The sequence below is a fragment of the Antechinus flavipes genome, chromosome 2, assembly GCF_016432865.1.
Source record: "Antechinus flavipes isolate AdamAnt ecotype Samford, QLD, Australia chromosome 2, AdamAnt_v2, whole genome shotgun sequence".
Taxonomy (NCBI): Eukaryota; Metazoa; Chordata; class Mammalia; order Dasyuromorphia; family Dasyuridae; genus Antechinus; species Antechinus flavipes.
In genome coordinates, this window is record NC_067399.1 from 434,319,926 (window position 1) to 434,608,283 (window position 288,358).

The following is a 288,358-nucleotide window of genomic DNA, read 5'->3' on the forward strand; positions in this document are numbered from 1 at the left end:
GGAACAGTCTCTTGGGATTTTTCCAAGCTCACAAAAACAACAGAATTTTAGTTTTGGGAGAAAACTTAGCAATCGTTTAGTTCACCCTCTCTCTCTCTCTCTCTCTCTCTCTCTCTCTCTTTTTTTTTTTTTTGCCAGTGAGGAAACAGACTTAGCAAAGTTGACTTGCCCTAGGCCAGACCAATAGGAAATGGCTGAGCCAGAATTGGCTCCAAATTCAGTGCTCTCTCTGCTCTGCTAGGCTGTGTCTTTCCCTCTGGCTTGATCAAGACTCTGAAGTAGATCCTTTGGGACAAGCAGGTGATGTAGTGGATAGAACTCTAGGCCCGGAAGACATGAAAACCTGAGTTTTCCTAGCTGTGTTATCAGGACAAATGACTTTACCGCTTTCTTATCTGTAAAATGAGCAGGACAAGGAAATGACAAGAAAACCCCAAACGGGGTCACCAAGAGTCAGACATGAACAACAATAAGTATTATGAAATTAGGGCCAAATGGTAGACTGCTGTCAGATTATGGAGAACCCATAATGACATTATATGTCCTAAAAATAGTGTAAAGTTCCTGGAGGTTTCTGAGAAGGAAAAGAACATGGCCAGACATGTGCCTTAGGAAGATTGTTTTAAGTGGCTGTTTGAAGGATGAATTGGAAAGAGAAAGATTGGGGACAGGAGTCTAATTAAGAAACTGTTATAATGGTCCAAGTGAAAGGTAAGAGACTGAATGGGAGTGAAATCCATGTGAGCTGAAAGGATAGGTACAAAAGGTCCCAACGAAGGAAGACCATTGGGACTCGGCAATTGACCAGCTGGGAAAGCAGGGGAGGAGAGGGAAAAGCGATGGCTAACTCTAATGTGGGTGACTGGAAGGATGTGTCCTCCATAGAAACAGGGCGTTTGAAAGGACACAAATGAAAGGGAATTGAAAGGAAACCTGTCTGGAGATATCCTGCAGGGGCGCAGGTGATGTGAGACCGAAGTTCAAGAAATGGACAAGCTGAATATTTAGTTTAGGGAGTTGTCAGCAGCAAGATGAGAGATGAACCCTTAGTAGTTGAGGAGTTCACCACACAGAGAAAGAAACCTTAATGTAAAGAGAAAAAAGAGACTCCAGGTCGAGCCTCAGGTAACCCCCACCCTTAGAAGACAGGAGATAGATGTGACCCAGAAAAGGAGCAGCCGACAGGTGGCTGAGAATTGTCCAAATAAAACAATTGTCACAGAATCCAAAGGCATGTGGAGCGTATCCGGGAGGAGAGGGAAAGATCAGCTGTCAAAACTGCAGCAAGATGAAGGATTTAGCCAGCCATGATCTCCAAGTGAAGGACTGAGAAAGGGCAGCCAGAGTCTGCAATGAAGAGACCGAGAGAGCTGAGACCACCAGCTGGGTGGGGGAGTCCAAAGTCAGTGGTCAGGGAAGAAGTAGGAGCAGTTCTGGAGACAGCTCTCCCAGGAAAGGGAGAAGAAAGATGGAATGTAGCCTGAGAGGAAGCAGCAGTTTTGGGTTAGCCACTTTGCCCAGGTTTTCTCTGAGGACTTATTCATGTCCTCCTCCCTTCCCTGCCTCCCAGAATCAGAGGCTAATGGGATTTAAAGAGAGAAGGGAATGTAAGAGACCCGTTAGTCCAACCTCTTTATTTTGCAGAAAAAATAACAGGTTCAGTAAAGGGACATGACTTGTCCAAGACCACAGAAGTAGTGACAGCTGGTGCCGAAAGTGAGACCCTTGGAGAAGCAGCATAGGTCTGGTAGATGGGGCATCAGATGGACTTGGAGCTTGCCTCGGACTCTGAGCAGGGCACTTACTTAACCTCTCTGGGCCTCGGTTTCTTTATCTGTAAAATTAAGCAGTTAGCCTCGGACCTCTAAGGTCCCGCCCACCTCTAAGTCTATATTATACATAATTCACTGTGGATCTGTGAGAGAAACAGATTTTGTACAGGAGAAATAACACGAGTTCTGCACACGAGAACAGAAAATATTTCCTTATTGTTTACACGGAGATGTTCGAAGGGGCCGAGGGAGGAGAGGGGAGACGAAGGGTATTGCACAGAGACTCTCTTCTCAATTTTGTCTCTTCCAGGAATCAGCCTCCTGATCCCTCCAGATGCCATTCCCCGGGGAAAGATCTATGAGATCTACCTCACACTGCATAAGCAGGAAGATGTGAGGTGTGGACATAACCTGGGCCCTGCGGGGGACGGGGAGAAGGGGGGTCTGTCCCAGCCCTGCCGCCATCGAGGGAGAGGGAGGTTCAGCTTGGCCCTTTCCCACCGTGCTGCAGCCCAGCCCTGCTCCTTGGTCGCCAGCCTGGCCCAGCCCATCTGCCAGGGGAAGGCTCTGGGAGGGGCACCCTCGTTCCCCTGGGGCAGCTTGCCCTGGATAGACATCATTGCTCTTGGGGCCTTTGCCCTTCCCCCACTGATGCCTTTCCTCCCCTCCCCTGTCCCATATTTTCCTACTTGAGGCTGCCCCTAGCTGGCTGCCAGACCCTGCTGAGCCCCATCATTAGCTGCGGGCCTCCCGGCGTCCTGCTCACCCGGCCAGTCATCCTTTCCATGGACCACTGTGGAGAGCCCAGCCCCGAGAACTGGAGTCTGCGGCTCAAGAAACAGTCTTGTGAGGGCACCTGGGAGGTGAGTGGCTGGGCAGGGCGGGGTGGTGTGAGGACCCTGAGGTACAGGCCCCTCCAAGGTGCAGAGGCCGGCAGCAGGCGGGTGGAAGAGGAGGAGGGGTGGGGGTGGAGGTCGTCTGAGATGGGCTCTGGTAACCACTCTCTTCCCCAGGATGTGCTGCACCTGGGCGAGGAGTCACCGGCCCACCTCTACTACTGCCAGCTGGAGGCCCGAGCTTGCCACGTCTTCACGGAGCAGCTGGGCCGCTTTGCCCTGGTTGGGGAAGCCCTGAGCTCGGCCGCGGCTAAGCGCCTCAAACTTCTGCTGTTCGCCCCGACGGCCTGCACCTCCTTGGAATACACCATCCGTGTCTACTGCCTCCACGACACGCATGACGCGCTGAAGGTGCTGGCCCGGCCCCAGCGGCGCCTCCTGGCCCAGGGCCCCGGGCCACTCCTCCCGCCCCGGGGACGATCCGCCACTTCCCTGTCTGTGGCAGCATGAGCACTGGGGGTCCCCTGGGCAAGTGGGAGTGGGGAGGAGGGGAAGGTTCCTGAAGTGGGGAGGAGTTTGGGGCCTTGGGGACCCTTTCAGCTCTTCGGTGTTTGTTTCCTGGAGTGTGACACCTGGCCCACCTTATCTGTGGGGCAGGAGGTGATCCAGCTGGAGAAGCAGATGGGGGGACAGCTGATCGAGGAGCCCCGGGTCCTCCACTTCAAGGACAGTTATCACAATCTACGCCTCTCTATCCATGACGTACCCAGCTCCCTGTGGAAGAGCAAACTGCTTGTCAGCTACCAGGTGAGGGACGGAGATGCGCTCCAGCTGGGGGCACCTGACCTCACCTGGGGCCCACCTCCGTGGGGCTTGGGTATCAGTCTGACAAGGAATGACAGCTCATCCAGGGGAGCGTCCCGCCAAGCCCAGAGGATGCCCAGAGGGGAGAAACAACTAGGCCTTTGCCCACACACAGCATGGCCTCCTAGGGAAATTTCTCAGGGCTCTCCATTCTCCCATTCGTGCCTCAAGAAATCCTACCAGCACTACCCAGCCAGTATTTTCTTCAGGAGGGAACATCTGTTCTAGATCTTAAGCCCATCCCTTGCTGGGTTTCTAAGCTGTGTAGTTGAGCAGAAAAAGCTAAAAGGGCAGATTTAGGTTTGTTATAAATAAAAACTTCCTAACAAATGGAAAAATTCCAAAGTAGAATGGGCTGCCATAAGAGATAGTAAGGAAGTCTTCAATCAAACGTTAGGTGAACATTGACACATGTCATTGTTGGGATCTTTGTGGAGGTGGGGTAGAGAGCCTGGATTAGATGGTTTCTGTTGCCCTGTCCAATCTTCCAACTGAGATCTCACTGAGGAATTTTTCCCAATTTTTATTATTTCTCTACTGGAATCCTCCACAGCTCCCTACTTAAAGGCCTAACTCTAGCCAACAGAAGTCCTGAGGTCATGATCCCCTTGTCTCCCAAAGCTTCTCAGGCCATCCACCCCTTTCTTTTAAACAGAGAATAGGCCATTCAAAAAGTCTTTCTACCAACAGTGCATTAAGGTCCCACTTCGCCACATCCCCTCCAACATTTGTCATTATGTTTTCCTATCATCTCAGCCAATCTAATAATGTGAGGTGGTACCTCAGAGTTGTTTTAATTTGCATTTCTTTAATCAGTAATGATTTAGAGCATTTTTTCATATGACTATAGATAAGTTTTAATTTTTTCATATTTATTTATCATTTTGGCTTTGACTATTTATCATTTGGGGAATGACTTGTATTCTTATAAATTTGACCTTGTTCTCTATGATTTTAGAAATTAGGTCTTTATCAGAAATACTAGCTATAAAAGTTTATTTCCCAGATTTATTCTTCCCTTCTAGTCTTGGCTGCATTGGTTTTGTTTGTACAAAAACTTTATAATTTAATGTAATCAGTTACTCATTTTTCATTTCATAATGTTCTCTAGTTTTTCTTTAGCCATAAATTTCTTTCTCCAAAGATCTGAGAGGTAAACTGTTCCTTGCTCTCCTGATTTATTTATAGTTTATTTATGCCTAAAGCATGTACCCATTTTCACCTTATTTTGATATGGGATATGAGATGTAGGTCTTTGCTAAGTTTCCAACTTATTGTTTTCCAATTTCCTCAGCAATTTTTGACAAATAGTGAGTTTTTATCCCAGAAACCAGATTCTTTGGGTTTATCAAACAGTAGATTACTATAGTTATTGATTATTGTGTCATGTATAAATAACCTATTCCATTTATTCACCCCGCTATTTTTTAACCAGTATGAGATGATTTTGATGACTGCTATTTTATAATAGTTTTAAGTTTGGTACTGCCCCTATTACCTATTGTATATAAGTGAGATTTTTCTGCCTGGGTTTAAGGCCATCCACAGTCTAGCACCAGCCAATTTCTTGTTTTCCATCCTATTATTAGCCTTCTTCACGTTCTGGGCTCCAGCCCAACCAAAACCACTTCCTGCACCTGACCCAACCAAAGTAGGCTTTCCATTCATGACATTGTGTCTTCCCTCTTCCTGGAAAATCCCTTTCCTTATTTTTTTTACCTATTGAATTCCTACCCATTAATAAAAGCTCACCTGCTTAGTTAGAAGCAACTTGGGGAGTCATTTGGTTACAACCAGTAGCTAGGCAGAAATATCTTGGCAACATACCCGATACATGGTTATTTAGACTTGTTTTAAGGATCAGATGAACTATTTGCAAAGTGCCTAATATAGTGCCTGGCATACAGTAGGGCCTTAATATTTATTACCCTCCTCTCTTTTTACTTAAAAACATTCAGTGACAGAGAAGCCACTACCTTTCCAAGGCAGCCTGCTCCACTTTTGGACACTTAGGATTGTTAGGAGAAAGAGTGAGCTAACATATACCCTTTGCAGTCTCCACCCATTGCTTCTGAATTTGTCCTAAGACAAAAGCAGAATACATTTGATTTAATTCGTCTTGCATACGACAGCTCTCAACTAGTAGAAGGCAATTGTAATTCCTACATCTCCACATCTTCAGGTTAAATGTCCTTAGTCCTTCCATACGTCCTCTCCCTGCATCCTGGTTACTCTATCCTATATAGGCTTTAACTTGTCAATGTCTAGTATGATGCCTAGGACCAAACATAGTCCAGATTCCTGGGGCTAAAGGGACAGGAACTATTCTTCCATTGTTCTGAGTTACTGGCTTTTCAGTGTTTAATCTTTGGGTCTGAGCCTTCATCCACTTTGAAACTTTCCTAATTGTATTACTGCCTAGACTTTTGCTTATATGTCTCCATTTCATCCACAAAGATAGTACAAGACACCATCGAATGCTATTCAGGTATTCTCTGTCTTCAGAGTTACCAGTTATTTTGTCTTATATGACCTGTTACAATGAATCCATGCTGAGTTTTAGTGATCATTTGTTGTCCAGTCACACACCCAACTCATTGTGATTTGCAGACCATAATGTCCATGGAGTTTTCTTGGCAAAGGTAGTGGAATAATTTGGCATTTCATTCTCTAGTAAATTTGTGATTACCTCCTTTAAAAAAAAAACACAAAACTTCTTAATCTTGTTTTTATATATATGAGACCTCCTTCCATCCTATCTCCTTCTAGAAAACAATGCCTTATTATAAAGAATTGAAAAGACATCAGCATTCATATTCACTCTTCTCTGAAAAGAGGTACAGGAGATAATTCATCTTCTTTGGGGACAGACTTGATTATTATTATTTTGTAGCATTCTTTATTGATTTGTTTTTCAGTCACATCCAACTCTTTATGACCCCATTTGGGGTTTTCTTGGCAGAAATGTTGGAGTGGTTTGCCATTTCCTTCTCTAGATCATTTTACAGATAAGGAAACTGAGGTAAATAGGGTTAAGTGACCTGCCCAGGATCACACAGATAGGAACTATATGAGACCAGATTTGAATTCATGTTTTCCTGACTCCGGGTCTGGCCACCTAGCTGCTCCCATTCTTTGTTGAGTATTTGTTTTCTTGGTTCTGCTTGCTATACTTTATCAGTTTATGTCTTCTCATGCCTTTTACCTTATAGCAAATAAGCTGCCCACTAATTATCCTTTACTTAAGCAACACATCATTTTTCCAGTGATAAATTTTTCCAATCACATTTCTTGTGTAATCTATTTGTAATGTGTTGTAATGCACTGACATCCACCATAGTCTTCTATTGGCCAGTGAATAATCCTCATCTCTGTCCTCAGAAGCTACAGCATTTCATAGCTCACAATTGTCCAGCACAGGAAGAATTGGCCCCCAACAAAGACTTGAGAACAGCTGCATCCCCTTTTGTCCTTAGCATTCATCCCTGGCTTCATTCAGCTGCTTCTGAATTTTTTGTTCTCTTAACCAATGAATTTATTGGTTGTGTTTCTCTTGCGTTGATCTTTTAAATGTGCCTTTTACACGTCTCAGATAGTGTGTTCCCTCCACAGGCCACATCTGTCTTTGTGATTCAGGGTGACAATGATGTCAGTCTGGCAAGAGGTCTCCAGTAGAGGGCCCCAAGGATCTGTTGTTGGTCTTATGCTGTTAATAACACTTTTATTAGTTACTTGAATAAAGAAGTACAGGCAACATAAAGTAGTCATGGAAAGCTGGCATTATAACTGGACTGAAACTAAGATGAAATTTAATAGGGGTAAGTGTCAAATCTTATAGGTGGGTACAAAAAAACCCTCCTTCCAACTTCCAAATTATAAGGTGGAGTTAACCCTGCCTTTCTGTTTCCTCTTTGAAATGAGAACAATGATACTTTCACTACACACCTCACAGGGTTGTTAGAAAATCACAAAGATTTTGTAGACTTTGAAGTGATCTGGAAGTGGGAGCTGTAAACTCTCTGGCTTCTCTGGGCTTAGGGCTCTGAAAAGCATCAGCACCAGACTTGCCACCCAATGCGTGAATGAAGTGGTCGGCCTGGTACAGCGATCAAACCTTCTGCTCCCTGACCCTCATTCCCTATGGGCCGCTGCTGGCTCCGGTCCTTGACCCCCCCAGACTCCCCTGTTCTAAATGCTCTTCTCCTCCTTCCTGCAGGAGATCCCATTTTATCACATCTGGAATGGTGGGGCCCAACAGTTCCTTCACTGTACCTTTACCCTGGAGCGCTTCAGCCCCAGCACTACTGACCTAGCCTGTAAGATCTGGATCTGGCAGGTGGAGGGCGATGGGCAGAGCTTCAATGTCAACTTCAACATCAACAAGGTGGGAGAGGGAAGGAGGACAAGGCGCCCTTATTGTCATCCCTGCCACCATTAGCATGTCAGATTGCCTGCTCTCATCCCTCCCCCTTATCTAGAATCAGGTTGAGAGTTGGAGGGAGGAGATCCTAGCCCAGCCCTCTCATTTGTCAGGGGTGCAAAATAAGGCTTTAAGGCCCATATAGGATGGTTCCTTCCTCTAGGAAGCCTTCCTTGACCCCACTGGCCCACAGCGAACTCTTTCATCTTCTCCTACTGCCCTTTGAGGACCACACATTTGGGATCTCAGATGGTCCCTGGCTTGCGGGCACACGTGTTGGTTGGGGCACTCAGCTGACTGTCAGAAGGACGAGTCACTGGAGCTAACAATTCCTCCCTGTCACAGGACACAAGATTTGCCGAATTGTTGGCTCCAGACAATGAAGGGGGGGTCCCAGCCCTGGTGGGCCCCAGTGCCTTTAAGATACCCTTCCTCATCCGTCAGAAGATCATCAGCAGCCTCGACCCTCCCTGTGGCCGGGGAGCTGACTGGAGAACTCTGGCCCAGAAACTGCACCTGGACAGGTAGGTAGAACAGGGAGGTGAAGAAGGCTGGAGTTGGTGCCAGTTAATGGTGTTAGGGACCTTCTGAGTCTAGAGTCCATGAGGTCTGCCCCAGTTCCTTTCCCATTTCTACTACTCACTGTAGGCAGTAAAGGGCCTCAGTATACTCCTCAGGGTAAGCTGGGAGACAGCAGGTGGGAAAGGATTCGGTGGAGAGGGATGCTCTCTAGAACCTCTCAGGAAGTAAGGATGGGGAGGGCCAAGGCGGGGCTGACTGACCCACCACCTTCTCTCCCTGCAGCCATCTTGGCTTCTTTGCCTCCAAGGCCAGCCCCACCGCCATGATCCTCAACCTGTGGGAGGCCCGGCACTTCCCCCACGGCAACCTCAGCCAGCTGGCGGCTGCTGTGGCCGACTTGGGCAAACAGGACACTGCCCTCTTCATGGTGTCTGAGGCCGAGTGCTGAGCCTGAGGCCAGGACTGGCTCCCTGCACATGCACCAGCATCAGTGGACACCTTGGGCGTGGGCCAGAGGCAAGGTGGGGGGCAGGGATGGCACCCCTGAAATGACGTCCACCCTGCTGTCCCTCCTTTCTTGCTTTGTGCCCAGGGAGCCCCTTCTCACAGCCATGACTGGGCCAAGTTAACTTCCCCCAGCCCCTCTCAGAGGGCTCCTCCCCTGGCCATCCCACTGCCCCGGGTTGGGCCTTGAGCACACTGGGGATGGGTACCAGTCGTTGACACAGCATCACCCAGAGCTGGGGGGCTGAGTCCAGCAGGAAGGAGGGAAGAGAATCGCCCCCAAGGCCAGGAGAGGGATCTCGGCAGGTCCGGAGGCAGATGGCACGTGTGTCTGCGTGTGTGTGTGTCATGCTACCTCTCCCTCCACCCCTCCCTTGGGGTTACACATACACATGGACACAAACACGGGAGTCGGGGAACGGGGTCACTTTGCCCACCCAGAGCTGGGCCTTATGCAAACATTTCTGTGCCTGTGGGGGGAGAGCAGATCTGAGGGGGACCCTCTCCCCGACCAAGGGGAGCGGCCCAAACCCAGGATCATGCTTGTCAGCTCCAGGGCCCCGGCCCATGTTGTGGAAGCTCAGGGGACTGGGCGCCCAGCCACCCCCCCGTGGTTCACCCCCAGCTTCTATCTGTGCTCTCCCCCACGTGTCACCTCCTGGATCCCTGTCTCATGCACACTCACCCACTCACAGTAGACATGTACCTCAAGACACCCCACCACATCTGTGCATCGTGTCGCACACGTGCCCCACACGTGCCTCTCACACAGGCAGCAGTGCTGCTGCTCCCATCCCCACAGGGACACAGGCTTGCTCCTCTCCTCCCCTCCCCACCCTCCCTGTCCCCCTCCCCGCCAGCAGCAGGGAGGGCCCGGTCCAACCCAGCCCCTTCCCCCATTCCCCAAACCCCTCCTCAGGCCCTGCGGGGCGGGTGTATATGCAAAGGGAGTCATGCGTTGTACATTGGCGAGTGTCTGTGCTGTAGTGTGTCCGTCCCTGGTCCCTGGAGCCGGGGCAGGCCCAGCCCTTACCCTGTCCCAGTGCCCCTCACACAGGGCGTGTTGTGTAAAGACCGTTTCTTTTTCTAATTCTGTATTCAAAGTGCATTCAAGTACTTACACTTGGCCTTATGTACATACAGCCTTGCCCGGCCGGGCACGTAGGGATTTTAGCGGACGTGAATAATGTAAATAAATGATATATATATTGCTAAATGGTCTCTCTTCTGTGGGGGCAGGGACCCCCTGGTGGCAGTGGAGAGGATGGGGAGGACACGGGGAGCCCCATCCACCTGCTGCGGCCCTCGGGACAGTGGGGAGGGAAGCAGAGGCGGGCGGCCCGTGTGACCCAGAGAGCCTCGCATCCCAGAGCCAGCCCCGGCAGCAGAGGGGAGAGCCTCTCATGACTGAGTGGCTCCAGCCAGACGGCAGGCTACGGCGGTGACCAGGGCGGCCCCTTTCCCGGAGCCGTCCTCCGACAGCAGGAACCTGACGGAGCACTGGGGGGCCAGCTGTCGCACGGTATCCTTCACCTGCTCTGAGAAGCTGCGGGATGAGGAAGTAGGGGCCGTTTTGAGTAGGGGCAGGTATCTCCCCACCCCCTCCCCAGACCCATACTTACTGGGGGTGTAGCTTGTAGAGGGTGCCGTCCACACCCACAGTCACCCTCAGCTGGTCCAGGCCGCGGTTCTCTCGGATCTTCTCCACCACAGCGGCCACTCCGGCCCCACAGAGCTTAGCTGCCCGCTGGGACACCGCCTGACACACCTCCCGGACCAGCAGCGCGTCATCGCAGTTGGCCGACAGATCCAGCTTCTCTAAGATAGCCCGCACCTGCCACCTCTCTAGATCACTGCTGGGACAAGGGTCCCTGTTTCGGTGGCCGGCCTTCCTCCTCTCCCGCAGTTACCCCCAGGGAAAAGACATCAGCAGCCCAGAGCCACCCACGTGCTCCCCAGGTGGACAGGGCCGCGCGGGAACAGTTCAGCACCTTTCGATCTCAGACAGGAACTTGGTCTTGATGAGATCCTTAGTCTGAAGACTCTGGAACACCTGGCCGCCGAACAGGACCCCGAGGCGGGTCAGGTGCAAGAGGACCTGGCGGACTATCTCACCCAGATACATGCCACTTATCAGCTTTTCGTACCTGACCCAGGTGGACATGGAATAGGAGGGGCAGCGAAGGAGGTTAGCCACAAGCCGCGGCCCTTCCCTCTCCATCAAGCTCCACCCAGCCACAACCCGGAGGCCCCTCTGGCCCAGCCTCTAAAGTCTGAGTCCTCCAGGCCCCGCCCCCGGGCCGCCCTCCAGACCCCGCCTCCGGGCCGCCCTCCAGCCCAGCCACAACCCGGAGGCCCCTCTGGCCCAGCCTGTTAAGTCTGAGTCTTCCTGGCCCCGCCCCTGGACCGCCCTCCAGACCCCGCCCCGGCGGGCACCTCTGCTTGCCAGGGTTGATGGAGGCTTGGTCCACACTAATGTCAAAGGGGGTATAGAATTCTTGGAGCGCTAAGCCGTCATCCCCAAAGGCTCCCCACTCCATGTTGATGCACATGCGGCCCTTGTCCCCAGGCACGGCAGACACGTTGCCCAGCTCCTCCATGTAACAAGCGTTGGTCCCAGTTCCTAGGGGACGCAAGGACGGGCCGCCTGCAGCCGCTGCCAGGATCCGCGTCCCCCCAGGTCCCCCCAGGTCTCCCCCTCCCCTTCCCAGGCTGGAAACTGGTCACCTCCTTTTGTTCATTCTTTTAATTCAATTAAGCAAACACTTCTGGATCTCTGCTGGGGGCGAGGCCCTGCGCCAAGCTCTGGGGGCGCCGCCTGACACTCACAGCGCCGCTTCCGGGTCGGAGGTCTGGGGCTTTCTGCCAGACGCTGCAATTTACTAGCTATGTGGCCTTCCGGTAAGGCCACCTCCATCAGCTCTGTCTCTGCTAGGACCCAGTTATTGCCTCGTCCCTTCCCCTAGAACACGAACTCCTCGAGGACAGGCACTGGTTCTTGCCTCAGTTTGTCCATTGGCGCTTAGCGCAGCCTCTTGGCTGCCAGTCCCTACCCTTAGAAAGCTCACGCTCTAGTCAGTGTCAGAGATAAGTCGGGAACACAAATGATCATAATACGTGGGCCCCAAGAACGGGCTGTGAAAGGGCAAAACTGGGCACGGAAGGCTTCATGGGGGAGACCAAATAAAGTCAGTGCCCCCCAACACCCCGCCTTGCAGGGGGAGGCGGAAGTCCAGCCCCCGGCTGTGTAAGGCCCCTGAATGATCTGCTACCACAGCACGAGGAGCTGACAGCGAGGTGCAGCCTCCCACGGCGGGAGTTCTGTCAGCTGACGCTTTTCTACGGCCCCCAATGATGTTATAAATATCCAAATGGCAGCAAAAAGGTTCCCTCCATCCCTGGTCTTCAGGGGAACTTCCCCATTCCTCATTCTAGAGCCTTCCCTCCGTTGATTATTTCTGACGGGGACTCTGTCTCTAGCTTGTTGATTTATAACTGTTTCCCCACCATGTTTCCCATTAGATTTCTTTGTATCCCCAGCCCTTAGTGCCCGGCACTTGGGAGGTCCTTAATGTTCCTGACTGATTTCACCAAGGGCCGGGTACAAAGAAAGCGGTCCTTGCCTTCAGGGGAAGCCACCTTCCAACGGAGGAGTATAGGATTATGTAGAGATGAGACGCGAAACGTGGCTGAGCTAACCGCAGAGGACGAGGGGCAGGCCCCGCAAAGACCTCTCGCAGAAGGAATATTTGAGTTGAATCTTGAAGGAAGCCAAGAGGCAGAGATGGGGGGGGGGGGGCATCCCAGGCGTGAGAACAGCCAGGAGGCCAGTGTCGCCAATCACAGAGAATGGGAAAGGGAACAAGGAGGGGGCCAAGCTGTAAAGGGTTATAAAAGCCAAACAGGGAACTTTATCTTTGATCCTGGAGATACCAAGAAGGCATTACAGGACACTAAGCTGGAGGGGAGGGAACATGGGGGATGAGAGAGTGAATGTCGAGGACTGGGAGGTGATGCCCTGGACAGAACTAGGAAGCTGGGAGAGTTCAGTTCGGGGCCAATTCTGCCTGCTGCGGTCGTGGCAGCGCGGCCGGTGGGACCCTGCTTTCTCCCCACTTCCTCAGACCCAGGTCAACGCAAAAGAGGAGTTGGCTGTGCAGTTTGGGGTGGAAGTGAGGACAGTTTCTGGAGATTCCCGACTTCCTGTCCCCTTATTTCTTCTGCTTGTGCAGAAACCTAACTTACTACTAGTCAGAGGAGAGACCACCACAGAGGCCCAGAAGTGTTCGGGCCCTTCGTGCTGACACCCGATTCCCTTTGTGCCATGTAGCCCGGCTGAATGCTTTGTGGGGAAGGGAGGGGATCTAGGATGGCTTTGCCACTTGGGGGGGTTGGGCTGGAACTAGAGGAGTGGGAGTTAGGGATTTGGATGTGAATTATTTCGTGCTTGGGTGTAGGGGGCAGGAAGAGATCTTCCTTGAGATCACCCTTCTATGTTGGGGCTTGAACTGATATTAAGGGACTAAGAACTAAATTGGTTGTTTCTATTTCTCATAAAAAAAAGAAAAGAGTTCAATTTTGGGTGTATTGAGTGTGCTGTGTCTCTAAGTTATCCTGTTCAAGATATGGCATTCAGTGGGGTCTCGAAAGATGGAAAAGATTTCTACAAGTGAAGAATGGGAGTTTACTAAAAGAAGCACCACTAAGGACCAAACACTGAGCATGGTATGGCTACAGAGAGAGTTCTTGTATAGATGTATAGTACAATGTAGTATAGTGATACAGAAATATAGAGGATAATATATATAAGGAGATATGTAGAGGACAGTATAGACATATATGTGGATATAGTATAGAGTGTATATATAGTATAAAGATATATAATTATAAATATATAAAGAGGTTATATAGAGTTATGTAGAGGATAGTAGAAATATAGAGACATAGTATAGAGATATACTATATATAGTATAGAGATATATATAATATAGAGGTACAGTATAGAGCTAATACAGACCTATAAAGGATAATAAAAATATATAGATATATAGTATAGAGATAGAGAGGGTAATATAGATATGTATATATATAGTAAGAGTATATATATAGATCTAGTATAAAAATATATAAAGAGGTTAGCATACCTATATAGAGTTATGTAGAAGATAGTATAGATATATAGAAATATAGAGATGTAATATATATAATATAGAGATACAGAGGATAATATAAATATGTATAGATACAGTATAGATATAGAGGGGATAGTATAGATATATATAATATAAATATCAAGAGGGTAGTATAGATAGAGATTAGTAGATACAGAAATCTGGTATAGAGATAGTAGAGAGATATAATAAATAGGATAGAGATACAGTGGATAGTATAGATATATGGAGAGACAAAGAAGATAATACAGAGATAGATAAATAGAGGATAATACAGAGATTGTAGAGGATTGTATAGAGGACACAGAATATATCCCACTGACATACATAGAATGCATAATGTTTGCTTTTCTGCCAAACCAAGTAATAGCTGGCTCAGGCTGATCTCCTCACAAAAGAGAACATCGAAGGGCTCCAAGAATCCCTTTCTACTTTGCAGGTTTTTTGGAAGAATGAAATGTTCCTAAAAAGAAAATATGAAAGAAGGACTTCGAGATAAAACAAAAAAAAAAATTAAAAAAAAAAAAAAAAAGATGATCAAGAGAGTCAAGAGATAGGAGCTGCTAGATAGTATAGTGGATAGAGGACTAACTAACCCTGGATTCAAAAGGACCTGAATTCAAATCCAGCCTCAGACACTTACCCCTAACTGTGTGTGCTGGGCAAGTCACTTAACCCTAATTGCTACACACACACACACACACACACACACACACACATCCCAGGAGATAATTTTGATCATCAAGCTGGGCCAGGAATTTAGAGAGCAGGAGCAGAAGGAAGATAGAATATGAGACACAAAGGAAAGAAAAGAAAGAAAAGCGCTGAAAACTTAAAGGTAAATAAGGATATGAGATCATTCCATACAGAGTAGGAAGGCTGAGACTCACAGAAGGAAGCAACCATTTGCACTTCAAGGAATGATTATATCCATCCATAGATGCCATCAGGAGAAATAGTCCAGTAAGCAGCAAGGGAAGAGGAGATGAGAAATGGTTGGTAATATTTGAGTCAGCGTTGAAGAACAGCATTTGGATTTTTTAACAACAGCTTAAAATACAGAAATGATGGGTTCTTGGCTAGGAATGGAATACACTTAATAAGGGCTGGCAAAAACATGTATTTGTAGAGTCTTTCAAATCTAATTAAAAGAGCTTTAAACTGAAAGAGAGGAAAAAGGGGGGGAAATGGCTACATATGTTTATCAAGCGAGATACCAAAGAGAATAACACCAGTGTAGGACAAAAAAAAAAACAGCAGATAAATTCATAAAAGGACCAGATATAAAATCTTCTGGAAGAAAGGGAGGGGGGAAAGAAAGATGGGAAGGAGGGAAGGAAGAAGGGAGGGAAGAAGAAAAAGAGGGAGGGAGGGAGGGAGGAAAGAAGGAAGGAAGGAAGGAGGAGGGAAGAAGAAAAAGGGAGAGAGAGAGGGAGGGAGGAAGGAAAGAAGGGAGAGAGGGAGGAAGAGAGGGAGGGAGGGAAGAAGGAGGGAAGGAAAGGAAAGTTAGGAAGGAAAGGAGGGAGGGAGAGAGGGAATGAATTCATATGGGCTCCTAGCTCATTGCCTCATTTTGATCCTCACAACAATCCTGGAAGACAGATGTTAATATTGTTCTCATTTTGAAGTTGAAGAAACTGAGACAAACAGAAATTGTATGACTTGCCCAGATCATACAAACTCAAGTTTTCCTGAAAATAGACCCAGCACTCTATTCATTGCATCATTTTATTATCTCCAGAAAGGTAAATAGGCAAAAAGTGGAGGATGTACAAGAAAAACTAGAAATCCTACCACCAAGAAGGATCTTTATCTCATAGATGTCATTGAGAGTTAAAATGGAGTGGGGTCCACACAGGATGTGGTTCTGGAAAAATACATCTTATCGGGAACAAGAGCATCTTATATGAAGAAGGGTGCTTATGTGAGAGAGTCAAGGAAGCAAATGGAAGGACAGGGGTAAAATGCAGGGCTGAGAGCATTGGAGTAAAGATGAAGAAAATGAAGAAGAAAAAGAAGAAAAGAAGCAGAAATGATAGGATTAGAGAGCTAGTCTGCATATCTGTTGAAAAGGAGGCCAGAGCTGGAAAGGGCTAACACATCAGCTAATACAGCCCCTCATCTTACAACTGAAGCAGCTAGGTGATGTGTCAAAGGTACCCCAGGGAGTAAGGGGTAGAGGCAGGACAGAGATGTGTATTTTGGACATCTTTTCTTTTCTCTGCCTCTTCCTTCCCCCCTTTCCCATCTCCTCTCCTCTCCTTTCCTCTCCTCTCCTCTCCTGTCTCTCTTCTCTTCTCTCCTCTTCTCTCTTCTCTTCTCTGTCTCTCTGTGTCTCTCTCTCCCCCTCCCTCCTTCCTCTCTCTCTCTCTCTTCTCTCTCTCTGTCTCTGTCTCTCTATTTTTCTCTTTGTGTGTCTCATCTTCACCCTGTGAGCCTAATAGATTTTTTTAATTTGCCCTAATGATAATCTCATCCTTCCAAAGGAAGAAGAGGTAGCAAGAAGACCTGCTCCTCTAGACTTGGTGCTGACCAACAAAGAAGAAATGGTTACTGAAGTAGAAATGATGGAACTCTCGGGGCAAAGGGCATTGTTAGGGAGGAGAGAAAGACAGGACACAGTCTGACATGCTCTCTAGATGTGAGGAAAGCTCATTTTAAGAGTTCTAGAGAAAGGATTGGTAGCATCCTATGATCTAAATTCTATATGGGAGATCTGCCTCAGGAAAAATAGGAAGACAGAAAAAAGATCCAAAATACTCATCGCAGTCCTCTTTATGGCTAAGAGAACTGAAAATAAAATGAGTGCTCATCATTTGGGAACTGGCCAAAAAAACTGGCATATGTATGTAATGTTATGACAAGTGGACAACAAGCATCCTCATGACATCAGGAGAAAGCAAGGAAGGGGGTTCTGGCCAAAAGGACTACCTGAGCTAAGCCAGACTGTCCAGCTACTCTGCATCTACTCTAGCAAAAATCTAAAACGCTTACCAGCCTGAATAATGATTGAGAAACCACAGTAAGTCATTCCCTATACCTCTGAACTGCACAAAAAGTCAGCCAGACATCCAAGGGAAATAGGAAAAGTGCCTATCACAAAAGCTGGCCTCTCTGCTTAGGCAAACAAGTCCAGCCACCCACTGTGACCGGAGACATCAGGAGCCTGCAGAGCAGAGGAAACAAAGGTTCCCTGGAAAAAGCCCCAGAAGGGGCAAAAATCCAGAGGAGCTACCATGGAAGTTACAGGGAACATCATCCAGCAGCCTAGATATGGCAGCACTCAAACTAAAGTTCGGAGGCTCCAAGATCCCCAGCACTCTGACTTTCGGTCATAACATGACCTCATAGGCAACTACAGGCAAAGACTCAAAAGGTAAAGGGGAAAAAAGGATATTCTCCAAGAATTACATGAATATCTAGAATAAAGGAAGCAAGAGATTAAAAAAATAAAAAAAGTTCTGATGGAAAGAATTTGGAGGAGAATAAATTGTTTAGAATACAAAATTTAAAATTACTCAAGTAATGGAATCCCTAAAAATTATAATTTATGAGACAGAAATCAGTGACTCCACAAAACAGCAAGACTTGAACAAAATCAAAAGATTGAAAAAATAGAAGAAAATGTTAGTTATCTATAATTGAAAACAACCAATCTGGAAAACAAGCCAAAGAGAAATGACTTAAGAATCATCAGAGATAAAAACAGACTCCCTGAAAGTCATGATTTTAAAAAACATAGATACTATATTTTAACAAATCATAAATGGAAACTACCCAGATCTATTTAATCCTGATGGCAAAATGAAAATAAGAAAGAGTATAAGAATCTGCCAGTCACCTCCTGAAAGACACTCTAAAAATCAAAGTTCCTAGAATATCATAGCCAAAATTCAGAGCTTCTACATCAAAGAAAAATATTGTAATATCCAGAAAGAAAGAGTTCCAATACCAAAAGGCCACAATAAAGACCCCATAAGACCTAAAAACTTATACTATAAGCAAGAAAAGATACAGTATTCCAAAAGGCAAAAGATATAGGCTGACAACTAAGAATATTTTATCTTACAAATTTTATTTTAATCTGAGCATAGGGGTGGAGGGGCAAGGGAGATGTGGAGAATGAACTTAGATAATCTTTAATTATTCCTAATGAAAAGATCAGAGCTGATAAGGAATTTTGAAAAACAAACAGAAGAGAAACCCCAAAAGGTAAATTTATTTGAGCAATTTGAAGGTGCTATATGATGATAAAAGGCTAGCATCCTCATAGGGGAAGAAAAAAATAAATTCCCTTTCAAAATCTTAATGTTTTTAAAGGGTAGTGAGAGAGTTTTAAAAAATTCAGGAGATTGATTGGTTCTATTTTAAATGTTTGAAGAGCAGAAAGAAAAGGGAAGGTTAAGGGAAGAAAATACTAATATTGGAAATAAGAATAAAAAGAAACTGTTTCTCACAATTGTAGTATATAAGAAGAACATATAAACATGGAAGAAGAGGTTAAAGAGAGTGAGTATTAGATGAACATTATTCTTCTTATAAACAAAGGAGAGTTGAGCATACACATGCACACAAACAGAAATTCATCAAATTTAACAAGAAAAGAGGTGGGGATTGGGAGCAGTATTAAAAGAGAGGATAATACCTGAGAGGAAATAGTCTCAAATGAAAACAAAAGTACATCCTGATTTTGAAGCCAAAAATTGAAGAAGAGAGGACGAGGAGAAGGAAGAAGGAGGTGGAAGGGAAGAGGAGAAGGGGAAGCCATTGCAATCATTTTTTTGTACATGGAAATGATAGTCATTTGTGGGTTTGGAAGTTTGTCAAAATTAGGATAAAAAAATTTTAGTAAAGAAATTAAGGAAAGTTCTAACAAGTAAGCTGGCCCCCAAAAGGGGAACTTATGGAAGTTTGTAAACAAGAGTCACATTGGATAGGTAGGCATAGATGGATTGCTATCTGCATCTTGGGAAGGAACTTCCAAATTGCTGACTATTATGGATACATTTGAGTATTGAATATTTTGAGTAAAAAACAATAAATACAAAGAACTGAGATAAACATAAAAAGATCTATATGAACTGATGCAAAATAAAATAAGTAGATCTAAAAGAATAAACACAACTAAAACAATTCAACTGAAAAAAACCACTAAAAAAAAGCCAGACTAAATAACTGAAAAACAATGATGGTCTTGGAAAACAAAGAATGAAACAAATCTCTTAACTCCCATCAGAGAAGCAAAGGGCTTTACTAGGGTTGAATGTCAGATAAGATCACTGTATCGAATATTTTGACCTAATAATTTTTCTTTGTCATAAGGGAAGTTTCAATGATAGGGGAAATAATTTGTTTTCAGAAATGATTGTGATTTAAATACAAAAGGCATCCATAAATAACATTTTTTTTAAAAATGACATCCTAAAGAGATGAACACTAACAATTCTGATGAAGAAGAAGAAGAAAGGAAGTTGTTCGAATATAGATACGCAGGGAACTAATCAACCAACAAAGATGGCATTAGGAGATGAATATGAAAAAAAAGTTTTGGTCCTTGAAGATTAATATCCAGAGAGATAACCCAGAATGAAGATAAGAAAAACTCAGATAAAATTCGAATAAATAAGGATTTTGTTTTGTTGTTTGTTTGGGGAGGATTGTTAAGAGAATCAAAGAAGGGAAGGGGGCTGCTGCTTGGATTTGATGGAACAACAGAAGACAGAATTATTGTTCTGCTTTTGTTCTGTTACCAAGAAAAATGATCTGTCAGCCAGCTAACAGGAAACTGAAAACCAGGGAAACAGACGGGGATAAGAAGAGATCCCTTAGCTTCTCTTGGCCAGTCCAATTGAGCTACATCCCAGGATGCTAAAAGAACTGGCAGGTGTGATTGCTGAGCCACCATCAATGAACTTTGAAAAATAAAAGCCAATGAGAAAGGTGTCTTAAGACCTGAAAAGGGCAAAAGTTAATCTAATTTTCAAAGACAGGGAAGATAGAATCTGAAGAGCATGCTTGTCTTATTGTTGTTTTTGTTCTTTTAGTTGTATTGAACTCTTCATGACCCCATTTGAGATTTTCTTGGCAGAAATACTAGAATGGTTTGCCATTTCCTTCTCCTGGTCATTTTACAGGTAAGGAAATTGAGGCAAACAGGGTTAAGTGACTTGCTCAGACTCACACAACTAATAAGTGTCTGAGGCAATATTTAGTCTCAATAAGATGAGCTGTCCATTTTCAAATTTTGGCAAAAAAAAAAATTAAATGTAAAAAATGTAAATAGCTAGTGAACCCATTAAAAAAAGGCAGAATGGCTTCCTCAAGAACTACATTAGCCTCATTGCTCATTCGTATGCCATTGTTAGGTAGCTGGATAATTCAGCCAATCATTCAATATGATAATCTTTCATGCTATTCTTACGTCAAATAGGAGCATAGGCTACACAAGAAGTAGAATAGTTAGGTGATTTGGAATAGACCCAAAGAGTTATCCTTAATAGCTTAATAGGAGGTCTCTAATGGAGTGCTATGAAAATCTGCCTAAAGACCTGTGTTTTTTAATATTTTGATTTGAATAAAGGCAGAAACGGCATGCTTATCAAATTTGCAGCTGACACAAAGTTAGGGGACATAGATATGACTCTGGATAGGATATAAAAAGATCTGAGCATACGAGAACATTATGCCAAACCTAATAAGATGAAATTTTAAAAATATATTTTAATTTAAAATATTTCAATTACTGTAAAAATTATTAACATTTTTTGAGTTCCAAATTCTCTCCCTCCCTCCCATGATTCTCTCTCCTTGAAATGGCAAGCAAGATGATACTAAGATGAAATTTAATAGGACTAAATATAGTCTCTCACTCTTAAAAATTTAACTTCACAAGAACAATATGGGGATGATATGACTATGATAGCAGTTTGGGCAGGGGGGATTATCCAGAAGTTTTAGAGAACTATGAGTCAAACATGAGACAATATTAAGATAAAGTAGCTCAAAAAGCTAATGTGATTTTTGGCCTCATTAGGAGAGTGATAGTGTCTAGGACTAGGGAAGCTATAGTCCTACTCTGTTAAAGTCATAAAATCTCAGTGTTAGAAGGGACTTCCTAGGTTAGAGCCCAACCCATGTCTTAACAGAAATCCCTTCTGAGTATCAGCTAAGCTTTTGCTTGAAGATATCTGGTAAGGGAGAACCCTCTATCTTCAGAGACGGCCTGTTCTCCTTTAACCGGAAAACTCTACTTATTAAGGATGTTTTTCCTTACCTCAAGCCTAAGTTTGCCTCCCTACAATTTCCAGCTTAGGAGCATTCCGTTAGTTCGACCTTTGGGGACCAAACAGAGCAAATATAATCTTTCACAGAAAGTATTTTCAGCTAATATGATCTCCCCAAATCTTTTCTTTCCAGGTGAAACATCCCCATTTTCTTTTATCTTATTCTCCCATGGCATAATCCTAGCATCCTTCACTACTCCAGCTAATCAGTGTGAGCTAAACCTTCCAGATGGAATCTGACAAAGGCAGAGCACATCAGGATTATCTATTTTCTAAGTCTGGCCACCATGCCTGCCTCCTCTTAACACAGGCTAAAAGCAATAATGGCTATGATGGCTAGCATTTATATAGCACATCAAGATTTGCAAAGCACTGTACAGATACTATTTTATCTTCAGAGAAACCCTAGGAGTAAATGCTATTATTATTTCCATTTTGCAGTTGAGGAAACTGAGGAAGATGAAGGTTAACTGATTTGCCCAGTATCCCACATCTAGCAAGCATCTAAAGCTGGATTTGAACACAGATCCAACTGACTCCAGGTCCACACTCTATCCACTGTGCCATGAGCTTTCTTGGCTGCCATATTGACTTTTGCTTATAATTCATTAAAACTTTATGTCACTTTCAGATTCTCTGCTTTGGTTAGACCACATCTATCACCTTGTCTTTAACTCTGGGTACCATATTTTAGGAAGAAAATTGACAGGCTGATAAATATCCAAGGATGGCAGCTAAAATGCTGAAAGGTCTTAAGATCATCCTTCTGGATCAGTTTCAGTCATTATGGATGTTTAGGCTAGAAAAGCAAAGACTTGGGGGGATATTATTCCAGTATGGTAGAGAGATCAGACTTTCTCTGCTTGGCCCCATGTACCAAAGCAGGAGCAATGGCTAGAAGCCGCAGAGAGGGGTTTTGAAGCTATTTATAAGGAGAATTCCACAGTAATCAGAACCACTAATAATTATAAAGGGCTGCCTGAAAGTTAGCCACTAAAAGCCCTTAAGGAAAGGCAGGGTGGCCACCCATTGGTGTGAAAGTAAATCTTGACCAGATATAGATTACCATACTAGATAATTCTGATGTTCCTTTCAGTCCTGACATTCATTGATTTTGTGATTCTTTGAAGGTGTCAGGGTTAGCCAGTAAAGAAAACAGCATCTAAAAAGCATGGAGATCCCCACCAACCAAAGGAACTAAGGATAGAGCCAATCAGAACAGGCAGGGAGCTCTTCTTTAACATCCCAACCTACTTCCTACTCAACTCCCACCAAGATCTCCCTTTCCATGGGCAAACATGCCCACTCAATCAAAATAGTGTACAAATGTTTAACAACCAGCTCTAGAAAGGAAGAAGTGGGAGCATGCAGTGTGTACCATACACACTTCAAAATTTAACCTCCATTATTAACATTTTTCCAATTAGTTTCTTAAGTCTAGACAAATAACAAAACATTAAAGTCCTGATTCGTAGCATTTACCAACTTCCAAGAAGTAAAACGTTCACATTGAAAATTTAACAATCAACTCTCACAAACCATTTGGACCTGTCTCTAAGACAATCTTTCTTCAACTACAGTTCTTTCAGTAAGGACTTCCAGTAGGCCTTACCATCTGTCCAAGGATCTGGCACTGTATCCTGAGAAGAACCAAAGCTTTCTATCTATTCTGCTGTTGAATTCTCTTAAGTGTATTAATTTCTCTAATTAAAAGCTGAAGTCTCTAAGAACGGGCTCAATTCACTTCTCTGTTTTGTGCTTCTAGAATGTCACACGATGCCTTAGGTACAATAAGTGCTTAATAAATGCTTTTCCAGTCCATTCCTTAGAAATGCTAGATCAGAGAATATGCTCAGAGAGAATTGGCTCTAGAGGATAGGATCTACATAGAAGAATAGTGGGAGATTAGACTAAACTAAGAAAATCAACCTCAAGGTCAAGGAAATAAGAAGATGCCAGCCCCCTTTTTTAAAGTCTACCTGATTTGTTCCTTCTGCACATACTCACAGCCCCAGCTTAATTCAGGCCCTTGTCCGGCCTCATCTGAATCAGCATAAAATACTACCTGCCTCCATTCTTTCCTCTTTCTAATTCCTTCCCCCCAAATCATCTTCCTAAAACATACAGGGATGACCTAGGGTATAGGTGTGCCTGTGTTGCCTCCCTCCTCACCAATAGCTATCAAACTCCTACATCCTCAGATCCAAACTCTTCAGTGTGACACTCAAGGCCCTCGGCAAGCAGTCCTGCCCTGGACCTATACAAACTGCCTTCCAGCTACTCCTGTTTCCATACTGCCTTCCAGCCTACTCACTGCCCCACAAAATTTCATTGTTGTTCAGTCGTAGCCAACTCTTTATGTCCCTACTTGAGGCTTTCTTGGCAGAGATGCTGGAGTAGTTTGCCATTTCCTTCTCCAACTCATTTTTATAGATAAGGAACTGAGGCAAACAGGCTTAACTGACTTTGTCCAGCTTTACACGGCTTAAGTGGCTGAAGCTGGATTTGAACTCATGGAGATGAGTCTTTGTGACTTGAAGCCCAGAACTGTTATCTGTGCTCCAATGCACTAACAGCCCAAATATGCTGACCCTGCTAATCTGACTCAGCTACTGACTCTGCCGACTACTTTTCCATAAAACAGACAAAAAAACTGGAACATTTGCTATTTCCTTCCCTAGGCTCCCTCCTTCCTGAATTCTTCTAGATCCCTAATAATAATAATTAAGAATAGCAATAATAATTATTTCTAGAGTTCTTTAAAGTTTGAGAAGCACTTAACATATGTTGTCTCACTCAATTTACATAATAATCCTGGGAAAGAGATGCTATTATCCCCATTTTACAGATGAACAAACTGAGGCACAGAGCAGTTAAATGACTTGTCCAGGTCTCATAACTAATAAGAGTCTGAGGCAAGATTTGAACCTAAAGTCTTCCTGACTTCAAATCCAATATTCTATCCACTGAATCATCTAAATGCTTGGTACTTCCTTATTAAGTTGGAAATATAAAGAACAGGGATGTCTTGGGAAGATGTACAACAGTAGAAGAGGCATCCAATAATTCCAAAAAGGTGAAAAAATTAAATTGATTCTGTATCATTTAATAATTGATCCTATTCTGCATCATTGCACCATTTCATATAGCTGCTCAAACCACATTGTTATATCCTTGATCTGAGCTCAGGAATCCAGCTCTCCCTCCGAGATACCTTAAAGTTAGTTTAAAAGAAAGGTTGTTATCTCTCATGCTGGTATCTCCTAGGACACTTCACGGATATGTTTGTTTAGTCCCATAAAATTACCATCCCCAAAAGATATGTCATCTGTCTTGTCTTTGTGAAGTTAAGGAAGTTTTTATCTATATTCCAAGGAGACAGCAAATCTTTTCGTTCTGATTCCCCAGCAAGGACTACTGAAAACAGATGGGTCCTATAAAACAATTAGTATTCCTTAATTGTTAGAGGGGAGCATGATTAGCCTCATCTAAATGCCAGGCCATCTTTCTCATATAACCCACCAAAATCATAATGTACAACTTGTCACCTTTTCTCCAGGCTACCAAGACCCCTTCTTTGTTGTGTGTTAGTAAAAAGGGTTCTTTCCTTTTCTGGGGTGATGGCAGGCTTTCCTGAGGTTACCAGATAGCCCCGCTTTGTTAACAGTTACACACATCACTGAATAAACTGACTTTGCCCAGAGCCTATACCTCAGTCTACCTTTACTAAAATTAATCAAGGGGACAGCTAGATGATGGAATGGATGGAGCACCGGACCTGAAGCAAGGAGGACCCGAGTTCAAATGTGACCTCAGACACTTAATTCTTACTAGCTGTGTGACCCTGGGCAAGTCACAAAACTTCAATTGCAAATTTTAAAAATTAAATTTAAATTTAAAAAAAATTTTTAATTAAAAAGGCTAATCAAGACAGAGGAGATACCTTGGGAAAGGGTGAGGAAAAATATTTATGCCTTCTATAAGCCAATACATCGACCAGCAACTGGCAAGTGACATCCATGAACCAATTCCAACCTGCCAGCTTCAGCTTGGGCCTGGGTGATGGTGGGATTTAGCCCTCAGACGTGGATGCAAGTTTTGCTGATAATAAAGCAATTTCACATCTTAATGCAAGGGGATCAATAGGACATAATATCTATTATGTGTCATAGAAGGTCACATAGTTAATAAGTCTCAGGGGTGGGACTTGAACCTGTAGCTTCTTAACTCATTTCTCACTTCTTGTTCTGCTCCTGCTGGGCTATAAGACTTTTGCTAAATCCTCTCTGAGTCTCAGTTTCCTCTTCTGCAAAATGAGAGGGTTGGACTAGATCAGTGTTATCAACCCCAGATGAAAAGGGAGTCCCTAAATTGTCCATAAGGATCCCTGTGGGCCATGTGTTGACTTAGAAAACCACATGTTAACATTATCTACATTTTATTGTATTTTTTATTTATTTTGTTAAACATTTCCCAATTGGGTCTCACTCAAGAGTAAGCTTCCATTGCAAAGCATGTTTGATACTTCCTCTTGGAGGCAACGAGGTAGCACAGTGGGTAGAGCACCAGCTCTGGAGTCAGGAGGACCTGAGTTCAAATTTAGTCTCAGACACTTAATATTAACTGTGTGACTCTGGGCAAGTCACAACCCCAATTGCCTCCAAAAATTTAAAAAAAAAAAAAAAAAAAGACACTACCTCTGGCATAGATGATCTCCAAGATACTTTCTAGCTATAAATCTGTGATTTAGACTTTAGGGGAATGAATTTTCAAAGAATTCAGAAAAAGGAAAAATACTACTCTTTGGCCTGAGATCCCAAAAGAAATCTACTTTAAGAAGATGGGAGGTTCAATGATGAAATCTTGACAGAGCAACTTTCTATTATCCCAAAGAGAAAAGAAAGAAGGAAACTTCTAAAAAAAGGCTTTTTGAAAGCTTCTTAATGACTACATGGGGAGGTTATCTTATGAGCTCAAATATTAAAAAAAATAAAATAAAAAGAGGAAGCAAGGGCATATAACAGGACAAATACAGAAGTGCAGCAAAAATTTGCAGAAATTGTCAGAAATGCTAAAGAGTGAAAAAGAGATTCTTAACCTCAGTACCATGAGTCAGGTTAGGGAGGTCAATGGAGATATTTCAAGAGCTCAGTGCTTGGATGAGGTGGGAAGGAGCCCCTTTCTTTTCATTAACCTCAAATTGGAATCTAGCATTTCCTTCAATTTTTCAAAAACATTATTCTGAGAAAAGAAATATAAGCTTTCCCAGACTGCCAGAGGGGTCTGTGAGATACAGAAATCTGTATCCCGAACTAGAGCAAGCTGAGGCCTTCGATGAATACTTGTGATAACAAAGGTTATTTAAAAAGCTATGTGGGGAGCAAGAACAGGGATGGGATGGAACCAGTGGATAGACAGGTGATAAACAGATAACAGCCAGAAAGTAAAACTAATTAAATACCATTTGGTATATGTTTTCTCTGTCAAGGAGAATGACCTTCAGTCTGGGAAATCTAGAACAAATATGTTTGAGAGGTGAAATAAACGTAAGGGAACGCCCAGTTACTCTAAATGGGTTTGTCTCCTGGACTGAAAAAAATTACACCCCAGAGTACTGAAAGATCTTGAAAATGTTAAGCGCTAAACAGTTGGCGGTTATCTTTCAGGAATAAATAGGAGGGTCCACGAGGCTGAAATGGATAGATAATGTACCTCTCCCCTCCCCCCCCCCAAAGATGGATTCTAGAGAACAGGCCATTGACCTTGAAAGTCAATCTGATAGAATTCTAGAATCAATTAGGTAGTCAGTGGGTGATGATAGGTCAGCACTGAGATGATGGTAAGTAAGCCATGGTGGGCTCACTGAAAACAAATACTGCCAGATCCAATTCATTCCCCCTTTTTTTTTTTTTTTTTTTAACAGTTCATAGACTTTAATAGACCAGGAGAATGTCTCCTTAGATCTTGTGAGTCAGTATTTCAGCAAGGCATTTGAGAAGGTCTGGACAGTTATCTTTGTGGATGAGGAAATAGCCTAAAGGATAGTACAATTAGGTAGACTCAGATAGTCGAACAACTGACCTCAAGAGTTAATTAGGAGATTGATATTAGCCCCTCACAGGATGCCACGGGATCTTCTGTCCTTAGCCTTGTCTTGATCAACATTTTTATTTTATTCATACACTTATCAAAATCGCTTCTGTCACTAGAAATACTAGAGTAGGGCCTGAATATCTCTTGTGTCTCTTTTGTCTCTTCCTGTCTCTCTCCCTCTCCCCTTCCTCTGCCTGTGGGTGTCTCTCTCCCTTCCTCTTTCTGTTTCTCTCTGTGTCTGTCTCCTCCATCTTCCTCTCTGTCTCTGTCTCTCCCTTTCATCTGTCTGTCTCCCTTCCTCTCTGTCTCTGTGTTTCAGTGTATCTGTCCTTCCCCTTTTCTCCCTGTCTGTCTTTTTTTCTCCCTCCCTGCCTTCTGTTTCGCTCTCTCTGTATTTGTCTCTGCCTTTCCATTTTTATCTCTTTCTTCCCCCCGTATTTCTGTCTCTTTCCCTCTCCCTGTTTCCCTCTATGTGTGTGTGTCTCTCTCTTTTCCTCTCTCTCTGTCTCTGCCTCTCTTCACCCCCCCCTTCCTCTCTGTTTCTGTTTCTCTTTATGTCTGTCTGACTCTGTCTCTCTTTTTCTCCTCTCCCCTCCCTTCCTCTCTCTCTCTTTCTCTCTCTGCCTCTCACTCTCTGTCTCTGTCTCTGTCTCTCTGCCTCTCTCTCTCTCTCTGCCTCTCACTCTCTGTCTCTGTCTCTCTCTCTCTGCCTCTCTCTCTCTCTCTCTCTCTCTCTCTCTCTGTCTCTCTCTCTTTCTCTCTCTCTGTCTCTGTCTCTGTCTCTCTCTCCCTCCCTGCCTCCCTTCCTCTCTGTCTCTGTTTTTCTATATTTGTCTCTGACTCCCTACCTGTCTCTTTTTCTCCTCTCCCTCCCTTTCTTCTCTCTCTCTCTGCCTCTCACTCTCTGTCTCTCTCTCTGTCTCTCTCTCTGTCTCTCTGTTTCTCTCTCTGTCTCTCTGTCTCTGTCTCTTTCTCTCTGCCTCTCACTCTCTGTCTCTGTCTCACTCTCTGTCTCTGCCTCTCACTCTCTGTCTCTGTCTCACTCTCTGTCTCTGCCTCTCACTCTCTGTCTCTGTCTCTGTCTCTCTGCCTCTCTCTCTCTCTCTGCCTCTCACTCTCTGTCTCTCACTCTCTGTCTCTGTCTCTGTCTCACTCTCTGTCTCTGCCTCTCACTCTCTGTCTCTGTCTCTGTGTCTCTCTCTCTGTCTCTGTCTCTCTGTCTCTCTGTCTCTCTCTGTCTCTGTCTCTGTGTTTTTCCCCTCCCTCCCTCCCTCTCTCTGTCTCTGCCTCTCACTCTCTGTCTCTGTCTCTGTGTCTCTCTCTCTGTCTGTCTCTGTCTCTCTGTGTCTCTCTCTCTGTCTCTGTCTCACTCTCTGTCTCTGTCTCACTCTCTGTCTCTGCCTCTCACTCTCTGTCTCTGCCTCTCACTCTCTGTCTCTGTCTCTGCCTCTCATTCTCTGTCTCTGTTTCTGCCTCTCACTCTCTGTCTCTGTCTGTCTCTGTCTCTCTCTGTCTCTGCCTCTCACTCTCTGTCTCTGTCTCTGTCTCTGCCTCTCACTCTCTGTCTCTGTCTGTCTCTGTCTGTCTCTCTCGCACACACACACACACACACACACACGGAGATTTCTGCCCTGGTTGAGAGACGGAGTTAGGTAACTGAGACTCCCGGCCCACTTCTCAGACTGGAAGATTTTATGACCTGCCCAACAAGAGTTGTCCTTCAGGAAGCCTTCCTTGTCAAGCCCAGCCCAGCTGGGTCCCTCCCTTCTCCGGACTCCTTGCTAGTACCGTTACAATCAGACACCACGAAGTTTCCCAGCCAGCTCTCCCCCATTTTTGCAGGTGTGAGAGTCCCATCTCCTCCCCCACCTCAGCTAGCAGAGCTTCTTCCAGGGCAGAGGCAGTGTTTTACACTCCTCAGGGGCTCCCAAGAAGGGGCTCAGAAAGGGCTTGCAGACCAAGTGACTGACAAGTCGCCTTGCAGTCCTGGGGACCAGTGGGTTGCCGATCAGGAACAGATGGGTAAGGAAAGGATGCTTACCACAGAGCCTATGAAAGCTCTCCCGCACTTACCTACAATGAGGCCGACCTCACAGTGGGGGTCCTCATAGCCACAGGACATCATGGTCCCCACTGTGTCATTGACAATGGCCACCACATTCAGCTCCACTCCCTGTGCACAAAAGGCCACCAGTTGCCAGGCAACCGTCATCATGACAACCAATGCTGGGCTTACAGCCTCTGGCAAAGAGGATCCTCCCCAGAAGTCGGGAGCAATATCCTTTACCTTTAGTGAAAACTATGTTCCAACTAAGAGGACTTAAGGACTCCCGGGATGTTAGATTATGCCCCCTTCCCTAAACCCACTCCTCAACAATCCCATGCGAAACCCTGAATCTTCCCCAGGAAAGCGTCACTGGCCAACCAGACCACGCACTCCATTCTGCCTGGAGGAAATGTCTCCCCAGAGTGAGAGCCCTCACACGTCTTTCCCAGATGAAGACTCCGGGCCCCCCCTCAGATCCCCCCGTCCCAAAGAGGTCCGACCTGTCTGCGTCTGATGGCAGCTCGAAGCAGGGACACGACATCCTGGCCCTCACAGCCTGACGCTTTAAAGCCCTTAGTCCAGTTCAAGAGGATACCCTGCAAGTCAGGACACAGGGGGGCTCAGGACGGATCATGGGTCAGCTATATTAAAGATCACTTCCTTCCCCAGTGCCAAGAGGTCCATGAGACCCGCCTGTCTGAGCAGGTCGGTGTCAGCACTCCTAAGCACCACTTCCTCTCCTCCAAATTACATGTGCATCCTCCTTCTCCTTCACAATAGAGTTAAGGGCCAGCCCCCAAAATTTCACTAACTGAAAGGTTTCACAATATTTAGAAAAGATAACTTGGCCCTTTTAGAAGTCAAACCCAGATGATGCATTTCAGAATGAATGAATTAGGAACAAATTGGTGTAAACACGGAGCTATTAACAGGCTTTTTCCTCCCCAAAGATAGTTAAAAAGCATTGGAGGAAAATGGGGAAGGGGAAGAAAACCAAGAGCTCACAGAATTTATAACTGGAAGGAACCTCAGAGATTATAAGCCCAATCTCATTTTACATTTTACAGAATAGGAAACTGAGTCACGCAGGTGGTCGAACCATCCAAGAGACAATATTTAGAGAAGCTAAGTTTAAATGGCTTAGTGACAAAGTAGGAAGCAGGAGGCCCGTAACCCCGGCCTCAGAGTACCACCAGGCAGTCCCCTCGCCCGCCGTTCTTGCTCCTGTTCCTGCTGTTTCTGTCTCCCTAACCGCCACCCTCCACACCCCCAAATCTCTTCACCTGATCCAGGTCAAGCTGTTTGCAGGGGAAGGAGAAGGTGAAACCCAAGGGCAGAGTCTGCCCACTCAGATTATTCTCCTTCTGGAAGTCCACTATGCAGTCTACAATGTGGTCAAAGAGCTTCAAGGGTAAGAGTAGAAGGCAGCGTTCAGAGGCCTGAGCCACAGAGATATTCTCTCCCCCTCCTCTCCCTGCCCACGCCCCTCACCCGCACCAGCCCCCCCACACCGCCTGCCCAGCTCCAGCCTCCACCCGGGGGAAAGGAGCGCCCGGTACCTGCTGCCCAGTCCCCTGGGTCACACTCTCTGGAAGGGAGAAGACCCGGTTGATGATCTTGACTCCTCCCTCACTCCTACTGCCCACTTTCACCCAGAGTACCCGGAAGTTAGTGCCCCCAAGGTCCAGAGCCAGAAAGTCTCCTCTTTCTGCAAAACAAATAAAGCCCGCGTTCTAGCCGGCAGAGGCGGGGCTCGGGCCTTCAGCACAGGAGTCTAAAAGAAGCTCTGAACTCCCCACGGAAGTCTAGGACCCCCCACCCCCAAAGAAACGCTGACAAGGTCAGCCATGCCCGGGGGATGTCAGGGCCTGGGGGAGGGGGGTCCCGGGGCTCTGGCCGGGCCAGCACTCCTCACCTGTGCCATCAGGCAGAGCACAGACATAGGTGGGCAGCATGCGGACGGAGGAGCCCTCTTCCCGGAGCCCCCGCGCCATGGACTCCCGCATTTGCGCCTGCACCATCTTCAGCTGCTGGCTGTGGAGCCGGAAGGGCGCCAGGGTCTCCTCCAGCTGCCGCCGCTGTAGGGCCAGGCGAGAGGCCACGGCGGTCACCACAGCCACCCCCCGGCCCCCACCGTCCTCCGAGGGGACGAAGGTGACGTCGGCGTCCGGAGCCAGGAGCCTCACGGTCTGCTGGAGGAGGGCGCTGAACCTGGCCAAGGGGAGCAGGACGGCCTCAGCCTCCCAGCCGGGGCTCATCCCTGCCAGGAGCTACAGGTCAGCCTCCCCCCGCCCTGGGGCTCCAGGGGGGAACCTCCTCAAGCTGAACCTCCCATGGAAAGCCAAGGACACTGGACTTGTCCAAGACAAGGCAGTCAGGAAGCGGCTGGGAGGGAGAGCTTCTGTCCTAGCCCCTTACTGTGTGCCTCGTGCTAAACGCTTCTACAAATGTTATCTCCTTTGATCTTTACAACCACCTTTGGAAATAGACTGCTTTTATTGTTATCATTTTACAGATGGGGAAACTGAGGCACATGGCGGCTTAAGTGTCTTACCTTGCATCGTACAGCTGAATTTGAACCCAGTTTCAGTATTCTACCGCTACCAGCTGCCTTTACATTCAAAGCTGTGTCTACTCCATTAGGCAGCCTCTTGGGGTAAGGTGGAATATAGCAGAACTGAGGAGAAAATGGGCCTTAGCAGTGCCCACTTTGCTGTACCCTCAGCATGGAATGTCCCTGCCTTCCCTATTTAAATGCAATGGACAGAGTGCTGGAGTGGAGTCCGGAAGACTCGAGTTCAAATTTAACCTCCGACGATGCTTTTTGAGCCTTAGTCTCTTAACTTGTGTCTGCCTCAGTTTCTTCCACTGTAAAATGGGGATAGGACCTACCTCTCAGGGTTATTGTGAGTGGTAAATGAAGTCATATTTGGTTTTTTGTTTGTTAGTTTGTTTTCTTCACATTTTTATTCTCCATTGCCTTTTTTTTTCTTTTTAAAGCTTTTCATTTTCAAAACATATGCATAGTTTTCAAATTCACCCTTGCAAAATCTTGTGTTCCAAATTTTTTTTCTCTCCCCCTTCCCTCCACCCCCTTCCCTAGACAGCAAGTAATCCAACATATGAAAAACATGTGCAACTCTTCTATATATATTTTCATAATAATCTTGCTGCATAAGAAAAATCAGATCAAAAAGGGAAAAATGAGAAAAAAACAAAATGCAAGTAAACAACAAAAAAGGTGAAAATACTATGTTGTGATCTACACTCAGTTCCTACCGTCTCTCTCTGGGTGCAGATGGCTCTCTCCATCACAAGACTATTGGGACCAGCCTGAATCACAATGAGGTCATATTTGTAAAACACTTAGGGACTTCCTCCTCTCCTACTTGCATCCCTTGACCTCGAGGTCCCTAATTGTTCTTTGGGCTTCTTGTTCTTTCTACATCATTGGGCACTGCTGACCATCATCTGCTCCTGGATACACGCCACTGTGAGTTTTTGTGACCCTCCTCTCCTCTGATCCTCCTCCCACTTCTCCGGCTGCTCCTTCTCAGTTTCCTTGGACTGCATTATCCACATCAGGCCCCCAACTGAATGTCCCCAAGATGCTCTGCCTTGTACATCTCTTATTCTTCACTTTCACTTGATGACCTCATCAGCTCCCATCTCTATGTCAATGAGTCCCAAGTCCATACAGCCATCCCTATAGTCTCTCCCCTGAGTTCAATCAGCATCACCATGGCATTTCTCACCAGGAATTTTTTTTTCAGTTAACAATCATCTATTTTCTTCTCTCCCCACTCTTTCCTATCTCCCTACACCTCCCCAGGAGAAACAACAACAACAACAAAAAAAAAAATCCCTCGTAACACACAGAGTCAGGCAAAGCAAATTCCCACACTGGCCATGTACAAGAATATATGTCTCATTCTTCATCCCGAGACCGTCACCTCTGTCAGAGGGTTCCTTGAGAAACAATATAGCAAAAAGGGAACTCATCACTTTCCCTAAAACCTATGCTTCTTCCTATCTGCTTTATTTCCATCACACTTATCAACCCAAGTCATCCTCAGCCGTTCCCTCTTCCCCACTGCAAGATCCATCCAGTCAATGGCCGAGTGTTATTAATCCTACCTCTACAGCATCTGTCACACCAGCCACCCAGCCCCTGACATGAAGGCAGACCTTTATCACGTCCGTGCAGTCGCCTCCTAACTGGTCTCCCTGCCTCCATTCAACCATCCCCCACCTAGGCTCCCAAGTGTTGTCCTAAAGGAGGCTTTCTGCCTCCCCCGGTCCCCGGGCCTCCAGTGGCTTCCAACTGCCTCTAAAACAAAGGCAGCCTCCTCTGGCATTCAAAGCCCTTCCCAATTTGGCTCTGGCCTGCTTTTCCAGCCCCCACCCCCTGGAGGCCAGCCAAGCAGGCCTATTAGCCATTCCTGGGACCCAGCATCCTCTCTCCCATCTCCATCCCTGTCTACCTTGCAGCAACGGCCCCCACGTCTCACTTTCACCTCCCAGGAAGCCCAGCTCCTTCCCAATCTCCGCTCACGTGGCCACCTGCATCGAGGCTTGTCTGACCTCCTCCACCGCTAGGGCCTTTGCCCCTCCCAAGTTCCTGAGCAGTGACTTGGTCTGGTTTTTGCATTTACTTGTTTCCTCTGAGGGAATATAAGCTCCTCGAGGGCACGGCCCGGCACAGAATTGGTACTTAATCAATGATTCTTGACTGAATCCTTCTTTGTGTAGCCGGGACAATTAAATGCCTGGATTCCTCTCTCCCTTCCCCCCACCCCTTTCCCCAGACGCAAGTCATCCAGTATATGAAGTGGGAAGACTGGGTGAGGAAAGGGATCTAGTAGGGGTAGAGGGATTGGGAACGGAGCCTCCCCTGCCACATAACAGCTCCTGCCTCCACTGCTGTCACTTCAGCCATTTTTCCGTCACAGCTGACTCTCTGTGACCCCATTTGGAGTTTTCTTGGCAGAGATTCTGGAATGGTTTGTCATTCTCTTCTCCGGTTCATTTTACATTTGGGGAAACTGAGGCAAGCAGGGTGAAGTGTTTGCTCAGGGTCACACAGCTAGGCAGTGTCTGAGGCTGGATTTGAATGAGGAGCTTTGGGGACTCTCGGCCAGGCACCCTATCCTACTACGGACTACCACGACATCCTCGCCGTCAGGCTGAGGGGAGCTGAAGTATATCACCCCACACACACCAAGCCGAGCTTCCGTCAGAACTCAGGGCTGGGAAACGGAGGAACAGAGGCAGCGGCCCTGGCTTCCACGCCTGCCCTGCTTCCCCTCCGCTAGGCAACCTCTCCGAGTCTGCGATGGGAGGTGGGACAGGCCGCCTCTGAGGGCCCTCCCAACTCTGGGGCCCAGGGCTCCAGATCCGCCCCCCCCAGCCCCGTACCGGGGATGCTGCTCGTAAACGCGGCCGCCCGTAGCCACAGAGACGCCCAGCGGGGATCTCTCCGGGTTGCTCCTCACTCGGGCCAGGACGGCCGCCAGGGCAGCAGCACAGAGGCGGGCGGCCCGGGACGACACAGCTCCACACACCCGCTGCACCTGCGCACAATCCTGGGCACTGGGGTGCAGGCCCAGCCCCTGCAGCACTGCTTGGGCCCGAGCCCTGCCGTGAGAAGGGCTAAAGAGGGAGGGGGTGTCCGGGTCTGAGTGCCCAGGGGTCTGCGAGGAGGGCGGGGGCTGCTGGGGGCCCGTGGCCTTTGGTCCTTAACCCCCACGCCCCCATGATGTGCACATGCCCCTTTAGGCCAGGGACTCCCCCCAGCCCTCCCTCCCCCTGATTGACCCAAATCTGCCTCCTCCACAAAGGAGGGACTCCCAGCGTTCCCCACTCACTCCTCTATCTCCATCACATGCTGCACATGCACAGACCCATGGGTTAGCAGGGCAGGGGAGGGGACGCCCCCAAAAAGGGCCCCCTGGCCAGCCAAGTGTATCAGCACCAAGCGAACGAGCTCTCCCATGTACAGACCCCCAACCATCTTCTCAAACCTGGGGGCCAGAGCAGAAAGGGAACCCCTGGCATTAGGGCCTTGTCTCCAAGGCAGGAAGCAGAACGGGCCCCTGGACCCACTGCAGGAGACCCGGCACCTCCTTCAGAAAGGCGCCCAGGCGTCAGGGAGAGGCAGACGGATCAGGACACGGGAAACCAAGCGTCCCCCTCCTCCCCAACCCCGGCATCCCCTCGGCATCACCTTTGAGTCCCGGGGTTCAAGGATTCCTGGTCCAGCTGGAGGTCAAAGGGCGTCTGCACAGGCTCCAGAGCCCCACCATCTCCAAAGGAGCCCCACTGGACGTTCACACAGATGCGGCCCCAGTCCTCCCTCAGTTCCGCCACGTGCCGGACCTCCTCCATGTAGCAGGCGTTGGTACCCGTGTCTGTAGGAGGGGGAGACTGCAGGTGAGTGGGCAGGGAGCCACCCCCGTGCCGGGGCTCGTGCCCACCCAGCAAAAGCTCCTCACCTACAACAAGTCCGACCTCACATGCCTGGGGCGAAGGGTCGCAGCTCATCATGGTGCCCACCGTGTCGTTCACTACAGCAACCACCTCGATGCTATAGGCCTGAGGGAGGAGAGCGTGGTGGGAGCCTGGCAGGGGCATCACCCCTGCCCATAGAGCCACTGCTGGGCCCTGGGGGTGCCTAAATTCGATGCGCATCCTTGGAACCGCTGAAATTTAACACTGAGCGGTTATTTAGCACCTACTCTTTGTCGAGCACGAGGTAAAGTACTAGGCGAGCCACAAAGTTAGGATGGGACTAAGTCTGGAAGGGGGTATCGCAGAATCTGAACTGGAAGAGACTCTGTCACTCACCTAGTACAACTCCTACCTGAACAGGTGTCCCCTCTCAGCAACACTGTTCTGGAGGAGAGGCCTGGGAAGTTGCAAGAGTGGGAAACCTGCTCAGTTCCAGGTTAACCCACTCTGCTTCGGGAGAGTTCTAATCATCAGAAAGCTTTTCCCGACCCCAAACCAAAGCTCGTCTCCACAACTTCTGCCCAGCGCTGCGAGTTCCGCCCTCAGACAGACATAAACCCAGATGACACCATACGTCAACCCAAATCCGCAAGCGAAGAACTGAGCGGCCCTCGACAAAGTCGTTCCTGATCAGAGGACTGAGGAGGCTTCCTGGAAGGTTTCCTAGTTTTTAAGTTGTGCTTTAAAGAATGAACTATACGTGACTTCCACGGAAATGTTTTGTACGACTGCGCAGGTATCATCTATGTCAAATTGTTTGCCTTTTCAATGTGGGGGGGAGGGAGTAAGGTGACCTTAAAAAACTTTCCTGGGTCCAGTTAACCTCTGTAAATAAAGGTGGAAGAGATGGTCTTTAAGGTCCCTTCTATAAGGAGAGAAATAATTTGGAACTCAAAATTTGAAAAAAAAATGCTAAAATTATATCATTATATAATTCATAATAATATCATTATATCATCAATTGTGATGGACTTGGCTCTTTTCAACAGCAAGGTGATTCAGGTCAGCCATCTACACCCAGAGAGAGGACAGTGGGAACTGAGTGTGAATCACAACCTAGCATTTTCACTCTTTCTGTTGTTGTTCGCTTACATTTTGTTTTCTTTCTCATTTTTTCCTTTTTGATCTGATTTTTCTTGTGCAACATGATAATTGTGGAAATATATGTAGAAGAATTGCACATGTTGAACATATATTGGATTCCTAGACAGGAACCCCATCTAGAAAATGCCATCTAGAAGAGGGGATGAGGGGAAGGGAGGGGAAAATTTTAGAACACTAAGTTTTGCAAGGATGAATGTTGAAAATTATCTACGCATATGTTTTGAAAATTTGAAAAATCTTTAATAAAAAGTTCAAAAAAGAAAGCTAAAATTGTTTTTACATGTAATTGAGGAAAACCACACATTAACTTTAAAGGGAAAAGAAGACTATAATTTGACAAGGAAAAAAAAGACATACAAGCATAGAGAGACATAGTTGGGGAAACAAATGGTCAATTTTCTGGTCAATGATCAGAAAAGACAGTTTGGGGAGAAGAGAAATAGAAGATATATGTAGAGATGGAATGGAACCAGATTGAGGAGGACCTTGAATCTGAAACAAAAAAGTGTGACTATTCCTGATTCATGTGGAGTATTGAAATCCATCTTCAAATCCTGACTCTAATGTCTATAATTTATGTGACCTTGAGTATCTTCTCTGGGTTCAATTCCTCTTCTATAAATAAAGGAAGTGAATGAGATAATCTCTAAGTTCCTTCCAGTAAATGACCCTGTCCATATCTAACAATTCAGTCAACATTCTATCAACATTTATTATGGGCCTATTATGTACCAGGGATTATTCTAGATGTGGAGATTAAAAAAAAAAGCTTTTATTGGAGGTAAAACAATTTTACACAGAAAAGTATCTGAAATATTTACAAAGTAAGCAAAAAACAGTTAGGGGTGAGTGGGAATTTGCAATAAGGGGAATTGAGATAAATTTCAAGTAGCATTTGAACTTACTTTGGGAGGACTCTAGGATTCTCTGGGGGTGAAGGTAAGGCGGGAGTGTAACCCAGGCATGGGCAACAGCTTGTACAAAAAAGGCATGGATGGAGATGGGAGATGAATGTTCTATTCAGGGAATAGCACATAAGCTAATTTGACTAGAATGTTAAGTGGGTGAAAGACTATAATGCCCAATAAACCTGGAAATAAAGACAGATCGGCATCAAATTGTAAAAGATTGGAATGAGGGCAATTTTATCTTTGTATTTCCAACATTTAGTTCACAGAGCCAGGCAAATAGAAGGTGTTTAATTAATGCTTACTAATTGATTACCTTAAAACCAACTAATTGATTACCTTAAAAACCAAAGATTATTCTGACAGGAGTAGGAAGGTTGCATTGGAGAAGGAGATTGGAGACATGGAGCTCATTAAACAAGTAGGGACTGAAACAAAAGGATAGCTACATGAAGCCAGTTCTGAGAGGAGCCAGGTATAAATCCCTCGGCCTCCATGACACCATGCTTATCTTGGGGCTGGCCATCCCTAGCTGACTAGTCTCCTCAGCTGGATTAACATCCATGCCTTCCTCATTAAGCCTGGGTCCCCCAGGCTCTATCCTAAGCCCTTCTGGTGATCTCATCAGCTCCCATGGATTGACTTACTCTCTCTACACAGATTCCTCTCAAATCTATATATCCACTTGTAAAATCTCTCCTGAACTCCAGTCTGGCTTTGCCAGCTGCTTGCTGGATTCAAAGTCAATCTATTCAAACCAAACTCATTATATTTGCTCAAAACCCATCTCTTCTCCATAATCCCCCTAATTCTGATGAGGGAAGCAACCTTCTTCCACATATCCAGTTTTACAATCTCAGCATCATCCTCTGTTCTTCCCTCTCCCTCAATAACTTATCAGTTAATTGGGTGGCCCTAGGCAAGCCACTTAACTTCTATCTGCCTCAGTTTCCTTAATGGTAAAATGGGTATAAAACGGGCATTTACCTTCTAGAGTTGTGGGGAGGATCAGATATTGCCTCTCCTTATCTTTCATACTGTCATCTGCCAAGCCTCATTTGTGGCTCATATCTCCACAGCATCTCTCCATATCCCCTTCTCGCCCTCACACTGGAGAGGTGCCATAGTCAACACCTGTGGCAGCCCATTCCATTTCAGAACAGCTTTTGTTTCAGGATGCTTTTCCGGATATCAAACCTAAATTCTGTCTCTTTGCAATTCTCATCCGCTGTTCCTAGTCCTGGACTCTGGAAGGAAACTTACTTTCCCCCAAACCCACAGCTAATCAGTTGCCAAGTCCCGTCATTTCCCCCCTCTCCTCCATATCCCTCATCTTCACTCACACAGCATCTCTGTAGTTCTGACCCTTATCACTTTTCACCTGTGCTATTTCCAGACACCCTCCTAATTGGTCTCCCTGCTTCCAGGTTCTCCCTTCCTCCCTCCATCCTCCATATAACTGGCAAATTAATATTCTTAACATGCAGGTCTGGCCAAATTACTACCTACTCAACAACTTTCTTCCTGTGGTTCCCTGTGGCTTCTAAGGATAGAATACGGAAACCTTGGTCTGGCATTTAAAGTTCTTTGAATCTGGCTCAGACCTACTTTTCAAGCATTATTTTATAACACTCTTCTTTTCATTTCTACCTTCCAGCCAAACCAAACAACTGTCTACCCTGCCAACAGTATCCATTTCCCATCTCCAGACCTTTGCACAGTCTGGTCCCCATGTCTGGAATGTACTCCCTTCTTACATCTTCAAATCCATACCTTCCTTCAAAGTTCAGGTCAGGTATTTCCTTCTACTGTAGGCTGTTGTTGATTTAAATCCTTAAATTACTTGTTACTTTTATTTATCTGTGTACATATTCTATTATCCCCATGGGTCTTTGTTATTATTTGGGTTTTTGCATCCCCAGTGCCAATAGTGCTTGTACCTTATAGGCCTTTAATGTTTATTGGGTAAAACAAGACTATTTTATGAACAACTGTGATGGACTTGGCTCTTCTCAACAATGGGGTGATTCAAGGCAATTCTTATAAGACTTGGGATGGAGATTACCAATCACATCCAGAACGAGAGAACTATGGAGACTGAATGTGGATCAAAGCATCTTTTCACTTTTTGTTTGTTTGCTTGTTTATTTTTTTTCTTTCTCATGGCTGTTTCCCTTTCCCTTTTGTCTAATTTGAAAATATGTTTAAAAGAACTGCACATATTTAATTTATATCAGATTGCTTGCTATCTTGGGGAGGGGGGAGATTAGGAAGGAGTGAAAAAAATTAGAACACAAAGTCTTACAAAAATGAATGTTGAAAATTATTTCTTACCTAAATTTGTAAAAATAAAATACTACTGTAAAATTTTTTATAACTACTTACATAATACCACTAAATGAATACATTTAATAAATGAATAAATATTTGTTGAATTAAATGGAATAGATATGATGGGTAAGAGTGGAAGAGACTATGAGTCACTCACATGGCACTGGCACGTGTCCTAAAGTACATCTGTGGCAGCCAGGTGGACCTTCTCTGCTAGCCATTTTAATCAACAAACATCAGTTTTACCAATTATTAGATGAATGTTCTCTCATACACAGCCTAGAAGCCATGACAATTGTCCGTCCTACTCCCAATGTGGAGATGCACCAGAACCATCTCCTTTGCCTTCTAACAGGTTCAGATCTTGCTTATGTTGGGGAAAAAAAATCTTCTCTAAATGGTGCCCCACCCCTCTTATTTCTATCCTTTCGTTCATGGTCACACCTTTCTACTGAGTAATTACCTTCTCCATCTCCTTAAATATACTCCAAGGTCTTTCCCAGCTTGTAAGCCTGAGTTCCCAGGAGGCTCCATTCCTGCTTCTACAACTAGCTACTTGGCTTTAGTCCCTATCACTCCACGGAATCCCTTGTCTCTGTGGTCACTTGTGACCTCCTAATCATCAGATCTTATGATCTTTTCTCAATCTGCATTCTCTTTGACATTTCTGTATATGGTGACACTTCCAACCACCTTCTCCCACGTTACTTTCCATGACACTACTTTCTCCTACATTTCCTCCTGTCCTTCTGTACTCTTCTTGATTCCCTTACTGTGACCTTTTCCTCAAGGCTTTTCTTTAGCGTTATCATTTGTCAAACATACCAGTTTTTTGAATCATCAAACTAACTTCCTCTTGTAAATAGCTACCATATAGTAGTTTAGAGTACTATAAAGTATTATAGTACTATAAAGACTACTATAAAATGGTCTTTCTCCTCTCCTCCAATCCCACCCATTGCCATGTTATCGGTCTCTCATCTCCAGCCAACTTCCTTATTTCTTTCTCCAATCTTTTATCTTAGAACAGAAATCTCTATCTGGATATTCCATTAGCACCTCTCAAATTCAAAATGTCCAAAAGTGAGTTTAGTTTTTCCCCAAAACTTATTCTTCCTCCTACCTTCCTAATTTCTGTCAACAGCACCATCATTCCCTTAGTCCCTTGGGCTAAAAACCTCATGTCATTTGTGACTTTGCTCTTTTACATTCTACTCGCAGATAAACATTTCAGCAGTTGATAAAGTCTTTTCTCTTCCATCTGTTCATCCTTCTTATTTCCAGTCACTGGCCTCGGCCAAGCCCTCTTCACCTTTTGCCCAGACTACTATAACTGCCTCCTGGTCATTCTTCCGCTGTCCGGTCTCTCTTCCTTCCTCTGGGCATACAACCAGCTCTGCCTCTCTAAAATGCCATGTTTATCATGTACCTCCCATGGCTCCCCACCTCCTTCAGAGGAACAGCCAAACTACTGTCTGATAATTGAAGCAACACATAGTCCAGTCTTCCCTCACTTTTGTACCTTCATCTCCTGCCATTGCCCAACTAAGCTAAAGTCAGGTTGGTTTCCAAACTCAAAGATACTACATACTCTTTCCTACATCCCTTGCATCTCACTCCTGTACCTCCATTACTGCCATCTTCTCTGGGAAACCAATCTAAAACCTATCCATCGTCTGAGGCTCACTTTAATACAACCAGAGAATTATAGAGTATGATGGGTTCTGGCTGGCCCAGCACAATCTGATCTCTTTTCTTCTCTGAACTCCTAGAACACTATTCCTCCTTGGGCCTATAGCAAAGGCTGCTTGGTGCCCTTAGGAAGTTTTGTATGTACATTATCTCCCCAATAGCATGAGCTCCTCTGGAATAGTTGTGTCATTTTGTCCACCTTAAGAGGAATGGACACATAGTAAGCTTTTGATAAATACTCAGAGTAATAAATACAAAGAAAAAAGACATAAGAATTGATCTTATAATTTGGCTCTTTTCAATTCAATTCAAGGCAATTCCAATAGACTTGTGATGAAAGATGCCATCCACATTCAGAAAGAGAACTATGGAGACTGAATGTGGATCAAAGCATAGTATTTTCATCTTTTTATTGTTGTTGTTTTGCTTGCTTGTTTTTTTCTTTCTCGTGTCTTTTTTCCCTTTTGATCTGATTTTTCTTGTGTAGCATAATGACTATGAATACATTTAATTGTACATGTTTAACATATCAGATTGCTTGCTATCTTGGAGTGGAGAAGAGGGAAGAGAGGGAAAAAAAATTGAAACACAAAATTTTGCCAAGGTGAATGTTGAAAGATGTCTTTGCATGTATTTGGAAAAATAAAATACTATTTTTAAAAAGAACTGACTTTATAGAAAGACCTTAGAGACCATCCATCCAATCCATTTTACAGAAGAGGAAACTGAAGTCCAGAGATGGGAATGGGTAGAGTATGGTCACATAGTGGAAAAGTAGATGACTCAGAAACAAATCCTATGACTCCAAATCCATACTTTCCATTGCACCATATCTCTTCTGGCTAATTAACTACATGCTCATAGGAGTTCAAAGAGTTAGAGATAGAAGGGACCTTCAGGATGATCAGTCCATGACCTCATTTTTCAGAGGAAGAAACCATGACCCAGAGACAGAATTCACTGCCCAGGTTCACACAGATCATAATTAGCAGATTAGCAGGACCAGGACCTGAATGATCCCTGTCCATCCACATAAGCAGCTCCGCTGTCCTGTTGAGGATGCTCATAAAATCACTGGTATTTTCTTTCCCCAAATTCCCCCTCCCTCACCCTGTACTCTCATCCTTCTCACCCCCTGCCTCTGGATGGCCTGTCTCAGCAGTTGCACCACATCCTGGCCTTCCACGCCACTGCACCTGAAGCCCTTGGTCCAGGAAATAAGGGTGCTCTGCAAAGAGAGCAAAAAAGGGCAATTAATCCTTTCTGCTGTCTTTCTTCTTCTGTTTCCCTCCCACATACAGTTCTCCCCCTAGAAGATGCTCACCAGTTTCTACTTCACCACAGGCTGAAAGCCCCCAGTGCTCCACCATCTTACCTGGTTGAGGCCTGTTTGATGACAGGGGAAGGAAAAGTTGAAGCCCAACTGGATGGGTTGGGACCCCACCTGCAGCTGGTCCAGGAACTGCACCAAGCAGCCAGCAGCAAAGTCGAAGAGCTGTAGGAGCAGGAAGTGAGGCTGCTAGGAAAGGTGATCAGGGAAGCGCGGGACAAGTGGGCAGGAGGGGAAGCAGGCTACGCAGGAGGATCTGACCTCCGTGGTGGGCATCTCCTGCCTCCAAATCCTTGCCCCCGTGGTGGGCATCTCCTGCCTCCAAATCCTTGCCCCCATGGTGGGCATCTCCTGCTTCCAATCCTTGCCCCCATGGTGGGCATCTCCTGCCTCCAAATCCTTGCCCCCGTGGTGGGCATCTCCTGCCTCCAAATCCTTGCCCCCGTGGTGGGCATCTCCTGCCTCCAATCCTTGCCTCCATGGTGGGCATCTCCTGCCTCCAATCCTTGCCCCCGTGGTGGGCATCTCCTGCCTCCAAATCCTTGCCCCCGTGGTGGGCATCTCCTGCCTCCAAATCCTTGCCCCCGTGGTGGGCATCTCCTGCCTCCAAATCCTTGCCCCTGTGGTGGGCATCCCCTGCCTCCAAATCCTTGCCCTCGTGATGGACATCTCCTGTCTCCAATCCTTGCCCCTGTGGTAGGCATCTCCTGCCTCCAAATCCTTGCCCCCATGGTGGGCATCTCCTGCCTCCAATCCTTGCCCCTGTGGTGGGCATCTCCTGCCTCCAAATCCTTGCCCCCATGGAAGGCATCTCCTGCCTCCAAATCCTTGTCCCTGTGGTGGGCATCTCCTGCCTCCAATCCTTGCCTCCATGGTGGGCATCTCCTGCCTCCAAATCCTTGCCCCCGTGGTGGGCATCTCCTGCCTCCAAATCCTTGCCCTATGACAAGGGCCACTTCTGGAGACATGAGCACTGCACACCGGTCCCTTGGGTCCAGAGACTAGGCCTCTGGAAATGCTGACAGACACTATACCTCCAGGGGCCACCGGAGATCAAGTTCTGCCCCCTTTCCCCCGGGCTTGCCAGGGCCTTTAAGGCACCCCTTGAGCAGAGTCCTTGCAGCTTACCTGTTGTCCAGTGCCAAGAGTGATTTCGGTGGGGATGGTGAACTCCTGGCTTACTGGTTCTTTTCTTGGGCCAGAGATGCCTGTGAGTGTCACCCATAGCACCCGCAAAGTGGCTCCCGAGGCCCCTAGCTCCAGCACCAGGAAATCGCCCTGCTCTGGGGTTGGGGATGGAAGAATGGGGAAGGTTGTTTCCTGCAGCCTTCCCCAGGAGAGCCCTTTTGCTGTAAGTCTTCCCCTATCTCCAGCCCCTGCCTACTGAACCTCCCGAGACCCTCTGGTTATTAGAATAAAGAGGCTGATGGGATTCTAATTGTTGGCCCAGACCCCAACAACAACCCCAACAGCTGCCCACTGGCCTGAGATCCTGAGTCCTGGAGCCTGGGGCCTGGCTCAGGGAAGTGGTATCAGAAGTGACTTCCCCCTTGGGATGCAAGTGTCTCAGGGGCCTGACCTATCAATGCCCTGAAACCCACCAGTGCCACGAGGAGTGGATCGAACATAGGTGGGCAGCATCTGGACAGAGGGGGAAGAGCCTGCCTGCCTGCCCAAGGCCCGCTCCATGTCCCGCAGGATGCCAGCCTGGATCTGCTGCAACTGCTCCTCCGTCACATCGAACTGGCTCAGGCACTGCTGCACCTGGAAAGAATGAGGGGCCGTGCCTGTGGCGAAAGCCTGGCCTGAGCCCAGCGTCTCCCATTCACGTGTCAGCTCTCACTCTCTCCCAAAGGACAGGGATGAGTTGGCTTCCAGCCTTGGAGAATTTGGCTGGTCCTTCTCACCTTGAAATAACAACCATCTTAGCTCATGCTAGAGTCCGCAAAAGTTTATGAAGCATTTCCTCAAAAAAAAAAAAAAAAAAAGTAGTGTTTCTAGTTCAAATCCTGCCTCTGACACTTACTTAGCTGTAAGATCCTGGGCAAGCCACTGAACTTGTTTTCCTCAGTTTCCTCAACTGTAAAAGTGGGAATGATAATAAGGATAACCCCCAGCATTATTGAGAGGATAAAATGAGATAATATTTATAAAATGCTTAGCACAGTAGAACACAGTAGCTTAATAAATTTTATTTCCTTCAGTCTGTGAGAGGTGTACAGCAGTTATTGTTGAAATATAGAAGGGAAAACTAAATCTTGGTAAAGTGACTTTAATAGACTCAGGGTTTGAATGGATTTCTCCCTCCAAAATTGGTGTTCTCTATGTTCTTTCCTCCAGGCTTACTCACACACGTAGCACCACAAATTCTCAGGGCTGGGATTTAGAGAGAAACAGAGGCTCCTTCTGTTCCTCTGCCCAGAATCAGAGTTTCAAAGGATTTCTCCCTCCAAAATTAGTGTTCTCTTGGTTCTTTCCACCAGGCTTCCACACACATGCACAATCATGAACTCTCAGGGCTGGGATCTAGAAAGAGAGCCCCTTCTGTTGCTCTGCCCCTTCTAGACATTTCGAGCAGAGACTGACTTCTTTTATCTTCACTGACACTGTCTCACTCCCCACCATGGCTGGTGGAAATCTTTGCTTCCCTCAGTCTCCATAGACTATGCTCCTCATAGCAAATTTCCCGACCTCTTTCTTTATAGAGACAACATTGGCTGTCCACCCTGAGCTCTCTATTCTCCCCTTTTCTCTGTCTCAGAACTTTCTACGTCATCCCTCATCCTTCTTTCCTTTCCTCAGGTCTCTAAGGAAAACCTCCTTTCTTGCCAAGGCCAGTGCTTGGGCTTGTGTCCCTGGCCCCATGCTTTCTCACCTTCTCTGGGAATGGACTCCTTTGATCATCTCCTCTTTGTGGCATCTTCAGCCTTTTAAAATTTTTGGCTCCTTCCCCTCCTGCCTTCAAACAAGCTCAAGTCTTAACCATGCTTTAAAAAATCTCACTTAACTGCTCTCTCCTCACAAGCTGTCATCCTGTATCTACTCTCCCTTCCACAACCAGACTCAGAAAAAGCTGTCTCCACTCATTGTCTCCATTTCCCCATCTCCTTTCTCACTGCTTTTAATCTGCTTTCAGTCCTGTTACTTAAATGAAAACACTCTCTCCATGAGTATCAGTGATCAGAGCCATAATTAGGGATTCCAGAACCTGGAGCAAATTCAGGTGAGGAGGCAACTGGAGAGACAATGCACCTAGGGTTGAAATTCCCCTCACCCATCCCCAGAGCTGCACTGCTGAGCATTTCTGCTTCCTTACCCTCTCCTTCACTGGATCCCTATCCATGTTCTACCGCCAAATCTCGGGGGTCTCAAAGGATTCTGTTCTCAGCTCCTTCTTCCTTACTGCACTTGGTGATCTCCCCTCCCAGGAATTTAAATTACCATCTCTCCTCTCAGCTCTACTTCTGCCCCAGACTCTCTGCTGATCGCCATTTTCACGTCTCTGACTGACTTTCAGACGTCTTAAACTGGACGGACACCTCTTAAACTCACTATATCCAAAATGAGATTCCTTATCTTTTCCCCTAAATCCCACCCCCTCCAGCATCTGTTATTGTACCCTCCCAGAGCCTCCCAGTCATCCTCGAACTCCTCACTCTCTCTCACCCCCCATTCCCAATGTCTTGCCAAGACCCGTCGGCTTCACCTTTGCTCTTCTCTTGATGACGTCCCACCCTCTCCTCTGAAACACCATCACTAGGGAAGGTCCTCATCACCTACACCTGGACTAGGCAACAGTCTGCTGGCAGGTCTTCTCTCCCCCTTGCAATCCACTGTCTATTCAGCCACCAAAGGGATTTTCCTAAAGTGCCAGTCCTACTACGTCACTCCGAACCCCCCCCCAACTCCTACTAAATAACCTCGGATGACTCCCTATTGCCTCCAGGATCAAATACAAAATGCTGTTTGACATCCAAAGTCCTTCATAACCTAGTCCCCTCCTATTTCTCATCCCTTACTCCCCACTATATACGCTTTAATCCAGGAACCCTGGCCCCCAGCTGATCCACAAACAAAACACCCCATCTCTGCATTCTGGCATTTTCTCTGATTATCCTCCAAGCCTGGAGTGTTCTCCCCCTCCATCAACTGATACATGTTTATTAAGTGCTCCCTCTGTGCCAAGCACTGTGCTCAGCTCCTCATCTCTACCTACTGACTCCTTGGCTTCCTTTAAAGCCCAAATGAACATACCCTTTTCTATAGGAGGCCTTTCCTGACCTCTTTTAATTCTAGTTCTAGTGTACATTTATTTTTGTTTGTTGCATTCCCCTTTAAACTGTGAGCTTCTTGAGGACAGGGACTGTTTCTTGCTTCTTTTTTGTATTTCCAGAGCAGTGGCACATAGTCGGTGCTTTTAAAAATATTGATTGATTGATCTCCTAGAAGTGAAGATGGTGTGGCTCTTCACAGTCAAAGGCCCGGCCAGGCTCAATAAATTTCCCCAGTCCTCAGCTTCTGCTCATCTCAAATGACAACAATGTCTCTCTCTTTGGAACTGGACTGTGGTCAATTCCTTGAAGGTTGTGTGGTGTAGTGAAGGGGCTGGACCTGACAGCAGAAGACCTGGGTTCAAATCTTACCTTGGGTGTGTAAACATTATGTGACCATAGATACTTTGTTCCCTCACCTGTAAAATGGGAATATCTATGGTACATCTTAATGTGGATTTAATCTCATTTGATGTAATACATAAAAGGTGCTTTGTAAACTATCCATGCCTAATATTGCCATCACCTGCCTTTGCCCAAAGTGCTGGGGCAGCCGAGGAAAGCAGTGGGACAAGAAACCTTTGGGAGGCCACAGGCTGCTTCCCCCCAAACCGAGGCTCGGCTAACACTCTGCAGCTCCGGACACTAAGTCCTCCCTTATGCCTTTCCTTCACACTTAGCTCGGGGTGCATCTTGGAGGTCCCTGGAAGGGCAGTGTAGCAAGTGACAGATCTGGATCCTGACTCCTCTGCTTACTAAGCCTTGGCTAACAAGGCAGTTCACCTCTCTGTGCCTCAGGCTACTCATCTCTAAAACAGGACTCATAACACTTGGAATACTTACCACAAGTAGTAGTCATGAGGAAAAGCCTTTGCCTGTGCTACTGAAAAATAATGGCCATATGGACCCGACTCAGTGACAGGAGAGTGGTATAGACAAAGGCACTCTGAGGAGACCCAAAGATCCAGTGCTGGCTCCCCCAGAGACCTTCACTGGGCCTTTATTCAAGCTATGTCCCCTTTCTGGAGTCTCCGTTTCTTTCTCTGCCAAGTGAGGAGGCTTGGACTAAATGATTACTAAAAGATGATTGAGTTTATGAGCTTGCAGCTCTCCCTCACTTAAATCCAGCTCATTTCACAGCATCATCTCCCCGATATTGTGGTCCTCCTCCAGAATGAAGGACAAACAACATCGAATAAGCTCCAGAATTATGAAAGGCCAGAGCTGGAATGGGCCCCTCCCCTCAACCATCCTGTCCAGCTCATCTCTGTCTGTCTGACTCAGGGTTGGAGGAGGAGGCTAACGACAGCCCAGCTGGTCATAGCATCAAAGATTTGGGACCTTAGAGCCCTCAGAGGCCCTTAGCTAATTCACATCCTTTCCTTCACCTTACTGACACTGAGGAAAACTGACGTCTAGAGAGATAAGTGATGTCCCCCTGTCCACTCAGCTGGTATTGGAGAGAATCCGGTGCTCTTTCCACTATGCCATGGGGCCAACTTGTGATACAGGGCAGAAGAGGCTGCCCAGGGACCTGCCCTGGCAATGCCAACCTATTCCAGGCCCAAGAAGCACCATCAATGACAGAATAACAGCAGCTCTCGTTTCCATCCTGCGTAAGCTACTTACAAAGCACCTAGTTCTTCATCATGACCCAGGAAGGAAGAAAATCAAAGTACCCTTGTCCGGTTAACACTCAGAGAGATATGACTTGCCCAGAGTAACACAGCCAGGAAGCCTGGCAGCCGGGGGCTCGAGCCCAGGTCTCTGGCTGGGTCCGGGCTCACTGGCTCTCCTGCCGTGCTGCGGCTCCCAGGGCAGCCACGGACAGGCATGCTGAGAGGGCTGGGCTGGGCGGGGAGGGGAAGGCAGTCAAGTTTAGGACCCATCGGACACCAAGCTTACCAACTCCAGGGAGTTCTCATTCATGACTGAGTTTTCAGGCAGAGTAGAGTCCACTGGAGTCATCTGTGGAAGGAGAGCAGAAAGAAATCAGGGGAGGTCCGGCTTACTTCATGGACTTAAGCTCTTCCACAGAAATAGGGAAAGAATTGTGGGCAGAAATGGCTCCAGGGACTGTCTCTAATGTCCTTTTCAAGAGGATGGAGAATGTGAGCTCCTCTCACCCCTTCTGCTCCTTCCCACTGAGTCCCTTACGATATGGAAAAGTAAATGTTGCAATCAGAAACATCCTGACATGTAAGCACACTTTTAATTCAATAAACATTTAATAAGTATTTATTGGATAAGAAAACACAGGTAGACTCCAGATATCTAAAACCAGAAACAAGATAGTATCTAACCCTCAAGAAGTTTGCATTCTACAGCATGCACGCAGATAAACATATATGAGGTAACGAGAAGAGAGAGAACGCTAATGACTGGGGGATCAGGACAAGCTTTCCATAGGAGGCAGTGCCTGGGCTGAGCCTTAAAATAGAATTCTGAGAGATGGAGACCAGGAGCGGAACATCTTAAGGTCTGAGAGATAGCCTAGGGGAAGGAATGGAGGAGATCCTGGTGAAAGGATATTAAAGCTGATATCAGGTGGCAGAAATTCCTGATGCCTGGAGGCAGAAACTGGTGGATTACCAGAGCTCTGGAGCTGAGAGCTGCAACAGGGCTAAAACTGAACAAGTGCCTTCCTCACTAAATCAACCTTCAGAATAGTGAATGCTGACATACCCTAGGGGAACGCCGTCCCCTAAGATAAGGGGAAGAAGAGATCACCAAAGTGCCTAAGAAGGAGCAAAATGGCTCAGGTAGGAAAAGGAACAGGTCAAAGCTCCCATGCTAATCACCAGTAAGATCAATCTATGAGTGATTATTGTTTTCTAACCTAGACAAAATAGGGAGATTTAGTCTCAAAAAAAAAAAAATGGGGATGGAATATTAAAAACCTCCTCTTTGGTTTAAAACTTAAAATATTAAGAAATATATTTTTCTCTAGTTTATTAAGAAATTTTTTTTCTTGAGCTTAAAAGACCTTTTCCTTTAGGAAAGTAAGTAGAACAAAATGCTTTTTTTAGAGAACTGTATTGTGGGTGGTAATCAAATTGTTGAGCAAAGAATAATTCTTCATGTTGTAGCATAACCTTTACCATTCCTGCAGGTGACAAGGTAGTCTCTTTCCCCAATCCCTAAAGCCAAAATATATAATGTATCCTTTTCCATCAAGATTTTGCTATTAATCATTGGAAGAGCCTCAGAGATGTCTTAAAGAGAATGGTCTGGAAAGGAATGGGATGGTAAATTTTCCTGGAATGTTACCTCAAACCATATTTTATATATTATGATTTTTTTCTTCAAGAGTCCTGTGAAATGTTATCTCAAATTATTTTGGGAAGAGAGTCATGGGGTATAAGGGAGGGAGAGTAGAGACTTTGCCAATTTGAATTTCTTAAATATTAGAACAATGTTAAGTTGTTTCTGGCAGATTTGTGCCTAAAATGAAGATTAAACTATTAATATTTTTTCTTCTATATCCTTCTCCTTATCAAGGCCAATTCCTTGGCAGATGTTCCCAACAAACACCAGCTTCCCAACAATCTTCAAGACAAGTTTATTTCTTACAGCTCTCAAACATGAGCAGCTCTCCCTTATCCTTCAGCCAATATGTGGCTTGCAGGGATCCTTACGTAGTTTAGTGATTCTCACTTTTAGTTGAACTTGATACTTTCACCCTAAGCCATGATCCCAGATGATTTCTCTCTTTCACAGTCAAATAGAAAAAGCTGTCTGTAACCTTATCTCTACTTCCTCTCCTATCATTCTCTTCTCAAGCCCTTCAATTTGTTTCTGACCTAATATTCAACTCAAATTGCCTTCTCCAAAGTTAATACTGATTTCTTATTAGATAGATCAGATGCCCTTTTCTAAACCTTATCCTTCTGGACCCTTGTGGAACATTTAGTACTGCTGACTGACATCTCCTCTTATACATTCTTCTGGGTTTTGGTGACTGCTCTATTTCAATTTTACTCCTTTCTGGTAGACCACTCCTTTCTCAACTTCCTTTATTGGGTCATCATCCATGTCCCTGTCCCCTAATTATGGTCTGTGACTCTGTCTTGGGCTCTCTTCTCTGCACTTTTTCTCAGTGACCTCACAAGCTCTTCTGGGCTTATTGTCTCTATAAAGGGGACTCCCAAATTTATACGTATGTTCCCCAATCTCCCTTCTTATCTCCTAACTGTACTTCTCATTGGTATCTCACACTCAATATGCCCTAAATTCTTTCCCCCACCCCCAAACCTACCCTTCTTTTTAACTTCACAATTCTTTCTCATTACCACTACATCCACAACTCCTCTCTCTTTGTCTCACTTCATATTCAATCAGTAGGTTCTACCTATCCTCTTCTCTCCACTCATACAAGCATGACCCCAGGGTTCAAGTTATAATTCAAGTTTAGATGTTGTGATAGCCTCCTAATTGGTTCTCCTTCCCCATTCTCTCTCTTTTCCAATCCATAATCCACACAAGTTGCCTAAAGGATATTTCTAAAGCACAGTTCTCCCCATGTCATTTCCCTTGCTCAATAAACTCCAGTGATTTCCTACTGACTATAGAATCAAATATAAACTACTTTTAGTTGACTTTTAAAACCTTTCTCTACCAACAATCTGACTCCAACTTACCTTTCCAAACTTATTACCTATTATTGAACTCAATGATCCAACCAAAAGGGCTATCTTACTGTTCTCCATCCATAACAGTTATCCTTCAGCTCTATACCTTTGCACAGAATGTACTTTCTTGTCTCAACCTCTTAATAGTCCTGGTTTTCTTCAAAACTCAGCTTAAGTGGCGCCTCTTACACAAAAGACTTTCTAAATCCTCTCTAGTTGCTAAGGGAACCCTTCTCCTACCCCCCCTATCAATTTCCTAGCATTCACTTTGTATTAATTTATTTCCTTTTCATATTTTTATTTAATGTTTTTATTTTCCCCAATTACATAAACCAATTTTATATTTGTTTTTAAAACTTTGAATTCCAGATTCATTCTCTTCCTTCCCTTTAAGAAAGTACATGTGAAATTACTTCATATGAATTATGTGTAAATATATGTTTATAAGTATATCTCCCTCTGATAGAACATAAGTTCTCTGAGGACAAGGACTACTTCATTTTTTGGCTTTGTATCTTCAATGTCCAGCATGTAAAAACTACTCAATAAATTCTTGCTTATTGATTAGAAGTAGGATTGTCAAATTCCCAGAACAACTAAAAGTCTGGCTTAGTGGGAATATACAGTGCATGAAGGGGAATAATATGGAATAAATTTGTAAAAGTTAAGGTCAGATTGCAAAAAACCTTAAAGACCAGGTTGAAAATGTACACTATCTTGGAAGAAAAAAGAAGTTACTGAAGTTTTTTGAGTAGTAGAATGAAATAATTAGACCCATTTCTTATTTTGATGGCTAAGTATAAGTGGGGAAAGTTGGAGAAAGAGTTTCTAGTTTCATTTTCCTATAAATTCCACCTGCTTATAAATTGTGGGAATCGAGGGACATCTCATTTCATAGCTGAAAAAGCCCACTTCTCCTCACTCTCAGTCCTTGAAACTTGTTTATTCTCCCTACCCCTATTTTGAAAAGCCCCTACTCTATCCTCCAAATAGAAATCAAGATTGCCTAATCTTGCATCATGGTTTATATATCCTGATTAGCCATCTTTTTTTAATGCGTAAAAATCTATCTTGTCCTATATTCAGGATCCAGAGCAAGCTGAAGAGGCCTGATCCTGATTTATTAGGCATCAGACCTTTGTTTCCTCAGTTATTTCAGATTTTACCAATAACAATTTCTAGGTGGAAATACCCAACAGGTAATTGGTGATGGGCTAGAATTCAGGATATATGTGTGTGTGTGTTCATATGATTATAATTATAGCAGTTAATATTCATAATATTCATAGAGTGCTTTGTTTGCGAAATTCATTACATAGGTTATTTCAACTGAGCTTCATAATTGAAGGTTGAATTGAGGTAAATTGGTCAAGTTATTTACCAAGGGTCACACAGGATAGATTTGATTTTAGGACTTCCTGACTTCAGGTCCAGCACTCTATCCACTGAGCCACCAGCTGTCTCCAGAAAAAGAAAATCAAAGTATGTTTGTAAGTCTTTGCCTCTACGTGTCTCTAGACACTCTAGATATGAGTGTCTGACTTTACATACATACATACTCACATGTTTTACCACATATGAATGGGTTCATATGTATATGCATACCTATCTCATATATACATACATGTTATACTATATATGTATGTATAAACACATTAATAAGCCAATGTACACATTTATATGTGTATATACAGAGAGAGTCGCACCTTCTTTCTCTGTATAAGGGGTTTGATCTCTGCCTTTCTATCTCACAGGGTTATTCTGATGATTAAAGATAAAAGAATGGATCAGAAAATGGTTTGTAAAGTGTAATCTTTCTCTTAGGAAGCTACTGGGAAGAGTGATTAAGATTCAATTCTCAAATGATGGTCATGTTGCTCTTTTAACTATTCAAAATGGAAATTGGTCTTTCATTGAATATATGGGAAAGGGATGGTGAGTGGACTTTGGATGTATGTGAGTTTTAAATTTAATCTTTTGTTTAAATTTTAGTATAAAATTTAGTTCTAAGAGTCAGTAAGTTGAACCTGATGCTATATGGACCAATTTATAGAAAGCTGGAACTTTCTCCATGGGTTGGTATGTTGGATTTTTTTGCATGGTAGCAGGTTCATGGACTAAAATCTAACCTCTTATGAAAAATAGGCACATTCTTCTTATAGTTTTTTGCCTTTGTAATAATAATAAACTGTTTTATGAATTCTTGGTAAGAATTCTCCGAATTCCTCCGAAACAGATCAGAAGGATTATTATAGACATTTAATACATCCTCCTATGTACTCACAGTTTCCTCCTCACCCTCTATAGAAGTACTTACAATAAGATTGCATTCTGGCTTTTGCCAGTGACTTCAGGAGTCCAGGCAGACCCTAGTGAGCTATCCAAAGGGGACTGCCCAGAATCAGCCACTCCTACATTTTCTACCACATCCTCTCCCAACCCCTAGATTACCAAATCCTAATAGTTCCTTGTTCTCTTTGCTAAATCCGATAATGGAGAAGATATATGAAGTCCCTCTTTCCTCTCTTTTCCCTATCTGCTGTAGAGAAATGTACTCATCAGAGCCAGGATCAAGAAGCTGGAACCCCCTTGCTGGAACCCCTCTTTCCCTCTAGTGTGACCAAGAAGAAGCCAAGGGATAGGATGTGGTGGGGCCTCAGAAGGTGGAGGATGAGGAAGAGAATAGAGGAGGCTTAAAATCTGTTAATCCTTCATTGGTCTCTTACCTTGAGATATAGATCACGATGCTCCTTTAATACTTCTCTTGAGTCTTCCCAGGGCCAAGCTTATCTCTCGCTGTTTCTTTCAGAATCCTTCTAATAACTCCTGTTCTGCTTCAGAGAGTGAAACTACCCTCTGAGCCTCTGAATTATAAAGCCTCTGGCCCCGCCCCTTCCTCCAAAGGCACTTGCCCCATAGCTCATGTTCAACTGTATAGGTTGATGATCTGGGTTGGGTCAATTGCCTGCCAGGAGAGGAGTTCGAGATGAAGCAGGAGTGAGTCTCTGCGGATCAGGAAGATGACACAAAAACTGGAACTCAGAAGGTTACTGATAACTGTTAATAAGGCCACAGGCTTCTCAAAGCACTCGCCATACATTTTTATCACTGGATCCTGGATACTGTGTGGTAGTGATTGCAGGCCTTCATTTTATACATGAAGAAACTGAGGGTGATGGAAGTGACATGATTTACCCCTGGTCACAAAGCTTGTAAACTGGAATTCTAACCAAGGTCTCTTCAGCTTCCCAGACCAGAACTCTATCATACAAGGAAGGCTTAATTGATGAACATTCATTTTACAGGCCATGAAGGTTCTTTCTGCAAGTACACGCCCCAAATTGTCTTTGTTTTTAGCATCCTAGTGATTAGACTTGGAAATTTCATGGGCTCAAATTTCACATGCTATAGAGCAGGGTGAGACCTCCTCGTGTTAAAAGACGAGGAAATGTTGTGTCTTGTTCAAGATCCTATAGGAAGTAAGGGAGAAAGTCAGGATTTGAATCCAGATCCCTAGATTCCACCTTCACTTCTTTTCCATTGCATGACATTGCCTCCCCTCCCTAAAGGCATCCAGCATTCAGAATCATAGAGGGTTGGAGAAACAGAGAGGATGACCAGAGAAGGAGAAATGAATGATTTAAGTAAATTAGAAAAGTTGGGTGATCAAGCTAAGGGAAAATAGGAGACCACCTATTTGACTCTGGCTTAATGAACTAATATTTCTAAGTATATAAGGCAGGGTAAAACAGAGAACATAGGATAAGATCTACAAGCACATTAATACAAAAATGGGATAAAAATGAGTATCAAATATGGGTATTTCAGAAGCTCTCCATCTTCATGAAGATCAAAAAGAGAATACCAGAAGAAAAGGGTTATGGCTCTCAAATCACCAAATACAAATGGAAAAGAAATAATCAAGAAGACAAAACAAAGGAAAACTTCCTTGGAAAGGGGTATAGCAAATGAATGCTACTTAGAATTAAATTGGAAGGGGAGTGGAGAGGGAAGATTTTTAAATTAAGTCCATGCTAAACTTGATTGGAAAGACAGGTCAAAAAAGAGACAGTTAAATTTCTTTATTAAAGCTTTTTATTTTTCAAAACATATGTATGGATAATTCTTCAACATTAACCCTTGCAAAACCTTGTGTTCCAATTTTACTCCCTTTCCTCCACCCCATCCCCTAAATGGCAAGTAGTCCAATATATGTTAAACATGATAGAAATGTATATTAAATCCAATAGATGCATACATATTTATACAATTATCTTTCTGCACAAGAAAAAATCAAATCAAACCAGAAAAAAGATGAAAAAGAAAATAAAATGCAAACAACAACAAAAAGAGTGAAAATGCTATGCTGTGATCCATACTCGGTTCCCCAGTCCTCTCTCTGGGTATAGATGGCTCTCTTCATCACAAGATCATTGGAACTGGTCTGAATCATCTCATTGTTGGAGAGTCACATCCATCAGAATTATCATAGAATATTGTTGTTTCTGTGTACAATAATCTCCTGGTTCTGCTCACTTCACTCAGCATCAGTTCATGTAAGTCTCTCCAGGTCCCTCTGTATTCATCTGGCAGGTCATTTCTTAAAGAACAATAATCTTCCATAATATTCATATACCATCACTTATTCAGCCATTCTCCAATTAATGGGCATCCATTCGTTTTCCAGTTTCTTGCCACTACAAACAGGACTGGCACAAACATTTTGGCACATGCAGGTCCCTTTCCCTTCTTTAATATTTCTTTGGGATATAAGCGCAGGAGTAACACTGCTGGATCAAAAGGTATGCACAGTTTGATAACTTTTTGAGCATAGTTCCAAATTGCTCTCCAGAATGGTTGGATTCATTCACAACTCCACCAACAATGCATCAGTGTCAGTTTTCCCACATCCCCTCCAACATTCATCATTATCTTTTCTTCCTATCATCTTAGGCAAGCCGAGAGGTGTCTAGTGGTATATCAAGAGTTGCTTTAATTTACATTTCTCTGATCAATAATGATTTAGAGCATCTTTTCATATGACCAGAAATGGTTTCAACTCCTTCATCTGAAAAGTGTGTGTTCATATCCTTTTACCATTTATCAATTGGGGAATGGCTTGAATTCTTATAAATTTGAGTTGAGTTAAAATTTTAAAAAGAAAGATAAATGTATGAAAACTAAATTTGAGGAACTTAGAGCAGGTAAATAGGAGTAGGGAAGAAAATGAAGGGACAGACTACCATCAAAACAGTGTAAATAGGGATGAAATTAATCATAGGAATGAAATGCTGACTTAAAAGAGGACAAAAATCAATACAAAATAAAAAGGATAAGTAAAAAAACTTGACAATCTACTACATATGAGAAACAAGTGAAGCCTTTCTCTAGTTTATAATGGCATTTATATAGTACTGTAAGGCTTGTAAAGAGCTTTACAAATATCTCATTTTATTCTCACAAGAACTCTGGGAGGGGAGATGGAACCTTTGGAGGGGGAGGGGAGGGGGGAATGGATGGATGGAGGATGAATGGATAGACAGAATATATATAGAGGGAGAGGGAAAGGGACACAGACAATCCAAAGGCTATATTAAAACTTGGTTCTTCCTGTCTTTAGATCCAATAGACATTTACTTACTTGTCCTTTGTAGACTTTAGTTTCTTGCTTTTTAAAAATGAAGGTTGAATGAGATAAACTTTAAGGTCCCTTCCATTCCTATGTTAAAATAAACTCCTATTCTGATGTTATTTTCATTTATTCATTCAACATTAAGGATCTGTTGCATTAAGAACACTTTTCTAAGCACTAGGAAAGCCAGCATAGATAAGATGCCAGGCAGCACTGAGTTGTGGACAGTGTATTACACTTGAAAAAGACCTGAAACTAATCCCTCCCAATTTTAGGCAAATCATTTAATGTCTTTGTCTGTTTCACCTCATGTCATCAATTGATGGCCTCTAAGGTTCCTTCCAGCTCCAAATCTATAGACCTTAAAAGTGCTAGAAAAATTTAAAGATTGCTTAGGAGAAGCATTGCAGAGTTAGAAAACTAAGGTCCAAAGACTGATTCCAGCACTTACCAAGTAGGACTCTTTACTGCTTATTTCTATTAATAAAGATAATGCTTTTACTCTCATGTATAAGCACCCAGGATTTGTGGTAAGGAAAGTGGTCACCAAACTTTAAAGTAACATAGAAATGATTCACAAATAATTCAAAAGAAAGAGAAATAAATGATACAAAGTTATATAGCATAGACATGAAAAAGCTAGGACTAGTGTGCAGTTCTCTTGACTCTCTACTTTCCACTACCAACTTACCTCAAACTCTTTTCCCTTTTCAAAGTGAATTACCATTTCAAGACATGCTGGAAAGCACAATGACACAGAAGGAAAAGAGGTAATTTAAAAGAGGCACCAGGGACCAGTGAACATCCCATTCTTCAGGGATGAAAGCAGGATTGGAAAGATTAGCAATGAGGAACACAGTATTTTGTCACACAAGAAAGTGTGGCCACATGGGTAGTCAGTCATTCCTCTCTTACAAGTGCAGGGAAACTGCTTTTAAATATCGGGCCACTAAATGGCACAGTGGACAGAACATTGGATCCTTGTCCAAATTTAGTCTCTTTTCTAGCTGTGTGACTCTGGGCTAGCCATTTGTCTGCCTCAGTTTCATCTGTAAAAAGGATAATTAATAATAGCATTGATTTCACATAGATGTTCAAATGAGATATTTATGGAGAGCTGTGTAAACTTTAAAGTACTGTATAATTATTACTTCCTATCTTTTAGGAAACTCTCAAATGTCCTTCTGTGAACAGTGGCCTGAACTTGCCAAGTCCCTGCATAAGATGACACAAACCAAATCAAATTGAATTGATGCTAAATCTGAAAGACAGAGAACTCATTTATTTCTACACTAGGGAAGCCCCTTCATATTTTTATTTTTTTCCAAAAAGTGGGGACAAATTACTTTTTGTTTTGCTTTCATTTATTCTTGAAATAGAGCTCTGGAAAAAAACAGGATTTTGTGTTTTAAATGTAGCTACTTGACTACATCTTTAAATCCAAATCACTTTGGCATTTGTTGAAGGGCCAACAGCCCCACAACACAAGTCTCTATAGCTCATTGCTTAGGCTTTTATTGCTTAGAATTAATGCAAATAGCAATTCTTTTCTGTTCTAGTCCCAGATTTGTACTTTGTGATGATAAAGTGGGCCACCTTTTGCCTCAATTTTTACCTAGTTCTAAGTCACTAAATGGACATGATCTCGGTTAAAGGACATGACCTCAGTTAAATTGAGACCTAGTAAAGACCTACCTTCATTTACAAAGGCCAAGCTCAACCATTGCATTCTGTGCCATTACTAGTCACTTGACTTTGGTCTTGCCAACTTTGATAACTGGAGGAGAAAGTGATGTTGACAATTTTATGCAACTTTGCTTCATTTAAATTAATCAATCCGTGAACAAGTCATTATCCTTGTGATGTCACTGGTCATCTTGACGGATTCTCAATCAAGAATAGAAAAACAGCAGCAGAAAGCTAATCATCACTTATTTTAGTCATAGTTGTTCAATGGTGTACCAAGAAATTGAATCAAGAAGCCAGTAGGTCTTTGGGGAACTTCAAAATGTAAGGCACTGGGCTCCATGCTGGGAAAAAGGCCTGAAATAGTAGTAACCTTATCTCACCTCCTATATGGTCAAGCCTGGACCCATTCCCAAATAATACAATCACTGCTCACATAAGACCTTTCCTTCTCTTCACTGCAGATCCAAGTTCAATATAAACTCACTCTCTCACATTTGCAGCTTTGTCCGAGCTGTGTGTGCATAGACATACTGTACCTCTTTGTTTCTTTTCTGATTTGGGATTCAGGGTGTTCCTGTACACAAAATTCTCCATAGTCAACCAGGTAATAAAAGGAGTAGCTGGGGAAATGGAGAGGCTATTGCCTCTCAATGGGGAAAATAGGGTACAGGGGAAAGGAGTCTTAGACTCAGAAAACTTAGGTTCAAATTCTGATTTTGCCATTTTTCTGCTAAGTATGGTTAGTCTGCTCCAGTATTAAGATTCTTTATACCTTTTTACATTTCCCATTACCAAAGCACTAAGTTATTTATTCCTTAGCTCAATGGATTGTGGGATCAGATTTGGAACTAGAAGGCACCTTAGAATGCACATCCAATTCTTTCTCAGGTTCAGAGCAGCTAAATGATTTGTCCAGGGACAAACCAGTGACAAAGGTGAGAATGGACTCTTGATCCTCTAGTCCCAAATTCAGGGCTCCTGGTACTATAAAAGCACAATGAAACCTGGAGGCAAGGCTCTTCCTACCAATTTCCCATTTTTCCATCTGGTAGAATAGACAGTTCCATTGCTCCAAGAGCTCAGAAAATGTTAAGAGATCGGGGAGGCAACCAATTCAAATCTAGGAACCAAAGGAATGAGGAGTATAACACTGGAAAAAACACAGGACAGATTCAAGTCTCAGTCCCCACACATGGCAATGTGGACCAATCACTTCACTAATAATCTTTCTTCTTCTAAAAGATGTCTACTACTTACTGCGGACCCTCCCAAGAGCCAACATCTTATCTTTTCATGCTTATACTACCCACCTCACAGAGCTATTGTAAAGAAAGCCACAAATAAGTGGGTTTTGGGGGAAGATGCATTTGGGCTTCAATGGAAGCACTGGTTCATATCAGAATGTAGCTATATAATCTTAGGAAAATCACAAGTTCTCCAAGTTCTAGTCTCCTCATTTGCAAAATGGGTATAATTTCTGTACTACCCACTTCAGGATTGCTATTAGGAAAACACCGTTAAAATCCTAAAGTTTTAAATAGACAGGTCGCACAGTGGATAGACCACTGGGTCAGGGGTTGAGAAGATTTGAGTTTGATCTGGAATCAGACACTTAATAGCTGTGTGATCTTGGGAAAGGCACATAATTTCTGCTTACTTTAGTTGCCTCATCTATAAAATAGAGATCATAATAGCAACTTCCTCTGAGAGTTAATAACTGTAAAGTGCTTAGCCTGGTATCTGGCATATAATAATTGTTATATAAATGTTAGCTGTTGTTATCATACAAATGAAATTTATTATTTTTTAAGGTCCCCTTTAACTCTGATAACCAATGTTCTCAAGTTTTTCAAATTCAAGCATGTTTACAAAGACTTCTTTCCAGTTCTAATATTCTAGGTCCTTTTGTGATAGTACAAATTTTATAAACTTTTTAGTAAAATCAATCAAGTTGCAAAGTAGTCATTTCTAATAGGTTGTTCCCCCCAATCTCCTAGTAAATAGGAACCTCCTGTGTTGAGATCCCTAAGACAGAAAAAACCCAGAGGGGCAGTTTGACTTCTTTACTATCACTACTAAGGCAAAGCAAAGACAAGGAAACAAGAATTTATTAAGTATTTGTCATGTATTAGGCACTAGGCTAAACTCTGGGGATACAAATAAATATAAGCAAAGAGACTGTCCTTGCCCTCAGAGAGCTTACAATCTAATGGGAGAAGACAACTTGTAAAAGGAAGCTAGAAAGGTGGATAAGTGAAAGTACTTGGCACAGGTATATAATGTTTGTTTGGAAGTCAAAAACAAAGCCAGGAAGGAAATGGAGGTTGGCCAGGCTGGGATCATCCCCAAACAGAGGCCTCAGGAGGAACTCACCAATGGGGTATTTACAGGGTAAGGCACCCTCAATGCTGGGGGAAGATTTCAGAGTAAAGATTGAATCTGAGGCAATATGTTGGTAAGGGAAAGAAAGATTTCTTCTCTACTCCTAAAAGTAAATATTAAGAGGAACCCTCCCCCCTCCCCCCAATGCCCCCGACTTCCCACTTCCCATTAGTGGATTCATAAGAAACCTGGGACTTTTGGGTTCTCATTTTCCTAATCTATATCTTCCTTCAATTGACCCAAACTTGCACAGTGATTGCTCCAACCTTAAGAAAAGTAATTTATTTTCTAAGATCAGTTCTTTGCTTCCTTTATCTTTGGACAAAGAGATAAACACCACATCCCATTTATAGAGATCTACCTTTAATAAACTGCCATTTAACGAGAGAAAACTAGCATGAGTTGAATTGATGGTGCATAACTGATAAACTGCTTTTCATTACAAGGAAAACAGGTAAAGAATCAATATCACAGTCAAAATGTAACATTTTTCTCGGCACTGAAGAATACTATACAGGGGTCTTGTAAATGCAGAATGACTATTTGGCACAAATCCTGATACTCCCACCCAGAAAGTGATGCCAGTGTCAGACTGCTTCCCCTTAGGGATATAGGGGAGCACTCTGGAAGAAATAGAAGTGCAACATTTAAACTGACCCATCATTTTGTTTTCTTTCACCAAAAAAGGACCTTAGTTTCCACGTTCTTCCAAATAAGTATAAAAACTGTACAGCAGCACCCCACACCCTGAAAGAAACAGTATTCCCAGATACCTTTGGAAATTTAGACTAAACCTTTCCTGATCTACAAACTATACCCCAATTCTTAAAAACAAAAATTTGGGATTTCAAAGTAGAAGTCAGAGGAAATTGAGTTTTTGGCTGAAACTCTCTTAGTAAAAAGTTCATTCTCAATCAGCAGCCACTTCCTTTACCATCCTGATGTAATTCAAAGAGGATTTGACAAAACCTAGTTTTTTGTTAATATCTCTTTATCAACTGAATCATGGGATTTATCACAACACAGAATTTTATGAAGAATTGGAAGGATTTAGCACAGGAAGGAATCTTAGAAATTATGTTGTCCAAATTCCTTATGCTTAAAGATGAGGAACTGAGACCTAAAGTTAAGGACTTTCCCAAGGTCTCCAGGTATTAAGCAGAGCCAAGGTTCAAAATTAAGCCCCCTGATTACAAGCCCAGTGAAGAGAATCTTCTATAATAAAGATTCTCTTTATTACACTCAGCGCCCTCCTTTCTCACACATCTTGCACATCATCTTTTCCTATTGTATCCTCCTCAGATACTGGATAAAGTTTCGGCCACATCTGTGCTCTACCCTGGAAGTATCCAACAGAGTTCAATTCCCCACGCCAATGATGCTCTCAGCTGCCTCTATAATCTCTGGCATGAAACAGAGCTGAGCTAATTTCTAACTGAGAGGTTATACCTGACATTCCTAATGGCTATACTGTGAAGGGAAAATGGTTGTATCCAATAGGAGTCTGGTGAGGTTAGACAAATAACTTTTCAAAGCATTCCCTCACTTTAGGGAAAAATACTGCTAGGAATGGCCACTTAGAATTTTATTTGATGTGTGGACTGTAGAATGAGGTCAAGAATCAGGAATCATCAAGCAGATAAATACTGCAGACAGATGGAACTCAAGGTATAGATAGTTCAATGGAGAGAGAGAAGTTCAAGGAAGTGACCACAGAAACTGTTTGGAAATGTACAATGCATACTAATTGACCTAAGAACAAGAAGAATATCAGTGACAAGTCCAAAGCAATAATGCATTTAATTCTAAAATAGGTGATGATCTAATATTCCTTATCTCCAAAGGGAACCAAAAACAAAGGAAGGAAAGGAAAACCTTAGTGCTTCAGAGTTTCATAGAAACATATATATATATTTAAAATTTTTAACTATAAGCAATTTCAAACAAGCAATTAGAAAACAAATTCTATACACTGTTTCCTTATATAGATCATAGAAAATATTTTTTAAAAGACTGTGTAGATGTGCTGGTAATGACAATGATATGGCTTGACCCTAACCAACAGTATTAAAAAAGAACAGTGGAGGGCCTGCTGAAAGAAGTCTAGCCATATATTTTCTCCAGGGATCTGTCAACCTTCCATTGTAAGAAGCTCAAGATTTTCTCCTCTTTCCTCTGCTTGCTTTGGTCCGCTTCCGACTGCCTGGTCGTATGGAAAGTTGTTTTTTAAAGTCCACCAGGCAATCCTTGGCTTCCGAAATAGAAACAAAAGACTTGATGGGAGAGTCATTCAAGTTTAAAGAGCTCTGGTCTCCTTTGCTACCATCTGCCTTCTCCATCTCTGAGGCAACACATCTGATGAGAAAGGGAAAATGAACAAAAGTTCAAAGGGGTCCAAAGAATTCCCAGTTTATTTGACCAATTTTATGGTCAACCAAGTTTGAGAAATCCTTTTTGGCTGTGCTAACTACTCTAAGGTTTAGGATACATGCTCACAAGACTTGATAATTAAATTAACTTGCCTCTTCAGAAGTTATTTGAAGTTATTTGTCATAGTTTACCTCTGAATACACACAGCAGTTCCAAATGCACATATTTACAGGAAAAATTTGAGTCCCCTCTCCACTAAAGAAAAGGGCTCCAAGAATGGGTATTGATGCCACAGCAGAATAGCACCTGGTACCTGCCCACCTAGGAAGCCCATTGTCTTGCATTTTTCATACAGTTCTCTCTGCCTGAAATACCCTCAACTTCCCTTTCTTCCCCTAATCAATTTCTTTCTATCCTTTAAATAACAATTCAAATGCCACCTCCTTCTTAAAGCTTTAACTCTCAATTAATACCTTCTCTTTCAGTGACATTGAAGAGCACTTTACTTGCGATTCTCTAATGTAGTTATTTAACACTGTATATTAGTTACACCTGTTTCTCTCTCATTCTCTTCCTAGAATATAAGCTCCATGAGAGGCTAATAAGCTTTTTATCTCTAAGCTTTACATCTCTCCCAATAACTAGCACAAGGCTTTGCGTAATCAAATTCAACAGATATTGCCTCCAGGGATCCACTATATAAATCTCAGCCTCCAGGTCTCTTAAAACTTCTTTTGACTCAAATTCTCAAGTCTTTCTAAGAAATCTCAGACTACATTTCAGTCTTGTCCACCTTGATATAATACTTCTTTTGCTTGGACTCTGCACTCTGTACCAGACACAATTTGGCCACAGAGACATGCTCAGCTGTACGATGCTTTCCATATTACCAAGTTATATAATAAAACAGATATCATATCAAATAAACTGGTCTGTATTTCCCAGGTTCTTAAAGAACTAAAGCAGTCCTGAATTCACCTGAAAGCTTCTCCTTCTGATGACTCTGTCTTCTTATCAGCATCTGTCATAAGAGAAAAAAGAGAGAACTTGGCTTTTCATCTCACTTTGCTTTAGATCACATAATGTCAAATACTCTATACTTCTTCAAAAAGGTGGCAGTATTCTGACTTCAGATTTGTTGGGTGGGGACCACAAATGAGATGAATCATCCCAAAGGAACTGGGTGATTCAGTAAATATTGATCTTTGATCAGAAGTTTCTTGCTCGGATGAATACAGAGAGGCTTGGAGAGACATATAAACTGATGCTAAGTGAAAGGAGCAGAACCAGGAGATCATTATAGACTTCAACAACAATACTGTATGAGGATGTATTCTGATAGAAGTGGTTATCTTTGACAAAGAGAAGATCTAGCTCAGTTCCAATTGATCAATGATGGACAGAAGCAGCTACACCTAGAGAAGGAACACTGGGAAATGAGTGTAGGCTGTTTGTATTTTTGTTTTTCTTCCCAGGTTATTTTTACCTTCTGAAGCCAATTCTCCCTGTGCAATAAGAGAACTGTTCGGTTCTGCACACATATATTATATCTAGGATATACTGTAACATATTTAACATGTATAAGACTGCTTGCCATCTGGGGGAGGGGGTGAAGGAAGGGAAGGGAAAAGTCGAAATAGAAGTGAGTACAAGGGATAATGTTGTAAAAAAAAATTACCCAGGCATATGTTCTGTCAATAAAAAGTTACAATTTTAAAAAAAGTTTCTTGCTCACCTATATCTACTAAATGAGAAAACTTTTTACTCAGATCTAATGAACTCTAGTTCTGACCTAATGTCTAACTGTATCATACATAAATTGAAAACAAGGAATTAGGAGAATCAATCAAAAATGTCTGAAATTTTCCCCACAAGTTTCTGCAAAACAACAAAAAATCCTTCCCATGCATTTCAGAAAGGCACTTAAGTTTACAAGGTTTCATTGGCTCTACTAAAGAGCTGGAAATGAAACAGTGGTAAAGAAGACAGAACTGCCTTCCTTAAGGGTAATAAGGATTTAAAACAGGAAAGAACTCAAAGATCCAGTCCAAACCATCATTTCATAGAAGAAACTAGATAAGCAACACAAATGGAATCCATACTCAAGAATTCTGAATCAGTTCTCTTTCCTCTACACTACACTAACTTGGAATGATTCTACAGGGTTAAATGACTGAGCCAAATTGTCACCTAAATAACACTGAAGAATGGGCAGGGAAGTTCTACCTGGTATTCTTTATAAGAAAACATTTTGGATTTCTGAGTCTAAGTGGTTCTATGCTCACCTGCAGACTTAGATTCAGATTGCTCCAACAAGTTGAGGAGTCGACCTCCATTTCTATTCCCTTCCTGGAATAGAGAGACAGAAGAATCACATTCTTGCAGAATAAGTCACTCTGTTACTCAATTCCTAAAATATAACTGTTACCTTGGATCACACTTTTCTATACAGGTGAAAAAACCTTTAGTACAATTCCAGAAACATTATTTTACTTTCTAGCAAATGGGGAATATACAGATAAGAAGGGCAAACAATGAGTTGTAAGTGATGACAAATATGAAATATTCAAAGAAATATAAAGTGATGAATTGTGAAGAAAGCAGGTTTTAAAAAGTTTAAAAATAGAAAGTATATTCAAAGGGTCAATCTATGAACTAACTATAATTATATACAAAGCATTACACAAAAATAATACCATGAACAATGTTGCTACTACCCCAAAGTTAAAAGCACATAATTGTTTTCCTTTTAAAAATATGTATGGTATTGCATATACTCTAGCTAACACTGTTGGGCCATTTTAATTAGCAATTTTTCAGAAGTATATTTTATGGTTTGAGTTTTTGTTTTACATTTTTCAATTCTGTTAAAAACAAAATATGTCAATTAAAAAATAAGAAAAAAGAAGGCAAGTAACAGGTGAGACAAAAACTGTATTTCCCAAGGATAGAGACCCTATTCACACTGGTAATCATCTGATAGTCATAATCAATCATTAGCGAAAAGTTTCTCCTGAATGAGCCCAATGTGACTATCTCAAAGACCACAGGTCTGTAGTGTACTTGAGAAGGTTAAAATACTAAGTAACTTAAGTCTCAGGTAGTAAATGCATATTGTGAAGTCAAAAGAACTAACCAGCCCGAAGGAATAAAAATTCTCCTTTAGACCTTGACATACAATTGGCTGTATATCACACTTTCAGGCAGTGACTTTCTTAAATGGTCTTTCTACCTTCCATGCTAAATTGATTCCTACATTTTGCTCTCTTCTCTGAGCTGGCATAGTCAATTAGAATTCAGAACTAAGAAAAGGTGTTTCATTTAATCTTTAATCAAGGTTTCCTGCATACTCTCCCCACTAAAGACTCAGCCATCTGTGATAACCAAACTAGTTATCTCTGTGCTTTGCAGGTATTCCAACTATTCTGCTTATTTCATAGCTCTAACATAGATTCAAGAATACAAACAAATCCCAAGACAAAATACAATATAGCCTTAATCCAGAATTGTACACCGGGAAATGAATGGTTAAATAAGTCCAGCCTTGTCCAACCCACTACTCACCCTTGTGTTCCTCTGCCTCACCCTTTTCCCTCCAGAACTAGAAGGCTGCCCGTTGCCTCTTTCCAGTTGGCTTCTTTGGTCATCTGCAGCCATCCGAAGGCACAAGTCTACATGACTCGGATACTCTTTGAAAGGAACTAGGGACTTGCAGAGATAACATTTCTCCCTCCTATCCAGCCAGGAGAAAAGAAAAGAGGTTTTAGTATTCTCTTGTGCCTCTGAGCTCTTGGCTATGTCTCGAATGGTGTTTTTACTTTTCCAAGTTATTCCACAGAGAAGACAAAGTCTAGCAATGCAGATTTGCTCAGCGGGATCACCAATAAAACTAACCCTATGCCAATCAAAAGGACTGAGTGATTAGCGGTTTTCCCTGACTGTTCCTCTGTATCCTGCTGCTGCAGCAGTGGGATGGTAATGAAATCAGCTCTTCTAACTATCTCAAACAATGCTGATTGCTCTTCAGACACAAAACATTCTGTCAAACTCTGCTGAAATTAAGTGTTATGGTTTTTTTCCAAAGGAGAGTTAAATTTTTGATAGAAAAAAAAGAGTAAGTACATTAAATCAAGATGACATTTTACTAGGGGTGGATGTACTCTTCTGATTAGTAAATCAACTCTATGTGGATTACTTCATTTTACAACCTACATCATTAACTAACAAGTTCCCCCAAACTCCTGGTTCTGATGGAGAAGTCTATATAATCTTAACACTTCCATATGTGTTTCTTTTTGTCTGACTCAATCACCTGCAGCTTCCAAAGTAGTTAGGACTAGAGAATGAGAAGAAAACTAAGTCCATAAAATAATCTAAGCAGGGAATCAAAGAGTAAGACAGTATACATTAAGAGCATCATATTAAAGATAAAGGAATGAGGGTCTTGTTTCCCTGGAAATCAGGGGAAAGACAACATTCACAATGCAGGAAAATTCTATGGTGCCAAATATTATTCCAAATAAAGCCTCTCTTGGACATAATATCCTGAGTTTTTCTTCCTGGCCACTTGTGTTTAATAATCATAAGAGACTGACATACTGTAAAGAAATATATATTACTAAGAAGGTTTGCAGACTCCCTTCTAGGGATGCACTTTAAAAAGGAAAAATACTCAATTGCCTAACCAGTGAACAGTGCCTTGTTCTTTTGAGGCCATTAAAAAATATTTGTTAAACGAATGGAGAGGATACAAGTTTGGTTTTGCCTAAAGTAAAGAATGGACTAGATGACCTCTCAAAGTTCCTTCTGGTCCTAAGATTTGTATCTCGATGCTAAATATTTCTGCCTTTTAATTTAATCATTCTAATTTAACATTAGGGGTATCTCAACTATTTTCATGGAAGGGCAATTGTAAATAGCCTTTTCTTTAGATGCTTCTGGCCCATTCCATTTCACTGCATAACCTTCTCCAATCTAGCTCTCAACTACAAAACAGGAAAATAGCCCACATTTTTCTGAGAGCTACATGAAGCTCCACAATGCAATGTGAACTCCAAGCAAATGGGAACCTAAAAATGGTATGGGAGTGAAGTGGCTATTTTTTTTTCTAATTCTGATTTTTTGGTCTTTTCCCAAGTTTGGAGAAAGTGCAAGGGGTCACCTATACTGACGCAATTTAGGATGAAGAAAAAGAAATTCGGATAATCCAAATAATGCAGTGACTGACATGCTAGAGAAGCACAGTTAGAAATAGAAACTAGTCTCTTCATTCAGGATAAGCTATTATATAGGAAACAAGAGTGCCAAGAATGAAGCATACCTACTTACTTGTCAATGTCTAGGGATGGCTGGATATCTCTCCCATTGTCATTTTTACTCTTGGCCTGTTTCCTTTTCCGAGTCAACACTTCCAAAAGAAAAGAAACTTGTTAAGATTGCAGGAGGTTTTGCTCCATTTCCTGCAGTGCTATGGTGTTTCACTGAATGCTTTACAAGATGCCTAGGACAGAATCTGAAGGACACTGTATAACTGGGGCCTTGTCCAAATCCATTCTCTACAGAAAAACAGCATGTGTAAAGCAAGCCACTGTTCCATTGCGTAGAGTATAGCATCTGTACCATATACACTGAGGTGACTCTGAAATCCCATGAAGTAATCTTCCTCCTATCAATTTAGGATGTATGAATAGTCAAACCAATCCACTCAAGGGGCCATGCTGATATTTCTAGTTCCTCTACAAAATATCTTTTTGAGGCAGATTTAGCCAGGAAAAATAAACACTGGTGTTAACTTAAAGCACTTAAAAGTTAACTCCTTTCTCCTCTTCCCTGCTCCTATGACACTGAGGTGTTGTGATATAAGCTAATTAATAATGATAGTACTTATAACTTTTTCTTCATGACAGCCCTTCAGATATCTGAAAAAAGCTCTGTCAATCTTTCTTTCCAGTTCCTGCATTTGCTGCTCCCGTGATGTAGTTTTAAGATCTTTTAACCATCCCAGTATTCCTACTTGAGAAATAGTCCAATAATTCAGAGTTCTTCTTATAACATTGTGGCTAAAATCAAATGTAATGTCCTAGATGTGACCTTAGCAGTGTAGAATACTATTAGATAATTATCTTCCTTGACTTGGGCATCAGGCGCTATTGATTTATTTATATCACATCGAGCTATGTCGTTTTCATAATGTATTTGAGCACATGGTTTTGTTTTGTTTTGTTTTAACTTAAATGGAACATTTTATATTTGCCAATGTGAAGTTTCAATTTGTTAGTTTGGGTCCAAAATTCCAGTCTGTTAAAATAATTTAGGATTTTAATTCTGTCTACTAACATTACCTACTCCTTGTTAGCATCCAAAACACAACAGAAATACACAATGAATGAAAGCAATTGCAGTATAATCTTAGTGATGTTTTATATCTGAAAAACAGCATAAACAAAAGAACATACACAACCAAAAAAAAAAGGCAAGCTGGTTTTGTGAAAGAAGTAAAGGACAACACTGTTACACTGATTATACATGAAATATTAAAAGAAAACCACAAAGGCTTCAAGTGAGTTGGGCATAGCAAGCATATAAATGCTAATTAACATGAATTATTTATTTTTGAAAAAAATGGAAGGAAAAGCACAGAAATTCAGAGGTTATCTGATCAAATACACTTTTCAATGGGGACCCTCTTCACAAAATTCTTGACAAGTGTCCAACCTGTGTGAAGATATCCAATAATAGGGTCTCACCACCTTCTAAGACAGCTCATTCTACTTTTAGACAATAAGAATTACTTTAAAGTACTTTTCTTTATATTGACTTCAAGTCTGCCTCTTCATACCATTACCACCTGAATACTTCTGCCATTTGGACTGAAGAAGAAAGAAAAAATGTGAAGTAGCTACTGAAGAAAATCTCTTATGTTTTTATCCAAGTAATAATATATACAAAGATAAAGCCTTGAACAGGCCAAGGCCAGAAATAAAGCCTACTAGATATAACTAAAAACTTTATCTCAGGCTGACAAGGATCCATTCATCAACTTATTTTGGGCACCAATTAGCTTCAAATACCTCTAAACTGTATTAACTTCTGACTCATATTTTACCATCCTAGCCACACGGTTAATATTAAGACTGTCAAATAAATGTTTAGTAGAAATTAATTCATTGAAATTACATATTGTGCAGGTGCCAAGCATTCAAAAACTTTTCTATCTTCAACTAGAAGCATTAAAGAAATATTCAAGAACCAATTTACAGGAAGATTTGAAAGAACTCAGTATTTGCCAAATGGACTAAGTGAATAACGCCAGATATTAAGATAGTAAAATTCTTGCTCAAATTTAACTGCTACTCGTGTCTCTTAAAGATACCATCACAAGTAAGAAGCAGAGGCTAGAAAAAGTCAGTGGTGTTTAAGGAAACAAGGGTCTCCCTATTTGTAGATGCCATTCAGAACATCATGATGTAGGCTCTGGTATAGAAGGAAGTACAGACAAAATCAGTCGGGATTGGAGCATATAGAAACAGCTGATTATGATTAAGGTCCTATTGCCAGGCTGACTGAATTGTTTTGCCTGGATAGAAACAGGAAAGCCATGGTAGTGACTGCTGCTAATTATCACTCTTGGGCCAATCCTGCTGCCTCACAATCTTTCGCTTGCAGAGGAGCTCTTTCCCAGGCAGCCGATACTTCTGGCAACAATCATACACTTCATAGCACTTGGATCAAATTTCTTAGCTTCCAGCCTAAATCTAATCCTTTCTACTCCTAGCAATTTTGTTCCTGTTTTACAGGGATAGAACACCTTTTTCTCTTGGACACTGTATATATCTCTTTCTGTACATAGACACAATGTTTCCAAATTCTACCTATCTTTCAAGATCCAACTAAAGTTCCATAACTTCTATATGAAACTTACTCCTACCATTCCAACTTATATTTATATAGCTCTCAGGATGTTAAATAGAGTAACAGTTCTGAATTCAGAAGTCTTGGGTTCAAATCCCCATCTGTAACATTTACTACAAGATGACTTTTGAGGTTCCTTCCAACCCTAAACCTATAATTTTGTTTTTTTCTGAATTCTGATCTCAATTTAGCACTTGTTAGTTTCTCATTCACGTCTATTAATTATGTCTCCTTATCTGTTCTGTAGTGACCTTGGAAGGTAGGGAACAAATACAATATTTATCTGTATCCATTATAGTATTTTTTAAATTGTAGACCATATAGAAGAGATTAAATAAAGACCTATTGATCTTTACATATATGGCAAGCAAATGTTCAAGAAATAGCAAGAGAATGGATGGGGAAAAAAATGACAAAAGGTTACTAGTTGATAATATTTTAATATTAACTTCAACTTATGTAGTAGACCATGCTGGGGGAACATATCTAGATTTCCCATGGAACTCCACTGTTTTACTATGATATATACTAATATAAATCCCTTCACAAAAACAAGCATTATGAATCAGCTTATAGGTAGACATCTGAATTTTCATCTGGGAAAAAAAGATCCCTATATGGTCTTATCAGCCATTAGTTTGGTGAGCCAAGGGGACAAAACATTGGAACTTTTGTTGCCTTATTTCAGAGTTTGACCAACAAGACAAGAGGAAGAGAAGCAAAAGGGAGAAGAGGATGGCAATGTGAGCAAAGCAGTTTACCTCAAAGGACATTTATATTTCATAAAGATAAACAAGCCTTTGAAGCTTTGCTTTTGGGAAATCTTGCCAACAGCAGCCCAATTTTCCCTGAAAACCTTACCCAGTGGCCTGACACTCTGGAAAGCTTCCTAATCTATTGCAAGGACTTAATCTGACCTTGAAGACAAGTGCTCAGAAATTAGCACCTAACACACCAAATTTGTGCTGGGCGTCAATTTTAAAAAACAGATGTAATCTAGGTTTTAGCATGTAACTAAATAAAGATATTTATACAGGTCACAAGTATAATAGGTGACTTAAGCAAACTAGAAAATCTGTTCATACTCTTAACAAAGCAGTAGCTTAGCATTTAACTCTTATCCCCAATCCTCAAGATAAAATCAATAAGTGAATTATAGGGTTGAATAACAAAGATACAGAACTATAACAACTTTAGGAGCATCATCCATTATTCTAATTTGTAGCATCACAGGATAATAACTTTTGAGCTTGAAGAGACCTAAGAGGTGATCTAATTCAATCTCTTTATTTTATAGATAAGGAAACTGAGGCCCAAACATAGGAAGTTACTTGTCAAGGTCACAGAGGTTGTATGTGGTAGATCCAGGATTTGAACTCAAGTCCTAGACATCTTAATCCAACACGTTTTTCTGATCCAAACTTTCTACAAAGGGAAATATTTGGAATAACTAAGATTCAATTTTTTTTCCTCTTCATGATATATTAAATATGACTGCAGCCCCTTTAAATAAAAGTGAATATAAAACAAATGGTGACATTCACATAGGTTTGTCACATAGTTTTTTCCAAATTTGCAGCTAAAACTATGAAAGGGAAGATATTTGGGTTAATGGGAAAAGACTGGAAAGACATGAATACACAACAAATCTTGTGAAAATGATATAGGAATGGATAGCAGATTATCATTATCTTAAACTACATCAACAAAATACATTATCCAAAAAGTAATAAATGATAATGGTCCCAATCTCCTCTGCCTTGGGCAGATCAAATCCACAACACCCCATCCAGCTTTAAGTGTCACATTTTATTTAGTAAGAACATTGACAAACTGGAACCCAAGTAGGAAACTTAAGAGAATAATGTAAATAAATGCATAAGATATAAGAACAATGAAAAGAACTAAGGATGTTTAGCCTAGAGAAGAAAAAAATTTAGGAGGCATATTAGTACTTGTCTTTAAGAATTTAACTGAGAGCTCCAATGGTCTTGCGATCAAAAGAACCATCTACACCTAGAGAGAGGACTGTGGGAACTGAATGTGGTTCACAATATAGTATTCTCACTCTTTTTGTTGTTGTTTGCTTGCATTTTGTTTTCTTCATCATTTTCTTTTCTGGTTTGATTTGATTTTTCTTATACAGCAAGAGAATTATATAAATATGTGTGCATATATTGGGTTTAACATATGCTGGACTACTTGCCATCTAAGGGAGAGAGGTGGGAGAAGGAGGGGAAAACTGGAATACAAGGTTTTGAAAAATAAAAAAGCTTTAATTTAAAAAAAATAATAACTTAACTAAGAAGGCAAAGACAGATTTCTCATCTGTAAAATGAGAGATCTGGCCCAAGATGATTTCTGAAGTCTATTCTACTCTTAGTTGTATGACCTTATCTATAAAGATACAGGCTGGCTTATTTTGTTTGGTCCCAAAGACAGAACTAAGAGCAATGGTTAGAAGTTTTAGAAAGGCAGATTTTGCCTCTAGAAAAGCAAAATAATCTTGTGTCCTAAATGAGCTACTTTAGAGAGAGTGAATTCATAGATGGGGTCTCTTGTGGAAGTATAGGTAAGACTAGATGTCTTCTAAAGTTCCTTCTAATCTGAGTTTCTATAAATGTTTCCTAGTTTTGGACTCAAAAGATCATTGTCAACTTAAATGTTTTCAAATACTAATCTACAGAAAGTCCCAGAAAGGAATTCTTTCTGCCTTTTTAGTGCAGAGTTACAGATTCTTCCACTTTTGCTACCACTTAAAGTCTTAGCTATACTAGTACTCCTCCAGAGAAATCTGAATTTCTAACACACAAAAAAGGATACTTTTGTCAGTACTCCAGAAAGAATAAATAAACCAAAGGACAAAATAGACATAAGAGCTCTCTCTCAAGCCTGTTTCTGAGTTTTACTAATAGTACACTTTTGGAAGAAAGAGTTTATATAGGTTTTTCATGATCAACACAGTTTAAAGTTTTTTTGGGTTTTTTTGAGGGTGGGATAGGAGGATTTGCATAGGAACAAAAAAGGCAACTTTTGGTCCTATTCAAACTGTAGGGATAATTTAGGATTCTGAAATAAACCAGATTCTCCGTTGATGGACATGAATGTCCTACTCTTCAACTTAATTCTGATGTTCCTGAAGGTAGCCTTGCTAATACAAGTTTTAGCAAGGTATTAGTAATTCTTATTGCAAGGACAAATGTGAACACTAAGAAATACTTAACATCCTCTTGAGGTCTATGTAGAAATGAGTGTACTAGATCTAAAATGGGAAAAATACAACTAAATCTAAAAGTCCCAGGTAACTAAGTATAAGTAATCTTTGTTTAATCAGTTTGAAATGCCATTCACAAGGGTGAGCACAAACAACCAGGTACATTGGAAAAGGAACTCAATGAGAAGGAAACGTATCTCACACCAATAATTCAGCCTCAGCAAAGGCAATGTGAGGCACTGGGATTCCAATCTTAGCTGACTTGGTGGCTAAAAACCATAGCCTGTCATAGGAACCTCCATGTCATGTCTGGACAGGCAATCCAAACTGAGCCTGTCCCCACTCCCCTCACCTCAACCTCCTGAAGAACCTTGAACCCTTTTAGTTCCAGGCTTCAGACACTTCTTAGGCTAGTCACTTAACCCCCATTGCTTTAGAAAAAAAGAAAAAAAAAAGACTTAGTTCCAAGTACCACCTTCTATACAAGGTCCTTCCTGATTCCCCAAGATTCCAAAGTTCTCCTTCCCAAAACCACTTTATATTCATTTCATATATATTCTACATATGTGTATGCACACATATGATGGGTACCTCATTAGAATGTAAATCCTTGAAGATAGGGATTGTCTCATTTCTGCCTTTGCCCAGTGCATATAATTGTGCCAGAGATGTACTATTAAATGCTGGTTAGGTAGTTGACTAATTGACTGTGCATGCAACTACTTCCAACCTGGAGCCTTAAAAGGATCTCCACAATTCAAGGTCATAGCAACTCACCCCACTGAGTATGACCAAGACTGACAAACAATTTTAAAAAATAAGAAGCAACAACTACATGAAAGGTACTATGATGAATACTGACGATAGAAAGACAAAAGCAAAGAAACCTTATCTTCAAGGAATTAGAGCTCTACTAAAAGACATTCTATTTTTAAAATCGCTTCCAGCTTATGATCTTTGGTCACTTTCAGTGCCTGAAATACTATCTTATATTGGCTAAAGTCCCTTTCAGAAGGGAAACAAAATGTCTGTTACCAACTTGTAAATTCTTTCTGTATGTGTGAAATATAATAAGCAGTCACATATTTTACATACACCTAATAAGCAGCAGTTGCTTATTATTATCCTAATTTTATGATGAGAAAACAGATTAAAAGAGGTCTATCTTGCTTAGGCTCACACAGCTAATTAAGTGTTGGTGGCAAAGTTAGAACACAAGTCTAAATGACTTCCAGAAAATTGAAGCATTTCTTTTATTTTTTGAAGGGGGCTCACACATACACACACACACACACACACACACATATGTACATACATATATACACACAGTTGTACAAGATAGTAACTAATTGCATGCACACACAGGATTAATCAGAGAAAAAATAACTTAATCCTTAGGAATTGGCAGATCAAAGAATAAAGCATGGAAAAATAGCAAATTTCATCAGAGAAAACAAGAAGACAATAAAACCAAACTTTTAGGATGCAGTCAAATTGTCTGGAGAAATTTTTTTTCTCTCTCTAAACAGTTTCACCAACAAAAAAAGTAAAAGAACAGATCAGTAAATTTGGCATGGAATTTTTAAAAAGCCAAACTTTTAAGACTTATTTAAAAGCTAAAAAAAGAAATTTTGAAAAATCAGAGAGAAATCAAAAACTGAAAGCAAAAAAAAAAAAGAAAAAAGAAAAAAAAAAGAACTGATAAACAAGCATTATTATTATTTGACAGGGTTAGAAATGACAGCTACAATAATAAAACAAAAAAATGGAGGTGAATTAGCAAAGACAAAGAGGAAATAAAAGATCACTCTGTAGATGATATAATGATCTACACATAGATTATCTCAAAAATCCCAATGCAGTCTTAAAACTACTAAAGTTTGGGAACACACTATTTTAGTTCATCTGATATTCACAATATCCATGTAAAGCAGCTGCTTTTTATTATCCTAATTACAGATGAAAAAATAGAGGCCACAAGAAGTTAAGTGAATTACTCAGGCTCACAAGGTTAGTTAAGTGCTGGAGGCAAATTTAGAATACAAATCTTAATATGCTCCTGAAGGGCGTTTATTCTGGATATAGCTAATGTGGTAATTTGTTTTGTTTGGCGATACCTATTTGTAACAGTTTTGTTTCTGTTGCTTTCTCAATATGTGGAACACATATTGATAGATAGAAGGGAAAGAATTTGGAATCAAAAATAATGTTGAGTGGGGGAAAAAAACCAACTCTATTCATCCTTATTCCAAGTCTAGCACTTTTATTCAATATACTACAACTTAAAAGCTCTATGTTAAATTAACCCAGAAAAATCATCAGCCTTCCTCTATATTGCTAACAAAATCCAGCATGAAGCCAAATTCCATTAAAAACAGCCAAGGAATATATAAAATATTATAAAACCTAAACACCAAGACAAACACACCACCTTAATGAATATAATTGTAAAATGCCTTAAAAAAAAAAAAGCTAAGTAATCGGTAAAATATTAATTCCTCATGATTAAGATAAGCCAATATAAATAAAAATACTATATAAATTATTTTATTTATTCGGTGTCATCCAGTGAAAGCGCCAAGAGATTATTTTCAAAAGCTAAAAATAATAGCAACCAAATTCATTTAGAAGAAAAAAAGGGTAATAATGGGGAAAAAAAGAACTATATTATCACTATATTATAAAGCAATAACCATCAAAACAATTTGGTATTGGTTAAAAAATGAAGAGTTCAATCAATGGCACAGATCAGGTACAATCAATATAAAGAGCAAACAATAACAACATTCAATAAACTCAAACTAATGGGGTAATGATTCTATATTCAGCAAAAACTACTGGAAATTGGAAAACAGTCGACAAAAACTGGGCACAGAACACTTTCACATTTTAAAAGATTTGAGATATAAGAACAGCAAGAAAGAAAATATGTTACAATCATAGATAAGAAAGCAGTTCATGATCAAAAAGATCATAAATGATCATAAAAAAGAAAGTCATTTTGATTACATAAAACTAAAATTTTTTTTTACAAAAACACTTTCAAGTCAGTTAAAATTAGAAGAGAAATAGAAAATTGAAAAAAAAATCAGGCAGGCAAAGTTTTTCTCATAAAGGTCCTATTTCCAATATCTATAAGGATCAGATTCAAATACATAAGAATAAGAGCCATTCCCCAAATAGTCATAGGAAAAAAATTGTTCCAAACCACTAAAAAAATAGAAAAATGCAAATTAACACAACTGAAGTTCCATCTCACACTATCAGAGTGGCAAAAATAGCAAAGGAAAATGATGATAAATACTGAAAACATATGTTGGTATACTGCTGGAATTATGAACTGGACCAGCTATCCTGAAAAGTAATTGGAACTAAACCCCCAAAGTCACAAATCTACATACATATTTTGACCTAGCAATACTACTATTGGTCTTATACCCCCAGAAAATAAATAAATAAGGCTAATCATGGTACAATAGGATTGTAATGGAATGAAAGAAATAGCAAAAGAGATAGTTTCAGAAAATCTTAGGTAGTCTAAACTTAAGTATAATGAAAAAGGCAGAATTAGAAGAAAAGAAATGGAATGATGATGAATCATGATACCTGTACCTCCTGACAGAGTGGGTGAAAAAAACATTCTGGACCTATATTGCTTGTTTGTTACAAGGATTATAATTAACTTATTTTCCTCCCACAGAGAGAGACCACAAGAAAAAGGGACATTTAAGCATTTTTTTAATGTGCAAAAAAGAACAGAAGGTCAAAAAGAATCCACAAATAAGCAGGATGGTTTTGAAAGTGACATGCTGAATTTATCATATAATTTTTTTGAAAAGTAAATTGTAAGTAATTGAAACCAGTGGTTCCACCTTTGGGAATTTTTTCCCATTTTACTTTGTACAAGGAATGTTTATATTTGTGAAATTCAGGGAAAGGGGGTGGAAAAAAGGAAGGAAAAAATCATCAAAAACTGAATAATAGAAGAGGACATGTGATCATGATAGAATTTCTAAGAGTTCTAGAATAGGTAGACTTGGACATATTAAGACATGGAGTCTCTCTCTGCAATGCTTCATCCATTTTATTACCTTACTTTTGATGTATCAATCTTCACGACTCATTCAATCCCAAATTTTTAAAGAGGTGGTCAAGGATATGTTTATAAAGAAACTGAATATTACCCCTCCTTCTTCTAGCCCACTGTAATCTAGATGAACAGGTTTTCTCTCTTCCCTATTCCCCATTTCTCTTCATCTCAAAACCCTTGATTTCAACCCTTCTACTCTTATCCTGTTTCATAAAGTGAGCCTTCTAGTGAAAGCCAAGCCCTCTTTACCTGTGTCCTCTACCCCCATTCTCTCCCATCTCCTTCAACAAACTGAATCCTTAATTATTCCCCCCATGCTTAATAATCAATCTCTCCATAGCTACTCCATATCCTTTCTTATAAGTCCAAGTCTACCCATTCTATAAAAATTTCCACTGTATCCTACTATTCCCTCAGCCTATCTTTCCTTCATTTCTCAAAACTCTTAGAAAAAAACTTATTTATACTTACTAGCCTCTAATTCTTCTCCCACTCCTTAATCCTTTACAATTAGACCTCTAACTTAATTATTAAATTGTATTTCTAAGTCACTAATTTTTTCTTATGATGGTCTTCCTCACATCCCCATCTTCCTTTCTGTCCAACCCAGCACTCATCCTTCTAGATCTCTCTGCAACATCTGACAACTGCCCCTCTTCTTTATTTTCTTTAGGTTTTTGTTACATCACTCTCTTTAAGTTCTATCCCCAGCTATTTAACCACTTCTTTTCAGCTGGTTCATCTTTACCATGCTCTATAAATGTATGTAAACTCTTGGGACTATGTCCTAGACCCTCCCTTCTTTTCTCTTCTCTTTTTATTTCTGAAGGTATTTTATTAGCTCCCATAGGTTTAATTATCTTGCAGATAACTCACATCTATGTATCTAGTTCTAGTTTCTGCTCCAAGTTTTAATCAAGCATCAATCACTAATTCCCGAGGTAATCAGAAATTTCAAAATGGTTTTACAGAAACACCAAATCCAATATGCACAAAAGAAAATTCACTATTTTTCCTCCAAAGCCCATTCTTCTTCTTCCAGTCTTAGCTATTTCTGTCAAAAGGCAACACACTACCATGCTTCCAATCCTGCAGGGCCATAACCTTAGCATTGTTTTCAATTTCTCACTCTCTCATTCTGCAAAGTCAATCAGTTGCTAAATATTGCAACCTCAACAATATCTCTTTCCATCAACCACTTATTCTAGTTTTTTTCTTGGACTGTTAAAAAGGATCTTATAATTGGCCTTTCTGCCTCTAATTTCTCCCCATTCCAGTGCATCCTCAACACAGATACTAAAGAGATTTTAAGTACAAATCTGACCATGTTTCTTTCCTAATTTAATAAGCTTTAGTCTTCTTGTCTTTAAGATAAAATATAAATGTTTGTGTTTGTTTTAAAGCCCTCTACAACCTAGCCCCAATCTATCTTTCCAGGATCACTGCACATTACTCCTTTTCAAGGGCACATATAAAAGGCCTTTACTTTGTTCTTTGTAAAGTACAGTCTAGCTCCCTGGAGGGCCGCAGGGTCAGCCAGAGTCAGGATAAATAAAATTCCTTGGTCTTTAAAGGGGAGAAGTGAAGGAGGCAGACAAGCAAAATCCTGGATCCTGGAGTCTAGAGTCACCAGCTTCTCTTCTCCTCATCCCGCAGACAAGTGACTCTGGCCTCTGTCCCTCTGCCCTCCAATCCTTGCCTACAATTATCTTAACATCAAACATTTAGCAAGCACTGAACAGTGAGAAGAGCCATTTATCCAAACATATACTAATAGAGTCATTGTCTCACATCGAATAGGTTATTAGTTTTAAGTGCTCAGTTGTCTGATTCAAGTATACCTTTTTAGAGTTTCAGACCTCTACAATTCTTACATAGGCTCTGATACATTTTATTCTTTCTGCTTTTGTACTGACTGTCCCTCATGCCTGGAATGTACTCCCTCCTATTCTCTGCCTCTTATCTTCTCTTCCTTCAAGAGACAGCTTAAGTACCACCTTCTACATGAAATCTTTCCAGTTTCTTCCATGATATTTCCCTAACTACTATTTTGTAAAAATATGCTTACATGTGTACTCTTAAGTTACTCTAATAAAAATGTAGTATACAGCATAGAGCCATATCTAGCATAGAGCAGGAACTTAATAATGCATGCTAATTGTTTGAAATATAAAGCACTGTCCATTATGAAGAGGTCTAAGACCAACAAATTATTTCACTAAGATAGTTTATATTCAAATGCCAGCAATAGTAACAAAAAAGAATAGAATTAAATGAACAAAGATAGGTAAAGAGGGTAAAAACTAACCCTATTTGCTGACAATGCGATGGTTTATTTAAAAAAAAATAACCCAGGGAATCAGCAAAGATACTCAAAACAATTAATGGCTTCAGCAAAGATACAGGCTGTAAAATAAATCTTCAAAAATCAATAGCATTTCTACATAATAACACAAGAAGCAATAATAGAAAGGAAAATCTTATTCCATTAAGTAAGAATTCATACAATATCTTGAGATCACGTCTATATTCAGGGGTCAAATTAAGTTATAGCATTCTTGAAAATGTCTACCACAGACATTAACCATCTTCCTAATAATATAGATATTGTCCCAGGAATGCCTGTTTTTTTTCTCTCTCATCTCTCTTTAGGAATAAGGAATCTGATTCAAAGATGATATGTCTTCAAAAATATGTTCTGAGCTGCTTCAGTTAAAAAAAAAAAGCATCCCTTAGTGGCTAAACCTGTGATGAGAAGCTTCTGAACATTTAGCTAAGGTAATCCTTGGCTGACAGTATACAAGATATTACTATTACATGCACATACAATGCTAGGTGCTAAGAACTTTTTTCCCCCAAATATATAATGAAGCAGCTCTCTGCTTCAATATCATTTCTCCAACCCAGTACAAACTAGGTTGGGTCTGAAGCACCATAATTAATTTTCAATCATCCCTCAAAATAAACACATATTAATATTCTCCTACTCACTATAATAAAGAAAAAAGAAATGAGACCCAAGACCAACACGGAAGCCACCTGCACACACATAAGTACCACCTCTTCTCTAGTTAAATAAATTGTCAAAAGATGGAAGAAGCCTTGAAAATAATTTTGTTGAAATGACCCTCTTGTCTCACTTTATAGCAGTGAAAATTAAGTCTCAACTTGCCCAAGATTACAGAGCTAGTGGCAGAACTGGGATTCAAATCCAGATCTCCTGATTGCTAGTATAATTGTTCCTCCCGTTATGTGGCCTTTATACTGATAGTTACCAAGTAAGTAACTGAGCTTAGGAGGTTCTGCTAGACTTACAAAGCCTTTAAGAATTCCAAAGTTTACTCTCACAGTATAATAAATATCCACTCCCTGAATAATACTTGTGGTACTTAGTTCAAAAGTCTTTTCTTGAGGATTGAATAAAATAATTTAGATTAAGACCTTAAGGATTACAATAATAAAATTGAAAACTTCCTGAGAATATAATGCATGTGTTATTGATATATGCAAATCATATACAATTTTATATGAGCTTATTTCATAGAGCTGGTTGGAATTCCAGTAAAATTATAATGCAGATCATAAGTAATACTATGAACCATAATTTCTTAAAATATTCCAGACACCTGAATAAAAAATGTGACTAGATAGCACTGTGAGAGAACTCCTCCAAAATGAATGCTTAGTATATATTCCTTCAACACATAATACTTTCAGTATTAACTTAAGTGTTAATCAGATCTATTTTTTTCTATTAAACTGAGCTTTAAAAGCACACCTGGCAGAAGAAACCTGTTAAAAGAAATCTTGAGGACTGGCTACCTTTAGCAACAAGTCAGAATGGGAAGGTCACCAGCTGGCATGTCAGCAGTATGATAAAGTCAAAGGTAGTAAGAAAAAGATAATAGAATCTAAGATTCTGATGGAGTCAAAGTCAAATAGAAAATCATTCCAAAAATTATGTACCTCATCTACTAATGCATTCTGGTAAATTTTACATGATAAAATGCTTTAGTAACTCACAGAAAAGTATGTAAAAAAACCCTAAACAGCACAAGGGAGAAAAAAGATTACACCTGAACTATTATCAGAGGTCACAGTTCATCTAAAACATGTCTGGGATAGGTACTAATCCTTAATTCTAACACTTTCTGAAAGTTCTTCAAACTGCAAAAAGTCTTTGAGTTTTTAAGCACCACAATAACTATCAAAGAATTATTTCATCATGAAATACCAAAAAATAGCTATAAGAATATTCTGTGTTCAGTCCTCAAGCATCTCTGGGAAAGTAGTTGTAGTAGTACTTCAAAAGTTTATTCTAAGAGATGTTTATAAAGCCTTTATAAGCCTTAAAGTGTTATAAAAGTATCAGTTCTTATTATTGTTAATTACCATCAAGTCCTCTGAAGTCCATCATCTATTTTACCATGCAGAGGTAGCACCTGCATTTCTTATTTAAAATGCTATATGATTTGAGTGTCCAGATCTTTTCTTGTCTTTTCCCGCTGTAGACTGCTTGGGATCTTTGGCTTTCATTTGTTACAAACACTCCCAATAAATCTGGAGTTCTTTCCAAATGTCCCTAAGATACTGTCTGGAATATAGCATGAAGCAGTCTTTTCTGATCTTTTGCTGCTCCTCCCCACTATTAATGGCAAAGGATTTTTCTAATTTCTTATTGCAACTGTTCTTCTTGTATTTTGCCCATCTTTCTCTACATCAGTTCTCATCACAGATTTCTCTTACACAGTTGCCAATATTATTCATAGTAGATAAGGTTTTTTGTAACATCATCTTCACTTCTGCCTCAACACTGGAGGCTGTGTTAGTTTTCTACTTGGGAGAAAATAAGGGGCTTGCTACCACCCCAGGGTTCCAGACTCAATCTAGGAAGCAGACTATTAGAGGGATCTTAATCTTTCTAAATAGAAGTACTTTTCTATGATTTACTCAATAAATTGCTGATCTTGGCATTTAAGGTCCTACAAAATGTCTCAAACCTACTAAATCTAACTTTATCTGAATCTACCCCACTTCATCAACTCTATGTTCCCATCATAATCTCCATCACCTATTCCTACCCTGTCCTTTCTTACTGGTCCACCAGCAATGCTAGCTGTGTGTTTATGGACAAGTCATGTAATTTCTCTCACTCTTAACTTTCTTGTCTGTAAAATAGGAAAAAATAACACTCCACCTCAGAGTTTACTACAGAATTAAGTGAGATAATATGTACAGTGTTGTGCAAACCTTAACATGTTATATAAATGTGAGGTATTATTATTGTTGTTGTCCATGTTCTTCCCCATACTTGAAATCAACTCTTTCTTTCCTCTATTATCCCCCAATTTTAGGGTAAAGTCCCTCTACTTCATTTCAAGGCCCAAATCAAGTGCCACCCTCCTACAACAAACTTTGTTTTTAAATTCTAGCTTTTCCCTCAAATCTCAATTTCAGAAGAAAGTGATTTCCAGCTCTTCACATTTTTTAAAGAACCTTACCTGGCAATCATGTCTGCTCTTACCTACTATACAGCCAATTATCTGGGTACAGGTCTTTCTTTCCCTCCTAGTCCCAGAAAGGTCTACACTATAGATTTTTTTTATCCCCAATACCAAGCAGAATATTTGCATACATAGACACTTAATAGCTTCTGGAACACTAGATACAAGTAGCTTGCAACCACTGCAATGAATCCAGTTTAATTCATTCTGAATTTCTGGAAAATATTCATGACTGATATATGGTACTGTACTAGATCTCTGAGAGAAGAAAATGTAAATTTCTAAGAAACTATCCATTCCTCTATTGTACAGCAACAATGTGGCTGTAACACTTTTTTAAAAATTATATGTATATTATATATATAATTATATATTGTAGGTAATATTAATTATATTTAATTATATAATTTTAATTATATTTTTATTTACATAACATATGCATGGGTATTTTTTCAACACTGACTTGCAAAATCTGTTCCAAATATTTCCCTCTTTCCTTCCCCCTCTTCCCCCCCAATCCCGCTCCCCCTTCTCCCCCCTCCCGAAGGATTGCAGGTACTCCAATACATGTATAGCATTCTTTTACATCAACTGATAAAGTGAGGTTTGAAAATTTTTAGGGGAATGGGGACTGGGAAAATATCTTATTTGAAGCTTTTAATTTTTATTTTATACAAGGAAAAGAGTTTGGTTGGTTTGATCAAAGAGGAATATGAAGGTAGTATTCTTAGAAATTGTACTCTTTGATCTCTCCCTCATTTTTATTCTGACCACATTGTGAAGACTTATTCCTATTTGTATTACAGTTATTTGGAAATATGGTTTAGCGCTTCTCTAAACTATCCAAAATAAGAAAAGTAATGATTATTTTATGAATATTGAGTTCTCCTTCACTAGAGTCTGAGCAGAAAGTAAATGACTACTTGTTGGGGATAATGTAAAGGAGTTTCTTGCACCACAGATTGTCCCAGAGGCCCAAAATGTTGAGACTGTGTGATTCTAAAAATGCTAAATAAATTCTTCTCTCTTATAGCAGAAAAACATACACAGCATTTACTAAATATGCTCACATATCTAAATTCTGAAGATATGTAAAAGCATGCTAGACATGGCAGAATTTGGTAGAATGTTCTTCCTTTTGAATTTCTGGAAAGCATATCACTTCATAATACATGACAAAAAAATTGTGCAAACTCCCTAAAATGCAGCAATTTCAAGGAGCTTACATTCTAAAGGGGAAATACATATAAGAAAACTGGAAAGAGAAGGAGGGTGAGAAGGAAGGGGAACAGTAGAAGTAACAAGCAAGGTAGAAAGGATACAAATACAGATGTCTAGATAAGAGTTCCATGGAGTCCTGAAACTGCTATCCTAAACTCCTTTATCTGGTTTTTAAGACTCTCAAAATCTTGGTCCTACTTAGTGAACCTTTCTCACTATTCCCAAAATAAATCAAATAAAGCTGGTTGACTCCTTATCCTACCAACACTTTGGAGAATATTGGTTTGTATGAACTAATTCAAAGTGAAGTGAGGAAGATTAAGTTAACGATTTATACAAGCACAGCAACATTGTTTAAAAAAAAAAAAAAAACTTTGAAAGATCCAAAAATTCTGATCAATGCAATAACAAATCAACTTAGCCACAAGTGATGGACACAAGGTACAGAAGGAGACATACATTTCTAAATACATTACAGACTCATTTTGCTTGGCTGTACTTATTTATATCTAGGACCATTTCCCTCTCTCTCTCCATTAATGAGGATGAGTATAGAACAAAGTATGACTAGCAAGAGTGAAGCCAAATAAAAAAGAGCTAATGAAATATTTTTTGATACAAAGAAAAGGAAATTCACAAAAGAAGCATAGAAAATCTGGACAGCTTTGAAAATAACATAGAATTTATCATATGCTTTTAAAAAAAAGGCAAATGATATGAAATGGTGATTCAATAAATTTCATAGAGATTCCTCTTTGTATTCAGCTATATACATGTAAATGCTTTTATTTTAGGTATTTATGTTGACTAAAAAATTAAAATAAGAAATTAAAACAATTTGTTAAGTACTTACTATCTGCAAAGTACTTACTAGATAATTAAAATACAAAGATAAAAAAATTTCTTAGAAATAGATTTGGGAAGGGGGCAGAATCAAGATAATAGAGTAAAAGTTATTATTATTATTAACATTTTTTTTTTACCAGCTTACCCAACCTATCTCCTCCATAACAACTTAAAAAATATATCAGACCAAATTCTGATCAGGACAGCCAAGAAAAAGTCACATTAAGTAATTCTGGCCAAGTCAGCTTAGGAAAATAAAGATTGCAAACATGGAGATAGAAGCTGGCCAGGAATGCAGTACTGCAGAAGCAGGAGTAGAGAGTATTCTGGAGTCCAGGAATGTTAAGAAGGCTACAACAGAACAGCAAAGGTAGAAGCACTGGGCAGAAAGAAATCTCAAAGAGACACTTGAACTAGCATCAATAACAGAAAAAGGTGCCAACTGAGAGCTCTGCTGTCCATTAGCCACTTCCAGGTCATAGTTCCAGATGAGAAAGGAGTTGCTAGTAAGAAAGGTCCCTACATTGATCCATTGTTGGTGGAATTGTGAACACATCCAGCCATTCTGGAGAGCAATTTGTAACTATGCTCAAAAAGTTATCAAACTGTGCATACCTTTTGATCCAGCAGTGTTTCTACTAGGCTTATACCCCAAAGAGATACTAAAGAAGGGCAAGGGACCTGTATGTGCCAAAATGTTTGTGGCAGCCCTGTTTGTAGTGGCTAGAAGCTGGAAAATGAATGGATGCCCATCAATTGGAGAATGGTTGAGTAAATTGTGGTATATGAACGTTATGGAATATTATTGTTCTGTAAGGAATGAACAGCAGGATGAATACAGAGAGGACTGGTGAGACTTACATGAACTGATGCTAAGGGAAATGAGCAAAACCAGGAGATCATTATATACTTCAACAATGATACTGTTTGAGGATGTGTTCTGATGGAAGTGGATCTCTTTGATAAAGAGAGCTAATTCAGTTTCAATTGAGCAAAGATGGGCTGAAGCAGCTATACCCAAAGAAAGAACACTGGGAGATGAATATAAACTGCTTGCATTTTGCTTTTCTTCCCGGATTATTTATACCTTCTGAATTCAATTCTCCCTGTGGAACAAGAAAACTGTTCGGTTCTGCACACATATATTGTATCCAGGATATACTGTAACCTATTCAACATGTAAAGGACTGCTTGCCATCTGGGGGAGGGGGTGGAGGGAGGGAGGGGAAAAATCAGAACAGAAGTGAATGCAAGGGATAATGCTGTAAAAAATTACCCTGGCATGAGTTCTATCAATAAAAAGTTATTAAAAAAAAAAAAAAAGAAAGAAAGAAAGGTCCCTCGCTGAACAAGTTCCAAAGGTAGAGGTAACAAGCAAGGTAGAATGGATACAAATACAGATGTCTAACATTCCATGGAGTCCTGAAACTAGAGAGTGCTATCCTAACTGTTCAAATTTAGCTGTGTAAATGTCTAAGAACAAAGGGGAAATAGATAAATCTAACCAAAAAATCCACACACACACACACAAAAAAAAAAAAAAAAAAAAAAACACCAACCATAAGATGTTAAAGAGACAAACAGAATTTTAGAAAAGCTAATTTTGATAGATCTTTGGAGAATACTGAATGCAAACAGAGAAGTACACCAACTTCTCAGCTGTGCATGGCATCTTTATTAAAAAAAAAAAAAAAAAAACTTACTCTGAGGGTAGTTAAAAAACTCACAGACAAGTAGGGAAAAGCAGAAACAAGTTAATCTCTTTCTGAGCTTAATGTAATAATTACATTCAATAAAGAATCTCTGAAGCACAGATTAAAAAACTGGAATCTAAATAAACTAATTCTAAAGAATTAAGTGGCTCCAAAAACAAACCATAGAAACAATAACTGCATTTAAGATAACAATGAGACAACATATGAAAATTTGTGTGATGCAGCTAATTAGTAATTAGGGAAAATTTTATATTATTAAACACATCAATAAAAGAGTGAAAGCACATCAAAATACAACTAAAAAGAATAAAAAAACTCCCCTCATTAAATATTCAAATTGAAATCCTGAAAATTAAAGGAGAGATTAACAAAACTGAAAATTTTTTAAAATTATTGATTAAAAAAAATCACAATAAAGATTAAATAAATACAATTTTTTGAAACTTATTTTGCCCAACTAAATGACATAAAACTGACAATCTAAATAAAATGGAGAAATATTAGCAAAAAATTAAATGCTTTGATTAACAGAGCAGGAAATAGAATACATAAAAAATTCTCTTAGAAAAAGAAACTGAGCTAAGCATAAATGAGCTCCATAATAAAAAGACCAGGATCAAACGGATTTATAAACAAATTCTACCAAACACTTTTAAAAAAGAATTATTTCCAATACCACATCAACTGAAAAAATAGTTTTATGACACAAATATGGTACTGATACCCAAAATAGAAAGAGATAAAAGGAAGAAAATTACTAGAAAGCAAATTACAACATATCAAAATTGGTTCTTGTCCTTCATACTCAAAGAGGACCAAAACAACATTACTATGTCAAGGTCAATGTATAGTTATGCCTGACTGGCCTATCTGACCAAGTTCAGAAGATTTTACCATAGATGAGGTACAAATAGTCCATATGAACAATTGGAATATCTCTAAATCCGCATGCCTCATATTTCTTTTGAACTACTACAATTCTGCTTTGTTCATAAGGCATAGAACCTTTCTTTTATTATTATTTTTTTATTAAAGCTTTTTGTTTATAAAACATATGCATTGGTAATTTTTCAACACTGACCCTTGTAAAACCTTCTGTTCCAAGTTATCCCTTCCTTCCCCTCACATCTCTCTCTAGATAGCAAGTAGTTCAATGCATGTTAAATATGTTAAAATGTTAAATCTAATATACATATACATATTAATACACTTAGCTTGCTGCACAAGAAAAATTAGATCTAGAAAGAAAAAAAATACATAAGAAGGAAAACAAAAATGCAAGCAAACAATAACAGAAAGAGTGAAAATGCTATGTTGTGGTTCACACTCAGTTCCCACAGTGCTCTCTCTGGGTGTAAATGGTTCTCTTCATTACTGAACAACTGGAACTGGTACGAATCATCTCATTGTTGAAGAGAGTCATACATAGAACCTTTCTTAATGTAGGCATACCCTGCTGAGCAGTAAATATTTTCACAAAAGTTTTTGTAATTTTTTTTTTGTCTTTTGACTACAGAGTAGAATCCCTCCCTGCCCTGATAAGTAGGCTAGGATCAGATTAGGTGAAGCAGACTATTTTTAGGGAACCATTTCTAGCCCCTTCCTCATGTTAAGAGGTGAGCAGTACAGTCCTTAAAAACGACTGCTCAATTTTGTTTTCTTTCTCATTTTTCCCTTTTCGATCTGATTTTTCTTGTGAAACATGATAATTGTGGAATTATGTACAGAAGAATTGCACATGTTTAACACATATTGGATTTCTTGCCTTCTTGGGGAGGGGATGGAGGAAGGAAGGGGAAAAAAAATTTTGGAACACAAGATTTTTGCAAGGGTGAATGTTGAAAATTATCGATGCATGTGTTTTAAAAATAAAAAGCTTTAAAATGAATGAATGAATAAAAATGTAGAATGCTGCTCAGACACCCAGGGGGATGCTTCAATCTAGTTAGAAGACAACTCTATGCATTGTGTGCAGGATTGGGACTACATGTAGCTCCCAGTATAACTGTACCTGCTATTTCATCATTTGTCCTTCATTACAGAACTTCAAGGTAGACAAAATAGTAAATTTTCAAAGTTGTAAAATACAAAACAAATGCACATGAATTATCAGCATTTCTACATATTACCAACAAAACCCAGCAGGAAGGAACAGAGAAATTCCATTTAAAATAAATGTGGACAGCATAAATGCTTGGGAATCTACCTGCCAAGACATAGACAGGAACTATACAAATACAATTACAAAACTTTTCCCACAAATACAGATTAAACAACTGGAGAAATACAAATGGCTTATGGGTAGATAGAGCCAATATAATAAAAATAGCTATACTATCCAATTTACATATTCAATACCATACCAAACTATTAAGAATCATTTCACAGATCTAGAAAAAGTAGTAAGAAAATTCATTTGGAGGAACAAAAGGTAGAGAATATCAAGGGCATCACTAAATAAATAAAAGTAAAGAAAGGCGACCTTGCAGTACCAGATCTCAAATTATACTACAGGCAATAAATATAACAACAATTTGGAGATTTTGACCAATGGAATAGATTAAGTACATAATATACAGAAGTAAATGCCCATAGTAATCTCTTATAGTGAGATTCATGCTACTGAGAAAAGAATTTACTTCTCAATAAAAACCTGCTAAGAAAACTGGAAAGCAAACTGGCAGAAACTAAGCATAGACCAACATCTCACATACCATGTATCAAAAACAAGCTCAAACTGGGCACATGATTTAGACATAAAGAATGATATAAACAAATTAGGAGGGTATGGAACAATAGATAAGAGTTCACAATCATAAAGGGATAAAAGGATCACAGAAAGTAAAATAGTTAATTTTGATTACATGAAATTTTAAGATTTTGCACAAAGCCAATGTAGCCAAAATTAGAAGAAAAGAAACTGAGGGAAAACTTTTTCCCAAAAGTTTCTCTGATAAAGGTCTCATTTCTCTAATATATAAGGAAACTGAGGCAAATTTATGAAAATAAGAGTCAATTCCCAATTGATAGTTAAAGAAAATGCTCAATTTTCAGAAGAAACCAAAGCTTCTAATAGTCATATAAAAAGAAGTTCTAAATCACTAATAATTTGAGAAATACAAATTAAAACAATTCACATGCATCAGATTGGCTAATATGACAGAAAAGGAAAATGACATGCAAGAGGGTACATTAAGGCATTGTTGGTGAAGCTGTGAACCAGTTTAGCCATTCTGGAGAACAATCAGTAACTATGTCCAAAGGCCTATAAAATTGTGTGTGTCCTTTGATCCAATAATACTGCTTGTAAGTTGGTGCTCAAAAGAAAAGGAAAAGAACCCACATGTACAAAGATATTTACAGCAGCTCCTTTTGTGGTAACAAATAACTGGAAACTGAGGAAATGCTCCTCATCTGAAAAATGGCTGAACAAGTTGTTGTATATGAATGTGATGGAATACTATTATACTATAAGAAGTGATGAAGGGGACAGTGTAAGACTAATCTGAGAAAACAAAAGAACAAAGTGAAATAAGCAAAACTAGGGAACAATCTACATGATAACAGTAATACCATAAAGATAATACCTTCAAAAGACTTAATACTTCTGGATTAACAATAATGCATCTCAATTCCAAAGGACTCCTGATGAAACATACCATCCAATTTTTAAATACAAGAATAAAAGCCAAAAATAAAATAAAATAAAATAATCAAAACTAAATACCATAAAATTATATTAACAAAACTTGGCCTGAAAGAAGAGAAATTAGAAGATACTATAAAGAGGGGTATGACAAAGCCAGCTCAAACTGGCTCTTAAGAACAGATTGCTACATTTACAATGTGAGCATTTCACCTCAGAATTTGATAAATGCAATAAATCAGGGTTTCATTTATTATTTTGTTAATATCCTGGAACTAAAGTGATGGAGAAAATGTTAATAATTCATATTAATTTAAAAAATGTGTCAATGCATGTATTCCCTCCCCCCAAAGAACCAAATGTTAAACATTTACCAACACATTTCTGACTGTAAGTGTGTAACAATGCTTCATATACTGCCAAACTATTTTAATATTGATTAACTTTGACAAACTGAGCTTTTTTTTTTTTTACCTTTGCTATAAGGGATTACTCTTTAGGAGGGGAAGGAGATAGAATAAATTTAGAAATGCAGATAATGTAAAACCAAAAGATAGCACTAAAAGTTTATTTAAAAACAAAAACAAAAAAAAGCAGCAGCAGCAATATCCTACATTATACTAAAAAGAAGCATAGTACCCAAAGCAAGGGAAGTATGTACTAAATTCTGCCCTGGTTAGGCCACATCTGGAATATTCAGTAAGAATTACAATTTTTATAAGAGACAGGCAATAACAATAACAATAACAATAATATCACCACTACCACTTCCACTACTAATGAAAGCTAAGTTATATAAGGTCTGCCATGTCTCAGTTATTGTCCTACTGTGTTTCCCCGAAAATAGGCCCTATCCTGAAAATAAGCCCTCCCCTTACTGTGTAAGATTCCTCGAAAATAAGCCCGCCCCCGAAAATAAGCCTATTGAGATTGCTACTATAGTGAAATGATCCCCTGCGCTACACGCTACATTATGGTACCCTCTGTATGCACTGTTCCCCCCCTTCTCCCAGGTGAAACGCACGCCGCGCTCTGAGCTGCATCCAATCAGAGCTGCAGCAGTGAGCGCATCATCCTGTTCTTCCCCAGTGATTTGCTTGCTGACGCCATTGAGAGCAGTGCCGCAGAGGAGAGCTGAGGCAGGATAACATAAAAATCCGGTATGTAAGCGGGAGTGAGGGGGCATGATGGAGGATAAAAGAAGAACTCAGGGGGCATGATTGAGGATAAAAGAAGAACTCAGGGGGCATCATGGAGGATAGAAGGAGCACTCAAGGAGCATGATGGGGTTAAAACATTACTGAGGGGCATGATAGAGTGAAAAGAAGGACTGATGGTCATAATTTTATTATTCTGTCTGTTTTGACCCCCATTCATGAGTACAAAAACAAGAGCTATACTGTTGAGTACAAGAAAGCAATTGTAGAGGAGTCACATGGCAAGAATCTTGCAGTTTTCTGTAAAGAAAAACTTTTGGGTCTTCGAATGGTCAGAAAATGGAGAGCAGATTATAATAACTTCAATCAAAGGGTGGATAAGGGAAAAGGGAAAAAGCGCAGGTCTGGATCAGGTGGGCAACCCTTATATCCTGACTTGGAGATCCTTATTGGTGAATGGATTGCTGACAGGAGAGCAAAGGCCTTGGTTGTGCACAGGGCTGATATTCAAGCATTTGCCCTTTCAATGGCACCAGAGTTTGAAATGGTCTCAGAAGGATTCAAAGCATCACAACACTGGTTGGACAGTTTCCTTCAATGGTATGAACTGTCCCTAAGATCAACAACACTGTTTAAGCTGGAAGATGCTGAAGTTATTAAACGTGCACTTGCATTCAAGTCCTTTATTGATAGGATCGACATTTCCAAGTACCAAACCTGCAATATGATTGCTATGGATGAAACTGCAGTGTTTATGGGACAAGGATCTCAAACAACAATTCATCACAGGGGTGTAACGTCAATCTACATTCCCACCACTGGCTATGAAAGTGCACGGGTCACCTGTGTTTTGGCAATTCCTTTGGATGGAAAGAAAGCTACACCTTTAATCATTAGTAAGGGCAAGAAAGATAAGATTGACCAAGTATCAGGCATTTACGTTCTTGAAATTGAAAAAGCCTGGTGTACACAAGCCGTTATAAGAAAGTGGGTTGATTTAATGCTGCCACTTGTTATGCGAGGTAACCAAAGAGGTCTGATAATCTGGGATTCAGCCAGCACTCACCGCGCTAAAGAAATGAAGAACTTCCTTGCAGAGAGAAGAATAGATCAAGTAATGATTCCTGCAGGAATGACTGCCTATCTCCAGACCCTTGATATTGCAATAAACAAGCCATTCAAGGACCATGTGTGCATGGAAGTCAATGACTACATTAAAAATAGAATGGAAAGAAATCAGCGTGGAAACTTTGTGAAGCCCTGTCTGCAAGAAGTCGTGACTTGAGTGAAGAAGTCATGGGATAAAATTACTGACAGTTGTGTCGCCAAGGCACTACGAGCAGGTTACCTGGACAAGACATGTTCATTTAAAGAGAGCTATATTGCTGGACATGACAGATTGGGTCCACTTCTTCTGAAGGAAATAGAGGCGCAAGACATCCAGGACGGAATTCAGGGTATGGACACTTATGACGATGTTGTTGAAGAAGATGACATGATCATTATGGAATAAAGGTACTTTTTTTTGTTCACATTTACCTGTTTATTAAAATTGCTGTCAATGTTCATTAAAATAAGCCTTCCCCTGAAAATAAGCCCTCGGGGGGGTTTTCTGTCCAAAAAATTAATGACAGTGTCTTATTATTGGGGAAACACGGTAAGCATTTCACAAATATAATCTCACATGACCCTCATAACATCTTGGGAGCTGAATGCTAACAGGAAAGCATGTAACATGTCTAATAGAAGGTGACCTGAATGGTGAGAAAACTAGAGAATGGTCTATTCAAGGATTATGTAAAGGATCTAGATTTATTTACCTTAGAGGAGATAAGATTTAAAGAAATCATGATAGCTACCAACAAGTATCTGTAAGTATAGGAATTAAAAACTCCACTGGATTGACTCAAATAGGAATCAGTTGTAATGTATAGAAACTACAGTAAGGTAGACAGACTTAGTGCAAAGAAAAATATTCTAACAACAAGATGTATTCAAAAGTGAAATGGGATGTCTTAAGATGAAACCATTTCTTCTTAAGTGAAGGTCAGTAAGAAGCAACTAGATGTTGAGTAAATTGTGGTATATAAATGTTATGGAATATTATTGTTCTGTAAGAAATAACCAGCAGGATGCATACAGAGAGGCTTGGAGAGATTTACATGAACTGATGCTAAGTGAAATGAGCAGAACCAGGAGATCATTATATACCTCAACAATGATACTGTTTGAGGATGTATTCTGATGGAAGTGGATCTCTTCAATAAAGAGAGCTAATTCAGTTTCAATTGATCAAGGATGGACAGAAGCAGCTACACCCAAAGAAAGAACACTGGGAAATGAATATAAATTGCTTGCATTTCTGTTTTTCTTCTAGGGTTATTTATACCTTCTGAATCCAAATTTCCCTATGCAACAAGAGAACTGTTCGGTTCTGCACACATATATTGTTATCTAGGATATACTGTAACCTATTTAACATATAAAGGACTGCTTGCCACTGGGGGAGGGCGTAGAGGGAGGGAGGGGAAAAATCAGAACAGAAGTGAGTGCGAGGGATAATGCTGTAAAAAATTATCCTGGCATGGGTTCTGTCAATAAAAAGTTAAAAAAAAAAAAAAAGCAACTAGACAAGCTAAAAATAGTCTTCCCTTGCATCCCCAGAGAACAACCACTTATAGCAAAGAATAATTTTTAAAAGAGTTTAAAATTTTTAAAATACCACTCACCAATCACGTTTTGTTTACAAATTTATATCTAAAGTCTCTTCTTTACAAAGAAGTGGAAGATTAATTCTCTCTCTTCTTTGGGCCATGCCCGTGACCCTAATGGAAGAATACTCGGTTTCAGCTGCTTTCTTGTGTCACTGTTCTTTACATTAACAGTGTTGTAGTTCCATATCAGGGGTCCTCAAACTTTTTAAACAGGGGGCCAGTTCACTGTTCCTCAGACTGTTGGAGGGCCGGACTATAGTAAAAACAAAAACTTTGTTTTATGGGCCTTTAAATAAAGAAACTTCATAGCCCTGGGTGAGGGGGATAAAAGTCTTCAGTTGCTGCATCTGGCCTGTGGGCCATAGTTTGAGGACTCCTGTATATCTTTTCTTTTCCTGGTTCTGCTTACTTATTTTTCAGTAAATAAGTCTTTCCATGCTTCTATCCATTCATCATATTCATTTTTTCTTATACTACAATAATATTTCAATACAGTGGAAAGAGTGCTGGGTTTGGAGTTAGAAAATCTGAGTTCAAATTCCAGCTATGACAGTTATTATCTCTGTAGTAAGTCACTTTACCTCTCTTGGCCTCTCCTCTGTAAAATCAGTGGCTGAAATTAATCACTGAGATTCCTTCCAGCTGTCATCCATAATCTTATGTATCACAATTTGGTTAACCATTCCTTAAATGGTGGGGACCTGCCCTGTTACCAGTTTTCTGCATCCATAAAAAAATTCTACTTTAGGTATTTGGTTATCTATAAAACTATTATCACTGACTTTCTAGGCATATATCTCTATTAGTGGTATCTATCTATTAAAGTCCAGACATTTTAGTTAATTTTTTAAAGCACAATTCCAAACTGCTTTCCAGAGTGGTAGAAACAATTCTCAGTTTCACAATCAAGATGTTACTGTGCCTATATTCCATACTACTCTAATACTGACCATTTTCTTGTCTTCTCTGACAATTTACTAAGTGTGACATATCATTATATCAAGTTGCAAATAGTTGTTAATAGCTTAACATTATTTTGATAATAATTTGTCAATATCCTCTGACTGCCTATCCTTTTAAGAATGGTGTCTTTCTCATAAAACTTGTGCTCATTTTCTCTGTTTAGATCCTTGTCACAAAGATCTTTTTCCCCCAACTCACTGCTTCCCTTCGAAACCCAGTTGCTTTAACTGTGTGTTCCAAGGATTTTCATGTCATATAACTAAAATCATCTATTTTACCTTTTGTGATTACTTCTATCCTTTGTTTAATTAAGCAATCCTCCTCTTACTATACATGCCTGATCTGTTTCTCTTCTTATTAAAAAAAAAAAAAGGCACAATCTTTAATAAGTCACTTATCTACTTTGAACTTATTGTGATATATGGTATAAACTGATTGTCTACACCAAATTTCTAAGCACTTAGAGGTTCCTCAACTTATTTATGTTTCTAGGCTGATCAAACAATGATTTGCTGAGTGAATTCAATAAGCTAATGTATTTAGTGAGTAGAAAAAGAAATCAAATTCTGACTGAAAATTATAAAGGCTATATTAGAGAAATGGGCAACTCTGTGGTGTCTTAGGTTTGAAAACAATTCTTCACACACATAAAAAACTGAACACTGAAAAATAAATGTCATAATCCTCAAAGTGACAAAGAATACAAAAAATGGAATATTCAGAGTTGGAGAGACTGTGGAAGGAAAGGGACACTATTTTACAACTGAAATTATCCAACACTCTGGAAAACTGTTTAAAATTATGTGGAAAAGTGTCTGAAATACCCATATCCATTGATCCAAAGATCCAACGACCAGATATAGTAGTGCCTGAAAAGTCAATGATAAAAAGAAAAACAGTCTATACACATAATATAAAAGCTCTTTTTATAGTAGTAAAGAATTAAAAAGCAAATGTCCATCAACTGGGGAATGGCTAAACAAACTATGAATATAATGAAATATTACTCTTCTAAGAAATGAACATAAAGAACATGGAAAAGCACAGGAATACTTACATGAATTGAAACAAAATGAAGTAAACAGAATCAAGATGACAATATGCACAATGACAACAATGTACAAAAGGAAAGAACAAAAAAGAAAAAACTGAAAAGGAATGCTGGGAGATTATCGTATCTAAGTTTATCTCCAGAGAAGGATAAAAGAATGAGCCCCCCTGCTTTTCAGAGGTGGAGGACTATGGTTATGAAACACTGCATACGACATTATACTTAGTTGAAGAATATTTATAAGTTTTGCTAAACTTCCTCCCCCTCTCCCCCTTTTTTATGGTTTATTATAAAGGATGGCATTTTTCAAAGAAGATGTGAAAGAGAAAAACACATTAGGAAACGAAAGGAAGAAATATATTAGGAAATGAAGGAGTTATAACCCTAGCAAAGCTTTTCGTTAAAAAAAAAAATAAGAAAAGCAAGAAGAAATCACTAAAATAACCACCCATCAATGTACCCAAACTAGTATTAACAAAGTAAGGCTCCTTCAGAAGCCTGCCAGACTTAGTTCAAAGCTACTGAAGATACAAAATTAAAGACATGAAGATTCCTATTACAAGGGAAAAAACACTTAAGTCTATAATGGTTTAAATGGTCCTTTAGACCTAGAGTGTAAATCCAATTAAAAAGCAGAGATTAGGTTACTAACCCTGCGCCCAGAGAAATAAAGAGAACTTGAAGTACTTTCCCTGAATGGATTATGAAGATACTCTGAACATATCACTTAGATTCTATTCTGTATTATGTTATCAATACTCTGGGTTCCTGCTGCTAAGGTTAGAAAGTTCAGAGAAAGTAAAATTTACATTTGGTTGAAGAAGATTCTGAAAAAAGCTACAAGCTCAATGTCAATTTCAAGGTCAAGTATTGAAATTGCTGGGTTTTTCTTTATCTTGAGTGGGGGAGGATAAGATTAAGAACAAATTTCATGTTGGTGAAAGGTTCCTCACAGCCATGGAGAATAAAGCTTGATGCCACAAGATAGCAGCTCAGTGTAGAAGAGAGGCAATGTTAGCTTTTCCATACTAGCCCTGCTTAATGCTGATCTGAAAAAAAAACAAAAAAAAAACCCACGTAAATTCTGAAATTTATTGATTTTTGAATCTCTCTCTGTCCAGGATCACCAAACAAGCCGATTAATCACCTGTCTTTGTGAGCATGCTTGAAACATCTTCATCTTTCTGTGGTAATCCCTCCCAAAAGTGCTTTTTTGTTCACTGCAATTCAACAAATATTTATTATGCACCTATTATGTGTAAAGCATTACTTAAGGACTAAGGGATAGAGACACCAAAATGAAACCGATAGTCTCTGATATCAAGATATTTATAATCTAATAGTTAGAAGAGGATAAAGAAAATATAACACTAGGCAGAATATGATAAGGTTTCAGAAGAGATCCAAACAAATTACTCTAGGAAAATATGAAGAGAAAGATGGTACTTTAAATGGAGGAAGTGGGTTGGGGTCCCTTTAAGAAACTATATTTCCTATTGATCAGTGATTCCTTTCAGATTCCCAGCCTCTCCTAGCTAAGGCATATCCTCCCCAGATAAATTGTCTTTCTAGGATACCAGACATTCAATTACAAATCCTAGTCAAAAGCATCCCTTTGAATTCCAATAGGAGATCTGGGCATGTCCCAGCCCCAATTCTGACTTTCTTGGGCTGCCTAGCCCCCACTGGTTCTGATCCGCTCGGGCTTCCCAACCCCCACCAAAACACTCAAAAAAATAGCTTCCTTCAACTAAAGTCTTTGCAGATGGACCTCAATAGCTCACTCAGCTTCCAGGACTTTCTGTCCACAGAGAACTGCATTCTCAGTGCAAAACTCCAGTTTCCATAGATCTGCCACTATAGAAGTCAATCTCTGGTTAAACTGATTTCTATCTAATAAACTTTCATTTTGCAACTAATATTTGGGAATGAGTGAATTCTTTCACTCCTAAAACCTGCAGCCGATTTAAAGGGGATTCTTAATAACTCTCTTATAGCCACTAACCTTTAGACCACCAGGAATCTAGACCAATCTAGACCACTCTACACCTCATCAAGGGGAAAGAGGAAGAGACATGGATCAGGAAAGGCTTCATAAAGAGATATTTGAGTTATGTTTTGAAGCAAGAGTTGAGGTAGTAATGAATAGGAACTATATTCCAGGTAAGGTAAGATTAACCTGTATAAATGCAAGGTGATGGGATATAACATAATGAAAGCCATCTAATAGCTACCAATCCAGACTAGAACATGATACATGTGAAGGGAGTGGGCAATGCAAAATACAGTAAAGAAAGGTAAAGAAACGTCAGCACCAAACTAAGGAGGACTTTAAATGAAAGTTGTATTTCATCCTATAAAAATTAAGACAAAATACCATTCATTTCAATTGGTTCTACACCCAAGTCTAAACTGAAGAGTCTTATCCAAAGAAGTTCTCATCTGCCCCAATTAAGTTCCTCAAATTTCATTATGAGTAAAAGACTATATGTTTAGGCACTTCCTTATTTAATGAATAAGAAGTATTGCTACAGCAGAAGTTGAGAACCCTGCCTTTCCTTCCTGGCAATATAACTCACCCTTTTCAAGAGCTTTATAAATGACACAATTTGAGATGTTAACCCTGTAAATTAATGAAATTCAAATACATTGAGATATGCAGCAAATACTCTCAAGAGCCTATGGACAGGATGCAGTATATTTTCTATTACATTCACCCATCCCCAATTAGCTTATTAACTTTGAATATAATATATATATATATGTGTGTGTGTGTGTGTATATATATATATGTGTGTGTGTGTGTGTGTATATATATATATATCACACATATATATATATATCTATATATCTTTTTCCCTGGAAAGAATGAAAGCTCCCTGAGGGCACGAAGTACTTAAGTTTTTGTTTTGATATTCCCAGAGGCTAGCAAACTACTTGGCATACAGAAGGCTCTTAAATATATGTTGTTGGTTGACACAAATCCAATATTCTTTATACTCTACTATGCTATCTCATGATACAAACATGGATACCAGTCTGGTTCAAACAAAATGATATATGAGATTCAAAGGAGATAGGGGAGCGTGCAGGAATAGAATATCCCAAGCACTAATAATGCAAGACAGTATAAAGTGTGTTTGGAGGAAGTAAGCAATTTGGCTAGAACATTCAGAACATTTGAAAGAATAAAATGAAAGAAGTCTTAAAAAATAGGTGCCAGAGTGAGTTTTGAATTACAAGCAAAAGACTTTTTCTCCATTCTTATCTATACCCTACATAGAGCTATCAATGTGATTTTTTTCCTTAAGCAAATCTGATCACATGAAAATCAATACAATCCAAAGATACTCTATAACCGCTACGATCAAATACAAACTACAAATATATATATATATGGAATGCACACACATATGTATATACATATATATACACACACACGACTACATACATATAAAAAGACATAGATAAGTGAATGAAAAAGCATTTATTGTTTATTATGTTTCAAACATTATTCTAAAAGGCAAGTATTCAAAAGATTCCCTGCTGTCAAGGAACTCATACTCTAATGAGGGAAATAGTGCATATCAAGGGTTCAGCCTCAGGACAGACACTAAATGCTGGTAGTCTTTAAGGTTTAATGGCAGCATGTATGGAAAGTATTGGGAGCTTTAGGAAGGTTCCCAGTGGTCAATAATTTGAAGCTGCAGTCTGCTTTTGTACTGCAAGGGAGCTTTTTTTATAATCAAATTTTATTGTATTTAAAAAAAGAAAAATCATTCTTAGCTAGTGCTAAGAAGATAAAAGGACTATATTTGGTCATTAGGCTATAGACTGCCAAATTTTGGGGAAAACAGATATAAATGTAGATAAAAGTATGGATGCATACATGGGCAAATGCTCATGTGTGCACACACACACAAAAGTGAAAATTTAGGGGAAGAAAAGCACCAGAGCTATAGCGCTCAGGAGATGATGCTGAGTTTGTCTTGAAAGAAATCAGGGATTTTGAGAAATAGAAGTGAGGAGAGAATACACTGCAGGTGAAGGGGACATCCAATGCACAGGTATGAAAATAGGAAATACTATGTGTAGGAAGCATTAAGTCAGTTAATCTAGACAACCAGAGTGTGAATAAAAAAAGAAATGTGTTCTAAGGATTTAAAGGTAAATTGGAGCCAGGTTATGAAGGTTGATTGGGAGCCAGTAAGTTTTTGAAGGCAGGAAAATTTCATTTCATTTGTGTCCTCAGCACCTTGCACAGTGCTTGGCACATAGTAGGTTCTTTTTGTTGTTGCCAGGAAACAGCCATTGAAAATTTTTGAGCCCACAAGTAACATAGCCATTTGTACACAGACAGACTATTTGGGTAGAAATACAAAATAACATGTATGGAGCTGGAAAGAAGGAGGAAGGCAGGAAGAGGCTTCTCTGCTACCTGTTCAGACAGGTAGATATACAAAGGGTCTTACCACAACCTGGACAAGTTGGTGGGAGTGGCAACAGAGAAAAGGGAAAAGATACAAAAGATGGTGTGGCTTCCTAGGCTGCTCTGACTTGAATACAAGGAGCAAATGAGTAGTAATGAGCATGAATGTTATTCACTACTGGCCTGATTCAATTTTAACCCTTTTTAAGTACAACCAAAAGGGTAATTCAAAAACTTTGAATCTCTGGAATTCTGTCTCTGGGTCCTAAAAAAACCCTCTAAAGGATGCTACTGATTCACAACCATCCCATTGCATTGACCTTTGATCTGACTTTGTCAAAAGCTAAGCTGGGATTGTGCCAAAGTGCAAAAGAGCATGGTAGGTGTGAGTGAAATTGCCAGACAGAATTTCCTCTGCCTATATATCCTGCTGATTTTCACAATTGTACTAGATTACAAAACTATCAAACAATATTCTGAAGCAAAAAATACCTTAGAATGGATCTAAGATATTTTATTGAGGCAGTTTTGAAGATCTGATCTTATTATTGGAATAAGTAAAAAAAATTCCCTTGCACAAAGCTATGCAACAAAAGCAACTAGAGAGAAAGATGCCACAGTAAATGCTTAGACACTGGCATCTGCAAATCTGGTCACATACAGACCAAGGCTAAAGAAAATTTAGAGTCAGAAGTCATTTTTAACCACTCTTTTCACATAAAACACAGTACTTACGTTTCTCAGAGGAATTTATAGCAGTAGCTAAAGACAAGAAGAAAAGAGTGACAGAGAGATTCTCTGGCAGAAGCTCAGAGAAATCAGGATTTGGCTGACCTGGTGAGTGTCTGCTTTCCTCCCCCACTAAACCATTGCAATACATGGCATGCAGCTCAATTTCTGTGGGCGGGAAACCCTGGTCACACATTGGGCAGGACACCTGGATATGGGCCGAGAAGATGGAGGCAGACATTTCCTTCTCATTATTTTCATTGACAGCAGCCTGAAGGACACAAAGAACATAATTATCACAAAAGGAATCATAATACTTTCAATTTAAAAAGCAAGGAATTCTAAGTGTTTCCCACTCATTCAATTCAATATATATTCAAGTGGCATCACATGCTATATAAACAGTGCTAGGTCCTTGGGCACAAAAAAATGAAAAAATGACAATCTTTTACCTAAAGGAGTTTTCGACCTTTGGGAGGAAGAGAGAGCAGGCAGTTTTCAGAAGGGAAGTTGGGAAGAAATGACATTTATATGGAATAAGCTGCCTTCTCTAACATTTTACCCTGAGGCAGAATAGTATGGTTGAAAGAGATGACTGGCAATAAGACGACCTTGGTTCAAATTCTGCTTTGTGCCTCTGTACAAGTCATTTCCCTCTTTAAGCCTCACTTTCCCCTTCTATAAAATGTGGATAATACTTACACTACCTACCATATGGGTTTGCAAGGAAAGCAAAACCCTCAAGCACTAAAGAAATGTTGAGTTCTTATTATCTTTACTGTCATGCAACTGTTATTCCTCCTGCAATGCTTACATCTCACCTGTTCAGGTCAAAGCTGGGAGCTCTGCAGTTATTAACTCAGCAGCATGAGTGAGCACTGCAGCACAACTACCTAACGCTTGTTTCCAAGGACAGCATGTCCCAGACAATCAATATTGAGGCTGCCCTGGATATTCACTGTTTCCATTTAAAGCAAGGATCACCTGTGTTGCTACAATACTTCACAGGGGAAAAAAAAAGTAAATATATCTATAGTCTAGAAACAAAATGAGATCAAAGCTAAAATGAAAAGTCATACACGCCAAATCGCCCTTTTGGACCTGTAAAATCTGGCCACCTCCAAAACAAGTTATGTTCTTTGTGAATTGAAATTGAGTGGTGGAAAGACCCAACTTGTGGGATAATAATTCACTATTTGACAAAAACTGCTGGGGAAACTGGAAACTAGCATGACAGAAACTAGGCATTGACCCACATCTAACACTGTACACCAAGATAAGGTTAAAGTGGGTTCATGATCTAGACATAAAGAATGATATTATAAACAAATCAGAAGGACATAGGATAGTTTACCTCTCAGATCTGTGGAGGAAGAAGAAATTTGTGACCAAAGAAGAACTAGAGATCATTACTGAACACAAAATAGATAAATTTTGATTATATTAAGTTAAAAAGTTTTTGTACAAACAAAACTAATACAGACAAGATTAGAAGGAAAGCAATAAACCGGGAAAACATTTTTACAGTCAAAGATTCTGATAAAGGCCTCATTTCAAAATAGATAACTGACTCAAATTTATAAGAAATCAAGCCATTTCTCCAATTGATAAATGGTCAAAGGATATGAACAGACAATTGAAATTGAAACTATTTCTAGTCATATGAAAATATGTTCTAAATCACTATTGATCAGAAAAATGCAAATTAAGACAACTCTGAGATACCATTACACACTTCTCAGATTGGCTAGGATGACAGGAAAAGATAATGACAAATGTTGGAGGCGATATGGGAAACTGGGACACTGATGCATTCATTGCTGGTGGAATTGTGACTACATCCAACTATTCTGGAGAGCAATTTGGAACTATGCTCAAAAAGTTATCAAACTGTGCATACCATTTGATCTAGTAGTGTTTCTACTGGTCCTATATCCCAAAGAAATCGTAAAAGAGGGAAAGGGACCCACATGTGCAAAAATGTTTGTGGCAGCCTTTTTTGTAGTGGCTACAAACTGGAAACTGAATGGATGCCCATCAGTTGGAGAATAGCTGAATAAATTATGGTATACGAATGTTATGGAATATTATTGTTCTGTAAGAAACAATCAGCAGGATGATTTCAGAGAGGCCTGGAGAGACTTACACGAACTAATGCTGAGTGAAATGAGTAGAACCAGGAGATCATTGTACACGGCAACAACAAGACTATATATATATATGATGACCAATTCTGATGGATGTGGCTCTTTTCAACAATGAGTTGATTCAAACTACTTCCAATTATTCAGTGATGAAGAGAGCCATCCACACCCAGAGAGAAGCCTGTGGGAACTGAGTATGAACCACAACATAGCATTTTCACTCTTTCTGTTATTTTTTGCTTGCATTTTTGTTTTCCTTCTCAGGTTTTTTTTCTTTCTAGATTCAATTTTTCTTGTGCAGCAAGATAACTATATAAATATGTATACATATATTGGATTTAACATATAATTTAACATATTTAACTACTTTCCATTGTACTACCTTCCATCTAGGGGAGGGGGATGAGAAGGAGGGGAACATTTGAAACAGAAGGTATTTGTAAGGATCAATGTTGAAAAAATTACCCATGCATATGTTTTATAAATAAAGATATAATTTTTTTAAAAAGAAAAGAAATTGAGTGGTAGAAGCAAAAAGTTTAGTCAATTTGGAGTCAGAAGATCTGGGCTCAACTCCTAGGTCAACTGAAGAACATACTTCTTTGGTGATCTTAGACAAGTTAATTATCTTCTCTTTCTCCATCTCTCCCTTCTCCTAGCCCAGCTTCCTTGTCTACAAAGTGAGAAGATTAATCGAAGTAATTACAGTATTTTCTAGCTATAAGGCCAATATTCTTAAATAAAACCATTTTCTACAACCCCTAAGAAGTCACCCAAATTTTAAAGAACAGATCCAAATAATGTAACTGAGTAGGGAAGACCTCAAATTTCTTTCTAACAACATTGGCTCTGAGTATCCTTTCCTCCTTAGGTTTGGTTCTTCATTGTGTTTAGAGATATCAGTCAGAAGCTTTATTTGAATAACAAAATCAATTATGCCTTAACAACATACAAGCAGTTACGAATGCCTCAAAATTGGTGGCCATCAACAGTTCACTAAACAGTTGTGTTGTGTCATGCATCTTACTAGAATACATACCCCAGCATTATTTTCTTTGCATTCATAACCAGCTCTATAAAATGCAGAAAATGTGCTTTCAACTCTTAATGTATTCAAGAAGAATAAGTCTGTCTATTATTGCCTTATTATGAATACTAGAACACTTCTAACTATGTTCATGGGCAATCCAGAAGAGTTTTGAATATTTTTATAATAATAAAAAAGACTTCTTTCTAGCACCATTAAAAAGATCTGTTTAAATATTAACTACCATAGTGAAACCTCAAGAGGAAAAAAATATAACAAAAGCAGCTTTTATTAAAGCCATGTAGCAGAAGACTCAGCCTTAGCAGAGATACCTTTACTTCATATCACATAACTACTTCTCAAAAAGGTAATCAGACACCATTGCAAAGCATTTTGAAAGGAGTGACTCTTTAAGTCTGATGCACAAAAGTCCACTGCAGTGGCAACTTAAAAAAAATTTTTTTTTAATTCTTTTGCAACTTGCAATGAGATTACCATCTAGGTCAGTCACTATACAAACACTTTCCCCCTATCTACCAATTTAACTAGTAGCCTGAGTAATAACCTCCACAGAAATCACTGAAGAAGAGAGAATTGATCTAGTACCTGAAAGACAAGTTTCCAAATACAACATTCATGAAATAAGCATCAATCCCCCGGGAAAACAAATTGAGAGGGATTTCAGTTCAAGTGTCAATTTTTCAGCTACCCCAGAGATGCTGTCAAAGTAGTTTTCTGATATTTGCAATCTGGTGTCACTGAACAGTCACAGTACATTACAGAGTGGTATGGCAAGAATACATATGAAGTAAGACATTTCAGATCAAATGGTCCATGCTCAGATATGAGAGAACACACCCTTGTGATCTTCAATATCTCTACCTGCACACATATGAAAGGTTCAAAGAGCTTTCATAGCCCTAGTAAGTAAAACTAAGCAAATGGATCACAATAATTAAAAAGCTAAAGCTCTCTTATTGGAAACTTCCAAGATATTTAGGGAAGTAAATACAAACCACAATCACATTCTTCTGATGTGTAATGATGCAGACATGCACTGTAAATTTTAAACAAGGCTCGTGTTCTTTGACCCATATAAAGCCATATCCTTTGCAAGTGTGCTTGCATAGGGAATCATCCTTGATTAACTCCAGACTTGCAAGGACTTCTATGTGACAGAATGACTTAACATTATCCCAGAATGCAAGAATTTGGGGTCCCTCACAGGGACATACATCCAAAGGCCATATTTACATTGTTAACAGGATCTGTGAATGGGCACTATGCTATAGGAAATGCTATCTTCATATCTACTGCTCTTTGACACCAGGAGTCTGTCAACTGTCAACAGTAATAGATCATGCTCCAACATACCAGGTTGTGTGAATGAGTAATGAAAGAAGTGGTCACATGGCTACCTGAAGCAGACACCAGGGAGGAGATCTACTCACTGCCCCCAAAACAGCTATAAGAAATGAGGAACATTAAAGAAAGGAGAATTCTGTTGTCCGAGACACTTCAAGGTAGCAAAGGACAAAACAATCAGGCATACAAATGCAGCCAACTCTTTGTACCTACATGAGAATGAATTTGTTTCATTCACAGATCCTCTTGTCACAACTCGCATGTCTAAAGTTGACAGGACTTACTGATGGTCACATTTCTTTGTCAGAGTCACAAGAACATAGAGAGTCTTGAACAGAAGGAGGAACTTGTATTAGATTCCGTTATTGCAGTAGTTACATAGTTCTTATTGAAGATGTGTCATAAGACAGGAAATGTAATCATGAAAATAAGAGGTTAATTTCTACCATCTTATTTAAGGCTCAAGCTGTCAAGCCAGACACCAACGCTTAGAAGTAAAATCCCATAGTGACCTCAGAAGCATTTCATTTACCTTCCCATAAAGTGAGAAATCATGGATGTAGAACACTACAGAAAATGTCAGGCTTTTTCTAATGTACTAATTAATTTTCTTTAACTTTTTTTTCCCTCTTTTATATTTTTTGAAATGAGAAGAGATACAGTGAGAAAAGATATTGATGTTAAAAAACAAAAATGAATTTTTTGAAAAAAGACAGTGAGTTCATCCTAAAATTTTTCATCCTAGTATGTTACATTACTAGCAACAACAAACAAGTGAGCTGCCCAAAAGGAATTTTTCCTCCCAACTAACAAATACAGAATCTTATAGCTGAAAGAGACTTTAGAATTCATCTAATTCAAACTCCTCATTTTGCAGAAGATGAAAATTATCTTCAGGAGTGAATAATTTTATGTGACTTTCTGTCCAAAATCACAGCATTAATGAAAGACAGTGAAATTCTAACTCACAGTTTAAGAGTTAGCTTTTTTCATCATACCACACTATTTCTTAGTAATATGCCAAGTTAGAGTGAACCAAAAGTTACAAGATTCTTTCCTGAGAAGTCCTTGGAGATAGGTAACTTAGAGACAGAAAACCCCCCAATTTTTTCTACCTAACAAGCTCCAGAAGAAGTCCTCCATGCCCCATACCTGATTCCACTGCTCTTACCTTAACAAGTCTTTATTTTCTTACCTTAATAGGTCTTTCTTTACTAGACAGACATTCCTCTTCTCTCTCTAGTTCAAGAACTTGAGATGGACTTAGCTGCGTCTCTGCAATACAAAAACAAATTCTTCTACGTGATTTCTATTCTCTAAACTCAAATTTTATTAGATAATTCAGTTTTCATCTTGCTATGCTCACACCATCTGCAAATCAAACATTTATTAATAGTACTATATATATATATATGACTATCTCTATAACATATACCCATTCAATTTAGTCAGTAGAAGCTACCCATATTAGTGCTAAAGTTGAAGGTATAACAGGGATGTACTAAAATAAATGAGGTAGAAATTTGTAAAAAGAAAAAAAAAAGAGTGATTCAGAACAAAGGCAAACTAAACATAACTGTAGTTCTGACCTGATAACCTTTTAAGAGCTAGCTGGTACAGTGGCTAGGATGCTGGACCTAGAATCAGGAAGATTTGAGTTCAGATTCAGTATCAAACACTTACTAGCTAGTTGTATTACCTTGGACAAGTTACTTAATCTAGATTTGTCTCAGTTTCCTCTTCTGTAAAATGAAGATGATAACAGTACTTGTCTCAGAGTTGATGTAAGAAGTAATGAGAGTGTCTGTACAGCACTTAGCATGATGGGTGACACACATTTAAATGCTTATTTTTAAAATTCACATATATAAGCACTTACATATATGTATATGGGAGTACATACACACATTTTTATGTATCTTACATTCTACTTATGGTAGGCAAAGTGATAAACAAGTATGGTAAAGAGATTTGTGTCAGTATATAAATAATCTGTTATCTGGAATTTTATCACGTACAAAGATAGTTGATATAAATAATGATGATGTAGCAAGATTCTAAAGTATCCCTTATGTCATCAAACTAAGATTAAATTGTGGTCTGTACTATTTAATATTAAGTGTCTTTTACCGTATGTGAATATTATGAAATTAATAACTATATATTAACATTATTGATCAAAATATCTGAGCATAATATTCCCTACCATGCTGCAGAAAATAGAGAATATTCTTTGTCAGGTTTTGCTAACAAATGTTGTAAGAAAAGACAGATTCTTCAAAGGCAGGGGCTGATTACTGCTTGGACTACTGCAATCATAAAAAGTCTTCACTTCTGATTTTGAGAAATGACTGAAATACTTGACAATAATGACTGCTAAAGTGGGCGCAGCTGCCCATAAATACATGATGCTAGAATAATACATATTACAGTCCCATGCTACAATACTGCTGTTTTAACTGAATAATACCACAAAGTAACTACATTATTAATGGAGTGCTAGAAGCTTAGAACTGTCAGAGATTCTAGACAAGATGCAAAAAACATGGACTAAACTTCTCTCCATCTGTTTCACCTAAAAGGATCAAAACATACAGAATCAATTCATATATATTATAAAGGTTTCTTTTTTTTTTAAGTTTGCTTTTTCTAGTAGGATCTCTTTAGGCAAAAGGAATATTAATGGTATAGAACCCTTTGCAATCTCACTTAGAAGTAGTTTATGTCAGCTATTGGTTAAATTTAATTACCAAGTTAATGGCAGTGAGTCATGACCATAAAAGCCATCCAAACTCAGTCATAGAATGTTTGGCTTTTCCTTCTCATTAATTGTGGTTTTTGAGATCATTGTTATTTCCAGGTCTCTCTCTGTTGGAGTTTGTCATGATGTCAAATGCTATCATGCTAGATAACGGAGTTAGTGATTTGAGTGGGAATTAGTGACACTCAGCAAAGAGAGTCTTTTTCATAAAAACAACATTCCTGGGGAGTACAATCTTGCCAAAAGCAGAGCAATTTGCACATGGGTTGGTCTTCTGTAAGAACCTCATTTTATGCAAATTGAGGTGGGAACAAAACCAGGAAGAGGAACCATCCTGTAAAAATCTACTTCTATCCCTAACTTCTTAATTTTAAAAATAAAGTCTCATACTAACCCCAGGCTATGATGTAAGATGTTTGTGTTCTAGACTTTGTCCAGAAAAAAATAAACGTTTCCCTGATGGACCTAATAGGACCTTATAAAAGCCAGGAATAATGACATTTAGGTACAGAGGGGAAAATGAAAAAAGAAAAGTAGTCATCCAAATTCACTTGAAAATCTACTCTGTGTGGAGCAGCTAGGTGGTGCAATGGATAGAGCACTAGCCCTAAAGTCAGGAGAACCTGAGTTCAAATCTGCTCTCAGACACTTAACATGTCTTAGCTGCATGACCCTGGGCAAGTCACTTAACGCCAATTGCCTCAGCAAAAAAATCTGCTCTGTGGCAATACTTGTTAGAAGGTATATTAAATAATTTGGGAATTAGGAAAAGACCTGGGTTTAAATTGCTTGCTAGTTGTGTAACCCCTCAAACTCAGTTTCTTCATCTATAAAATGAGGCTATGATAAATACCTCACCAAATTGTTGTGAGAATCAAATGAAGTGACAGGACTTCTTAAACCTTAAAGCACTACACACTCAAAGTGTACACACACACACACACACAAATTTCCAAAAGAATCTTAGTGCAGTTAAAACTATGTAAGCTTAAAACTATACTGATAGTTTTGGGATAGCCTGTATCATCATCATCATCACAATAATCATAATGTATATAATAATGAGAGCTAATCTGAAGTAGAAAGAGATACCTTTGAGAGGGAATGAATTCTCTAATACTGGGAATTTCTTATTAGGGCATATTAATTATATAATTATTATAGTGATGAGAAACTCATCACCCCCCCAAGGAAGCCCCTTCTACTTTAGAATCTACTTTAGAAAATCCTACTTTAGAATCTGATTATTACATACTTTTCTCTTGCAATCTAATTTCTATAATTTATAAAATTAAGATACAATGAGGCAACAAGCAAGGTTAGCTGTCTATCTGAAATGAACAGTCAAAAGCAGTGAGAGTTGTAGCACAAACTCACTCTCCTGAATGGCTATACAACAATACAACATTGAACTACAACATAAAAAGAAAAAAGAAAATCACTGTAAATAATTTTTTTTGATAACAAGTAAGTCAGCATACCAGTTCTGCAAGATACACTAAACCAACACACAAGATCCAATGGGTCCAAAAGCAGTGGTTAAATAAGCAAGTGCTATTCCTGGTGCAATGCTGGCATCTCTGAGGAGGTTGGTATGCAAATGAGGAAATAAAAGTCATGTTAATTTCAACATTAAAAAAATATTCTCTGGAAGAAGAGGGGAAGAAGAAGAACTAGAGAGTTAGACAAAGTCTATCAAATGGGTTGTGGAATTTAAAGCAAATCAAGAGAACTTTTAAAAAATGTACTGAAGTAGGATTTGAAAACCAAATAGAGAATATGCAAATTTTTGCAAAGTCAGCAGAGGCTCTTACCTGGGCAGATTGTGATCTCTTCTGCAGAGTTTTTCCTGTCAATGACTGGACTTTTCTTACTGGTCAATTGGCTTAGAGCAATGGAGCTGAAAAAGGACCAACAGTCAAATTCCCAGTAAAATAAATCAGGCGTAAGAGCAAAATAATGCTGAGTAGCAGTATATTAGATAATATATTTGATAATACAAAATGACAGTATATTTGACACCTGTAATCCCACAAAAATGTAAAGAAAAAAGAAAAAGGAAATGTGAAAAGTGATGGTGGAAATACCAGAAGAAAAATATGGAAATACAATAGGCTTGAAACTTCAGTCCCAGAGAAATCACTACATAAAAAGGAACTCCTTCTAGGGAACTTACAAAGGAAGGTTGAAGGGTAAGCACTGCCTGTGTGCATCAGAGAAGGCAAAAATCTCCACTCCAATCTAAGAATGTCAAAGGTTTGTTTTATATTGCCTATCTCAGGTAAGCCTGAACATTGCAGTGATTTGTACACTCAGAGCAAATAACTTGGAGAGCTTCCTGACATTGCACTAGCTTCTTCCTACTTTGCTGTTAATTTCTTTTTTATCTCAAGATACTTCTTTCTAAAGCAGCAAAAAATAGGCTACAACTCTCCAAGTTGCCCTACAGCAAAAATCTGCCCACACAAGTAGAGCATTTTGTGCAGAGTTTAACTATACATGGCTTCTCCCTATCTGACCTTCTGGTTCTCCCTGCCTGTTCACGGAATACCATCTCTTCCTGACATAAGAACACGTGGTTTAGTGATGTGGGCATTCAGAGCTGGCCCCCTCTCGCTTCACTGAGCTTTACGATTAGTTTGATCAAGTATGCAAGAAAACACTTAAAAAAAAAAAAAAAAACACAAATCCCCATGTCAACTGAGAACCACAGAGAAGAGAGAACAGCCACCATTGATTCATGATAAATAACTAAATCCTGATAGGAAACCACAAGTGATTTCTCTCTCTAAATAAAACATTTCAAAGCATTTGTTAGAAACCCAAGCCAGGCACAGTTTACTCTGCATGTAACATCAGGGCTCTATTCAAAGGGTCCATCACAAAACAATTTGCTGACATTTATAAAATGGGCTAATCAATTTGAAGTCAAACCGCATTGCCTGCTACTCCAACTATCTCCTGGTGACAAAGCGTATAATCATTTATTAAAACCTACATCTGCTCTGCACAAAATTCACCACAACAAAGCAAAGAGGTCCACAGGAAGCAGAAAGCTTTCTCCAGTTAAAACCACTTCCAAAACCATTTGAATAGCCTGAGAATTCAACCAAAGCCATATTGTCCAGCATTGAAAGAAATTCTTCTAGACTGGTACACAGGCTATGCTATCCCTTTGCTCCACCTAGCCAAATCCCAAAGGCCTAGCTCAAATTTCAGAGTGTTTTCCTTATTTCTCCAATCTTCTCTGTTCTCTCTCTGGTCAGAGCACTATGTGGCCTCATCATCACCATAATAAGAACTGGGCCTGGGATAAAGTTTGGCTAGATAGAAAAGGAAAAAATGTGAGCAAGGATAGATGGGAAGTAAGAATTATCTGTGAAAAGCCCAGATAACACATAAGTTATAACTATGCAGGGAATACCCACCATTCAACCCAAAAAGCAACTCGTAAAATCTCCAGGGCTCAGAGCAATGACTAGTCAGAGGCATAATTTGACAATAATAACTACCAATAACCAAATTCTATCACACTGTTATAAAGAATTACAACTATATGAAAGCAAAGTATACAGGAAAAATCTGGGAAAGACACCTACCTTTAAGGAGCTTATAATTTAATCAAGAAGACATGAATAGGAAATAAGGAGGAAAATAATACACAACTATATATAGTTGTGTTAAATAAATAATACTATGGGGATAATCAGTAGGAACTCACAAAATAGAGATTGTCACTAAAAGATGGAAGAATCAAGCTATGAAGCTGAAGCTGGGCTTTGAAAGAGAATTGGTACTTGAATGAAAAATAAAGAGGGGAAAGTATAGAGACAAGGAGAGATGAATTAACATTAAATAAAATTAACATATGAGTACAGGAAGAAGAGTTGAGGGACAAAAAACAGGAAAAGACTACCAAATTGGAGCTATAAACACAATTTTTTTAAAAAGTCTCTGTGAAGACTATGACAGGTGCTATTTAAACAAGATAGACTTCACCCTCAAGAAGTTTAGAATCTAAGGAGGAGGAAAAGACAAGTAGATAGATAACAAAAAATATCATTAAGTATGTACATTAGAAAAATTCAAGGACAAGTACTGTTCCAAAACAGAAGATCACTATGAACTGATAAAAATCAGGCAGTCTTCCTAGAGGAAGTGATACATGAATTGGGCTTTACAGGATGGGCAGGATGCAACAGACTGGGGAATGGGGGGAGGAGAGGTGTTTGAGCAGTCTGGGATGAAGGGGATGGATTCCAAGCATAGGGAACAGAATGAACCACGGTAGAGAAACATGAAAACCCAGTATTTGGAGAAGGCAGAGAGCACAATATGTGTGCAGGGAGTCATAAGAAATAACACCTACAAGGTGACATATTTTAAGAAAAAGAAGTTGTCTGAACAAGAGGCCACTACCTAGGTTCTACATTATGTTCACCACTAAAATCCTAAAGTTCCCATCAGAGTAAATAATGATTTAAAAAAATGAGAAAATACAGCAAATTATTTCTTTTACCCTAGAAATATAGACTAAGTAGACTAGAAGCCTGCAGGCTATTAAAAAAAAGGGGGGGAACCCTGCCAATAACACAGGTACCACCCAGAATGACCTGAAAGAAGACACTCAGAGACAGAGAAAGTGGTAGGGTTCATATGGTTGTAATGGGATCTGTTTTTCTTGCTTTCTCAAGAGATTAAAAGAAGAGACAGAATTTAGAACTGAAAGTAAAATGAAACTGAAGGAGAAAAAAGAATCAAGACAAAAGCATAAGAACGGATAGACTCAGGCCCAGATACAAACCTTTAATTCAAGAAATAAAACATCATGGATGAGTAAATCAAAGACAACGTTGACCAGTATAAGTGAAATGAGCAGAACCAGGAGATCATTATACACTGCAACAACAAGATTATACGATGATGAATTCTGATGGACATGGCTCTCTTCAATAATAAGGTTATTCAAACCAGTTCCAATTGTTCACTGATGAAGAAAGCCATTTACACCCAGAGAAAACGGTGGGAACTGAGTGTGGAGCACACATTTTCACTATGTTGTTTGCTTGCATTTTGTTTTCTTTCCCAGTTTTCTTTTCCTTCTGGATCCGATATAAATATAATGGATTTAACATATATTTTAATACATTTAACATGTATTGGACTATCTGCCATCTAGGGGAGGGAAGGAGGGGATAATTTGGAACAGAAGGCTTTGCAAGGGTCAGTGTTGAAAAATTACCCATACATATGTTTTGTAAATAAAAAGCTTTAATTAAAAGAATTAACTGATTGTCCCTGAACTGGGAAAAAAGGAAAAGAACTGGAAAATGAGTGGATCTCCATCCACTGGGGAATAGTTGAGTAAGTCATAGTATATGAAAGTAATGGAATATTATTATTCTATAAGAAATGATGAACAGGTTGATTTCAGAAAAATCTGGAAAGACTTACATGAATTGATGCTGAGTAAAGCAAGCAGAACCAGGAAAACATTGTACACTTTTACTGTTACGATCAACTATGATACACTTAGTTCCTCTCAGTAATAGAGTAATCCAAGACAATTCCAACAGACTTGGATGGAAAATGCCATATGGAATCAGAAAGAGCACTGCAGAGACTTAATACAGATTGAAGCATACGGTTTTGACTGGCTTTCTTTTTTATTTTTCCTTTCTTAGTTTTTCCCTTTTGTTTTCATTTTTCTTTCCCAACATGATTCATATGGAAATATGTAAAAAAAAAAATGAATGTACATTTTTACCTAAATAAAATTTTAAAAGAATATGTTCTGCCTGAAATTCATGATTTAAAAAAATGAACATAGTATCTCAAGAAATCATAAATAATAACTGTTCAAGACAATTTCCAGATGATGAAATTGAAACTATTTCCACTCATATGAAAGAGTGCTCCAAATCACTATTGAGCAGAAAAATGCAAATTAAGACAATCCTGAGATACCACTGCACACCTGTCAAGATTGGCTAAGATGACAAGAAAAAAAAATGATGAATGCTGGAGGGGATGCGGGAAAACTGGGACACATTAATGCATTGTTGGTGGAGTTGTGAATGAATGCAACCATTCTGGAGCGCAATCTGGAATTATGCCCAAAAAGTTATCAAACTGTGCATACCCTTTGATCCAGCAGTGTTACTACCTGTATGTGCCAAAATGTTTGTGGCAGCCCTGTTTGTAGTGGCTAGAAACTGGAAAATGATTGGATGCCCATCAATTGGAGAATGGTTGGGTAAATTGTGGTATATGAATGTTATGGAATATTATTGTTCTATAAGAAATGACCAGCAGGATGAATACAGAGAGGTTTGGAGAGACTTACATGAACTGATGCTGAGTGAAATGAGCAGAACCAGGAGATCATTATACATTTCAATAACAATACTGTATGAGAATGTATTCTGATGGAAGTGGATATCTTCAACAAAGAGAATATCTAATTCAGTTCCAAATGATCAATGATGGACAGAATCAGCTACACCCAGAAAAGGAACACTGGGAAATGAGTGTGAACTGTTTGCATTCTTGTTTTTATTCCCAGATTATTTTTACCTTCTGAATCCAATTCTTCCTGTGCAACAAGAAGAGAACTGTTCGGTTCTGCACACATATAGTGTATCTACGATATACTATAACATATTTAACATGTATAAGACTACCTGCCATCTAGGGGAGAGGGTGGAAGGAGGGAAGGGAAAAGGCGGAACAAAAGTGAATGCAAGGGATAATGTTGTAAAAAATTACCCATGCATATGTTCTGTCAATAAAAAGTTATAATAAAAAAACAACTGTTCAGATCTATAAAAAGCAGAAGGCAAAGTAAAAACAGAAAGCAATATAGTAACCATCCCCTGAAAGAAATCCCAAAAGAAAAAGTTCCAAGAATGTCACAGACAAAATTCTAAATTACCACATCAATGAAAAAATTCTGCAAAAACCTAGAAAAAAAGTACTTTAAGGATTAAGGAATTATAATCAAACTCACACAAAACCTAGTAGCTTCTAGAATAAATAAGAGGAGATCTTGGAAGAGGTACAGAAAGAGAAATACATTTCTGCACCTGGACACTGTTCATTTTCATTGTTAAACTTATTTCTATACAAAGGAAATCCCTATACAAAGGGATTTTTTTTTTTTTTTGCTGTCTTTCTTCAGATTTTTAATTAGGAGAAAACAGAGGGTCCAAAGGTCAATAATATAACTGGGGGAAAAAAAGCCAATAAAATGCTCTTAATTGTGCATAGAAGACAAAAGAAGTTCAGAAAGAAGCCCAGACATGCAGGACAATTTTGTTTTGTTTATTTGTTTGTTTTTTTTAATAATTTTTTTATTGATAGAACGCATGCCAGGGTAATTTTTTTACAGCATTATCCCTTGCATTAATTTCTGTTCCGATTTTTACCCTCCCTCCCTCCACCCCTTCCCCCAAATGGCAAGAGTCCTTTACATGTTGAATGGGTTGCAGTATATCCTAGATACAATATATGTGTGCAGAACCAAACAGTTTTCTTGTTGCACAGGGAGAATTGAATTCAGAAGGTATAAATAACCCGGGAGGAAAAACATAAATGCAAGCAGTTTATATTCATTTCTAGTGTTCTTTCTCTGGGTGTAGCTGCTTCTGTCCATCTTTGATCAATTAAGGCTCTCTTTATCAAAGAGGTCCACTTCCATCAGAATACATCCTCAAACAGTATCGTTGTTGAGGTATATAATGATCTCCTGGTTCTGCTCATTTCACTCAGCATCAGTTCATGTAAGTCTCGCCAGTCCTCTCTGTATTCATCCTGCTGGTTGTTCCTTACAGAATAATATTCCATAACGTTCATATACCACAATTTACTCAACCATTCTCCAATTGATGGACATCCTTTCATTTTCCAGCTTCTAGCCACTACAAACAGGGCTGCCACAAACATTTTGGCACATACAGGTCCCTTTCCTTTCTTTAGTATCTCTTTGGGATATAAGCCCAGTAGAAACACTGCTGGATCAAAGGGTTTGCACAGCTTGATAACTTTTTGAGCATAGTTCCAAACTGCTCTCCAGAATGGCTGAATGTGTTCACAATTCCACCAACAATGTATCAGGGTCCCTGTTTTCCCACATCCCCTCCAACATTCCCCATTATCTTTCCCTGTCATTCTAGCCAATCTGACAGGTGTGTAGTGGTATCTCAGAGTTGTCTTAATTTAGATTTCTCTGATTAATAATGATTTGGAGCATATTTTCATATGTCTATAAATAGTTTCAATTTCTTTGTCTGAGAATTGTCTGTTCATATCCTTTGACCATTTATCAATTGGAGAATGGTTTGATTTCTTATAGATTAGGGTCAGTTCTCTATATATTTTGGAAATGAGGCCTTTATCAGAACCTTTGATTGTAAAAATGTTTTCCCAGTTTATTGTTTCCCTTCTAATCTTGTTTGCATTTGTTTTGTTTGTACAAAAACTTTTCAATTTGATATAATCAAAATTTTCTATGTTGTGGTCAATAGTGAACTCTAGTTCTTCTTTGGTCATAAATTCCTCCCTCTTCCACAGGTCTGACAGGTAAACTATCCTATGCTCTTCCAATTTATTTATAATCTCATTCTTTATGCCTAGGTCATGAACCCATTTTGACCTTATCTTGGTGTACGGTGTTAAGTGTGGGTCGATGCCTAGTTTCTGCCATACTGATTTCCAATTTTCCCAGCAATTTTTGTCAAATAATGCATTCTTATCCCAGAAACTGGTGTCTTTGGGTTTGTCAAACACTATATTATTAAAGTTATTGGCTGTTCTGTCCTTTGAACCTAACTTATTCCATTGATCAACTAGTCTATTTCTTAGCCAATACCAGATGGTTTTAGTAACTGCTGCTTTATAATATAATTTTAGATCTGGTACAGCTAGGCCACCTTCATTTGATTTTTTTTTTCATTAATTCCCTTGAAATTCTTGACCTTTTGTTTTTCCATATGAACTTTGTTGTTATTTTTTCTAATTCATCAAAGTAGTTTTTTGGGAGTCTGATTGGTATAGCGCTAAATAAATAGATTAATTTAGGTAGTATTGTCATCTTTATTATATTTGCTCGCCCAATCCAAGAGCATTTAATATTTTTCCAGTTGGTTAGATCAGACTTAATTTGTGTGGAAAGTGTTTTGTAGTTTTGCTCATAAAGTTTCTGATTTTCCCTTGGCAGATAGATTCCTAAATATTTTATACAATCAGTAGTTACTTTAAATGGAATTTCTTTTTGTATCTCTAATTGTTGGGTTTTGTTAGTGATATATAAGAATGCTGATGACTTATGTGGGTTTATTTTATATCCCATGCAGGACAATTTTGAAAGTAACATACAGAATTATATACTTTTCCAATAGTTATATGAAATGGGACATTTCACATAGCATCTTTTTTCTGCTGTATGTATGAAAATGCATTGGGGGAGAAGAAAGTAGGAAAAAATTCTATACTAGAGAAGGACATATATAAAGAAGTATATGAAAAAAGTTTGGCTAGGTATAATGGAATTAAGAATGAAGGATAATGAAAACTGGCAGTAGAAATTAGATAACACAGTAAGCAAAGAATCAGAAAAAAATTTGTTACTGGAATTCCTGGGTCAGAATCTCCATTTTATTACTTATTACCAGAGTGATCTGAAGACCCCCACCCCTGAGTTAGTTTCCTTATCTCTAAAATGAAGGATTTAAGCAGAATGATGTCCAAGATTCTTTCCAGATCAAAATTCTGAGATATGAAGACCCTTATAACCTCCTGCCTCGATTTCTTGCAACATCCTTCTAGTTGGTTTCCCTGCCTTAAATCTCACCCCACCCTAATCAACTCCATTCTACTATCAAAGCAATCTTCCTAAATCACAGAGCACAATGTCACTCACCTATTCCATAAATCAGCTCCACTGTACTTAATTATCTGAGATCAAATATAAAATCCTGTTTTTTCTTTTAAAATTTTGTTAAACTTTGAGTTCTGTATTGTCTCTCCCCTTCATATTAAAGAAGGCCAACATTTGATATAGGTATATATGTGGAATCAAATATCAATTCTTTCCTTGGAAGTAGATAGGATTTTCCTTTATAAGTCCCTTATAGCTGATTTGAATGTTCGTATTTCACAGATTAATTTAGCCATCCAGTTACTTTTCAAACATTGCTATTATACAACATTGTTTTGGTTCTCATTTCATTCTATGTTATTTCATGCAGGTGTTTCCACATCTTTCTAAAATCGTTTTACTTATCAATTCTTACATCACATATGAAATATTGCCAGAACTAAGTTATCGCCCAATTGATGGAACCCTTTGATTTCCAGTTCTTCAACACCACAGAGTTGTAACATTTTAGAACATATAGATTCTTTTTTTTTTTTTTTTTTTTTTTTTGCTTATTACCCTGGGAAACATTCATTAACAGTGGTATTGCTAGGACAAAGGGCATATACACAATTTTATATTTCTTTGAACATAATTGCAAATTTTTATCAGTTCACAATTCTAAAGGTGCATTAGTATCCCAATTCTTCCATATTCCTTCCAACACTTGTCATTTTCCCCTTACATCATTTTAAACAATCTGATAGATGTGAGATGATAACCCAGAGTTGTTTTAATTTACATTTTTTCTAATCAATGGGGGAAATTAAGTGGCACAATGGTATAGGCTAGTAAGCTTGGGGGCAAGATAATGACCAAAGTTCAAATCTAACCTCAGAGTCTAACTAGCTGTATGACCCTGGGCGAATCACTTAACCCTGTTTATTTCAGTTCCTCATTTTTAAATGAGCTAGAGAAGGAAATGGCAAACCTCTCAAATAGCTTTTCCAAGAAAACCCTAACTGGGGTCATAAAAAATGGGACACTATTGAAACAACTCAACAACAATAACTTAAAGCATTTTTTCACATGACTATACATTGTTTTGATCAAAAATGCCAGTTCACATCATTAGATTATCAACTAGGGAATGAAGTTACTCTTATAAATCTGACTCAGTTCTCTACATATTTGACATATGAAGCCTTTGTCCAAAAAACTGTCCATAAAATTTTTTTCTCAATTTTATACTTTCCTTCTAATCTTGGTTATACTGGTTTTATTTGTATAAAACATTTCTAACTTAATCTAATCAAAATTACCTATTTTATTTTACATCCCATAATGCTCTCTCATTTATGAATAAATTTTCCTATCCATGAATCTGATATAACCTAGTTTATTTATGACAGCTTTTTTTTTAATGTCTAGGTCACGTACCCATTTTGAGCTTTACTTAATAAATCATCTAAGATATTGGTCTATATATATCTAGTTTCTGCCATTCTGCTTTACAATTTACACAGAATTTTTTCAAACACTGCATTTTTATATCAAAAGCTTAGATCTTTATAGTTAAATACAATATTACTATAATATTCATTACTGTGGATTGTATACCTACTCTTTTCCATTGATCTACCATCTTATTTCTTAGGATCAGAGTTTTAATAATTACCTTATAACAAATACAATTTAAGATCTATTACTTCTAGACTTCTTTCACCTTTTTTTCAACAAATGCTTTGATATTCATGACCTTTTGTTCTTCCAAATGAATTCTTTTTTTTCCTCAGCTAAAAATAATTTTTGGTAGTTTGACTGGGGTGGCACAGAATATGAAGATCAGTTTAGGTATAATTGTCATTTTTATTATATTTAGCCATGAACAATATTTTTCCAATTATTTAAATCTGACTTTATTTGTGTAACAAGTGTTTTATAATTAGATTCACATAGTTGCTTTAGCAGGTATACTCCCAGATATTTTATATTGACTACTGTTGTTTAAAGAAACTATCATCTACTGCCTCTTCTTGCAGGGCTCTGTTAGTGATATACAGAAATTCTGATGAATTATGTGGGTTTATTTTATATCCTGCTACCTTGATAAAATTGTTTCAACTAATTTCTTAGCAGACTCACTAGGATTTCCGAAGTATATTATATCATCTGCAAAAAGAGAGTGTTTTATTTCCTCATTGCCCATTCTGGTTCCTTCAATTTCTTTTTCTTCCTGATTGCCATTGCCAGCATTTCTAGTACAACACTGAATTATGTTGATAATAATAGTTATCTTTTGTTTCACTCCTAATCTTATTAGGAAGACTTCAAAAACTTATCTGTTAGAGATAATCCTTGCTGATGATTTTAGGTAGATTATTGTTGTTGTTGTTCAATCACTTCAGTCATAATCCCATTTGAGATTTTCTTGGAAAAGATACTGAAGAAGTCTGCCATTTCCTTTTTCAGCTCACTTTATAGATGAGGAAACTGAGGTAAATAGGATTAAGTGACTTGCCAGGGTCACACAATTATCAAGTGTTTGAATATGAATTTGAACTTGGTTCTTCATGACTCCAGGCCCATCGCTCTGTGTATTGCATCTCCTGCCTGCCCCTTTTAAAGTACATACATGTTATTTTTAAGGAAAAATCTATATCTATACTTTCAATCTATATCTGTACTTACAAAAGATTTTAATTGGAATGACTGTTATATTTTGTCAAAAGGTTTTTGTCCATCTATTAATATGATTTTTATTGATTTTGATATAATCAATATAATTTTAATATAATCAATTGAGTCAGTAGTTTTTATTATATTGAACTAGTCCTGCATTCCTGATATAAATTCCACTTGGTCACAATGTACAATCTTTATGATATAATGGTTGCCTAGGTAGTATTTTGCTTAGGATTTTTGCATCAATATACATGAGGGAAATTTGGTCTACAATTTTCTCTTGTTTTAACTCTTCCTGATTCACTTATTTGCATCACCTGGTTGTTTTAACCCAGATCCTTCCTACTTTTCTTCTTGTACTAGATGCCCCCTTCATAAGATACTATAATCTAGTCACACTTATCTTCTTGCTGTTCCTGTCACAAGACCCAACATCTCTCCATGAATTTTCTCTGGCTCTATCACGCAGGAAATTCCCTACCTCCTCATTTCTGCCTTCTGGTAGCTTCCTTTAGAATTAAAATCCCACATTCTACAAGAAGTCACTCCCAAGCCATTCATTTGAGATTAAATATTTTGTTTGATTATAGTCATTTGCATGCTGGCTTTCCCATTATAATGTGAGCACCCTAAGGAGAGGGACTACTTTTGCCCTTTTTTGTATCCCCAGGACTTTAGCACATTGTTTAGTACATTAATGTATATTAAATTAATGATTAATAAAGTCAGTATGTTAATTATGACATATACTTTCTTTCCTCAAAACAGAGCCTTCTACACATACATTTAAATTGTAAGTTCCTTGAGGGCAGGGACTGTGTGTAACCCATTTTTATGACACCCCACCCCCCTCAAAGAACCCAATAAAATACTTTAAATGTGGATGATACACATTTGGATCAATTTCAGCAAAATGATTTCAATTTCTTACAAAATTTCTTTGAAAATATCAAAAGCATCATAAAAATTTTCTTTGCCTTACCCTACTCATACAGTACATGTGCTAAGGGTAGAGAAATCAACTCCAAAGCAACACAAGCCAGATATAATCTCACCTTGGTGTTAGTGTCATAACATCATCTTTTTGAGGTGCATCCTCAGCAAACAGAACCTGGGAATTCTGCAATAAAATGAGCAATATCTTAAATATACGTATATGAGTCAAACAGGATTTTCTTCTTTCCGCTATCTCATTTTTTTCAGTTCTACCATCAAGCAAAGAGGAAAAGTAAATGAATGACTTCAGAAAAGCAAATGTCTCTCTTGGTGGAGTAGTCAAAGATGGGGGAAAAAAAAGTATAACTCAAAAAGTAACAGTAATTTGGGGGTTGCTTTCAATTTGGCTTTAAATTAGATTTTAAGCATTCTGTACTCAACAGAAATAAAACAGCACATCTATAAGAACCTAGAAATATAGCAAGTTAATACACAATCTATCACTATGGTTTTGGTATCATTATGTATGTGATCAGATAACATCTGAAATATCGTGTTCAGTACTGAGTACTTCATTTTAAGAAGGAAATTGGCAAAATCAAAGCCTGACCAAAAGAAGGTTACCAAAATGATGAAGGATCTGGAAGTCATTCATGTGTACAATAACTATTTACTATAGTAACTGAGTATCTCACACCCCACTATGTTTCTGGCACATCATGAAAAGATCAAGTAATTAGAGATGTTTGGTTTGGAGAAATATTTTTATTTTGGAGGAAGGAGAAATAATAAAAAATGATGGTTCTCTTCAAATATATGAAAGGTTATCATATGGAAAAGAGCTTGGCTCCAGAGATAAAAACTAGAATTGAAGTTAAGGAGAGCCAAATTTATTCTCAAAATAAAGAATTTCCTAAAATTCATAATTGTCTGAAAATGGAATAAGCTTCCTTACTGTGAGTTAGTGGGCTCCCTAATCACTTAAAAGTGTTTGACCAGAAGCTAGATGATTACTTGTCTAGACTAGTACATAAATGACTCATCTTTTTTACATGAACCTCTGGGCTCCCATGACATTTTAAGAGCAACAGTAAAAATGGGGGAGAAGAAAGGCAAAAATGTCATTTCATTTGATCAAAGTAAAACTGTCTTAATATTAATTTACTGAATGCAGATGGACAGGAAGAAGTCACAGGAACAAAACTGGGGAACACTACTGACAAGAAACTCTGCTACAATTCTGCTTGCTTCTTAGAGCAAGTTTACAATTTTCCATATCAACTACCAGAACACAAGTAACACAAGCCAACTCAATATCTTTCTGACCTTCAGGTAAATTATTAAATATACTCAAAAGTAGGAATAAAAGTTCAACTTTTAGTCACAGAGAAAACAGTTATAATAATGACCCAGGAATGAAGTTGTCAGGAAAAATGAGAGATAAAAAACTGTAAAAAGATGAAAATATGAAAGCATTAAAGGTTATATTAGACTATTTGTTAAAACTCAGGAAGAACAAAATAACATTCTACCCCAGAGTTCTTCAAGAAGGAAAAGAAAAAGAGATGCAATACTGACATCTAGTGTCTTTCTAACATTGCATTCTGGCAAAAAGAAAACAAAAACCTAATGATACAGAAGGTTGGCAGAATACTCAACCTGTTCCCCTTTAAGAATACAGTTTTGGATAATCAAACAGCTTAGATACATATTCTTCCTGTAGGATCCATGATCTCATTAATTTTTTCTTTCCAAAGTCATTTATTCTCTTCAAACATTTTTTATAAGCCCTTTCCTAGAGAGTCTGTTTGTCAATCAATAGCTAAACATGACTTGAAAGTCCCATTTTTTAAAATTTCTGAATCTTAAAATATTTCTTTACAGCCAATTTCTCTCTCACCCTAAAATTTTTGCAAAATTTTCATAGATTTTGTTTTCTTTGCTTTCTGAAGACTCCCTATTTTTCAGAACTTTGCTATTCTATCGTTTCTACAATTTTCCACTTAGGAGGCCCAAGTGTAGCCTCTTCTCATCAAAGCTACATCTTCAATGCTAAGTATTTGATAGTTAAAATGCTTCCTTCCTCTGTGGAAATCTCAAAAAGAAAGATCCAGAGAAGGTACAGAAAGTTATATGCATTTTACCTATTTCTTTAATGTTCTATTCCAACCCCCAAGTTAAATGAAATTCTGACTCCTACTGTCATTTACAGAATATTAGAGTTGAAAGGGGCTTCAGAGATCAAACTAATTCAAATTCCAACATTATGCAGATAAAAAAAATTGAAATACAAAAATTTACCTAAGGTTATTCATCAAACAGATAAGAGCTATTCCAATTCCAAGTCCTACGTTGTTCCTCTATATTACAACCCATGAAACTTTTCTGCTTTTTGAGCTAGAGAACTTTTAGGGAGTCACTGACCCTTGAACACTTTTACAGCTATTCTAAAGATTACTGCTCAATTCTTGACTTCAAACTAAGAAACCTGGAACTGATCTGCTCTCCTCAGCATTCAAGCCCCTAGCATTGTTCAAGCCAGAAATGTGAATGACAACAAATTATTAAATGTTGACTACCATGGAATTAATTTATTCCTTTAAAGGGATATCTCTGGATTGCACACAGTAATATCAACTAAAATTTATTTTGCTGTATCTAAACTTCCCTTCTGGAAGGAAAAAAAAAAGATATTCTAGCAATGGCTAGATGACCATTTGTTGAACATATTGTAGAGGAATCTTAATCAGATATACTTTCAGATATGGGCTTGATGACCTCTTAAATTCCTTCTAACTAACTCTCAGGTTCTATGATTCTATAGTATCCAGAGAAATCTGGAAACAGGATTTGAAGGAACAAGATTTCTTTTCCTTTCTAGGAATCTTTCCAGACTCCACAAAGCAAGCTGATAAAGACAAGGACTCCCAAAGAAGTGACAAATCCCATTAATTTAAAAATACTAGGTTTCTAAGTCCCTATTAATGAACAAAGCAATAGATTAATATTAACCTATATTACTAATTGTTCTACAGGTAAATCATCTCTGCTCCCGACATTTCTGTTCCTTACCTGATGATGACTGGTCGTTGGTTCTTCCTCCAACAAAGGCTTTTCTTTCAAACTCTGCAATGGACTCTTGGGAGGATTCTTACTTTTTCGGCGCCATGTGGATGCCCTTGTTTCTTTCCTTGGTTCTATGTCATTTCCTACCTCTTCTGTGATAGCTTCATTTACTCCATTGGCTTGCCTTTCATCATGATCCTTTTGTAGCAGGGAAGAAGAGCTAGGTAATATTGGCTCTCCAAACTCTCTCTTCTGAACAAGTTGTCTCTGAGCCAATTTCAGGCTTTTCTGATAAACTTCTAGCTGACATAGAATAACCTTAGTGTACTGGTTAGGGTCCGCTCCAATAGGACAGAACGGGATGCCCCAATAATAGTGCACAGTGCCTTCAATTTCCTCCTGTATATTCTTAACATCAATTGAGCTAGGGAGGCAGCGTTGAGATGTCTTCTTTCCTTTCCCTTTTGTAGCCATGAAAGAACCACAACCCAGTCTAATATGTTCTTTAGGCTGCTTACACTTGGTATCCTCAGCCCTCTGGCTGGTTCCATTGTCAAAAAAGCTCTTATTCTCAAGAATTGGGTGGTTGATTTTATCCCCAGTTCCTGAACTGCCAGTGACTGGCTGTGCTGCCAAGTTTCCAGTGTTACCCAAACACTTCTCTCTACCTTCAACCTCCTCTTCTTGGTTAACACCTGAGTTTGCAAACAATTTCCGAGGTACCAACTGCCATGTTCCTAGAGGAACTCGAGAAAAAGTAGGACTCAGAACAAACTTTTTTTTAACAGGAGGACTTGATAAATTATCACTAGAGTCACTTAACACGGGTGAGCAAGATGCTTCACTGGATTTAAGTGAAAGTTGGTTCTTTTCTTGAGATAAAATTATGCTTGATAATAATGAGCTTTCAACTATTTCTTGACTTAACCTCTTCAGCATCACCAGAGGGCTTTTCGGCATTTCTGTCTGTTCAGACTGAGATCTCTGTGACAGGGATGCGACAGATGAGCGTGGAGATTCAGGACAAGGAAACAAGCGTTCAATTGTCTCAGAAATCATTGGTTTCTCTTGGTGGTGCTGTGCAGATATCCCAGTGAACAAAGGTACAGAGCTTGTGACAGAAGAATCAGAAAGCTGGCAACTCTGAAACAAGTTACCCCACCCACCATAAAATTATTAACATAGTTACACTGAGGAGCAATAAAAAAAAATGATACTGATCCTATAAATAAGTAATTCCTTTCCAACATCTGGAAACTCAATCTTTAAATAACCAGTGTTAACTGACATAAATAATGGCTTAGGAATGCTGTTATTTTCAACTACAGTCCTTAGCTTTTCATCTGTTTACTCACTAAAATTTATATCCATGTATTCAGAATACAGATTTATATGAATATAATTTAGATCTTCAGAAAAACTGCCAAATTTTATTTTTAATCCATATATTTCATCCTACCTTCCTGTCTCTTCTAACAATTTTTACTCTACTTTCCCCAAAGGAGAATGCTACTCTGCGTCCTCTTCTTTTTAGTCCTTTGTAACTAAATACCCTTATTTTAAGAGTAAGGATATATCTAATCATTTTACAGGTTGCAAATGACTTTCTTTATAACAACCCTGTGAAGCGTAGACTTCTTAAACCCACCTAACAAAAGAGGAAAAAGAGGCTTAGAGAAGTTAAATTATTTGCTTCAATTTCAAGTCTCACAACTAATAAGTACCAGGGGTTTACATTTGAAGCCAGATCATTTAGTTCCAAGTCCATCAATTTTTCCTTTTTATGATACCACATTAAAATAGAAGAGTACTTTTTATGAATTACTGAGTGCTATTCTTCTACAACAACCTAAAAAAAAATCTACAGAGTAAATGTTTTCATACAAAAATTAACATTCAAATAAAGCTTACCTCAGTGCTTCATGGATTATTTTTCATGGGGATTTATAAACCCCTTGTTATTTTAGGTTATACTGTAAAATACTGGAAATAATATTCTTTCTAGTCACAAGTCTGTGATTGAGGATGTGAAGGAATGTAGCTAAACAACCCCACCAAAACTTTTAAAAATATATAATTACATTCAGGCTCTCAGCAATGGCCTTCCTTAAGAGCTCCTCCTCTTTTTCCACCTGGTCATTCACTTGCTGTGCTTCCTGTTCACTCATTTTCAGAGCCAAAGCAAACTGCTCATCTTCCGTCATCTCTGAGAAGGAAAAAAAATCATATATTTATGTGAATAGAAAGAATGGAATCACAGGTTAGTAGGAGCTAGAGAAGACTTCAGGGATCATCTAATCTAATTCAGCATAAATACTACAATTTTCCCTCCATCTAGAATTCTATTCTGGGCCTTTTAACCTTCCAGACTTGGATTTCTCCACTATATCATGTTCTACATTTGCACAGGTTAAAGTTTTCAAGCCCTCCATAATTGTCTTACCAAAACATGGACTTGATCCTGAGCTCTGAAAAACTAATGTCCCTGAGTTGTGAACTGATCCAACCATTCTGGAAATATGTGCAAAGGGCTATCAAATTGTGCATATCCTGTGATCCAGCAGTGGCTCTACTGGGTCTGTAACCCAAAAGAGATCATTCAAAAAAAGGGAAAAGGATCCATGTGTGCAAAAATAAAAAAATATTAGTCTTTTTAGTAGTGGCAAGGAACTGAAAACTGATGCCCCTCAGTTGGGGAATGGCTGAATAAGTTATAGTATATGAATGTTACAGAATATTATTGTTCTATAGAAATCAGCAAGATGATTTCAGAAACAAACCAACATGAACTGATGCTGAATGAAGTGAGTAGAATCTGATCATTGTACACAGCAACAAGAAGATTATATGATGATTGATTCTGATGGACATGGCTCTTTTCAACATTGAGTTGATTAAGGCCAATTCCAATAGAGTAGTGATAGAGAGAACCATCTCTGCATCCAGAAAGAAGGCTGTGGGGACTGAAATGTGGATCACAACATAACATTTTCATCTTTTCTGCTGTTGTTTTGATTGCATTTTTTTTCCCTTTTGATCTGATTTTCCTTGTGTAGCAAGATAATTGTGGAAATAAATACAGAAGAATTGCATGTTTAACATATATTACTTGCCATCTAGGGAAGAAGGTAGGGGTAAATGAGGGAGAAAAATCTGAAACACAAGATTTTGAAATGGTGAATGTTAAAAAATTTTTTAAAAATCTTTGCATGTATTTTGAAAATAAAAAGCTATTATTAAAAAAAAAACCCTATGTCCCTGATGCACAAGCAAAGCTGGAAACATTTCAAATAAAATCCTGGAGATAAAGTCTCTATATCACTGAAAGACCCTTTCTAACTAATTTTGAAAAGATTTATCGCCAAAGGATTGAGCCACCAAGGTTCAGGTTTTTCAATCAAAATGCTTCAAAGGAAGACATCATTGATGCATAGATGCATATATTCTTTCCCTCTAATGATGCAAACTGCAACTTAACAATGCCTTTCTGCTCTGAAATTTCACTTATCCTATACATTCACTATAGAGGAAGGAAAAAAATCAGCTAGGTGGTGCAGCAGACCTGAAAATAGAAGGATTAGAGTTCAAATCCTATCTCAAACACTTACTAGTTATATAACCCCTATATCAGTAATCTTATTATATTAGCTATATATTATATTATATACTATATTAGTAATCTTTTAGCCTCAGTTTCCTCATCAGCAAAACATGGATAAAAATAGAACCCACCTCATACAGCTGTTTGAAAGACAACATAAGTAAAACACCTTGCAAATCTTATAAATGCATCATATAAATGCTAGCTATGAAATGATGAGTATCAAAGAAAAAATTTAGTGAAGATTCTAGTATATCCCGAATTAATGTCTGATACTGTGTTAATGATGATTAAAAAAAAATTTTCCAAGGATGATTTTGTGTTGGATTTGTGCTCCAGCACAAGGTGTGTATGTGTGTGTGGGGGGGGGGGGGGGGGGGAGAGGAGGTGGGGGGGGGAGGGACTTTCCTCAACCTTTCTAGATTCGTGGTATTCCATGAATACCAATGAAACACTTTATCTCTTGCTCTCACTATGGGTGTGATGAAATAATTTCTCCCATAATTATACATTGATTTAATATCATCCTATATAGTCACCTGTGTTACAAAATTCCTCACTTACAGTGTATTAAGACCTATAGCCTCTACAATGCCCTTTGAATGATATTCAACTTTAATAATTCAGATTACAGTATTTCATGCCTTGAAGTCACATAACATCATCATCAGTACAGTGGTAAAGACTTTATTTAGGAAAAAGTTTGGAGTTATTAAAACAACTATAATTTCTTAAAGATATCCAACCTACTCCCCTGAGGACCTTCTATTCTAGATCCTAATTATTGTCCAATACAATGAATGTCCAATATAAATATATTGGATAATCTCTATAGGCTTTTCTTCCGATTGCATAATCATAGTTATTTTTCATCCACTTGTTTTTTTTCTTGTGTGGTTACATAGGGCAAATTCTCTTGAATGATAACATATCTCACTGAATGAATTTCATTTAGAAGGTGCTGCAATATTCCAGGATTTCAAGAAACCAGCAGTCATTTACAAACAAGAACACCTGGAAAAATTCATGATTCACAGAGAATACAGCTTTTATATGAATTGAATTGGCATTCTACTACATCCACCATAACACCAAGAATAGCTCTGGTGAGCATACATCTGGTTTTATCCCTTATTTCATAGCATTGCTGAATATAGTTTACTCTGCTGTTCTAACTTTCAACATATCTTGTATTATTCCGACACATGCATGAGAGACCCTCTTATCAGTGAATAAACACTGAGGAAGCATTAAACTCTACCAAAACAATCAATAAACAATCAAAATAAATCACTGAACAAAAAGTATAGCAGGATTTTGTGTTCCTTACCATTTAGTCCATTGTTATTGAAAAGATATGATTTACTCTAAAGTACAATCCTTTCTAGATTGGCTCCAGAAGGACACTAGAAAGGATGCCCTTATGAAGGATACCCTCAATTTGTATTTCTATTTTGTTCAGTCCTGTTCAACTCTATAAGATCGCATTTTAGGATTTTCTTGGCAAAGATACTGGAGTGGTTTGCCATTTCCTTCTCCAGTTCATTTCATAGAATTAAGACAGAGGGTTAATTTGCCCAGAGTCATAAGATAGTAAATATCTGAGGCCATCTGAATTCAGGAAGATGAATCTTCCTGATCCCAAGCCCAGTGCTCTATCTAGCCACCCAGACGCTCTATCAATTTATGTGTAAAGTCACATAGAAATGTTATAAAAATATAAAAATACAAATGTGAGTCAGTAGTAGTGGGTATTTTATTGGCTGTTGGTTTTTAACAATAAGTTTCAGGATTAGGTTGAAGGGGTACCTGTAGTGTCTTCCTCCCTTCCATAAACTTCGGGAATCAATTCCCCACTCCTCACCAACTTCAAAACTTTTACATTCAACATGAATCCCCTTTACGGTACAGTTGGTTTTTCTGTCTTTGTTCTCCTCAATGCCATATTTACTTCCTTCAGTAACACAACCCAGAATATATGATAGATTCTAAATGTGATAGTTCCATCATCATTCATCATGAAGATAATTTTATATAAAAATTCTTATGAATCTTCTATTTTACATGTCATCCTTTCAATTTCATTCTTAAATGTTTTAGAGATGATAATGCTTAAACAAGTCATTTGCTAAATTTGCTGAAGTTCTTTTTCTCTCCACTATTTTTTTTTTTTTGAGGCAATGCTACTCATAATTAATTGCCCACTCCTCAGTGGCCTAGGTTCCCTTCTTTTGCTTGCCAAGAAGATCAAATGCTAGTGACTGGTGCAGTTTCTAGGTACTTCTGTTTTCCTCATTGTGGCAACAGATTTCCACCAGTTAAACGTCTGTATGAAATTACTATAACTGATATTGATGTCCTTTATTTCCCACTCTTCAGGGGCAATAACTTATTCATATTATGATGGAGTTGTTTTAATTGCATGTGGCATCTTTATTTTTTCATCTAGTTTTGATCTTTGATCCAACAAATCTATAAATTTGGCCCCACACAAGAATTAGGAACACACACTTCTCCATTCTTTGTAGAGATAGGGAGCTATGGGTTTAGAATAACTGTCAAACATAGCTGGTCTGTTACTGGTTTTGCTAAAGTGCTTTTTTCCTCTCTTTTTAAAATCCTGTTACAAAGGGCATTTTGCTGGGTACTGTAGAAGGAAGGACACACTTGGAATTAAAGATGATGTAAAAAAATTGTTATCAATAAAAAGAAAAGTAGAAAGAACTGTTAAAAACAACAACAACAAACAAATCAATGGTATGATGTGTACATAATCAACTAATTTACGAATTAATCCCATATCAGTAACAAGTTGCTTCTCAGCTATCAAAACAATTTCATTTTTGGAGGCATTATGTATTTTTTTTCATATTCAATCTGATAATTTTTATCAAAAGTGTTCATTCAGATGTGTGATCTGTTGGCCAATATTATTCCTTACTCCTAAAATCATATTTTTTAACCATACTTAATTACACCCATCTTTCATCATAGTCACCACATAAGAAGTATATGATTTAATTTTAAGAGTCCTCCATAGAATTTCTACATCTTCTATTTTACAACTGATGAGCACAGGAGCCATCACTGAACATGGAATCAACATTCTTTTCTTATAGTGTTATTAATAGTGAGAATATCAAGATTCACACAATTTAATCTTTTTTAGCAAATCTACTCTTTTGCATCTAAACAAATATCACACATTCTAACAGCTCATAGTTTAATAGTCTTAAAAATTGTGATTCTTAGCCTTCCAACATTCTCACATTAAAGTAGAAGTAAAAAAAAAAAAAAAGTCTTATAAGACTGAGGTCTATTTTATGTTTTTCTTTGTATAATGGGCTGCTATGGCCAAAAATTTCATTTCCAAGTAGCCAATCTATTAAATGTGAGACAGTTTTAACAAGGTTGATCCTCAAAAAGTAAACTGCTGCAAGGCTTGTGGCCAAAGTTAGTTTTGTTTTGTTTGTTTTTTTAATATAGTAGCATTTGTCCAGCTTATGCACCAATGGCTTGGTTGAAGAAAACTCAAGTTCACCTCTTTATCATGATAATATACTTATTGAAATTTGAATCACAACAAATCATCTACTAAGCACCCACAGAATTTGATCACCATCATTGTTGGGGGAAGGATGGATCCTTCAATTAATTTATCTTAAATTATTTCCCTTTCGTACATCTGTTTTGTAATATGGACCTTAATAATCTTATTCTAATCATTAATTTGCACATGACAGCTACAATTGAGCACTATTACAATTTTAAAATAAAATCACATTCTGAATTTAAATAATTAATTAAGGCAAAGGGACCTGGGAAGGGAAAAAATTTATATTCCAAAATAACAAATTTATACAAGAAAGAAAGTGAATTGGCATTTTCCATAGACATCATTTTTCCCTATTGCCATACATGTATATACAAAACATACATGACTATACACACAAATGTGTGCATATCCAATCCAAATTTCTCTCCTGAACTACAATTTCTGAATCACCAATAGCCTAATTGGGAAATTCCATTAAAAATATTCCATAGGAATCTCTTCCAATGTTTATAAAATATAACCATATTTTCCTAAAAACTCGTTCTGCCTCCAAATCTCCTTATTTCAGTTGAGGATACCATCATTCTTCAACATCACTCAGGTTTCTGACAACTCTTCTTTCTTTCTCACTCTCCATATGCTACCACTTGTTAAGCTTTGTCAATTCTGCCCCTACAGTTTTTCTCATATACAACTCCTTTTCACTATTCCCAGAGACTATAGCCTAATTCAAGTTCTTATCAATTCTCATTTGAATTATTTTAATAGAATCCTAATTGGTCCCTCCCCTCCTTTCTAATTTCTCCTCTCTCCAATCCATCCTCTGAACTGTCAAAATCATTTTCCTCAAATATTTATCTGCTCTTGTCACCACCATTTCCAAACTCTAGCCATCATGCTCAACTCCCTTTCCCTTATTAGAAAACTTTGGATTTTGCTCTTGGAATGCCCGGTTTTGATAGACAACTCTTTTTTTTTCATGTTTAGTATTTTATTCCCCCCCCCCAATTACATGTAAGAACACAACATTTGGTTTTGTTCCATTTTGTTTTTAGATTTTGAATTCCATATTATTGTTCTGTAAGAAACAACCAACAGAATGACTTCACAGAGACCTGGAGAGAATTGATGCTAAGTGAAATGAGCACAATCAGAAGATCATTATACACAGCAACAGCAAGATTATACATTGATCAATTCTGATGGACATGGCGCTCTTCAAGAATGAGATGATTCAGATCAGTTCCAATTGTTTAATGATAATGATAGCCATCTACACCCAGAAAGAGAACTGTAGGAACTGAGTTTGGTTCACAACATGTTGTCGTTTGCTTACATTTTATTTTGTTTCTCTTTTTTTTTCTGGTTTGATTTGATTTTTCTTGTGTAGCAAGATAACTACAGATATGTATGTATATATTGGATTTAACATATATTTCTTTTATTATTATCATTATTATTATTATTATTATTATTATAGCTTTTTATTTACAAGATATATGCATGGATAATTTTTCAGCATTGACAATTGCAAAACCTTTTGTTCCAATTTTTCTCCTCCTTCCCCCCACCATCCCCCAGATGGCAGGATGACCAATATATTAACATATATTTCTACCATGTTTAATAAATATTGGACTACTTGCCATCTAGGGGAAAAGGTTGGGGGGAAAGGGGGGAATTGGGACACGGGTTTTGCACGGGCTAATGTTGAATAATTGTCCAGGCAGATGTTTTGAAAAAGAAAAAGCTTTAATAAAGAAACAAAAAACCTTAGGAGTTACCTAAAAAATGGAAAAAAAAAAGTTCTGAATTTAAAATTTTATTTCCCCTCCCTTCCTAAGACATTAAAATAAAACACTTTGATATAGATTACATATGTGCAATCATGTAAAACATTTCCCTATTAGTCATTTTGTGGAAGCAAATTTGAAAGAGAGGGAAGGATGAAAGGAAGAAAGAAAAATAGCACATTTCAGTCTGTATTCAGATATCATCAATTCTTTCTCTGGAGATGAATAGCATTTTTCATCTTGAGTCCATCATCATTTAAGTCATTCACAGTTCTTCACCATACAATATTGCTGTTTTTGTGTAAAATGTTCTGGTTCTGTTCACTTTACTCTGCATTAGTTTATGTAAGTCTTTCCAGATTTTCTGAAATCATCCTGCTCATCATTAATTACAGCACAATAACATTTCATTACAATCATATATCACAACTTGTTCAGCCATTCTCTAATCTTTTCAATTTCCAATACTTAGTACTACCAAAAAAAAGCTATTATATTTTTTTGCAAAAGTAGTTTCTTTTCTTTTTTAAAAAATCTCTTTGAGATACCAATTTATTGCTTGGTCAAAAGATATGCAGTTCCAAATTGCTCTCCAGAATGATTGATCAGTTCAGAATTCCACCATTAGTACCTTAGTGTTTCAATTTTCTCACATCTTATCTGATAAATGAGGTGGTACCTCAGAATTATTTTAACTTGAATTTCTCTAATCAAAAGCGATTTAGAACATTTCTTTATTTGACTATAGCTTCTTTTTGATTTCTCTGACCTATCTGTTCACATCCTTTGACCATTCATCAATTGGGGAATGACTTGTATTCAAGCAAACTTTATCTTGCATCATTTCCTGGCCACCATTTCCCAAACCATGCTGTCATTTCTATCTCTTACCTCTTTAAAATCCTTTTCAGTTCCCCTTAAGAGTATCTTAAAATACTTAGAATTAGAATGTAAGCTTCTTAAGGACAGATATTATTTTGTTTGCTTATATCTATCAGTCAGCAAGTATTGAGTGTTACTACATTACCAAGTACTATAGAGAATACAAAGAAAGCCACTTTCTTTGCTCTCATGGAATTAACATTCTAATGGGAAAACAATATATAAATAATTACTTAGATACAAAATATATACAGTGTAAGTGGAAAATTATATCAGAAGGAAAGGAGTGGCAGATGAGAGAAGCCAGGAAAAGTCTCCTGCAGAAAATAGGATTTGAGCTGAGTAATGAAGACAAAAAAGCTAAGATTTAGCGCCAAAAGGTGGAGAAGCATTAAAGCCATGGGGGACAGTCAGTAAAAATGTTATAGCTAGAAAACTAATGTAAAAACATACCAGAAATTAAATCACTAACTGTTCAGGATACTACAAAAGAAATTCATGTATAGGTGAGGGTTGTACAAGTTCAACTTAGCCATCCTACTAAGTATGAAATTCTGAGATCCTGTGACACTGAAATGCTTTTGTTTTATTTCTTGACCAACAGGAATTGGTTGATTATATTTTGATTAGCGATGAGTTATTCTCTTTGGGTTTGTAAGGGAAAGTGACTTGAAAATTTTTATGAAGCACCAAGGTATATAAAGAAGATGGTTTTAGTAAAAGAACAAACAAACAAATAAATAAATAAGAAAATATTAAGCATTTACTATATGCTAGGCACTGGGTATATACTGTTCCTGCCCCCAGGAAGCTTGCATTCTATGGAAAAGACAAAGGATACATAAGCATAAATACAAGACAAAATAGGCAGAACGGAGCCTTTATTAAATTCTTATCATATGCCAGGCACTGCATTAAGTGCTAGACTTCAAATTAGTTTCTATGCATCAAGTATAATCCATCTACCATTCAAAGTCCAAAATGATTTTTCTAAAGTACAGATCTAATTATATAATCATCAAAACACAAACCTTATTATCTTTAGGAACAATTATAATATTCTCCATTTGGGATTTAAATCACTTCATAATCTGGTCTCTTCCTTCATTTCTAGTCTTATATTTTATTGCTTTCTCTTTAAGGACTCACAATCCAGTAATACCTTCTCAAAACTCCAAACATTTTTTACTAGATAAGCCTAGAATTCTCTTCTTCCTTATTTCTGCCTTTGGGCTTCCTTGGAGTGCTTCAGAGTCTAAAAATCCCATTTTCTGCAAGAAACTTTTCTTAATCTCAACTCTAATACTAAATGTTCTCAGTTCTTTTCAACTAATATTAAATAGAAGATAATTTATATGGGAACTACTGGAAACTATCAACAAAATTGGCATGGCTATCCTGCTCCTACCACTTGTTCAATTACAGTAGAGGTGTCCAACGTCTGGCAAAAATATCAAACTGGCCAGGGCAGATTAAAATGCAATTGGGAAACATATTAACATTATCTACATTCTATTGTATTTTTATTTATTTTTGCCAACATTTTTTCTGAGTTCACAAAGGCCAATTTAATGATCCATTTCTGAGTCTGACACCACTGGACTAGAGTATTTTGTAAGCAAGGTGTTCCAGAGCTTTCAATTACTACCTCTTTTGAAAATTAATGGCCATGCTATGGTACATTAATGTAATAGATTACATTTTTACTGTAAGAACTGAATATGACTTTAACATAGTAATCTGCCATCTTGAGGAGAGGGTGGGGGGGGGAGGGGAAAAATTGGGACAGAAGGTTTGGCAATTGTCAATGCTGTAAAATTATCTATGCATAACTTGTAAATAAAAAGCTATAATAAAAAAAGAACTTAATATGAAGAGTTCATAGGAGCAACAAAAAGAAAAGAAACTTAACACTGTGAAGTTTTCTCTCAAACAAAACATGAGAAAGTATACCTCACTGATCCCTTCTTTCTGGAGGGTCAAAGGAAGGGATGGTGCATGATAGCTATGAAATACTGCATATACCATGTAACTAGACTGGCTAATTCTGTCAAACTGCCATTTTTAATATTCATTTTTATTCTTTACTACAAGAGATGGCTCTCTAGGTAGGTTAGGAAAGGGATTTTTTGGAAATAAAACACTATAAAAACAAAAGCCATCAATATAAAACAATTTTTAAAAAATACTAGGCAGAGAGATAATCCATCTTCATGGTTAAGGACAATGGAAGACAGTGGCTGAATTTCTTTCAACGATTTTCTATTCCTATAAGTTAAGGGAAATATCATATTCTAACCCATCATCAGAAATACAAGTTGAAGGATGCCAGTGTCTAATGTAGTGCACAGAACAATGTTTACAGTGATGATCAAGTGATCTAGACATGGTTAAATGATGTTTAGCACATTCAGTTTAGTTTGAAAAAGCAGGAAAGTATGTAATAAAGATTTCTGTCCAAAATGGTTAAGATGAAAACGAAATTGGGAAGCTTAAGGGAACAAAATTTCAAGCAGATTGACAATTTGATTCTGTAAAACATCTTTTCTTAAAAGTTCTAGAGAGCACCAAGGCACCTCAACCTTCTTTATCATTATTTAAAATCATGGAGGCAGCAGAACAGAGAAGAAAAAGCATTGACACTAGAGTTAAGAATACTGGATTTCAAACCCCAGTTCTGCTACCAACATGTATGCCCATCAGCAACTCATTTATTAATGTCTGAGTCTTAGTTAATCTGTAAAAGAAGAATAATACTCAATACTACCTTATCTCTCAGAACTTGTGAAGAAAACACTTTTAAAACCCTACAATAGAGATATAAATTATTATAATACATCCCTTGGAAAATGAACATTAGTTTGCATACAGTCTTATTTTGCATGCCAGAGAAACATCAGATCCCTCTGTTACTCATAATGGCTCAAGACCAGACCTGTGATTTCATTGGTATAGAGCAGGGCTTCTTAAACTTTTCCCCACTCATAATCCCTTTTCATCCAAGAAATTTTTACATGATACCAGGTATATGAGTATATAAAATAGTTATGTAAACCAAGTACTTGCTGATAAATCAGTTTCATGACCCCTACATTCAGTTATGTGACCCCATATAGGGTTACAAACCACAGTTTAAGAAGCTAGGGACATAGAAAATGGCCTCTGCCAATGAAGGTAAACATGGTCTCTTCTACCTATAGTTTCAAGAGTTCTGCTTTGGGCAAAGCTTCTTAAATTGTTGGTCATTACCCACATGGGGTCACATAACTGAATGTGGGAGTTAGGAAATAATGATTTATTATCAGTAAATATATGATTTTTATGCCTTTTTACATACTTATATACCCCAGGTCACATAAAAAATTTCTTGGGCAAAAAGGGATAAGTGGAAAAAGTGTAAGACACTCTGGCTTAGAGTAGTAATGAGAGGTTTAGCACCTCTTCCTAAGTCACAGAGATCCATACAGGTAAGAAACAACTATCTGGAACTTCTTGCTCTAAGGTGCTCTATCTACTACTTTACATTTCTTTTCATTCATAAAATAGCTATAAATATGCCTATTTCCATGAAGACTTATGATACTATTATATACTAATAATTTCATCACATTCCATATTCCCTGCCACTTAAACAAGATGATAAAGCTGGATCTAGTCATCAAGTCCAAATGTCTCATTAAAATAAGGAAATGGAGGCCTTGAGAATAGATGTAATTTAGTAGATGCTTAATAAATTATGTTGACTGGGTGTTGTCCAATCATATGCTGCCCAAGTACATTTGAAAATGCATTTGAAAACTGAGCATGAAATTTGAAACAATGAAACATTTTGAAACTTGAACTTTTCAAGTCCAGCGTTTCTTTTCTAGTATGCCATACTCCCTCTGAAATACTATGTGTCAGGGAGATTTAAAAAGCAGTTATGTTCACCTTCCCTCCTTTTCCAGGTCTCAATTTCCTTATCTGTAATAATCTATCTTAACTACCTTGCCAGCTACAGAAGGATCACATTAACCACCTTAAAAACAGTTTCAAAGCAATATAAACATGAGATATAAAAAAGGCCATACTCTTTATCCCAACAATAAATAGCCTATAGAAAAGAAAAGAAAAAACATTCAGCAACTCATTCCCATCAGTTCACACAATTTAATCAAAAGTGATGCAAGGTTATGCTCTAGGCCATCACAACAAAGGAAGCAATCAAGACATATTTTACCCTTAATTCTCAAGTGTTGAGGAACTTAAAAGGTAGTATAAAAAGTATTTATAGCAATCTCACCTGGAAGTATGCACCCTAAGTGGAAATGTCAGACAGAATTCACCCTCAGAAACCAGAAGGATTGGTATTGACTCTTCTACACAGTATCTTATAATTCTGCTTATCTGTCTCATCTTTCCAAAGCATGTGTGTATGTACATAATTTGGAAGAGGCTGCTATCACCAATCATAATTTATGAGGCACAAGGACTCAAGATGTTCTGTTAGTTTCCCTCTGCTATGTGGACAGACTAAGACTCTGGAATACAAAACTAGATGTTTCATATATCAGCAAGTCCTACGGACAGTGCCCATACATCAAATGGTGATGCCAGCTCAAATTTGAAGTTCACTATGCCTATAAGGCAAATTACTGGATAATTTCCCAGTATTCATCTGTACCCCCATCTCCTCACTCTGAGCTCACTGCTCTTACCAGTCACTACAGAACATCACACTAATTCCCACTACAGCATTTCACAGATGTATCCAATTGAACAAGACAAACTCCATTTCACCCAATTTTTTTCCCCCTTCATCTCCTTCAAAAATATTTCTTCTGATAAAATAAATGCCTTATACATCCTACTAAGATTTAGTGATGATGCATTACAGCAGCATAATAATGATCTAACAATGAAAAAATATATGACTATTTTACCCAGGATTTCTGAATCTTTGCTGTCAGGAAAACATTAACAATTAATTCAAATTGTATCATTTTTACTTGTATAAATATTTTTTATTTTAAAACATTGACAAACAAGGCAAGGGGAAAATCTGTTTAAATTCTGTGTACTATTTTATCCTACCTAAATAAAATATCTCACCTACAGGCTCCAACAAACAAGTGACGGCACAGACTTGGAAATAGCTTTGACTACAACTAAGAGTCAACAAGAAAACATCAAACTTACAGAGGCAAATGAAAATACACAAAAATATCTACTATGAACATTGAAAAAATAGGCTTTTTTGAGTCAAGATATTATCTGCAATAAACAGGAGAGTATGAATAAGGCCTAAACAGGCTTTTTTATAAAATTAGTATTAAACAAAATAAAGATTAGCACTGATAACTTAAAGTGTTAAACAAAAAGGGTATTGAACTTAGAGTTAAGAAAAGAGCTGGGTGCAAGTTATGGTACTGTCACTTAGTAATTTTTTTCTCTCCAGGTTTTTTTTAAATAATATTTTATTTTTCCAAATACATGCAAAGATAAATTTTCAACATTCACCCTCGCAGAACCTTGTATTCCAAATTTTCTCCCCTCTTTTTCCTCTCTCCCCAAGAAAGCCAACAATCTGATATGGGTTTAATTTTTATCACTTAGTAATTGTAGTAAAGGTAAATCACTTAAATGAGTTTCCTTGTGCTTCAGTTTCTTCTTTTGTAAAATAGGGTTAATACCACTTGAACTATCTATCTTGATTGGTGGAAATGAGAGAAGCACTTTGTAAACTTTCAAAGACTGACAGAAATGTTAAATTATACTTTGAAAGATTTAAGAACTCTGATCAAAGCAACCAACCACAACTACATTATTATAAACCACTCATCTCTAAACAGAAAAGTGGTGGAGTCAGAGGCATATTTGTTATAAAGGCTTTGTTTTCCTTTTTTTTAAATGCAGGTGGGGAAAGGGGAAGGATGCAATAAGCAAATTAAGCACTTCTAGTGTGCCAAGCTCTGTGCTATGCATTTTAGAAATCTTATTTCATTTGATCCTCAAACCAATCCTATGAGGTGGGTACTACTAATTATTAAATATCCCCATTTTACAGCTGATGAAGCTGAGACAAAAATTTGTCCAGGAAAAAATTTCTAAGTTTTGGAAGTCAATTTTAAATTCAGGTTTTCTTGAATCCAGGCCTAGTGCTCCACCCATTATAACATCTAGCTTTTTATCTGGGTAGAAACAAAAGGAGTAGTAAGATTTTTGCTAATTGAAAAAAATAAAATCTAATTTTAAAAAATGTTCACTTATGTAAAATGAGCAAGGTCCTTGTGGCAAAACAGACAAGTAAAATTTGTCAACCAATAGTCACAAAATTATAATAACTAAAAAAATACTCATTATTCAGTGACAAAATATCAATAGATTATAAACATTAGTTTTAAAATATCAAGCTGACATTGAATAGGGATAAATTAAGTTATATGCTTGGATGAAAAATAAACTATACAAGTACAGGAAGGGAGAAGTTAGATAAGATAATAGTTTACATAAGAGTTTTAGTGAAGTACAAATTCAAAATCAATGTTAGTTATCAAATAGATGCTACAAAAGCTGAAGCAATCAGACTATGTTAATAAAAATCTTTATGCTTTTTGTTTAGATTCCTTTGTGATCTGTGTAGCTTATGCACCCTTTCTAAAAATATTGTTTGGAAATGCATAAAATAAAATACATAGTATTACAAAGGAAACCAATTACACTGATAGGGACATATGAAAATATTTTTTGAAACAACTTTATGGATTTCTGTTAAGAATTCCTGCCAGGGGCAGCTAGGTGGTGCAGTGGATACAGCACCAGCCCTGAAGTCAGGAAGACCTAAGTTCAAATCTAAGCTCGGACACTTAACACTTCCTAGCTGTGTAATCCTGGGCAAGTCACTTAACCCCAATTGCCTCAGCAAAAAAAAAAAAAAAAAAATTCTTATTCCAGACCAAAGGAGAGCATAGTCCCAATATCTTCTGCTATAGTCTATCTATATCTAGAGTATTTTGTTAAATTTTAGGCACTACACTTTATGAAACCACAGTATGGGTCTTCTGACTCTTTGAGGCTCCATGAACTAGAAGGCAGATAAAATAACCTAAAAGAAATTCTACTGATAACCAATGTAAACTATTTCTGAACCTGTTCTATGTCTAGTCATTATCTTAGTGTAGCACACTTCAAAATCAGTAAGATTCAAGTTTAACCTCAAACCCCAATTATTACAATGATTATGCAGATGTTAGTCTCTCTGAACCTCTGTCTCTTCCTCTGCTAAAATGAGGGTAATAGCTTACAATTTCTACTTCATAAAATTAATGTGAAAAAAATAATGTGAAAAATTATTTGGTAAAGAAATAGAAGTGATTACCATAGTACAATAGTACAATTAATTATCTCTTCCTAGTGGAGAAATCAGCAATACTGTCGCTTCCAAACTAATTAGCTGAAAGCCTCCTACTTTCCAAATGACAACATACGTGTAATTTTTCTTTTGGTTGCACACTTTGCTCTATCCAACTGCTGCATTGTCCTTGTCCTCAGCAATCCATTCTCTTCCCCAGGTTCCTGTTGCAAGCAAAAAATAGAATCAGTTTAAAAATAAAACAAGCTCTCCCTTGCTTTCTCTGGGACTCAAATTCTGTAATAAAGAGTAACAGGTCCCTGACCTGAAAAGAAAAGGTCATTTTTGGAAAATGGTGATTTCAAATCTGAAGAATAACAAAAATCCTTTCATTCTAACAGCACTGTACTATCAGTGAGGTTTCAAGGAGCCATGATCTCATCATTCTATCAGGATGAACATTCCTTCCTTTAGTACAGCCAGCAATCCATCCATTCCTTCTTTTCATCCTATGTTTCATATTCATTGAATTTTAGAAAGTCTCAGATTTACCCAAGACTGAAGGCATTTCAGTGATATATGTTCATTATCATTATTTCAAAGATACTAGTGCAACATTTAGGTGGTCAATCTGTTCTCTCTCACTAAGCACGGTGCTTTTATGTCAGGCACGGTACTAAGATTAGGAGATAAAATAAGAGGCAAAAGGTAGTCCCTGCCCCCAAGGAGCTCACAACATGCAAATATATACAAAGCAAACTATGTACAGAATAAATAGGAAATAATTAACGGAGTGTACTTGATTTAAGCTGAGTTGAGCTGGAACTTGAAGTCAGGGGAGATCAGTAATTGGAGTGGAAGAGGGAAAGCATTCCAGGTACAGAAGGATAGCTAGAGAAAATGCCCAGAATCTAGAAATGGAGTATATTGTAAGAGAAATGACCAGGAAGACAGTGGCACACTGGATTAAAGAATATGTGGTGGGGAGTAAAGTATAAGAAGAGTGAAAGGCAGGAGGAAAATAGATTATGAAAGACTTTAAGTGCTAAGTAATTATTTTGTATTTGATATAATAGGGAGTTGGGGGGAAGCAAGCACACATGATCAGGCCTATATTTAGGAAAATCACTTTAGTAACTGGAAGGAGAATGGACTAGAGTGGGAGAGAGACTTGAGTCAGGCAGATCCCACCAGCAAGTTACTGAAATAATCCAAGTGTGAGATGGCAAAGGTCTCCACTAGATTTCTTCTGACTCTTGCTATATGACTAGCCTGCCTTATTTTCCTAGTCATACATATCCTTTATGAAGTCTCTTAAACCATTTCCTAAGCAATTCCATGATCACAAGCTGCTGTTGCCAAAGTCCACCCTAATACTAATTCTCCCAGTGACGAAATATAAATATAAATCATGGAACACTATCATCTCAGAAGAATCGCAACTGTATGTAACCCAAAGTATAACAGAAAGACACATATGCAATAGCTTTTATTCAGAGAAAGAGACTGAATCTCCAAATGAAGAAAACTGCCTATCCAGCAGTCTCCACAACTTAAAGAGTTCCCTAAAGCACTGAGAGGATAACTAACTTGCCTGTATTACAAAATCAGTATATGTCAGAAGTTCAAATCTCACAGGTTTCATACCAGCTCTTTATCTACTCTATACAATGTTGGAAATCTTAACTATATAAAACTATTATTAACAATAGCTATCAATATAAGGGGGAAAAAATTAAATCCCAATTCATCAAAAAGTATACACACTCAAGTACAAGAATTTAGGGGCAGCTAGATGGCATAGTGGATCTAGAGCACCTGCCCTGAAGTCAGTCTCAGGCACTTTATACTTCCTAGCTATCATTTTAACCCCAAGCACTTTCACAAAAGAAAAAAAAATTGCCTAGGTTTTGTTTGATTTTTTTTAAAAAATAGTTGTAAAGCTAAATTTTTATTGGGGAGAGAGAATTACTTTTAAAGAAAATTTCCTCCATATCATCCTCCTCTGAAGCTTCATCATATTGTGGCAATGACTCTGGGTGCTCAAAGGCTCTACCAGTGAAAACATAAGCTGAAAAAAGTTTCAGTTTATGTTTTCACTGAAAAAGGTTTTATATATACAGTTCTGGCCATGGGCCATGTCTCTGTGATCCACGAACAAGCCAAAGTAACTTCAAAAAGATTCTTACCAAAAGTGGGGCTATAGAGTACAAGCTTTAATGATTTGTTTTAGTAAAAGTTCTTAATATGAGGCCCATGAACTTGAATGGGATGCTATGCATATTATCTTAATTTTTACTAAAGGAATATAACTGAAATTTGACATTTTCTTCTATTGTGACTTTAAAAATATTATTCTGAAAAAAGATTATTTAATAAATTTCATTTAATTAATCTAATTTAATAAAATTAGACCTGAAAAAGGATCTAATAGGTTTTTCATCAGATAACCTAAAGACTGAAATCTTTTAGACAAAAAAGGTAAAGAACTCATGAACTTAAAAATTTCAATCTACAATAAAAGTCATGAAATTCCAATTCTTTTGAAAGATTTAAGAACTTGCTTATCAGAACACACTTTCTGATAGGTTTTTTTCTAGTTTGCTTGTTTTTTTAAACTTTCATTAAGTTTTTATTCTTGAGTCAGGATCTCCTTGCTCTTAGACAGATTGTCAATTAGCTAGTGAAATAGCTCCTGGATGCACAGGTTGTTCCTCATAGTATCAGTTCATACTTCCCTCAAATCTGGAGAACTAAATTTGTACTCAAAGATAACAAAGGAAAAAAAATTATGGTTATGGAGACAAAAGAAAGGCATCCATTCCTTCACTGTTACTCCAACTTCAGGATTCATAAGCCCTTAAAGATAGTTATTTATCATGTAATTCCCATTCAAGGGCATGTATGCCTTTCTAGAATATTATTTCTTTTCCCTCAGCTTTTCTTTCACAACTTTTTGTTATCTTTATTGCCCCAAGCATGACAAAGCTAACAGATTATACCTTAATCCCAGTGACTCTTGGTAGCAAATAATTTTCAACAAATTTGCAGTCAAATTATTATGTAAAAAACTTACTTATTTGACTGGTTGCCCACTCACTCATATTCTAGTCACTTCAAAGCATACATAATGCAAAACCTGGAGAAACAGTTAAAAATCCAGTAACATGCAGAATAAGGCCAAGTTAAGTCAAACTCCACTATTTTCCACAACTATGAAGAAAAGTGACAGTGACAGAAGGAGACAGAATAAGGCAATTTTCATAACAAGAGGACCAAAACCACACTCTAAGGCACACCTAACGGTCTAGAGAAGCATAGAAAACCATTTATCTGGTAAGCAGGCCTAAATATCCCCATACCAAAATGGTATTTGTTTTGTTTTGTTTTTCTTGGGGGAGGGGAAGGAAAGGAAACCTTTTTAAAGCTTAGTGATAGTTATGTTTGGTTTGAAATTTCTAATACATACAGAATCCAACCAAGAAAATTTAATATTACAATACTAATTACTGGCAAATATAACAGAATGGAAAGCAGAACAAGACTTGAAAATTAAGATCTGTCTTTAAGTCCTGGCTCCAACATTTATTGTATGATCTTAGGCAGATCACTTCTCTTTTGAGATAATTTATTTGCAAAATGAAGGAATAATACTTCTTATTTAAGAAATTATTTAAAAATAATAATTCTTCAAAGAAATGCTGAAATGGAAATAATAAGTCATAATGTAATACATAAATATAACACAGCCTTTCACGCAGACAAATCATCTTAGAATTAAGTCTTCTTGTATAACCTTTTAAAATAAAGATTTTTTTTAAATAAAACTTTTTAAAAAGCTAAAGGTTGACTGATATTTATGGAATGCTATGGGGTGGGAGAATAAGAGGAATTAGGGGACACAGAATTTCATGAGAGGAAAAAAATTAAAGTACGAAAGTTTAAATGAGTTAAAAATATATAAATAAAATTCTCAAAACACGGTTTTTAACGAGTCTTCCAATATTTTATAATTTTTTATTATTCCTAAGTATTCTCTAAAGTATGCTGTATGTAACTGAAATAAAGTATTCCTTGCATCTCCCTCACAGAAATAAGGACATGATTTCACTTTCTACAGCTTCAATCTTTAGAATTATTAAGTGATTCTAAATTCCCATTTAGCCAAGTTTTACTATTACTTAAATAGAAAACAAGAAAAGAACACTGCATGCTGTCCCCAATTTATGAACAGGACTTGTTCCAAAAGTTATTTTGCTAAAGGAAGTTTATAATTTCACTCATAATTTTCAAATCACTTGTTCCTTTATTCTTAGTTTATCTGAACATTTGTGTTTCTTGATAAATACTAAGAATATAAAAATACTTTAAATTAATTTATTAGGTGGATGATCAGAAGGCAGAAAAGTACTTTCCCACAGAGATAATATAAATTCCCATGCAAGATCACAAAAGGTTATTTAACTCAGAATATATCTAAAAAATTCTTGCTTCAATATTTCAAATTATGATTTCACTAGTCTGGGAACTTTCTCCAATAATCATTCCTTAGTGGATGATAGCTACATTCCTATGGTCAAAAAGATTCATCTAGAGGCCAATCCTGAAGTGATGAGAACTGAAGAATAATTCTAGATAATCTATAACCTATCATATATTAACAATGTTCCTACTAGAAAATAAATTGAGGGGGGAAAAAACTCAGGTTAGATATTATAATGGATTATATTGGTTTTAAATGAAAGTTGAAACGTAATAATCTTCTTTAAACAGTAATAACAGGAGAAGGATATTCAATAAAGTTATGATTTTGAAGATATTCTGAGTTATTTCAGCTGAGCAAAGTTCCCCTGACTTGTGGTTGACCATCACGGTCAATCAGCAAAGCACCAGAAAGAGGATGAAGTTACTTGTGGTCACTTTGTATTTGACTGGCATGGAAAGTGACATTAAGAGGATGAGCCTTTAATCCTTTAAACCATTTTAAGGAAAAACTAGACTAACTTGCATGAAAAGCTGAGAATAAGGTATTTAGGATATTGCTCCCACCTCAATCTGCGACTGAAAAAACAAATGGGGGGTAAGGAAAAAACAGAAAAAATTTTAAACAATTATTCTGAAAATTAAAGAAGAGAAAATTAAAAACCACAACATCACTGAATTAATCATTTAAAGGAGCCAGTTTAAAAAAAATATTGAGATCATTTAAAAAAAGAAAAAAACATAATAGCCAATATCAAAAGTAAAAAGCAGAATTTATAACAAATGAAGAGGAAATAATGGAAATTATCAGCAATTCTTTTGCTCAGTTACATACCCTTGATGTGAACTAAATGGATAAAAATTTATAAAAATGTAAATGACCTAGATTAACAGAACTAATTAAAAGAATTAATAGGAATTTAAAATAATACAATCCCAGGGAAAAAAAAGAAATTAAATAAACAAGAAAGGAAATCCTGAAAGAAAAAAAACCAAGAACCAAATAGACTGAAATGTAAATTCCATTAAATATTCAAAGCACAATTATTTTCAATATTATATAAATTATTTTGAAGACTTGGAGGAAGAAGAGGAAATCTTATTAAATTTACTCTTTTGATACAGGAAAGAACTTGATATCTAGAGAGAGAAAACAGAAAAAGAAAATTTTACACCAATCTCTAATGAATAGTGATACAAAACGAGGAAAGTTATATATTCACTACAGAAAAAGATTATATATGATGAGTAGGTCGTATTTCTCAAAGAGGAAAATCAACAAGAAATACTACAAGTCAAACAATACACTTACAGATTGGCTATGAATCATTTCAGTGACACAATTAATGGAAAATTCTTAAGAGAAGATTCTGGGCTATAGGTTATCTGAAAAGAAAACTGCAAGTATAACACTGATGAAATCCAACTTTGTGGAGATTCCCAAACCAATGTATTACTGTACAGAAAACGGCTATGTTACTCCTGTTAAAGATCAGGGTGACTACAGCTAGTACTGCATTTTTAGTGCTACAGAGACATTGCTTCCTTAAGCAATTCTTCAAGTAGGCAAACCAGTATCCCTGAAGGGGCAGAAACTAGTAGACTAAAACTGAACATAGAGCAAGTGTTTAAGTATGAGCTTTCTTCCATTTTAGTTACCACCATGTACTGACTGAAAATTTGTCTCTATACCATTGAAGATGAATACAAATACAAGTACAAGGCACATTCTCTGCTATCAATAACTCAGATTTTGCTACTGCTCCTTCATGAAAGGCCTTTAAAAATCTAAACTGGGGGTTACTGGAGGTATCTTTGGAGGCAATGATGCTAGCTAATTAGCTATGACAGCTTCCAGTTCTATGGCTTGAGGATTTATTATGATCTTGACTACAGCATCCAGAAAATCTTAATCATGCAGTTCCAATAGTGAGGTATGGCTTTGAAATAGGATAAAAACAAAAAAGATACTAGATTGTCCAAAAATCATTATTTGACAAAAACTACTCTGAAAAATATAAACCAATCTTGCATAAATCAGTATTCTTACAAGATATATACCACAACAAATTGAAAATGGATATATATGACCTACATCTCTAAAATACCATAATGTAAGCTAACTGAAAAGAAAGAAAATATTTTTTACAACTCTAGCTAGGTTAAGAATTCTTGACCAAACAAGTAATGGATAGGAGCAAAGGACATAAAATGGGCAATTTTCATTACATAAATTGAAAGGGTTTTGCACAAACAGGATCAATGCAATTAAAAAGGAAAGTTAACTGAGAAAACACCTGTAGCAAATTTCTACAATCAGGATATGAGATATATTTTGAGAATTGTTAAAAAATATATATGAAAATAAGAGTCATTCTTGTACATATAAATCATCAAAAGATAGGAATGAGCAGTAAACCATCAATGGCTACATGTATATAAAAATTTAAAGTATTCTGAGGTTCTACCCAATACTGATTATATTGGCAAAAATGATTTTTAAAAAGGAAATCGTATATGTTGAGGGAATATACAGGCATAACACTGTACTACTAACTTAGCTGAAAATTAGTCCAAGCATTCTGGCAACCAATCTGATAATATGTCCTCAAACATACCACTGTTTGCCCCATTTAATACCATTTATTACTAGGCATGTACCCAAAGAGGTAAAAAAAAGGAAAGGAAAAGCACAAAACCATTTACAGCAGCACTCTATGATAGCAAGAAAAAAAATGGGGGAAAATCATCAACTATGGAAATAGCTTAAATAATTAATATATGTGACTATGATGGGATATTTTCAAAATAAGTTTTTACTAGTGGATTTTTTATATTATCATAGTTTCCTTCTACAGCAAATAACATTCCATATAAAAAATAATATTTAAAAAAGGGGGAGGGAAAGAGAATCAGTCTGATCAGTAAATTGGAAAAAAATCTGAAAACACATGCAATGTGTAATACTTATGAACCTCCTACATGTACAAAGATATGGGACAGGAGTGCCTTTCACTTTATAATTAAACTTTCACTTAATAATTTTACAATACTGATTCACAATTTGTAGACATCCTTTCTATTTATATTGCAAGGCATCATGTATACTGTTTTCTTGGGTTTACTTTACTCTGCATCAATTCATAGATTTTTTTTTTTGCATATTCCTATGTATTCACTGCAAACTATTTCCTATAACACAGTCTTACCCTACAACGTTCATATATTACGATTCATTTAGCCATTATCAATGAATAACAATCTACTTTGTTTCCAATTCCTTGCTATCACAAAAAGTGCTACTATAAATATTTTGGTATATCTGGGGACTTGATTTTCTTATTAACGACTTCCTTGAATATAAGGTCCAAAATGAAATCTCTAGATCAAAAGGTATGGACACAATTCACAATTCCAACATCAATGTACAATTATCAATTATTTCTACTTTTGTTATATTTAATGATTTGCATTTCTCTTATTAATGATTTGGAGGATTTTTTTTTATAATTCTTCTTTGGAGAACAGTTTGTTAATATACTTTGACCACTTACCCATTGGGGAATAACTTTGGTCTTCAATTTGTTAATGATTGTTTGTATATTTTGGATCCCAACGAGAACTAGAACAATTTATAGAACTACAACTTTGACAAAAAACAAAAAATTATGAAGAAAAAATATGATTGATTCAGTGACCAATCACAATTACAAATGATTCATATTGTCTATATCTCTTTTCCAGCAGACATGCAGTATGCCAAAAGTACAAAAAGAATCATTTTCAAATATGCCCAATGTACATAAGTTTTGCTTGAAAATATTAATTTAATCAAAGAAAAGGCTTTTTTGGAGGGAAGGAGGTTGAAAGGAAAACTATATAGGACGGTTTGAATAGCTAGCAATAATACCTGCCTCCCCAAAAAATGAATTAAAGAAAAGACTATCAATAAAAAATCTTTTGGTGCAGTGGATAGAGTTCTAGGCAGGAAGATTTTATCTTTTTGACTTAAAATCTGGTCTCAGACATTTACTAGCTGTGTGATTCTGGTTAAATCACTTAATCTTGTTTGCCTCAGTTCCTCATCTATAAAAAAATGATCTGGAGAAGGAAATCAAATCACTCCAATATTTTTGCCAAGAAAACCTCTATAAAAGAAAATGATTAAGAGACTATATATTTTCTTTGCTGAGGCAACTGAGGTTAAGTGACTTGCTCAGGGTCACACAGCTAGGAAGTGTTAAGTATCTGAGACCAGATTTGAACTCAGGTCCTCTTAAATTCAGGGCTGGTACTCTATCCACTGTGCCACCTACCTGACCAAGAATATACATTAAGTCAATAGTTTATGTCAATAATCTAAAACTTGGACAACAAGTGTAAATGAGAGAAGGAGAAAGTATACTAATGTGAAAAGATCATTTTTAATTTTTAGCAAAACAGTGGCAACTAAACTGTAGCACATCTTTTTAAAAGATGTAGACAAAAGCTAAAAAAATAAAATAAAATAAACAAAAATAAACAAAGAAAAAAAAACCAAAACTGCAAGATTCAATAAATGATTTTCTAAAAGACTGAAGAAATACTATGGCAGCCTGAGACTGTTTTTCAATGTCTTAGGAAAGCAAAGGCTTTTATCCACCAGGAATACTTCAAAGTGACAGCTGAGGATCTTAAAATAGAGGATGTGAAAATTGAAATAGACAGAGATAGATAAATCCAATTCATCAACTATCCACATGAACTGTTTTCACACAGAATCTAACTGGTTAGTGACCCGTGTGGGCAAATTTCTTCTGGCAGTATGACAGATACTCCCACCAAAATTTTCACAAGGGTAATTCTACAACAGAATAGACTTTTCAGAAAGATTCACGTGTATAAGTATATTTTATATAATACAGTGAAAATAGCCCTAGATATAAATTCAAAGGCACTCAGTTCAAATATGAGCTCTGCAATTTACTATCTGTGTAACCTTGGGCAAACAACATAACCACTCCAAATATCAGTTTCCCCATCTGTAAAGTAATGATGTTAAAATAGATGATCTTTTAAAGTATTAATCACTTCTAAATCTATGATCCAACATTTTAAATTAAGACACTTAGAAATGAAAGGACAAAGAAAAGCATGAAAACAAATCTGATCACCTAGAGGTGTGCAGTTATCTCCAGGCTCTTAGTTCTAGGCTGTCTCCAGTGTCTGCAGGGAGATTTGGTCTATCTAGCATATGCCAGGTCCTATCTCTCCCCCAAGATACCATTCTGATTAAGCAACCATTTTTAAATGGAATTGTCTTTCTTTACATGCTATTAACAGTTGTTCTTTTCAGCAGTGGTAATGTTCATACTTTCACATTCTCCTTGTTGGTCCCCTGGGAACTAGTAGCACACATCTTTAGAATTTAGTGTTGAAGTAATCCCTGCTTCCACAGATAGGAAGATAAACTCTAAGAGTCCCAAGAATAGTATCTTCTCAGACCATCAACTAGTTACCACTTAGTCCCCCTAATCATCAATCAGAAGATCAACTCCTGAAGATGAAACCTATCAACTACTGCTGCAAGTCTTAAGTAGTCCCTGCCTCATCAGAAGCTACAACTCCTAAAGATCCAGAAAAGAAAGCTCTTACCACCAAAGTACTTGACACTATCAAATGATTAAACAGGCTTTATCAATGGAAAAGATACTTAGAAGATGCATTACCACTCTATTAAGTGATACAAGAGTGAAGAAAGAAGCAAAATATACCCAATGATTATAAGGAAGACAATACTAAAAGGAAATAAAAACAATTAAATACAATAAACAACTAACAACTGGATCGAACAACTTTGACCCATATACTAACAACATAGAGCTCCTAAAGAAATGAAGAACTTAAATAGCTGGAGGAATTGTTCAGTTGTCAAAGCTAGGCCATACCAATATAATAAAAATTATAATACTACCAGAATTAACTTATCCTTTAAATGCTATACCAAATGACCAAAGGAATACATCAGAGAATTTGAGAAAATAACAATAAAATTCATTTGGAAAAACAAAAGATCTAGACTATTAAAGGAAATAATGAAAAGAAGTAGGGAAAAAGAGGAGGAGAAGGAATAGTACTTCCAGACTTCAGACTTATTATTAAGCAGCAGTCATCAAAACCATCTGACGTTAATTAAAAATGTAGAGAGAGTTCAATGAAACAGACTAGACAAGGGAGAATTGGAAACAATAAAATTCAATAACTAAAGGATTGAAAAATTAGAAAACTTAAATTATTAAAAAAAAATCCTTATTTGCTTAAAAAAAACTGTTAGAAAAACCTAAAAAGTAATTTGGAAGGAACTAGGCTTAGGCCACTATCTTACACTATACATTTAAAAGAGTGCTTAATACTGAACATCATTTTATCAAAAAATTAGAAACGAAGCGGGGCTTACATCTCTCATACTTATGGATGAGATATATTCTTAACCAAATAAGAGATAGACTATTATGAAAGATAAAATAAGTAACTTTAATTACATGAAACTGAAAAGCTTCTGTGAGACAAAATTAATTCATCTGGAATAAATTTTATGGAAGTGATTTACTGGGGATTTTTAAAAAATTGTTCTGATAAGTTTAATATCCAAGATAAATTATCTATAAGTATAGGTTTTGAACAATTTTCAAAAAAAACTGCAAAGTATTCACAACTACATAAAAGAATGCTCCAAATCATTAATAAGAAAAATGAACATCTAAACACTGAAAATTCACCTGCATGCTTGAAATTGGCAAAGACAAAAGGTGAAAAAGACAATGTAGGAAGGGTTGTGGGAATATACATAAACTGATGCATTGTTGGTGAAACTATGACTTCATACAACCATTTTGGAAAGCAATTTGGAATTATGCAAATAAAGCACCTAAAAAGTCTATCATATTTGACCCAAAGATTCAAATCTGGGGCTCAGATCTTAAGGAAGCCACTAATAAGAAGCAAGTTCCTAGATATGCCAATAGATTTATAGTAGCACTTTTTGTGATAGTAAAGAACTGGAAACAAAGTAGATGCCCAAACAAATTGTTTGTTAGCTAAAACAAACTGTGGTACATGTCCATAGCTGTTAAATATTGCACTTTAAAAAAATTTTTCTTAAGGTATTGATTAGTTAAGACAACTTTTTTTTCTCTTTGATAGTACAATTTGTTATATGGGATGACTATCTGGGAGGAGAGAAGGATACTTGAAATAATTATGATAAAACAGAAGAATCAATAAAATTTTATTTTTAAAAAATAAACTACAAAAGTGGAAAGTGAACTCCGGTTTTAAGCATTTTCAGGAAAAATATTTTCAGAAACATTTTATAAAGTTTTTCAAAACAAATCTTATTTTGGATCTGGTAAACCTCAACCAATGAAGATTGGCAACTATTCCTCACTTTAAGATAGTAATATAAAGTTGCCTGAAGGATAAACAATGTGTATCAGGGGAAAGACTAGAATTCAGTTTGTTCTGGCTCTGAATCAAGCTATCAACTTACACCATAATATATTTAGAGGAAAAGATAAAGAGGCAGCAGGTGATATGAAAACACAGCCAACAACATAACCTGCTCTCAACAATAAGTAAGGTTAATTTATAAATCATAACTATGAAATCTGGAAGTGACTAGAGATATATCTAATCCAGCCTCATTATATGTTAATAAGGAAAATGAGGATCAAAGAGGTTAAGTTAATACACACAGGGTAAAATCACAGAAACAGGATCAGAATCCCTGTATTCTGATTTTAAATTCAGTCTAATAATTATACCACATTCTCTTGGGTAGAGTTCTACTTTTCATAATACTAACCTCATCACTATCAGAGATGACAATAAATGAATTTTCTATCTTCTTTACTTTGAGGATTTGATTCTCCTCCTCCAATCTCCTAGTTTCAGGAGCTTCTGTAACTTTCTTCTTTCTCCGAGGCATCTTTAACTCTGAAATTGATGAAAAGTTAGATCATTCCAAAACTTTTTACAATTTGATCAATGAAAGGTAGATGTCCTATTCTTCCAAAGTTCAAAATGATTTTAAGTTTTTCTGTAATCTCAAAAATCTATTAGTCAATAAAACTCCCACTATTTCCAATAGAAATAAAAATACTATATTCATCTCTGTGGCCAAAATCTAATGGAAAGTTTAAGTTTCTAAAATAACTTCTGTTTCAGTTCAAAAAAAATTATGAATTACACAGCATTTCTCAACATTCTTAAGATCACAAGGTTTTAACATTGATCTATGTAGCCCAAACCCTTCATTTTACAAAGGAGAAAACTGATGACCAGAGAGGGGAAGGATCTAACTCAAAATCAAAAGGTATTTAGCAGAAGAATTAGGATCTAAACTCTTCTCTAAAATATTTTGTTGGGATTGAAAAAGAATGACAAAAAAGAGATTATTTTAATAACATACAACAATCATCTTTATAGGTATTCCTCAAAGCTTTATATTCTGTGTGACTCAAATGCGTCATTTGGGTCAAATATATTACAGTCAAATGACCCAATAATTGATGCAAACCACAAATTCCAAAATGTTCAATTACAATGCATGCTCCATTGTGTAAGTATACTAAAAAACTATCAACTTTCCCAGCCAAATATAAATGTATAATTATCTGCATCTGAAAAATTTCAAATACTACTCAAATCCTCAATACAGTTCCAATCAACAATGCAGAAGAAAAGTAAATATCTCTCAAAAGTATAAAGATATATTATTGGAAAAAGGGGACCTATAGAATAAATATGCCTACAGTAAATTTTATATCTAACCTTCTAAGTAACTTTAGTCTCATCAAAATTATCTCAATTATAGTAACAGAGAGTTTAATCTAGCAGAGGAGCAGGAACAAGCATATCTTAGCTCTCCTACTAGACCCTCTCCACAAAGATCTAGAAAACAAACTAGACCTAATCCTGATAAGGAAAAATCTAAGAGGAAAAAAAAAATCACAAGTCATTTTTCCACTGCAGATTGCATAAGACAGAGAGGTCTGTGGGAAATAGAGTCAAGCCAGCAACATGTCCTATGGAGTATCATCAGGAATTGAAAGAGGATATAGACTGTGCAATGGGGCAGAAAGAAGTACCAAGCAGTACTTCTGCGAACTAGAAAGAAATGCCATCTGACAGCTCTGTGGCTTACTAGTCAGTTCTAGGTCATAGATGCAGGCAAGCAGAGAAAAAGACATCTATCTAGGGATAAGTGAGAAAAGAGCTGTGTATTGAGCAAAAAACAAAGAGCAGGTATGTAGGTACAGCCTTAGGAGCAGAAGAATGATTTAGTTCTATCTCCAGATTTCTAAAGACTGCAGGAAGGGGAATAACCAAAGCAGAAATTCCAGACCAAGGCCTGCAATTTGATTATCCTGAACCTGTAGAACCTAACAGCTGGTGGAAAATGACTAAGTCCAGCAGCACTTCTAACCAAAGCAAGCTCAAAGACATCATACTCAGACCTTATACAAAGATCAAGACCTTGCAGGGTTTAGACTAAAAGGGTAATGAAAAAACTTCATTTTGGATCATATCACATTGGGAGCACTGAAAACTTGCAAGTTCCCAGTATGAGCTTTTCCTGAGATACTTATCTTATGTAGATAACATTAACATGCAATATCCCCTATAAAAAAATAGAAGGACCAAAGACGACTAAATAGCTCAGGTCAGAAATAACCTCAGAAGGGCACCAAGGTCAGCCCTAGCAAAATACCCAAAGTCAAGAAGACTAAAAAAATGAAAAAACAAACAAAAGAATCCCACTATAAAGGGCTATTATACTAAAAGGAAAATTCAAGACACAAACCCAGAAGAAAAGAATGACTCCAAGATACTACAAGGGAAACCTCAAAGGAAAATGCAGCAATTCGGAGAGAGATAAAACAAGAGTTTTGGGTTTTTTTGTTGTTTTTTTTTTTTTAAGTAAAAAAAAAATAAAAATAAGAGTGGTAGAAAAAAATGAAGGAAAATGAGAAACATGGGAGGAAAGTATGTAAAGAGAATCAGAATATAATGGATAATTTTGATTACATAAAGTTCAAAAGTTTTTGCAAAGACAAGTCTAGTAAAGCTAAAATTTAAAGGGAAACAAAGAAAAATATCTTTGTAGAAAGTTTTTTTATATAAAAGATTTCATTTCCAAAATATTTAAGAAACGGATTTAAATTTGTAAGAAGTCATTCCCTAATTAATAAATGGAATAAGAATAGGAATAGGCAGTGCTCATGAAAAAATGGTCCAAATGACTTATAATTAGAGAAATAAAATTAAATCAAGTCTAGGATTCTATCTCATATGCATTGGCTTGGCAAAGTGAACAAAAATAATTTGTAAATACTGAATAAACTATTCTGGGAAAAGATACCCTTATGTATTATTGGTCATGTTAAAATGTTATAACCATTCTGGAAAGCAATTTGAAATTATGACAAAAAAATTAATAAATATTGTATGTCATACAAGTCATTCATGGCTAAATTCTCTTCTGGACTAAAACCATTATGAGGTTATTCTCTCTCCCTCCTTCTAGTGTCTTTTCTCTAATGGTGCCTTTCTCCTTATTCTAGCTAACTCTGGTTAATTCACTAAACTCCTCTATGGATCTAATCTGCAAATGGCATGCTTGGCCCATGAGAGATATTCTTTTAATGGATATTTCCAAATTCCTTTTTAATTATATGCTCTCAAAACTTTATTTCATCTTTGCCACTCCTGGTGCCTATTTTGTTTCTTGTTTTGTCTGTAAATTCTCTTGGCAAAGAGGGAAAATAAAGTCATTCTTCAATTGATAAATGGTCAAAGGATATGAACAGACAATATTCAGATAAATAATTAAAGCCAATTTACTCATATTAAAAAATGCTCTACATCACTATTGATTAGAGAAATGCAAACACCTCATACCTTCTCACAGGCTACAATAACAAGAAAAGATAATGATAAATATTGGAGGGAATGGCTGAAAGCTGTAACATATACACTGTCAGTGGAGTTGTGAAATGATCTAATTAATTCTGGAGAGCAATTTGGAACTGTATCCAAAAGATTATAAAAACTATAAAACTTTGATCCAGCAGTCTCACTATTGGTCTATATCCCAAAAAAGTACTAAAAAAAGAAATAGGATCCATATGTGCAAAAATGTTTGTAGCAGCTCTTTTCTGTGTGGCAAGGAATTGGAAATTGAGTGGATGCCCATCAGTTGGGAAATGGCTAATTAAGTTATGGTATATGAATGTAATTATTGTTCAATAAGAAATGATGAGCAGGCTGATTTCAGAAAAGCCTGTAAAGACTTAAGTGAACTGATGCTGAATGAAGTGAACAGAACCAGGAGAACACTGTATACAGTTAATAAAAAGATTATGTGATGATCAACTATAATGGACATGGCTGTTTGCAACAATGTTGTGGTGGTTCCAAACAATTCCAACAAACTTGAGATAAAAAGTGCCAACTGCACCCAGAGAGAAGACAATGGAGATTAATTGTGGATTGAAACACACTATTTTCACCTTTTTGTTTCTTTGCTTCCTTTCTCATGGGTTTTTTCCTCTAAGAGTCTGATTTTTCTTGCTTAACATGACAAGTATGGAAATATGTTTAAAAGGACTGCATACATTTAACCTGTATCAGATTAACATATTAATACAGACTAGTCTGAAATTATCTGGAAAAAAAGTGAATAAAATGTCACCCTATGACTAATAGATTTTATTGCTAGATATATAGCCTAAGAAGGTCAATGATAAAAAAGAGCAAAATATTTATATCAGCACTTTTTGCAGTGGCAATTATCTAGAAAACATGTAGAAGCCCATCAACTTAGGAATAAATAAACAGTTTGTGATTCATGAAAATAATGGAATATTACTGTCCTGTAAGGAAAAAAAAAAATGAAGTCTGATAAACACAGAAAAATGAAAAATTCAGACAAGGCAAAAACAAAAACAAAAAATCAATAAAAAATATTTTTAGAAGCAAAAAATATTAAGGCAAAAGCAAATATAATGGTCCTTGTGGCAAAACTTGGAAGGGCTTCCTTGTGAGGGTGTCTAAGTCACAAAACCCTGAGAGTTACCTTTCTTCCAAATCCAGAATAGGAAATCAGGACTGGAAGGCAAAATTTCCAGCTATACTAAGAATTTTTAGTAAGAGAAGAAAGAAGGAAAGAGGACATATCAAGAAGAGATGGGCAGTGCTGCTTCTGTTCTCTTCCTCAAATCTATGTTTCCTCCAGGTAATCTTGAGAAGCAAAAACTATAATAGCTATATTTTCTTATCCTAGTTGCTCCCTCAGGTGATTAACTTGTAAAGGGGAAAAAATACTCAAGAATGGAAGTCTTATCTTTTTCTCCTGCTTTAAGTTAGCTATAAATGCCACCAATTTCTACATGTTTTTGTTTTATTTTTTTTTGCATGGCAACTGGGGTTAAGTGACTTGCATAGGGTCACACATTAAGTGTCTGAAGTCAAATCTGAACTAAGATCCTCCTGACTCCAGATTTCTATCCAGTGCACCATCTAGCTGCACCTACATGTGGTAACTAATATAATGTAACTAATTTTATTTAACATAAGCATATTTAATTGACTCTGTCCAAAAAAAGTCAATATATCCCAAAGAGATCTTAAAGGAGGGAAAGGGACCCACATGTGCAAAAATGTTTGTGGTGGACAGAAACTGGAAACTGAGTGGATGCCCATCAATTGGAGAATGGCTGAATAAATTATGGTAGAAGGTTATGGAATATCATTGTTCTATAAGAAGGATCAGCAGGATGATTTCAGAGACGTCTGGAGAGAGTTACATAAACTGATGCTGAGTGAAATAAGCAGAACCAGGAGATCATTGTACACCGCGATGAACAGCAAGATTATATGATAAGCAGTTTTGATGGATGTAGCACTTCTAAACAATGAGAAGGTTGAGGCCAGTTCCAATAATTTTGTAATGATGAGAAACATCTACATCTAGACAGAGGACTGTGAGAACTAAATGTGAGCACAACATAGCATTTTCACTTCTTTTGTTGCTTGCATGAATTTTATTTTCTCTCGTTTTTTTTCCCCTTTTTGATCCAATTCTTCTTGTGCAGCAAGATAATTGCATAAAAAAGTTGCAGGATACAAAATTAAATCCACATAAATCCTCAGCATTTTTATATATCACTAACAAAATCCAACAGCAAGAGATACAAAGAGAAATTCTATTCAAAATAATTGTTGATAGCATAAAATATTTAGGAATCTATGTACCAAAGGAAAGTCAAGAATTATATGAGCAAAATTACAAAACACTTTCCACACAAAGTCAGATTTAAATAATTGGAAAAATATAAGTGCTCTTGGATAGGCCAAGTGAATATAATAAAGATGACAATACTATCTAAACTAATTTATTTATTTAGTGCTATACCAATCAGACTCCCAAGACATATTTATATTTTAATGACCTAGAAAAAATAACAACAAAATTCATATGGAAAAACAAAAGGTCAAGAATTTCAAGAGAACTAATGAAAAAAAAAAAAATCAAATGAAGGTGGCCTAGCTGCATGTAATCTAAAACTATATTATAAAGCAGCAGTCACCAAAACCATAACCATTTGATATTGGCTAAGAAATAGATTAGTTGATCAGTGGAATAGGTTAGGTTCACAGGACAAAATAGTCAATAACTATAGCAAACTAGTGTTTGACAAATCCAAAGATTCCAATTTTTGAGATAAGAATTCACTATTTGACAAAAACTGCAGGGAAAATTGGAAATTAGTATGGCAGAAACTAGGCATGGACCCACATTTAACACCATATACCAAGATCAAAATGGGTCCATGATTTAGGCATAAAGAATAAGATTATAAATAAATTAGAAGAACATAGAATAGTTTACCTCTCAGACTTGTGGAAGAGGAAGGAATTTTGTGACCCAATTAGAACTAGAGATCATTATTGATCACAAATAGAAAATTTTGATTATATCAAATTAAAAAGCTTTTGTACAAACAAAACTAATGCAAGCAAGATTAGAAGGGAAGTAATAAACTAGGAAAAAATTTTTACAATGAAAGATTCTGATAAAGGCCTCATTTCCAAAATATATAGAGAACTGACTCTAATTTATAAGAAATCAAGCCATTCTTCAGTTGATAAATGGTCAAAGAATATGAACAGACAATTTTCAGATGATGAAATTTAAACTATTTTTACTCATATGAAAGAGTGTTCCAAATCACTATTTGTTAAGAGTTCAAATGTTGGAGTTTGTTCTTCTCAAAGCACAGCCGGTTTAGAGGCTTAGAGCCCTTCGGATGTCTCCAAATCCAAAGGTTCTGTCCTTCAGTCTCTGCCTCTGCTTGCCTCTGCTTTCTTCTGCCTCCAACCAAGACAGAGATGGAAGGTCTCTCTTATCTCCTTCTGGGGGGCCCAGCCACCAACTTGCCGCGGAGAGAGGGCTTCTGGCGTAGCTCCACTGAAATCCGTCAAAAGTGTTCTCTGCACCAGTCGTTCCTCTCGAGTCCAGCGCGATCAGCCAGCCAAGAGGAAAAAATGTATTCTGGAATGGCTGTCTCGCCTTATATGTGAACCTTCTGAGAGAATGGGATTATGGGTTTTCTCCCATAGTGCTCTCTGGCCCAAAGAGCTTTAAGGTGTGGACTCCCTTGAAGTTAGAAAGTGTACTTTGTGAAGCTAGCATACTTGTGGACTCCAATGAGTAAAGGTGGGAACACAAGCCTTGTCTTGATTAGTTCTACTTAGTACCTTGTTTCAGGTTCTGGCCAAAACAACTTCTTGTAAGATTAGATCAACTCTAATTACTTAGCAGTTAGTAAGGATTCCAACAACTATTGATCAGAGAAATGCAAATTAAGACAACTCTGAGATACCACTACATACCTGTCAGATTGGCTAAGATGACAGGAAAAGATAATGATGAATGTTGGAATATTTAACATATATAGGACTGCTTGCCATCTTGGGGGAGTGGGGGGTGGAGGGAGGGAGGGGAAAAAACGAAACACAAGCGAGTGCAAGGGATAATGTTGTAAAAAAATTACCCTGGCATGGATTCTGTCAATACAAAGTTATTATTAAATAAAATTAAATTTAAAAAAAAATGATGAATGTTGGAGGGGATGCGGGAAAACTGGGACACATTAATGCATTGTTGGTGGAGTTGTGAATGAATGCAAGCATTCTGGAGAGCAATCTGGAATTATGCCCAAAAAGTTATCAAATTGTGCATACCCTTTGATCCAGCAGTGCTACTACTGGGCTTATATCCCAAAGAGATACTAGAAAAGGGAAAGGGATCTGTATGTGCCAAAATGTTTGTGGCAGCCCTCTTTGTAGTGGCTAGAAACTGGAAAATGATTGGATGCCCATCAATTGGAGAATGGTTGGGTAAATTGTGGTATATGAATGTTATGGAATATTGTTGTTTTGTAAGAAATGACCAGCAGGATGAATACAGAGAAGTCTGGAGAGACTTACATGAACTGATGCTGAGTGAAATGAGAAGAACCAGGAGATCATTATACACTTCAATAACAATACTGTATGAGGATATATTCTGATAGAAGTGGATATCTTCGACAAAGAGAAGATCTAATTCAATTCCATTTGATCAATGATGGACAGAATCAGCTACCCCCAGAAAAGGAACACTGGGAAATGAGTGTGAACTGTTTGCATTCTTGTTTTTATTCCCAGATTATTTTTACCTTCTGAATCCAATTCTTCCTGTGTAACAAAAAGAACTGTTCGGTTCTGCACACATATATTGTATTTAAGGTATACTATAACATATTTAACGTGTATAAGACTACCTGCCATCTAGGGGAGAGGGTGGAAGGAGAGAAGGGAAAAGGCAGAACAGAAGTGAATGCAAGGGATAATGTTGTAAAAAATTACCCATGCATATGTACTGTGAATAAAAAGTTATAATAAAAAAAAACTGTTCAGATCTATGAAAAGCAACAGGCAAAGTAAAAACAGAAAGCAATATAGTAACCATCCCCTGAAAGAAATCCCAAAAGAAAAAGTTCCAAGAATGTCACAGAAAAATTCTAAACTACCACATCAATGAAAAATTGTCTTTAAGAGAAAAATTTTAGACATATTCAATTTATGGTGAAATTTCTCCCATCTCATTGAAAAGTGAGAAGGGAAAAGTGAAAGGGGAAGGAAAAAGCTAAGTGGAAGGGAATACAGAAACTGTGAGGGAAAGGAGTAAGATAAGGACAGGAATTCTTAAGGAGGGGGGAGGATACTAAAAAGGGAGGACTGTGAAAAGCAAGTGGTGCTCACAAGCTTAATACTGGGGAGAAGGGTAAAGGGGAAAGAAAGGAGTTCTTTTTAAACAGGGGTTAACAAGATGGCAAGTAATACAGAATTGGTAATTTTAACCATAAATATGACCGGGGTAAACTCTCCCATAAAAAGGAAGCGGTTAGCAGAATGGATTAAAAGCCAGAATCCTACAACATGTTGTTTACAAGAAACACATTTAAAGCACAGCGATACATATAGAGTAAAGGTAAAAGGCTGGAGCAAAATCTATTATGCTTCAGGTAAAATAAAAAAAGGAGGGGTAGCCATCTTGATCTCAGATAAAGCAAAAGCAAAAATTGATCTAATTAAGAGAGAGAAGGAAGGAAACTATATCTTGCTAAAGAGTAGCGTAGACAATGAAGAATTATCAATACTAAACATATATGCACCAAGTGGTATAGTGTGGAAATTCCTAAAGGGGAAGTTAAGAGAGTTAAAAGAAGAAAATGACAGCAAAATTATAACAGTGGGAGATCTCAACCTTGCATTCTCAGAACTAGATAAATCAAAACAAAAAATAAATAAGAAAGAAGTTAAAGAGGTAAATAGAATACTAGAAAATTTAGGTATGATAAATCTTTGAAGAAAATTGAATGGAAACAGAAAGGAGTATACTTTCTTCTCGGCAGTTCATGGAACCTATACAAAAACTGAACATATATTAGGACATAAAGACAGCAAAATAAAATGCAGAAAGGCAGAAATAGTAAATGCATTTTTTTCAGATCATGATGCAATAAAAATTACATTCAAAAAAAGGCCAGGGAAAATAGACCAAAAAGTAGTTGGAAATTAAATAATCTCATCCTAAAGAATGAATGGGTGAAACAACAAATCATAGACACAATCAATAATTTCATTTAAGAGAATGACAATAATGAGACGACATATCAAAATTTGAGGGATACAGCCAAAATGGTAATAAGGGGAAATTTCATATCTCTAGATGCTTACTTGGATAAAATAGAGAAAGAGAAGATCAATGAATTGGGATTACAACTAAAAAAGCTGGAAAAAGAACAAATTAAAAAGCCCCAATCAAATACCAAACTTGAAATTCTAAAAATAAAAGGTGACATTAGTAAAATTGAAAATTAAAAAAAACAACTACTGAATTAATAAAACTGAGTTGCTTTTATGAAAAAACCAACAAAATAGAGAAACCTTTAGTTAATTTGATTAGAAAAAGCAAAGAGGAAAATCAAATTGTTAGCCTCAAAAATGAAAAGGGAGAACTTTCCACCAATGAAGAAGAAATTAGAGCAATAAAAAAAGAGTTATTTTGCCCAACTTTATGCCAACAAATTTGATAATCTAAGTGAAATGGAGAAATATCTATAAAAATATTGATCGCCCAGATTAATAGAAGAGAAAATAAATTACTTAAATAGTCCCATTTAAGAAAAAGAACAAGCTATTAATCAACTCCCTAAGAAAAAAATCCCCAAGACCAGATAAATTTACATGTGAATTATACCAAATATTTAAAGAACAATTAACTCCAATACTATATAAACTATTTGAAAAAATAGGGAATGAAGATCTCCCACCAAATTCCTTTTATGACACAGACATGGTATTGATACTTAAACTAGATAGGACAAAAACAGAGAAAGAAAATTATAAATCAATCTCCCTAATGAATAGTGATGCAAAAATCTTAAATAAAATAATAGCAAAGAGATTACAGAAAATCATCCCCAGGATAATACACCATGACCAAGTAGAATTTATATCAGGAAGGCAGGGTGTTTCAATATTAGGAAAACTATTAACATGACTATCAATAACCAAATTAACAAAAACCATATGATTATCTCAATAGATGCAGAAAAAGCATCTGATAAAATCCAATACCCATTCCTATTAAAAACACTAGAATATACAGGAATAAATAGTCAGTAAAATAGTCTTAAAATACTGACTTAAAATAGTCAGTAGCATCTATTTAAAACCACCAGCAAGCATCATATGTATTGGGGATAAACTGGAACCATTCCCAATAAGATCAGGAGTGAACAAGGTTGCCCACTATCACCATTACTATTCAATATTGTATTAGAAATTCTAGTTTGGGCAATAAAGATAAGAAACAATAAATAAGAGGAAAAAGAGATTAAATGAATTAAGAGTAGGAAATGAGGAAACCAAATTATCACTCTTTGAAGATGATATGATGGTATACTCAGAGAACTTAGAGATTCTACTAAAATGCTATTAGAAAAAATCCACAACTTTAGCAAAGTTGCAGGATACAAAATTAAATCCACATAAATCCTCAGCATTTTTATATATCACTAACAAAATCCAACAGCAAGAGATATAAAGAGAAATTCCATTTAAAATAACTGTTGGTAGCATAAAATATTTGGGAATCTATCTACCAAGGGAAAGTCAGGAACTATATGAGCAAAACTGCAAAACACTTTCCACATAAATAAAGTCAGATCTAAACAATTGGAAAAATATTAAGTGTTCTTGGATAGACTGAGCAAATATAATAAAGATGACAATACTACCTAAACTAATCTATTTATTTAGTGCTATACCAATCAGACTCCCAAGAAACTATTTTAATGACCTAGAAAAAATAACAACAAAATTCATATGAAAAAACAAAAGGTCAAGAATTTCAAGAGAACTAATGAAAAAAAAAAAAAAATCAAATGAAGGTGGCCTAGCTGTACCTGATCAAAAACTCTATTATAAAGCAGCAGTCACCAAAACCATTTGATACTAGCTAAGAAATAGATTAGTTGATCAGTGGAATAGGTTAGGTTCACAGGACAAAATAGTAACTATAGCAATCCAGTGTTTGACAAACCCAAAGATTCCAACTTTTGAGATAAGAATTCACTATTTGACAAAAACTGCTGGGAAAATTGGAAATTAATATGGCAGAAACTAGGCAATGACCCACACTTAACACCACACATCAAGATAAGATCAAAATGGGTTCATGATCTAGGCATAAAGAATGAGATTATAAGTAAATTAGAAGAACATAGGATAATTTAACTCTCAGATCTATGGAGGAGGAAGGAATTTGTGACCAAAGAAGAACTAGGGACCATTATTGATCACAAAATAGAAAATTTTGATTATATCAAATTAAAAAGTTTTTGTACAAACAAAACTAATGCAGACAAGATTAGTAGGGAAGTAACAAACTGGAAAAATATTTTTAGATTCAAAGGTTCTGATAAAAGGCCTCATTTCTAAAATATATAGAGAATTGACTCAAATTTATAAGAATTCAAGCTATTCCCCAATTGATAAATGGTCAAAGAATATGAACAATTTTCAGATGAAGAAAGTGAAACTATTTGTAGTCATATAAAAAGGTGTTCCAAATCACTCCCTGCTCAGAGAAATATAAATTAAGACAACTTTGAGATACCACTACATACCTGTCAGATTGGCTAAGATGACAGGAAAAGATAATGATGAATGTCAAAGGGAATATGGGAAAATTGGGGACACTGATACATTATTGGTGGAACTGTGAACAGATCCAATCATCTTGGAGAGCAAAAAGTTATCAAACTGCATATCCTTTGATCCAGCAGTGACTAGGCCTGTATCCTAAAGAGATCTTAAAGGAGGAAAAGGGACCCACATGTGCAAAAATGTTTGCGGCAGCCCGTTTTGTAGTGGCAAGAAACTGGAAACTGAGTGGATGCCTATCAGTTGGAGAATGGCTGAATAAATTATGGAATGTTTTGGAATACTATTGTTTTGTAAGAAACGACCACCAGGATGATTTCAGAGAAACCTACACTAACTGATGCTAAGTGAAATGAGCAGAACCAGGAGTTCATTATACATGGAACAAGATTATATGATGATCAATTCTGATGTACATAGCTCTCCTCAACAATGAGATTCAAACCAATTTCAACTGTTCAGTGGTGAAGAGAGCCATCTACACCCAGAGAGAGGACCATGGGAGCTGAGTGCAGACCACAACATAGCGTTTTCACTCTTTATTGTTGTTTGCTTGCATGTTGTTTTCTTTCCCATTTTTTTTCTTTCTATATCCAATTTTTCTTTGTGTAGCAAGATAACTGTATAAATATGTATACATATATTGGATATAACATATCTAAACATATTTAACATGTATTGGACTACCTGCCATCTGAGGGAGGAAGAAAGGGGAATGAAGGGATAATTTAGAACAGAAGGCTTTGCAAGGGTCAGTGTTGAAAATTACCCATGCATGTATTTTGTAAACAAAAAGCTTTAATAAAAAAATAATAATAATAATGACAAACTTAAATATGTTCAGAGGAAGGTAATCAGGGTGTGAGAAAGTTGAAGATCAGACAATATAAGCATCAATAGGATGGGAAATTGTTTAGTTTAGAAAAGGCTTACAAAAGAACGTGAAAGCTATCTTCAAATATTTAAAGGGTTATTGTGTAAAAAAGGGTCTTATTTTAATCTGCTTGGCCTATCTAGGAAAGAGCTAATTTGAATAAATAAGAGTCCTAATAATCAGGACTGTCCAAAGGTGGAATAGGTTACACAGGGAGATTAAGCTCCCTTTCACCGGAAGTATTCTTGTATAAAATCAATTATGATTTATCAGTTATTTATGCATTAGGCAAGAAAATTGACTACTTGGTTCTAAGGATCCTCTGAATTTATTTAATTTTAGGAGCACCTAAAAATTCGTGGCTCAACTGAGATATAGATCATTTATTTGTAGCTGAAAGATGTCCTCTTGTCCAGGAGTATCAAAATGATATAGAAACTGGGGACACAAAAGCATACAAAAGGATCACTCTGAGTTGCATATTAACTTAGAAAACCATGTATTAATATTATCTTTTTATTTATTTTGTTAACTACTTTCTGATTATGTTTTAATATAGGTCAGGCCGACTAGAGATGTTTATGGACTCTACTCATCAGTCTTTGATACCTTTATCTTAGACCAACAATTCCTCCATTTTTACTGAATGTTAATTTGCTTTTCTGTGTTAACAAAATTCCCCAGCCTGTAACATTTTTTGTATCATTATACTATCATATATTGTATCAATATATTATAAAAAACACAAGTTGATTTTTTTTTTTGGTTAAGGTTCTTCCTCCAAAAAGTAAAACTGCAATGACCAGTATAGATTTACCATGGACTTGAAAACATGCCTTAAAAGCATGTAAATAAATTTAAAACTTTCCTCCCTCAGGAACCAGTAGGTACAAAGGAGAATAAGTGATCAATATAAGTAGTATTAAGGGAAAACAAACCCAGTATAAATCTCTTTAATTATCAGTATTACAAGAAGGTTCCCCCAGTTTCATCAATTTGAAAAATAGAGATGTTTATTCAGAGTCCAGATCAGGAAAGCAAGTCAGAACCATAGCTCATTATTTAACTGATACTCTTCAAATTAAATACCAGCTATTTGATAAAATCACAATTTATTTACAGTTACATAAGCCAAAGTTCAAGACTAAATTATTACTATTTGAAAAAGATATATCAAATCTAGATGCGAGCACATACTTAATATAACAAGTTAGGATCATAATGGCTTTGATTAAATGTAGAGAGTAAAAGTGACCCTGTAATAAGAGATTCACTTTTACAGGTGACATTTTTTTTTTTGCTGTCCTAGAAAATTCCCAATTTATGTTATTATTTCTCATTTTCTCTACACAATCACTAAAGATAATTCAAAAAGGTATTTTTTGATATTTTAGGTATTAAACCTGTCAAAACTGCTGTGACAGCAGTATAGGAGACGTGAAAAAGTCCACTAAGCAAGTAAAGTTATCATTACAGGTTCTTTGTTTAAATGAATCAACTATGGAAAAAAAATTAATATTTCACTGCTAAACCACAGCTTCTGTGCCTTTAGTCCAGATGAGTCAATAGCCATTTATTAAATACCAAGGATATATCTGGCACTGGAAGAAATACAAAGACAAAACAAGGTCACTGAATTCATGGAACTTTGCAATGTGAGGGACGTTACAATATATATAAATATAAAGCCTCTAACATTTACAAGCTGTGCGATTCTGGGCAAGTCAGTCATTCTTTTGTCTCAGTTTCCTCACCTGTAAAATGGGGAAAATAAGAGCATCTACTTCCTAAGATTGTAGTATGAGATTCAAATGAGTCTCGATGAGTCATACATACAGCACCTTGCACAAAGTAGACTATATAAATGTTAGCTGTTATTAAGTATAACTATTTTAAGTGCAATTCATGGATTTAAGCAAAAACCAAAGAGGATGTAAACACCTGGGATTTTTCAAAGGATGATGGAAAGTAATAGCTAATTGTAGTGGATGCAAAAAAAAAAAAAATTTTAACAGTCTTTGCCCCTAAAGAGCTTAAATGATATTTTAAAAAGCAACTAGAGAGAAAATATTATCAAGAGGTAGAGATGAAGAAATAACTCAGTGATAACTGAGTTGTCTAGAAATCTAAGAGGGAAAAATGAAGGAAAAAATTCAAGTGGAAAAGCATTTATCAAAAATCTACTAAGCAGAATACTATACTAATCATGGGGACAAACTGCAAAAGCACCAAGATAGAAGGTAGAATGCCAAGTTTGGGGAACAAATAGAAATCCAGTTTGGCTGGAACATAAAATTAAAAAAAAAAAGAAGCATGATAAACTTGCAAAAGTAGGTAGGTTGGCAATTAACTCAATGGAGGAGAAGAAGAAATGAGTTAAAAATAACTGAGGTTAACTGTGGTATGGTAGTAAGAGGAAAGATAAATAAGTTCCACTTTTACGTTGTTAACTTAAAATGGGAAATGCAGGTAGATATGACCAACAGATGATAATGAACTAGAGATGAACTCATGAAAAAGGTGAAACCTGGATATGTATTTCTGGAAATTATCAGATGGTAAAACGAAACCACCAGAGGAGAAACCACTAAGAGAAAGAAGAGGAACCAACACAGAGACTTGAGGCATACCTATGCAGAAAATGATACAGAGATGATGAACCAATAAATGAAAATTACAAGGCATAATCAGGAGAGTTAGGAAATGAACAGAAGAGAATATTCAAACCATCTATAAGGAAGTGATGAACAGTGTCAAAAGATGCCACAAAAGACAGCTTAGGTGACACAATGGAGAGAGCACCAGTCCTGGAATCAGGAGAACTTGAGTTCTAATCCAGTCTCAGACATTTAATATCACTAGCCATGTAACCTTGGGCAAGTCACCTAACTTCAACTGCCTCATAAAAACAAAATTTAAAAAAAAAAAAAAAGCCAAGAAATCAAAAAGCTCATGGAATGAGAAAAGGATTAAAAGTTGATTTGCTACACTAATAAGAGAAACACAAACTATAATTTTTTTTTTTTACAATGGCTTATTTTTCCAAATATATGCAAAGACAGCTTTCAACATTCACCTTTGCAAAACTTTGTGTCCCAATCTTTTCTCCCTTTCTCCTCCCTGAGACTGCAATGTTATACAGATTAAAAAGTGTAAATCTTTTAAACATTTTCATATTCATCTTGCTGCACAAGAAAAATCAGATCAAAAAGGGGAAAAAAAACACAAAAGAAAAAAAAAAAAGCAACTACCACCACCACCACCATCAAAAAAAAAAGGGGGGGGGGAGAGAATGAAAATTCTATGTTTTGATACACATTCAGTCTCCATGGTTCTCTCTTTGGATGTGGATGGTTCTGTCCATCACAAGTGTACTGGAATTGCCTTGAATCATCTCATTATTGAAAAGAGCCATGCCCATCACAGTTGATCATTGTATAATCTTGTCGCCATGTACAATGTTCTCCTGGTTCTATTCACTTCACGTAGCATCCGTTCATATAAATCTCTCCAGGCTTTTCTAATATTATCCTCCTGATCATTTCTTATAGAACAATAATATTCTATAACATTCACGTACCATAAATTATTTAGCCATTCTCCAATTGATGGGTATCCATTCAGTTTCCAGTTTCTTGCCACTATAAAAAGGGATGCTTACAAACATTTTTGCATATGTGGGTTCTTTTCCCTTTTTTATAATCTCTTTGAGATACAGACCCAGTAGAGACACTGCTGGATCAAAGGGTATGCACAATTTTATAGTCTTTTGGGTGTAGTTTCAATTGTTCTCCAAAATGGTTGGATCAATTCACAAGTCTACCAACTATAACAACCATAAAGTTTAACCTCACATCCAGAAACTTGACAAGAATGAGAAAAAAAATGGAAATAACTCAATACTGGAGTGATAGAAAGACAGATATACTACTAGGGGAGCTGTGAACTAATACTACCATTCTGGAAAACCTGGAATTATGCAAATAAAGTGAAAAAAATAACCCAGAAATCACACTGCCAGAAATATACCCAAGATAAGAAGAATGGAGAGGGAAGATGCCAGACAACAGTGCTAAGTGTTCCCAGGTTTTTTGTTTGTTTGTTTGTTTTGGCTGAGGCAATTGGAGTTAAGTGACTTGCCCAGGGTCATACAGCTAGGAAGTGTTAAGTGTCTGAGATCACATTTGAACTCAGCTCCTTCCTGACTTCATGGCTGGTGCTCCATCTACTGTACCATCTGGCTGCCCCTGGGTTTTTGTTATTTGTAAAAACAATGTCTCATTTGATCCTCACAACAAACACAGTAAGGTATGTATTATTATTTTCCCCATTTACAGTTGAGGAAACTGAAATAAAGTGGTTAAGTGACTTGCCCAGGATGATACCACTAACAAGTGGTCTAAGGCTAGATCAAAAATCAGGTCTTCATAACTCCAGGTTTAGCTCTCAATCCACTATACCACCTAAAAGACCCCATATACACTAAAATACTTTGCATTTTTGTGGTGGCAAAGAACTGAAAGCAAAGTAGCTGCCCATCAACTGGGTAATTTTGGGAGATGATAAAATTGAGATATGAATGTAGTGGAATAATCTAATGCCATAAAAAACAATAAATATAACTAATAAAGAAAAGCATGGAAAGGCATGGATATGAATGAATTCAAAGGAAAATAAAACCATGAAAACAGACACAATGATTACTATCAGTATCAGCTGATATCAGCTAACAGATAATAGTTTTGCCAAGACAAGTGACATGTCTTTAGGTCATATGGCTCTAAAGTAGGATTTGAACTTGGGCCTTTACTATGTGACATTGAATCTCAAATCTTCCTGATTACAAGTCCAGCATTAATTTACACCTTGACACCTCATGGGGGGAAAAAACAGCAAAGAAACAAAGTTGAATGCTTCAAAATTTTATCAAATTTGGCCCCAAAGAGATATGAAAAAAGACTCTTTCAACTTACATGAACTGATGCCAAGTGAAATGAGTAGAACCAAGAGATCATTATATACTTCAGCAATGATACTGTATGAGGATGTATTCTGATGGAAGTGGATTTGTTTGACAAAGAGATCTAACTCAGCTCCAATTGATCAATGATGGACAGAAGCAGTTACACCCAAAGAAAGAATACTGGGAAATGAATGTAAACTGTTTGCATTTTGTTTTTCTTCCCGGGTTATTTTTACCTTTTGAATCCAATTCTCCCTGTGCAACAAGAGAACTGTTCGGTTCTGCAAACATATATTGTATCTAGGATATACTGCAACATATTTAACATATATAGGACTGCTTGCCATCTAGGGGAGGGGATGAAAAGAGAGGGAGGGAAAAATCAGAATAGAAGTGAGTGCAAGGGATAATGTTGTAAAAAAAATTACCCTGGCATGGGTTCTGTCAATAAAAAGTTATAATTAAAAAAAAAGAAAGAAAGAAAGAAAATACTACTTTTTCCTACTTCTGGCAACAAAGATCTGGAATACAGTACTTATCCGATATGTTGGTTAGTTTTACTAATGATTTTTTTCCTAACTCTTCTAAAATTGTTATAAAGAAATAGCTTCTGGGGAATGGAAAGATGGGAAGCCAGTAGAAAAGTTATTTTGTTTGGGTTATTTATAAATGGTGAGAAAGCAAACTGGAAAGGGTTAAGAAATAAGTGTGAGATAAGGTCAGACCAGACCAACCTGTGCAGACATTTTTCTAGTTTATCTGTGTAAAGGAAGCAAGATATAAGATGATATAAAGATTAGGCAATTATGTTATTTTTAAGAATGGGAAAGGTTCAAGTGTCTCATTTTTGCAAGCCTCAAGAGAAAATGCCATTGGATAGGTCTATCAATCAATGAGCATTTATTAAGTGCCTACAACGTCCTGAGCATTGTATTTAGCATTGTAGCTACAAGATTCTCTGCTCAAACAGAATATATAAATAGATACAACATACAAAGCAAAGAAGATAATTTTGGGGAAAATCCATATACACTAGAAGATCTCAAGAAATGTCTAATTTGAGGTGACACAAGCTGAAAGTAGCTAGAGATTCTCAGAAGCTGAGGTGAGGAAAGAGCACATTACAAGTATGAGGCATAGCCTATTTACATACAGCTTGGAGATCAAATGTTATGAGGGTCAACAAGTAAACTAAGGAACTGGAAACTGAATGGCTGCCCATCAGCTGGGGAATGGCTGAATAAGTTACAATTTACGAATATTATGGAATATTAGTATTGCATGAGAAACAATTTCAGAAAGGTCTGGAGACACATGAACTGATGCTAAGTGAAGTGAAATAAAGAGAACATTGTACACAGCAACAAGGTTATGCTATAATCAATTATGATGGATGTGGCTCTTTTCAATAAAAGGTGATTCAGGCCAATTCCAAAAGACTTGAAATGGAGAAAGGCATCTGCATACAGAGAGAAGATTATGGGGACTGAATGTGGATTACAACAAAGTTTTCACTTTTTGTCGTTGGTTGCTTGCTTATTTTTTTCTTTTTTTTTCCCTTTTTGATTTAATTTTTCTTGTGCAGCATAATAAATGTGGAAATGTAATTTCAAGAATTACTCATGTTTAACCTATATTGGATTAACTTGCTGTGTAAGGGAAGAGAGAGAGAGAAATTTGGAAGACAAAGTTTTGCAAGAGTTAATATATGTTTCTACCATGTTTAACATATATTGGATTACTTGCTATCTAGGGGAGGAGGTGGGGAAAAAGGGAGGAAAATTGGAACATGAGGTTTTGCAAGTGTTAATGTTGAAGAATTATCCTTGTATATGTTTTGAAAAATACAAAGCTTTAATTAAAAAAACAAAAAAATGTAAGATTTGACCCTCCCCAAAAAAGTTAATGTTGAAAACTATCTTTGCATGTATTTTTAAAATAAAAAAGCTATTCTTTTTATATAAAGGAAAAAACAAAACAAAACAAGTAGGCCAATTTAGCTGGAGTCCACCATAGAATGTGGGAAAGAGAGAAATATGCAAAAAAAGTTTAGAAAGGTAAGTTGGAAACACAATAAAGAGTTTTAATATTAAACAATAGAGTTGGTAATATATCCTGGATACCAGAAAGAACCAATGGAATTTAATGAGTAGGAGGACAAGTTCTGTAATTTATGAATAGCATTTTGGTAATCATCGGGGAGAGCTTGAAGAGAGGAGAAAATGGTCTCAGACACACCAATTAATCAGTAAATATTTATTAAATTCCTACTAAGTAGGACAAGGTCCTAGGTACTTGAGACACAAATATAAAAGATACCTTTTGATCTTCAAAAGTATATAAAGTGGAAACAATACACATATAGGGGTTTACAAAGGTAACTTTGGTGAGAATCACCTGAGGGCAATGTCATTAAAAGCCTTATGTAAGAGGAAGAATGAGATGGAAGTTTACCTCATTTTTATTTTTTTATTTTTTTGCGAAGGCAATTAAGGTTAAGTGACTTGCCCAGAGTCATACAGCTAAGACGTCCTAAGTATCTGAGGCCAGATTTGGACTCTGTCCTCCTGACACGAGATGAATTTTAAAGGAAACTAGATATTCCAACAGGCAGAAATGAATATGGAAGGCATTCCAAAAATAAGGACAGTCATTACTGAGGCACAGAGATGGGAAGTATGGATGTTTCAAAGGAAAAGTGGCAAGAATAGTTTGACTAAACCATATAGTGTGGGAACAAAATTTACTAAGGATGAAATGTGAATAGCTGAAATGCCAAAAAGAAGTTTAAATTTCATCCTAGAAAATTAGAGACTTCAGATGGAGTTAGGAGGAAGAAGAAAAATAATATGATCAGACTTGAGCTTTAAGAAAATCATGGACAATTATGTGAAGGATGAATTAGATTAAGAAACAGCTTGGGGTAGAGACCAATTGGGAGGTTACTGCAATAATCCACAAGGGAAGTAAAAAGGGGCTGAAGATAAGGTGTAATGCAAGAGAAACTGAGGCAAGATAGAGATTAGAGGGTTTTTAATATTTTATTAATTGGAGAGTTTGATTGACTGGACAGGACTCTCGTCTCAAAGTATCCAGTGGTGAATGTGAGAATCCCAAGTTTTTATATAGGACTCTTGAAACAAAGGAGGAAGAAAAGAGCAGGAAGTTTCAGGACCATAAATTTGGTTCTAGCAGGATGGGGGGAAAACTAGGGAACCAGAGTCAGGATGTCTGAATATTAACAGAAGTAAAGATGTCAATGAGGTATCCTAGATAGTCTTATCTTTTGAAATATTTAGAGGGGGTAGTGCCATAAATTCTTGAGGACAGGAGTTACGAGCCAGGACGTCTGAACTCCCCCTTGAGTTTTACATTTATAATTTATAACTTAGAGCAAGTGGCCCCTAGTCTTAAAAACCAGAGGGGGTTTTGCAACTAAGGGGACTGAGGCAGAACAGTTAAGGAAACTGAGGCAGAACAATTTAGGGAAACTCAGGACAATTAGAGAAACTAACGCAGGGAAATTGAGGTAAAACAGTTCAAGGAGACTGTGACATAACAAGGGATGAGTGGAAGACTATGAAAGATAATGTTATCTTCAACAGTAATGGAGAGTTAGATAGAATGGATTTTGGGTGAAAGATAATTTTGTTTTGAATGTGTTGAGTTTGAGATTCATGTAGTACATCTAATTCAAAATGCCAAATCAGTTCTATTCTCAAGATAGAAATTACTAAGAGATACCATAGTTAGATAAAAATCCATCTGGGAGCCATCTTTGTAAAGGTTACAATTTAACTCGTGGGCATTTATAACATCACCAAAAATAATAATAATAATACAAAGAAAGAAGAATGCTCAAAGGTCTGATGGGATTGAAAGTATCAATAAAGTACTGAACTCTGTAAGAAAAGAAAAATGAAAGCAGCTAGTTGGTGCAGTGGATAAAGCACCAGCCTTGAAGTCAGGAGGACCTGAATTCAAATCTGACCTCAGACACTTAACACTTCCTGGCTATGTGATCCTGGGCAAGTCACTTAACCCCAATTGCCTCAGCAAAAAATTAAATTAAATTAAAAATTTTAAATGACATGAAGGCTAGATGACTACACTTAAGGATTCAGACAATCATTCAGTCAATAAACCTTTATTACACACCTATTTTATTCTAAGGCATTGATGTCACAAATTGGTGAACCTAAAAAGAAATTCCTGAGTAGAATGAGTTTCTGGAAGAGGAACCAAGATGCTCTGAAATAGTCCAGACAATTCTAGTTTTACATAAGTGGAAAGTTATGCAGATATCATGAATATTTGCCAGTGATCATGGGAAAGGGAGGGAGAGAGACAGGCAGAAAGGGGTGGTATGCAATTTCAAGGACATGAGGGAACAGAACAGGAAGAGAAACACTTGGGGCCAAGGCTAGTCACATAGTGCCTAAACAGCACCAAGGTGGAAGAGGGATAGCAACTGCATGCAGAAATGTTGGGGCTCGACATCTACACATATGGAGCAGAGATAGGGTTGAGTTTGAGGTTTGAGGGAAAGATCTCCTTTCTCAGTCCAAAAGTCTCAAACTCAAGCCCCAGATCTAGCAGATTTCTTTCCATTTCCATTCTGGCTTTCAATTGGAGGGGTTTTATTTTTGTTTTTATTGGGGGGGGTTGCTGCAGCAGGGTGGGTGGGGGAGGGAGAAATATGGATGACACAGTAATGTCATGTAAAGTTGAGATGATTTTTTTTTTTTTGGTGTGGATTTCTTTTCTAATTCCTTATGTAGAGTTAGATTTGTGAAAAAAACAAAAACTCTGTATACTTAGTCCTCCTCCAGGAGGAGAAGGAAGTAAAGAAAGGGGCCCATTCAGCATCTTCCCCAAAAGTGTGCATATTGACTCAAAAGCCACAAATCATGTATTTCTATTTTATTAGATTTTTAAAATTTCATTTAACTTTTCCTAAATGCATGACAGTGTTTGCATGGCCTAAGAGTTTCCAAGAGTACAAGAGATAAAATGTGAGAAAAGGCCTAAAATGGCAAGGACCCACACTTAACACCACATACCAAGATAAGATCAAAATGGGTCCATGACCTAGGCATAAAGAACGAGATTATAAATAAATTAGAAGAACATAGGATAGTTTATCTCTCAGACTTGTGGAGGAGAAAGAAATTTGTGACCAAAGATGAACTAGAGACCATTACCAATCACAAAATAGAAAATTTTGATTATATCAAATTAAAAAGCCTTTGTACAAACAGAACGAATGCAAACAAGATTAGTAGGGAAGTAACTAACTGGGAAAACATCTTTACAATTAAAGGTTCTGATAAAGGCCTCATTTCCAAAATATATAGAGAACTGACTCAAATTTATAAAAAATCAAGCCATTCTCCAATTGATAAATGGTCAAAGGATATGAACAGACAATTTTCAGATGAAGAAATTGAAACTATTACCACTCACATGAAAGAGTGTTCCAAATCACTATTGATCAGAGAAATGCAAATTAAGACAACTCTGAGATATCACTACACTCCTGTCAGATTGGCTAAGATGACAGGAAAAAACAATGATGAATGTTGGAGGGGATGCGGGAAAACGGGGACATTGATGCATTGTTGGTGGAGTTGTGAACGAATCCAGCCATTCTGGAGAGCGATCTGGAATTATGCCCAAAAAGTTATCAAACTGTGCATACCCTTTGATCCAACAGTGTTTCTATTGGGCTTATACCCCAAAGAGATACTAAAAAAGGGAAGGGGACCTGTATGTGCCAAAATGTTTGTAGCAGCCCTGTTTGTAGTGCTAGAAACTGGAAAATGAATGGATGCCCATCAATTGGAGAATGGCTGGGTAAATTGTGGTATATGAACGTTATGGAATATTATTGCTCTGTAAGGAATGACCAGCAGATGAATACAGAGAGGCTTGGAGAGACCTACATGGACTGATGCTAAGTGAGATGAGCAGAACCAGGAGATCATTATACACTTCGACAACGATATTGTATGAGGATGTATTCTGATGGAAGTGGATTTCTCTGACAAAGAGACTTAACTGAGTTTCATTGGAGAAATGATGGACAGAAACAGCTACACCCAAAGAAGGAATACTGGGAAATGAATGTGAACTATTTGCAATTTTGATTTTCTTCCCGAGTTATTTTTACCTTCTGAATCCAATTCTCCCTGTGCAACAAGAGAACTGTTTGGTTCTGCAAATATGTATTGTATCTAGGATATACTGCAACATGTTTAGCATATATAGGACTGCTTGCCATCCTGGGGGGGGGGGGGAGGAGGGAGGGAGGGGAAAAAACGAAACATAAGTGATTGCAAGAGATAATGTCGTGTAGAAATTATCCTGGCATGGATTCTGTCAATGCGAAGTTATTATTAAATAAAATAAAATTTATTATAAAAAAAAAAAAAAAAAAAAAAAAAAAGAGAAAAGGCCTAAAATGAAAGGAAGAAACTCTCTCTAAAGAGCAAAAGAGAAAGGGAGAACAAGGAAAAGGAGAAGGGTGTTGCAAGCAAGAAAGGACAAAGATAAAGGAAAGATTTTTCCCCCCACAGCAATTCAGAATCAAAATGTTTCAGATGTACAAAACCTTAAGGCAAGACTTTCTCAAACTAAAAGAAGCAGAGCTCTCCAGTTCCTTCCCTTCATTTCCACACTCCAAACAACTTTACAGATACCCCTCACACCAAAGAAAATGAATTTTGTTCCAAGTGAGATTCAGCATTTCAGGTCCTGGTAAAAGGCTTATATATGGCTTTTCTAAAGTTTAATTAAACAAGGCAGTAGGAGGCCTTCAAATCTAGTTTCCATAGTAGCTTATATTTGCAATCACAACCCTCTACCCTCTTTCTTGGTCAATTTGTTTGAGGGTAACAGGAAGTAATTTCCACTAGCTTCCAACTTATCTGGCCTACAGAACAGTGGCTTTTGAATTAAAGGATCTGTGTATGAACAAAAGTTCTATTTACTTACCTGGGTGGTTTGGGCAAGTAATTTGACAGTTCTAAATCCAATTAGTAGTCTTACTACTAAAAAAAAAAAATTAAATTTAGTTTCTCTTCCACTTCTAAATCCTATTTCTGCCTGATAGAAAAAAATTAATCTACAATAAATAAATATGTATTAAGTACCTACTGAATTCCAGGCACTTGTAAAGTGATAGGGCAAATTCCCTCTAGTTATATCTTATCCACAGAGGTGCAGTTTACCTAGAAAAGTAGACATCTTGCCAAAGGAATTAGTAATAGAAAGAAAACAGGAGTTAAGATAGGCATCTATAAGCCCAGGAAAAATTCTGTATTTCAATCACTCATAAAGCAGGTCATTTACTACCATAAAAGTTTGAAAGATATTCATCCAATGTACATGGTAAACCTCAGTAGTTAAAAAAAAAAAAAAAAGGCAACAGGTAGGCTGAAAAAGAAAAGGTGGCAAAACAGTGCAGATGGAATGAAAGGGAAGATAAAGATAGGTACAGTATAAATGATAACAGGAAGATGAAGTTAAAAGTTAAGATATAATCCATCTTTGGAGAAGAGAAAAGGATAAACAGATATGGGTGGATAATGCCCTAAAAAGTTTCATAACACTTTCTATTAAAAAAAAAAAAAAACTTAAGAGGGGAAATGAATTAATAGGAATGAATATCCTGGAGATAACGTCAAGGCATTCTAGATGAGAGCTGGAAAAGACTTCTAACATCACAGAGGCTACCTCTCCCCTTTTCCAATTAAGGAAATCAAGGCATTGGAGGTTAAGTGAGTCAGCCAAGTCACAAAGGTAAACTGTGGCAGGGATCTTCTGACTTTAAAATGGATCTTCTTTATCCTGTACCAAGGATAAGGAAGTTAAAACAAGAATGGGGTATCTTTGGGGGGGGAGAACTGGGATGAGATGGAAGGAGAGGTTAATAAGTGGTGATGAAGGGTTGGGGGAGGCGTGTTAGGGTCCAGGAAAGTAGCTAGAGGGGTTAAGAGTCTCCGAGAAGATAAGAGTCCTGGGGGAAAAGATCCTGACTCCATCCAAGTGAGAGAAAAATGACTTGATGGGAAAGGGGGAAGAGGCTGAGGCAGAGAGGCAGCAACAAGCGGCCCTCGGGGATGGAAGAAACCGGGCGATAGTTACTCACCAGTCTAAATCCGAAGCGACCCCGGCCTCGCACGGATAATCTGAGAGGGGATGGGGTTCTGATGGCCCTGGCACTTCCCGAGTCCCGATATTGGGGTTGGATAGAACCACTGAGGCAGATGAAACTGCGCCAACCATAGACAGTACACTCCAGGAGGGACCCAGGCGGAACTCCAAGCGCAGCCGCAGAAGCAGCAGACTAAACCAACTCTCTAGAGGAGGAGGGGAGTCTATGGGAGACACCATCTCAAAGTAGGCGGAAAGAGGAAGACTCCAGCAGAGGTGTGGCAAAATTAATCAAGATGAAGTGTCCCCCTTCTGAACAATCAAGAATTAAAACTTCCGGGCAAATCTGCACGTTACAAGCCAAAAAGTGATAAAAGAACACAATATTTCTTTCTGTACTGTTAGCCACGTTGGGGCATCTTCTTTCCCGCAACATCAGGTGGCCCAGAAACTCGAATTTTTTCTGTGTAGAAGCCCAGCACGGACACACAATGCACAACCAGCTAAGTGATGCCATGACACACAAGTGAATTGGATTTAAGTGAGGAAGAGCTGAGCAGCCACCAGTCTCACTTTCCCCTCACAGCCATCTGGGTCCAGTGACAAGATTTGAAGATCAGGATGCCTGGAGATGGCCCAATGGGTATTCTGCATTTACTGGATAAATGTTAAAAAGTCCTCTAAAGTTAACAGATATACTCCCAGGAAGCCAATGATTAATAAAGTCCTCATCTCACCAAAATGTTTATAGCAGCACTTTTTGTGAGCAAAGAATTGGAACTAAAACAGATGACCATTGATGGAGGAATGGCTAAATAAATATACATGAATGAAACGACACATGAAAGTGATGTAGGAAATGATATGCGAGATGAATACACAGAAGCAGAGAAAGGTCTACATGAATAGATGCAGAGTGAAGTAAGCAGAGCCAATAAAACAATATGCACAGTGATTACAACAATGTGAATAGAACAATGACAAAATCAAAAGTGAATGGAAAAAATTTATAAAGATGAAGCAGAATTTGAATGGAGATATATGAAAGGATACTCTTAACTTAACTACCCTTTTATGGAGTTGGAAGGGTCCACAGGAGTTACACATTGCACATTGTTTTCAGACTTTTTTAATATACTGATCAGTTATGACAATGTTTTTCCCTCTAAAAAATACTACATATTACATAGAATGGCTCCATTATAGAGTGAGAGGGAAAGATTTTTAGAATACCTATGATGTGAGAAACAGAAGACAGCAATAAAAACTTATTTTTAAAACATGTTTAACAGAAGAAGGACTCTACCCTTTAGGCTGTCGCCTTACCTAGTCTGTTTCCCAACTAATCTTCTCAATACACTTCTAATTAATTCCAAATAATTTATACATTCAACCAATATTAAGTATCCACTAAGAATGGTGGCAGTTAGGAGATTCAGGGAATGGAGTAACTGGTCTGAGATTAGGAAAATTCCTGTACTGGAATTAAATCTGACCTCAGACATGAGCTAGTTGTGTGACTCTGGACAAGTCATTTAATCCTATTAACCTCAATTTCTTCAACTGAAAAATGAGCTGAAGAAGGAAATGGCGAACTTTATTAACAAAACACTAAATGGGATTGCGTCAAGAAAACCAAAACTGAACAAATGAGAAGCACCATACTAACAAAAAAAATCATTTAAGATAAAAAACAAAAAACAAAAAACTCACAATCCCAAAAAACAGCTCAATGAATATGGAGCCAAAAGAGCAGAGTTCAAATCTCAACTACACTGCTCTTTAGCTGTGAGAGTAAGCAAGTCCCATAAACTCTGAAGCTCAGTTTCTTCCTTTGTAAAATGAGCAAGTGGGGACTAAATAAACTCTAAAGTCCTTCTCAGATCTAAATTTATGGTCCTGTGAGACAGTCACAGTGTTTGCCATACAAAGGCAAAAGAGGGATTGTTGTCTCTCCTTTGAGAAGATTACATTCAGTGGGGGAAGAGGTATGAGATATATAGATGGATGATAGATAATCACAGAGATTGGGCCTGGATTTAGAATTTCATTGATGCAGGAAACTCAGATGGAAGAAAGTTCTAATGGTAGAGTATTGAACTTTCTCAGCAAATTTTAATCTGGGAGAGTTGGCCATGGATTTGGCCTGAGTCCCAAAGTCATTAAGTATCAGATATGGGATTTGATCCCAGGTTTCCCTGGTTCAAAGGCCAGCTCTGTTTTCTTTCCTCCTAAAGCCTCTAAATCAATGTTTGTACAACACAGTAACCAGGGCAAAGAAGAAAAGCCTTGTGAGAGCGACATTTGTAGGCCCAAAGGACATCATACACATGCAAGAACATGGGAGGGAGAACATCCTGTACGAGGAACATTAAGTAGTCTAGGTTGACTAGAAATTAAAGTGTCCCTGAGGGAACGAGAAATTAGTCTGGAACATAAGCAGGTTATTTAAAAAGTAACATTTAATCATTTGCTGTCTAAGTAGTATTTTACTTTTCAGACAATTAGCAATGAAGCTTCTGAAGGAAACTATGTTCATGACTGGTCCTAGAATATCAATTTAAATAGCGTGAATTAGAAAGGTAAGAAACAAGAGGAAGGGAGACCAATTAGAAAGCTATTGCAGTAATTCAAACATAGATGAGAAAGGCCTCAACTAGGGCTGTATTTGTACAAGTGGAGAGTGATGCTAGAGATGCAGAGGGAGCAAAAGTCTCTTCCCCTATCAAAGGAGAGGGCCATACTAGATAGTCTAGAATCCCTTCTAGTTCTTTACCTATGATCCCATGATTCTACAACATGGCATGACAGATCAATCTTGACAGGATATGGAGTGGGGGGTAAGGAGAAAGTGGAAAGTTGAAAATGATAGTAGATTGTAAACTTGGTAATCACAAACATGGTGGTGCTATATAAGCAGTACTATTCTATGCATGACCCTTCTAAAAATTCCTTGTAAGCTTCAGAAAGTATTTGAAAACGAATTAGTGAGCCTCTCTCCCAGAGGATAAGAATATACTGCAAGGATTAAAACTTTATCATAATAAGTTACCTGGAGAAAGGTATGTGTTTTGTATACAACTATAGTATATTTTGTTACACAGACTATTTACTTACTGTGACTGCATACAGTGTTGATAAGTATGCTTACATGCAGTTTTTTACCTAAACTACTGATTTTCAAACTCTGAAATACTTTTGCTATTTATGTGTATGTACTTTGCTACATTATACTTCTTCAACTATAGGACACAATACAGTATATAGTGAATGTCATGTAAAAGGTATGCTGAACCTGGGTAACTACAGACAATAAATAGGGTACATTCTGTTCAGACTGCAGTGAACCTTGTAAAGGGTGATCCCCATTGAGATTTGCAGACCATTTTATACAATGCAAAGGAAGTGAAATTTAGTGACTAATGAATGGCCAGGAATGCAACTAAGCAGTCCTCTGATGACAATGGACATAAACTGCTCCTAGACACTTCTCCCAATCACTCATTTCCACAAATCAAGATTAGAAACTAGAATTTTTAAAAGTGAGGAACTTTAAACCCCCATGCTATCTGATGATTAGTGGACATAGAATTATTGTCTAATTATGGCCTAACCTGCAGAGATGAAGATTTGGTAAATGTACTGTAAAATTACCTTAAGTTAGTTTGCGGTCTCATCATAGGAGAATCAGCATTGTACTAGAAAGAATGGCAAAAATGAAAGGTTAAGTCTAAAGGGCATGGATAATTCTATATTCCCTCTCCCTGCCTGACTAAACTTTAAGGCAACAGCTGAGCACTTTATCCACTGTGCCACCTAGTTGCCTCTTGTAATCTTGTAGAGAACAAAATAGTAAACTATAAAGAGATGATGATTAGAAAGGATGGGGGAGGGGATGATTAAAGGGGTCAGCTCTATGAAATTAAGCCACTGAGCAAAATATAATCCAAGTGACTCCCATATTTTAACTTTGTTCAACTTTTGGCAATTGTGCTCAGCCAGAATGTGCAAGGTTAAATCCTTAAGGACTACTCCCATTAGAATTAATCTCTTCTCTCAATGATGCCTTAATGGGGAGGAGCTAAGATGACATCCTATCTCATTATAATGTCTATCAACTGTTTTATCCTTATAAGTAAATTTTTCTATTACCCTCCAGAAAAGCAGGCTGGAGCAAATAGATTTGGAGGAAATCCATCCCATCCTAGATGGAGCCAGCCTGGAATCAAATATAGTCTTTGACACTTAACTGTGTGACTTTGAGGAAGTCAGAAAGTACCATTAAGTCCTCCCTGGGAGGAATAAAGTTGGAAACAGCAACAGCAACGGTCACATACTGTGTGCTTGCTCCCGCGCTTTTTTTTAGCATGATCTTTTCAGCTATGTTGTCAAATGCCTTCAATGAGAACAAACATGGCATCAAAATCAGCTACCACAATGATGTAAATTCTTCAATTTGAAAAGGTTACAAAGCCAAAACAAGTGCACTGAGGGAGTATTAGTGCATGATTTTTTGTTTGCAGATGATTGTATATTCAATGCAACTTTTGAAGCTAAAACGCCACAAAGGATAGATCAATTCTCTATTGCTTGGGCTAAGTTAAGCCTAACACCACCAAGAAAATACACCAACAGTCAGCACCACATCATTCACATGTGGAACCACTGCTTACATTTAACTTGGCAGTATACTTTCCAGGGATGTACACATTGATAATGAGACCAATATACACATTACCAGAGCTAAGCGCTCAATGTTGAAAGGCTCCAAAGAAAAGTTTGGGAAAGGAGAGGTATTAGATTATCAAACTAAAGGTCTACAGAGTCGTTGTGCTGACTTTATTGTTGTATACCTATGAAAACTGGACAGTATCCTAGTGCTGGCCATGTCAGGAAGCTGAATTGCTTCCATTTGAATTGCCTTAGGAAGATTCTGAAAATCACCTGGCAGGATAAAATACCAGATCGGTGTCCTTTCTCAAACTAAATTGCCAAGCATTCCAGCTCTACTGTAGAGAATGCAACTCTTTTGGGCTGGCCACACTGTTCAAATGCCAAATGTACATTTGCCAAAAAAAAAAAAAAAAAAAAAAAAAAAAAAAAAAAAAGACTATATTATAAAGAACTCAACATAGGACAAGCATTCACAAAGTGATCAGAAAAAGTATTACAAGTTGTGGTCAGAACAGGATGATTTCAGTTACATGAACTGATGCTGAGTGAAATGAGTAGGACCAGGACATCATTATATACTTCAACAACAATTCTATATGATGATCAATTCTGATGGACATGGCCCTATTCAACAATGAGATGAACCAAATTAGTTCCAATAGAGCAATAATGGATTGAACCAGCTACACCCAGCGAAAGAATTCTGGGAAATGAGTATGAACCACTACATAGAATTCCCAATCCCTCTATTTTTGTCCGCCTGCATTTTTTATTTACTTCACAGGTTAATTGTACAATATTTCAAAGTCCAGTTCTTTAAGTACAGCAAAATAACTGTATGGACATGTATACATATATTGTATTTAACATATATTTTAACATATTTAACATGTATTGGTCAATCTGCCATCTGGGGGAGGGAGTGGGGAGGAGGGGAAAAATTACCCATGCATATATCTTGTAAATAAAAAGCTATAATAAAAAACATCAAAAAAAAAAGTTGTGATCAGAAAAAGCATTACAAGAAAAAGACACTCTCTCTCTCAAGGTATCCCAAGAACTTTAGAATTGATTGTATGGCATGGGAGACACTAGCACAGGACTGCTCAGCATGGCTTGCCTTCAGAGAAGATGCTGTGTTCTACGAGCAGAGCAGAATTGAATTAGCTCATAAGAAATGTGAGATGTGAAGCTAGAAAATCCATCCCAAATATTCATAAAGACTATCTGTGTCTATTTTCAGATGAAGAAATTAAAACTATTTCTAATCATATGAGAAGGTGCCCTAAATCACTATTGATCAGAGAAATGAAAATTAAAACAACTCTGAGATACCACTACACACCTCTCAGACTGACTAAGATGACAGGAAAAGATAATGATAAATATGTTGGAGGGGATGCAGGAAAACTGGGATACTGATGCATTGTTGGTGGAACTGTGAACAAATCCAATCATTCTGGAGAGCAGTTTGGAACTAAGCCCAAAGGGCTATCAAACTGTGCATACCCTTTGACCCAGCAGTGTTTCTACTGGGCTTATATCCCAAAGAGATCTTAAAGGAGGGAAAGGGACCCACGTGTGCAAAAATATTTGTGGCAGCCCTTTGTATAGTGGCAAGAAACTGGAAACTGAGTGGATGCCCATCAGTTGGAGAATGGCTAATTATGTTACAGTATATGAATGTTATGGAATGTTATTGTTCTGTAAGAAATGATCAGGAGGATGATTTCAGAGAAGCCTGGAGAGCTTACAAGAACTGATACTAAGTGAAATGAGCAAAACTAGGAGGTTATTGTACACATCATCATCAATATTATATGGACAATCAATTCTGATGTGACTCTTTCCAACAATGAGATGATTGATGCCAGTTCCAATGATCTTGTAATGAAAAGAGTTCTCTACACCCAGAGAGAGGCCTGTGGTAACTGAATGTGGATCATAACATAACATTATCACTCTTTTTATTGTTCACTTGCATTTTGTTTTCCTACTCATTTACTTTCTTTTTTTTATCTGATTTCTTTTGTGCAGCAAGAGAATTGTATAAATATGTTTATACATATTAGATTTAACATATTTTAACATGTTTAACATATATTGAATTGCTTGTCCTCTAGAGGAGGGGGTGAAGGAGGAGAAAATCTGAAACACAAGGCTATGCAAAAGTCAATGTCAAATTATCCATGCATGTGTTTTGAAAATAAAAAGCTTTAAAAAAAAAAAAAGACTGTCTGATCTGTGGCAGACCACCCCAAGCTCATATTGGTCTGATCAGCCAAAATTTTGTAATAAATATATGGACTATTTCATGCAAATGATTTTTCCCCCCTGAGGCAATTAGGATTAAAGTGACTTACCTAGGGTCACACAGCTAGGAAGTGGTAATTGTCTGAGGTCAAATTTGAATTCAGGTCCTCCTGATTTCACGGCGGGTGCTCTATTCACTGCACCACCTAGCTGTCCCCAAAAGATTTTTTTTTAATAGCTTAAAGACTGGACCAAGTCTAAAAGGACCTAGACCAATATACAGAAAGAGATATTTGCTATCATTAGAGCATGCTTCTAAGCTACACTACACTACAATATTGGTCCTTTAGTCAAGAAAATAGAACCAATTCACCCAATTTTACAGATTGCACTCTACTACCATATGATCTACCATCATTTAATTTCACTGGAATAATGAACTTATATTTGTATACCATTTCAGGATTGACAAAGAAATGACCTCTCTACTTTATGAATCAGTAAATGCATTACCACCATTGTGTTACAGAAGGGGAAGCCAGCCTGGAATCCAGTACCCAGTCAGTGACAGAGTTATAATGTATACTCTGCATTTCCAAGTCCAAAATCAATGCAACTCTTTCCATTCCACTACATTTCCTTCCCGAAAAGTTTCTCTGTTCCCTATCTCAAGTTCTTAATTGGTTTATATAAGTCCATCTTCCTTCCACAGCCAACTCAAATGCTACCTTCTTTCATAAAGTATTCCTCAAACCCAACTACCACCTACCATCTGGAAATTATCTCTTCTTTAAGTTTCCATAGAGTTTTGTTTTTTCCCTCTCCTTTGCATTTACTTCATTAATCCATAAACATTTATCAAATTCTTACTACAGTGGTATAATTACTTGTATAGATGACATTTTCCCCACTACTAGATTGTCATGGCAAAATCTGCATTGTATCTGTTTTATTCTAAGGACCTAGCACAGTCCATAGATGTTTCTTAAACTTAATGCTTTATTGGCAAGAAGTATTTAACTAGAATTACAAATAGGATTTCAACAGGCAGAGTATTGGAAGGAGGGAATATCAAGAAAACTTTCATAAGCATAAAGACAGAAAAGATATTTTCTAGATAAGTGAATACAATATCAAGATTGATTAGTTTGCAAAAGCCAATACCATTGATTCCTGAAGTTTCAATTCCTCTACAGAGTAGGACAATGTCCAGGAAAAGTGTCAATACTTCCAAGCCTTAGGGATAATTTCAAATTAATCAAACTGACAAAAAATTAATTTATAAATTAGAATTCTGATTACTGCTTTACTATAAGTGACTACTTCCATCACCACCCTTTGCTCCTCTGATTGGAGGGTGAAGCCATGAACTCCCAATCTTTATTTAAGGAAAGGGCTTCAGCCCAGACATCTCATCTCTCATCTGGATAAATTTCTTGAAGCCTTCTCTGAATGACTTCTCCACCATGCTCCTAGATAGGGCAATTCCTTTCCATCATTTTGCGTGGCCCTGAATTTCATTGAAACATGTAACTCCTGTTGCAGAAATGCCACCAATCAATTATCTACATCTTTTAAGTCTTAGCATTGGGCTGGAACACAGATTAAATGACTTGTCCATGGTTATGTGAGAAGTATCAGAAGAAGCACTTGAACCCAGGTTTTCCTGATTCCAAAGTTAACCCTATATTCACTTCTATGTCCACCTCCATATAGAGAGGATAGCTCAACAAATTGCCTTCTCCACTCAAAAGCTTTGTTTTCTCTACAAAATTACAATACCCTCTACTATATACTATATACACAATACTAACACTGGTTCTTGACTTGAGCTTTTTCAATATTCCTTTTTAAATCACCAAAAGTAGATGCCATTAAAATTCTAAATGTGTTACAATTAATCAGATTATAGTTTTTTCTATGCTGGTTTACATTATGGAGAGGTACCTTGATTTGAATAGGATAACTTGGGCTTGATCAACCTAGGGAAATAGACTGCTTTTAGTCTCTAACTTTACAAAATCAGGAGTGGATTACATCCTGGGATGAAGTCTCCATTGTATCTTTATCCTTTATGTTGATTCTTAATTTCTATTTCAGAACGTTCATTTTATGACCCTATTTTCAAATGTTAGGGGTAGCTTCTAGTTAAGAATGAAAGCCTTTATGCACTATAGCACTTCCTTATTAGGACATGCTTAAGACTCAAGTTCCCAAAATGAGAAGAATAAAGTCTTTTATATTGATGAGCTGACGATATAAGGAAGAGATTCTGAAATCTCTCCTTATGCCACTGTGGCTGCTTTTTATCCTTTAGCAAAATCTTTCTCCTGGGAACCAAGGCAGTAATGCACAGTGGAATGCTTGTTAGAAGATGGCCCCCAAATGCCCATTTATCAAGAACAGAATAGAAATTGAAAATGGCAGATACATGTTTTTTCTAGTAGTGTCAGTCCCCAACAAGATCCTGGATCTTGGCATTGCCTAGCATATCACATATAAGGTGGATCAAAGAATGAGTAAGAATTAAGACTAATAAAAATAAATATCCAGCATGGTGGCCAGGAATCATACTATTAAAATACAAAGGACTACAGTTTTGAATGCATTTCTTGGAGAACTGAAAACTATTTTGAGCATTTAATTGGACTCGGGGGATATTATTTTCTAAATCCATTGCACAATGATTTTAGCATTCAATCTTTCTTCAGTACAGAAAAAATGGCCCATTTTTGTGAGGTCTGTGCCTCTAATAAAAATATCTTTTATCTTCCTGTATTTCTAGCTGAGTAACTTATGAGCCCAGTTACTCATGTATTTACATGAATCCATGTGTTCATCGGTATAGGTATTCCCTCCAATTATACCAGGACAAGTTTCAGAGCCTTATTCATTCTATGTAACTTGCATTAATGTCTCTCAGTAAATTCTCTTTAGAGGATGCACCCAATTATACTGGAGACCTTACCTTTAACTTAACTTTGTCCAGTGGTCAACAAATTGACAGTGTAAATGAGAAACTGGACTGGACCCAATATGGGCTAATGAGTCACTTCACTGCCACTATTTTCCCCTCAGATTTAGAAGGAAACAGGTCAGAACTCACCCAAACTTCCTCAGCCAGACCTCCTCCGGGGTCATTGGCCCTACCTACATCCAACATATGCTCTGCAGCCACTGCCAGAAAATCAATCTTTAAGGATCCATGACCTATAACCCATGACCCATAACTTTTTAAGCATCATATAAACCCTTTCTCCCTCATAGTCATTGCTACTAAAGATTTAAAAAGAAAATTCTTATTCCCAAAGTCTTTTACAGACAAATGGTTCAATATTAGAAACTGATATGGCTTAGAAATAATGTTAAAGAAAATGCAATATCATATGCTTTAATCAGTGCACCCAAAGGACTACAAAAGCCTTTATATTTGACTTGTAGATATGTCTTTTAGACATATTTCCTATTGAACTAGGGATTATTTCTATATCCAGCAGTTGGTACAGGAATCTGCACATAATCAGTGCCCAATAAATGTTTCCCCTCGTTCATTCATCCTTTCATTTAGAATATGAACAATTCAACAGTTGATTTTGTAGACTAAAAATTCTTAACTCTGCATCTTTCAGCCCGTCACTATCAATAAGTAAATAGAAAGAAGCTGAATACCATTTTGCATTTTATGTTTTATCTTATGTTTATCACCAGAGCAACTCCTGATAAGCATCACTACATTTAATTAGTAGGATCACTGAACCTCTGGACTCAGTAACCTTTCACAGACTCTAGAAATTTTTGCAATCTAAGGGGGACAACTTTCAAGAATCCAAGGTAACCTTCACTTCACAAGGCTGGGGGGGAGGGGAAGGGGCACCTGATGGCCTAGTGGACAGAGCACCAGCCCTGAAATCAGAAGGACTGGAGTTCAAATCTTGACACTTAATACTTCCTAGCTGTGTGATCCTGGGCAAGTTACTTAACCCCAATTGTCTCAGGGGGAAAAAGTCACAGAGACAACAACAGAGATTTTATATATATGTGTGTGTGTGTGTGTGTGTGTGTGTGTGTGTGTGTGTGTATATATATATATATACACACACACACACACAACACATATATATATCTTACATAAGATATATATATATTTTTGAGATTCCAAATTTGCATATCCATTTGCTTCAAAGAAAATTTATCCTAATGATTACTTTTTTTCCCCCCAAGATCAAAATTAGGAGTCTGAGTTAACCAAGTTAACAAGTGTAGCAAAGCTCCAACCTGTTCTTTATATTCTTATCAAATTAATCTTCCTTAGGGGCAAATGTCATTCTTTTGCTCAAAAATTCTCAGTGGTTTCCTCTTGTCTGCCGATTATCCATTCTTTAAATGCCACCTCCTTCAGGAGGTTTTGTCTGATGCCCAGGTCCATATGTTCCAATTCCACATCCCTCACATTGTACTTTTTGTGACAACTCAGGTATCTGCTGTGTAACATTAAGCTATGTTTATATCATGCCCCTAAATTATAATTTTGATAAAATTAGCAACTATATCTTAAGTTTGATATATTCACAAAAGAAAAGGTTTCTTCAGAATAGACAAATATTTTTGAAAGATTTATGCCCTAGAAGCCGAGAGCTTTTTTTTTTTTTACCTATTATTCACCAATATCTGAATTCACATATACACAGAATAAATTCAACATAACCTTAAAAGAGAAAGCACTAAGGTTAAAGACTCAAGAACGCTTGTTCTAAAAAGTGGGACTTTTACTAAGACTTGAAGCATGAGAGATATCTGGTAAAATGCTCACAGTAGGAAAATGGAACATTGTGTGAGGAATAGTAAGGTAGCCAATGCCTATGAATCAAAGTGTAAGGTATAAGAGGTATAAGAAATATATAAGGTATAAGAGGTATAAGAAAACACGTCAGATTATAAAGGTCTTAAATGTGAAAGATTTTATATTTGGTCATGGAAAGGAACCATTGTCCATTCTAGAAGGAGGCCATGTCTTCAGAGTGGTGATGAAGTGACTTGGATTTAAGTGAGGGAAGGCTGTGCAAAGTCATCAGCCTCACTTTCTGCTCCAGAGTTATCTAGATCCAGTGACAAGATAGAGAGCAGGATGCCTGGAGATAGGTCTGAATGCAATGGCTTTTTTTAAGCTAAAATCTTTAAGATCTGTTTGACTTGGGCAATGCCCAATCAGTGATTAAGGATAGGTAAGAAATGATGCAAAGAATGGCCTCTTTTACCTAGTTAAAAAAAGAAAAAGAAAAAAATCAATCAGAGGGGGGAAAAAAAAAAACCTCAGTTTTTCCTGCCAAAATAGAAGCAATGGCTATTTACTTTCTCTCTGAATCAATCAGGGGCAAACAATAACCAGTAGGGGCTTGGTCTGGGACCTAATATAACTAATCAGAACCAGATGATTTGAATTTAAGACAAAGGGTTTAAGAAATCCAGCCCAATAAAGCTCAAGACATCTTGGAAGGTTTCAGCAAACAAAAAAAGTTTACAATCCTTTGAGCAGAGCACCCACAGGTAACGGTATGTAAGCCCATGCAAAAAGATTACATGTGCAAAATATTTATAACAGTCCTTTTTGCTATGGCAAAATATTGGAAAATGAGAGGATGCCTATCAATTGGGGAATAACTGAAGAAACTGTGGTATATAAATGTAATGGAATACTATTGTGCAATAAGAAATGAACAGGTAGATTTCAGAAAAACTTGTACAAAGTGAATAGACTTTGTGGTGACAAGGAATTGGAAATAGAATGGCTGAATTATTCTGTAAGAAATGAGCAGTTTCTCAATGAAGTGATTGATGGAAAGTGCCAAACACATCCACAAAGAATCATGTAGACAATGTGGTTCTTTCCTCCTGGATTTGTATTTTAAGTGTCATCGTGGATTTTTTTTTTCTCCTCAATAGTATATTGCTTTTCCAAATAAGAGTTTTCAACATTCATTTCTGTAAGATTGTGTTCCAAATTTTCTCCTTTACCACCTTCTTCCCCAAAAGAGCAAGCAATCTGATATAGGTTAAAGATGTACAATCCTTTTAAACATATTTCCATATGTTGGGAGGAAAAAAAAAAAAAACAGATGGGGGGGAGGAGGGAAAGGGGAGAGACGGAAATCATAAAAACAAAAAAGGTGAAAATACTATGCTTTGCTCCCCATTCAGTCTCCATAGTTTTCTCTGGATGCAGATGGCATTTTGCAGCCTAAGACATTGAAATGGTCTTGAATCACTGCATTGCTGGGAAGGGCCAAGTCCATCATAGTTGATCACATAATCTTCTTGTTACCACATATGATGTTTTCTTGGTTCTGTTCACTTCATTTAGCATCAGTTCATGTAAGTCCTTCCAGGCTTTTCTGAAAAGAATCTGTTCATCTTTACTTTTTTTTTTAATTAAATTAAATTTTTATTTTAATTGTATATTATTTTTCCAAATACATGCAAAGATAGAGTTCAACATTCACTTTTGCAAAAACCTTGTGTTCCAAACAGTTTGGACACATGTTCAAAAAACAAAAGTTTGGGTGTAATTTTTTTTATAGTTTTTTATATACAAAACATATACATGAGTAATTTTTCAACATTGATCCTTGCAAAAATTTCTATTTCAACTTTTCCCTTCCTTCCCTCCACCCCCTCCCCTAGATGGCAGGTAGTTTGGGTGTAATTTTAAAAAATGTTTATGAATGAAAAGTTAGATGAATACATTGGGAAAGAAAGCAATTTAAAAAAATAAGTTGGCATAAGAGCTACAAAACCTTGTCCAAGATGAGATTAAAACAATGTCAAAAGACTGGGGGAAAGAAAAGAAAACATATCTCATAATAAAAACAGAGTTGGATCACAAATTAAGGAGAGATTTTGAGGAAAATTGGACTTAGAAGCTACTGCAAGTGGGCTTTTGGTTTTGAGTTGGAGCGAAACCCAATTCTCCTTAAAGCTTTAGACAAAGTAGATGGGCCAAATAGCATGAGTAACTAATTAGCATTTAGGGTCGGGGGGGGGGGGGGGGAAGTTTTTATAACACAATTTTGGCTAAGTCATGTAAGAAATGCAACTAACCTTACCTGTACCCTGGATGGCTTCAATCTGCCCCATCCCCATCCTAATTGCCCCGATTGGCCACTGCCTCACCTGGATATCACGTTAGAAATACTAAGGCTGCTAAAAACAATCTTTCAGACAGCAAACTATCCTAACTACAAGGACTGTTAAATAGCTACTTAGTTACCTGGCTTCAAGGAACAATTTACAATGCAATGCTCCTTCTGTGGATTCAGCAAGTCTAAACACTTATTTTAGTGGTTTTAGAAACTGCTTATATTAGTAATTTTCATAAACTTGTCTAAGACCCAGGAACAGGGTCCAGCATATCTCCTAAAAACTATAGGAAAAAAAAAAAAAAAAAAACACCCTCCAAACTCAGAAACAGAAAGAAAAAAAAAAGAAAAGAAATTAAAATAAATATTAAGCCGTAATTGAAAACTCCCAGGAACATTATAACCAAAATCCAGAGATTTCAGATCAAAGAAAGAAAGAAAGAAAAAAAAAAAAAAAAACCTGCAAGCAGACAGAAAGAATTTAAGTACCAGGATGTCAGAATACATAATTTAGAAGCTACCAATATAAAGAAGCAGAGAGCTCGAAAAATACAACATGTATTGTCTTTCCAAAAGACAAGATTTATATTTATAACCAAGAATAACTTGCCAATCAAAATTTAGCAAAATCCTACAAGAAAAAAAAAATAATATACATGACAACTTCCAAGCATTTCTAATGAGAAAACCAGAGCTATACAGAAACTATGAAAACATTAGTCAAGGAAAATTTAAAAAGGAAAACGTGATTTAAAAAAAAAAAAAAAAAACTAAAGAAACTGTGTATGTGTATTTATGTGGAAATGAGTTCTCTCAGACCCTATCATCTTCATTAAAGGAAATATAAAGAACCTGAAAACCTTAAAAAATAGAAAGGGAGGGAAAGAAAAGTACATTTCATCATGTGATTGGGGAAAGTAGCTCTGCTAATATCACTGGGATCCAAAAGCAGAAGTCTATACAACAAGAAGGAAAAAGAGAAGAAGGAAAAGTTATATTTCACTTATCTGACTTAGTTAAAGGAGAGAAGAAAGAATATAGGTACAGTAAGGTCTAGTGATATAGTTCACTTAGGAAGGAAACCACGAAAGAAGGGAGAGAGGGACAAAAAAAGGAAGGAAAATTAAAAGATTTAAGCCTAAACTCTAATGGACAAAAATATACATATAGCATTTTTTCAATGAAAAAGAACTGAAAACTGAAAAAATGTCTATCAACTGTAGATTACTGGACAAGGTACAGCATAAAAATACAATGAAATGATACTCTACTGTAAGAAATGATGAAAATGATTTCAGAAAAACCTGGAAATACTTATATGAACTGCTGCAAAGTGAAATGAGCAGAACGAGGAGAACAATTTAAACTACTATAATGTTTTAAAGACAATTCTCAAAGACTTAGAACTCCAATCAGCAAAATAATCAACCACAATTCCAGATGACTCGCGATTAAAAATGCTGTCCACTTCAAGATAGGGAAGTGATAGCTCAGAGTGCCAATTGAGACCTTTCTTTCTGGAGATAAGCCAAAAAAAAAAAAAAAAATTGGTAAATTATATGAGTTTTCCTTTTCTTTCGTTCTCAGTGAGGAACTGAAGAGAGGGCAGGGATTACTATATTCTTGCTGATTAAAAAATAAAATTTAATTAAAAAACTATCAATACAAGTTTAGGAAAATAATAATATGACAAAACTATGCACTTACCTTTGAAAAGCTAGAGAATTTTCACACTGCTTAAAGGTACTGAAATGGGGGCAGAAAGTACTTCTGTTCTAGTTTGTAATGTGGTTGCTTTTACATTTGGGAAGCTGGTATCTCAGATGTCTCCAGATCTTAGTCTGTTCTTGAAATGTAGCTAGCTTCAGATCTCTCCAGTTTCAGTCACTTACCATAGAAGAGAAGTTACCGGTCCTTATTGCCAGGGTAGTTCGCATAGAATTTAAGTGGGAATGGACTTTTTTTTTTTTTTTTGAAACTGGAATGATTGTTTTCTTTTTGTCTTCCAGAAGAAATTCTTCAGCCATTTGTTGATAAAGTTCGTATCATGATCGTGGAATATCCTCATTAGGGCAGTTTCAGGGCTGGAGTCAGCGAAAATTCCCTCTTGGTGAGCTCCACGACCCACACCCAATCATTCTAATCAACAAGTGAGAGTTGTACAGACTAAATTTAAAAAGAGCAGTAGCGTGATATATTTAACATGTAAAGGACTGCTTGCCATCTAGGGGAGGGGGTGGAAGGAGGGAGGGGAAAAGTCGGAACAGAAGTGAGTGCAAAGGATAATGCTGTAAAAAATTACCCTGGCATGGGCTCTGTCAATAAAAAGTTAATTAAAAAAAAAAAAAAAAAAGAGCAGTAGCAGCAACAGCAAGATGTAGTTTTCAGTGGGGGATAGCAAACCTCTTAGTTTACCTACCCAGCAGTGTTTCCCACTGAATTTTCTTAGGTTTGCAATACCCCACTTTGCATTGCATCTAGTTACAAGAGCCATCTTCCCGAACGGAATAGAATGTGTTTTAAAAAACAAAAACAAAAAAAAAAAAAAACAAACAAACAAAACTTATTCAATGTTTGTCCTCTAGTCACCTATTACGGGGTCCTTGCACACAGCAGGTACCTAGTCACTCTTTTTAGTTGTAGGGGGAGGAAACCTAGACAGGTAGGGTGGAGAAACGTAGCCTCCGGGGTCACCACGGCCCTGAGCTATTTCTTGGGAATTTCCTTTGGGTGCGACCTTAATCAAGTCTCCACCACCGCCACCCAATTCCCAATTGTATGTTGTAGCGGTTGAACCAGCTGGTTTCTGCAGGTCCCGCAGGCTTTTAAGATCTGGTAGTTCTCGGACACACAGTTTCAATATATGTCGCAGAATCTGTTAAACCCTTCGAAAAACTCAGGTGTTCCAAGGACCAGGGGCCATCACACCCTGTCGCCCGCACATCTCGCGAGATAAGGCTTTGGCTGCCGCCTGAGATCTCGCGGTTGCAGCAGCCTTGGTGGCGGGGAGAGGAGGAAAAAAATAATAAAAATAACGCGGCCCTTGTTCTCGCGAGATCCACGGCCCGAGCTGGGATTTGGGTCTCGGGACAGGGGCTGAAGCCGGTTCTGGCTGCGCTCAGCAGGGTCTTCGGGGAAGATGGCGGACGTGTCCGGCAACAACGGTGACGCGGCGGGCCCCGTGGGGAAGGAGGCGGGTGAGTCTCGGGGCGGGCTTGAGGCCGATGGAGGCGCTTTGTTTACTGTGTTCCCCGGGGCCCATTCATTCCGCCCCCTCCTGGGGAGGGAAGTTGGGGCTGCCCGGGGAGACAGGCCCGCCCCCAGCCTCACCTGGACACCCTCCATCCCCTCTGAGCCCCATCTCCAGCCTCACCTGGATGCCTTCCCCTTTGCCCAAGCCTTAGTGTCTTGACTCACCGTTAACTGCACCCATCTTTCGAATCCCGATCCCACTGAGCTTGGCCTTCCAAGGACTGACCCCAGCCTTTCCCGGACCCCCTGCCCTCTCACCTAACCTTAATTATTGGACTGCCCTAACCTCCACCTAGACATCAAACTCCCTCAGGGGTCCACTCCTGTTCCGCACAACCTCAATCCAGCCTCACCTGGATGGCTTCACCCTTGCCCCATCCCAACTGCCCTGAGTGGCCCCAGCCTCACCTGGACATCATATTCCGCGCGCGTGCTTGCGCCCTCTTGTTCCAGGAGCTCACGCCTCACGGTATACCCTCTATCCCCACTGACCCTCCCCCCAGCCTCACCTGGACCTCATAATTCTCGCGCGGAGGGAAGGAGAGGGGATGGTAGCCAGTGAGCCTCATCTCCGGCTTCACTTAGATGGCTTCTTCCCGTCTCCCCCTCCCCCCCCCCATCCTAACTGCCTTGATAGGCCCTTAGGTCACTTGGACATCATACCCCGCGGGGAGGGGAAGGCAGGCCGGGCCACTGAACCTGCAATCCAACTTCATTTATATGGTTTATCCCCGCCCTACCCCAATCTCCATCCTAACTGGATTGATTGGCCTCCAGCTTCACCTGGACATCGGACTGTTCTGAAGTGTGCGGGTGAACAGCCCCCATTCCCCATGAGCCCATGTCTCACCTGTTCATCTTCGATCCGCACAACTCACCTGGATGGCTTCACTCCTGCCTTCCCATCCTAACTGCCCCTATTGGTCCCCAGCTTCATCTGGAGGCCATACCTCTGCAAGCCTCCTCCTTACTGCCCAGCATCAACTTTCCCTGATCCCAAACTTTGCTGTCTTGATGTACCATCAGTTACACCTGGTTATTGAATACTCTCTACTGCCCAGACAAATTCATATTCATGGATACCTTCTGTTCCCAGACCTTGCTGTCTTGACTCAACAACAGCTGCACCTGGAGATATCAAACCCTGACTTCTCTGATCTTAGGAGATGCCTTAGCCCAGCCTTCTTCCCCGTCTTCTAACCTTACTTCTTAGACTTTTCTAGACTCACCTAAACATCACATTACTTCCTCATTCATGTCCTTGCTTTCCACTGAATCCCCACATCCAGGCTCTTCTGTTTTCTCTCTATGGCATAATTGTCTTCTAAGAGTCCCCATTTCCACAACTACCATTTCTTTCCTCATAGCTTACCCTGCTGAAACCAGCTCCAACCTTTACCTAGATCTACCAGGCACTTAAACAAGTTTCCTGTAAATGTTAATTCTTCCACCTCAAATTATTAGATCAGTCTTACACCCTAGCAGTTCTGCCCTTTTTCAGTTCCTAGGATTAATATATCATCTCTCATCCCCATCCTGTTTTATGGAAATCTGAACTTTCTTACCTTCCTCTATTCTATCATATCTTCCTTGTATCAGTACTTTGAATGGGCATCTTGATTCCCTTTTCTACATCTTTCTACCTTTCCTTTTCTAGGCTGTGGACCCTTTAATACTAGGGTATGAGAGTTCAGTCTAGAAAGGCTAATAAGATAGGCTAGTAATTAGTTACATAAGTCAGACTGTGTAAGGTCATAAAGGGATTCTAACTAAGTACTTTGTGAGTTCTCATATTTTGAAGACAATGAAATAGCAGGAGTTTCTTAGAGAAGGTTTGTAATCTGGGCTTTGAAGTATGGATAGGAATTTAATAGAATTTATCAAGGGCAATAAATTATTATAACAGATTGTATATTGAATACATATAGGGTATATATATATATATGGTTTGCAGTTCACTTTCATGTCCACAAGATAAAAGACAGTGCATTCTAGGTTGATGAAACAAAGGAAATAGCCATTAGTACTTGGCTTCAGTGTGAGATACTTAGAGAAGGGAGTGCAATGTGACATAAGACTAGATACAAATTACAGGCAGATCATCGTTATTAAATAATAGAACTTTTTGGTCTTGATCCTTCTGTAAAGAAAAGACATTGAAGAGTTCTGAATGGGAAGAACTGTGCTTTTGAAAATGGCTCTGATAGCAGTTAATAGGATAGATTAGAGATGGGCAGTAGTGTGATATAAGAAAATTTGCTTTGATGTATATCAATAATAATAGCTATCCTTTCTACAAGGCTTCATAGTTTATATACATAAGTCTACTCCCTGACCTTACGCTTTATGTATATTACATTATTTGATCCTGGCAACAACCCTATGAAATAGGCATTGCAGTTCTTTTCATTATGAAGAAAGAAAATAAATCAAGGTCACAAACTAGACAATGGCAAAACCAGAGAGGAAACTGTAGGACCAGTTGGTGACTTTACAGCTTAGTGCTTCACTCCTTCCTCCTCCTCCCCCATTCCTCCTGTTCCTCCCACTTCCCAGCTACCTTTCTTTATGGGAAGTCTCAATTTCTATGGCTTGTTAGAAGAACAAGATGAAATTTAATAAGATGAATGTAAAGTCTTACACATGGGTAACAAAAAGTCATTCTCATAAATATAAAATAAGAAGGATGGCTAGGCAGCAGTTTATCCAAAAAAGATCTGGGGATTTAGAGTACACAATAAGCTCTCTGAGTCACCATGTGCTATGGTATCTTAGGAAGCTAAAATAATTTTAATCTACAATATTTTGACATGCAAGAATTGGGAAATGGTAGTCCTGCTGTACTCTACCCTGCTGTGACCACATCCAGTGCCACATTTTAAAAAACACTGGAAAGCTCAAGAGGACCCATATAAGGGCAACCAGGATGGTAAAGGGCCTGTAATCATATCATAGGGGGATTGGTTAAAGAAGTAGGAACAGTCTGTCTTGGAGAAGAGAGAGGAAACATAATGTCTTCAAGAATCTGGGGGGCTATTACATGGAAAATAAATTAAATTTACTTAGTTTGATCTGGGGTCAAGAACTAGGAGCAATGAGTGAAAACTTCAAGACAAATTTGAGTTTATTTGAGGAAAACATTCTTAACCATCACATTCTCCAAAAATGGAATCTGCTATCGTGGTTATTGCATAATAACCACTTATGGAATTAGTGGAGATTCTTTTTGTTAAGATACAATTTAGACTAGATAGTCTTTGAAGTAAGTATTTTTTAACTTGGGGAATGTGATGCTTTTTCAGTAGTTTGAGAAAAATGAAGAAAATCTAGACCATGATGGGGACAGCAGAAATAAAGAAATTGATTCAGGCGTTGTGAAGGTGGTAACACCAGGACTTGGCTACTGATGAATATGAAGAAGAAAGAGAAATCAGAGGACTATAAGTTTTTGACTTTGCATGGATAGTTGATGGTGCTGTTCTGAAGTTCCTCATACTCGACATTTCATCCCCATCTTTGTGCCTTTGTACAGTGCTAACTTTCCTTATCTCCAACTCTGGGTCAGGCATCACCTTGTACATAAAAGTTTTCCTGATTTTTTCCCCCCAATTGTTAGTGGCCTTCCTCCCTGAATACATTGCATTTAATTACATTATTTTTATTCCATATTTGCTTTGTATATACCTTCAAGTGCATATGTTTCCCAGAGACAAGGGAAATAGGCCAGAGCCAGTGGACCTTACTTGGCTATGCAACTTCTTAACAATTCTTTTCAAATCAAATTAAAAACATTCAATGGTAGTGTGACTGGACAGATCACTTATTCTCTCTGAACTTCAGTTTTCTAATGTAAAATGCAAATTTTTTTCCTACTTGTGGAAGCTGTTTTTTAAAGTTTTATTGATTCCTTGTTTTTACAGAAAACATTTCTAAATCCCACCCTACCATAGAATTTTATCTTATGGCAAAGAAAAACAAGCAAAATCAAATGATACAGCTAATGCATTGGAAAAGAGTAGACAATATCCCCCAGCTGTGCTTCCTCATCTCCCAACTAAGGAGAGGGAAGTGTCAGGAATGCTTTTTGTAAAGTTTGAGGTTAACTACGAAAGCAATGTGATTTATTATTTGTAGTTTTCAGGAACAACTATACAATCCTGTATAAAAATGGTAAATGGTAAAATGGAAAATGTATATCAAAGAATTCTTAACATCTTTGACAGAATTGTAAAAATTAATTCAGGCCTCTGGTTTCCCAATTTGATATCCTGCCTGCCTTTGTAAGGAAATCCAGAATATCATGAGACTGTTTTTGCTTCTTTTCTATTGTCAGTAGAGAGGTTATACTGATCAATTGTGAAGGGGACAGTGTCATATTATGACTTTGTGGGATGGGTATGAGACAATTAATAGGACTTTTCTTTTCCTCCACAGTAGATCGAATGATTCGAGAGAACAACCATCTGTTCACAGATGTCCAATGTAAAGTGTGCAATGCAGTACTCATTTCAGAGTCCCAGAAACTCGCCCATTACCAGGTATCATGAAGTTTCCATTTAAGAGAACCTTGAGTTACTCCATAGACCCATTTACAAGTTGTTCAGAAGTGAAGTAGGAGGAAGACCTGATTTCCATTTCTAGCTTTTTTTCATCTTATCCAGTTTGAAAGGTGACATTCCCTGTTAGCTTTTTTGGATCTAATCTTTGTACATCCAGAGATGATGCAATAATTCAACCATGAGTCTTGGGCATCATTGACTTTAAGTTATATTCCCAGGTATACTGATTTTTCCTCTTTGAGCAGAGCAGGGAAAGCTTGCCTGTGGCCCCAAGCCCTTTTGCCTTTTACTCTTTTATTGAATCCCAAGCCAAAACTCCAAGTCTCTTGGACTTTCCTGGCCCCTGAGCTTTCTTGGCTGAGTTCAGAGTCTGCCATGCAAGAATTCTGTTTATCTGTTATTCTGCTATTTCAGGGTACCTTGGTTCCAATATCTATTTTTATTGCTTCCCTTCTAGTGTCACAAGAGTTGATATATCTAGGATTTCTTGATAAGGTAAAGGAGATCATATATTAAAAATTCAAGGGCAGATAAGTTGGAAATATCTAAAAGATAAATCACTTTGTTCTAGGCTAGATGGCCCTCATTTTGCAAAACTGTCTTATGCTAAAGTTTTCCCAGGCTTATACAAATGGTCCCTTCTGTATGTATCTCCATTCCTTCTGAAGGGAATATCCCAAATGAAAATGAAATTTTCCTAAACTGAATTTTAGGGTTTTCCCCTCCCTTCTCCATCCTCCACCTCTGGACGTAGCACATTGTCCAGTCTTCTCATCTCAGCACCACTTTCAAGTTAACCAGGAAGATATCAAATGATCACATTTAGATATTTAGATATATGCTTTCACATCTATCCCTCTTCCCTTTTAAGGAAGAGAGACAGCCTGGAGTAGTGGGAAAACCTCTATAATAGCTGTCAAAAAACTAGGTCAAGTCCCTGCATAGCTAGAGATGAATGTAATTTCCAGGACAAGTGACTTCCCCTCCCAAAATTTGTCTGTCTTCCATCTGTAAAATTGGAGAATAGGCTAAGTGATCTCTAAAATCTCTTCCAACTCTGATGTCTTTTCATTCTGTTTAACAGATATAGAAATACAAATAATCTAATAGGATGGTTCTTTTTACCTTAGATAGAACTCAGACCAGTACAGAAAGCAATCTCATGTTCACATTGCTTTTGCAGTATGATCTTAGGTGACAACTTTCAGGTGCCTGATTTTCTCTATATTATATCTGTTCCCTCAATTAATAGTTATTATGAGAATGAATTGTACACATTTTGGGGGTTTTTTTATATAAGAATTATTATTGTATTTCTAGTATAAGAACGTTTTAGTTTGAGGTTCTTGGAGAGATGTTCTAGATAAATAAATGTGTTAGTCAGGCACTATCCTGACATTTGGATAAAGAGAATATTTTTAATTTTCTTTCTCTTGGGTTCTTTACAGAGCAAGAAACATGCAAATAAAGTGAGGAGATACACATCTATTCACAAAGAGGAGGAGTTTAATGATGGAAAAAAATTGAAGCTAGATGAAGAACAGGTAATAATAGCAGGCCTTCACAGTAAGGTATACCTATCAAAACAAAATATTCCCCTTCTGGAGTAAGTTCCAACAGGGAAGGGAACTAATTTGATGAGGACTCATCTGCTTTCTCAGTAATATGACACCAGTATTCCTCAGAGATTGTGGGAAGGCACCCAGGTAACAAATGATCAGAATAGCAATCTGAAAACATGTTTCCTCTTGTCAGAACACTTCATTTCTCAAGTGTCCCAATACAAGGAATGAGGAGATACATTGGAAGCCCAGGTTTATGGTCTTCATTTCAATTTAAAAAGGAGTAAATTCTGAGTTTGTAATAGTTGTGACAAGGTACTTCTATGGAACTGTTATGATTACGATCTACTTAGGTATAATATATGATTGCCCTATCATTTGCTACCTGTGTGACCCTGGGCAAGTCATTTGATGCATCTAGCCCTGAGTTTCTTCATTTGTACATTGAAGGAGTTGGACTAGATGACACCCAAGGTCCCTTTCCATTTTAAATTCTGTCGATGGAAACCACAGTAACATCACGAACAATGGCTATTCTTATAATTCAAACCACCTCAACTATTGCTCTCTCTGTTAATGTAATTCTTGACTTTTCAGAAGGACTTTTATACTCTGCTCCCCATTCTGGAAAACTCCATTCATCTCTCTCCAAATCCAGAAGTCTGTCTTCTCTCTTCCCTAGCCATTTAACTGTGGGCCTGGGGCTTCTGTCTGAATCAGGAGGGTAAAGATCATAGGTAAGGCTTTAAGGCCTGAAGTTGCTGAGAGGCTGCATGGTTCTGTTTCCTCTTTGATTCTTATATACATGAGGGACTATCATTAAAAAAAAAAAAAGACTGGATTTGGAGTCAGAGGACCTGGATTGAAATCACAAATTTGCTGCTCATTGCCTTTATGACCTTGGACAAGTCACTAAACCTCTCTGAGCCTCAATTGCCTAATTCTTCTTCTATAAAATGAGGGAGTTGTCCTAAACGTTTTTTGAGGTTCCTTCTAGCTCAGAGTCCTATTACCCCTTCATCCTTGCTTTGCCTCACTTACAGGGCTGTTGTGAGACTCAAATGAGCACTTTGAAAAGTTATCAATTATTGTACATATAAGAGGGAGCATTATTACTGAGCCATTTGTTCTTCTGCCTACCTTAAAATTGCCTTCTTTGAACACTTAAGCCAGGATTAAAAAAGATAAGGCCAGGGCCCTATAGATAGAAGGTGGGGTGGAACTGTCTTGTTTTGTAGCCTGGTCCCCATAATAGCCAGTAAAAGGCACCGTTCTCCCTCCTGAGCAGGAGAGCAGCCATAGCGATGACAGGGATCGGTGCTGTGCCATCTGCAACATGACCTTTTCTTCCCCCATCGTGGCCCAGTCTCACTACCTGGGGAAGACCCATGCCAAGAACATGAAGTTGAAGCAGAGTAACTCCCAGGCGGAAGGTACTGCTCTTTCTCTGCACCGTCTTCATGCCTGAGGATGGGATGGGGCTGATGATCAGAATGAAATCTTGTGGGGAATGGCTTAAAAATAATCATGAAGCAAGGGCAGCTCTACTCAATCAAATTGTTCATTCAGCAGATAAGTAAGCACCTGTTGTAAACAAGGGCTGATCCAGTACTGGGGATTTAAAGATAGAAATAGCAAAGACCTTGCTCTCACAGAGTTTACAACCTAATAGAGAAGGACATTTAGGCCAGAGCATGAAATAAGGACAAATACCTCTGCTTCAATGGGAGAGTGAGATAAGTGCAAAGGAGAGTTTCCTTTTACCAGGAGAGTCAGAAAAAATATCATAGCATGAAACATCTGAGTTAAGCTTTAAAGGGAAAAATTTCAGTGGTTTAAGGTGAAGAAAAGAAGAGGGAAGTCTCTTCTAAGTTTGGGGGTTGTCATGAACAAAGACAAACTCAGGAGAGTAAGATAAAGATAGAATGAAGAATAAGTGAAAGTTCAAAGTGTTAAATAAGGCAGGTTTTCTTACTTTTGTAGATTGGAGCCACACCATATATATATATATATATATATATATGCATATATATATATATATATATACACCTTGAATTCTAGGTTCAATAATTTATGCTTTATTTGATAAAGGCAGAGGAGCCACTTAAGATTTTTGAGTAACAGAATGATGTTATGCAAAGCATTTTATAGGCAGATTATTCAGTTTGCAGTGAAAGGGATAGATGAGGTTTATTAGATTTGGGAAGATTAACTAGAAAGCTAAATAGCCGAAACAGGAACAGATTTAATTCAACCAACATTTAGTACTAATACAAGGAACCATGCTAGAAATGCAAAAATCGTAAAACTTTAATGTCCTTTCCCTCAAGGAGCTTATACTAGGGGAATGTGATCTTTACAAAGATAAACATAGAGTGTAATGTGAAGTACAAAGTAAAAAAGGAGACATTTTCAGCCGACAAAATCAAGCTGTGCTTTTTGGAAGAGTTGGTGTCTGAACTGATCTGAGTTTTAAAGAAAGGGAAGGCTTCTGAGGGAGAAAATGAAAAGGACATTTATTGGGAGCACTGGGAAAGCCTGTTAGAGAAGCAGAAGACAGTGTAGTAAATTTAGGTGATTTGCTAGTAGTTGTATAGTTTGGAAGATAAGAGTGAATGATGGGTAATAATATGAAGTAATATTCTCAAGATAGATTGTAGCCAGATTCAGATCTGAGGTCAAAAAAAAGTATTGTATATTCCAGGCATGGAGAAGAGTTCTCAGTCAGTGCTAATGTCCAAAAGCAGAAGGTGAAGGTTCAAGTTTGAAGAATAGAATATATACAGTTAGTAAAGGGGAGTTGTATGAAATAAAGCTGGAAAAATGGGTAGAAACAAGATTGCTGAGGGCTTTATTTATTAAGATTATCTTTTTCTTTATGCAGTGGGAAGCATTAAAGGTTTTTGAGCTGGTGAATGACATGTTAAGACCTACGCCTTAGTAATAATTTCAGCAGCTTCGAAAAATTGATCAGAAAAAGAAGAGACTAGAAGCAGATAGAATATTGTTTAGAAAAGTTGTTAGAGTAATTCACTCGTAACTTGATGTTGGTCTGAATTAGTGGTAATAGTAATTAGAGAAAAAGTGACAAATTCAAGAAATGTAGAGATATTATTGAAAAGATTTGGCAACTGATTGAATCTGAGGAAATGCTTATAGTACTTTACATGTTTTATCATTAATCTTCACAATAATTTGGCGTGAGGTAAGTAATACAGTAATTGTTGATATTCCCATTTTTTAGATCAGGAAATAGAGGAAAATTGATTTACCCATAGTCATCCCAAAGCTTGAGTCCAAGTCTCCTAACACCAAGTCAAATGTTTTTAAGGCACTTGACCACAAAATCTTTCCTAAGGCCAGATAGATTTTTCCCTGCAGAAACTTCAGGGCCCTAATCCTTTATCTGGAATGAGAATGAGATGTTGAAAGTGCAGAAGTTCTATGGGTATATTAAGAGCATATTGAGAAAATCCCTCCTGCCTCTTCCACTTCCATCTTCTCTAATAACTTTGATCTTCCCCAGTCACTATGTGTTCAGACTTGAAAGCAAAATCCTCCTCTTTTTGGAGTGTGCAGGTCATACCCTACTAGCTTTTATCTGCAAATGCAGCCTCTCCTTATAAAAACAGGGATATTGCCTATAAAAGCAGAGAACTTTAGTGCTGCTTTCATTGTCTAGCAAGCTGTATTTTCAGCTACTAGAAATTAATTTCCAATCCACATAGTTTGAATATAGACTCCTTTAACTTCTCACAATGGGAATTAATTCCTGGCTGGGTTTCATTCACCCTATTAATGCCAGGCTTCCTATCTTAAGTACCTTCTTTGAATCCATGAGAAGGAATGATTAATTGATGTCCTTAATTTAATTTTTTGATAGTAATTTGAAACTTTGATTTTGTTTTCGACCAACCAGCATAGCTAGGTTCTCGATACTCATTATTTCATGATTAATTTGGCTTGTGCCAAATCATGGCCTATGAAGCTCAAGATCATAGAATCTTAGGATCAGAGTTCCAGAGTGGAAAAAAACTTAGTTAAGATTGTCTATTTGAAGTATACATTCCATCTGTAAATATACATGACAGTTGGTCATCCTCTGAACACCTCTGTTGACTGAAGTGACTCATTCCATTTTTTTAACGTTTTACTTGTTTTTCTATTATAATAGATAATATGCTTATTAATGTGCTTATTAAATTTTCAGATGCTATGAAGGTGGGCAAGAAAGATAGTTTTAACTTGAGTTAAAAAAAGAACTTGTACAAATAAATAAAGAATGGAGAATCCTAGTTACAAAATATTTACATGTGAAAAAGCCCTAGGAGTTGTAATTGACTTCCAGCTCAAGATGAATTATTAGAGTGGCATGTCAACCAAAAGAGTTAATGCATTTTTCAGCATTTCCCATCATTATGGGTCTCCTTTTATCAATACAGGTCACAGCCCTCTACAACTGAGTAGATAGTTTTTGTGATTTTTTTTATAACCAAAAAAAAGTCTTCACTTAAAATCCGTCCAAAAGTGAGACCTTTCAAACTTAGCTAGATTTGTTTTCAGACAACAGAAATACAGTTGTGGTATTAGATCTATACTCAGAGCCTTTCCAGGTTAGTAGAACTTTCCAGAGCAGGTACACTTTTGATGTATTGTTCAAGACCTCAGCATTCCCTCCATATCATCATGACGTCCCAGAGGCAGTTGAAAGTCTAGAATTCTATTACCCTTCTGGACATGGTCTTTCTAAATTAAATGTTACATAAAGCAAGCACTTTCCACTTGTTAAAAATGCATAGAAAAATGTTATTTTTGAAAAGAAAAATAACAGGTTTGACTGAAAAGTCTTGGTGGGTATGGTTTATACTTTTTGCAGACAATGTTGCCAGCATCTATAGCTCTGATTTACAATATATTTAATCAAGACGAAAGGGACAATCTGTGATCAATTGAGTGAATGGAATCTGCCCCACAAAGAGAGCAAACCTATGTATATTTTATCACTAATGCTATGTTCTAATCACCTGAGTAAACTGAGCTTAGACTCAACAAATATACTGTCTCAAAGTTCAGTTAAGAGCCATAGCCCTTGACTCTACTCTCAGCTCTTTCAGGAACATATAGAAAGTAAAACAATGTTCAGATCCCATTTCTGGACAACCTTTTAACAAGAGAAAGTAATTGTCATCTAGTAGAAAGAGCATTAAATTTAGAGTCAAGTGACCTGAGTTTACTTCTTATCCCACAAGTTGTTTCTTTACATTAGGCAGATCATTTGAATTCTCTAGATCTTTATTTTATTCATCTAAAAATTGGAAATGATAACTGCACTTCTTAACTCATAGGGTTGTTTTCAGAATCCATTGAAAAGATGTATCAGAAGCATTTTATAAATTATAAAGTACCAACTATTATTATTATTGATTTACTTTGCTTTGGATTCAGGAAACCTGGTTTCAGATCTTTGCTCTGTCATTTAATAGCTATGTGATCTTGAACAAAATAATTTAAACTCCTCTCTCAAGCTTTATTTTCCCATTTATTTAGTGGGGCTAATGATACATGTGGTACTTAATTTCAGAGTGTTATGAGATTCAAGTGAGATAGTTGATGGAGTGTGCTTTGAGGCATCCGAGGGCAGCTGGGTCTGTAGTCAGAAAGACCTGAGTTCAAATCTGACATCAGATACTTAACTGGCTATGTGATCCTGGAAAATTTACTTAACATCTCCTTTATTTTCCTTAACTATAAAGTGGGGATAATGATACCACCTATCCTGCAACATTATTATGAGAATCAAATGAAATATTTATTTAAAAAAGCACAGTGCCTAGCATATAGTAGGCACCATATAAATGATTATTTCTTTCCCTTTCCTTTGTAAATTACAAATAAATGTTGATTCTATTTATGTGTAAATTAGCCTCTGGACACTATAACTGGGATGTTTTGAGGATATATGACATTATTTTGCTTATTTCATATTTTAAAAAGATTCTATATCCAATTTTATGGGATTTCAAGGGAAAGTAGTATTATAAAGGCACATTTCACTACATTGTAATCTTGGGCATTTGTCAGATACTTAATTCATAAATGTTTATTCAAAATCAACTGTATTCCAGGCACTGCTAGAGTTGCTCTAGGTGGTAGAGATACAGGAACAGAATTAGATTCTGGTATCTGTGTTCAAGGAGTTTACATCCTTACATTCTTCTGGGACAGTTTCAGGAGTGCAAGTCAATTTAAAATTCAGGCCAAAGCAATAAAGAGTGTATTAAAGCAATGAAAACAGCACTTATATTGGTGTAAGAATTTGGGTTGGAGGTTCAGCTGATAATCTTATTTCTTTGATATTAGACAAATTATTTATAGAAGAAGTAATTGAACTGAACTTTGAAAAAGATTATAGACTGTAAGAAGCAGGTGTTAGGAAACAGTATTTTCTAAGCATGTAGATAGAGAGCTGACCCCAAGGAACAGAGAGCAGATGAATTATTTTGTGTGCAAGATAGCAGGTAGGACAATTTGTCTGGATTGTAAAGAAAATGAAGGAGATAATAGTTAATAAGTCTGTAATAGTACCTTGGAAAAATACCTAAATGGCTTTAAATGTCAAGCAAAAGAAATTGTATTTGGTCCTAGAGACAAATGGAAGCTACTGAAGTTTCTTGAACAGTGGGAGGTGTCGTAGCCAAAGCTATGCTTTAGGAATATTGCTTTGATGGAGTATGAATTGGGGAGGGAAGAGAATGTAGACAAAGAAACCAATGAAAAAGTTGTTGCTATGGTCTAAGAGGTGATAAGGACTTGAACTAGGATTGCTGCCATGTGAGTGGAGAGAAGGGGATGTAAAATATGCTATGGAAGAATAGTTGACAAAAACTTGACAAATGTTTGGATATGGAGCATGGAGCCAGGGGGAATTAAGAATCAAGGTTGACTCAATGGTCATGAATCTTGGTGACTTGGAAGGCTGGTGGTACACTCTATAGAAAAAGAGAGGCATGGAAGACTTATTTGGTGTGAAAGTTAGTGGGTTGTGTTTTGGATATCCATTTTGAAATAATTGATAATACAGTTCTGGAGCTTAGGAGAGAATGAGGGCTAAACCTTAGATCTAAGGGTTTGAATCTTAAATCTAGGATTAAATCTAAGCGTCATCTATGTAGAGATAATTTAATTCATAGGAACTGATAAAATCACTTAAGGGAAGAATATATAGAGAGAAGATGGGGGCCCAGGACAGACCTTTTAATAGATACCCAGTTAGGGGCAGAATTTAGGTAATGATAATAAAAATGTGAAATCAAAGGATTTTGGTTTTTTGTTTTATTTTTTCCCAGAAAAATAAAGAATTACCACTCACTTTAAGTCTGACTTGGTATATTCCAATCCAAAATGAGGGACTTAATCATTTTTGCTTCCTATACCTTTCCTTCTGCTACAACAAGGGGAAACACTTTTTGCAGAGACATTTCCAGATTAGTTGTTCCATCATTTCCTCTTGTCTAAGTCAGAGTAAAATCTAGTAACCCCCAAGACTTTTCAACATCTTTCTTTATGTTCTCTTTGTGATAGTTCTACCAAAACTCCACAAGAATGCTGTAACTCCTGGTCTCAGTGAAGATAGTAGTGATACATCTGATCCTGACAAGTTCTGCAACCTTTGCCATGCAACTTTCAACAATCCCTCCATGGCCAAGCAGCACTATGTTGGCAAAAAGCACAGAAAACAAGAGACCAAAGTCAAGCTAATGGCTCATTATGGCAAGAGCAAGGATTCCCCCATTACAGCTTCAGAAGGTAAGGACATGTTATTTTGGAAGCCAGAACAAACAAGCGGGCAGTATTGTAGTTATAGAAACATCATAGGATTTAGATTTGAATCCCAGCTTTGTTACTTTCCCTGTGGGTTATTGGGCAAGTTACTTTAACCTATTTTGGCTTCAGTTTTCTCAGCTATAAAATGAGTAGTCAGACCAATTGATTACTAAATTTTTTTCCAGCTTTAAATCCTATTCAGATTTTTTTCTAGGAGCCAGTTTACTTTAAGAAGGATGTTAATGAAAAACAAACAAACAAATAAATAAGGAATTTTTCAAAAAGAAGGATGTTAATGACAGATGTTTAAAAGGATTGCATGTGTTTTATCAGATCTCTTGCTCTCTTGGAGAGAGGAGAGATAAGAGAGGGAGGAAGAAAAAATTTGGAACATGAAGTCTTACAAAAACGAATGATGAAAACTATCTTTACATGTTTTTGGAAAAATGAAATACTATTAAGGGGAAAAAAAGGACATTGGCAAACTGGAGCATATCCAGAGGAGATGCAGGACCAGAATTAAAGAAATCTCAGAGAATGTTTGCCCATTCAGTGCTTGATTTTGATACCTTCACCAAGTGATATTTTAAAATTCCAAGAGTTATGCTTTCTGTGTTACTTCTCATAATGCAGCTCTCAACTCATCTCTCTGTCTTCTCATTATTTTAAAAACTTATTTCCATATATCTCTATAAAATATCTCTACAACATATTGTGAGGTTTTCCCCTGGTTTTTTTAATATTATTCAGTTAGCATATTGTCCATCTCTTACATCCCTCTTTCTGGAAATTAGTCTTATCAGTAATGGCCTTGGATTAAGAGAATTTGGTATCTGAGGGTAGCAGTTTATGTATAATAGATATATGATATTCTTTGTCTCAAAGGAAGTATAAAACTTAGGCAAAACATTTTAGTGGAAGGCATTAATTTTTAAAATGGGGTCTCATGACTCCGAATCCAGTGTTCTTTCCATGTAAAAAAAAAATTCCCAGTGCCACATAACTCTGAGATGGCAATATTATAGAAGACCTTGTGAAATAATAAGGATGGTATGCTTAACAATTCATAAAACCATGCACTGTCTAAAGGACCTTAGAACACAGACTGAGAATAGGAAGACACGTTACAACATGAAATGTAAGAACTCAAAAGAGCCTTTTTTAGAACAGACCATAGAGTATAGAACAGTAGCATCAAAAGGATCCTTATCATGTAGAACATGCAATGTCAGAGGTAGAAAAAATTTTACAATATAAAATGTTAAAACTGGAAAGGACCTTTCGTTATCATCTAATGCAATACCCTCAATTTAACTGGCCAAGAAAAAGGACTAGTTTATAGTTATTCTGTATGTCATTGCAAATCCTGAACTAAACTTCCTTGTTGTCTGGCTTCTTGTCTATTGGCTCTTTGTTTTATACCATGCCAACAAAGATCACCCTAAATCTGGGGGATGGGGGAGGGTAGGAAGGGGAGCAGTTGGCATTAAGTAACTTACCCAGTTGGCATCTAGTAAGTGTTTAATGTTAGATTTCAACTCAGGTCCTTCTGACACCAGGGCCAATGTTCTATCTACAGTGCCATCTAACTGCCTCTGACAACTCTAAATCTGGAGTGAATTTGACTATGAGGCTGACTCTCTCCAAGCCTGAGGGTAGATAGATTGATTGGGTTTGTCAAAATAATGAGCTTTGTTAATTACTATTATTATAAGCCCAGGAAGAATAGCCCCTTTTAGAGATTAATTTGATTGAAGGGCACTACCAGCTAAGACACTTACAATGGTATATTATGAACCTAAAGCTGATTCTTAAAGGAAGGCTTTCCTTTGAATAGAAAAAGCACTTAGCATCAAAAGACTTGCGTTTGAGTCCTTCTTGAGATTCTAAGTTGTATAACATTGATTAGATCACTTTAAGTCTAATATTTAGTTGTCCTATCTGTCAAATATAGATTGGAATAAACATTCTTTAAAGTCCTTAACATCCCTGACATCTCATGATTTCTGTAAAATTATCACAAAGTTAGTATCTGGCTTGGTCCTGCCTTCCTTATTCATCAGTCAGAGCTTAAGTATTTCTCTCCCCCTGGGAGAGGAAGGAAATAAAAGTGAGGTTAAAAAGGAGGATTTAAAAATTAAAAGGGAATATGGATATTATCTGTTGTACTCAATATTCAAAGGTATTTAATAGATCCTTACTTTTTATGAACTATCTTCCTCATTTCAGCACAAGGCCCTAAGTTATAGAATCACAATATGCTTTAACATTGCTCTCTGTTTCAGCTGGGTGGGGCTACCCCTGCAACACATGCAAAATCATACTGAATTCCATAGAGCAGTACCAGGCGCACATCAGTGGCTTCAAGCACAGGAACCAGTAAGTGAGCTTTGTTTTTTAATATAGGCATGGGTTGTTAGTAGGTTACTGGGAGGGACCATGAAATGGCATGTTCTACAAATGCCCAGCTCCACTACTTCTTCTAAACAGACATTTGATTCATTATTTTAAGAATTCTGGCAGAAAATTATGACAGCATCTGGGAGTCCCCTGTGATGATTTGGAAAGAACTCACCAAAGTACCTTCCAAAGTGGAGAGGGGCACCATTCCACATGGGTCACCATCTTGAAGGAGAATTACTGAAGGATTTGCCCATAACTGAAGACCATAAACAACTCAGAAAGAGCCCTGAATTTCAAGGACCTAGATTCAAATCCCAGTTCTGCTACTTATTAGCTGTGTAATATTGCACAAGTCACTTCTCAAAGCCCTCATTTCCTTATCTGCAAAATTAAAGGATTGAATTAGGTCATATCTAAAGTCCCCTCCATCTTTAAACCCACAAACTTAAGACCAGAAGAACGTTGATTAATTGTACATGGAAGAACAATCACCATTTCTTTTTCACCAAAGGGTTTCCAGGATGTGATAAGGCAGAGAGTGACTTTGGTACCTGTGGTTTGCCATCATTCAGTCCTTCTGTGTTTTAAGAGCCAGAAAGGGCTGACTGGCTGAAGGTAATCTCTGTACCTTGATCTCTCTCAATACTTGAAACTAGCTCAGTATGTTGATCCTCAGAATCACTGTCAAATTATTTCAATTTTTTTCAATTAACAAAAAAAAAAATCTATTTTCTTTCCTTCCCACCACCCCTCTGTCAGAAAGTTTACTTTTAATGAATAGAAAATAAGTCTTCCTCTTTGACTTGGCTCAGTTGATTTTGATGTGTACAATTGCCTTCGGGGGTTAAGTTCTTCCAAGAAAGCTTATTTGGTTTGTGATATTCTGCTCAATATCGTTAGCGACACTTCAGGTACATTACCAGATAACTTGCTAGTAATCAGATTGGTGAGCAGGAGCACAAGATTGAGAACAGGAAAGATCCTAAAATCTACTAGTCCAGCCTCCTTATTTTGCAGATGAAGAAATTAAGGCCCAAAGAACGTTCACATTCATAATAAGTAACAAAACTAGATTCAGACCCTGACTTTGTAACTCAGAATTTTAGCTTTTTTTTTTTTTCCTGAGGCAATAGCTAGGAAGTGTTAAGTGTCTGAGACCAGATTTGAACTTGGGTCCTTCTGACTTCAGGGCTGGTACTTTATCTAATACACCATCTAGCTGCCCCAAAATCTAGCATTTTTGCCATTACATCCCATAGTATTCTGAACTGACCACATTTCAGGGAAGTAGCTCTGATATTAACCAAGTTAGGGAAGCCCTGGGTGTCCAGGCTTTTGGAGAGATTCTGACACATCTGTCTCCTTTCCTCTTGTCTTTCCTCCCTCTACTACTCCCTCTCCTCACTTTCCCCCACAGTACACCAGGAGCTGTGCCGATCCTAGGACGCTTTCCAAAGCAGCAGTATGTTCGAGAAGAAACAGTGTCCTCAGGAGACTACAGTTACTTTAGCCAAGACTCCTAGAGCCAGTGGCAATACTGTTCTCTTCAAGCTGGTGCCAGCCAAGAACAAGCAGCTAGTGTCAACTCTCAGCGATTCTTTTATCTGGTCAGAGGTGGCCTATGTCTCCCTCTCATAGTGACTGTGCAGGACAAAAACAGAAATGACTTAGTTTGGGAAAGATATGATGGAGCAAACTTTGATCTATCTCGTGTATCTATTAGGAAGCTCTTTTGGCATAATCTGTTAATTGACATCTTGTTCTGTGTGTTTCTCAAACATACAGGTGGTGTCCTTCCTTTATATGTCACTTCTTGCCACTCCTCTGCCTCTAAGCTATGTCCCTGCCCTCTACAAATAGTGCGGAACTCTTAGATTTCAAGAACAGAAAAGCTTGAGTGGTTTATCTTAGATAGGAGTAATAATATAGAGTTGGATATTAGCAGAATTGTTATCCCTAATTCCCACTTGAACTTTTGTGTCTAAGTGTGTTTTACTTGGTCTTCCCTGATAGGGGTAAACTTGCATAGGATTTATTGCTCTGTATTTGGAAAGACAGTTCCTTGGGCTTTTTCCTAGTGCCCTGGACACCTTCTAGAGAAACCATGGAATGTGAGTGCCAAACCATGGCAGGGGTAGAAAACAAAAAACTCAATGTTCCTAAGACAACTTCTAGCAAGATATTAGACAACTCTATCCTTCAAAAGAAAGGCACTTTAGACCAAGTTATTTCCAATTGTGCAGGAGGGAGTCCCTTTTAAATCTAATTGATATGTTGAAATGTTTTCATTTCCAGAAATGTTTTCTTTTTTGGAAACCTCCAAAATCCACTTTTCACAATATCTAAATGGTAACTAGGGAGGTCATGCTACTCTGGGCATACTCAGTGTGGGCAGCACAGGGGTTTTTTCCCTCCCAGTTGGTGCTGCTCCCATTCATATGTCACTGGAAGGTAACTCTGAGAGTACAATTTAAAGGAAGTCCTTTGGTAGCAGTTCTATTTCCCCAAGGTCCATTGCCTATCTGCTTTACAGACATAGACCACATTAAAGTCTTTATTCACCTGACCTTTCAGACTTTCTTCTTCCCTTGGATCTGCAGTCTCCTACCAGAAGAGAATACAGTGGTGATAAATGGAAACTCTGGAGAAGTATAGGAAGGGCTCTTTGCAGGAAACGGCCCTTAGGTATCAGGGGACTAACTGGTGTAATTTTTCATCCATAGGTCTTCCAGGCTAGAAAGAATTGTTTTCAAATGATCAGAGAAGAAAGCAGGAGGGAGGGTAAAGAAGTTGACCTAGACCATCCTATGCAAACAAGTAAGCAAATGGTCCCTTTGGCAACACTTCCAGAAATAGAGAGACTAATTAATCATAGAACCTGAATTGGAAGGATTCTTAGAGAGCTTCTAGTCCACTCCATACTGAACAAAAGTACAACTATACAATATTCCTGACAAGTGGCCAGACAGCCTTTGCTTGAAGATCTCTGATGGAGAAGAACCTACTGCCACTTTGGGCAGCTCATTCAACAATTCTGATTGTTGAAAAATTTTCTTTATGTCAGACTGAAATCAGTCTTCTTGCAGCTTCCATGCATTGTTACTAGTTCTTCTCTACTTCCCAGGCTAGCAGGACTCTTCCACATTATAGCCCTTCATATCTTGAAAACAGGCACTTTATCTCCCCAGGTTTTGGCTTCTCCAAACAGAAGCATACTCAGTTTCTTTACCTGATTGTCATTTGACATCATCTTGAAGTCTTTCTGGTCTCCCTCTTTTTACTTCTCTAGTTTATCAATAGCCTTCATAAACCATGACTCCTACAACCAAGTACTGTACCAGGTATGATCTGATTATGGCATTTCCCTAGCATCCCAAACACTGTGTCTCAGCATAGCTTAAAATTGCCAAATTTTCGGCTATCTTATCACAATGTTAACTCATATTGAGTTTAAAGTTCACTCAAACTGACAGAATTTAGCCAGATGGACTATCTAGTTAATGCTTTCCCTATCTTGACTTCTTTCCCCTAATTTGATTTTTTTTTTTTAACTCGTGTAAGACTTTACATTTATCCCTGTAAAAATTCATTTTACTCAATTGATCCTAGTGTTTTGGCTTATGAGATCTTTCTGAATCCTGATTATACTCCAATCTGTTAACTATCTTTCCTAATTTTTTTTGTCTGCAAATTTTATAACATGCCATCTTTCACCTTTATCAAATCATTTTTAAAAGTGTTGAACAACATAAAACCAATAACTTCTCAAGCATTGTTAAATAATGACATAGAACCACTCATGATCATTCTTTCAATCTGACCAATCATCTAATATCAATCCATTATACTGTAGTTCTCATTTTCCACAAGAATAGCATAAGAGATTTGTTAAATGCTTTGCTAAAATCTTGGTCAACTAAATTTATAGTATTCCCCTGATAATATCAATTTAGTAAATCCCAAAAAAGGAAATGAGATTAAAGCAAGTATGATCTGTTCTTCGTGAAGTCATCTTGGCTCTTTGTGATCATGGCTTCCTTTTCTGTGCATTTCTTAACCACCTCTTTAATATTATGTTCCATAATTTCAGCAGAAACTGAAATTATGCTTATTGGCCTACAGTTTTCCAATTCTATAATCCATTTTTAAAAATCCATACATTTGCCTTTTTCCAGTCTTGTTGCATTTATCCCATTCATCTTGATCTTTCCAAGATTCACAACAGTGATTCAGCAGTCAAATCTATCAATTCTGTGATATATAATTAATCTGAGTCTGATAACTTGAAGGGCAGATAGATACTTTCTTACTTTTTCCCTACTTATTTTGAATCTTATCATCCTGTTAGTCATTTTTATTCAGTCTTTTCCAATTCAGAGATCATTGTCCTTGACAGACAAAGCAGAAACAAAGTAAGAGTTGGGGAGCCTTTCTTTCTCTCCCTTGTCTTGTCAGTTTTGATTAGCCCATCCACTTTGAGCAGCAATCCTCTCTTGTCTTTAATCATTGTTTTCCTCAGTTCAGTTTTTTAAAAATAACTTTAGGGGGTCAATTTTTAGTTTTTTCTACAGTTCTTAACTCATTCTGAACTTGGATGTTCCTGACATTATTCTTAAAGGCTCATGCCATGCTTTGTATTCATTTTCTATTACCTGATTTTATTTCCATTTTCTATACGCATCTTTTTAAAAATCTAAGTTGCATATGTTTGTTTGTTTACACATTTCTCTTTCTCCTCATTAAAATTATTTTTATGTGTCCAGAATTTCAATCTTATGATTTCTCCTGTCAGATTTTGGTCCAAAGGATCCTAGCTATCCTTTTTCTGAATCTTTCAAAATCTTTGTTCCAAGAACTTTGCATGCATGTCAAATTTTACTCAGTTTTCCTGGCTTTTTTCAAAATTGAAGATGAAGTGGTCATTTACCTTTTGATTCCCCTCATCTCTTCTTTAGGACCTAGTTCCTTTTTGGTAAAAGTCTAATCCAGAATAGCAGTTTCCCATCTTCCTCCATCTTTTTATGGATGAAATTATCCTTAGTGCAAGCTAAGAAATTATTAACTGCTGCTCTGCTTTTCATAAAGTATGAACTCCAGCAAGAGGAATCCAGATGATCACTGCTGTGTTCACATTCCACAGTGCCAAGCCTGTGATCTGTTTCCAAAATGTAACTGATTTCTCTCTCTGCCTGGGTACTCTGTAACATATTTTGAATATTTGTTTTTTCTTTTGACTCTTAACAGTTTTCTGACCTGACAGCATTTATGGATCTATTATCATCATTCCCTTGTTCTTCCTCAAAAGCTCCTACTCTTTTCCTCTATAGAAAGAGTGTCATCTAAGTGCTCATTGGTCCGTCCCTTTCTCTTGTCATTCCCATCTTCCAGCTCTGTCTTTACAGATCCTTTTTATCCTTATATTAAATTTTTTTCAGTTTTTTAAGGAAGATTGCATTCTTCCTGATAATAGAGATAGAACAGATGTTCCTCAACGCACTTTACTTTTGTCTTTTAAAAAGACCAGCCTGCACTTTGTACATAGATAATTGTTACTTGGCCATGGCAGACAGACAAATGTCATGTAGTCTGTGCAAATCACTACTAAATTTTCTTTGTTCTTCAGACTTCTCAGAAACATGAGTTTCTTGAACTTTTGTTTTTCTTATTAGTTGTGGCCAACTCCTCTGGAGAATTCCTGTGGCCTGTGGGGGTCTTGAAATCCAAAGTTTTCATTCATATTTCTATGTACTATAGATGCATTCAACTTTCTTTCTTTTGTCTTCCTAACCTCTTTGAGTCCCCTGTTCTCACATTTTCATTTTTTGAGTTTTCAAGTTCTCTTCTTCTTTTTTTCTTTGTCCTTAGCAGAATCAGCCTTGCATAAGTGATTCTCCTGTCTAATCGAATTCTAACCCTGAAGCTGGCTAGTAGGAAGCAGCTGTCCCACAGGTAGCAAGGGGCAGTCCCTGTAGTGGAGAAGATATTTCTTTCTGTTGTGACTAGCAAGCTTCTAGGATGTACTAAAGGAAGGTAGTTTGAAGAGAATAGGGTTCCCTTAGTACTCTTAAGATATATATGCAGAGGAAGCCTGATATATACATATATATGTATATTTACAAAGCCTTTTCTGCTTCCCTGTAAAACCCCATCCTTCCTTTCTTTGTGAAGAAATGCCATTTGTATATGGATGTGTCTACTCTGTGCCCCATGGGAAAGAGGCCTCCCAATAAAGAATGACTCCTCTGACTGCCAGGGGTGTGTGTTCTGTGCCAAAGCTTCTACCGATTATCAGCTATATGCCCTAATGTCTATGGTTCCTGAAGCTAGGCAACTTGTCATCAGTGTCTATCTACCTTCTCATAGTAACATATGCTTTGTAAATTTTCATGATAGTAATAACAATGAAGTAGGTGATGCAAGGTGATTTTATAGAAGGGAAATTTGAGGTTCAGAGAAGTTGCTATACCCAAGATCATATAGTGAGAAATTGTTAAGAGTTGAGGTTTGGATGAGTCTTCTGACTCCAAGTCCAGACACTTGCATACCCAAAGCCCCACCCAAGATTGTTCAAGAAGCAAGACTTCTGATCTTTTAGAGGTTTTAAGGAGATAAACTGTTCAGCTTCATTGAAACTAAGATATGAATAGCTAATAAGAGTTGACCAATAGGTAGAATGGAAGATAATTTTTTATATTTCTTTTATAAAGATTGTATATAGGGTTGTTTTATAAAACCCAAGCTTGCAAACCTAATGAATTTCTGGTTAAGAGTTAGACCTAGTCTCTTCTTTCAACCAAATTTTGAATCTACCTCTACATTCTCGGTGATAAGTTTTTCCTCTCCTACAGGCCACAGTGGGAGAACTACAACCTGTCACTCCTTTCTACATTATTGTGATAATTCCTATTGCCTAAATTCTCAGCCAGGGTAGGCCATTAACAAAGACAGAACCTTGAAACAAAAGGTATTGTTCTTTCTGGGATTTTGCCCTCTGCCACCATCTGCCCCTGTCAGAGAAAAAAAGGAGCATCTATGGTGGATCTTAGCCAGAGTTTTTACATGGCTCATTGGGTGCATAGATTTGCTGGCCCTGATCTTTATTTCTCTGTCCCCCTTCTGCTATGGCCACCATTATTTTGTTACTGATGTTGGCATTCTCTTCATTCCCTCACTTTTATCTCCACAAACTCCATAAGAGTATAACAGTAAGTTGTTTTTATTGACAAAGGAAGAGAATGAAGAAATTGAGAAATAATGTACCAGAGTTTGGGAATTAGCAGTATGTAAAAATCTACCTTGTCTGAGGCCAGGCATTCTACCCTCACCCCACAGTGACTCTAAAAGATAATAGCATATATCCCTTCCATACTCTACAATGTCTAAACCAATTTTAGGTGGATTTGGATTGAATTTATTCAAGCCTTGCATTGCATGGTGAGTTTAGTTTTTTTTAACCCATATTACTGCCAGTCATAGAAAAAAAAAAAAAAAGTAAAATAAGAGGGGACATTAGAGGTCCTCTAGCCCAATCTGTATCTGAACAAGAATAATAGGATTATAGATTTAGAGCTGGAATGGCTGTTAGAGGACCTATCCCCTCATTTTACAGATGAGAAATGGAGACCCAGATGGGTTAAGTGATTTGTAGATACTAGTGTATTAAGCTATTTAGTTATCTCTCTACATAATTGGTTCACCTCCTATTCTGCTTAAATATTCTCCTGGTTATATTCTTTATGCCACTTCTCAATGTAATTGTTATTAATATGTTACAGTTTACTCATATCCATTATATACTTCTCCATTGTCCCTTGGACAGCCTACAACTTTTAATTCCATGGAGACTGATATTCCATGTAGCACTACTGGAAGACTATTGAAAGGCTTTTGTTTCAGGGAGACATTCAGGGTCATTAAAAGTACTGATCTTTCAAAATATCTGAAAGAAGACAGAACACATATAGAGAAGTGTTTTAGTAGAAAAAGATGTTTTGATCCAAGAAATCACAAGGATTGTGAGTGGAAACTTAGAGCTGTTTATAGACAGCAATGTAAACTTTAAGATGCTATAGAACTGTGGATTATTGACATTATTATGTGGAGGAGCCTCCAACTAAATTCTTCACGACCTGCTTCATCATAGCATGGAGGGGGTACTGAGTTCAGAAAGGTAATGCCAAAATGCAGGCTGGTGAGGTTTTGACAGTCATGAGAATGGACTGATATTTTCACACCCAGCCTACACTCCCTGGCTACATTCATAAAGGTCTATCAGTTGCAGTGATGAGTTGACCAAAGCTTCCTTTAAAGATGCTCCTTTACCTTGTGAAGGGATCTTGAAGTATGGACCAGTCAAGTCTCCTGGTGACCACCAGAGGGCACCCATGGCCCAATAATAAAGCATTCTACCACTACCCATTGTTTTCCTCCCCCACCCCCATTTACCCCAAGCAAAACTGGAAAATCCTCAAGAAAGCATCCAGTTCCACGGCCCTAGCTTTTAGATGAGAAACTGAGACCTAGAGAAGGGAAGGGGATTCGCCCAATGTCTCATAGTGAGAGAGCTGATCTCCAAATTCCTGGTCCAGTGCTACTTTCTGGGAGTCCTTCTCTCTTTTCTTCCCTAACTCCCACTCCCATTCCTGCCTTTTCCCTACTTCAAGCCTTACTTATCTTGGAGTTCAGGAGGATAAGGTGGTTCAGGTGTCTACCAATAACCTAATCTAAGATTCTCAAACTCTTTGGTTTTAGGACCCCTTTGCACTCTTAAAAATTATTGAGGACCCCAAAGAGTTATTGTTTGTGTGGGCTATGTCTATATTTATCATGTTAGAAATTAAAACTGGTAATTTTTTAAAATACTTAATAATGTATTATGAAAAATAACTATTTTCCAAAGCAAAAAAAAAAAAAATGTATATTAGAAGAGTGGTATTGTTTTACCTTTTTTTTTTTTTTTTTTTTTTTTTTGGCAAATCGTTTTAATGTCTGTTTTAATAGAAGATAATTGGATTCTCATATCTGCTTCTGCATTCAATCTGTTGCAATGTGTTGTTTTGGTTGAACTATATGAAGAAAATACAGCTTTATGTAGCTGTGCATTTAGAAATGGGATACATAGTTTAATAAGCAAAATAGATTCCTTAAATGTGTCTGAGGATCCTCCAGAATTCCAGACCACACTATGAGAACCAATGGCTTAAATCCAAGCCCTCAGAGACAAAGTGGGAAGAGAGAAGACTGAACCACTGAGATTGGAGTTGGGAGTATATAGAATACCTGGCTATGCTTTGTGTTTTTCCTGCTCTGATCAAGTCAGGGCCCTGTGAATATTCACTTATAGGACTGAAACTTATAGGACCCAAAGCAAAGTAGCTTAGCCAAAGTGACACAGCTAATAAGATTCAGAATTGAAGTCTTCTGACTCCAAATCTAGTGTTCTTTCCACTATACCACCTTGCCTTTGTATGTATATAGTGTCCAACAAGGGGATTAAATTAGATTTCTAAGCCCCTTTCTGCCTCAGACAGACTATGATTCCATGACAAAAATCCTGAAGCCAGGCCAGACTGAGGGCTCATCTCTCAGGATTGCAATCATCCAACTACATTACCAGCAACAGGAAAGGTAAGAAACAGTATCTCAGCCCTAGGTCTCAGCCATAGTTTCTCCACTGCCTTGGTCCAGGCCTTCTCTTTCTCCAGGATTAGCTTTGGTAAAATTCCATCTTCTCCCACTCTTCCCCTTCACACTCTCCTGGCTAGGTCTAAGGCAGAGAATTATTAGGCTAACTACAACTGGAGACATCAAATTCAAGCCCAGGACGAAGAAGCAGCAGGTCGAGGATGTAACTATGAAGGAGACAGACCTTCCTAGCCACCTTACTGCCACCAAGCAACTCTTGTCTAAGGCTACTCTTTTCTCTGTCACAGAAGGATAGACTTAGAAGTAGAAGAAACTTTAAAGATCACTTTTCTCCACCCTCTTTAATCACAACCATTTCAGGATTCCAATCTCTTTTAATGGAAGGTGTCTTTTTTTTTTTTTTTTCCAAATTAGAGAGGTGCATTGATATATTGGAAAGAAAATCACAAAGTCTAAACCCCCATTCTGTCCCCTTGCTACCTATGTGACAAGTTATTTTATTGATCTAGCCTCCAGTTTATTCATTTGGAAAATTGAAAAGGGGGACCTTTCATCTCTGAAATTCTGTGATTCTTTGTACCTCAGAATCTCCAATTGACTTAATGGTCTATGTTCCATATGTCAAGATCTTTTCTGATTCTAACCTTCTACATCCTTCCAGCTGAAATAATGAATCTTTGAGAATGGGTTATTCCCCCTCCCCGTAGTCTTCAGATAGAGTGATCATATTTTTCAAAACAAGAACTGGGACCCACAGTCTGACAAAAGGACTCTCTGCTTCAGGGATCTTGTTCACTGTACATAAAAGTGCATAAGATCATTGGTTTAGGGCAAAGAGAGACAGACCCTTAGAAGTCATAGAGACCTAGTCATTGTCGAGGAAACTGAAGGTCAGAAAGATGACTTGCATAAGATCACACCAACAGTGTTAGAGAGTTTGAACCTATGTCATCTGACTGAAAATACTTTTCCTTTCCACCATATAGTGCTGATCACCTTGACATAAAGAGTCTGTGACTTTGTGAGACATCTGAACCTACTGGAAGTTACTGCCCATCCTCCCTTCCCTTCCCACTCGTGAACTGCCCCTGTAAGAACTTGGCCAGACCCTCAGCCTCTTTGTCTCCACACTAGTGTTAGTGGTTTGAGGAAGCTCCTTCCATCCTTTGTGGCTTTGCTGACTCCATGTAGAAATTGGATGCAGATGTGCCCAGAGGAAGAGGATGAAGAAGATAATCTTTAGAGACAAGTAAAAAAATTTCCTATTCTTAAGGATATAAACAGAACCAGTTTTTGGATCTGGTATTGGAGAAGGCATAGCTCCACAAGGACTCCTTAAAAAAGGAGGTTCCACAGAGGCAGAGAGCTCGGAGATTGTCCTAATCTAGCCTACCCACACACCCTAGTAGCAAAGAAAGAAAAGTAGTGAGATGACTTGCCTTTGGGGATCTCTAGATGACTCTTCCTAGAGATTGAGTAGAAGTGAGAGAGGGCCTGGTGTTATGCTGTGATCCATAAAGGCAGAACCTTATCTAGCAGGGCAGGAAACTGGGAGTCCTGGGCCAGGCTTCAAAGCTCACAAGGGCATGGACCAGAGTGGCTCCTGCCCTGGGACTCGGGTTGAGGCTAAAGGACTGGAGCTGGGCAAGCAAGTAACTTCCTGCTCTGAAATAAGTCAGTGTCTCCCAAGATGGCCATCAGAGCCAGCTGCCATCCAAAGCAATACTGTTGGCACCAAGGCCGGACTCAGAAGCTGACTGTGACCACCTCCTCGTAGAGAAACCCTTACCCACATTCACAAGTCCAGTCCAAGGGTAAAGAAGGACTCCCTGATCAGCACCTGATTCCTTCCTCTTATAGGGAGGTGAAGATAAGAATTTCTCTCCACAAAAGGAGAAACAGATAAATCTATCCTAGTGACTTTTCTAAAGACCATTGGATATAAGGCCACGTTAGAACTCAGATTTTCCTCCCAAGAAACCTCCATTCCCCTGAGAGCCTCTCCTGTCCCTATCAGAAGGGAGCAAGAACAACAGGAAAAATCTGGGAGGGGAGGGAGGAGAAGAGAAGGGAAAGGAGGCCTCGATTCTGAAGAGCTATTGTGTCCCCTCTGATAGTGTTGGGGCCCTGCTACCAAAGGGAGGGGTGAGATAAAGCCCTGGGGATAGGAGAATGGGAACACTAAAGGAGAGGGCTCAAGGAAAGGAACCTTTGTGGGTGCATGCTAATCTGGGAAGACTTCTATTCAGGAGACGAAGGCAGCAGTATTCAGGAGACGAAGGCAGCAGCCACTATAGCAGGATCAAACATATGAAGGGGTTTTGTTTTTTTCTGGCTCTGGTTATAAATATGGGGAAAGACCATCTAGACTATCCAACTTCTCCCTCCCTTCTCTTTTACCTCCTCCCTCCCCAAATTCCAGGAAGGACCTAACCTGTGGTACTTGGGATAGGGTCAGGCTAGGAGACTTGGACTACTCTGGAGTCCAAACTGGAAGTATCTCAGGTTGCTGTCAGCCAGAAGAGGCTGTGAGTCCTCCAGCAGCCCAGCCTACTCCAAAAGCAAGCTTGGGATGGAAGAAGGGATGAAGGCTCACTTAGCCAATAAGAACCACATAGGAGGGGCCAGACTAAAGTCATTTTAAGGAAACGTCTTTCAGGGAGCAAAGGGAAACTCTTACCTCAGGAAACTAGAGCCCTAGCTCCCTCAGAGTAGACCTCTCAGCTCCCATCCCAATAGCTCCCTGGTTAAGTTAAGGCCTTGGCCTTAACTCAGTGCCCACCCCTTTCCTTTTTGGAAATCATTTGATTTCAGCAAATTTAACTGCACATCTATTCTGAACATGACAATGTAGTAGTGAAAACAAATGCATACAGATACACATATATGTATGTTTATTTTTATATATAACAAAAATCTTGTTCTCAAGAAATTTACAGTCTAATGAGAATTACGCAATTTATACAAAGTAAAAAGAAGATGAGGATAAAGGGGAACATCCAGGCAAAGAAAGGTTCTGAGAGAACTCTGGAGAGGAATGGATCACTTTCACTGAGGTAGAAATAGGAGAAAGCCTCCTGGAAAAGGTGGCATCTGAATTGGTCCTTAAATAAAGTAAGATACTTTAACAGATGGAAATGGCCAGGGAGAGTTTATTCTAGGCATTGGGCGGTAATAGCCTGAGCAAGGACAGAGAGAGGGGAGGGCAGGATGACCATAGTTCAAAAACTGGTTTGACTAGAATAGAGCACAGGATCTCAGGCTGCCCATTTGGATCCAAATCTGAATGGCCAAGATGTGATCACCCAGCCTTTGACTGAAGAATCAAACGAGTATCTATAGACTACCTCCCAATGCAATTTAATATGTTTTGAATGAGAAGGCAATGTAGCTTATTAGAGCTGCCATCTGAGTCAGTAAGACCTGTTGGCTTGAGTGACTTAAAATACTCAAGGCTTTACAAAACCCAAGTCACAGAAGAAATCCCAAACTTCATTGGCAGAAGCTTCTCCATTTCATGGATGAGAAAAACTCAGGCATTCTGAGATTTAAGTAATTTGCTCAGGATTACTCAGCTAATTAAGTATCTGGAGGCTGAATTTGAATTCTGGTCTTCCTGACTTCAAGGCCCAGTGCTCTATCCATTTAACTCAGCTAGTTCTTCGTTGTAGCTGACTGAAACCTAGCTCTGCAACTTTCATACAGTGCTCCAAGTTTTACCTCCTGAGGCCAAGCAGATTGTCTAACAACTTATCATGTCCTTTCTTCCTAAATCTGTTCCTCTGGATACAAGCTTATCAGTGACTAACCCAAAACTGAACACAACGCTCCCAAAGTGATCTAAACAGGGCAAAGTCCAACAGAATTAACTTATACTCTCCTTTATTTTGATATTATACCAGCACTATTTCTGCCAAAGTGCAGCATAGAATCAAGTCTTCTTGAATGCCAAGTTAACTCATTCATTTTGTAGTCCACTAAAGTCTAGAGATTTTTCCTTTTTTTAAAAAAATCTTTTGCTTTTATATTAATGACATTTCTACTTTTTTCCTTCTTTCCCCCCCTTCCACTAAGCCATCTCATATAACAAAAATTTGTAAAAAGAAAACGAGGAAAAGAATGAGCATAACAGATCCATGTCTTGAAAAAATCTGAAAGCCCATAGACTTTACATGAGGGCACAAGGGGAAGTAGAGGAATGGAGAAAGGTGGCTTCTATTTTTAAAGCTTTATAATTTTGTAACATTCATTTTTGATTGTTTAGTGGCCCTAGTTCTTTCCACTTACATTGTCATCATCAGATGTTTTCTTGGCTTTGCTCACTTCACTCTACATCAATTCATTCAGATCTTTACCTACTTCTCTTTATTCATCATATTTGTCTTTTCTTACAGCACAGTCAGGGTCCATTAAATTTATGTCCAAAATTTGCTTAGTCCTTTATTGGTGAGCATCTACATTTTTTCCATTTCTTTACTACCACAAAAAAGCCTCTATAAATATTTTGACATATGTGAGACTTTTTATCTTCCTGAAGGGTATAAGCCTAATGCTGGTTCAAAGGGTAGAGACATTTTAAGTCACTTTATTTGGATAATTTCAAATTTATAAAATGTTCATACTTATTCAGAGGTCTACTAACAGGGCTTTACATCTTTTCAGGCAAAATTGTTGTATACATCATAGGTTCATTCCTTTTCTAGATTTTCAAGATCTTTGGGGGATCCTGATTTTGTTATCCAATGTATGTATTGGCTGTCCCTTCTAGCTTTTGTCATCCTCAGATTTGATAAAGATACTTATTCTTTGTACTTTTCTCTAAACCACTGATGAAAATTTTGAGCAGAACAGGTCCAAGGGACTCAGCACTAAATACCTTCAAGCTGACATCAATTGATTTATTAAATAATCTTTGAGTCTTGTCATTCTACCTCTTCTGCATCTCACTGTACTATCATTTATCCACCAGCTTCTTACACTGTGAGTCGAGATCCCATATGGGGATGAAATTATCAGTATGTGTTAGAATTGTTTATCTATTTAAATACTTATATACCTGGGGTCAAGTAAAAATTTCTCAGGGAAAAAGGGGTCACGACTTGAAAAATTTTAAGAACCTCTAATTAAATCCATAACTTCATATTGGCAGCTAGGTGGTGCAGTAGAGAGAGTGCTGGGTCTGGATTTCAGAAGCTATTGTTGTTCTTCCCTTTCAGGCCTGTCTCACTATTTAGGACATTAAGGTCAGGAAATTGAGTTCAAATCCAGCCTCAAACACTAGCTCTATGGGAAACTCACTTAGCTTCTGCTGGTCTGTTTCCTCAACTGGAAAGTGTTGCTAATAATAGTGACTACTCCCCAAAGTTGTAGGGATTAAATGTGATAATATTTGTAAAAGTCCTCAGCACAGTACCTGCTACACATAGTAGGCACTGTATACATGCTGGCTAGTTCTTATCATTATTGACATTATTATTATTATTCACAAGAATAGCATCAACCTATCAACAAGCATCTTATTAAGCACTTACTTTGTGACAGGCTTATATCCAAAGGTGGTGTCTCCTATCTTAGTATATGAGTTCCTTGAGGAGAAGGGATTGTTTTACTTTTCTATTTGTGTTCCCAGCATTTAGCACATTGCTTTGCATATGGTGAGTATATACTAATATTTATTCATTCATTCATAATCTTAGGTACTTAAAGAATTATAGACTGGCTAACGGACTAGAGCTACAAATACAAAAAAAAAAAAAAAAAAAAGCAAGCAAGAATTTACATGTCTTCCTAATCTAGATTATTATATTAAAAGTTTTGTTGAACACTAGGTAAACCATGTCTCTAGAATTCCCTTGATTTGCCAGTCTAGTAATCCTGTCAAAGAGAAAATAAAAATCATGTGGCATAAGTTGTCCTTGATGAAGCCTTATTGGGTTTCAACCATCACTACCTCGCCTACTAAATGCTAATTAGCTCTAAAGAGGAGTCTATGCCTTAAGATAAGACCTTTTGGAGTCTAATTTTAGAAGAGGTGTGCCTTGATCAGAAGAATATTAATAAGATTGCTTGTGCAATTAAGAAGTTATTAGGAAAGTCTAGGAAGAGAAAAAATAAAGTAATAAAATATTTTTTTCAAAAAAAGATGATAAACAAGTGGTGGTAGTATAAGTGAAGAAAAGGGGATGGATGAAGTGTGGCTCTGGAAAAAAAGAGGAGAAAATGTATTTCTTTCCCTTCTGTGCTGAGGTGGGGAAGTGTGTCTGTAGGTATGGAACATCGAATACTCTCACATTCCTATCATGTGTTGATTAATTTTTGTTAAATCACTATTTTTTCCTCTTCTTCATATTTTATATAAGAGATGGCTTGCTGAATAGGTGAAAAGAAAGGATATATATGAAAATAAAGATGATATAGAAACAAAATATATCAATAATTGACTGGACTCCTGACAGTTGGAAAGTAAGATAAAGGAATAAGAGGCAAAGAGAAGATGGGAATACTATCAACAGAAACAAGGAATTTAGGAGAAGTTGGATTGGGAAGAAAGGCATGAGTTTTGAGTGCCAGTTGAATCTAGATGAAGCTAGATGTATGGCAGCAGATAAGTGATGTGTGATTCAACTAAAGAGAGAGATTTGTTTTGAGGATATCTATATAGAAGAAATGATCTAAATGCTGGGAATAGAGAAGATTGCCAAGAGATGGTATAAGCAGGAAGAGAATCTAGGACCCATTAAGGAGCAGGAGGAAGGTATAGAAGAAGTGGCTGAAGAGATACGTGCCACAGGAAGCAGTAATATAAAAGAGAATATCTCAGGAATAGTTAACAATGGCATATGCTACTAAGAGTTCAAGGAAGATAGGGACAGAAGGTAAAAACATTAGATTTGGTAATTAAGTCATTGGAGAGAATAGTTGCAATAGAGAAGAGAATAGAAACTGGAATATAGGATTTTGAAGAATGAGTGGAAAGGTAAAGTAGAAGAAGTGAGAGTAAACTAATCATTTTAGAATTTTAGTGGTTAAGGCAAGAGGATTAAATCAATAGCTTAAGGTAGCAGTAGAATAAAAAAAGCTTTTTGTTGTTTTTGTTTGGTTTTATTTTGCTTTGTTTTGTTTTAGGATGGAAGAGATCTGAGCAATTCCATGGATAATAGGAAAGGAGTAAACCAAGAAGGACTGAAGATACTTGAGTTGGACATAATATCTAATGGAACAAGGTCATGAAGAATGAAAAGAAGTGGGATTGACGGTATAGACAGGTTAATTCCTTGTCAAGGAAAAGGAGTCACTTCTTCCTCACAAAATTTAAGGAAGAGAAAGTTTTCAAAGATGTAGTTTATAAATTGTGGAGGAAGGAAATTCATATCCTATGGCCTCAATTTTCTCAAAGTATGAGAGAAGGTTACCTCGTAAAGAAGAAATATGATGTTGGAGGCTTAAAGAGAGAGATAGTATATAATAGCCATTTTAACAGCAAGACTATACCAGTAAGGGCCCAGTTGAGATTAGGTGGTTTTTTGTGGTTGATCCCAGTTAGCAACTTTTGGACATTTTGACAAACTTGAGTGGTTTGTAAGTAGAAAAGAAGGCACTACATGATAAGAGTTGCTCATGGTTGAGCTTAGCAAAGCAAGAATGTTGGAAGGCTAAGGACAAAGGAATCAAGGATAAAAGAAAAGTCATTACTAAAATGGCTTATCATAGAGTCAAGATTGAGCAGAAAAGGACAATAGTCAAAACGGAATTTATAGATTAGGAAAATAGGAAAAAACTAAGGGGTGGAAAGTGAGGATTAGGACAAAAAAAAGATGAAAGGAAAATTGGAAGTGGAAGTGAGCAGTGCAGGGAAAGGATAACAGATCATGATCAAAGATGAATTTCAGAGTTTGGGAACATGGAAGTCTAGCAGTTTCGCATGGTGAGGATGTGATTACCCTGAAAGGCCGCTTTTTAAAAATTTATTTAAAACTAATATTTATTGATAAACAGTAAATTTAACATCTTTGACTTAGATCTTTGACTCCAAATTTGTTGCCCTTTCCACTTTACATTACTGAAAGAGACTCATTGTGGGGTTGCTAAGAGTGAATTCAAGGAAGCATAAAGACATTGTTGCAAAGATCATCAACATGGACATTAAAGTCTCTAAGGATAATGACTGAGGAAAAGGAAGACTAAGTCAATTCATAAAGAAAAGTGGGAAGAGACACTAAGGAAGTCAACAGATAATAGCAAAGATGATTGGGAACATATTTTGGATGGCATAAACTTCCCACTTTCTTTTGTTTTAGATGTGATGACCACTTATTTAAAATCAGCCGGAGTCAGGAATTCAGGTTAAGGGAGAAATCGTCAATTTTTATTCTCAGTAGAGAGAATTCTCAGTAGAGGTAAAGAAGGATTGCGATAGCAATATGGGCAGCTGTGACAGGAAGCCAGCTAGCAGAAGGGGATTGGAGGTGAAGGGCCGTTGCGATAGCAATGCGAGCAGCTGTGTCAAGACACCAGCCTGAAGTCTCTCTTTCCGCTTCCCTTTCCACTCCCCGGCCTCCACCCACCAAAATCGTCATTTCCTATACAACACATCAGGACTTGCACAAAGAGTGGGCAGGGGCCATTCTTTCTCCAAGCATATATATTAATAGACTATGGTCCAATTACTATGTAGCCTCACGTGCTTAGGACCTCAGTGCATCAACTCAAGTCTCAGCCCATTACAAGAACACAGGTAGTTGGTCACACCATCCCTGACTTCTCAGGGAGGTGAGAACCCCAAAAAGGAGGTGATCACACCCTTCCTGACTTCTCAGGAAGAAAGATGAAAAACACCAAAGGTAAGTGGGGAGTCAAGCCAGATATTGTTAGTGGGTTTCTAGGCTGAAGGATTTTATTAAAAATAGGTATACACAAACCCATCAGCATGGGAGATATTATACAAGCACATATTAATAAAGCACAGGCTATTAGTGATTACACTCCCCGTAGCCATGCAGGCTCAATGTGGTGTAACAAACATGAATTGTACATGAAAGTAGTGATATAACAAACAATATGAATCAACATGGTATTGTAAAAGATTTCCAGAAGTCCTAGAAGGAGGGTATGTAAATAACAATCACACATACACCTCCTTCCACAACCAAGAGATAGTCTATAACCAATCTTTATCCATTACTTCATGTGTCAGGGATTCCAATGATCTCTACAAGTTTTTGAAGTCCTGCAACAGTCTTATCATGTCTCAGGGAATCCAACGATTCCTGCGATTTTGAAGTCTTGCAACAGTCTTATCATGTCTCAGGGATTCCAATGATTCCTTGAGGGTTTTCAAGTCCTACATTAGTCTCATTAACAATTTTTGATGTCCATGAGTCAAATACCATAACTGCCATGTTCATTCAGTGGTGGGCACAGTCAGCAACGGAACCACCCGATATTTCTTGGGTCTTATCCTTCATTTTAAGGATCTTCTTTGTCTCTCTCCAATGGACAAGGCGAATATGGCTCATTGGCACCCATCTGATTCCTTCTCCATCTGTAGAGATACAAGCAAACTCTCTCCCCCAAGCAGTTAGCCTATCTGGTCCATTCCATTCACCACTTTCTGGATCTCTCCACATTACCTAGCAATTATCTAAGGATAATTGGAGCTGCTCACACTGGACACTGCTCTTCCAGTGGGTAATAAAACCTGTCTGCTGGAACCAGTGCATCATTGTCAAAAATCAAAAAGTTAATTGTATAGAGCTAAATTTAGAAATTCTCTAGGGTTACTCGTGGCTCCCCCTTTCTTTTGTTTTTGGAGGAGCGTCTTAATGTCTCTGTTTCTCCTCTCTACTATAACCTGTCCTTGAGGATTAAAGGTGTGTAAATTCTTATACTGTGCACAAAAGTGTGCAAAACATTTAGAAGTATATGCAGGTCCATTATCTATTTTTATTGCTTGTGGCATACCCATCATTGCAAATGCTTGTATAAGGAATTCAGTGACCCCTCGGGCTGTCTCTTTTGCTGCTGGTATTGCAAAAATGAATCCTGAAAAGGTGTCCACTATAACATGGATAAAAGACAGATGACCAAAAGATTTATAATGGGTCACATCCATTTGCTACATTTCATTGGGTCTCAAACCATGAGGCTTCTTCCCTGGAGGGAGCATAGGAGTGTGGAAAGGAAGGCAAGCTGTACAGGTTTTTACTATGCTCCTAGCTTCCTCTTTTGTTATCCCAAATTGTAAATGTAAAGCTTGAGCAGCCTGGTGGTATTTAGAATGGGATTCTTGGACTTCCAATAAAGAAGTATTGGCCAACATAGTTAGAAGGCTATCTGCCTTTGAATTACCATCCAAAAAAAGGACCTGGAAGTCTACTTTGAGAGTGGACATGCAAGATATAACTCTTACCTGAATGCTTTCTCACTTGCTCTTGAAGTTTCTTAAAGAGTTGATATATATTAGAGGCTACAAATTTTATTAGGGTTGTGGCAATTCTTTGTACCATACCTACTGAATAGGCCGAATCAGATATTATATTCATGTCTCCTGGATAATAAGTAAGAGCTAGAATGATTACATACAATTCATTCTGCTTAGTGGACTGACAAGGAGTTCTGACTACTCTCTTTACAGTTAAGTCACAAGAGTATACAACACAAATGTTGTGTTTGGATGCATCTATAAAGATAGTTGGTCCTTTAAGAGGAACTTTAGAAATCTTTTCTTCAAGAACCCATTTCCAATTATGTATAACTGGGTTATCTTTAATGGGGACCCATGTGTAAAATTTGGAGCCATGGCTAATAAAATTTGCCACTCTGGGATGGTCTCACAGCATACATTAATTTGTGCATTGATATAAAAGGTGTATATCTTGTCAGGTCTTATCCCAGATAAGAAGTACTACTTGCTTAATGGCTTTTCATAAGATTCTAGCCACAAGCACTGGATAAGGAGTAAAGCTTTGTTCTGGTTGTGCCAGGAGGTTGACTCACTCTATCACACTGTCTCCTTGATGAAGGATTACTGTGAGTGCCTCTTCTGTAGCAAAAAATGATATTTCCAAGGGTTTTTGAGTGACTCTTTCAACCACATTGGATAAAACTAGTTCAACTTCTCTCAAAGCCTCTTGAGCTTCTTTTGTAAACTGGAGTGGTGAGTTTAAAGCACTTTCTCCCTTTAAAATGTCATATAATGGTTACAATTAATGGATAGTCAAGCCTAACACAGGACGCATCCATTGGATATCTTCTATCAATTTCTGAAAGTCATTTAAGGTGTTAAGCTTCTCTGTTCCTAAGGAAAGTTTTTGTACTGTAAGCACCTTAGGTTGTCTGATTCAAGCATACCTTTTTGGAATTTCAGCCCTCTACATAAACTCAGAAGAGTTTGTTGAGTATTGGTGGCAGAGCAGCGATCTGGAAGTGGAAGTGGGGAGCAGAGGGTATATCATTTCCATCTTCAGGGCTGGGGAAATGGCAGAAAAAAAAAAAAAAAAGAATCCACATTAGAAAAAGTAGGTAGAGATGTGGATTCTTCAGGTGAAAACTTGGTTTTAGTTCATGTGAGTAAAGAAAAAAGTCTAGGATGAAGTATAATTTGTTCATGACAAATGAATTTCCAAGTGGCCTAATAGAAATGAGTAGAAGGACTGAGTGAGAATAAAGCTGAGATGAACAGGGATAAAGTTACTGTAAGAACCTGGATGGTTGGACCTGGATTAATCGTAATAGCAGAGCAAGAGTATGACCTGTTAGCCATAAGGGAACTGAAGAGGAAGTACTGATTGAATTGTAACAATTACTGGAGGAGCTGATAAAGTTAAACAACTCCAAGGATTCCCTTTAGGATTTTGGTCTAACAGTGCTGCAGGAGTCTATGCCCTGCTATGAGCTCCACAAATCTTCCAACTGTCCTTACATATCGGCTTCAAATTCTCCTCTGGTCTGCCCTCTGGTCTCTACCTCCCTAAGATTCCTCATATACTCTATAGCTTTCTTAGGGTCCCTTTGTTCTCTATTCTCTTTCCCCCTCTCCCATCTCTGTGCCCCTAATAATACTCCAGGGTCCTAAACAGTGATACCCAAGGTCTCATTAGAACTGGAGTGAAGCAAGGGGATGGGACAGGAACAGACTGTGCTGACCCCTCAGCATACTAACCTCCTGCCCATGCAAAGACCTGAACAGCAGCTGCCTGGCCTTTGACCTGGGGTCAGAGTGCAAGAGAAAGGATCAAGAGACAGAGTGGAGTCTCAGGACAGCTGTCTTCAGCTGCAAAGCCTGAGCCATCTGCCCACTTTCCCTCCTCTAGGACAGAAATTATATTAGCTAACATTTATATAGCATTTTATGGCTTAAAAGCAAAGTGCCTTACAAATACTAGTTTGTACTCACAACCCTAAGAGGTAGATGCTATTGTTATCCTCATTTTTACAGGTGAGGAAACTAAGACAGGTAGCAGTTAAGCCCGAGGTAGAGTCTAGGAGGTCAGATTCTTTGTTCTACTTTCAGATTGGTAGATTCTACAAAAGAGCAGGTGGAAAAGAGAGAAGGAAGGCGTGGAGATATGAGTGGGGGAGTATGATGCAGTTGAAATAGCAATGATCTTGGAATCGGGAAAAACCTGATTTTAAACCTATAGTAATACTTCCTAGCTATGTGACCACAGTAAGTCTCTCACTTATTTCTCTACCTTTTGGCTTCTTCCAAATTTCAGCTCCCCCCTCCTATAGAAAGCCTTTCTGGATCCCCTTAATGCTAGCACTTCCCCATATTAATTTTCTCCAATTTGTCTAGCCCTTATCTTGTTTGTACATAATTGTGCAAAGTATGTATGAGGCAGCTAATTAGCCTAGTGTATAGAACTTCAGGTCAGGAGTCAACAAGATCTGAGTTCAAATGTGGCGTCAGATATTAGTGACCCTGAGCAAGTCACTTAATCCTGTTTGCCTCAGTTTCCTCATCTGTAAAATGAGCTGGAGAAGGAAAAGGCAAATCACTCCAATATCTTTGCCAAGAAAACCCCAAATGAGGTCACAAAGAGACACAACAACAAATATATACACAACAGCTTCTTCTCTAGACTGTGAACAGCTAGAGGGCAGGAACTGTCTTCTGCCTTTCTTTTGTATTTCCATTGTTTAGCACAATGTCTGGCACTCAAAAAGCGCAATAAATGCTTGGTATAAACTTAAGTTGTACCTACTTCTCCAAGCCCATTTTCTTCTCTGTAATAATAACTATCTCACAAATTTCTTTCAAGGAACAAGTGAGATTTTTGCAGAAGTAAAAGTGCTATTTGGGGAATACCCCAAAGGATTATTATACTGCAGAATACTCTCTCTCTGGGTAAACAGTAGGGTTTCCCATTAATATAGACAGTGATTCCCAAAGCATATCCATTAACTAGTGGTTTTCAAAATGACTTAGGACCCTTTCAGAGTATCCACAAGATTAAAAGTATTTTCATAATAATACTAAAACATTTTAATTTCTAACATGGTAAATACTGATAAAGATAACCCACATAAACAAAAGCTCTTTGAAGGATCCTTAATAATTATTAAGAGTGAAAAAGAATCCTGAGACCAGAATGTTAGAGAACTTCAAGCACCAATCACTTGGAGGAGTTGGATTGATTGGTTGGATTTCCCAGCATCTTTATACTTACATAACTACTCATTTGCTTTAGTTGCATCAGTCCACCTCTCTGGGCATCAGATTTCTCATCTGTAAGGGCAAGAAACCTTCCATCTCTGACACTGTAAAATGCTGGTTCCTGTATCCTCCATCCCTTCTCCCCCAAGCAACTTCCCACTTTTAATTTCATGGGACTGGAAATTTGTCTTACCCTCTCCGTGTTCTTCTCAAGGTCCTACAATAATGCTCTGGAAAGATTGGTGATGGAGGCTGTAATCTGACTGAATCTTATCTAAACCTATCTCCCTAAGTCTAACTCAGGCGATACAATGGGCGACTAATAAATGTTTGCTGAATTTTAAGTACCAGCGATCTTATTAGCTCCGGGTTGCATTAGAATGCAGGGGAGTGACATCAGATGGGAAGCTTTTACTTGGAGAAGGAAATTATGGAGTGACCTTTACTAAGGAGGCTACTCCTCTAAAAAAGGAGTATCTTTGGAAGCTTAGGGCTAGTAGAGACCCATTAAAAGGGGAGGACACCCCTCCCCCTACCAGTATCCGATCTATGAGGCTTCACTACGTCCGGGCCGAGAACTCCGCTGATTATCCTAACCCCAGAGGTCCACCTGCCGAACCCCACCCTGCTTCATTTTAACTCTCACTCCTGCAACCCAGACAGCCTAAATTCAAAACCCGTACCGCTCTAGAATTACCAAAAAAGCTTGCCCAACCAACCGCCCCTCAGAAAACTGAGACCCAACGGGGAGAAAAATGGCTTGCCCCAGGTGGCAGAGCTATTTAGTGTCAAGTGCCAGCCTTGTCCAGAGGGGAAAGGCTTAGGGAAGGGTTGGGGATGAAATATGGAGAGAAGAGGTGGAAAGGAGCGGACGATGTAGGAATACAGAAGCGGGCAGGGCGGGGCGGGGCGGGGCTGGAAGGCGAGAGGAGGGGTCCACTCTGGGATTTCCCCATCCCCCCCACCCCACCCCCGTCTTTAGCTGGGTTTCCCTACGGGCAGCTGTTGGCTGGGCAGCTGTTGGCTCCACAGCTTGGGGGCGGACCCCATCGGGCAGTGACCCAGTGACCCGGGCCAAGCGTCCGGAGAGCCTAAGCCGGGGAACCTGGAGGGTTGGGGCGGGGCGGGGCGATCCTGGCCCCCTGCACTGGCCGCCCCTGACTGTGCAGCTGAGCCGGAGTCGAAGGCTGAGCGTGGCGAGGAGCGACAGCCCTGCTTCCCCGTAGCTGATGGGAGTCACCGCCCCGGGGACCCTGCAGCGCGGCTCCGGGGAGGACTAGCCGATGGACCAACAGCAGCGGAGAGCCACAAAGGTGAGGGGCCGGGCTAGGCTGGACTGAGCAGCCCAGGACCGCTGGGGCGGGGAAGCTGGAGTTTAGGTGACTCAGAGGACGAAGCCGGCGGGAACTAGGACAGAGGACAACTTCGGGATGTATGGAGACTCCAGCAGAGTAGACTTGGGAAGCAGGGCTGGAGCGCGGGGCGGGGAGCACCGGCATGTCCTATGGGATGAGCCCAGGAGGAGTGTAGTCGAAGGGCTCCTGAAGCGTGAGATAACGAGGGTGACCCGAAGCGTGCAGGAGAGTCATGGAAATGGGGGCCACTCCTGTTCCAAGTTTACACGGGAGGAACAGGTGTGTGAATAATTCGGGGCCACTGGACCGCAGGGATGGGGCCTGATTATTGTGCCGAGCCCTGGGTCAGGGCGCCCCTAGCGGACTGGGTTAGTGGCCTTGGTGGTGATGGGATCGAGTGGGGGGAGGGTGGCAGTGAGAAGGGTAAATCAGTAACCAGAACCCAGAGCACACAAAGCCCTTTGTCACCCTGTCCAAAGAGCAAACTAGAGCTGATACTTATTGGCCATACAGCCTCTTCCCTCTCTCACTCTCCCCCCCGCAAAGACTGGAGGACGGGGGAAGGGGGGGGGAGTCCTGACTTAAGTGTACCTAGCTCCTTTACCCTACCCCACTCCCACTGTCCTGCTTCGCTGAAGCCCCAGAAGACACCTTGGCCGAGTGGGAGGCAATGCTTCTGGTTCTTTCAGCATGAAGATGAGGGCAGTCATGATCCCCTCATGGGCCAGTTTCAAGGCCAGCCCAGATCTTGGGAGAGTTCCAGTCTCTCGTTTAGTCCCCACACCAGAATGATCTATTCCTTGTTTCTCTCTGAAAATCTCCTGCCCCTGCAGTTATTGCTTCCGCCTGAAATGTCCTTAACATCTCCACTTGTGAAACTCTGGTCTTTCAAAAAGTAGTGCAAAGGATCCAGGAAGTCTTCCTAGATTCCCTTTCCCTTTTCCCTCTTTCTCCCCTTTTTTTTTGCCGGAGCTCAAAAGTAAACTAACTCTCCGTTTTTTGAATTTCTACAACTATGCATTTTGTCCGAGGAGCCTCTTGTACTAATTCCCTGGGGCTCTCACGTTGGATGCCTGAAATTATCTCGGTCCTCCCTGCCTCCTAAGCTTCATTTGCTAAAAAATCCCACTGGGTACAAGAATTCTTTTCCAAACCACCTTAATGAATGCTGTTGTCTTTGTTGTTTATCTCCAATTTATTATGTACATGTCATGTTATGTATGTGTGTATATATAGGTATATGTGTGTGGAAATATCTTGCTTGTGTAGTTATTTGCGTGTTTTCTTTTTCATTAGACAACTCTTGGAGAGCAGCTTTTCAGTGGCTGCCACATAGTTAAGTGTTTATCAAATGCTAGTTGACTCACCAAGGGGCTAGCTAACCTACTTGCTAGGACTCTCACTTTACCCCCACAACCTTCCCTCCCTCAGTCTTTGTATTGCTATGGCAACATAGCACGGTGGATAAAAAAAGAGTACTGGTAGTCTGTTTTGAGGGGGGGAGGGGAAGGTTTCCCCAGTGCCTGGCACATAGTAGGAACTTAAATGCTTATTGATTCATTCAAATCTCTCTTTTGACACATTGTAGCTGGGCAAATCAATTTAACATCTCAGTACCTCAGACACTAAAATCCTGATATTAAAAATTGCCATTTACACTAGTGCAGAGTTTCCTCACCAAAAGTCTGGACCTATGATTTCACTGGATGAGAAACAGGGCAAATGGGCAGCTTAGAGTATCAGCGTTATCTGGGACGGGATAGGTTGTTATTTTTCCTGGGTCACACATTTAAAAAACATTTATTAAGCACCTATCAGATGCATAGCCCTGTGCTGCCAGGGAAAATCATAGGTGATAAAAATTTTAAATCAGAAGGGATTTTATTTTTAATTGTTTTTATTATTTTTCAAAATACATTCAAAGAGAGTTTTCAACATTCACTCTGGCAAAACCTTGTGTTCCATATTTTTCTCCCTCCCTCCCCACCTCCATCCTCTCCTAGACAGCAAGTAATCCAGTATAAATTAAACATGTGCAATTCCACAAGGGATTTTAGAAATAATCTAATAATACAAATTTTTAAAAGTCACTTTCCCTGCCTTCAAGAAGCTTACAGTCTAAAAGGTGGACAACACAAACATAATAGTAATTTGTTTTTACAAAGCTTTGTATCTCTTGTTCCTAACAAGTCTATGTCATGTATACATATATGTACACATACATATACATGCATATGTCTGGGGCAGCTAAGTAACACAGTGGAAAGAGTACTGAGCCTAGAGTCAGGAAGACCTAAGTTCAAATTTGGCTTCAGACATTTAACTAGCTAACAGTATGATGCTGGGCAAGTCTGTTTGCCTCAGTTTCCTCATCTGTAAAATGAGCTGGAGAAGGAAATGGCAAAACTGTATCTTTGCCAAGAAAAGTTGGTCACAAAGGTCGTACAAGTCTCAACAACAACATACATATATAAATATTTGAAATTTAGTCCAGACCTGTGTGTGGCCTTCTGGGCAAGTTTCTTCCTTAAAAATGCTTGTTGACTGACTAACATTTTCCTGGAAAACAAAATGATTGTCAGAGATAGCAAATCAAACCACTCAACACTTATTAAGCACTATGTTCCAAGCACTGTGACTTGAGTCAAGTCCAAGCAAAATGACTTGAATAGGGTCACACAACTAGCAAGTGGAAGGAAATAAAACTTGAATCCTTATCTTCTAACTTGTAAGTCTCATGCAGGGGTCCTCAAACTACGGCCCGTGGGCCAGATGCAGCAGCTGAGGACATTTCTTCCCCTCACCCAGGGCTATGGAGTTTCTTTATTTAAAAGCCCACAAAACAAAGTTTTTGTTTTTACTACAGTCCTGCCCTCCAACAGTCTGAGGGACAATGAACTGGCCCCTTATTTAAAAAGTTTGAGGACCCCTGGGGCTTTTCCTACTGTACCACAATAATTAAGACTAGCAGGAAAGCAAAATGAGCAGCTACTGATGATGAGACATTCAGGTACCAGCAAGAATCTTAATACAGTTGAACCTGAAAATTAGAATTTATTTTTTCCCCTCTAATGTGACTTCTTATAATGGGACATGCATTTTATGCCAGAAAGTACAATTAGCTAGGACCTATAATGGCAGGTTTCATGATTAAATGAAGTCCTATTATGTGATAACTGGAAAGAGTTTAGCTTACAATCAAAAAGCCTGATTTTTAATCCATCTCCGATTCAGATTAAGGTGTGAATCTTAAAGTCAACTTCCCTCTCTGTGGGAGTTTCCTCATTGTTAAAATGAAGGAGCTGCCCTCATGCCTTTTCAAAGGTGGTAGAGGAGGGACATTCACCAGTGGGGAACATTATTACATAAATTGCCAGATTTTTTTTTTTTTTGACTGTATTGATCAAGTTTGCTGAGTGTGTGTTGGGTGGAGTTCCTTTTTCTTTTTAAAAAAATTCTTTGCTATTTGATATAGCTTCCTGGGATGTGGAGGGATACAAGGGAAAATATAGGCAATATAAAAACAAAGTGTCATTAAAAATGTATTTTTTTTTTTTAATGCAGGGGTTGGATTAGATGATCTTTAAGATCCTTTCCAGTTCTAAATCTTCTGAAACGTCTTTTCCACAAAAGCATTTCTGAATGCCTAGAGTCAGGAAGACCTTAGTTCAAATTTGGTATCTCTGAAGCATCATCAGAACATTGAAGTAACTCTGGCCCTCAAAAGCACAGTCTGCCTTTGGGAGATGATCCTAGGATTTTTTTTTTAATAATATTAACTTTTTAATTTTCAAAATACATGTAAAGATAGTTTTCAACATTCACCCTTGCAAACCTAGTGTTCCAAATTTTCTCCTTCCCCTAGACAGCAAGTAATCCAATATAGGTTAAATATGTATAATTTTTCTAAACATATTTCCATGTTTATCATGCTGCATAAGAAAAATCAAATCAAAATGGGGGGGAAAATGAGAAAAAAACAATCAAGCAAACAGCAAACACAGAAAGATGAAAATACTATGTTGTGATCCACCTTTAGTACCCATAGTCCTCTCTCTGTAATCTTAGGATTTTTACAGGAGGAACACAAAGCCACCTGCTAGATACCTTCCCTTCAATAGATGAGGAAACTAAGAGGAAGGAACTTGCCCAGGAAGGCCACACAGCTAGTGTAAGTAGAAAAGAAAGGGCTTGAACCTGTCTTCTGGCTTTAAAATCCAAACACTGGGAAAATCTGTATGTTGTCCCAGAATTAGCCAGTTTATCCCCCTAGGGTAGCCACTAGAGGATGCATTTCTTTGACTTTTCTAGATCTTTGTCAGGGCCTCACCCATATTAATTTGTATGTATGCTTATTTACTTATCTATGCACCCCATTGTTTGTCCCTTAACCTATTTAAATGTAAGCTCCTCAGCGGCAGGGACTGTTCTGTTTTTTCTTTGTATCTGGGACTTTGCCTTGCTTGGTGCCTGGTACAAAAATGCTTAATAAAGGCCTGTTAGAATGAACAAATAAATGATTGGCCAGAGCAGTTCGTGTATCCTTCTCATGAGGGAAGAGGCGTTTGTGATCTGTGAAGGTGGAGGTAGGACTCATACTGTGGTATTGAAGAGAGCATGTAAATTTGCATGCAGATCCTTCTGAAAGGGATTTTACTTCCCCAGCTCTCCAGGAGGAAGGATTGATGAGCCTTGACTTGGGGTCAGGTTATATTGGAGGCCCTGAAAAGGGTTCCAACCCCTATCTGCTCAGCAAAAGACGTGGATAGCTCTGCAGGAAGCCGTGGGGACAACAGAGGGAGCAAATATTCAATGTTCTCCCTCTTTTTTTTAGCAGGGATGCCAGTATGGAGAGCCCAAGCGTGGGCTGGCAGGCTGGTGCATCCATCTTGGGAGTGTGCACAGTTGAGAGGGATAGGGAATCTGCGGGGAGGCTGGAAGAGTCTCTCAAGGAAGGTGAACAGGGACCAAAGAATGTTGTGGGTACCAGGCCCAGATCACAATTTCTGTGTCACAATGTGACAGAGACCAAAGAAACTGATAAAGAGTTTTAGGCTGTGTTAATAGAGTCAGTTTATCTAGCAGTAAAGAGGCTGGTGATGATTCCCCTTGTATTCTGCCCTAAGCAAACCATCACTCAAGACCACTTCACAAGTATTAACAAACTAGAGGATTTGTTGACAAGGATGATGAAGGAACCAAAAACTACCTCATAGGAGGATCCCATGAAGGAACCTAGAGATGCTTGGCTGAAAGAAAAATTAAGCATGGTTGCCTTCCTTTAATTTGAAAAGAGCCAGAGTGAGAAAAAATACATTTGTTCTGCCTGGTAGATCAGTGGACTTAACTAGTTAGCAATGGGCACAACCAGCAGGATTCCTTGAGGCGGATTTTAGTTCTGTAGAAAGGACATTTTAAACAATCAGAACTCCCTATGAGTGGGCCTGGCTGTCTCTCAGTGAGCTCTCTCCCTATCATTAGAAGTGTGCATGCTTAGGATGCTGGTGTGCTCTATGGGCACCGTATTGGAACTCATTGACTTTCCAACTCACAGATTCTGTGGCTTAAGGGTTGTTCCAGCTTTTAGATTTCTTCTGTCATCTGTTGATTGAGTTCCTGTTGTGCACTAGGGAATATTTAAGAAAAATAGAAAACCTTGTCTCAGATCATCAGAATCATCAGCTCCCATCCATACCTTTAGGGTTCCTTTTTGTTCCATGACTAGGTTCTCTCTGGTTTCCCCACTAAGTTCAACTCTCCCCCCCAACCCCCCTCCTCTGCTTAGGTTTCTCCAGGAAAGTGACTGCTCTGGCTAGAGGCCCTAATTCCAGCTGGGAGGACTCAGGATTGGAAGATGCAGCTACTGCTGGCAGTGTTGCGAGCTCTTGTGGTGGTAACTGGATTTCTGACTGTTCATGCTTTTACCTCTGAAGAAGTGGAACAGGGTAAGGCTTTTGGGAAAGGAGAGATTATAAATTGGGAGGAATTAAGTCAAAGTGAGGGTAGAACTAGGGGGGATTTTCTTGGGGGAGCCATAGACCTCACAATTCAGAAGCAGGATGCAAGATTCATGTTCTAACTGTTCCACTAATAAGTTTTACGCTTTGTCTAAGTCACTTCCTTCTCTCTGACCCTTAATTTTTTTATGTCAAAGGAAGAGGTTGATGTGTGTTTTATTTGAAAAATATTTCTTTCTGTGTATTTCATCTTTTGTGAATCAATGGAAACCGGAAAATTAACACTTAGAAAACTGGGTACTACTGTTACACATTATGTAATGAATCATTTGCCATGATCTTATATGTTTCATCTATTTCATTTTTTGAAATATATGTGTTTTGTATAAAAATGATTCATACTTTCAAAGAAAAATTATGTCTGTTTTAAAAAAAAAAGGAGGAGGTTAGATTAAATGACCTTTAAAGACCCTTAGCTCTAATATTCTCTTTTAAAATTTGCAGCTCTTAGATTTGCTATTCTAAGATACCTTTTGTCTGTGAAATTCTATGTTCTGGGAACAACTAGGTTGCACAATGGGTAGAGAACTAACCCTGGAGCCAGGAGAGCCTGAGTTCAAATCCAGCCTCAGATACTTACTAGCTGTGTGACCCTGATTTCCTTTAAAAAAAAAAAAAATACTATGTTAGAAAATTTTCTCCAGCTCTAGCACTCTAAGTTCCGAGGAACTTCTCCGTTCCAACATTCTATGCTCTAAAAACTGTATTCTAAGATCCCTTTCAGTTCTGATACTTTCTGCATCCATAAGCTTCTAGGTAGCAAGGAGGGAAGTGGACCAAAAGCCCCTGTGACATATTATAGGTGCTGGCCCTTGGGGGAAGCCAGAGGTGGGTCTAGGCCACCAGCTCCCAGTGCTGCCTGGGAGGAGACCAGCTTTCCCCTGCCCTTTGTAAGTTTCCAGCTCTGTCTTGGTGGAGTGGCTGGGCCTTGCAAGGTGGTGGGGCCCCCAGACAGATATGCATGCTGGGGCTGGCATGAGACCCTGCATGACAAGCCTGGGACAGACCTTTGGCTTTAGGCATGAAAGAGGTGTGTGTTCCTACTTGGGGGAGGAGACTGATGCGAGGTAGTCTGCATGGGTGAGTAGGGCTTTGCAGAGAGGAGTACAGGAGATAGAAACTATTGCTGGCACGACAGCATGAGGAATTTCATAAATTCATTCAGTGGAGTGTATAACTTTAATTCCCAGAAGTAAGGGGGCCCTGGATATGGTGAATGAGTAAATGGATCGGAACTCCTCAGTCCTAAGAAGATCTTGGAGATTGAATCCCAGGATAAGAGTACAGGAGAATGTCCTGGGAGATAGGCCCATTTGGGGAGAGCACAGATGAAAGTCTAGAAGTAAAGATGCTTCAGTGGGGGAAAAAATAGGGTGGAGTGTGTTCTTCCAAGCAGTCTGAAGTAAAAAGAAGGAAGAAAGGATATAAGAAGGGATGTAGCTGCTCATTTTATTCTCTTAAGATAATAAATCTCCAAAGTTAAAGACCCCAGGGTCCACTGGGTTTTCCTACAATGCTCTGGGGGACGAGAAGCAAGATATGGCTCAAATCCAGGCCCTGAACTCTCTTCCTTATCCCCTTGTGATTTGCCCACAGAGCCTTGCCAAGTCCCAGGCCCAGAAGAGCTGGAACAGCACCTGACCCTGGCCCTGGGCCAGGCACTACGACTCTGCTGTGGTCGGGCCAATCGGGGTGGCCATTGGTATAAAGAAGGTAGTCGTCTAGCGCCTTCGGGTCGTGTGCGAGCCTGGCGAGGCCGTCTGGAAATTGCCACTCTAGTACATGAGGATGCTGGCCTCTACCTGTGTCTGTCACGAGGATCTGGCCAAATTCTGTACAACCTTACCATCTCTGTCATAGGTAGGAGAGAAGGGAGGGGCTGGAGTAGGGGCTGGAGACCAGGGTCTGGCCCCTTCCGTGGCTTTACCTTTAACCTGGGCCTTTGGCCTCCATGCTCCACGTTTACCACGTCTCTTTGGCTAACAGATTCTCTGGCTTCAGGGGATGATGATGAAGACAATGATGGCAGGGACCTTCCCAAGGGGCACGTTTATCCACAGCAAGGTCAGTAATTATTCTTCTACTTTCCTCAAACTTAGAAACAGACCCAGGAAAGGGATTCCTGAGGCTGAACTGAGACTTCTAGACTGGGAGACAAACAAAAGAAAATGGCATTCAGAAGGAGAGCTAGGTTCATAAGAAGGGACTCGGTAACTACCTTGGAAGACTCCCTTGGGGAAGAGATGGAGTGGAAACATTCTGTTTGGCTTCAAGGGGTAGAAAGAATCCTGTATGAGGAAGTTAGAGGGAAGCAGGTTTTCTCACCATTTAGGGAAATATTTGTTAATAATAATATGAGCCCTCCAAAGATGGAACAAATGGTCCCTAGAGGAAGAACTCCCCATAATTGGATTCCTTGAAGAGTCAAGGAAAGGTTGGGTGAATATTTGTTGAGAATGTTGTTCAGAGGATTCCTGCTTAAGAACAGATGAGATTAGATGAACTTTGAGGTTCCTTCCCAATTCAGAGATCTCCTATTTTAGGCACGTTAGGGTACCGAGGGCCCAGTATTTAAAGGCTTGTCATGCTAAAAAACAGATTTACTCTCAAAGGGAAGATCTAAGGCTGTGGGATGAAGATGCAGGAGGCAAGTTTCCAAATGTTCTAAGACACAACTTTCTTAACAATCAAACCTGCTCAAAGGAATGAGCTACTTCTAAGTAGGGAGTTCCCTGTCATTAAAAGTAATTATGCAAGGTCTCCAATACCACCTTTAAACATGAAGGGAATCCCTCTTCAGGTTTAAGTGAGATGAGCTCTGAGCTTCAAGGCCCTTTTCCCACTCCAGCATTCCTGGACCAGTGGAGATGGAAATATCCCTTTCCCTTGCAGTGGTCTTACAGCCTTCCTGGGTTTTGTTCCCCTTAGGCCCCTACTGGACACATCCCCATCGCATGGAGAAGAAACTTCATGCCGTCCCAGCCGGCAACACAGTCAAGTTCCGGTGCCCAGCCGCAGGCAACCCCATGCCCACCATTCGCTGGCTGAAGAATGGAGAAGACTTCCATGGGGAGCACCGAATTGGGGGTATCCGGGTGAGAACCTGGGAGGCAGAGTAGGAAATCTGGCTTGGACCTCACCCCCCCACCCAAATTTACTCCTAGCTGCTCCTTACGGGCAGGCCACTGGGGACCTTGTCACCTGGGATGCAAACTAAATCAAATCTCTTAAGTCTCATGCTTCCTCCTAATCACCCTGTGGGCTATGTTACGTGCGCCAAGCATTATGCCCCCTTTTACAGGGGAGGCCCAGAGACATTAAGCTATTTATCCAAGATGACCCAAACTCAGGTTCCAACCCTAGCTGCTATACTCTGCTATTTCTGGCGGCCCCCAGCTGGCACAATTATGAGCAAAACCCACCCCCCTTTCCCTTTTGAGGTTCTTCATATCTTATAGAGCTCTAGCAGTAGCCTTCCTAAGCAGATCCCCCGGCCCACCTGTGCTCCTGAGAGCAGAGTGCCTGCGTCTCAGCCTAGAAACTGTGTGTGTGCTTCTTTGATCTCCTGTGTGTGACCGGGGGGCGGGGGGGGGGGCCCACAAAGGGCCTACCTTTGTAAGGACTGTGGAGAATATTACTGCGTCCTCCATCTTCCTCTTGATATGGTCCGAATGTGTGCCCAGGTAGCCAACAGCTAGAGACCTATGTCCGAGCGCATATCTGTAAGACACAATTTCTGTGCGTCCGCTCGGGTGCGGGCTGCAGGTGCAGAGGGCCCAGAGTTTGTAACCTTTGCCCTCCCGCCGACAAAGCCTCGCGATGTGTGTCTGCACGCGCCTGTGTGGATGAGGCTGTATGTGTGCGTGTGTGGATGAGGCTCACAGCTATGGGTCTGCACAGGCAGATCCTGCTCTTCCATCCAAAGGAGCGTGGGGAGGGGGAGATGCTGCGCCACGGCTGTTTGCAAGGACGTGCACATGCACTTGCAAATACAAGGCCTGCAAAGCTGTGAGCAAGTCTTCCTGTCTGTGTCTTCTCACTGATGGGCTGTCTGGGCTGTTCATTCTCCCCCCAGCTCAGACACCAGCATTGGAGTCTCGTTATGGAAAGTGTGGTGCCCTCCGACCGCGGAACCTACACCTGTGTGGTAGAGAATGCCTTGGGGAGTCTCCGCTACAACTACCTCCTAGATGTGCTGGGTGAGCCATGGCCTGAGGTCCGGGAAGGGGTGAGATGGGGTGCAGATGCCGCAGGCTGGTCCCTCTGTGGTAGGGAAGGGGGGCCATGAGCAGCAGGAACACTGGGTGTAGATAGGTGTGCATGTTGCTCTGTGGATGTGTGTAAATGGGTATATTGTGTGGGCACGGGCCTGTGGATGCATATTATATGTGTGTATGGGTATTTTTGGGGATGCATATATGTATGTATATGTGTATCTAGTAAATATATAACCTTGCTTGGCAGGTGCGGGGGGGAAGGGGGAGAGAGAAAGGGGAAAAAACAAAGTAAAAAAAGTGCACAGCAGAGAGCAACCTACAGGATAGTAAAGAAAAGATGGACTCTCGTGAATATCTTTTTTTATTATTATATATCTTTTCTTGAACTGAAAATTCATTATCATATTATCCCTGACATTGTGTTCTGCTTTGTTTTCTTGTATTTTTCTTTTCTGTCTTTCTATTTTCTATTAAATTAAAAAATATTTTTTAAAAAATGCATTGAACAGGGACAAAAAAAAATATAAGAAAAAAAATTTTAAAGAAAAAGATCCTACCTAGTTCAACCCCTGTCTCCACTATTTGTTAAGTCACTTCCTTTCCCTAGGTCTCAGATTCTTCTGTAAAATGACAGGGTAAGGGATGTTGACTTTTAAGGCCTTTCCCGCCTCTGAACTGCTCTTTGGAGCCTTCACCGGCCCGGGGGTGGGCGCCGGGGCCGTCTTTGACACTGCTGCCCACCTTGCAGAGCGCTCCCCGCACCGGCCCATCCTGCAGGCTGGCCTTCCTGCCAACACCACAGCTGTGGTCGGCAGCGACGTCGAGCTACTGTGCAAAGTCTACAGCGATGCCCAGCCCCACATCCAGTGGCTGAAGCACATCGAGGTCAACGGGAGCAGCTTTGGGGCTGACGGCTTCCCCTTCGTCCAGGTGCTCAAGGTAGGCACCGCCTCCTCCTGTCTCCGGAGGAGTGGGCTCCGAGGCCGCCTTTTGGGCCCTGACCCTGCTCCCCCTGCCTCGCATCACACTGCGGGCGTCTCCCAGGTGTGCACGGTCTCTCCTTTCTCCTAGTACGGGGCTGGCACACTCGGAGCACTTAAGGATGCTTGTCGCCCGCCTGGGAGGGAGAAGGGGCCCAGCCAGTCGGGGGGGCGGCGCTGGCTCGGGCACCGCCGGCGCTCGACACCTCGTCCTTGCCTACAGACCGCTGACATCAACAGCTCAGAGGTAGAAGTCCTGTACTTGCGAAACGTGTCAGCGGAGGACGCGGGGGAGTACACCTGCCTGGCTGGCAACTCCATCGGCCTGTCCTACCAGTCGGCCTGGCTCACCGTGCTGCCCGGTAAGGCCTGGCAGGGGCTGCGGCGCAGGGCTCCGATCCGTCTCCCGGGAGGGCGTGAGCTGGGGAGGATGGTGGGAGGAAGCACGTGCATGCCCTGGGATGGATGCATATCTTTTCTTGACCTGGAGATCCATGTCGAATCATCCCTGATAGTCCTGGGCATGTGACAACGTTCTGCTTTGTTTTGTTTTAGTTTTCTTTTCTATTAAATTAAAATATAATTTTTAAAAATCCGTTGAACAGGAATAAAATTTCAGCTTGTAAGTTTCCAGGGGGTGCGTGTTTTAGGTTAGGAGGGGGGAGCGTATGTGACAAAGGCCCACTCCCCAAAACACTAATGTGCTGTGTGCGTCCGTGTGCCGGCCCGTGGGACAGAGGAGGGGCTGGCCTGGGACGCTGCCGCCTCGGAAGTTAAGGCCACGGACGTCATCATGTACACGTCGGGCTCGCTGGCTGTGATCGTGATCCTGCTCATTGCCGGGCTGTGCTGCGGGCAGACGCTGTCCAGCCGGACGGCCCGCCAGCCCCTCGCCGTGCAGAAGCTCTCTCGCTTTCCCCTCATCAGACAGGTACATGGCTGGCCCCGCCCACCCCCTCCCCGGAGACGCAGGCCCAGAGCCCTGCCGGCCACTCTCCGTCCCGTGGGCCACTTAGTCTCCCCAGAGCTAGCACTGCACCCCACCCCACGTGCTCCCTGCTCCGGGTCTCCGTCCCCGCTCTTGCACCTCTGACCTGGGCCCCCCCGCTGCCCTCCCGGCCCCCAGCCTTGGGGTCTCGTCGGCCTGTCCTCGTCCTGTCCGTGCCCCTCATTGGTCCGGTCTCTGCTTTCTCCAGTTCTCCCTGGAGTCGGGCCCCTCGGGGAAGCTGAGTTCCTCCCTCGTTCGGGGTGGGCGCCTGTCCTCCAGCTGCACCCCTATGCTTCCTGGCCTTGTGGAGCTGGACCTGCCACTTGACGCCAAGTGGGAGTTTCCCCGGGACAGGTGGGTTCCTTCTCTCTGCACCCTCTGAAGACCCCCAGCCGGGCCCAGGCCAGATGCAGCCATCATCTCCCACTGCTCCTGGGTCTGACACACAGGCTCCCCCTCCTCCCCTACTTTCCTGGGGAGTGGAAAGCAGGAAGAAGACGGAAAGGGTTAGAGACTGAGGGGTAGATCTGGGCAGGCTTGAATCGGAAGGGGACGAGACCGGAGCAGGGAAGCAGGCAAGGGGGCAGAGGCCCCAGCTGAGTCCTTGGTCTCTGTCTTTCTAGGCTGGTGCCAGGGAAGCCCCTTGGTGAGGGTTGTTTTGGGCAGGTGGTGCGGGCAGAGGCCTATGGCATGGACCCTCAGCAACCAGACGGGGCCACCACGGTGGCCATCAAAATGCTGAAAGGTGAGTGAGGAGCACGGGCCCCCCGTGACTCCCACCGCACCCCCCGCCCTGGGCTCCTCAGCAGGGCAGTGTATCCCTCGGATTCCAGCCGCACACAGCTCGCCGTGGCTCCGACCTGGCCCGGGATGCTGAGTTCAGAGCGTGTAAGGGAAAGGAGAGTGAGACGTACACGTGGGCAAGGCACTGGGGCAGCAGCAGGAGTCTGGGTTCGGTGCTGGATGTGGATTCAGTCCCCGCTCTGCCACTTAATAGCTGTATGAAATTCAGCAGGTCCCTTCCTCTCGTTCTCTTCATCTGTAGAATGATCCGGTTGGTCTTTGGGACCTGAAGATCCCCGGGTTTTATATTATGAGAAAGGTCCTATCCAGCCTCACATGCTGTGAATCAAGGAAAAGAGCTCACTTCTTCCGGGGAGGAAAATGGGAAGGGGAATGAGGGAAGGCTTCCTGGAGGAGATGGCTCAGAGCTGGGCCCTGGAGGAGAGGCACTCGCCCTCTCTGCTTCTGTGGTGCTCGCCCTGACCCCCACCCTCCCTCCCTGCATGCCCCCTGCTACAGATAATGCCTCCGACAAGGACCTGGCAGACCTGATCTCGGAGATGGAAATGATGAAGCTCATCGGCCGCCACAAGAATATCATCAATCTGCTGGGTGTCTGCACCCAGGAAGGTGGGAGCGGGGGGCAGGCGCAGGGAGAGGGACAGACCCGGGGGCCGTGAGAAGGCGGCGCGGAGCGTGCAATCAGAGGTCCTGGGCAGGCTCTGCGCTGGCCTGAGTCAGAGCACCCGCCCTCCCGGCGCCTCAGTTTCCTCCTCTGTCAAACTAAGAGGTTGGATTAGATGCCTTCAAAGGAACCCAACTCAGTCTGTGATCCCTCCGCTCCGACCACAGGGCCCCTGTACGTGATCGTAGAATTTGCCGCCAAAGGCAACCTCCGGGAGTATCTCCGGGCAAGAAGACCACCTGGCCCCGACTACACCTTGGATGCGCTCAGGACCCCCGAGGAGCAGCTGTCTTTCCAGGCCCTGGTCTCCTGCGCCTACCAAGTGGCTCGGGGCATGGAGTACCTGGAGTCACGGAAGGTGAGGGCGGAGGGGCAGCCTCCAGGCCGATGTCTCCGCGCAGGAGGGGCTGGCGGGACGAGGGGGCGCCCCCCTCCTTCACTTACTCCCTGACCTCAGGGGGGGGAAGCTGCCCCTTCCCAAGTCAGAAGTGACAGCAGCTCCCGTTTCTGTAGCACAGTGAGGCTCAGAAAGCGCTTCCCTCCCAGCCCTGGGAGCTGATGTCCCCGTTACAGACGGAAACCCCCGGGGACAGCAGGGTAACAGCACGAGGCCCGCAGCCGGGACCCGGCCAGCCCGGGAGAGGGCGGTGCCGCACAAAGAGCGCTGGGTTTGGAGCTGAAAGCTGTGGGTTCCGACCCAGCGATTCTAAAAGCTCATCACTGTTAGTCCAGGGCTCTTTCTGCTGCCCCGGCCGTAGCTGTCTCTGGGATCCCCCCAAACCACTTCTCAAGGCCCTCTCTGGAGACCTCTGGAGAAAGCCAGAGGGGCACGCGCCGCCCTTGCAGCAGCTAGAAAAGACTCGTGGGCGGGAGGGGGCACCTCGGGCTGAGAGCCGCCCCTTCCCCTCTGGGGAGAGCCCGGGGCCCAGGAGCAGCGCGGCCTGCCTGAGACGCGTCTCCTGGTGCCCCGTCAGTGCATCCACAGGGACCTGGCTGCCCGAAACGTGCTGGTCACGGAGGACAACGTGATGAAGATCGCAGACTTTGGCCTGGCCCGGGGCGTTCACGACATTGACTACTACAAGAAGACCAGCAACGTGAGTGAGCCGCGGACCCTCCCAGAGGGAGTGCAGGGCAGGGAGCCGGCTGGAGGATGAGTGGGCAAAGGGCAAAAATGGGGGGGACAAGAAATCAGGGCGCCCACGAACACCGAGGGCGGGGGTGTCCCGACTCTGATCCGGACCCAGCGGAGGAAATGGGGAAAGGACTCGCCCGTGCTTTTGGTATAATCTGTGTATGAGTGCAGTGAGGGAGACTTTCCCTGTGACACAGAACAGAAGAATACAGGGACACAGAACAAAGTCCTGTTTGTCTCTGCTCACCTTTCTTTCTAATCAGTCACCTCTAGTTACATTGTAAGGGTCAGCTTGGGGTCCCTAGTGTTCTAAGAGAAGTGTGATCTGCCCCCCAAATCCCCTCTTCTCTTCCTCCAGCCTCCTCCTCTTCTTTCCCCTCTTCCTCTTCCTTCTCCACCCACCTCTCTCTGCCTCTCTCCCTCTATTTCTCCTCTTTGTCTATAATTTTCTATTTCCCTCCCTCTTTCCTCTCTCTCTTTTCCTTCTTTCTCCTCCCTCCCTCCCTCTTTTCTATCTCTTTCCCTTAGTTTCTCTCTCTGTCTCTGTCTCTCTCTCTCTCTTTCTCTGCCTCTCTCTCTCTCTCTCTCTCTCTCTCTCTCTCTCTCTCTTTCTCTCTCCCTCTCTTTGTCTCTGTCCCTCCCTTCCTCTCTCTCCCTCTCTGTCTCTCTCTGTCTCTCTATCTCTCTCTGTCTGTCTCTCTCTCTGTCTCTTTTTTTTCTATCTCTGTCTCTCTCTCTGTCTCTGCCTCTCTCGCTCTCTCTCTCTCTCTCTCTCTCTCTCTCTCTCTCTCTCTGTCTCTGTCCCTCCCTTCCTCTCTCTCCCTCTCTCTCTGTCTCTCTCTGTCTCTTTTCTCTCTCTCTCTCTCTCTCTCTCTCTCTCTCTCTCTCTCTCTGTCCCTCCCTTCCTCTCTTTGTCTATCTCTCTCGTTCTCTCTCTCTCTCTTTTCTCTCTCTCTCGTTCTGTCTCTCTCTCTCTCTCTCTCTCTCTGTCTCTGTCCCTCCCTTCCTCTCTTTGTCTATCTCTCTCTCTCTCTCTCTCTCTCTCTCTCTCTCTCTCTCTCTCTCTCTCTCTCTGTCTCTGTCCCTCCCTTCCTCTCTTTGTCTATCTCTCTCGTTCTCTCTCTCTCTCTCTGTCTTTCTCTCTGTCTCTCTCTCTCCTCTTCCTTCTCCCAATTACACACATACATGCACAAAAAGCTGCCTTTCTCCCATCTGTTCCTGAGAACTGTAATGCTCCTTAAAGCATTGCAGACAGGAGTGGAGATCCCCACACAGGGCTCCTACACCTTACCCGAGCCCCAGGAGTAGCCTTGTCCTGTTCCCCACTGCAGGGCCGCCTGCCTGTCAAGTGGATGGCACCTGAGGCCCTATTTGACCGAGTCTACACTCATCAGAGTGACGTGTAAGTTCTGGAACCTGAAGGAGCATGTTTTCCTCCCTGCTCTCAAGTGGGAAGGTGGGAGTGCTGAGTTCTAATTCTGCTATACCATTAACTTAATGTATGACTCTGGGCAAGTCACTTCCCTCTGCTCCTGAGTGCCGTCACTATGCCTCAGTTTCCTCCTCCATAAAACTAAAGGTCCCTTCCAGCTTTGATATTCTGTCATTCCGAGCATGTTTCAGTGCTCCACCTAATGTTCCCCTATAAGCTCGGATCTTTAGACCTGGGGGTTCTAGTTTTAGATCTGATTCCCAATTTCCAGTCCCATATTCCTTTCCTCCCCTGATCTCAGTCTCTCTCTCTGGGTCCTCTTAACTTGAAGTCAGCCACAGTTTCCCTAGGTCTTGGGTAGGGATGGAGGGGTGTAGAGTCCATCATGTCCTGGCTAACTCCAGATCCTGCTCTCCGTCCCTCCTTCTAGTTGGTCCTTTGGAATCCTGCTGTGGGAGATTTTTACCCTGGGTGGCTCCCCATACCCTGGCATCCCAGTAGAAGAGCTCTTCTCACTGCTGAGAGAAGGACATCGTATGGACCGGCCTTCCCACTGCCCCCCAGAGCTGTGAGCCGCCCTTCTCATCCTCTGATCACTCATTTCCTTCCCCCATGAACCCTATGCTTATCTCCTCTCTTCCTCTCCTGTGCAGCTATATCTGTATTCTCCCAGGATGCCAGCCCTCCCTAGTTCTCTTTCCTCTTAGCTCACAGTTTCTTCCGCCCCTCCAGCTCCTTGACCCCTTCCCTTGCCTCTGTCTGCCCCAGGTACATGCTGATGCGTGAGTGCTGGCATGCAATACCCTCCCAGAGACCTACCTTCAAGCAACTGGTTGAGGCCCTGAACAAGATCCTGACAGCCATCTCTGAGGAGGTATGTTCCTGGTGGGCTCTCCTCCCCATGCCTGACTTCCTCCCCGTCCTCCCCTCCCCCAGACACACCTGATTGCTACTTTCCCAGAGATGATGTGACATAGTTAGATCCCCCACTTCTTCCTAGCTATGTGATCCAACCTCTTGGGGCTCGGCCCTTAACCTCTCAGAACCCCAGTTTCTTCAGAAAACTGTAATGGAGAAAGTGGTTTGTGCCGTAGAAATGGAAGTTATTGTTTGTATTTACTATTTAATTTCTCCCTCTTCTGGACTCCCAACCCAAACCAGCTGGAAAACCTGGGCACAGTGAGGCAGGAACCCAGCCTCTCTTTCTGGGATTCACCAGGAGGCTAAGGTTGAAGGGAGGTGGACGGAGAGGGAAGAGAAATAGGCCTAGAGTTGAGTCTCCCAGTCAGAGATGGCAGGGCTGGGGTGGAGGACCACCTAGAACTGACCTCCTCTCCTTTCTCCTCCATTGTTGATCCCTCCCTGCCACAGTACTTGGACCTCTCGATGCCCTTTGAACAATACTCCCCAGCCGGCGAGGATACCAGCAGCACCTGTTCTTCTAATGATTCTGTGTTCACCCATGAACCCCTGGCCCCTGCGAGTCTGGGCCCAAGCCCCTTCACCTACCACATTGTGAGGACATGAACTGAACCAAACCAGCCATGAACTGAGATGGCAGTGATAGGAATACCCTGCTCTTGGGCTGTTCCTGATCTCAAGAACTTGACTCGGTCCTGGAACTTTTTCTCTGGTCCCTGGTCTTCCCCTAAGAAGGGTAAGAACCGGTCAGACCTTGAATAGTTGTCTATTCAATACAATTGTGCCTTGATTTTTTTAAACCAGAGCCCAGCAACACTGAGGGACAGACAGGTCTTTTTCACCTGAAGTTGACTGTGGAAAGACCCAACCCTACCTAAAGCCTTGCCTCCCCTTCCTCCCCTCATCTCCTTTCCCTTCCTTCCCATTCCCTTCATCCCAGGAAATGTTGGTGTACATAATGTCTATGCATATATATATATGACCTTTGATAAATTATTTTTTGGAATAGACCTTTGCACGTCGGGCTTTTGATGTAGGGCAGGATTAGGTTTGGGGGAAGAGAGTATAACCTGAGAAATGGAATTGTGAGCATTGGTGGAGCAGGGAAATCTGCTTTAGGACAGGCCCAGGGGGAGGAAGTCTGGCAGCCACAGGTGGCTTTTAAAACACAATGAAAAAAAGGACTGGGCAAGAATCCTGCTGTGGTTCCTTCAGCCTCTGCGCTTCCCCAGGCATGGGGGGAAAGAGTGACCGTGGTCTCACAAGGTCAGCAGCGAGTCATTGGCAGAGCTGGGACTGGACGGCTCCTGACTGCCCAGCAGCCTTTCTGCTCCGCCCGGGGGCTTTGGGCCTCACATCCAGGGCAGGAGGGTCCCTTCCTTGTCCTGGACACTCTCCCGCTGGGGTCACTGCTTGGAAACCTGCCCCTCAGCTATCTCTTAGCAAGACAACTGCAGTCCGTGTTTGTCTTTCTGGGTTCTGGTCTTGGTTGTACCGAGAAGGTACCGTGTGACCTCATCCTTCCCCCCACTCCCCGGCCGTTTCTTCTTCTCTAGGATGAATGTGCAGGGCCAGATGTTCCTTCAGGTCCCTCCCAGCCATGACTGCCCTACCTGCCAGATCTCCTATGCATCCTTAATGCCCATGGGGGGGAGGGGTGGGGGCGCAATTGTTATTGTCTCCATTTTACAGATGAGGAAAATGAAGACTTGGAGAGGTCAGATGGACCTGCCAGTCCTCACGCAGCTACTATTTACAAGAGTCACGATTTCCCATATTATCTGTATATTTTGTTCTATATTCTAAGGTTCCTTCCATCTCCAGTACCTTCGGTTCCAAATTCTCTTCCATCTCTGCAGTGCTATGCTACAGGGGCCGTTCAGCCCCAGCGTTCTGTTCCAAGGTTCCTTCCAGCTCTGTGTGCTGTGATCTTTACTTGTGTGTGTGTTGTGAGCGTGTCTGAGACTGGGGCTGGGGCAGGATGTTCCCATGGGATCTGCTCAGGGACAGTTGGGGCAGGGCTCTCCCCCCACACACCAACGCCAACTCCACCCATGCCCACAATCCTCCCCCATCTGTTCGGTATTAACTCAGCCGCCCCATTAACCTAGCGTGACCAGGAAGCCCAGCCAGGTCTGAAACTGAGCCCACGGCTCTGCAGCTCCCACGCTGGGAAAGTCGGCCGGCCCGCCCGCCCCGCCCACCACCTGGCCAGCCTCGCGGGCACCAAGCGGCCCGGACCGTGGGAGGGGGCAGAGGGCCGGGTGGGGGGCGCCCACAGCTGTTCCCGGCCCTGAGTCCGGGCAGCACGTCTCTATTCTCGAAGGATGGATCAGGTTTCCCTGAGCCCTGATCCCCGGGATCTACTCTGCCCCTGCCCCACAATGGCAGCTGCTGCCCAGCCGTCCTCTAGCCAGGGAGGCTGGGCCCAGTCTGCGATGAAGGGGGCAGCCGGCCTTCTTGCAGGACTTTCCGTCCTGGGGCTTGGAAGGCCCGGCAAAGGCCATCTTCAGGAGTGTGAAAGGTCTGGCTGCAGGGAGCCCCGATTCCCCGCAAGCCTCACATCTGTCATGCTGAGGCACTCTGCAGAACTCTGCCTGCATGAGGAACCCTTCCCATTCTTGGGCAGGCCACAGTTTAAAACGGGCTGGTGAGTATCACACAGTAGGAGCCAGATCCAAAACAAGTCCTGACCCAGAACAATCTGAGTTTCCTCGTCTTTAATTAGGGATGGACCTGCAGATTCTTCTTCAAGACCCCGAACACTCCCTACACTTCCCTAATCAGCATTATTATGCTTCCCAACTGCCACAGGAGGGTGGAAGAACAGGGATTATCATCTCCATTTTATAGAAGAAATTGGGCTTCAAGGACAAGTGGTTTCTCAAGATCACATTAGCCTAGACTAATAATTCACATTTATCAAATTCTTTGCAAAGCATTTTCCCCACAAAAGTCCTAGGAAGTGGGTGCAATCGTTATTGTCTCCATTGTTTCCTAAGGAAAATTAGGACTTGGAGAGATTAAATGACTGCCAATCTTCACATAGCTACTAATTTTGAGAATCAAAATTCAAAAGCAAGATCTCATTCCTCCAATTCCAGTCCTCATTCTGGTCTCCAAATTTTCCTCCCTCCTCCATTACAGCAAGACATAAATATGGACTGTTACCATAACATGACTGAGGAGGAGACGATCCAAATAAAATGAGGTTCACAGCTTAGGTTTCATAACCAGCATCTTGGAAATTATTCTGAAACTTGTGCCTGACATTCTGACTACTTCTCCAACTTCCTAAGCATAGGTTTTAGACCCTTTTCTTTCTCCCTTTTCTCCTTTTCTCCTTCTCCTTTCTCTTTCTTCTTTTGCTTGACTTGTGGCTTCAGTTCTAAAGTAGGTGAATCTTCATATCCAGTGCTGACCTCCCTCTCTTAAGCTTCAGTTCCACATGTTCCAGCTCTTGGACACTGGGTATAGGGACAGAGGGAAAAGCACTGAATTTGGAGTTAGAGGAACTAAGAGCAAGGATCAGTTCTAACCCTTAGAAGTTATGTAACAATGGATAAGAAGTTTAGGCTTCTCAGGGAATAATATTTCCTCTCGAAATCCTGAAAGTGAAATGAAACTGTACTATTACCTCCACCTGGATATCAACCAGCATCCCAAATTCAACAGGTCTCCAAACAAATTATTCATATTCTCCCCTTCCCCCAAGGTGCTCCTCCTTCCACATTCTACGTTTCTCATCACCATCCTCCCAGATGCTCAGGCTCAAAATCCCATTCCTGTCTTCTGTCTTTTATCCCACATCCAATCTGTCTTCAAGTCCTACCAATTCTTCCTCTAAGAAGAGATCTTCTCTCCATTCTCAGAGTTATCATCCTTATTGAGCTTTCATTATCCCTCCCTGGATGACTGCAGGAGCCTCCTCCATGCTCTGTCTCTTTCCCATTTTTCTCAACAATTAATCTACCCTGAAAATGCTACTAGAATTAGGACGCTAGGATTTGGAACTGAAAGGAAATTTAGTTCAACTCCTTGATTTTATAGATAAGGAAATTGAGACCCAGTAAATGATTCTCCCAAGATTACCCAGATAGTGATGTGCAGACCCGATTGTAATAGTCAGACATATCCCAGCTCTGCATCCTTATATGAGGGCTAGGTTTTCTGGTTTGGTTTGGTTTTTATATTGGTTTTTTGGCAAGATACTGGAGTGGTTTGCCATTTTCTTCTCCAGTGGACTAAGGCAATTAAGTTAAATGTCTTGCCAGCCTCACACAGCTAGTGAGTCTCTGAGGCTAGAGTTGATATCACATTTTCCTAACTCTAGTCCCAGCGTTCTCCACCGAACCATCCTACTGTCGTCGTGTCTGTGCTTAAAAAGAGACAAGAAAAGCCAGATGTGGTTAGTTAATAAGAGATATCATTGATATCTGATAGCTTCCTGACTAACCAGATCCGGCTTTTTCTAGGTGCTCTACAATTTGCCCTGCCCCCCAGCCACAACTTTATCCCTAATCATTTCCCAGCTCCATCGTTTTGCTCCTGTTCTCCCTCTTCTCCTCGCCACACTGGATGCAGCCTAGCCAAACCCCACCAGCCTTCCATGCTCGATCACACCTCTTCCAGGCAGTCTTCAGAGACTCATAGAATCCCTGGGCTAGAAGTTCAACCCAAAAACCTGGACTGTAATCCTCTCTAATATCCCCAGCAAATGATCATCCAAAGTCTGCTCAAAGATCTCGTGACAGAACTCACTACCTGCCAAAATGAGATATTCACCTCACTTTAAAACTGCTCAAATTGTTGTGAAGCTTTTCCTTCAATTGAACTGAAGTCTGTCTGCAAGACTACTGGCTCTCACCCTATCTCCTTATTCTCCCTTGTAAGGGCATGTGGATCTTCCTCATGAAGAGGGCTCATGCTGCTCCACCTGCCCCACACCCCAGGCCCAACACTCATAGTTCCCTCCTCCAGCCTTCCAATTCCAGCCTACAGTCCTGTCTCTAACCTAACTGTCCTTGTGTGGACATACCCCAACGTGATCCCCACACACAGTACTCCAGGTGGTATCTGACCCAGGCACCAGATGGTCAAATTATGGACACTCTACCACTCACCACTGCCTAAAATTAATGACTTTCCCTGAATCCCCAGCTGAAACCTATCTCTTTCCTCTGAAACCTTCCAGTATTTATTATCTTATCCACCTTCCTTACTACCCCTAGCAATAGAGTGGGCCCACAGGCCAAATGCAAAGGAATGGACTGAAAATGTGAGGAATGGGAAGATATGGGGCAGGATCAATAAACAGATTTTCGTGAAATAAAAAGGGATAGAATGAGATCTATATACACAGCATAAATGGCACTGGAAAGGAAAGGATCAATAAACATTGGACGAGGAGAAAATGGAATAAATAAATAAATGAAAAGGGATTGGAGTATAGGATAGGCTTAATAAAAACATTGATAGGATGGAATGAGAAGCAATGGGATAGAACCAACAAATACACATTTCATGGAAGGAAATGGTGTGGGATGGGATGGGAACAATAACTACAGATTGACCAAGAAAGAGCAGGATGGTTCCAACCTTCTTACAGCCTGCTCTGCACTGGATAAAGTATTTAGTGTGCAGTGTCCAAGCTGGACCTCTCCCCTTCCTCCATCTAATTAGAATCCTCGCTCACACATTTATAATGCTTCAAAGTTTGCAAAGCACTTCCTAGCCAGCACCTAGAGAGGGAGGAAGCATGAACATTATCTCCATTTTACAATGGCACAAACTGAAGACCAGGGAGGTAAAATCCAGGGTGCTTAAGACTATTTTGCTCTCAAGTATCAAAGCTAGGATTTGAACCCCAGTCTCTCAAATATCAGGCTAGGCAAGGGTATGTTGGTGAATATTTAACAACCAGCTCTAGAAAATATACACATATATAAGTACATATGTGTGTGTGTGTATACATACAAATACATTTAAGTTTAATCTGTACTATTAACACTTTCTCCATCACTTTGTTAAATCTTCAGTAAGCACAAAAAATCAATCCCTGATGGGTAGTTTGCCAATTTCAGCAGTATAAATACCAAACTAAAGTTTTAACAATCAGCTCGCAGTCAGAACCTAGGGTGCCTTCCATTGTACCACACAACCTACCTAACACCCTCTGTACTATCTTCAGCAACATGGCCCAAGCTCCATCAAATGGCTAGCGCTGACTGTAGTTGGAGAGGCCACGTATGACTTGGTGGCGGTCATTTGCCAGCTGTGAGCTTCGGGGTCCTCCTCTGTAAAATGAGGGGTCGGATCGCATGGCCTCGGAGGTCTCTTCCAGATCTAAGGCTCTATTATCCTATTTGCTCTATGGGAAAGAGCCTCATCTCAGGCCCTGTACAGCCACCTAAGCCCAAGGCCCTAACAGCCAGGCTCATGGATGAGCAAGCTGAGCCTGGTCCTTTATCCTGGTCCATCAGGTGGGAATCTTGGAATAAATAGAAAAGGTTCATGTGAGACTGGGAAAGTCACTTCTTTTTCTGAAGCCTCAATTGCTTTTTCTATAAAATGGGGATCAGTCTTACAGTAGCCGTTAATAGAGTTTAAGGTACCGGAGAAATTAGAAGAGTTTGGCCAGGGGCCGGGACGCGGCTGAGCGTGCTTACCCTGCTCCAAGGTTCAGTGACCCTTCCTTCCAGGGCCTCGCAGCTCTAACAGCTGGAAGAGAAGAGGTTCTTCCCCTGGGGGGCACGGGGCAGCTGCTGGCCCATGGCTCTAGGCCAGGGGAATGAGCTCAGCCTGAGAATGAAGGATTGCGCCAGCTGCAGGATAGACAGGCGGAGGAGAAGGGGTCACTGAGCCAACAAGAGTCCCCGGCAGACAAACAATCCAGGAGCAGGTGCCCCGGGACTGCACATACTCCCCCATACAGGGGGGAGAGAACACTGCCTCTGGGGTCCGAGGCCCTGGATTCAAACCCTGGTTCTTCTGCTTACTCCTGAGCAACCTTGGGCACCTTATTCCTACTCTGAAAGAGGGGGGGCCATGGGATGAGATGGCTCCCCTGAGGCCCAGCCTCAATTCTTGCACGTCTCTATCCCTTTCTCATGCCTCCCTGATGATCTCTCTGCAGAGGGATCCCAAATCTATCAGAGCTTCTTATAGGAGCTCTAAATCTACGCCTTCACCTGCCTGCTGGGGCCCTTCTCCATCTCAGGGCTCCTCATCCACGCTTAAGTATGCTCAAAACCAAGCCGAATTGTTTACCTACTGAAGTAACACTCTCCCCCATCCACTCTTCCACAGAGCCTTGTTTTATGCAGCTTTATTTATTATACAGTTTAGTGTGTAAGAGTTACCTGTTCTTATGTTTAGGTCACAGATCTAGAGTTGTAAGGAACCTTAAAGACCATATAGACCAAACCCCTCACTTTTACAGATAAGGAAACTGAGGAAAGGTTGTCACTTCTAGTGTCTAAAAATCACCTACTAGTGTCTAAAATTCTAACCCAGTTCTCTCTCAATAGACTTTAAATTCCATGAAGGGAGGGACTTATAATCTTATCTTAAATTGCTATCTCTCTGAGCACTGGAGAAGGGCTTGACAAACAATAGATATGGTCAGCAGCATCTGTTCAAACATCTTCATTCTTCCTTGTAGTTTAGCCGTTCCCAATTCTTCAAGACCCCATTTGGGGTTCTCTTGGCAGAGATGCTGGAGTAGATGCTATTTCCTGCATTTTATAGATGGGGAAACCGAGGCAAAAAGTTAAGAGTCACAGCTAGTAAGTAGCTTACTTACTAATCTGAGGCTGGATTTAAACTCAGGTCCTCCTGACTCTTGAGCTAGCACTCCATCCCTAGCTAACCTTTATTGTTCTTAGTTCTCTATTAAATAAAGAACAGCTTGCTTGGTCTGGCATTCAAGGCCCTTTATAATCTGGAATCATTCTGTGTTTCCTGCTTGTCTCATGTTACTCCCTTCCTCAAATTCTATGCATCAACCAAACTGGGCTGCTCTCTAACCCTCTGAACCCACCCAACATTTTTCCATATCTTTGGACCTTTGTTCATAACATTAATCAGGTCTAAAATTCCCTCTCTACTCTTTTTATTGCTGTTGAATAATTCCCCATCCTCACTAGCCCAACCCCAGTTCTAGAGAGTTACTTCCCTGCTGAAGTAACACTCTCCCCCATCCACTCTTCCACAGCGCCTTGTTTTATGCAGCTTTATTTATTATACAGCTTAGTGTGTGAGAGTTACCTGTTCTTCTGTTTAGGTCACAGATCTAGAGTTGTAAGGAATCTTAAAGACCATATAGACCAAGCCCCTCACTTTTACAGATAAGGAAACTGAGGAAAGGTTGTCACTTCTAGTGTCTAAAAATCACCTACTAGTGTCTAAAATTCTAACCCCAGTTCTCTCTATTGAACAATAGACTTTAAATTCCATGAAGGGAGGGACTTATAATCTTATCTTAAATTGCTATCTCTCTGAGCACTGGAGAAGGGCTTGACGAACAATAGATATTTAATATAAAAGGTTTTTTGAACAGTCCTTCCAAATGACTTGTGGGGAGTAGGGAAAATCAGCTTTATATGCAGGGAGAGAGAGACTGAGGTTGACTGCTGGTTCTGCATGCAAGTATAACCCTCATACCCTCGCCTCCAAAGCTGCTCACCCCCCTCAGCCAGCCTCTTCCCCTCTGAGACCAGGAGACATTAGTCCTTAATGGTTGGTCTCTTCAGACTAAACATAATATTGTAGGAAGAATTCTAGGCCTTGGGTCAAGCTGCAGCTCTGCCATTAGTTGACTGGATGACCCAGCAATTCACTTCATTTCAAACTCAAATTGTCCAGTTTCCCAATAGCCCTGAGAGGTAGGTAGGATAAATATGAACCCATATTACAGATGAAGAAACTAATCTTTGTTAAGCCAATCCAGGAATTTGCCCAGAAAGGCAAAGATTTAGAATTTGAAAGAGACTTGTCCAATACAGTTCCCAGGGACCTGGGAGAAGGACCAATATTTGGAGAACCTATAGTCTACCTCCATAGACCTTTGTATTATATTGAGTCTCTCTTCTCCTCTTCCTCCAAGCATTTGGGCTCCAAACTGGGCCTTCTTTGTGGTGATTCCCATCAGAAGAGCCCCAACCCAAACTACCACCAAATTCCTCCCTCTTCCCCCAGTCAAGGTCTTGGCTGTGGAACAAGAAAAAGATGGTGAGTTTGGGAATCCTGGCACTGGGTGTGTTTGTTCCACATTCCCGATATTCGATGTCAGGCCAGAACGGATTGTCCTAATCCACCAGCTCTTCAGCTGGGCGCAGCTCCATCCTCCCTCTTCTTTCACACTCCCTCTCTTTCCTGCCCCCCTCCTTCCTCTCCATTCCCTTCCCTCCTAGATTGGCCTCCGGAGAACATTCTCCAGTAGGGAGAGGGGAAAGGGGGGTGAGAATGCTGGCCTCCTAGGTCCATCTAGCTTTATCTGCTGAGTATCTTTTGCATTCTTAGGTCCCAAAGTTTGTTTGTTTGTTTAAATTACTATTTTCTAAATTTTCATGATCCTTAACCTGCTCCCCACAAGAAGTATCCCAAGTCTCCTTGACCTTTCTGGCTCTGGAGCCTGTTCCCTTGCCCTAATCCTCCTTCTTTCATCCCTATTTCCCTTCTCATATTGTCCCCATCACTTGATTGCTGGACTCGATATCCACTTTCATCATCCTTTCTATTTCTATCTCTTCACACTCATTGTAAAAGTACATTGCTAGGCTCTATCGACAAGATAAAAGAAAACTTCACAAATTAAGAAATAATACCACCGCTGAGGGTTTTTAGAAGTACAAATGAAAGAAAACTATGAAAAATCAGGAATTTCTAAGCTATTCTATCTAACTACAATTCCCTGGGCCTAGAAGGGCTAACCTTGCCGATCTTTTTAGCTAGAGACATTTCTCAGATAAATTTTTATCCCTTCATAACCTAGCTGAACTGAGATTGGCCCAACAAGGTATTCCGCCTCAAACTAATAGTTTCAATTCTGCAATTCCTATCTCATTCTCAGCCACCCAGAAAACCTAATGCCATAGCAAACTATAATGTTCCACTCAAAATCCTGTTTAGCCAATGAATTCACTTATTCAAAAGAGATAGGTTCAAATGATAATAATACTTGTTCTATTCACTTCACATAAGTCTTGTGAAGAAAATCTTTTCCTAATAATATTTTATTTTCCAATACATGTGAAGATAATTTTCAACATTCATTTTTTGTAAGATTTTTGAGTTCCAAATGTTTTCTCCCTTCTTCCCTTAATTCCCCCCTCCCCAATATAGCAAACAATCAAATATGGATTATCTACGTACAATCATTTTAAACATATTTCCATATTTGTCTTATTATAAAAGAAAAATCAGAACACAAAAGAAAAAATTATGGGAAAGAAAAAGAAAACAAACAAACAAAAAAGATGAAAATAGTATGCTTCAATCCACATTCAGTTTCCATAGTTCTCTCTCTGGATGCAGATGGCATTTTCCATCCCAAGTCTATTAGAATTGCTGAGAAGAGTTAAGTCTATCATAGTTGATCATCACATAATCTTGTTTTTGCTGTATACAATGTTCTCCTGCTTCTGTACAATGTTCTCCTGCTTCTGTTCACTTCTCTCAGCATCAGTTCATGTAAGTCAGAAAATACTTTTTTTTCAATTAAATTAAAAATTCAAAATTTTTAAGACAAAATCTCCTTATTTTGACCAGATTAGAAATACAAGGACTACTCACAGGCCTGATATCACTATAGTTCGGCATGGGATCCCTGACTTGATCTATTTTTGCTCTAAACCATCACTCCTTCTTAGAGAGCAAACCAGTGGGCTTCTCTTCCTCAGAGCTCACCATGTTTATTCTAAAGTTAGTTCAGATACCCAATCAAGCATAGCCCACTACAGCCCAGAACTCCCAAGCTATATGATATATGGCATATGATGCAAGGGATAATGTTGTAAAAAAAATTACCCTGGCATGGATTCTGTCAATATAAAGTTATTATAAAATAAAATAAAATATTAAAAAAAATTTTAAAAAGATATATGGCGTATGAATGCTATGGAATATTATTGTCCTGTAAGAAATGACCAACAGGATGATTTCAGAGAGGCCTGGAAAGATTTACCCAATCCACCAATTTCAGCCTGTCCAGGAGCTGGTATAACAAATATGCAAGTGTCACCTAATTTGTCAACCTTAAAAGGCTTTAGAAACAGGAAGTATTATAATTTCCTTCTCTTTATTTACCCAATCAAGACTCAAACAAGCAGAAATAAAAGACAGGGTTCCTATCCCCTAAAAAATAGGCTACCAAATGCCTTCTAAAGGCCACAAAGACAAGGCTACCTGTCCATTACATAGTAGGAAAGGATCAGGGACACAAGAAAAAAGAATTTAATGCTAGGACTAAAATTCTAGGTTCAATGCTAGGGAGAAAGGATTAGGGCAGGGTTAAGATTAAGATTTTAGCTGACAAAAATTTAGAAAGAGGATCAGAATGCTTAGAGAATGGGAAATCATATTAGATGAAGATATATTAAAGAGTAGGTGTTTAAGGCAATCTGATGTAGCCCAACTCTCCACAACCCCATGGACCGTAGTTGCCATTATTGGCCTTGGGGTTTTCCTGGTGAAGATATTGGAATGGTTTGCCATTTCCTTTTCTAGTGGATAAAAGCAAACAGGGTTAAGTGACTTGCCCAAAGTTACATAGCTAGTACGTATTTGACTAGATTTGAATTCATGTCTTCATGACGTCAGGCCAGTGCTCTATCCATTGCACCATCTCACTGCCTGGTAAGCAAGTACCTGGATTTAAATCCCAGCTCTTACAAGCTATGTGATCTTCATTTCACTGCTTGGGCCTCACTTTTTAAAAATTAAATAATAGCTTTTTATTTTAAAAATGCATGCAAAGATAGTTTTCAGCATTCACCTTTGCAAAACCTTGTGTTCCAAATTTTCTCCCTCCCATCCGTCCTCTCCCTTAGACAGCAAGTAATCCAATTACATGTTAAACATGTGCAGTTCTTCTATACATACTTCCACAATGCTTGCTGCACAAGAAAAATCAGATCAAAAAGGGAAAAAATGAAAAAGAAAACAAAAAGCAAGCAAACAACAAAAAAGGTGAAAATACTATGTTGTGATCCACACACAGTCTCCATGCTCCTCTCTCTGGATGTGACTGGCATTTTCCATTACAAGTATATTGTTTTAAATCAACTCATTGTTGAAAAGAGCCAAGTCCATCACAGTTGATCATCACATAATCTTGTTGCCGTTTATAATGATCTGGTTCTGCTCATTTCACTCAGCATCAGTTCATGTAAGTCTTTCTAGGTCTTTCTGAAATCATCCTGCTGGTTGTTTTTTATAGAACAATAATATTCCGTAACATTCACATACCATAATTTATTCAGCCATTCCCCAACTGATGGGCATCCACTCAGTTTCCAGTTTCTTGCCACTACAAAAAAGGGTTGCCACAAATAAATACTCTTGCACATGTGGGTCCTTTTCCATTTTTTATGATCTCTTTGGGATATACATCCAGTAGAAATATTGCTGGATCAAAGGGTATGCACAGTTTGATAGCTGGACCTCATTTTAAAAATTGGTATGATAATAATGCCTGTACAAATTGTTTTAAATTAGTATTTTAGGAAAAGTACTCTGTGAACCTTAAAGCAATTATAGAACTGAGGGCTGTTATTAAGGGGAAGGTGACAAGGGGGGCAATGAATAAGAGTACCCAGACTGAAGTCAGAAAACCTCCTCTTCCTGAGTTCAAATTCCATGTCAGACCCTTACTAGCTGTGGGATCCCAGGCAAGTCACTTAATCCTTTTTGCCTCAGTTTCCTCATCTATAAAACAAACTGGAGAAGGAAATGGCAAATCAGTTTAGTATCTCTGCCAAGGAAACCCCATATGGGATCACAAAGTATCAGACACAACTGAACAACAGCTACATCAAGAATTATTAGGGGGAGGAAGTATGGTATAATGGGAAAAGCACTGGAATTGGAGACAGAACATCTGCTGCTTACTGTGTGACCTATAATAATATGTTGCCTGTTTCCCAGGCTAGTTGTGCAGAGATAATAACTAGCATTTATATATAAGGGTTAAGGTTGTTTGTAAAGCATTTTTATAAATATTATCTCATTCTATCCTCACAACAACCCTGGGAGGTGAGTGTCCCATAAATTGGTTCCCCTTTGTACGGATGAGGAATCTAAGGTGAACAGAAATCACTTCACTTGACCAGAGTTACTCAGCTAGTGTCTATTCATTGTGCCACCTGGCTCCCTCAATCAAAGAAAATCACTTTAAGTACTATAACGATGGCAGGAAGTATTATGATTTATTATATGGTCAAGAGAAAATGTAGGGAGGACCTAATTGCAGCCTTGTAATAACTGGAAAGGGCAGCTCGGCGGCACCATAATGCAGAGTGCCAGACTTGGGATTAGGAAGGCTCATCTTCGTGAGTTCAAATCCAGACTCAGACATTTAACTAGTTGTGTGACCCTGGGCAAGTCATTTACCCCTTTTTGCCTCCGTTTCCTCATCTGTAAAATGAGCTGGAGAGGAAAATAGCAAGCCACTCCAGTCTCTTTGCCAAAAAAACGCAAAATTGGGTCACAAAGAGTCAGACAACTGAAATGACTGAACAACAACAACAATAAAAATTACTGGAAAAACATGTAGAAGAGTTCTAGTGGATGAGATTTAATAAGAACATAGCTTTCTTGAAATTCAATAGAATATAAGGTCCTTGAGGGCAGGGACTGTCAAATGTTTTTGTCTATATATTATTTATTCCCCAGTACCCATGCATAGCTCCTGACAAACAGAAGGGAATGGAAATACATTCATTAAGCACTTACCATATACCAAGCACTGAGCTAAGTCCTGGGAGTAATCATACAAAAAGAGAGACAGTCCTTGTTTACAAAGAGCTTCCATACAAACTGGATGAAAGCTTAGAAGAATAGGAGTTGGTCCTTAGAATTCATTAGTAAATCAAATTGGAAAATCTATAGGTCTTTAGGAACACTTTGGGGAAGGAGACAACCTGGTAGGATCAGAATTTGGAGAAGAGCCATTGAGTTATGGAAGCATATACAAAAATTCTCCTTTTTAGTTTTTTTAGAAATATGAAGAAATGCTATTTCTTCTGCCTAAAACCTTTTCCAGAGTTTAGTAAAGTGGCAAAAACCAAACATAAGACCTTCTTTTGAAACAGAATAATAAGGTAGAAAGAAAGAAATTGAATGATAATAGTGAAATAAAGGTGATAACTAAACTCTTGATGAGATAAGATCAATGGCTCCCTATCTACCTTGGGTCCATCAAAGAGCTGTGTCCCATTTTGTATTCTAGGCTAAGTGATATTGATCTTTTTAATTCTTAAGGTGAATGGTCCAGAAGTGAATGTTAACTAATCAGGAATGTTATTGTATTTTAAGCTATTATCTTTTCTTTATTCAAGATCCCTATAAATGTTAGTTCAAATCTTTTTGGGGCAAAAGATATGTACAATACACAAACCTAGTTCTCTATAAATGTATTAGAAACTCTGGCAGGTTCTATTGAACTGGGAAGGTTTCAAGTCTGACCCTAATCATATATTAAGAACTAAATAGTCCCACCTTCTCATTATACAGATAAGGAAACAGGAGGTTAAATGACTTGTACAAAATCATACAGGCATAAGAATTAGAGGCAGGATTTGAACTCAGGTGCACAGATAGTTCTCTTCATATTACCAGTGATAGACTATAGAAGTTGTCTGAAGAACACTCTAGTTAAGGATGAAGGGGCTCCTTGTCATTGTGTTGGCCATTAAATGAGGAATTATTTGTCCATGAGAACTCATTAGTTTTCCAATATAAACATATATGCATACATATATCTGTACGTGTGCTATGTATAATGCATATAGTATATATATTCATTAAGCACTTACCATATCACCATATACCAAGCACTGAGCTAAGTCCTGGGAGTAATAATACAAAAAGAGAGACAGTCCTTGTTTATTATCTTTTTTCAGATTTTTTTTTAAATCAAGAATAGGACTTTATATTTATACCTAATCAAATTTCATCTTTGCCTGTTGTTCCTATGGAGATATTTTTGGATCTCAGTTCTGTTATCCAAGATGCGAGCAATATCTTTTAAGAATTTCTGCTGTATGAGCATTTATTAAATTAGTTACTATGTAGCAGGCATTTTCTAAGTGCTGGGGCTATAATGGCAAAAGTAAAACAGTACCTGTTGTCGAGGAGTTTAAACTCTAAAGAAGGAGACTCTAAGAGGAGAGACAAAGACAGAGACAAAGAAAGACAAAGATAGAGACAAAGAAAGACTAAAGACAGAGAACAAAGAGAGACAGGGAGGGGAAGGGAGAGACAGGAAAAAAGGAGGAGAAGAATGTATGGACACCAGCAACCAGAAGGATAAGAAAAGGCTTGATAAAAGATAACACTTGAAGTGTCTTAAAGGAAATCAGGGGTTCAGAGAGGCAGGAGTAAGAAATACGTGCATTCTACACATGGAGGGTAGCTAGTGCAAAGGCAAAAGGAGATGGTGGGTTGACTGTAGCAAGCAGGCTAGCTTAGCTAAATTAGAGTTTGTGGAGAGAAGTATAATATAAGAACGTCAGGAAGGGGTAGGAAGGGATCCAATTGCAAAGGTATTTAAGTTGCAGACAGAGGAGCTTAGTACTTGGGCAAGGTTGACTTGGTCACACTTGCCCTTTAGGAAAATCACTTTGGATTAGATTGGACTAATTTTCATCTTATTTGGCCCATATACTCTGAATAAATGTTTCTGAATTTTAAGCAGCTTCTAGATGAAAGGTGTACAATTCATACACAAGTCAAGTCATCATCCCATAATGCCATTAGTTCTCTTCAAAAACAAAAGGGATGAACACGTCTTCTCTGTAGGGTAAAGAAAAAGTTTTAGTCTTGCTATTTTTGAAAGCTTCTACCAGAGGGTGACCACAGCAAATATCCAGAAAAAAATAACAAGCTATCATATCTAGGTGGCTATCGTGGATCCTGGAGCCCAGAATCCAAGAATTAGCACCCAGCCTGGAAAGTTGCCATATGAGAGTCGACTATTCAAAAAAAAAATTTTAAGACAAAATAAATTTATCCTATGTTGCTGGAGAGAAAGAGAGAGAGAGAGAGAGAGAGAGAGAGAGAGAGAGAGAGAGAGAGAGAGAGAGAGAGAGAGAGAGAGAGAGAGAGAAAGGAGAGACAGAGATAGAGACAGAGAAACAATCAGAGAGAGACAGAGACAGAGTGAGAGACAGATAGTGAGAGAGAAAGAGTAAGAGAGAGAGACAGAGAGACAGAGACAAAGAGAGAGACAGAGACAGAGACAGAGAGACAGGCAGACAGAGACAGAGACAGAGAGAGATAATGAGAGAGAGAGACAGAGAAGAGACAGAGATGGAGAGAGGCAGAGACAGAGAGAGAGGCAGAGACAGAGAGAAAGACAAAGAGAGAGACAGAGAGACAGAGACAGAGGGAGAGAGACAGAGAGAGAGAGAGAGAGAGATTGTTCAAGACTTTGCTTTGAGAGTCCCCAGTATAGTGATCAGAAACAGCACATTGCCCATTGGCAGAGGTGCCACTGAAAACGAAAGCATTTGGTCCATCAGATATCATCCATTCTCTTCTCTCCATTCATGTAGACACCTCCCTAGTTCTGATCCTAATTAACCTCCCTCACCTGGACTGTTACAATATCCTTCTACCTGATCTCCCTCTCTCAAGTCTCCTCTTCTCCTATGTATCCTTCCCACAGGATCCTAATGGACATGCCTAATGTTTACAAACTCTATCATTCCCTTGCTCAAGAAATTTCCGTGGTTCCCCACTGCCTCTGGGATAATATCAATTCCTATGTCATCTAATGTGATTTCTCCCCACTCATGAATTCTATATTCCAGCGAAAATGTTCTACTTGTTGCCCACACATGACGTGCCTTTACATTTCCTGTTCTTAGGAGAATTTCTCTCATCTCCCCAGCTCAGAATATCTAACTCAAGGGCTCAGCTCAAGCGCCACCTCCTATTACTCCAGCTAGTACTGCTCTGCCCCACCCATTTCTTTGTTTAGACTTTGTGTCTACTTATCCAGGTACCTGTTGCTTCCCCCAGCAGATGTAAGCTCTTTTAAGGGGGAAAAAGTGTTTTGTTGCTGTTTTTGTATCTTCAGCTCCTAATAGAAGGAATTAGAATGAATTGAAAGTATCCCTTCTTGTGTTTCTTCCAGGACCATTTGAGAACTATTTAGGTACAAAATGCAGGCTGATGTCATGAAGTTAATAAACAACAGCATTTTATAGGGGCTTTCAGGAAGGAGAGACTCAGAGGCTGGGAATGCTCTTGTAGCAGGGAAATTATCCACCATGTTCAGAGTTAGTTTGGAGGGCTCCAATCAAGGTGATCAGGTGGAATTTGGTAAAGGGGGATGAGAAAAAGGTAAGGAGAGAGAGAGAAAAGAAGGCTAGGAGAGTAATGCAAACTGTGAAAACTATGATCTGGGGCACGTTGACAGTGTCTCAGTCCTATATAAAGTAATTGTACAGTAGCCTCACGAGTTAGAAAGGGCAAATGCCTCCTTTTAGCTTTCAGAGAGTCTACTGGGGAGATAGATGAGCTTTGAATTTTCTAGCAGGAAACAAAAAAGGAATGATCACCTGTAATCCATCATCCAAAGTATTTTCTAATTTTTGGTTTTAACTGCGGTGAAGAATGAAACATGTGGGGAATAAATATGCACTGTGACCTTTTAAAAAAATACAGCTGTGCTCTCTGCCCAAAGAGAAGGAAAATGAGCTTGTTGGATGACAGAATCAGAATCCCAAAAATTTTCCACAGGCTGGAAGAATGAGTTAAATCTAATAGGATAAAACTGAGTAGAAATAAAAGTAAAGACTTTACTTGGGCTCAAACATTCACCAGGTTTTAAAAATTATGACATTCACTTTTACATTTTGAATTTCAAATTCTCTCCCTCCTTCCAGCCTTTCCCCTACCCATTGAGAAGGCTAGTAATATGATACCCATCATACATGTGAAGTCAGGCAAAACATTTCCATTTTAGTGCTACTGAAAGAAAGAAGAAAAGAAAAAGAAAGTAAAAAATAAATATTTCAGTCTTCATTAAGAATTCATCTCTGTTCTTCAGAGGTGGATAGCATTTTTCATCATGAGTTCTTTGGAAATGCCATAGATCATTGTATTGATCAGAACAGCTAAATCTTTCACAGTTGATTATTACTACAATATTACTAGGTGACACAGTAGATAGAGCACTGGGCTTGGTTTCAAAAAGATTAAAATTCATGAGTTCAAATTCTGCCTCAGACACTTATCAGCTGTGTGATCCTGGGCAAGTCACTTAAGCTTATTTGCTTCAATTTCCTCATCTTCACTGTTCGGTTCTGCAAACATATATTGTATCTAGGATATACTGCAACATATCCAACATATAAAGGACTGCTTGCCATCTAGGGGAGGGGGTGGAGGGAGGGAGGGAAAAAAAATTGGAACAGAAACGAGTGTCAATATAAAGTAATTATTAAATAAAAATTAAAAAAAAATTTAAAAAAAAAAAAAAAGAAAAAAAATTTCCTCATCTTCAAAATGATCTGGTAAACATTCCAGTATCTTTGCCAAGAAAATCCCAAATAGGGTCATGAAGAGTTAGACAGTGCTGAAATAACAATTGCTGTTATTATGTACAACATTCTTCTGGTTTTGTCACTTTACTTTGCATCATTTCTCAAACATGTGAAAATATAAGAGAAAGAAGTGACTAGACAGTGGTTCATAATTTTTTGATTCTTTGTTTTTTAATAAAGGTTTTTATTTTCAAAACTCTTGTGTTCAAAAATCTTGTGTTCCAATTTTTTTTCTCCCTCCTTTCCCTCCACCCCTTCCCTTAGATGGCAAACAATCCAATATATGTTTAAACATGTGCAATTCTTCTATACATATTTCCACAATTATCATGCTACCCAAGAAAAATCAGATCAAAAAGGAAAAAATGAGAAAGAAAACAAAATGCAAGCAAACAACAATAAAAAGTGAAAATACTATATTGTGATTCTCAGTCCCTACAGTCCTCTCTCTGGATGCAGATGGCTCTCTCCTTCACAAGACCATTGGAGTTAGCTTGAATCACCTCATTGTTGAAAAGAGCCACATCCATCAGAGTTGATCATCATATGATCTTGTTGTTGCTGTATACAATGTTCTCCTGGTTCAATAATAGTTCATATTTAAAAAAAAAAATAAGGGACAGAACCAAGATAGTAGAGAAAGGGCAGAAACTCATCTGTACTCTCCTTGAAACATCTCCAAACAACCCATAGAACAACAGAGTGAAACAATTTTCCAATCCAAGACAAGTTAAAAGATTTGCCAGAAAGGTCTGTTACACTAGTTTGAGAGTAAATTGCAATCCAACTGAGGTCATACCCAGTAAACCAGCAATAGGGCTTGGGGATTCCTGAATCAGAGGCATCAGTGATAGTTTCTGGAGCTGTCAGCCCACAGATGATAAGAGGATCAGACAACTAGTCAAAAGGAGATTACAGGAATCCCTTTGCTGACACCAGGGGTAGAGCTCTGTTAGATATTGCCCAAATTTGGATATGGGCCACAGTCCTGGATTTAAGTCTCAGAGTGAGGAGAAACACTAGCAAAACAGAGTTTTTGACCACTGCAGAGTTGGGACCTTGGTCACAGTTCCAAGCAGGAAAAGAGTACTTGTGGTTTCTCACAGACCATAGACCAGAAGAGTAGTAAATACATTTTTCCTTAGAGCATTATACCTTAGAAGAACCAAAAGCTTATATGTTTGCAGAATTATCTCTGAAAAGAACTGTACAAAAACCTGAAGCTTAGGACAGTGTTCTCTCTACTCCAGAAACAGAGCCTAACCTTAGCTGATAAAATGAGCAAACAGCAGAAAAAGATACTAACAATAGAAAATTACTATGGTGACAGGGAAGATCAAAATTAAATTCAGAGGTAAACAAAGTAAAATTGCTACATCCAAAGCCTCCAATTAAAACATGAATTAGCCTCAGGCCATGGAAGAACTCAAAAAGGATTTTTAAAATCAAGCAAAAGAGACAGAGGAAAAATTGGAAGAAAAATGAGAGTAATGTAAGAAAACAATGGCAAAAAGAGTCAATAGCTTGGTAAAGGAAACACAAAAAATAATGAAGAAAATAACATCTTAAAAAACAGCATAAGTCAAATGGTAAAAGAGGCACAAAAAAACAAATTTAGAAAAGAATGCCTTGAGAAGTAGAATTGGCCAAATGGAAAAAGAAGGTATAAAATTTGCTCACTGAAGAAAATAATTTTTTAAAAATTAGAATTGGGCAAGTAGAAGCTACTGACTTTATTAGACATCAAGAAGCAATCAAAGTCAAAAGAATGAAAAAAATAGAAGAAAATGCAGAATATTTTATTGGAAAAACAACTGACCTGGAAAATAGATCCAGGAGAAATAATTTAAGAATTATTGGACCACTTAAAAATTATAATACAAAAAAGAACCTAGATATCTTTCAAGAAATTATCAAGGAAAATTGCCCTGATATTCTAGAATATTTGTTTTATTTTGTTTTTTCTTCCCGGGTTATTTCTACCTTCTGAATCCAATTCTCCCTGTGCAACAAGAGAACTGTTCGATTCTGCACACATACACTGTGACATATTTAACATGGGTATTCTAGAATTAAAGGGCAAAATAGAAATTGAAAGAATCCACTAATCATCTCCTGAAAGAGATTCCAAAATGAAAATTCCAAGGAATATTATAGCCAGATTCCAGTTTCCAGGTCAAGAAGAAAATATTGCGAAAAAAAAAAAAATTCAAACATCATGGAGCCACAACCAGGATCACACAAGATTGAGCATTTTCTATGTTAAAGGAATAAAGAGCTTGAAATATGATATTGAGGAAAGCAAAAAAGCTAGGATTACAACCAACAATTACCTACCCAATAAAACTGGGTATAATTCTTTGGGGAGGGGAGGATGAATATTCAGTGAAACAGAAGACTTTCAAGCATTCCTGATTTAAAAAAAAAAAAAACTGAATAGAAAACAGATCTAATGGTTTTAGCGATTTGTATCCATAGCATGACATGGCAGTCAATAGAAGTATAATGAATGAAAGAAAAATTTATTAAATACTTACTATATATCAAGTACTGTGGCAAGGCATACAAATACAAAAGTAAAGACAGTCCGTCCATGCCCTCAAAAAACTTACATTCTTAGAAGGAGGCAACACATAAAAGGGGCTTTGGCCAAAAAAGATATTTTGGTTTGAAAAGTTATGTACAGTGGCACAAGAGAGCAGATTGTATTTATTCTAGTGCAATGGAAACGTTGATTTGACTCTGTGGTTCCTGAACTGAGAAGCTGTGAAGATGGAGAGAATAGGAACAGTACAGAGGATATATAAAGTTGCAAGATTCCTGGTGAGAAGATAATTAGAAAGTTAAGTATAACCTTTAAATCAGAGGTTCCTGATGCAAAAAGCCTGGGTAGATTTTGGAATCTTTTATTTCTTTGGCTTATTTGTGTGCATAGATTCTCTGAGAGTTTCAGTATTTAGCATGTGCCTGCCTGCCCACCCGTGTGCACACAATGCACACACACACACACACACACACACACACACACACACACACCCCTTTTTCTCTCAAGAGTAACTATTAACTCATCTTATACACAGATTTACAAGGCTCAAAACATAAAGTTTTATTTACAAGCAAATAGAAATGGGTAAGAATTGCTTGAATCCATAGAAAGTAAGTTTAACACCCAATGTACAACTGCTTCCCAGAGACCAACACATGACTTACAGTAATGCCCTGGATGGGAATCCAGTTGGAGACAGTCAGGAATAGTTTCCCTGCATAAGCATAGAGAAGAATGCTTTTCTTTTTCTTCCCTTCAGCTTTTCCATCTGTGCCATGTTACTGGTCTCATGCAGCAACTGCACTTGTCGCCAGTCATTGTTTCCATCATTTGTCCATCACTGCCCTACAACTCCCTTCTTCATTTCTTTCTCTAAGCAAGAAGTGTTTTTCTCAAAATTCACTTCTGCAAAATCTTATCTTCTAAATTTTTTCTCTGCCTCCTCACTTCCCCCCTCCCTGAGACACAAGCAATCCAATATAAGTTAAACATGTGTAATTCTTCTAAACATATTTCCATATTCATCAAGTTGCACAAGAAAAATCAGATCAAAAGGGAAAAAAACACAAGAAAGAAAAAAAACAAGTAAACCAACAAATAACAAAAAAAAGTAAAAATACTATGCTTCAATGCATGTTCAGTCTGTATAGTTCTCTCTCTGGATGTGGATGGTACTTTTCATTCTAAGTTTAGTGGAATTGCTGCATTACTGAAAAGAGCCAAGTTCATCACGTGATGTGTTCTTGACACATATATAACACAGGAGACATGTAGGGAAAGCTAGCCAAGATTATTTCCTGAGCCCAGGGCAGGGTGAGATGGGGATTCAGCACAGGTAAATTCAGTAGCTTTGGTTCCCTCAGAGAGGAAAAGGAATTTGTCCAAGTGTATGCTATAATTATCTACTTCAGCCTATAGTCATCTAGCTAGCATCCGGTAAAAGGAGGGCAACAGTCTTGCTATGCTGTCCTAGTCAGCTATATCTGGAATACTGAAGGGACCCTCACCACCACCACCACCATAAGCTTATTCAACATCAACCAGAGAAGAAAGTTTTCTCTCTTCACAGGTGGGAATCGATATACATATATAGATATAGACCTGCAGGTACATATTCAGAAGAAAAAGAATACTTCTCTGAGAATCAAGAGACCTGGCCCAGTTTTGGCCCTTATCAGCTATGTGTAACTTTGTAAGAGACATTTTACTTAACCAAAACTTATTTATTAAATGAAAATAAAAAGTTTCCCATCTCAAAATTATTGTCAGAATACAATATAAATCTTAAAGTAATATAGAATGGGACTTCTTTTTTGTGTAAGGTATTGTTTTCTCATTATTATTTATTATTCTTGTTGTTGTTGTTTCATAAGATCAATGAATTAAGAGTATCCATCGAGTTTTACTCTCTGTAGTCATACCTAGATATCCAGGATGGACCCTCTCTCCCACTCTCTTATCCAAAGGGTTGGATAAGGTCAGTGCCCTTCCCTCCCACAGCAGATTTCAGCCTTTAGTGGTTTAATGACGCCCATGAGGATTGAGCCATGATTCCCTGGGAAGGACAGAGAATAACCAGCCGTTGGTCCCAGGTGCAGCCTGAGTTCAGATTTCGGCATCGAGAGAATAAAGAAATATTTTCTCCAATTTGCTGCCCCTGTCCCCTCAAAGACAGCCACACCTGCTGCCCCTTCCACCCACATTCTCTTGGATTAATCATAATCCCTCAGCAGATGGCAGAAACAGGCAGCCAACATTGCAAGCTTTGCCGTTACAGTCACTCCCAGACAGCAGCACCAGGCATCCACTGGGAGTAAGGGTGTGTCTGTACATGAGAATATGTAAATCTTTTCAGATCTGAACCTGTGCATGTGCATCTATGTACGTGTGGCAATTCGCATGTCTGTGTGAATGTCTACATAGCTAAATGTTTGCTAGCACAATCAGGACATGTGTGAACACACATGATGGTGTTCTTGCACATGTGTGTCTATTTGCATGTGCACACGTGTTTCTCTGGGTCTCTATACATGCAAACCTCTATCACAGTCCTTGTTTGTGTGACTATGTCCTCTGCATAGCCATACAAGCAAGAGTATGTGTATGTAGCTGCACTTCAAGCTTCAAGCCCTCCTCTCTTTTCTAGCTAGTTATTCAATCACATCTAAGACTTTTTGATCCCATGGACCATATTATCAATGGTTTTGTGACAAAAATGCTGGAGTGTTTTGCCATTTCTTTCACCAGTGGATTAAGGCAAATAAAAATTAAATGATCTTCCCAGATCACATAGCTAGGATGTGTCTGAGGCTAAATTTGAACTCAGTTTTTCTGATTCCAGACTCAGTGTTCTGTCCACTGAACCCCCCTGGCTAGGTTTCCTAGCTATATTCCATCCCTTAATGCTCTCATCCATTTCCATGTTTTCACCTACCATCTCTATACAGATAGCTTTCAGATCTATGTCTCTTGTCTTAGTCTTTCTCTTGAGCTCCAGTTATACATTTCCAGTTGTCTACAGGACATTGGAGTTTGTCCCTCTGGTATCTCAAACTCAACTTGCCCCAAAAGGATTCACCATCTTTCCCTACCCTCAACAAAAAAATTAAAAAAATAAATCTTACTCTCATCCCGATATCTTTATTCTTGTTTAGGGAAACATCAGCATCCCTGTTAATTATACTCCTATTGTCTGCCATCTTTACCTTTTCCTTCACCCACTCCACTCCCACATCCAGTCTATTGCCAACTCTTGTGAGATTTCTGAAAATCTCTACCATTTCTCCCTTCCTCTCCATTCCCCTGACCCTCAACTTCATTTAGTTCTCCAGCACCTCTTACCTACACTAATGGTTTCAAACTCAAACAAAAACAGTTCACACTCATCTGTACATAAGAATTCTTAGGGGCCTCATAATTTTAAGGTGCAATATCATGGGTTGGTTTCAGAAAAGCCTGGAAAGAATTTCATGAACTGATGCTAAGTGAAATGAACAGAACCAGGAAAACATTGTATACAACAACGGCAAGATTGTGATGAAGATGAACTATGATAGACTTAGCTCTTCTCAGCAATTCAGTCATCCAAAGCAATTCCAATAAACTTGTGATGGAAAATGTCATCTGCATCCAGAGAGAGCATTATGAGATCAAATGTGAATTGAGACATACTATTTTCACCTTTTTTTTTCCTTCTGTTTTTTTTTCTTTCTCATGGTTTTTCCCTTTTGTTCTGATTTTTCTCTCCTAACATGATTCATGTGGAAATATGTAAAAAATGAATATACATATATAGCCTAAAATTTTTAGAAATGCAATATCATTTATATTTTATTATGTTTTTACTTATTTTGTTAAATATTCCCCAATTACATTATAATCTGCTTCAAGTTCCCTCAAGTATTGTGGATTTGACCATCTTAACAGTCTCTTTCTTAACTGGTCTTCAATCCTTCAGACTTTCTTCTTGCATGCTCCACCTGCATTATCTTCCTAATGCTCTGCTTTTATCATATCACTCTCCTACTCATTAACATTCCACGGTTCCCCACTTTATAAAGGATAAAGTTTATACTCAAACTTCTACTGAAAACCCTTCCTTTACTTTTCCAGCTTCATATTCCACTACTCCCATCCACATCACTTATGGTCTAGCTTCAAATGAACTATTCACTGCCACTCACTCATACTTAGACTTTCCCTCTCTCTTCAAATATTCTTCTCCCTATCGCTACCTATCAAAGTTCTACCCATCCCTCTAGACCCTATTCAATCCCTATCTTCTGCATAAAGCCTTCTCTGAGCACCACCTCCCGCAGTTGGAAGAAACCTAAATTGTACTTTGTACCTTTCTCAAATGCATATTTTGTGTTAAATTTATTTTTACATGTATCGTGTCCTTCCTATTAGACTGTGAGTTTCCTGAGGGTAGAGACAGAATCTTATTTATTTTTATTCACTTATGGTAGCTTCCCAAAGAAAGCAGCATTTGGGTAAGGTCTTGAAGGCTAAAAACAAGCTATTTCTGGCTTGAAATAGAAGTAGGGCACTGGTTCTCAAAGTTATCTGAGGACAGTCTGGCAGTCCCTGAGACGCTTTCAGGGAGTATCTGAGATCAAAACTAGTTTCCTAAGAAAAGATGTTTTAATTTTAATCTGGTAAATGATATAACTCATATAAATATATCGTTTTTTAGATTTTTTAAGAGCTTAAAGGGGTCCAGAGGCCAAAAATTTGGCACCCATTAGAGTAGGGCATCCCATTCCTGAGAAAAAGCCTCCTGAAGCAGCTCCAGAAGCTTTATTGGGGCGCCACGCCTGCTGCCCTCCCCCACCTGCTCTCCCCCCCCTCCCACTTGTCCCTTTGCTCGCCATCCCCATCACTGCTACTCCTTTCTCTCCATCGCTCTGCGGACGCTGGCAGAAACCGAGCTGCTTTAGAACCAGCTTTCGGGAGTAGAGATAAGAAAGGTGGAGGTGGGGTGGGGAGGAGGGCAAGATAAAGCCTAGGGACCGGCCTGCGGGATCAGAGGAGAAAGACCTGTATGAGGGCGCCACCTGCTGATCCCAGGATGCTCAGTGACTACTGCCTGGAGCGAGACTGGGATTCTAAGAGTACTTAGCTTTGCAGCTGGAAGAGCCCTTACAAATATCTTCCCGCTCCCTGTTTCCTGGGTCCCATCTTCCTTAATCTCTTTGCAGAATTAGCCCTCTCTGACCCACTGAATCAGGTTCAAACGTACCACGTGGGCACGAGACGAAAATGAAGCAATTCTGGTCCTCAAAGGGCTTACTTTCTCCGGGGGTGGAACCCAAGGTGCATAGAAATGAGTAACGGAGGAGGAGGAACGCACAAAGAAGGGAGGTGGGGTGGGGGCGGGGATTAGGAAAGGCCTCGAGGAACAGGAAATGCTCGGGCCGAGCCTGCAAGGAAATTGAGACTGCGGAGAGGCTGGGGCGGGAGGAGATTAGGGAACGGCTGCGGCAAGTGTAAAGGGAGGGGGCTAGAGTATCAGTCACACCCCAGTCTGACGGAACTGTAGGGAAAAAGGGAGAGAGTGGTGTAGAATAAGCTCGAAACGGTAAGCGGAAACCAGATGGTGGAGGGCATTCACTATTAGACTGACAAAGAGGCACTGGGAGAGGAGGGAAGAAAAGGGGACGAGAGTCAGCGAGGAGAAAGAAAAGTTGGGGTGCCCAGCATTTCAGACGCAGCTGAGGTTAGATAGTGGGCAGCCAGAGGATGTGATTTCTCTGCAGTGACATCAGTAGCTCAGCAACGGAAGGCATTAAAGCCAATGGTGGGGGGTCCGCATTTGGGTACGGACCGGTGTAAAGGGTCACAGGGGCAGGAAGCGAGAGGTACAGGACAGTGTGGGATTTAACAAGTCAGTTATTGGGCCTAGAGACAAAAGTGACATCAGAGTAGTGGGGGTGAGGGATGGGAGAATAGGGAGGGATAAAGAACTGGCCAGTGATAAGCACCAACTCCCCCTCCCCCCGGCAAAAGCAAAAAAAAAAAAAAAGATTATTGGAGAAGACAGACGGAAGGACGGGAATTTAGGATCCAAAAGGAGAATTTTCTAGTTCAGTCAAAGAAGCAGCAAAAATATAATTATCCGGGAGAGCGAAAGCTAGGGTCTGCCTATCCCTTGGGTAGATTAAGCTAGAATGAAGTCACAGGCCAAAGAAACTGAGGCGGTTGGACAAGGAGGAGGCTGAGAAACTTGAGAGGCCATCAAGACGTCTTGGGGGTACTTCATATTGAAGTGCCGGAGTATAAGAGCTGGGGAGAAACCTAGGCCTTCTCATAGCTATAGATTGTATACAAACTCTTAGTTGGGTGCATAATCTTCAACAATAGAGCTTCAATTTACCAATTTACCACCTTTTAGTCATTCTCCTTTCTAGCCAAATTAGAGAGTTACATGTTACACTGTTTCCTTCCTCGGCACATTAATGCAAGCAATGTCCCAAGTCTGAAACATGCTCCTTTTGCACCTTTACTTTTTAAAAAACTAAATTTTATTATATCTTCTTTCCCATCTGCCTTCCCCTCCCCGTCCACATTGCAAAAACAAGCCTTTCCTGATTACCCCAGCTGAAAGTATTCTCTTCCTTTCCCAATTTAGCATTTTATATCTTTTTTTGGCACACTCTTATCTTAGAATATACTTCTTTGTGTATATAGCATATTCTTCCTATCCCAATAGAATGTAAACTTCTTGAGGTTAGACTGTCAATTTTTAAAATTTTATTTTTCAAATACATGTAGAGATAGTTTTCCACATTCACTTTTGCAAAACCTTTTGTTCCAATTTTTTCTACCTCTCTCCCTTTCCCCTAGACAGCAAGCAATCTAATATAGGTTAAACATGTGCAATTCTTCTAAAAATATTTCCATATTCGTCATGCTGCACAAGAAAAAATCAAATTAAAAGGGGGAAAAACATGAGAACTAAAACAACAAGAAGTAAACAAACAACAACAAAAAGGTGAAAATGCTATCCTTTGATCCACATTCAGTCTCCATAGTTCTCTCTTTGGATGGGGATGATACTTTCCATCACAAATCTATTGGAATTGCCTTGAATCAACTCATTGTTAAAAAGAGCTGTAGGCTGTCATTTTTTATCTTGACTTATATAATACCCTGATATAATACTTTGACCACTTTTAATTTAGTGGACATTTAATAAAAACATATTAATGAAATGAATCTGTTGCATCTAAGGGGAAGAACAGAAATTGGAGTTGTAAAAAAATTAAAAGAGCATCTAGTTTATTCTCTTTTTCTGAAAGAAGGAAATCAGGTTCTGATAGATAAAGGGATCCAATATGAATGAATCTGATTTCTGGAACAAAGGCAGCAACAATTCCACTGTTCTCTGTTTAGATCTTAACATACATGGGATACTGTGTCCAATATTTAAGAAAGAGTATTGGCAGACTAGATGGTGAGGAGACTGGGAACTATACCAAGCTAGAATCCATTTAAATAAATGGAGATATTCAGACGGGAGAAGAGAAACCTTAGTGGGAACATGATTACTATCTTTCAAGTATTTGAAAAGCCTTCATTAGGAGAGGAAATGGATTTGTTTGGTTTGGCTGAATTAGGCTAAAGGGCAGAATTAGGAACAATAAGAGAAAGTTACTAGGGAAAAGATGCCAGTTTGATACATGGAAGAAGTTACAATAAGCTTCAGAAGGTGAGGAGCTTGCCACCTCTGAAGGTTTTTAAAGAATATTAAAACTGCATATATTTTAACATGCTTAACATGTATGAAACTGCCTGCCATCTAGGGAAGGGGATAGAGGGAAGGAAGGGAAAAGTTGGAACCTAAGTTTTGCAAGGTTCAATGTTGAGAAATTACCCATGCATATGTTCTTTCAATAAAAAGTATAATAATAATATAAAATATTAAAACTGTAGAAATTCAGGAGTATAAAGGCCTTCAGAGTGTATCTGGACCAACTCCCACCTGAAAGAGAAATTTCCTCTACAATCCACTCAAAAGACTATGCTGTCTCTGCTTAAACACTTCCAGTCACAGGGACCTCACCACCATTCAAGGCAACCTTTGGGGCAACTAGGTGGACATGGAGACTAAAGTCCTAGGTCTGGAATGGGGAATACTTATTACTATTTTTTTAGCAGAATGGTAATAAAGCTCAAATAAGTAAATTACTTAGCAGATAGCAGATGAGATAAATGTTTATTCCTTTTCTTTATCCACAGGTTAAATTATATGACTTCAAGATCCCTCCCAACTCTTCAATTATGTACTTCTAAGAGCCTGGCCGATGACTTAACACCCCATCCCCACTCCCATTTACTCAGGCAGGGTCCTGAGGTCTTCCAGGTCCCCTCAGAGTCCCTTAAGTGCCTCAGGATGTCCTGGTCATCTTCCCCAGGGATATGCTAGTAAGTTCAACAACTGGTTCTCTGAAAAATAGTGTATGCATTAAATAGAATCTGCATTATTAACATTTTCTCCATTACTGTTTTAAGCCTAGAAGATCAACAAATCAATAAAACAGGTCAATTTGTATTTGCATATTTCCAAAGTATTAATGCTCATACTGAAAATTTAACAAAGATCCAGTTCAAGCTGACTCCAGCACTCCTTCCCTTCCCCCACCCAGAGGCTCAAGTTGCCAAAACTTCCTCTCATAGTACCCATTCACTTCCTAAACCAGGACCCCAGGAAA

At 39.0% G+C, this 288,358-nt stretch overlaps 5 protein-coding genes across 10 annotated transcripts in view; 3 read left to right on the forward strand and 2 right to left on the reverse strand.

The window, feature by feature from the left end:
• UNC5A (unc-5 netrin receptor A) overlaps nt 1–10,134 on the forward strand; it is a 101,621-nt gene extending 91,487 nt beyond the window's left edge. For both annotated transcript variants that reach the window (XM_051979006.1, XM_051979007.1), the window contains 7 exons: nt 2,083–2,170; nt 2,467–2,635; nt 2,786–3,019; nt 3,266–3,415; nt 7,689–7,856; nt 8,238–8,416; nt 8,697–10,134. In XM_051979006.1, coding sequence (XP_051834966.1) covers nt 2,083–2,170; nt 2,467–2,635; nt 2,786–3,019; nt 3,266–3,415; nt 7,689–7,856; nt 8,238–8,416; nt 8,697–8,862 — 1,154 coding nt within the window. In that variant the 3' untranslated portion in view covers nt 8,863–10,134. The remainder of the gene's footprint in view (nt 1–2,082; nt 2,171–2,466; nt 2,636–2,785; nt 3,020–3,265; nt 3,416–7,688; nt 7,857–8,237; nt 8,417–8,696) is intronic.
• HK3 (hexokinase 3) lies at nt 10,103–55,105 on the reverse strand. The gene is made up of 19 exons (XM_051979005.1): nt 55,016–55,105; nt 49,564–49,626; nt 44,989–45,151; nt 44,516–44,670; nt 43,433–43,552; nt 43,190–43,285; nt 36,007–36,106; nt 35,739–35,922; nt 35,380–35,535; nt 34,931–35,164; nt 31,428–31,723; nt 31,072–31,220; nt 30,796–30,915; nt 30,013–30,108; nt 29,539–29,638; nt 11,355–11,541; nt 10,910–11,065; nt 10,541–10,771; nt 10,103–10,464 (listed from the first exon to the last, which is right to left on the reverse strand). Exons 2-19 carry the CDS (start codon nt 49,624–49,626, stop codon nt 10,320–10,322), a joined length of 2,751 nt encoding a protein of 916 aa, XP_051834965.1. The 5' UTR covers nt 55,016–55,105; the 3' UTR covers nt 10,103–10,319.
• A 6,595-nt stretch (nt 55,106–61,700) lies between these two features.
• Nucleotides 61,701–199,405, reverse strand: UIMC1 (ubiquitin interaction motif containing 1). Of its 3 annotated transcripts, none has more exons than XM_051979009.1 (14): nt 198,619–199,405; nt 156,880–157,010; nt 144,691–144,778; nt 129,474–129,598; nt 127,399–128,535; nt 124,446–124,510; nt 112,664–112,749; nt 109,284–109,363; nt 103,658–103,823; nt 69,691–69,769; nt 67,927–68,095; nt 66,648–66,711; nt 65,341–65,383; nt 61,701–64,347 (listed from the first exon to the last, which is right to left on the reverse strand). In XM_051979009.1, exons 2-14 carry the CDS (start codon nt 157,000–157,002, stop codon nt 64,146–64,148), a joined length of 2,427 nt encoding a protein of 808 aa, XP_051834969.1. In that variant the 5' UTR covers nt 157,003–157,010; nt 198,619–199,405; the 3' UTR covers nt 61,701–64,145. The 3 variants fall into 3 exon arrangements, with proteins under 3 accessions (XP_051834969.1, XP_051834968.1, XP_051834971.1); XM_051979008.1 differs by lacking the exon at nt 198,619–199,405 and adding an exon at nt 182,847–183,012; XM_051979011.1 differs by lacking the exons at nt 61,701–64,347; nt 65,341–65,383; nt 66,648–66,711; nt 198,619–199,405 and adding an exon at nt 182,847–183,012 and having other exon boundaries at nt 67,997–68,095; nt 69,683–69,769.
• Nucleotides 199,406–199,494: 89 nt separating this feature from the next.
• On the forward strand, nt 199,495–236,978 carry ZNF346 (zinc finger protein 346). Of its 3 annotated transcripts, none has more exons than XM_051979013.1 (8): nt 199,495–200,108; nt 204,598–204,701; nt 206,171–206,266; nt 207,573–207,717; nt 213,866–214,090; nt 216,394–216,487; nt 217,929–219,328; nt 233,282–236,978. In XM_051979013.1, the coding sequence occupies exons 1-7, from the start codon at nt 200,051–200,053 to the stop codon at nt 218,032–218,034; spliced, it is 828 nt and encodes a 275-aa protein (XP_051834973.1). In that variant the 5' UTR covers nt 199,495–200,050; the 3' UTR covers nt 218,035–219,328; nt 233,282–236,978. The 3 variants fall into 3 exon arrangements, with proteins under 3 accessions (XP_051834973.1, XP_051834972.1, XP_051834974.1); XM_051979012.1 differs by lacking the exon at nt 199,495–200,108 and adding an exon at nt 200,116–200,632; XM_051979014.1 differs by lacking the exons at nt 199,495–200,108; nt 217,929–219,328 and adding an exon at nt 200,116–200,632.
• A 9,985-nt stretch (nt 236,979–246,963) lies between these two features.
• On the forward strand, nt 246,964–259,336 carry FGFR4 (fibroblast growth factor receptor 4). Its single transcript, XM_051979015.1, has 17 exons — nt 246,964–247,113; nt 248,782–249,045; nt 249,172–249,249; nt 250,114–250,280; nt 251,261–251,384; nt 252,151–252,341; nt 252,606–252,744; nt 253,120–253,313; nt 253,579–253,724; nt 253,994–254,115; nt 254,673–254,783; nt 255,006–255,196; nt 255,813–255,935; nt 257,305–257,375; nt 257,836–257,973; nt 258,174–258,279; nt 258,777–259,336. The coding sequence occupies exons 1-17, from the start codon at nt 247,023–247,025 to the stop codon at nt 258,930–258,932; spliced, it is 2,412 nt and encodes an 803-aa protein (XP_051834975.1). The 5' UTR covers nt 246,964–247,022; the 3' UTR covers nt 258,933–259,336.
• The last annotated feature ends 29,022 nt before the right edge of the window (nt 259,337–288,358 follow it).

Excerpts from the sequence above, each read along its gene's own strand:
- HK3 (XM_051979005.1), bottom strand. The coding sequence starts at position 49,626 with ATGACTCCAGTGGACTCTACTCTGCCTGAAAACTCAGTCATGAATGAG. Across the intron at positions 43,286-43,432 it reads ATCAAACAGGCCTCAACCAG|AGCACCCTTATTTCCTGGAC; the intron begins GTAAGATGGTGG and ends CTCTCTTTGCAG. Across the intron at positions 10,465-10,540 it reads CTCTACAAGCTACACCCCCA|CTTCTCAGAGCAGGTGAAGG; the intron begins GTAAGTATGGGT and ends CTCATCCCGCAG.
- UIMC1 (XM_051979009.1), bottom strand. The coding sequence starts at position 157,002 with ATGCCTCGGAGAAAGAAGAAAGTTACAGAAGCTCCTGAAACTAGGAGA. Across the intron at positions 68,096-69,690 it reads CCATCCCTAGACATTGACAA|GAGGGAGAAATGTTATCTCT; the intron begins GTAAGTAGGTAT and ends CTGGCTGGATAG. Across the intron at positions 66,712-67,926 it reads TGAGGCAGAGGAACACAAGG|GAAGGGAATAGAAATGGAGG; the intron begins GTGAGTAGTGGG and ends TCTCTATTCCAG.
- ZNF346 (XM_051979012.1), top strand. The coding sequence starts at position 200,521 with ATGGCTTCACCCTTGCCCCATCCCAACTGCCCTGAGTGGCCCCAGCCT. Across the intron at positions 200,633-204,597 it reads CCAGGAGCTCACGCCTCACG|TAGATCGAATGATTCGAGAG; the intron begins GTATACCCTCTA and ends TTTCCTCCACAG. Across the intron at positions 204,702-206,170 it reads AGAAACTCGCCCATTACCAG|AGCAAGAAACATGCAAATAA; the intron begins GTATCATGAAGT and ends GGTTCTTTACAG.
- FGFR4 (XM_051979015.1), top strand. The coding sequence starts at position 247,023 with ATGCAGCTACTGCTGGCAGTGTTGCGAGCTCTTGTGGTGGTAACTGGA. Across the intron at positions 252,745-253,119 it reads CTGGCTCACCGTGCTGCCCG|AGGAGGGGCTGGCCTGGGAC; the intron begins GTAAGGCCTGGC and ends CCCGTGGGACAG. Across the intron at positions 253,725-253,993 it reads TGGGAGTTTCCCCGGGACAG|GCTGGTGCCAGGGAAGCCCC; the intron begins GTGGGTTCCTTC and ends CTGTCTTTCTAG.